At 38.5% G+C, this 288,358-nt stretch overlaps 7 protein-coding genes, 1 long non-coding RNA gene and 4 pseudogenes across 18 annotated transcripts; 5 read left to right on the forward strand and 7 right to left on the reverse strand.

Moving 5' to 3' along the window:
* The first annotated feature begins 111 nt into the window (after positions 1-111).
* On the forward strand, positions 112-6,998 carry LOC139935917 (endoplasmic reticulum membrane protein complex subunit 7-like). Its single transcript, XM_071930543.1, has 4 exons — positions 112-423; positions 1,554-1,812; positions 2,076-2,156; positions 4,051-6,998. The coding sequence occupies exons 1-4, from the start codon at positions 233-235 to the stop codon at positions 4,189-4,191; spliced, it is 672 nt and encodes a 223-aa protein (XP_071786644.1). The 5' UTR covers positions 112-232; the 3' UTR covers positions 4,192-6,998.
* Positions 6,999-8,444: 1,446 nt separating this feature from the next.
* Positions 8,445-52,067, reverse strand: LOC139935913 (uncharacterized). Of its 2 annotated transcripts, XM_071930538.1 has the most exons (27): positions 51,931-52,067; positions 45,925-46,051; positions 44,616-44,638; positions 43,804-44,027; positions 43,138-43,239; positions 42,569-42,678; positions 38,602-41,637; positions 37,701-37,850; positions 37,076-37,210; positions 36,329-36,442; positions 34,755-34,892; positions 33,465-33,642; positions 32,133-32,270; positions 30,593-30,768; positions 29,988-30,242; positions 29,515-29,726; positions 28,526-28,638; positions 26,881-27,037; positions 25,674-25,788; positions 25,162-25,277; positions 24,092-24,269; positions 22,926-22,958; positions 21,998-22,150; positions 21,253-21,480; positions 15,579-15,668; positions 14,547-14,627; positions 8,445-13,128 (listed from the first exon to the last, which is right to left on the reverse strand). In XM_071930538.1, the coding sequence occupies exons 2-27, from the start codon at positions 45,958-45,960 to the stop codon at positions 12,766-12,768; spliced, it is 6,654 nt and encodes a 2,217-aa protein (XP_071786639.1). In that variant the 5' UTR covers positions 45,961-46,051; positions 51,931-52,067; the 3' UTR covers positions 8,445-12,765. The 2 variants fall into 2 exon arrangements, with proteins under 2 accessions (XP_071786639.1, XP_071786640.1); XM_071930539.1 differs by lacking the exon at positions 45,925-46,051 and having other exon boundaries at positions 51,931-52,061.
* Positions 52,068-52,673: 606 nt separating this feature from the next.
* LOC139936505 (uncharacterized) lies at positions 52,674-140,545 on the forward strand. Of its 6 annotated transcripts, none has more exons than XM_071931335.1 (21): positions 52,674-52,769; positions 70,968-71,141; positions 71,825-72,016; positions 73,053-73,234; positions 75,306-75,475; positions 75,979-76,104; positions 76,935-77,063; positions 78,039-78,167; positions 78,824-78,949; positions 117,512-117,640; positions 118,157-118,282; positions 123,714-123,842; positions 124,734-124,862; positions 125,520-125,645; positions 127,655-127,759; positions 128,864-129,062; positions 129,635-129,862; positions 130,551-130,802; positions 131,518-131,668; positions 133,321-133,387; positions 135,158-140,545. In XM_071931335.1, exons 2-21 carry the CDS (start codon positions 71,070-71,072, stop codon positions 135,451-135,453), a joined length of 3,063 nt encoding a protein of 1,020 aa, XP_071787436.1. In that variant the 5' UTR covers positions 52,674-52,769; positions 70,968-71,069; the 3' UTR covers positions 135,454-140,545. The 6 variants fall into 6 exon arrangements, with proteins under 6 accessions (XP_071787436.1, XP_071787440.1, XP_071787435.1 ...); XM_071931334.1 differs by lacking the exon at positions 52,674-52,769 and adding an exon at positions 64,075-64,095; XM_071931337.1 differs by lacking the exons at positions 52,674-52,769; positions 130,551-130,802 and adding an exon at positions 64,075-64,095.
* A 116-nt stretch (positions 140,546-140,661) lies between these two features.
* LOC139936507 (apoptosis-inducing factor 1, mitochondrial-like) lies at positions 140,662-162,945 on the forward strand. The gene is made up of 17 exons (XM_071931340.1): positions 140,662-141,899; positions 144,395-144,534; positions 145,345-145,507; positions 146,786-146,907; positions 147,796-147,926; positions 150,958-151,048; positions 151,722-151,806; positions 152,276-152,352; positions 152,857-152,965; positions 153,401-153,445; positions 153,875-153,937; positions 155,406-155,500; positions 156,205-156,345; positions 157,498-157,640; positions 159,284-159,437; positions 159,906-160,061; positions 160,613-162,945. The coding sequence occupies exons 1-17, from the start codon at positions 141,812-141,814 to the stop codon at positions 160,688-160,690; spliced, it is 1,881 nt and encodes a 626-aa protein (XP_071787441.1). The 5' UTR covers positions 140,662-141,811; the 3' UTR covers positions 160,691-162,945.
* Positions 162,946-164,307: 1,362 nt separating this feature from the next.
* Positions 164,308-176,822, reverse strand: LOC139936550 (protein phosphatase methylesterase 1-like). 3 transcript variants are annotated; one of them, XM_071931378.1, is made up of 14 exons: positions 176,755-176,822; positions 175,765-175,888; positions 174,587-174,683; positions 174,405-174,497; positions 172,970-173,079; positions 172,176-172,333; positions 171,436-171,526; positions 170,853-170,918; positions 169,802-169,919; positions 168,916-168,988; positions 168,244-168,309; positions 167,098-167,207; positions 166,220-166,287; positions 164,308-165,673 (listed from the first exon to the last, which is right to left on the reverse strand). In XM_071931378.1, the coding sequence occupies exons 2-14, from the start codon at positions 175,854-175,856 to the stop codon at positions 165,655-165,657; spliced, it is 1,161 nt and encodes a 386-aa protein (XP_071787479.1). In that variant the 5' UTR covers positions 175,857-175,888; positions 176,755-176,822; the 3' UTR covers positions 164,308-165,654. The 3 variants fall into 3 exon arrangements, 2 of the variants coding, with proteins under 2 accessions (XP_071787479.1, XP_071787480.1); XM_071931379.1 differs by lacking the exon at positions 176,755-176,822 and adding an exon at positions 176,440-176,742; XR_011785972.1 differs by lacking the exons at positions 164,308-165,673; positions 166,220-166,287 and adding an exon at positions 168,435-168,492 and having other exon boundaries at positions 167,140-167,207.
* A 67-nt stretch (positions 176,823-176,889) lies between these two features.
* LOC139936011 (uncharacterized) lies at positions 176,890-195,237 on the forward strand. 3 transcript variants are annotated; one of them, XM_071930706.1, is made up of 13 exons: positions 176,890-176,963; positions 177,382-177,542; positions 179,035-179,225; positions 181,418-181,567; positions 183,135-183,233; positions 184,368-184,504; positions 185,942-186,047; positions 186,760-186,957; positions 187,835-187,950; positions 188,259-188,518; positions 189,402-189,740; positions 190,319-190,421; positions 192,590-195,237. In XM_071930706.1, exons 2-13 carry the CDS (start codon positions 177,425-177,427, stop codon positions 193,248-193,250), a joined length of 2,478 nt encoding a protein of 825 aa, XP_071786807.1. In that variant the 5' UTR covers positions 176,890-176,963; positions 177,382-177,424; the 3' UTR covers positions 193,251-195,237. The 3 variants fall into 3 exon arrangements, with proteins under 3 accessions (XP_071786807.1, XP_071786809.1, XP_071786808.1); XM_071930708.1 differs by having other exon boundaries at positions 190,322-190,421; XM_071930707.1 differs by having other exon boundaries at positions 188,262-188,518.
* Positions 195,238-224,893: 29,656 nt separating this feature from the next.
* LOC139935840 (uncharacterized) lies at positions 224,894-229,324 on the reverse strand (annotated as a pseudogene).
* A 6,403-nt stretch (positions 229,325-235,727) lies between these two features.
* On the reverse strand, positions 235,728-237,051 carry LOC139935841 (alpha-(1,3)-fucosyltransferase C-like). The gene is made up of 2 exons (XM_071930443.1): positions 237,013-237,051; positions 235,728-236,537 (listed from the first exon to the last, which is right to left on the reverse strand). Exons 1-2 carry the CDS (start codon positions 237,049-237,051, stop codon positions 235,728-235,730), a joined length of 849 nt encoding a protein of 282 aa, XP_071786544.1.
* A 15,631-nt stretch (positions 237,052-252,682) lies between these two features.
* Positions 252,683-254,113, reverse strand: LOC139935842 (uncharacterized; annotated as a pseudogene).
* Positions 254,114-255,130: 1,017 nt separating this feature from the next.
* LOC139935843 (uncharacterized) lies at positions 255,131-256,690 on the reverse strand (annotated as a pseudogene).
* A 2,910-nt stretch (positions 256,691-259,600) lies between these two features.
* Positions 259,601-263,090, forward strand: LOC139936315 (uncharacterized). The gene is made up of 4 exons (XR_011785937.1): positions 259,601-259,808; positions 260,698-260,810; positions 261,211-261,320; positions 262,368-263,090. It is a non-coding gene; the product is annotated as an uncharacterized lncRNA (long non-coding RNA).
* Positions 263,091-286,955: 23,865 nt separating this feature from the next.
* The window catches only part of LOC139936451 (V(D)J recombination-activating protein 1-like), a 12,817-nt pseudogene continuing 11,414 nt past the window's right edge, over positions 286,956-288,358 (reverse strand).

Genomic DNA, 288,358 nt, shown 5'->3' on the forward strand with positions numbered 1-288,358 from the left:
TTTTTTCTGGCCTTCGAAAAATAGTCAGGTAACCAAAAATGCGGAAAAAACAGTGTATACACTGCCTTATCGACGTCAGGATATAGGAAATGCATTGAAGGTTTTGTGAATTTGTGTGAAATCATCGTAGGCCTACTTTTTTGTTATCTACCGTAAAAATTATCGTTTCCAGCAAATTTCATCAAGAATTTGCCCCCAAACAACCTAGTCAATGAGTTCATGATCTGAGACAATGATTTGGACTATTTTAATTGCGCTCACTGTGTGGGCTTCGCCTTGTTTCACGGAGGAACTCGAAGAGGGCAAGTTGAACGACACATTCGTTGTGGAAGGTAAAGTGTTGGTGACTGGCGTTAAAGCAAGCGACTGGATCCCACATACGAGGATACTGGTTGATGGCGGCCAGTATGTAGGATTTCTTAGGTAAGTTTAATAACACTAATAAACAGTGGATAACTTTCCGTATGGCGCCACCACCTTTTTACTCATTTTTACAAAAATGGATATCTCATTGAGGTAAATTAGATACTATTTCATATCATCATGGAGGAATTTATTCCTCCATGTTCATATCGAGTGAAAAAGTGGTGGCGCCATACATGCCATACGGAAACTTTTCCTTAAACACTAAAACAGTTCTTATATAGCGCATAATATTACAAAATAAAGTATCTCAGCGCTTCTGTGATTTTGTGATTGAAAAGATGGGTTTTAAGTTTAGTAGATTTAATTTATTATAATGTTTTTAGTGTGTGGCACAGTCTTTGAATTGATATTTTGTTGGGAAGATCTTGTTCCATAGTCTACTCTAGGCTAGGAGAAGCATATTTGAAGGAGCGTCGACCGTAGAATTTTGTGTGAACTGGAATTGGCGTAAGAAAACCTCAAACTGGAACAAAGTTGTTGGGGAGGGTGATACTGATACTGATATAAAGTGATAGTGTTGAATTAATCCCTGGAGATATATTATAGTCTGGTGCTGATCCGTATATTAAAGTCTGGTGCTGATCCGTTTTTTGCAGTTAGTCGCAAATTACAGGATTAAGGGGCGGAGAATGAGAAAAGGGGAAGGAAAGGGCAAAACAAATTTTCATAAACAAACGTTTTGCTTTTGAATGAAGTTTTGTTTGGCTTGGTTGGGGTTGGGCATTAAATTTTGAATTGAAGTTTTGTTAGGCCTACATGAGATTAGTAACACTATATGGTGGCATGGTTGGCTTGCGCGTAAAGCGCTCGCCTCTCTCCAAGGTGACCCTGGTTCGATTCGCGGCCGGGGCCATGTGAGTTTCTTTGTGAAATCGACCCCAGGTGACTTAATGGACATAAAAACGTATTACAAGAAATAGGATTACCCTGACACTCTCGGACGACCCTCAGATCTTATTGGTAAAGTATGAAACGAAAGTATTGTCAAAACGATCCGAGTAGCCGACCTAGAGTAATAATATTATCACAGTCAAGAAACTGGTTACAAAACAAAACTGTTTTGACACTATCACAAATACCATGGCTGACACAATAACTTAAACTTTGAAAATTGTTTTTATTTTCAGAGCCGATGGCACATTCAAGGTGAGTGGTGTTCCATCTGGATCTTATGTCGTTGAGGTTGCCAACCCAACATACATCTTTGAGCCGGCTAGAGTGGACATCACAGCCAAGGGCAAGATGCGAGCTCGGAAGGTCAACCATGTGCAGAGTAATGCAGTAGTCACTGTCCCATACCCGATGAGGTTCAAATCTAAACAACATGCTTCGTACTTTCAGAAACGTGAAGAATTCAGGATAACTGACATGCTTAAAAACCCAATGGTAAGATAAAAACTGATTTTGCTTGAAGAGTAGGGTGGGGGGACATTATTGATGATGATGCTAAAATTGATGAGTCTTTTTTTTCTCTTGTTATTTTAGTGCCATTTCAAAACTGAACATCACTTTAGCAGTAATGAAGTTTGATGACTGAATGGACACCCTTTTTTTTGGCGTGTGTGAATCTTACCATGCCAGTGAAAGCCCATTTTTAATTGATATCATGATTTCCACCTGTTCCTTTTTATTGTCTGTCTCTACATTAGGTACTCATGATGGTTCTCCCACTTCTGTTTATTGCCGTTTTACCCAAACTCATAAATACACAGGATCCAGAGATTCAAAAGGTAAGTTGAACTAAAATCTTTGACATGTAGGCCTACGTGTTTTTACTGACATCAGGTCTGTGAAATGAAAAATGTTTCCAGCACTCGGGATGTCTTCATTAACTGTTGGTTTTCTCTGAATATTCTTTACAAAAGAGATATTTTAGTACCTGTGTGTAAGCTTCCCCAGGAATGAAATATGACCAAATACACAATGAATGGGAACACTTTCAATTTGTTGGCAGCTTTTCCAAATAATTTTTGGTTGCAACTAAAACCACATAGCGGTAAAAGTGTTTCATGATGTGAGTGAACATACCATGTAGTCTTTTTGGCCCATTTCACCTGACGTCATCATAAAAAAAAACTTGAATGCGCCATACTGGTGGGCAATTTCACTGTACGTTTTTATATATATAACTCTATGATGTGCGATATGCAGTGAAAGTGTGCGTTTTAGGCGACGCAGCATTAATATACGTAAACCTAACTTGCCCACCAACATGGCGAGCGCGGATCAGTCGTCGCGTGTGACGCGTGTGCAAGGGGTCAATAGTGGATTTTTTCAATTCATTCAAATTTGTATAAAAAATTGGCCAACCTACATCATAAAGCAAGGACCTCTATGCCTACATGCACCTATTTTTCTGTCCTTTATTTGATTCCACTTTGATTGATAGTGTATGACTTGTGTTTGTACAATATAATGACACATCTGAACTACTGTGTATAACAAATGGAATGACTATGGCCAGTCACAATGTACATGTAGGCACCTCCTTGATATTTGAAACATAATTGCTATTATCACTATAATTAGTTTTTATCCTTACTCTGGTTATCACATTCCTATTATTTCATTGCTACTAATGTTCCCTCTTACCATTCATCTATATGTACATGTACATGTGAACTGTTTGGATTATATTTTATACATTGTATTACATGTACAAAAATAATTTCAAAATCTTTTCTCTGTAAAGATTACATTGGATTTTTGAAGTGAGGTTATATCAATGTTTCCCGTTGGCTGGTTTATTTATAAAGAATCCAGGCTAGCCAATCAAGCCAGCAGCCAGTGCCCAAAGTTATTAACTAGTTATTCACCGGTCGCATCAATGTAAACTTTATGGAGTGTTGGCTGCACCTGTTCTTGCTAAGCACGATTTTCCAGTTTTTTGCTGGTTTTTTTTTTGTGCTTAAAGGCTTAATGAAATTGAGCTTTGGAAAGAAGAATACAGATGTTGACCTGTGTTAACAACCAAAATGGATATTATGAGTTGAGAATGTTGAGAATGTGGTCATGAATTAAAAGTGGAGTGGAAAGCAATTTAAATGGAACACTCCCAAGCTTCACATTTTAACAACTGAAAATATTCTCTCCATTACATGAGTGTAGTTTATATCACATTTAAGTGCATCCTTGTCATTGGATGACAAAACTATCATATGTAAATAAACTATAGCCACTAGAAATGGGTATTATATCTTGTAGGCCTAAATAAATAATGTATGGTGTGATCAAGTTTGTAAAAGTACTAGTACAGGCCTAGCACTCGGTCTTAAGCTTTTTGTAAAGTATTCTACCTGGCTAACATACTGCATTTTACTTGACATCTGAAAAAAATAGCAGTTTTGACTTGACAATGTATGCAGAGGCTAGTGTTAATAAGGTTGAGTTTTATACTGCAGTAAAAGTAGTATGGAACTAAAGTGACATGATGAAAGTACCCAAATACTTGGTTTACAACAGAAACTATATGAAAATCGCTTACAGACTATATAAATACTATTTATTTTACTTGGGTAATGACATTTAGCCTTCGAGAAAGACTCTGCTAGGGTCGAAACGTCAGGCCATCATTGAGAAGTAAATCCTGAATAATGACTGATATCAATCCTTTTCCCGCTGCAGGAGATGATGAATATGAACTTGATGAATCCCAAAACTGAAATGCCAGATTTATCCGAAATGGCCGCCAGAATGTTTGGCGGAGGAAACTCAGCCGCTACGAAGAAAAAAGAGAAGACGACCAAGACTAAAAAGTTAAAGTAGCCGAAATTATCGATGCAGTCTGGGGTAAAAAATAAAGGGTGGGGATGGGGGGGCTTGGGTAAATAATGTTTTAGAATTTGGCAAAACATTTGGGTATCTTTATGTGACAGTGAAATCAAAATTTAAGTTAACCCAGGTGAAAGCCACATCCAAAGAGTGACTTTGGCTGCGTCTTCTACAATGTTGAAGAGTAAGACCAATCAGCCATAGCCACTATCTGCACTGGCCCATATTACAAATATGTAAGGAATTTGAAAACAATTTGCCATCATGGATTACTTGGTTGGTTTTTGCTTTATACGAGCCTCATAATCCATAGTTATCAACAATCAAAATAAACTTATTTAATCATTTTGCTATCGATTTTTATCCAAACCAACGTTGTTACAGTAATATGTCAGTAAATTGAAAATAGTAAATATTTATATTGGGATCCATTTAAAACTGGCATCATCCTTCTGTCATTTGAATTGAGAACCTGATTAGATCATATTTTACACTGAACCTAAAGTTGTTCAGTGATATACAGCCAATCAGATGATATCATTGTTTCTCCACTTTTTTTTCGTGACCTAAGATAATGGGAAATTGTTGCCGCTGGGTGCTTATTTAGGAGTTTCATAAATAACTTTATGTTTTACTTGCACGTTTTTCCTTACAATGTATTTATGAAAGGCACTTTATGACCTCGAGTAGGGTATTAATTGTGTATCTTTAATTCTCTTAGTCTTAGTATGGCAGGTAGGTAATGGGATTGTGCCTTTAAAGGCAGTGGACACTATTGGTAATTACTCAAAATATTTATTAGCATAAAACCTTTCTTGGTAACGAGTAATGGGGAGAGGTTGATAGTATAAAACATTGTGAGAAACGGCTCCCTCTGAAGTAATGTAGTTTTCGAGAATTTGATTTCAAGACCTCAGATTTAGAATTTGAGGTCTCGAAATCAAGCATCTGAAAGCACACAACTTCGTGCGACAAGGGTGTTTTTTTCTCTCATAGTTATCTCGCAACTCCGACGACCAATTGAACTCAAATTTTCACAGGTTTGTTGTTTTATGCATATGTTGAGATACACCAGGTGAGAAGACTGGTCTTTGACAATTACCAAATAGTGTCCATGTCTTTAATGATACAACATTAGCGTTTAGTTCACAGTCAGAGAGTGTCATGAGAATGATATTTGGCTATAAGGCCATCATAGATTTGTCCAAGCATTTTTGCCATTTTGAAAAATGCTTGTGCCTCTACCTATTTGTTTTCCAAAGGGCAAATCTGCGATAGGCCTATAGTGAAATATCTTTTTCATGTTGAACTCTTGACTTTGAGGCAAATTCCATACTTGCAGCATCAAAAGCACAATTCTCCCAAATATCTGCCCCAACTGTGTGTAAAATTAGTCCTTTGTCTTCTATGAGGCCCGTGCTCTTTTAATTAAAATGGTAAAGTAAACATTTTTCAGGGAAGCTCACTAAAAGCGTTTCAGGTAAACTTATTAGTCTTTTGGAAACCTTTAACAGCGTACATATATAGAGAAATGGATGTCAATTAATTTAGCTAAAATAATTTTCATTTTTCCCATCATTTTATGGCTGTGTTTGATTTTAATGTTATTTACTGTACAAATTGATGAGTTGTTTATGAATTTTTGTTCTCGTGAAAAATATAAAGGAAATTTTGTAAGTGGTGAAAAAAGTGGTTACTGAGAATTTGTTTTTTATTGAACTGCCTTTGAGTAATGCACAAAATCCCAAATGCTAACTGTACATGTAGGATGCTACATATAACTGCAGTTTAGTTGAACACCTGCAGCCAATTTCAGGAACGCTAGGATTAATCCTATCTCGAGCTTAACTTAGGATGGGTTCAATGTTTCTAACGTCTATGGTTACGGAACTTCACTCGTCTGAGTTAGGAAGAGTGAAATCGACAGCTGGTCCCTATTCCTTTGAGTTGTGTACAAATTGTGCCTGCATGGAGTCCAGGCTTTGTGGCTCTTTGAGCTGTGTACAAATTATGCCTGCATGAAGTCCCGGCTCTGTGGCTCTTTGAGCTGTGTACAAATTGTGCCGTAGGAAGTCTAGGCTCTGTGGCTCTTTGAGCTGTGTCCAAATTGTGCCTGCATGAAGTCCAGGCTCTGTGGCTCTTTGAGCTGTGTACAAATTGAGCATACAGGAAGTCCAGGCTCTGTGGCTCTTTGAGCTGTGTACAAATTGTGCCGTAGGAAGTCTAGGCTCTGTGGCTCTTTGAGTTGTGTACAAATTGTGCCTGCATGGAGTCCAGGCTTTGTGGCTCTTTGAGCTGTGTACAAATTGTGCCGTAGGAAGTCTAGGCTCTGTGGCTCTTTGAGCTGTGTCCAAATTGTGCCTGCATGAAGTCCAGGCTCTGTGGCTCTTTGAGCTGTGTACAAATTGAGCATACAGGAAGTCCAGGCTCTGTGGCTCTTTGAGCTGTGTACAAATTGTGCCGTAGGAAGTCTAGGCTCTGTGGCTCTTTGAGTTGTGTACAAATTGTGCCTGCATGGAGTCCAGGCTTTGTGGCTCTTTGAGCTGTGTACAAATTGTGCCGTAGGAAGTCTAGGCTCTGTGGCTCTTTGAGCTGTGTCCAAATTGTGCCTGCATGAAGTCTAGGCTCTGTGGCTCTTTGAGCTGTGTACAAATTGTACCTGCATGAGGTCCAGGCTTTGTGGCTCTTTGAGCTGTGTACAAATTGTACCTGCATGAAGTCCAGGCTTTGTGGCTCTTTGAGCTGTGTACAAATTGAGCATACAGGAAGTCCAGGCTCTGTGGCTCTTTGAGCTGTGTACAAATTGTGCCGTAGGAAGTCTAGGCTCTGTGGCTCTTTGAGTTGTGTACAAATTGTGCCTGCATGGAGTCCAGGCTTTGTGGCTCTTTGAGCTGTGTACAAATTGTGCCTGCATGGAGTCCAGGCTTTGTGGCTCTTTGAGCTGTGTACAAATTATGCCTGCATGAAGTCCAGGCTTTGTGGCTCTTTGAGTTGTGTACAAATTGTGCCTGCATGGAGTCCAGGCTTTGTGGCTCTTTGAGCTGTGTACAAATTATGCCTGCATGAAGTCCAGGCTTTGTGGCTCTTTGAGCTGTGTACAAATTGAGCATACAGGAAGTCCAGGCTTTGTGGCTCTTTGAGCTGTGTACAAATTGTGCCTGTAGGAAGTCTGGGGTATTTTTTACTTTTGATGTGTTCGGTTTATTGTCTAAGTAAATCATGACTATTTTTTACATTATGTGTTTATGGTCTACATAAAACACGACTTCTTGTAAGCAACTGTACAAAGATCATAAAGCAACTCAGTTGCAAGATGGGGAACTCCGACTGAAATAATGTGAAGTACAGATCAATAACAGATCAGTGTAAAAAATGACCATTGCATGATGTCTATGGCATAACGCCAATTTGCTGAATGGTGCCCATGCTGTACTTCAAGTTTTAACATTTTGATTTTCACTTGCGAAGGAACAAATCAATGTGGCGTGTCATGGCCGAGCGGTTTCAGTTCACTGGACCCAAGCTCTTGTGTTGTCGACAGCAGAGTGAAGGGGTTTTAATTCCTGTTATATGTTGCTCGAGCAAGGCACTTGAATATAATTGCTTCATTTGGAAAGTCATGCATTCTGCTCTACCAGCCAGGCTCCTAATGTAATGGATGGCCCTAGGAGTAACTGATTCTGGTTGACAGCCCAATCCCGTTAAGTGTAGCCCTCACCTTGAAGTGGCCATCCAGCCTTGTAATGTTTGGCAATACCTCATTAAAGGCAGTGGACACTATTAGTAATTATTCAAAATAATTATTAGCATAAAACCTTTCTTGGTGACGAGTAATGGGGAGAGGTTGATGGTATAAAACATTGTGAGAAACGGCTCCCTCTAAATTGCCATAGAGAAAGAAGTAATTTTCCACGATTTGATTTCGAGACCTCAGATTTAGAACTTGAGGTTAAAACGCACACAACTCCGTGTGACAAGGGTGTTTTTTTTCTTTCATTATTATCTCGAAAGTTTGATGACCGATTGAGCTCAAATTTTCACAGGTTTGTTATTTTATGCATATGTTGAGATACACCAACTGTGAAGGCTAGTCTTTGACAATTACCAAGGTGTCCACTGCCTTTAATAGTGCTTTGATAAGGTTATTGTGAAATGCGCTATGTAAGAATTGTTGTTATTATTATTATTATTATTATTATTATTATTATTTAAATAAATATGAAATTTTAAGGAAGAAAGTAAAATATGACACCAGTAGTTTGTGTACCATATCGTTTCCATTTATTATAGTGTTACACATCTTACTGACGACAACCTAATACAAAATACAACTCTGGCCTAAATATCGTGGCACTGTTTTAATACTGTAATAATCCTACCATCTCTGTGCCACAAATAATCTTAAGATGTTACTTCTTAGTTACATGAAGAAGCCACATGAAGAAGCAGGTGCTGCAGGCTGACCCATAAAACACACTAAACAAGTTTAACACATTTTCTACTGAATAGAGTTACTCTCCTTTATGCTTAATTTATAACCACAAAAAATGCTTACGTAAAATGTACACCTCTTGTACGGACTATGCTTACAGAAATCTAAGCTTTTTGCTGTGGACTTATTCCTAACACTTAATATTACATGGCAAAGCACACATTTCTTTAAACTTTTTATTTCTTATTTATTTTTTATATATTTTTTTATCGTTAAAATGTGAATAAAGGGATAAATAAGTGCATCTTGATAACTTATATTGATTTGCTTTTTCCCTTAAGTATGTTAAGCACTGTACACTGTGCTTTTCTAGTTTTTTGCAAACAAACAAACAAATCACAGGTCTTTTAACAAAACAAAATTAGCAAACATTTAAGGACCTCTGCTAATTGTCCCAAATCAAATCAAGTCATGCCAAGTTAAAAATTTTCCTTGGGCTACGCCAAAGGCTATTTTATACATAATATCAACCACTGCCCTTGTAGGCAACCATTTCATACCTCTGGGTGAAGAGAAGCAATTATAGTAATGCATTTTCTGTGATTTTGTTTATCAGCCATTCATGGGCCACCATTCCCTCTTCTTCAGCCTTTCCTACTAGAAAACCCAAGATCTAATCTGGGACTTTTCCTTATAACTAGTGGTTGAAGAGACAATCATGTACCTCAAGATGTTGTACAGAGTCCTACAATACTCTGGTGTTGCAAGGCCTACCCCAACCCCCAACATACCTGCTTGGTCCATTCATAGCCAAGAGCTATCAACATTCATTAAAACATTAACTAGACCAAAATCCCAGTGACGTACCTACCAATACAAGTTATGGTTATCCAAATAACAATCCATTAAATAATTAAACTAATATGCAGGTAAATAACTTACTCTCAAATTTAATCACAATAAGGGACCACTCTGTAAGGCTTTGCCCGTAACAAAGTGATGTATCATACCCAATGTTGCCCCCTTCCAGGCATGTCACACAGAGTGTCCAATATGTAAGTTGTTAGTTACATAAGGTGTGCCTGGAATAATTGAGCCATGCACTTGACAACAAGATCAAATAAATCATTCGAATGAATGTTAATGCCGGTAGAGCTTGGACAGTGATGGGGCATCTCATTTAAATACATGAATATTCAAACATCAATAAGCAGTTGTCCAGAAAGAGGAGTGGCTTTGCATCATATCAAAGTGAAACTAGTCACATAAACATGAACTGATGTTGCTCATTAAAACGTATGTGATAACTTACAACACACAGATTCATTTAAATGATTAAACGTGATACATCTAATTACAAGTAGTCGGCCACATTGAAGTTTTCAAACACAACCTTTTAACCTTGCTTGGTAAGGACCCAAACTGCTATTTCACATCTGAAACCTGAACATAAACAGTGATGCAATGTACATGAAATATCTCTTTTAACCTGGTGCTGAATCTGAAAAGAACACTCTGGGGTAATGACTCAATGTTTTGATCAGTATGCTCTGATCACGTTCAGGAGAAGGTGGTTTACCCCAAGCAGTATAAGCAAAATAAGTAGCATTTTCTGCTTAGTGGCTTCATTAAAAACAGCTACTTATATCAGTATCAACCTAGCACAGTGAAACCAAAGATTATAGAGCGCCGCAAGGCGCAAGATGCGAAACTCAGGCTGAAATGTGAAATCCCACTGGAAGCCATTTCGGCAAGTAATTCTTTTGATACAAAAATAGATCAGTGCAGACAATGACCATTCCTATCAATGGGAAACAAAACATTCACTTGCTGGACTGGCGCCCATGCGTATTTCACACTCCAACAATAGATAAAGCTTCAGTTTCGCATCTTGCGCCTTGCGGCGCTCTATAATCTTGGTGAAACTCAAAAACAAAAGAAAATAAATAATGCCAATATTGAAAATTTTAGTAGAGCCCAGCCACAAAACCAGCAGGGCCCCAAAACTGCTTAGTAACAGAAAATATTGCTAAGCACTTTTTTGCTGAGCAATGTGCAGGATACCAGTCTGGGATGGTAAAAACTAGTGACGTGGTATTTTCACTGGTAACCTTTCTCTGGTATAAAGCATAACTTTGATGTGGTAAGCTACTTGCTGTGTTTATAAGGAGCTCTGTGTTAGCTAAAATGTGGAAAGTACAGCTTCATAAAATTATCAAGAAGTTTTGAAAATGATGTGTTCACAATGAACCTACGTTATACAAGGATTAACGTGCAAACAATAGCATGGCTTTTGCTAACCGTGAGTGTAGTGCCTTGGTTATGACACAGAAGTTTTGCTAATAGCTGAGAAACACCACCTGAAAATCTTTATGCGACTGCACTCCGAGTTTTCCCATGAAACTAGGCCTTGGTGGATTCACATACAGAGCAGGGGTTGGTTTCACAAAGAGGACAGACTCTTTTTATCTCGAGTTTGGACGAGTAAGTCGTCCTAACTTAGGATTAATCTTAAGGTCTGCATGCTACAGTGTAGGATTGGGACTCGTCCTAAGTCGTAAGATTAGTCTTAAGTTAGGAAGAGTTTTGTGAAATCGACGGCTGGAATTTTACAACGGAGCACAGTTGTGAAAGAACTGAACTTACTTATACCCCAAAAGACAGAACAGATCATACATGTCTTAGTGCCTACATGTAATTGTTCAAATAAAATGAGTTAAAAGTGCATCAGGGATCAGGAAGTTTTTCTCTCATGTTGATTTTGGTCTTGTCCAATAAATGTGGTAGATTTTAATCCCAAATCAAGCCTTGACATAAATTAGCTTCACTAGCAACTCAAACAATGCATGATCTAATCAATAATTCCACCATTATTGAACTCTTTTGGGATTTCTTCTTGCTCGGATATTCAACTTCAACTTTGTCAAATTATCTCTCCTTTAAATCAAACAATACCAACATGGTAAATGGCAGTTTAAAGTGGCAAATGTGTCAAAAATATGTGACTTGTGTTGTTTTTAAAACCTTTTCAATATATATACCACAAAACAATAAATAAAGGTGATTAAACAATAACCTCACTAAGTGATCTTACAATAATCTTAAGTATTGAAAATACATGAGAAGAATAATTTTGTTCTAGATCTTTCCCCCAATTTTCTCTAAAAAACACAATTTCGTTTATTTTCATTTTTTCAAAAGTCTACAATACCTGCTAGTCTTTATTGGCACTTGATTCCTGGGTCACACATATCATTCAAATCTTTAAAACTTGCGGAGAACATGTTAACCACTTATTCATTGGCATTAGTGTAGAGACTCATAATGAGAAAAAAATCAAAGTAAGTTCACCGACAGACCAAAGTTGATTTTGTAGAGCTGCTTGACGGCAGATTTTGTGCTTACTGAAAGATTTTTTTCTGTTGCTTACGGTAAGTAAACAAAAGATGAACTATATAAATCCATGGTGAAGGCACAAGCTAGCCGCCTTACTTTCTTGCTTACCTATGAAACTCGCTTAAGTGACATATCCTGCAGAAGTAATTGAAGCAGAAGAATGTGCTTACCATTAAGAAGATCTCAGAAACAAGCCACAAGTGCTACAACTATTTCTATGCCACCATTCCACCATTGTGGTCTTTTGAGGAAACGAAATAAAAATTGTTAACAGAGGGCCGTCTTTAGGCCCCTAGTGATCCTGGCACAGTGCAGAGGACCAAAATAGAGGCTTGGTGAAAAAAAAAAAAATAGTCTGGTTACTTTTAAGGACTGTGCATATCCGTATTGATCACTAATACCAATATGAAAGGAACAAGACGATGGAGATTATGAAGTATTAAAGTCCATAGAGTTATATATAAGAACTAGAGGGCGCACGAGTAACGCTTCGTGCACAAACGCCACGGGACCTCAAGACGACAAGCGCGTCATTCTGCACGCGCGTCAAATATAAAACACACGTTTGAGGTTTTTTTATTGAACGCTCACGCGATGCTGTTTGTTCAACTCACAAAATGGACGCTGTGAGATAGCTGTTTTGTCAAATTAGAAAATGGCCACCTGCTCGCATACCGGGGTGTGTACATAGGCCAGTGTGCCCTCTAGTTCTTATATTTGACTCTATGATTAAAGTCCCCCTAGCTGGATGGACCGGGTTTATCTGTTCCCTTCCCTACACCACCCCAAGCTCCGCTTGATCCTTTCTGATCACCCTTAGTGTTGTCTGATTTGACAATCTTAAGACCTTCAGGTCCCAAGGTAGTCTTAAAGATGTTCTTGACACTCAGTTCATTTGGTTTGCTGATGATGGCAGCGTGTTGCTGAGCTGCGGGTCTTGAGCCCCGAAGACTCTGTGCAATCATCTCTGATAAGCTCCTGCTTGTAATCTGCTGCTGCTGCTGTTGCTGCTGTTGCTGCCGTTGTAGCTGTTGCCGTTGCTGCTGCATCTGCTGCTGCATTTGTTGCATGCGACTGTGATACATGAGCTGCTGTTGAATTTGCTGATAAAGGAACATACATGACAATAGTGTCGGTTAGCAAAAAATGCTTATTTTAGGAATAAGAGTCATTGCCGGCAATACAGTCTGAAACTTGAGAGCGGATCTTGGGAGGTATGTTAAAATGGTAACCCCTGGATGTATAGAAGGATCATCTGAGAACAGGTTCCTCAGCACTCGACTAGAAAGTAGAATAAAAAGCAAGATTTATCTTAACTATAATTGCTTCTCTCCACCCAGGGGTAAATGGGTTCTTGTGATTGATTTAGCCGAGTAGCGCATATTAGTGTTGCACAGGCTGCATACTCCCCACCAGGGAGCTGAGATGGTTTAAAGAGTGATTTAAGGCCCAGTGACCAGGAGTAATAATGTGAAGCGCTTTGGGACTCCCTTTGCTATATAAAAACCTGTTATTATTATTATCTTATCTGTCGTTGTCCACAAGTGACAAACTAATAACTTTGTGTGGGCTTGGCGTGTGTGATCATAGCTAAAGGGCAACCTCGTAGTCTTGTTGGTAAGACACTGCTCTAGAATTGCAAGGGTCAAGGGTTCAAATCCCATCCGAGTAATATGCCTGTGATATTTTTTCACAGGACTCGGGGAAAGTACTGAGTATACAGTGCTAACACACATTCTTTATCCCCGATGCAAATTTAACATCCATTGTGTGTGATCATGTTTAAACTGTCATGACTTCGATGCCAAAAGTGTATTTATTTCTGGTAAGCTAATTTTTTTAATTAATGATACATTAAAGACTGGTTTGTTTGTTCATATAGCTGGATGAAAACTGTTTGCTTGTGTGGTGAGCATTGTTGTACACACTGGCCTTGAACTACAGATCTTGCGGCCATTGCATTGGTGACAACGCTGGCTGCCATTTTCAACATATCGTTGTATCAGAACCAAAAAAGTTATCTCCTAAACGTTTAAGCCATTATACACTTTCGGCATAGAAAAGAAAAAAAAGTTCACAGATTTACAAATAACTTACAGGGTTTACAGAAGGTAATGGTGAAAGACTTCTCTTGAAATACTATTCCATGAAATGGTTTACTTTTCGAGAAAACATTAAAACATCTATCAATTCTCAATTTTATTTTAAACACATGTCATGACACGGCGAAACGTGCGGACATAAGGGTGGGTTTTCCCCATTATTTTCTCTCGACGCCAATGACCAATTCAGCCTAAATTTTCACAGGTTTGCTATTTTTTATATCAGTTGTGATACACGAAGTGTGGGCCCATGGACAATACTGTTTACCGAAAGTGTCCAATGGCTTTAAGCGCAAGTTCAATATTGTCAAAACATTCGTCTCTCGCTTAAAATAGCACAACATTTTCGCACTGATGCAAGGATATTACTATGATGAAGAAAGAGAAACTAATTGTATCTGATGAGACATAAGACTTACTTGGTAGTTGCCTGATGAGGATGCAGCTTGTAGTGCTAGACGTTGCATCATCGTACCACTATCCGCTCCAGCACCACCCATCTGCAACAACAACATCAACAATTACTCAAAATGGATGACGGTTTCTTCTGTCTATAGAAGGCCCACATTAGCTTCCTGTGCATTGCATTTTCAGAACATTTACACTGTCCACATGACTACAAATGTACAAGTTAGGTTTGGATATCAAAATGGACTGTGTATTTCTTTCCTTGATGGCTACCAGCTTATGTCTTCCATTATATCGCGAAGGCAAAGTTCAAATTTTGAAATCTTTAAATCAAGAAACACTTGATGCCAAATCGAGGTACTCTAATAAAAATAATGGCTACTTTTGTAGCGCTCAAATTTGTGACTCAGTGACACTCATGGCGCTGCAACATTATAGCAGCACTTCACCATAAGGGCATTTTAAATTACTTGGTATTTGTCCTGCAAGGTAAATCAAGCTATGCTTTTGAAGTGTGCAATCTTTTTTCTTGACATTGTGGCACAGTCTCAGAAAGCAAAATATAAATAAATACATTTTGTCTTCCAACTTGCCCTCAGTATGACCGCCACTACAAAGAAAAAGTCTTGGCGATGGCAAAGGTATCTACATCACAAAATCATCTTCGCTGACCAGTCTTGGGATGACATGAGCATGGTTTTGTCAGTGAGACAGTTTTTCTGCGACATTCAAATGATTTCTCAAGAAAGTGACTTCAGCGTCAATTTTTACTGATGCCGACAGTTGTCTCAGGGCAAGCAGATCGCAGGTCGACCCGAGGGCAATTTTCAAATCCTGTCAGAGGTTGGGCCCCTAGTTTTATTTTTGCCCACAGCACTTGGAAAGCACCGAGTATGGGCTTGCTATACTTTGGTAAAACTTAACCATATCTTAATAAGTGTAAACTGTTTGACAACTATTTTTGAATCATCAAGCACTTGGGATTTAAACCCAATCATCGCCGTCACATTGCCTCGTGTTTGAGTGAAATTAAAATACTTTACCATGTTGATGACTGGTAGTGAATACTGCTGTTGCTGTTGGTTGCTTAGTAACCCTTGCATCGCATTCTGACCATCTGCCCCATAAAGTCCCTGAAATGACCAACAAATCCAAGTTAGAAATCCAAGCTCCATTTTGCAAATATTTCCACATTGCCGACTCGAGGCACCTCTACTGTTAACTTCCTCTTCAAATTCATCTTCTTGAACAATACTCAAAACATGAAAGCAAATCTCCTTTTGTTTCCTGCATGCGGTAAACCTTAGTTTAACTTCTAAGGAATCATGGATTGTGTGAGGATACATCCGTTTATTAAATCGTCGGGAGGTAACTGCAACTATCCTCAGCAAATATAGGAGGAACAAGTACATTCAGTGCAACAAAATTTAACTGAAAATGAGAATAACTGCTTCATTTCTCATGAAGAATGAAACTGACCCAACCCATCCCCAATCCCAATGTATTCTACTTACCACTAGCACTCATGAGAGGCAGGACGAATCTGACATACTCATATTGTTACCACAAGTAACGCAATTACCTTTTTTTTAACTTCAAAGTCTGCAATACTTTTGTGTTTGTGTTTCTTCAATGTATGCGTTTACCCCTTTATTTCTAGTTTGTTTAACTTTGTAAATTCGAATGGTGTAAGCCTTTTGGTTTTTTTTTTATTCAAATGAATATAAACCATGAATAACTATAGCACAAGTACCGCAGGTATTACTAGAAACGCAAGTGACTTTTTGTGTACATCAAAGTTTGCAACTATACTTTTGTGTTTACCTCTTTATTTCTAGTTTGTTTAACTTTGTGAATTTAAAAAAGGTGTAAGCCTTTCTTTTCCTTTTTTTTATTCAAATGAATATAAACCACAAATAACTATAGCACAGGTACCGAAGTATTTCTAGTGACATAGACAAGAATCAAACATAATATGAATTTGGTACCACAGAACATTTTGACAGTACTCTGTTCACATAAATGCTATTGTGGAAAATAAAACTTCTCAAGCACAGCGTACTTTCATTGACTCATTACTGTACTTTAAAATTAAACTAAAAGGTGATTGATGTCACAGACACAAAATGATAAAAAGAAAAGACTTAAAATATTGTCAGGCACAAGCTTGTTTCTCAGGGTAATCAAATGATTAAAGCAAGTGCACAACGATGTGGAACAGAAAGAGAACAAAATATATGCAGGAAAACTCAGAAGCTATCAAATTAGAAATCAATCATATCAGACAATGAGTTTAATTCTTTCCACAGCTATTTGTAGGGGTCACAGGCCAACAAACCAAGCAAAAACAAAGATGTACATGGATTTAACGTCACAGTTTGTCAACAAACGCGAAGTGGCTCAAAGCACAACCACTGACACATTACCATGAAATGTTTTTTTCTGAGCAACATTTGTGGATTGCAAAAAGCAACCAAATTATAAATGAAGCCCATGGTAGGGCTGGATTTTGAAAGTGACTTTTAATTTGTCATGCAATACACGTTCGTCATGGTGCCACCATCTTGTTCTTGGTCCCTTTTAAGGTAATGTCAATCCAATGGATTATATTGAATGGTCATACAGTAGGAGGGTTAAGTAAACCAAGGATGCAACATGTGGAATGGAAAAAGAGTCAGCCTCATTTTCTCTGTACACTAAGACTCTGTATTCATTATTGCTACTTAACATAGGGAACAAGACAAAGATGGAAGCATCATAATATAAAGGTCTAATGGGAGGGGAAGCAATCTGTGTAAGTTCCCTACCGGATTCATCCCAGAATACCACATTTGCTGCAAAAAAGTCAAAAATGGGCGTCAGAAGGAAATAAATATACAACCATTCTACCTTCTTGAAAAACGTCCCCTATAAATACCTTTATCACGGTGTGTTCATCTTGATTTTACTTCCTTCAAACTCAAGTAACCCCATTAAGGCTGGACAAAATAATAGTCTGGTGCCATGTGCAATGAATAAAAGCAATCATAACTGTACTTGGAAACGGGGAACATAACCAAGATGGCGACAGCGTAATAAAGGTCTATACTGTGTCTGGTCCATTTAAGGCTTTATCAGTATCAAACAATTCATTTAGTCAACCTCGTTCATTTCAGCAGTACCCAAAAAAATCAACCCCCGTATCCCCTACACAAACACATTCTTTCCCCAATCCCTAAACCAACAGGTCCAACAGAACCAGAGAATTACACCATAGCAGTGACCCTTGACTGTGTTAAACACTAGAGACAGGATCTTAAGTCATTTCAGTTTCTGCCAATCCTCCAGAATCCCATCTGGGACCCATTTCATGACTCTGCTAACCAAACAGTTTGCACTAATAATGGGGCCCTGCAAAGCATGTATTTTTATAAGTGCAGAATTCAGAGGTAGGCAACACCATGTTATTTGGTTCATATGAGAACAACAATTGTAATAACTTCACAATAGAGAAAATATTGCACTGCTTTTTTCCTGACTGTATTTTTCTGTACAAAAAAAAGACTCAATACAGAAAGTCATTATTTGATCATATCGTCTTTGTTAGCCAGGTGGAATGGCAGTTGAATTTAATAGTCTTAAAGTGGCTTGGTTTGAGAGACAATTCTACTCATTCTACATGACTTGAAAACCTTGAACGGTTTCATTTTCTTTTGGAATTTGTTTGCTTTCATCGTTACCCATTTGGAGTTGTTGCAGCAAGAAAATATGTCAGGTTTCACCATAAACTATTTGTTTCCATTTATAATAATTTGCAAATTTTAAATAAGACACATTTACATGTACACAAATAAGTTATTTTGCTATGTTTTATTTACAATAATATTGCCAAAAATAAATAATTTATATTGAAGTTTGTACTCCAAGCTTATTCCAATTTCATCATTCCCCCCAAGTTTCTAAGATTCTCCGTTTCTTCAACTCGTGGTTGGCCCACTTGGAACACTTATTCAAAGCTTTTATTGTTCTACATTCAGAGTCCGTATACCAGTCTATGAAATCTGGAAACTGCATTTTGGCCTGCTGGAAAATACAATGAATAAGGTTCTGATTCAGTTGCGGAATGGTGCAACGTTTATGATGCTCGTCTCTCGACATCCCAGTCACATTCTTTGAGGCCAGTTCTTCAAGGGGTACTTCTTGTTTCAGGAGGAACACGCAAAGAAGTTTTCCCTTCTCAATATCCGAGGCGAATTGACATCGTTGTGTAACTTTGCGCAGTATGGTTGTGTAATCAGCAATTCGCCGCACCATGTCCTCGCTTCCACCCAGAAGATACGTTCCACTCAGCGGCCCCGCCAAAAAAAATTAACACATACATAACAAAACTAAATAAGTAGTCAGGTATATTAACGCAATAAACTCAAAGCAAAAAAGAACACCACCTTTCCGTTGGCTTCCGAATTTTATAAACACTAAAGATGTGAACTAAAATGGGTCGCAGTTTAGCTAGAACCTAAAGCACAATCTTCGTCATACCAATTATTTATTAATTTTTCAAGCCAGAAACTGCCATCTCACCTCATTCCAACCATTCAGAAATAGTGATCGTTAGAAAGTCGTCTTCGAGTGCAACGTATTTATTTTTACTTCTTATTGGTTGTACAATGGTCTCATGGCTATTTCTGTATACAATTATATAAAAAATGGCCAATTGCAGATGGGGTAAGCGAAATCACGCAGCCCACACAGAAACAGCATCCAAGTTTAATAGTATAAAAGCCACGCTCTCAGCTATTAATTTTGGTGATTTTCAGATTGGAATCAGAAATTATTTTTATTCCTGTAATTTTTATATACTTGTATATTTGGACACATAAAACAAAGCAAAAATCCTCGCCAAAAATAACACATATTTGTAGGGTGTCGTGGCCGAGTGAACACCGAACTCAAGCTCTGGTGCTTCTGTTCAGCAGTGTGGGTTTAAAACCCGGTCGTGAAACTTGTGTCGCTGAGCATGACACTTAACTATAATTGCTTCTCTCCACTCAGGGGTAAATGGGTACCTGTGAGGGCAGAGATGGTTCTTGTGATTGATTTAGCTGAGTAGCGCATATTTATGTTGCACAGCCTGTATACTCCCCACCAGGGAGCTGAGATGGTTTAAGGAATGATTTAAGGCACAGTGACCAGGGGTAATAATGTCGGCAGCGCTTTGAGACACGTGTGAAAAGCGCTATATAAAAACAAGTTATTATTCATATTATTATTATTATTATCATTATTATTATTATTATTATTAACCACCCTGGTAATGACTGGCCAAGAACATTTCAAGAGTTCAGGCTTAGGAGAGTAATCCAGTTATATACCCATTGTACTGAAACCAGCAACCAGACCCCACATCAAGTTACGCAAAATAAACTCTCACTCGTTGGACTGAAGCTTCTAATTGTTTGGACAGTTGATTACTTACGAATCATTACCAAAGCAGCCATCATGGACCATACACATAAACCAATCTCCGTCATTAACTAGCTCTAAATGACTCCTACCCATCGCATACACCTCAACCAGCCTCAAGCAAACAGCTGTTTCAGAACAACTTTTTTGCACTGACCCAACAATACATAGCCGGTTCATGCTCTTACAATATGCAGGGATGACGGTCAATGCCGTCAATAGAGTCTAAAACTTAAATCCAGATCTGATCATGTAATTAAATTGATGACATTTTTACTTTCCCATAACCCCTGGAGTAAAAGACTCCGTGGAGCTTTCGGAAACAGTTAAAAGCTAAAGAAATAGATCACAGAGAGAATGACTCGTTTCTACCTTGAAAACGATGCAGAATTTAGTTTTGGTCTTGGTGGTTTCAACCGGTGTAAACAAACCATAAACAAGCAATGACATCCTTCAGTCACCAATTACTATAAACCATGTCTTGTTATTCTATTAGTCATCATACATTTCACCATCAACCCATCCTAATCCACAACAACCCAGCACAAACCCACTCGGTTTACCACAATGTACAGCCTGAGCCCAGCACAACCCGATCCTTGTCTCACCTATAACCTACAACCCAACACAAATCCACTTCCCCATTGGTTTACCACACCCTGAGCCCAGCTCAACCCAGTACAACCCTTTCCTTGTCTCATCTATAACCCACAACCCAACACAAATCCACTTCCCCATTGGTTTACCACACCCTGGGCCCAGCTCAACCCAGTACAACCCTTTCCTTGTCTCACCTATAACCCACAACCCAGCACGAACCCACTTCCCCATTGGTTTACCACACCCTGAGCCCAGCTCAACCCAGTACAACCCTTTCCTTGTCTCACCTATAACCCACAACCCAACACAAATCCACTTCCCCATTGGTTTACCACACCCTGGGCCCAGCTCAACCCAGTACAACCCTTTCCTTGTCTCACCTATAACCCACAACCCAACACAAACCCACTTCCCCATTGGTTTACCACACCCTGATCCCAGCTCAACCCAGTACAACCCATTCCTTGTCTCACCTATAACCCACAACCCAGCACAAACCCACTCCCCATTGGTTTACCACACCCTGATCCCAGCTCAACCCAGTACAACCCATTCCTTGTCTCACCTATAACCCACAACCCAGCACAAACCCATAACCCAGCACAAACCCAATTCCCATTGGTTTACCACACCCTGAGCCCAGTTCAACCCAGCACAACCCATTCCTTGACTCACCTGTAATTTAGCCAGTTCCTGTTGGTTAATGCCTTGATTAAGAAGAAGTCGTGGATCCAGAGCCATACGCATCCTGCCCTCCTTCTCATCTTCATATTCCTTCCATGCATTCTTACGTTCCTCTTCGTTGAGTTCTTCTGACTCAATATTCTCTAGGAGTGAGTCATGCTCATGGTATTTAACGATCCAGTTACCGCTATGTTTGAGCAACTCAGCGAGGACATAGTCCTGGGGAGACAGATCATAATAAAACGTACTTTAGAATGGGTTCGAGGCATTGGAAGGTGAGGTATCAATGTAGACGTGGTTTGTGGTAACACAATAAGTAAATTTACTTGCTGGTTAGATTATATGTATGTTCTCAAGAGAACTTGACTTGCTTTATATTCTACTGCCACGGAGTAGATTTTTTCAGAATTCGGGAGATTTGTCTACTGCCTCCAAGTAGATTCTTCAGATTGCCCCATATTTCCAAGGTATACACTCCAGGGGGCACCTCAGGGAGTCATAGTTTTAACCGTAGCACTCAAAGCAGTCAGTATTTGTTAACTGTTCAAAACGCTAAGTATTTGTTCTGTTTTTCAGAACCACAACTATTTAAAAGAGGTTTCATCACACACTATTCCTCAGTCACTTATATCTTAGCACATCACAACTCTTGAAGAAAACTACAATGTAAATAAAGATCATAATAGCAATTTTGTCTGTAAATAGTAACAAGAAAGGTGTAAACAAACAAACAAACCTTGGGTAGCACAGGCGTTTCTCGTTCTGGCTTGTTAGGGTCATCAAGCCGATCAGGGGTGAAAGTGTAAAGGTCAGAGAGGTCAGCGGCAGTGAAATGTCGCTCAATCTGATGCTCATCCACCACACGGCAAGACAGAGACTGTTTAGTTACCTAGATTCATCCAAAATAGCAACAAAACGTTATCGTCTGTTGAAGTCTAAATGATCATGCTTAATCATAGAAGGCCCATTGTTTTCAGGTTTTTTAAAAGATCTTAAAGGAATATTACCAAATTTGTATTGTAATTTTTTTTTCTAAGATCACAGATTTACATAAAATATACACGGTCTAAATGATGATTGGTAGTAGAAAACATCCCATCTGTCTAAAATGTCATATTTGATGAGAAACAAATAAAACTAACTTCCATCTAGAATTTATCGCTCAGCGAGCGTTTTATCAATTTTTTTCATTGTTAAAAATAGCAACAAATTTAACAGACCTCACTTCCAACTTAAAAGTAAATGTTAAACCTACCAGTGCCCTGTTTGAAGCTACTTTATACATCTAAAGCTGTATCCTTTTTTTTTTAATTGCAAATACAAATTCTAGAAACAATGACTGCAGTCAAAGCATACACACAGTCAAAGCTGAACTTGCACAACAGAGAATTTAAGGTCGCTTGGTGTATTGTAGCCAAGTTTTAAAAATTAGGCCAAAACATGATAATTGAGCCAGTTAAGATAGCCTAGGACACTGCTAGATTGATCATAAAATGATCATCACTAGCGTGTTTTCTAAAACTCAATGTTTGTTCTGCAAACAATCAACCATTTGGGGTATATTGGTGGAAGCCACTTGGGGCCAACATTTGGGTTAAAGGTATAAAGATTCAATCTTTAAAAAACTAGAGCATTTATTGTGAAAGGCTGGAATGATAATTTACCTGTCGCTCATAGATCTTCTCTTCCATTGACCCCTGAAACCAAAACAAGAACAAAATAGGATCTGAGGATCTGCTTAGTCATTATATAATCAATTATATGAACAGGTGGCACCATAAACACAAACTATGCAATGGTTCTGAAAAGAAAAAAAGATCTTTTCATACTTGTATTAATTTTGTATAATTTTGACTAGGTTGCATCCAACTTAAAGGCACTGGACACTATTGGAAAATGTCAAAGACTAGCCTTCACAGTTGGTGTATCTCAACATTTATGCATAAAATAAAAACATGTGAACATTTGAGCTCAATCAGTCATCGAAGTTGCGAGATAATAATGAAAGAAAAATAACCCTTGTCACACGCAGTGTGCTTTTAGATGGTTGATTTCGAGACCTCAAATTCTAAACTTGAGGTCTCAAAATTAAATTCGTGGAAAATTACTTCTTTCTCGAAAACTATGTCACTTCAAAGGGAACCGTTTCTCACAATGTTTTATACCATCACCCTCTCCCCATTACTCGTCACAAAGAATGGTTTTATGCCAATAATGACTTTGAGTAATTACCAATAGTGTCCACTGCCTTTAAAAGGTAGGGCCATATTTTGGTAATCGTGATAAAAACATGTTAACGGTAGTGCGCATCCTGTAAAATTATTTTGTCTGAAATGCCCCCGAGATTTTGAGGGTTAATTTCCATTTATGAATGCTGCGGCAAGAGATGTGTTAGGTACATGTACTGCTGCCAATTTTTGTTGTTTTCTCAATATGTAGACATTGTGTTTAGATGAAACTTTTACATGCAACTTTTATTGTATCATTCTTCAAAATGTTGCCTATAAATCAGATTATGTTGACAAAAAAAAACAATCTTTATCCCTAAAACTTCAACTAGAAAATCTAATGGAACATTTTCAAAGGGTATCCCTAACTGTTTCTACCTAAACCACTCCTTTCCCAAACTACCCCACACACCCCCAAAACGCCCCACACTCCCCCAAACGCCCCACACTCCACCAATCACCCCACACTCCCCCGATCGCCCCACACTCCCACAACCGCCCACACTCCCCAAAACAACAGAGTAAAAGAAAAGAAATGAGGGTACCTCTTTCAGGAACACAAATTGAGAGAATAAAGAGAAGTTATTTTTTCTACGCCTTACCTGTGCAACGAATCTGTAGATGTAAACCGCCCTCGTTTGGCCAAAACGATACACTCTGAAAATGGACTGAATATCGTGACTAGGATTCCAGGATGCATCGAAGATGATGACACGATTGGCTCCGATTAGATTGGTACCAAGAGATCCAGCCTTAGTAGAGATTAGAAACAGTCTGGCCCTGGCATTTAAAAAAGGGAAAATGTTTCAAAGATTGATGAAATGGTTCACTCCAATTAGATTGGTATCAAGATAACCAGCCTTAGTAGAGATTAGAAACAGTTATAGTGGAGAGTAGGAATAGTCTTGCCATTAGAATTTTTAAAAAAGGAACATTTTTAAATATTTTTATATATTGTGAACATTAATCATTTCATCAATTTCATAAATTTTGTAAACATTAATCATATACAAATTGAATTTAAGATGATATTTATACATGTCAGAGGTCAAGCGGAACTAAAGTCTGATGGTTCGGTTGTCTGAGTCGGAGTGTGCAGGGCTGGAATTTTTTTTTTTTTTTTGGGGGATTGGGGGAAGACTGCCGGGCTATATCTCAAAATGATCACTGAACCAGAACAATTGGAACAAGACAAGGATCAAAATGAGAACAAACTTCCTGAGCATTTAACTGGTTTTCATTTGATGAATTATTAATTTGTCTAAACATTTTGACTAGGTTGCTCTAATCAGCGTCAGGAGCTGGGGTAGCAGTTTCAATTCAATTCAATGTTACATTTATTCCATATTTTTTGAAAATAGTTTAATATGAGAATTTATCAGTACATAGAAAGGTAACACAATCAAAGCGCATGTAAGTATACAAAGATAAACAAAAGTTAATAAGCAGCACAGTTTTTTTCACAACTGGAAAGTCTCAAAAATTCCAAACCCACTCTTACGTAGTAGAATATACAGCCAGACAAGTTCTCAAAAGAACCGCTCTACCTAGCAAGTAGATACACACATGGTTTTACAGAAAACCGAATATACATTTGATACCTCACCATGCTATGCTTGAGTTATTTAACGAAAATTCATGTCCATAACACAATGGAAGGTTTAGTGTTCACCTGTAATTCTTGACTTTGTTAAACGTCTCAGCCCATGTCTTGCGGAATGCTGCCGAAGTAGAACCATCCATGCGGAAATAATCTTCACCTTTGACCCAGGATCCAATTCCTCCAATCTTTATAAACATTTCAAAACAAAAATAAGTACAATTATCACATCTTTGTCCCTCATCATGAAATCTGTTAGTTTATCTCTACTTTATAAAGTTCTATCCATGCTTTGATTTTGGTGGAATAGTGTCTTTGACAAGCATAATGACTATACTTTTTTATAAGATATCACGAGCAGTGCACCTGGAGCTCAGCTGACTAGGGTGCAGATTTTTGAGCAAGTGCAATGAGCGCCTGCATTGGCGGATACCGGCGCTATATAAGACCTTGATTATTATTATTATTAAAAACTTCAATAATGTTATGTTACATTCCTTCCCCTGTCACCTTTCCTTTTCCGAAACCCCAATGTTAGACTTTAAGAACACTTCTAATATAAGATAAAGAATAACTTGTCTTACTTGTTTGTCTAAATCTTGACTGCCTTCTTCTCGTTCTTGCTGAGCCTTGTCTTCTAAACTCTGCAGCATGTCTTCAATTAGATCCAGGGACAGTAGACTCTGACTAAACACAAGTCTGTTTCACAAAAACAAAATTCAGAAATATTTCTTTGATTACTATCTTTTTGTTTTTACATTTGCATCCGTCTTGCCTTCTAGACACAAGTTTAAGTTCGGTTGCTGGTCATGTAGTGTCAAGGACGAGCCATAAAGTGCATCAGACTAAAGTTCTGGGGGTTAAGACTTAAGTTCTGGGTTCCAATCCCATTCATGACACTTGTGTCCTTTAGCAAGACGGTTTACTATAATGCTTCTTTCTCTTCACCCAGGAGTATGACTGAGTGAATGATTTGATAAGATCATCAAATAATTGTTATTGTCAGAATAAACTTTTTATAAAGCAATTATGGTTAAAGGGGAGGTACACATTTGGTAATTACTCAAAACAAATATTAACTTAAAAACTGACTTGGTAACAAGCATTGGAGAGCTGTTGATAGTATAAAGCATTGTGGGAAACAACTCCCTCTGAAGTTACGTAGTTTTTGAGAAAGAGGTAATTTCTCACTAAAATAATAAAAGACTTCTAGCTAGAAGTCTTTTAAGCTAGAAGTCTTTTATTCTTATCTGAAAGCACACAAATTCGTCCATCAAGGGTGTTTTTTCTTTCATCATTTTGATGCGAGGGTAGAGGTTAATATTGTGTATGAAAAAGCCACAAGCGCCTTACAGGCAGCTCAGGGCTGTATACTCCCAAGGGAGCTGAGAAACATCACAGGGATGTTATTGGCCCCATGACCAGGGCACTAATGTAAAGAGCATTGATACGGTTATTGTGAAATGCGCTATATAAGAACTTGTTATTATTATTATTATTATTCTCACAACTTCGACGACCGATTGAGCCCAAATTTTCACAGGCTTGTTATTTTATGGTTATGATGGGATGCACCAAGTGAGAAGACTGGTCTTTGACGATTACCAAACATGTACCTCCCCTTTAAGTTCCTTGCTCAAGGGTACAAGTGTCATGACCGCGACTGGAACCCACACTCTACTGCTGACAACACCATAGCCTTTGAACTAGACTACCACAAAATGCCACTACAGTAGGAAAAACATCCCTGAGAAAAAAACACTTTAAGATCCTTCCTGAGAATGAACTTACACTTTTTCTCCAATACTCTCAGCATGTTTGAGGACTTCAAAGAGAAGCACTAGCTTGCCACTCAGCTCTATCTTGGTTTCATCACCCTCTTGAATAAACTCATCGTACCATTTGGGTTTAGCCGTCTGGACTGGGGACGGAGATCTCGTCACATTCTCTGAAAGTTCAAGGGAAAAAACATCAATATTTGTGTGGTTTTTTTTTTAGGACAAGAACATTAATTGTGATTTGGAAGATACCATTCAACCAGAACCAATGTGTTTTACTTGCAAAACCTTTGCCAAGGTGTATGCTTTGACCAAGGCCCATCACAAAACACGATGATTACGAAAGAAAATCCCTGAACGACCCTCTTCATATTCACCAAGCCAACTCTCTTCAAATTTTCAAGGGACTGTTAAAGACTCATTTATTTGAATCTTTTTTTTTTTATAACTATTGGCTTTATATATTTTATGTAAATGTTTTAAGTTTAGTGTAGTGCATAGAGGCTCTGCATTATGAGAATTATCAATGTCTCATAATATTATTAGGCAGTGTCATGGCCGAGCAGTTGAGAGCACCGGGTTCAAGCACTGGTGTTTGATCAGCAGGGTGTGGGTTCGGATCCCGGTCGTGACACTTGCTACATAAAATTGGGGAGGTAGTGCTTTCTGCTCTACCGGCTCGGCTTCGAATTGAAGATACCCAAGCCAGATTCGAGTGGACTGTTAAAGGGGTAACCCTTTTTCGCCCCAGGAGTAGGTGGCAATGGCCTCTGGAAAAAAATAATTGTAGCCCACACTAAGCTTGGGCGATATCACGATATTATCGAATATCGCGATATTAATTTGGAAACGATTTCGATATCGGATGGATTTGGTTTTAATCGAAATATCGATATATCGCGATATTGATTAAATATCGCGATGTATTTGCTGGCTGAGACATCTTGCACCCCATAGGTTTGGAGTAAAACCAGAAGAATAGGTCATTAGAACACCTCTCTTATGCTATGACTGTCTCTTCTACAACTTTCACTTGGAGCTTGAAGACTGATGATGGCAAATTTAATTAATCGCGATTATATCGAATATCGCGATATATTGTCAGCGATATATCGTGAATAAAATAAATCAATATTGCCCAAGCTTAGCCCACACCTTGAAGTGGCCTTCAGGCCTTGTGTGTCAGGCGACTTGCGTAAAAAAAAAATTAACAAATAAAAAATACTAGAAAGTACTAAGTATACTGGGCTAACACACATCTGTGTATGGGTAAAAAACCAACAATTAATATGAGTTAGATTAACATTTATTCGCACGCTTGTAAAACCTGTAGGGTGTCATGGCTTGGATAAGAACACCAAACTCAAGCTCTGGTGCTTCTGTTCAGCAGAGTGTGAGTTTGAATCCCAGTCGTGACACTCGTGTCCCTGAGCAAGATACTTAACCATAAGCTTCTCTCCACCCAGGGGTTAATGGGTACCTGTGAGAAGGTTCTTGTGATTGATTTAGCCAGGGTGCTGAGATGGTTTAAAGAGTGAATTAAGGCCAAGTGACCAGGGATAATAATGTGATGCTTTGGGATGCCCTCCAGGTGTGAAAAGCGCTATATAAAAACAGGTCATTATTATGATTATTGTTATTAATACCACTTCCCTTACCACCATTAGGATCCAGACATCTGCTTCGTGTCTTCCAAGTCTTAATGATTTCCATACTGCTGTCTGAATCTCCAGAATCTTTTCCTGCTTTCTTCTTTTTCTCCGAGGTTTCCCTGGAGAAAATTAATACATTCACAAGATTTATGTCTCAGGCCTGTACTGTATGCTTCTTTTTTTTTAATAATAATAGATAAAGCTTAGCAGGTGCCTTACATCCATGACTGGACCCCAAGGCGCTGTACAAATTAAAATAGCTCCAAACAAGAGGCAGAAATAACCAAAGAGCATAAAATATTTCTAAAAATGGACCAGCCAATAGTTAAAACCAAATGCCACGATATTTATAAAGCACTACTATAAAAACATTAGTTTATTACTTAAAAAAAGTGTACATCGGAAAAAAGACATTTTGAAAAGAGAATCCATTCACATATGAATGTTCATATTCTATTCTCAGGGATCGTAAGACAATGTTTGAAAAATGACTCATGTGCTACCAAAGTGGTCCTTTAGCATGCACTGCAGTCAATAGCTGCCTCCAAGTTGCCTTATAAAACTTGTCTCATGTTTCAAGGCACTGGCGGCCCTTAAAGATGGTGGACACTATTGGTAATTGTCAACGACCAGACGTCTCACTTGGTGTATCTCAACATATGCATAAAATAACAAAGTTGTGTAAATTTGAGCTCAATCTGTGGTCGAAGTTGCGAGATAATAATGAAAGGTAAACACTCTTGTCACACGAAGTTCCGGCTTTCAGATGCTTGATTTCGAGACCTCAAATTCTAAACCCGAGGTCTCGAAATCAAATTCGCGGAAAATTACTTCTTGAAAACTACTTCACTTCAGAGGGAGCCAATTCTCACAATGTTTTATACTATCAACCTCTCCCCATCCCCATTACTCAACAACGAGTAAGTTTATGATAATAATTATGTTGAGTAATTACCAATAGTGTCCACTGCCTTTAAAGTAAATCCAGCACTCACCCAGCAGCATCTTTCTCATCCTTGACGGCCTGTTGCACCATGCCTCTAGTTCTACGTGTTGTACCACATGATGTTGTTGGTTCATCTGAATCAATCACAATCTCTTCTACATCGCTTCCTTCTACCACAAACTGCTGGATGCTGTCATTACTGTCAGACATCTCATCCTCCGAGGCCGACGTCACAAAGTCAGACATGTAGTTGCGAGCTTGCTGTTCAGTCATGAGAAACGACAACATGTAGTTTAAAAATTAGTTTCATATGATAGAAACTTGCTCTCTACACATTGTCATCAGCACTACATCAGAATTAGACAGAACTCTACAGGACTCTTCAGGATTGTACTCAGTACTCTGCAGGATTGTACTAAACACTCTACAGAATTGTACTCGTACACATAAAACCAAAATGAATATTCTTTATCCCTAATGCAAATTTAACATTTATTAAAACAAGAATCATCGAGCACTCACAATTTTCTCCTGTTTGATCTCGTTGAGTTTCAATACATGAGGATGAGTCCATATCCTCATGAGTTGCTGATAATCGGCAAACAAACCACAGCCAGAACCTTTAGCTGATCCCTCCAGCAATTCACCACTATCATTACGAGACTGGGATTGCAAATATAACTCATACATCTTAATCTGAACGGGAGACAGACGTACTGAGACAACGTACTCATACTTCGGGGGCAGGAATTTGGTGAGGGCGCTGTAGTCCTTTCTCTGGCGAATGAAGATACAATTTTATTTGTTACTTGATGTACAGTAGGCTTCAAACCAAAAGTTTTTATTGCCACTAGTTTTTAAAAGTGATAACTTATACCTTCTCTCTAAAAATGTACAAATGAAAATTTGAAATGAACAATTCTAGTCTTCCCTTATAGAGGTGTCTGGGATTATAGATTCCAAGGAGCTTTTGGAAACAGTATCAAAATCACAAGAGAAGTAGACAAACAAGCAGGATTTCTTTATTTGTGGAAAAAAAATTGTCTGATTGTCTTTACCAGGCCGACTTAAAAAGTCTGAATTCAGCCATAAGTCTGAACAATCTCATCCCTGTATTAAACTCGTACCTGTACACAGCCATTCAGCAGGTCGTGCAGTACATGAGCTCTTCTTTTCATGATCTTGACATCTCTCTGCGTGGAGTCGGCACACTGACCATTGGTGATGGGGTTAACGAATCGATTCAAGAACTCCTTCCTCGTACCAAGAAGGTTTGGTTTAACAAAGTCAACCATGCAATGATCTACCAAGGGAGAATCGCATCACATCAAGAAATTACCTAAATGTGGCAACGCTGGTTTTATTATAGTAACTATTAAAAACATCCAAGTCCAAGTTTTCTCAACAAACTATATCTTCACAAGTCACCATGAATATTAATGTGCATGTGTCGTTACCAAGCATTTTTTCCTTATACAGCTAAAAAAGTAAACTGGCACTTCCTCTGTAAGCAGGGCCCAATTTCATAGAGCTGCTTAAAGCCATTGGACCCTTTCGGTACAGAATAAAAAAAAAAAGTTCACAGATTTACAAATAACTTACAGGGTTTACAGAAGGTAATGGTGAAAGACTTCTCTTGAAATATTAGTCCATGAAATGCTTTACTTTTTGAGAAAACGGTAAAACAATATAAATTCTCGTTAACCAGAATTACGGATTTGTTATAAACACATGTCATGACACGGCGAAACGAGCGAAAACAGGAGTGGGTTTTCCCGTTATTTTCTCCCGACTCCGATGTCCGATTGAGCCTAAATTTCCACAGGATTGTTATTTTATATATAAGTTGTGATACACGAAGTGTGGGACTTGGACAATACTGTTTACCGAAAGTGTATAATGGCTTTAAGCAAAATAATTCTGCTTAAGCAAAAAATTCATTGCTTAGTAAAATCAGATTATCGGCCAAGAATCCACTCAATTGTTATGCTAAGTAAACGACAGCTAAATACCAGTCTCAAGCAATGTACATGGCATGAATTTTTGGCCAGTAACATGTGTAAAATAAGCCAGCTATTATCGTGCTTAAGCAAATTCTTTGCTTAAGCAGCTCTATGAAATTGGCCCCAGATAATAAAAACTGTAAGCAAATAATTCCATGGCAAATAGAACCATGAGATTGGACCCAGATCTCTCTAAAAAACAATTACAATATGTTGCTAAACAGACCAGGAACACAGGGGTGAACCTCTTCTCTTTCCCTTAAGTACACTGTTTTCTTTTAAGTCCATTACACAACACACAGGACCAACGACTTTTTAATTAGGTTGCATCCAAAGGAAGTAGCAATAACGGTTCAGTGTCTTGCTTAAGGACACTAGTGTCATGACCAGGACTCGAACACAATCTGCTGATCAGAAACACCAGGGGGCGATTTCACAAAGAGTTAGGACTAGTCCTAACTTAGGACTGGTCCTAGAATATACACAAATTACATGGATAGTCCTAAGTTAGGACAAGTAACTGGTCCTAACTCGAGATAAGACTAGTCCTAACTCTTTGTGAAATCCACCCCTGAGCTTCTTATCTGCTCACCTACGACATGCAAACAAGGTTACACAAGAGGTGGCCAGTTATAAATAAAAAACAGAGAGATTTCTTCCTTACACTCAATCAGGTTATTCTGGAGAGGTGTTCCAGTCAGGCAGATACGTCTGAGCGTCTTGATGGCGTTCAGGGCTTTAGAGATTGCAGTGGTATCGTTCTTCAACATGTGACCCTCGTCACAAACCACAATGTCAGGACCTTAGGATTAGAGAATGGATTATCATTACTATTTAATATTATTTACTCAGGATAATTATTATTATTAAGCCGAGGGCCTTATTATTTCATAGCTGGAGGGTGTTGTGTTGAAAGAAATCATTGAACAATTATAACTTGTGCATTTATTTTACTTTTTGACCAAAACGTGTTGATGTTCAGGATCAGTGCGAGAAGGGGAATTAGATCACACCTTATTAAGAAGGTAGAATGCCTAACTAAAAAAAAAAAACTTTGAGATTACTGAGGTAGTTTTTTAAGTTGTTTATTGAAGGGGAAAGATTCTTTGCAGTTTTTTATTTCTCAATTTGCAACGCCTTCTTGACATTGTCCTAGACTACAGACTGAACTGAAGATCAACTTACTAACCCCCCATTGATAACCCTACATTTGGTGATCAGGCTTTTTCTGTGGCAGCCCCTAAGCTTTGGGATGCGCTACCATTTCACATACGTAGCGAACAGAAACTCGTCTCTTTTAAATGTAATATAAAAACCCCACCTTTTTAAAACCGCTTTTTAGTGTGTCTTCTTCTATGGTCACCTTGCCAGTTAGTTTAGAATTTTAGCATTAGATAGGGTTAGACGCTATGTCTCCAGAAAAGATCAAAACATTACCGATGCCAGCAGAGATAGGCCTATGTAATAAGTAATTAATTAGTTCTCTGTTGGCGGGAAAGAGGTATCCCCATACTTTTGGTTGGGCACTTGCCTGGTGACAAGTCTTTTTTATTGGCCTTTTTCTTCCACTCTGTGCTTTTCAACATGTGTTCCTCGCCTTTGAAAATTTTTTGTATATAAGGGGCGCAATACAAATTTTAAATATTATTATTATTACTTCTGATGATCTTGTCCTCTCACAGGCCACCAACCCCCACCTGCCTAACACCATACCACCAACCCATTATCCACCAACCTAGTATGAGCTGTTATAACATCATACACCAGAAATTCTTTCTACAGATTCACTCTAAGGAATATTTTGATCTGTAGTGTTGTTTCTGCATTTTTTAGTCTTAAGGATGATTTTTTTATTCTTGATTTAACACATAATTTTCCCCAAATACACTTGGTTTTTGCAGTGGCTTTTCACAATACATTTTTATTACAACTCTTTTCTTATACAATGTGGTCTTAAACCTCTTCAAGTTTTGTTATTTTTATTCATTAGTCTTACCCGGATCAGCAAGAGTCTTCGTAAAAATGTTTCGCTGTTTCTTGTTCTTGCAAAACTTATGAAGAGCAAGTTGTCTATACATTGTGTAACCCATGACCATCACACCACCGTTGTCATGCCAGTGTTTAAGCGCGTCCGCTCGCTGCCAGTTTGACTTGAAGACTGTGATTTCAAATACCTGGGTGGTTGGAACATCAACATGAAACAGCAGTTTAATACAGGGTGATAATTAACTACTGACAAAAGAGTCTGAAAATCAAACAAAGACCTTAAAGGCAGTGGACATTATTGGAAATTACTCAACATACTTGTTAGAATAAAAACTTTACTTGGTAACGAGTAATGGGGAAAGGTTGATAGAATAAAATGTTGTGAGAAAAGGCTCCCTCTGAAGTAACATAGTTTTCGAGAAAGAAGTACTTTTCCACGAATTTGATTTCAAGACCTCAAGTTTAGAATTTGAGGTCTCGAAATCAAGTTTCCAAAAGCACACAACTTTGTTTGACAAGGGCTTTTTTCTTTCATAGTTATCTCGCAACTTTGACGACCGATTGAGCTCAAATTTTTACAGGTTTGTTATTTTATGTTGAGATACACAAAGTGAGAAGACTGGTCTTTGACAATTACCAATAGTGTCCAGTGACCTTAAGGCAATGCAAGTTTTTTCAATTCAAATACCACATGAATTTTTACTCAATATTTGTTTTATTTATTTTTAAATGCCATCATGTCAGTTACCCAATTCCGTAGCTTTTCTTCAGATCAAAGAAATCACCAGGGGCCAATTTCATAGAGCTGCTTAAGCAAATATTTTGCTTAAGCACGAAAATAGCTCGCATATTTTACATGTTACTGGCCAAAATTTCCTGCCATATACATTGCTTGTGAATAGTATTTAGCTGTTGTTTACTTAGCATAACAATTGAGTGGAGTCCTGGCCGGTAGTCTGATTTTACTAAGCAATGAATTTTTTGCTTAAGCAAAACTTTGTGCTTAAGCAGCTCTATGAAATTGGGCCCTGGCTTCTGCTTTCTGGGTTGTGTCATAAACTTGGGTGTGATCCACGACCTCACGGCAGTACAGGTTGTATGGCTTCTGACTGCCACCCACGAACAAAGATTTTAACATAAAAGGGATACTGCCAACACAGGTAGCTCAGTTGGTGGAGCACAAGCACGATAAACCAGTTCAAAATCCCACTCCAGTAAAAATGTCTTTGTTCAACCCCAAATTAATAAAATAAAAGCACATAAGCAGTAAACAAGGCTATTCAAAGAAATCAATATATACCTCAATGTCACTATCTTCTCCAAGCCACTTCTCAAACTCAGAAACCCAGTTGAGGACGGTATTGAGTGGTGCCACTACCAGGCAACTCTTGGCGTTAATCTTGGGGTGATTCATAATGGTGTGTAAATACGTGATCACCTAGAGACAAAGAGAAGTTACAATATCAAAGCTTCATGAACAAGGCCATTCAAAAGATAATTTTAAACACAATTTATTTTGAAAGTGTTGTCATTGAACCTCCAATATTTCCTGTTTGAATAACTTTGATCATGCATTTTATTTCACTAACCATAATTTAGTTTTGTACATCAAAGGTCTGATTTGAACATTAAGCCTTAGGTCCCATGTACTACATGGATTGGAAAAAGAACCCAAAACACTTATCATGGAAGAGTAGGGGTTCACATGGCAATCACCTTTGTTAAAGGTTTCGTCAGGCTTACAAGCTACAGTGATTAAAGGCAGTGGACACTATTGGTAATTACTCAAAATAATTATTAGCAAAAAACCTTACTTGGTAAAGAGTAATGGGGAGAGGTTGATGGTATAAAACATTGTGAGAAACGGCTCCCTCTGAAGTAAAGTAGTTTTCGAGAAAGAAGTAATTTTCCACGAATTTGATTTTGAGACCTCAGATTTAGAATTTGAGGTCTCGAAATCAAGCATCTGAAAGCACACAACTTCATGTGGCAAGGGTGTTTTTTCTTTCATAGTTATCTCGCAACTTCGACGACCAATTGAGCTGAAATTTTCACAGGTATGTAATTTTATGCATTTGTTGAGATACACCAAGTGAGAAGACTGGTCTTCGACAATTACCAATAGTGTCCAGTGTCTTTAAGTTTACTTGCAAGTATGAGGTATCCTTGGTTTTATTGCCAGAAATACCTCCATATTAACCAGAAACATCTCCTGCATACCTCATGTAAGTTTAAAACATAGTGAAGAGGTCTTTGAAGCATTTTTGAGCACTTTCTGGTCACTCACTTCTTTTTGGGGTTTAATTTAATCGGGAAGGTAGGGCATTTTTACACTCGCTAAACATATCAAATTAAAAAAATACTTCCCCAACCTACCACAACTTCTTTAAAGGGTCTATGTACTTTTTGTAGGACAAAAAAAAAATAATGTCTACAGATTTACACTAAACTTACACTGTTTGAAGATAATGATCGTAGAAAGCTTCCCTGAAAATTAGTTGCCGAGGTGCTGTAGTTTTTGAGAAATGAGTAAAACATAATTTTCGTCTCAGTGATCATGAGACGAAAATTATTTTAGCATGTAAAATCTTGCTTTCATGAGATTGTTTTACTCCTTTCTCAAAAACTACAGCACCTCATCAGCAACTAATTTTTTAAGGTACGCTTTCTACTATCATTATCTTCAAACGGTGTAAGTTTAATGTAAATCTGTGGACATTGTGTTTTGTGTTACAAAAAGTACCCAAATCCTTTTTAACAACATGCAACTGGAAACTGAACTTTTCTTTCTCTAGCCTTGATGGACCAAAGTACCCAAATCCTTTTTAACAACATGTAACTGGAAACTGAACTTGATGGACCAGTAAGACATACCTGTAGAGTCTTCCCGAGACCCATGCAATGAGCAAGGATACACCCAGAGCCTTTCTCATCAGCCTTCTCCAAGGACTCGTACGTACAATCCCACATAAACTGTACCCCTTCAACCTAAAGATCAAAGAATATGAAGAATGTCACTGGAGGATTCAACAAATGCAACAGAAGGGAAGGAGGGTCTAAAGCTGAACAAATTAAGAGGGAGTTTAAACCAATGTCCAATTATAAACATAGCACAATATACTGTGCATATCCTGCACTTGAAAGGAATTAACACCTTGCCTTGGATCGGGCGAGTTGGTTTATAAAAAGCGTTTGTAACCCTTTTTTATAAAATGCACATGGTTGGAAAGATGTTTTAAAAGTAGAATACAATGATCCACACAAGTTTGCCTCGAATTTGAGAGGTTTTCCTTTTACTGTGCGAACTAACACGGTCGGCCATTTATGCGAGTCAAAAATTTGACTCCCATAAATGGCCGACCGTGTTAGTCAACGAGGTAAAAGGAAAACCGTGCAATTTCGAGGCATGTTTGTGTGGATGTGAGCAAGTCCACACAACTCTGTGTGCAAAAGCAACGTATATTGTGTCTGATGCCTGAAAACGTGTGGGCGTTCATCGTAGACCTTTAGTTTGGGCAGTGGACAAAAAAAAATGTGTTCCAAGGGAAAGGGGCAGAGGGGAGGGGGGCTAGCTCATAAGGAGTATCTCGAATGGGTAATAGTGAGAAAGCATTAATGAACCTGATGTGGTTTGAGTTGTTTAGCAAGAGACTTCTCTACTGCCAGTAAAGGTTTCTTTGTCTCTGGGTTGTGCTCCAAGATAACTTCATCTACTGTACCCATCTCCTCAGCGGCCTGCTCAGATATCTTGGTCACCTGCAATAAGTTGTCAAAAAGGGAAATAATTAGGTTTCAACGATATTTCTAGATTATATATTGTGATGTATGGATCTACCGCCTTGTTAAACTCATCAATACTGAAGAAATAATTGCATTTGGGGTAAAGATGTGTAGTGCTTACTAAACAGCAACGTAGGGCGAAACAAAACAAATTCCACATAGGATAAACTTCTCTAAATTTCCGTGTTCTAGTTGGTAAGACATCTGCTCAAAAAAATACAAAGGTCCTATGTTTGGATCCAACCCAAGCAGTATGCATGTGGTTTTTCCACAGGCTCTTTTATTAGGGGGTTGCCATGGTAACCAATAGGTTATCCGGAACTTTTGGATCACTAAGAATAAAGTCATTCATATCTGTGTTAATTTATATTCCATATCAGGCAAATCATTCTGTCTAACACAAGACATTCTCTAGAAGTTGTTTACAATTTTAGGAGTTTTCAATGACAACGATGGATCACTTTACCATTTTGCGTTTATCAGCGATGCGTTTACGTCGTTCTTTCTCCTCCTTTGCTGCCCTCACAGTCTCCTCCTGTAGCTTACCCTTAGAGATTACTTTACGAATCTTCTTTCGACCGTGTTTGCTTGGGGTATCCTTCTCAGCATCAGAGTCCTGAGGACACACAGTTTGGAATAATTCATATTTTTATTTGATTTTTTATGTTGTTTAAACGTCTATGTCTCTCTCTTTTAATAGTTTTCAAATGACATTTTAAAGTCAATTTTAATCGGAAGTTGAAGGTGGTACGTCGTTGCTAAGCGATTAAGAGCACCAAACTCAAGAGCTGGCTGGTGTTTCTGATGAAGTGTGGGTTCGAGTTCTGGTCATGACATCCTTGAGCAAGATACTTGACCATAATTGCTTTGTTACAGTGGTCCTTTGACCTGGGATTTGTAGTACATGTAAAAGATTCCAGAACAGGTTTCCTCAGGCTTGCTAGCTAAAATGATTAGTTCACTTAATATGAGGCATCCTTTGTTTCATTACCAGAAATTTATAATAACATATAAGTTGTTTGTTTTGTTGCTTGCTTTGTTTCCCTTTTTTTTCCTTTTTTTTTTTTTTTCTTTTTTTCTTTTTTTTTTTTTTTTTTTTTTTTTGGGGGGGGGGGGGGTATTTCTTGTGATATGTTAGGGGCCTACACTTTTAATAGGATCAGATGAGCTGCATGGGCTTACCATAGAAAGTTTCATTCTTACTGACAGCTTTCATTTATCAATCAACAGCCGGAAAGAGAGCATGTGGCTTTTTTATTACCAAATCAGGGGTTGTACTTAATGGAATAATTTAAATACTGCATAAATAATAGCATAGTGATCAATGAAATGAGAGAATTTAAAAAAGATAAAACTGAAAAACTTACATCGCCAGATCCCTTGACTTTTTGATCATCTGTTTCAGAATCAGTCGCCACCTTGATTCGTCGTCTCTTCTTCCCCTTTCCACGATTATAACTACGCTCCTTTTGGAAGTCATTTGAGTCTTCATCGCTGTTTGAAGAAGACCTCTTCCGTGCACGCCCTCTCTTTCCCCCTTTCTTTGGTCTGCCCTGATCGGAGTCGTTTTCAGAACTTGGATTGGCCCGCCCTCGTTTTCGTTTCTTCATTTTTTTCTTTCTGGAGTCTGAGCCACTAGCATCTTCGTCACTGCCTTCACTGCTGCTCTCTCCCAGTTTGACCCTCATGAGATGGTGACGTCTTCCATGCTTCTTCTTCTTTGATGGTTTCTCATCTGATGAGCTTTCTTCTTCACCACTGTCACTCTCGCTCTCATCTTCCTCCTCTGATGCTGCATCAAACTCATCACCACTGTCTTTATCTTTAGTCTTCTTCTTACGCTTTCCTTTTGGTTTCTCAGAATCCTCGGAGGTTCCTTCATCATCTTCATCTTCTTCACTATCTCCTTTATTGAGTTCTGCTTCTATTTCTTCCATCAGTTGCTTCTCAGCAAGCTTATTCTCCAAGTCACTGTCAATATCCTCTCCTCCCTCATGCCCTCCGTCTTCAAGATGGCCCAAGTCACTATCGGAGATATTCTCCAAAAGTTGGACGTCATCTCCTGATTGGTCGCCATCTTTCTCTGAATCCTCCTCCTCAGCGTCTGAATTAGAGTCAGAGTCAGAGACCTTCTTTGACTTGGCGGACTTGCTCTTTTTTGATGTTGCTTTTTCTTTTGGTTTCTTAGATTCCACATTGTCAGAATCTTTCAGCGAATCGGAATCTTCAGGAGTCGATTCTTGCTCCTCGTTGTCGTCATCCTTTGTTTTTTTCTTCCCGGCTGGAGCCTTTGAAAGTGTCTTTATCTGCCTCTCTAGATCAGAATCAAAATTTGAGGAATCTGAATCTCGAACCTTTGCCTTGGATTTCCCTGCAGACTTAGATGCCGACTTTCGCATAACCTTCAATTTTTTGGATCCTTTAGGTGTTTGCTTTGATTTTCTTGGAGTGATAAGACGCTCAACCTCATCAGAATCATCGTCCTCTGGGTTGCTGGAGTCTAGTCCAGGCCCCTTTCTCTCGCCCTTCTTTTTCAGATCTGGTGTCTTGGAAAAGTCCACTTCAGAACTTGATTCTTCATCTGGATTTTTTCTGTTTTTCTTTTTCTCTTTTTTGCTCTTTTTCTTCTTCTTCTTGTCCTTGACTTTGTCCTCTTCGCCTTCTTCCTTTTGCCTTCTTGCAGATCGTCTTGGTGGGGCCTTCCAATCAGAGCCCTTTGATGAAGAAGAATCATCATCTGAAGATTCTGTTAAATCTGAACTCCCTTCCTTATCCTCATCCTCTTTGTTTTCATCCTCATCCTCTTTGTTTTCATCCACATCCTCTTTGTTTTCAAACAATTCCTTAGAAACCTTTGTTTTTGAAGACTCCTCTTTCTTTTCATCCTGTTCAGGATCTGATGCAATCCCTTGATCAAAATCTGAGGAATCGGTTGAATGCTTCTGAGAAACGTTCCTGGGACTCTTAGGTGTGGTCTTTTGCCGCCGTGGGGACTTGGACTTGTCTTCCTTGCTTTTTGCTATCTTCTGAGTAGATATTTTTTCAATTTTGATCCGCAAAGGAGTAATTTTAAATGGGGAATTTATTGTAGTCTCTTTCTTTGGAGTGGACATCTCATCTTCTCCTGATTGATCTGAACCTAAACCATCAATTTCTTCCATGAGGGCTTTTTCGCATTCAATGTCTAGATCACTGCGATCTTCCTTATCTACCTCTGACTCAACTTCTCCTCCCTCTGCGATCTCTTTCTCAATAACTTTTCCAGCTTTCTCTTTGTCTTCTTTCTCATCAGCTTCTCCATCTCCAAGATCTTCTTCGTCTTCAGCTTTGTCACTGTCAGTTTCCTTTGTATCAGATTTTTTGCTCTTACTCTTACCGTCTTTTTCTTCAATGTTTTTGCAAGGCGTTTCTATTTCTGTACTTTTGTCTAGCTGTTGATTGTCATCTTTCTCATGAATTTCTGTTTCCACATTTTGGTTTGTTTCTTCAGTTTCCATTTCCTGTTCTGATGAAACGCTTTGAGGATTCTCTTCTTCATCCAATTTGTTTTTTACTTCTTCACACTCCGCTGATTCTTCCAAACTCTCAGTTACATCTTCACTTTGATCATCAGTTTCATTGTTACGATTGGAGCGTCTTTTATTAGGAGTGTCTTTCTGCTTTCTGACAGTTTCTTTACTGCTTGAAGGTTTAGACTGATTTGGTTTGGAATCATGTGATGTTTGGCCGTTGTGTTGGGTGTGCGTCTTCTTCGCCTTTTTGTCTAGTTTTATTTCCATCCACTTACTAGACATGTCTAATTGCACCGTGCCCCTTTTAGTGTCCTTATCTGATTGAGCAGCAAGTCTTAGGTTAATCTCTTTCTCAGCCTTTGCTGTAGTACGCTTCAAGCTGCGCATAATCCACAATGCCATCTTGAGTCCCCAGCGATCTCCTTCCTTAGGTCTTAAGATCCTCAAACCATCAGAGCTGATCTCCAAAGTTGGTTTGTTGGGTTTAAACTGGAGATTAACGCTAACTTTGCTAATGCTCGGGTGGAGTGTTTCAGAATAGTCATCAGCCTCGTCAGCCTCTATTCCGTCGCTCGTTTGACGTCTGCGTGATTTGGACGGTTTCTGTTCTGCCAACTTATTCAAGCCCTCAAGAGCACTTTTACACTTCATGCGTAGCTCCTGGAGGGGTTTGTGGTCGCAGGCAAAGCAGCGCCACTTGGTGTCTTCACTGCTCATCAAGGCTGAGAGGAAACTTCGTCCTAGGTTGTGCTTGATGCATTTCTTGCAGAAGGCGTTAGTGCAGAAATCACAGCATATGAGACTACCCCCCTCGGCACACCAACGACACTGTTCATCAATCCCTTCATCATCTTGACTGAATGTACCACTCTTGTAGTAGTCGAAGCATCTCTGCAAAGAAATTAAATCATAAAACTTGATAAAATTCAGATGAATCCCTTTCAAACGTTTCTCATTAAAGGCAGTGGACACTATTGGTAGTTCCTCAAAATAATTTCTAGCATAAAACCTTTCTTGGTGCAAGTAATGGAGACAGGTTGATGGTATAACACATCTTGAGAAACGGCTCCCTTTGAAGTGCCATAGTTTTCGAGAAAGAAGTAATTTTCCACGAACTTGATTTCGAGACCTCAGATTTAAAACTTGAGGTCTCAAAATCAACCATCTAAACGCACACAACTTCGAGTAACAAGGGTGTTTTTTCTTTCATTATTATCTCGCAAGTTAGATGACCGATTGAGCTCAAATTTTCACAGGTTTGTTATTTTATGCATATGTTGAGATGCATCAACTGTGACGACTAGTCTTTGACAATTACCAATAGTGTCCACTGCCTTTATTTCAAGGAGGTGCTAATAATTAGTTGAGGTCAACCCTAAATAGGTTGAAAACTCCTTTACCAATACACTATGCTCCATCATTACTATAGTAAGCGAAGAGTTCCCACGGTCGGCTCATTACCATAATGCCCGCGAAAGACGAGACATGTATACATCACACACCACCACCACGGACGCATGATAGGGTCCAAAGGTCGTGATAAGGGAAGTGCGTGATTGGACGTCAAAATGAATAACTCATTTGCTTCCTCACATCCTGTGTTATCTGATAGGTCTGACGAAAGATATACATATTCATGGTCTGCATACTTGCATATCTGAGAGCACCCCCATTTTTTTCCAATAGTGGAAATTTTTCAATACAACACATTATGATGCCCCTGGTCTAGGCCTTGGTTCCCCTACCAAACGTTTCCCATAGACTTTAAGATTTTTTAGTGAGAAATACAAATTATCTTGCCCTCTCAGGGATTCAGACTCACCCTGCACAGAATGACCTTGAGTATGGGATGTGGTTTGAAGGTCCGAGCGTCTAAATGGTTGACTTGCTTATGGCATGATGTACAATGAGCCTTCTCAATATCACTCTCTACTGAAAGAATAAATAAATCACCAACAAATTAGGAGTTATGTCCCCTGGTTGTAGTGATAAGGGTAAAAACAACATCCCTTAGAACAAAATAAATGTTCACTTAGATTACATGATATAAAGATGGTCATGGTGGAAACTTCAAAATCTCGTTTTGCTTCAAATGCTACAGTTTTTGAGAAAGTAGTAAATTTTTTCAGTCTTCACAAACATTTTTGACCTCGAAAGAGTAAGTCGCTAGCTCCTGACACAGTGAAAACAGGAAAACAATTATTTTCTGGCGACTTTGATGACCGATTAAGCGAAAAGGGCAAAGTATGACTTTGGTTTTTGAATCAATTGACTGGTTGTATTGTCGTATTTCAGATTACCACGGAGTAACCTGGTAAGTCTGCTGCCACCTAGAGTTCAAATTAGTCTCCAAATGGATTAAAAATAATTCTACAATGCAAATCAATTCACCTTTTTGCGCCATGCGTCTGGTCCTGAGTTTGGTTTTGAATTCCGGTCCTTCAAAGTCACTTTCATTATCTGGAACAGCCTCGGGCTGAACAATCACTGTTCCTGGTTCGGGAAATAAAGCCAATCAATTAGTACACTACCGCGTAAAACTTCTGTTTTCAAATTACACTGGAATACTTGAGAAAACAATTAAATGGGGTTAGATATGGAGGGTAGTTGTGAAAACTTGGGATTTTGTATGAAATTATTCAATCTCAGGTACAAGTTTCATGGAACTCAAAGCAACACTTTGCTGATCAGAAACCAGAGCTCGAGTCTGGTGCTCTTACCACTCGGCCATGGCACACTACTTGTGAGTGGGAAACCCTGGTGGTCCTTAACTGACTCAATTTGGGTCGCAATAGGCCAGTTAAGTTCAAACTTCCTGCGATTTCCTGCGATTGTCTTTTTAAATTGTATTCTATGCGAACTCCTTTGTATTTTAATGTTGTAATTTGGTAATTCTTTTGTATCTAATTAGGCGCTTGAGGTAATTATGGCAATTTGGTGCTTTATAAATATCTTGTTATTATTAAAGAGATATTATTATCTGCTCGGCCATGACAAGCTGCTTGAGAGTAGGGAAACCCTGGTCTATACTCCAAGGGTAGTTACACTTAGGCTTACCCTCTGGGAGAACAGGGTCCTCTTTTTCCTTGGCCTCCTCCTCTTCCCTGGTACTATCATCACCGGTACCCGCCCCATTGCACACTGCCTCACTGCTTGTACTTGGGGTACCAGGATCAAACGATGAAGGGTCTATGTCCATCGCATCTTCAATGTCAGAGACTATGACTTCATCTTCGACTACTAAGGGCTGCCTCGTTATGTGGTGAGGCACCCTGGCTTTTCTGGAGAGGAAAGAATATCAGAGGTCAGAGGGAGTAAGTGGGGGAATGCGTTTAACAAGACCAGAATTGGTTTTACAGAAAATGCCCCACAGAGAGCTTATCTTTTGAACTGTTTGAATGTGAACTTTAAAAGAAGATTTCTACGATTTAAATTTTGGGCAGGTATTTTTCAATATTCCAAAATATTGAAAGATATTCATCAGAGTGAAAGTCAACATTTGAACAAAACAAAAAAGACCGACAGACTGCCATAGAATAATCATTGGCCTTGGGCCTACACTCCAGTTTAAAATTTGAGCACTAGCATGGAAAGATGGGAACAGTGTTGAGATATTGTAACGGAACCTCCCATGGAATTCCGCCAGTCGTATGAGTTATTACAGAAAAATTTGCCAGATAGGTTACCAAAGAAAAATGAACAAGCCAATTATTTTTGGACTAACAACCAATTCAAATGTTCCTAGTTGTCCTCAATGTAATTTCTTAGCACAGGCGACCGATATTTCACTCTGCTGGTTATTCAATTTGTCCTTCATAAAAGCACTTCCATGAGAGAAACTCAAATTTCTGATCATTGAATAAACTTACCTTCTTGAGGATCCAGTTGGCATCTGCAGAATGGGCGGAAAAATAAACAGTGACAAAATTTATAAACAATTTCATCCATTCGCTTAAATGAGAGACAAGCACGAAATTGGTTTGGCCATTCTATCAAAATTAGGTAAATTTAAACCAACTTATTGTTGTACCCTGTACTTCATAATATGTAAATGGTTTGTAAAAACTAATGGCCCGGTCACACAGGCCCCGATAACGAGAACGAAAACGATAACGATAAAAATGCACGCCCTCGATTGGCTGAATGAGCGTGGGCGTATTCTGCGTGGAGCAATTCAACCAATCGCGAGCGTACATTTTTATTGTTATCGTTTTCGTTTTCATTATCGGGTCCTGTGTGACCGGGCCTTTAGTATGCAATAATTGTATTTGGAAAAAGAACTTTGTTTATTTTTTACCACTGCACCAATGGCTACAAACTAATAAATGCCAGGAAATTTAAGAAAAAAGTATTGCTTGATTATGTGAAGTTTAAATGTTTCAGCATTTGCTAGCAAACACTAGTTTCTTATCTTTACAATCTAATGTAAGTCGCTGGTTCTAGAATGTGTGGTCATGGGTTCGAACGAATCCTGTCAATTCTTTTCCAAAACCTCAAAAAAGCACTCCGTGGACTAGTATATTGTACATCACTCATCAGAGTAAAATTGAAATTCAACATACAGACATGTACGCCTATGTAGCAGGCCTTGAACTAAGTTAGTTGCTCTTGAGGGGGCACAGCAATTTCCCTCTGGTAAGGAACACTACTACGTTTTTAGGAAAACACACATGAGTACAGGAACCTTGCACAGGGCACCACAGCAAAAGCACAGGGCACCACAACAATTGCTGTGGGTGATGTTGGTTTAAAGGCAGTGGACACTATTGCTAATTGTCAAAGACTAGCCTTCACAGTGGGTGTAACTCAACATGCATAAAATAACAAACCTGTGAACATTTTAGCTCAATCGGTCATCGAACTTGCAAGATAATATTAATGAAAGACAAAAACACCCCTGTCACACGAAGTTGTGTGAGTTTAGATGGTTGATTTCGAGACCTCAAGTTCTAAATCTGAGGTCTCAAAATCAAATTCATAAAAAATTACATCTTTCTCGAAAACTATGGCTCTTCAGAGGGAGCCGTTTCTCACAATGTTTTATACCATCAACCTCTCCCCATTATTCGTCACCAAGAAAGGTTTTATGCTACAATAATTATTTTGAGTAGTTACAAACAGTGTCTACTGCCTTTAACTTAAGGCCTGGCTAGTTACAAAAGTACTATGTATCCTAACCTTTGTAGTGGATTCGTTGCTACCAACTGTACTCATGGCTTGCTTGCAGGACAGAATAGGAACAGTCTACTACAATGTAGTTGCCCCCCGATTGGTTGGCTTCTTGTGATGCACTTAACCAAAACACCTGTGCATAAAAAAAGTTGAGCATTAACTGTGTGAGAATTTGCAGTGCATACTTTCTCTCCAAGAAAGGAAAACAAGAGGGGGAGGGATTACTGAAACAGTCAGACATGCAACTTGGTAAATGAAAAGAAGGTAGTTCAATGGCCAAGCACACCAAACTTTCTCTAGTGTCTTCCAACTTCTTTGGCACTTTAAAGCCATTGGACCCTTTCGGTAAACAGTGTTGTCCAAGGCCCACACTTTGTGTACCACAACTTCTATATCAAATAACAAACCTGTGAAAATTTAGGCTCAATCGGTCATGGGAGTCGGGAGAAAACAACGGAAAAACCCACCCTTGTTTCCGCGCGTTTCGCCGCGTCATGACATGTGTTTAAAATAAATTTGTAATTCTCGTTAACGAGAATTTATATTGTTTTGCTGTTTTCTCAAAAAGTATAGCATTTCATGGAATAATATTTCAAGAGAAGTCTTTCACCATTGCCTTCTGTAAACCGTGTAAGTTATTTGTAAATCTGTGAACTTAAATTTTTGTCTGAACAGAAAGGGTCCAATGGCTTTAAACAAGAAAATCATAATTAAAGGATTGGTAAAGAAATCACTCTTTTTAATTAATGTCGAAAGGACACAACTTCCACTATTAGTATTGCAACTAAATAGTAAACTGCCCACAAATTGATGAGTTTTGCACAATATTAGGCCTAACTCTGTAAAAAAGACCACTAGACTGCATTGTAGGTTGTGCTGAGTTTGACTATAAATGTCATCCAGCAATCACAAGACCCGACACCCCCCCCCCCCTCCACCCTAACAAAAATTAAAAAATTAGTATAGCTCTACTTATGCTCTCATGTCAGGGATTTGCTGTTCACACTGTTTTGGGTTTTCTCTAATCCTTTTAAAACCCTTAACAATAACACCCAAAACTTTCTTAAAATTCAAATTCAATTACACTGGGATGGTACAAATTCACATCCGGCTCAAGAAAGTCAGTTGAGATTTTCATAAATGGTTATAAAACATACATGTGTACACTGCTCGTAGCATCCATGCTCAATAGTAACACACAGTGTGCAATGCACAACAGGAAGCTTGTAGGAATAGATACAGACATGACAGAGTGCATTCACCTCCAAGTATAGGGGTAAAACAGTCAAATCAATACATCTGGTGTACTTAGTACAAATATGATAAAACAGTTGATTGAATATGCACCATGTATACGTTTGCAGTACACATGGCACCTTATAAACCCTACAGTGTGATGGGTCTCATAATTCAAAAACTTCACAAATTAATTTGACTGGATAGTGGAAATAGACAAAGCGCTGTAAAAACTAGAGCTTATTGTTAGTATACAATACATTGATATGACATAAAAATGCTTTTAGTTGAAGCAAGGATGGTTTCAGAAAAGGAGACAAGCTGATAGAGAAATTACATCCACAAGATGAAGCTGGAGGTGCAAACCCATACAAATTAACTTTTGCAGAAAATAAGATTTATAAAAAATAGTACAAACTGTCATCCTGATTACATCATGTACGTGTACGTCTTCAGTGGGTATTATGTATTTCATGCATGATAAAATGTGCACAATGCACTGAGGCAGCTTGCAGAGAACTCAAGTGCAGCTGGGAAGCAATTAGTCTTTACAAAGATTTTGGGTTAAAAAGAGAAGAATTTGGACCTTATTTGTTAAATCAGGTGACACATTAATTATAATCAGCAAAAGGGAAACTTTGATGCATTAACATAATCATGAATATTAATTAAGAAATTAATTATTCATGAGTTTGAAACATGAATATGAATGAAATCATGATTATTCATGTCCTCATTTGCATAAAAAGCAGACACCCACAATGCACTGCTCAAAATGGCTTCTGTGTAAAATGATATGTGTAATAATGAATGGGCAGTATGTACACCATGATGGAACCCATGGCATCTTAAGTATCAAGATCAAGAAGTACACATACATTAATAAGAAGTCTGACCGTCTCTGGTTGACATGCTATTTTCATTTAATTTTTTTTCCTGAACATTTTGAACCAACATAATGAAAATGCTATTGCTGCATATGATGTTACTCCCTCTGTAAATTAGGGAATAGTTTATGCTATTTCTTCACCGAGGTGCTGAGTGGTAATCAGTTTAAAATAAAATGCAGAAATGATTCATTGTCCAACTAATAAACAAATAAATGCACTTAGCAGTTTTTAGTAAACCATGATTTATATTATAATATATATATAGCATTGCATTTACATGAAAACAAAGTTAGCCAAAATATGTCAATGATAATCGTACATAAAGACTACAATGTAACTGGCTAATTTTGGTAAAATAAACTTGCCATTGCTAAACAAAATACGCAAAACAGCTTAGAAGGCCGCCTGCACCTAAACTGCAACACGCCTGCACTACTTTCAGATTGACTTTTTGACTTTTTCAAAGTCACTTAACTGTATAACTCAAAAACACACGCCACCGCATAACACCTTGCTCTACTCACTGTTAAATGCTACTTTAATGGCCTGCAGTTGTTGCCATATTGGTCTGCCCTTTGAATACATTTTTGTTTTGAGCCCTACGCATTATACAGGCAATGGTTTGTTGTATATTGCATTTTAACTGATTGGAAAGAAAATGTGCACAAGAGTAGGAAGCTAAGCAACTAATCTCCTTTTTAATTACTTTATTTTGTCTCCAGCACAACCATTAAAAACATTCATTAATACCTAAGACAGTTTCACTATTCCTATAAATTGGTGGAGAGCGCATCACGTGGGTGTGTATAAACCTTTGTTAATGACCAGTAAAAAGTGTGAAACATGGGCATGACAAGCGAGCTTGCACCTGTGCTTATAAGACAGAAATCATTACTATTGGTCGAGAGCAACTGCTGGAACAGTTGTGCCACATCACGCGATACACGCGACGCACACAGCAATCTCCTGTTAAGGAGTTGTTTACCCGAGGGCCTTGACTGGGCCTTACCATTTCATAGCCGGAAGTGTGTTGTGTTGAAAGAAATCATTGAACAACTATAATTTTTGCATTTATTTTACTTTTTGACCAAAAAGTGTAAGTGTTGCTGTTTTTTTACTGAAAAAGGTATTTAGGAATGGGAATCAAAGTCTGTTGAATCAGATTTCAACTAGTGGTTTAAACCCAACGAGGCCTGGTTCTTAAAGGAACACGTTGCCTTGGATCGGTCGAGTTGGTCTTTGAAAAGCGTTTGTAACTGTTTTTTATAAAATGCATATGGGTAGAAAGATGTTGTAAAAGTAGAATACAATGATCCACACAAACATGCCTCGAAATTGCGTGGTTTTCCTTTTACCTCGTCGACTAACACGTCGGCCATTTATGGGGGTCAAAATTTTGACTCCCATAAATGGCCGACCATGTTAGTTCGCACAGTAGAAGGAAAACCACGCATTTTCGAGGCAAACTTGTGTGGATCATTGTATTCTACTTTTAAAACATCTTTCCAACCATATGCATTTTATAAAAAAACGGTTACAAACGCTTTTGTTTTGACCAACTCGTCCGATCCAAGGCAACGTGTTCCTTTAATTATTTACCTCAACTTTGTCTCGGTAAAATTATCAAGAACCAGGCCTCGGCGGGTTTAAACCACTTGTTGAAAACCTCTTCACCACACATTGATTCCCTTATTGAAAATTCTTGTGTGCAGTGCTCATGTGAACTTGGATCGCTTGTTTTTATTTTGCATTTTCCTAATATTTCTTTTGTTTTGACTTAAACAATGTTTTTTCTTTGGGAACTAGAGTTAGGTGAGCCAATTGCTTCCTAATAAAAACTCTTGCCCTTTCAAGTGTAGTACTAAGATTTTTACAAATGTAATTTCAAAAGAGAGTGCATGGAATGGGGACCCCCCCCCCCCCATGACATGTATTTTGTATGTGGTTTTATTTGCCAATTTAAAAAAAAACTAGACTTGACAATGATGATGACTCGTGGAAATAAACTGCCAGATTTTACCCTGTTTATGTGATACTTGCTTACAATGTTGCTCAGAAAAATGGCTATTATTTGAACTAACTGGGCCATTAAAAGGCAGTGGATGCTATTGGCAATTACTCAAAATAGTTATTATCATAAAACCTTTCTTGGTTTACCAGTAATGTGGTGTTTTTTTCTTTCATTAATATCTCGCAACTTTGATAAACGATTGAGCTCAAATTGTCACAGTTTTGTTATTTTATGCATATGTTGAGATATACCAACTGTGAATACCAGTCTTTGACAAATTACCAGAAGTGTCCAGTGTCTTAAAGGAACACGTTGCCTTGGATCGGACGAGTTGGTCTATAAAAAAGCGTTTGTAACCGTTTGTTGTAAAATGCATATGGTTGGAGAGATAATTTAAAAGTAGAATGCAATGATCCACACAAGTTTGCCTCGAAATTGCGTGGTTTTCCTTTTACTGTGCGAACTAACACGGTCGGCCATTTATGGGAGTCAAAAATTTGACTCCCATAAATGGCCGACCGTGTTAGTTGACGAGGTAAAAGGAAAACCGTGTAATTTCGAGGCATGTTTGTGTGGATCATTGTATTCTACTTTTACAGCATCTTTCTACCCATATGCATACTATAACAAACGCTTTTCAAAGACAAACTCGACCGATCTAAGGCAACGTGTTCCTTTAAAATGCGGCGTGGCCATCAATGAATATTGAGTGTACTGTGTCTGTAAAGCTGACTTCAAGTCTCTCTCCCAGCATGGGAAATGAACTGTCCCTCTTGGATGAAAATAACACACTAAAGTAAAGTCAGACCACAGGTTGTACAACGATTGAACCTGCTAGGATACAGAAACTTATGAGTTAACTACAAAAAGGTTTTGGAGCTCATGATATACAATCCGCGATATGGGGGGGGGCAGAGTGTACCCCCCCCACCCAATTGACCGATCCACTAAGCTCCGCCCCATTGCGTATTGACCAATCACAACGCAATGAAGGTCCGACACTAAGGTCCGACATGCGTGCGCGTATCTTGGCGCGCACGTCAGAGTTGTGCAGAAAGGCATTGGAGAGCCCCACGTGTTTTTGCTCACACGTGCGTCGTGGGCGGAGCCTACTGGATCGGTGTATACTAAGCATTTTCCTCATTGTATTGCAATATACCAACTCAATGCAAGGCGTTTCATCAAATTTCCTGTTTTTGCCATTTGCCGATTCTCTTTTCGTTTCGCTCTAAAAGTAGTTGGGTTTTATTTTCCAGTAGTTTGTGTAGCTTTGTACATTAAATTATAATGAAAAGTAACTTGAATAAAATCCTCCTCCACGATAAAATAAATAAAAAAATAAATAGATGATATGGCGGGGGAATGGGGGGTGTTGCCTGCACTAAAACTTGTGCTACGTGCCACTACCTTCTTTGTTTAATCTAGAATAGTTTGAGAAATACAGCTATTTTTAAAGTGTACAGACAGCCTGCAGAGGGGTTGAACGTCAATCACTGAACAGCCTTTTTTGCTGCCAAAATTCAAGAGCACTTCCTCCCTACACAATCCACGTAAAAAAAGTCTTTATCTTTTTTTTGTATACTTTACTCCTTTCAATGATCACAATAACATAATTGCCAAGCAATCCACCCTCGAGTAACCCTACAGTTTTGCAAGTGTGGTGAATCAACTATGACATATCTGTCGCCTTTTTACGTAATGAAAAAACACAACAGAAAAGCTCATGTCGTGCCCATAAAAACAACACGTGAACTGTGTACAAAAGTGAGCAACGCATTACGCCGTGTCAAACGCTATCAGAAAGTTCATTGTTTCCATTGTTACACACCGGTAAAAACTCACTTCACACGAAGTTTAAAGAAATAACAACCTCACCTTATCAAACCATGATTATGGTCTCTTGTCTCGACACTTCGTTAAAAGCAGGTGGTATATTTAAATGACAAATCGGCTTAAATCCATCCATTTATGCCGCAAAACTGGAATCCCCGCGAAATCCTTTTCCATTTTCGCCGCCTTGTCTGGCGGAGTTGTTTTGCGCTTAAGGTTGGCGCATACTATTGAATATGCATTATTTTGACTCCTCCCATGCGCGCTGGGCCGGGGAGGTACGATTAATTTCCCATTCATGAAACAGCTCAATTTGTATGATCTCTAACAAACTCGGTTGCTCCGATTGAGGTCATCAATGAAAGAATATTAATTTTGGCCGCCGGTTTTGATGATGGATTCGGCCCATTATATAAAACTTTTGGCAAAAAAAAAAAAAAAACTACCAACAACATAGTTTGTTTTATATTTGGTTCATCTGTAGATTTAGGAATAAAATTTGACTGTCATGCATATGCATGATGGGATACACCACTTTCTTTTTGGGAAGTTTTTTTCAATGGACCCTTACAAAAATTCCTTTAGGAGTCAAGCCTATATGAAATCGTCTATGGGATTTTTTCACTAACTTATATTATTTTTTCAGAGCTGTTAAAGATAATATTTTAGCGGTACTCATGTTATTTTTTTATATTATTTTTTATTGTTATCACCTATTTTTAGTACTATTACCTAGTACCAAAACGCACTAGCAAATGATTGCGCAATACCCCTTCCGCCGCCCACACATTATACATGCACATGCTGTACTCTCTGTCCTTACTCTATGCTGTACTGTACGATGAAATCAACACGTCTCAGAAGCCTCTAGAAAATCCACCACGGTTAGTCGTTTTGTTTTACTATTACTATTTAAATTGTGTTGTCATACCATTTGTCATTGCTTATTTTATGTAATCGGTGTTTGTGCTTCTGTTGAGATGTAAAAATCAACATAGAACGTTTTCTAAAAAAGGAATAAAGAGTGGGACTGGGACGAGTCTTGAATTCGGCGGGGGTCGAATCCGATCCTCGGCCGTGTCTTGAGGTATGGTACAGCACACACCATGCACACACACACGGTGTCCAGTCGCAGTTTTGCATATATAATGAGCTTGGAGGGCACATTTTCAAAAAATCATATACTGAAAACCCAGCCATGTAAAAATATAACAACGTGACAGTATGAACGAGGAATGCTTAATTGTAATGACAAAAACCATAGGTGAATTTTTAATTGTTCAGAAATAAGCAATTTCGGACTATAAAAATGACCATCGTTGTACAAAAATAACGGTCTCCGAAAAAGTCCCTTTTGTAGCATTTAACGAAATCGTGCAGACAAACCTTAATCATGTGTGTTCAGGTACATTATTCATCTACTCAACCGCTACTGTCGTTGTTTCTGAATCCACTCGAAACAGTCGGGGGCACCCTAAGTATCCGTCGCCGTCAGCGCGAACTTTCTCGGTAAAAACATCCACCATTACTCAATGGTATAATGTGAGCCCGAACGTGATTGGTCAGAATGTGCATCAAGCTTGCCAACTGACTAATCAGCTTCTACGTAACAAAATGCAAGGCACCTTTGGTTTGGCACGATTCCTTGCTCATGTCATGCAATCATGGGGGCTTGTTTTGACAACAAAGCGGTGCCCGACTATTATTCGTTATAGACCTTTCCTTTGTTTACAAACATTGGGACGAAACCAGCGCATGCGCAGTTTCTGGTTGGCAAGTTACTTTATAAAATGTCGCCTGACAGTAAATGGAGGCTTTGGGCTTAGTACAAACAAGTCGCTATAGAATCGTACAGTAATTTCGTGAAGAATTTCAGATTCAGCAGTCAGCGATGACAGTTGTGAGTGCTTGGGTTCGTGATTAAAACAACTGGATCTGTAGTTCTGCGCAATTGTGTGTATGCATGGCAGGGTAAGCCTCTCTAGTCTCTGTCACGTTGACCTTGTTGACGTTCTTTATTAAACTTTTAACTTAGGCAAGCGGGCATTTTAAATTTGTATTTTCATTTAAATTGTTTTTAATTTCAAACTAGGCCATGGAGGCAGGCCTCCATGACTAGGCATAGGGCCTATCTCTGTTATTTTGGGGAACAGCGTGAAAAAAACGTAGGGACCTACACATTATTTATACCGGACCACTGTTACTGTAGTGTTAGTGTTACTTTAAGTCTTTAGCCTGGTTGAGTAGTTACTTAGTACGTTGTTATTTTTGTTATATTCGAGAGCCATTGCGGTTTTTATTATGAAATATAATTGCAGTTGAATTGCAAATTGATAGCGGTCCAAATGTAGATCAGGGGAATGGTAATTTGTTCAGTTCACGATCACATATTTTGGTAATTCAATTCAGTAACATTTATTTCAATGCTGTCATTCATATAAAGAAAAAAAAAAAAGTTTCCTCAAGCAAACTCGCCCCACCGGCCAAACTATACATACTGTGGACAATCACTCCATATCCGGATGTACTCCTAGAACTATTTCGGTTTCGTCTGCTATCGTCTCCCATATTGCGGTTTCGTCTGCTAGGCCTATCGTCTCCCATATTGCAGTTTCGTCGGGAGACGATAGCAGATGTAACCGAAATAGTTCTAGGAGTAATCCGGATGATGGTAATCTAGCTTACTCGCCCACGAAAATGTCATCCTCGGGCAAGGTCACCCCAATAAATAATATATAAACAGATCATCTCCCAACGCCTGCCTATTTACAAGTATTTATTTTCAATTTCATCTATGAATGAAAATAATGTGTGTAAGCAAAATAACGCTTTTCATCCATGAACCCTTTAGGCACCCACTAGTATTAAGCCATTTGACTCACACCACTTCCCAGTCATGATCTTTCCAAGTTTTCATTGTAAAAAAACAAACGCTCTAAGTTTGCTTCAGTGACCATGGCGACTTGAGAAATAATGTACAGTTAATCCAAGCCAGGGGGCGACTTTGGCGGGGGTTGACAATGCTAGGGGCGAGCTTGCCAGGGGGCGCCTTTGTTGAAGGTACATTTTTCGGGGCAGTCTTGTTTCCTAGGCTGAGAGTTGTCAATAGATGTAGATTTTGGCACGTAACCTATAGGCTACCAAATTAATAACAAGTCCTGCTTTTTCTTTTTGCTTTTTAATCAGCATTGGAGAAGTGTGTAGTCTATATTACGGCAATACTGTTCAAGTTGGAGGCAGCAAAACAGCTGGAGTATACGACCAAGGCCTGCACTGAGAACGCATCCATATGGAACCAAGATTTTCTCAAAGGAACAGGGCTCGAACCATGTACTGTCAAAGATCTTCATTTTGTTAGGATTCGAGTACTTTTTCAAAATTATTTTTGTGACATTGTTCTACTCATTTCTCAAAAACTACAGCACCTCAGTAAGTAATATTTTAAGGGAGGCTTTCTACTATCATTATCTTCAAACTGTGGAAGTGTAATGTAAATTTGTGGATATTGTGTTTTGTGTTAGAAAAGAGTACATAGACCCTAAACCAAGTTATGACAGGTGTGGACAGATCAGGTCAGTAAAATCTAACTTGGATGTCACTTTAAAAGCCACTCTAGAAAGTCTTGATCTGTACACACTTCGACAAATTAACCCAGAAGCTTGTATATTTTCTCTCCTTCCAAAAGAAGATGATAAAGAAACAGTCACCTTCAGAAAACGAAAATAACATGAAAATTAGGCGGGAACAACAATAAAGAAGGTCCAACAATCAGATCAAGCTGTGTGCACAAAAATATTAATTTTATTTTTTGGAACAGTTCAAATAAATGCACAGTCTTTTTAGCAAAATATAGGACAATAATATGTTTTAAATACATTTGTTCCTCGGAGAGGTTAAAGGCACTGGACACTATTGGTAGTTACTCAAACTAATTGTTAGCATAAAACCTTACTTGGTAACAAGCAATTTGGTATTAAATTTTGATGGCGAAGAACCATTCAATGATCAATGTATCATATGAAAGTTGATAACTTTTCCTATCCCTACCAAATAGCAATGTACCACATTGAGAGGGGCTATCTCACCTGTCCTGCAGTTGTGCATGGATCTATAAACAATGATGAACCCACCACTCGGTGACCTACATCCTGGGCACCCTCCCATCTACATCCTGGAAGGGCATGTCCATGCCTGGGATGTAGGTTATCATGTGGTGGGTTTATCATTTAATATTTTCATGCACAGCCGCAGGACAGAATGATGAGATAGCCCCTTTAATTTGTGACCTTCAATTTTGACCAAACTATGGCAATGCATCATTAAAAACAAATATATTAGTGTATTACTTGTACATATTTTTTAACAAAGATAATTTGTTCTACCTTTAATCTTGAAGTCTAAATATGTATAATTTTAACAAATTATATTTTACATATAAATAAGTTATAATAAATAAATTTGGATAATATGAATAAACAATTTAACACGAATACAACCGTGTTTGTATCCTGATTTGATTTGGTTTGTGAATGTGCATGCAGGATCAATTACTGTAGGGCCATTTTAGACATCATAGAAACAAGTTGAAATCCACAAATACTTTATTTATTGTGTTGTAGCTGCAGCTGAATATCAAAATCAAACCTGCATCAACCCATAATAGTAATAACCAGTTTTTATGGAGTGCTTTTCAGTCTCAAAGCACTTCCAACATTATTCCCCTGGTCGTCACTGTGGATTAATTCAGTTCTCAAACCATCTTAGTTCATGAGAAGTATACAGCATGTGAAACAATAACAAATAGTTGTATGTGCTACTCGGCTAAATCAATCGCAAGAACCATCTCTGCCATCACAGGTATCAATTTACCTCTGGGTGGAGAGAAGCAATTAAAGTTAAGTGTCTTGCTCAGGGAAACAAGTGTCACGACAAGGATTCAAACCCACACTACTGAACAGAACCTTGTTTCCTCTTTACCCACATAATTCTATTTAACAAGTGTTTTGATGTAGAGTAGCTGTCTTTGCTCGAAGTTTGAGATCTGATGTGTGTTGTGTAAACAATTCAAAACAGTTGATTATTACTGTAGCTTTCCTCAATTTAATTTATTTCTTGAAAGCTTTTGGAAGATATCTTCTTGCTGTGTGTCTGTGAGGCCATGTGATCAATGGATTCAAGCAAGACGACATATTTTTTTTATCCACGAACTAAATATTTTAGAAGCACTCGATCTCAACGTAAGCCTCCTCCTCCCGACTAGGCCATCCGTCGACTTGTCTTGACCCCAAGTCGAGTTGTCCGACGGTTGAATAAATCATCCGTCGAGTTGTCCGAACCGTTGAGTTGTCTGTACCATCGAGTTGTCCGAACGGACAAGTTGTCCGAACGGACGAGTTGTCCGGCGGACGAGTTGTCTGGTCTCCGTTCTCCTGGTCACAAGGCGGACATGGATTCGGGTTATTACAATGTATCTTTAACAGGCTGACTAAATAATGGTGGTGATGAAGCTTTCCTGTCTAGTTTCTCCTTAGAGGGCTCTTGTGTTGTTGTTCCTGGTATTACTCCATTGCTGTATATAACAAAGAAGAAAACAAAATAAAAGGTTGTGATAACCTCTGTAGTAAAGCCTCAAAGTAGTATACAGAAAAAAAGTCTTATTCCATACATACCTATGAATTAATTATTATCATGGAAGTGTAGGAAATAATAACCTAAGGAATTTAAACCCTTTGTTCATCGTTTCCAGCAGGTGTAGAACCAACAGATAACTAAACTAGCCTAATTCCTTCCTTAATTAATTACCTGAACTAACTTTTGAACATGTAAAAACTAAACGTTAAATAAAGTAGGCCCCTTCCATTCTGACTTTTAAAACGATCAGTTCATTGGCAAGTGACGGTAACCCTTCTTTATACTTTGCGAGCAAAATGTGGATACATGAAAATGTGTGATACTCGTGTTGTGGGACTGTGTGAAAATGAAAGAAAATATGCACTATTCTCTATATACATGTAATTCTCTAAACAATTTTTGGGAGGTAGATGGAACAGGAAGAAAATGTGCGATGTCTCAAATGTATTAATATTATTATGAGAAAACTGACAGTTCTGTGTGACATTCTTTCCAATATGAATAAACCAACCATCGAGGAAAACGCTAACTAACAACATAGACTAGAGTCTGTCCTTGCTAACAATAACACAGAAATAATGAATGATTTACCAGACACAAAGTGGTCACACCATGCATGCATGCATGCATATCCGGTCATCATGATCATGTCGTGAAGGTTGCCAATCTATGCCTGTTGCGCTGGCGGACGTGTTTCGGCATCTATCCACGCTTTATTTTCATCCTGAAACTTGTCAACTTCAGGGAAGCGAAAGAACTTTAACCCTTCTTTTGATCCGAACCAATTTTTGCAGCAACAGCGGCTAAGAATCATGATTATTCGACTGTAAAGTTCGTATCTGTATACATTTACACACAAGTAAACAAACTTTTGCCAACCAAGATGGCGGAATTGTTTTGTCACGTGACTCGTGACGTGTCAAAAGAAAGGTCTATTATTAGCGAGTCTGTCAAAATGGCAGTTTTGTAAAACGTATCTGTTTGTGTGTGAAAAATACCTGTGAATAACTCGCCAATTGATAACGTTAACCTTGTCCAAATCAAACAAGGATTCAGTTTTCCAGAAGAATAAAGATAAATAAATCAATAGAAAACAAAATATCTTGGAAAAAGCTGCAGTAAACATTGTGAAAAATTAAGTATACTTTTGCGTTTTTAAGACCAGATATTGACGCGTCTAAATTTCTGAACGTCCATTTTGTCGACTGCCACAAGAAGTATATTTTCAAGAATACTGGAGGGTGCTCTTTCTTTCGAGATAATGTGTGAAACCAAAGTACATGATGTAGAATTTTGTCAACTTTCCAACGGTACTATTTTGAAATAATTCACTCAAATAAAAATGGAATTTTTGCCCAGTTTTTTCGAACACATGAAATACGGACATATTATGTCGATTTTTCTCCTGAAAATGCTTCAAAATGTCATATTTATAGGTCATTACAGTTCTTTGACAGAACTCTATTTGAAAGATTATACTCTGAACTGGGTGTCTATGCACTTTTTTATGTTTTATTAACTATCGCAAACAAGCGCAAAGCAAATTTATAGAGAAGGTTCTTCAAAAAAACCCATCAAAATCGGGTCGATGGTTGAACACAGCGCGGCAGTCTGCGCACTCAGACACATAGTCTTGGTTCCAAGACCATTGGTGTTGCGTGGTCACGCACAGCCAACGTTCGATCTATGCACGCACGGCAAAAACTGTACGCGCTCGTGATGAATGAACGTAGCAGGCGCACTGTTTCTCTGATTTCCGGATCCAACCAAGACTATCCGACACACCGTGTCTGCGCAAATTGCCATTTCAATGGTCGTGTCCCTGACTTAAAAATGCCTTATCAGCAAGCGTTGCCGCGTGAGTGTGGACACCAGTCTTTGAAAGATTGCGCAATTCGCTGATACACAACCAGACCGAATAAGAAACAACGGGCGGCGACGTCCGCCCCGAGATTTTTTGGTTTTAATAATTCAGAATCGGAGAGGGTTAAAATAAATTACGTTCTGATGGCCTTTTTTATCTTCATTCCATTGTTCGAGGTTACATACATGTTTTAAACTTGACTTTTGTTACTATTTGTTTAATAAGATAGAAAAAAAAAAATAATAATAATAATAATAATAATAATAAGTTTTTCGTGCGGAATTTGAAGACATATTATTTGGCAATGTTTATTTTAACTTTCCAAAATGAAAAAAAGGCTTAAAATTTGAGTCATAATAAACAGAGAAGTAAACAAAATTACTCTAATGAATTGATACTATTTTTAATAAAATACTTGGTAACTATTTTACAAAAACAATTACCACACAAATTCCCATATTTCTTTATTAGCATTTGTTTATTGGCATAAAGTGCAGTTTTCAAAGGCCAAGGTAGCGGTTAATTGTGCAGCTTATGTCTTAGAAACTGACTTGCTTGAATCTTCAAGACTTGAGGTACCTGAAATGGGAAAAAAAGAGATATATTCACGCTTCATGTATTTTAATTTGTTTACCTTTTTTTAAATATATAATTAGGCTTTAAAATATGTAAACGGGACACAATTATCACCTATTTTCCCATTGATGTGAATACCCAATTCCAAGTCATACTTGTGTTGATCATTCTATTCTACTTTTAAAACATCTTTTCTAACCATATGCATTTTACAACCAAATCACCCGATCTAAGGCATTGGTCTCTCTAAAGGGACTTTATACCTTAGATGTTGGTTATTACTAATTTGTGATCATAAAACTCACTTGATAAAGTCTACATGATGAGAGGCGTCAAACGACTTGTTTCTATACTGCAATGGTGTTTTTCTCAATCACTGTTTCTTGCAGCTTATATTGCCAAATTTAGCCCAAATTGTCACAGGTTTATTATTTTATGCATAAATATTGAGGAGATACACCAACTAAGGATACTGCATGGGACTATAGTGGTCTTTGACAAAAGACAAATTCAATTAATGTTTGCAAATACTTTGTGTACTGCTGTGAATTATAAAAACTTGTCTCAATAAATTGTTCATATTGTTTTATAAAGTTCCTATAAATTTGTGACAAAGATTCTCTTTATAGAAAGGTTTGCGGTAACACCATGTAATGACTATCTCTAATGAGTTGGGGTGGTTCTGAAAAGAAGCAGTGGTTTCAACTCAACGTTTCTCTTTGATTACATACAAACTCTAGAACTTGCCAATAATGCTAATAATGCACTGACCTTTATGTCTTATGCACACCTGTACAGACAATTTTGTAGCCAAAATGTTGAAAGTTACATGGAAATTAAATTTAAGAAATGGAAAATCTGGATTTGTGTTTGCTAAAAGTTCTTCTGTTGGTAGTAGTGGTGGTGGTAGTGGGGGGGGATGGTGACTGCGGGTAGAAGCCATCCTTGCACCATAAGCGGTAAGCCTGGGCGACTAGTGTCAGACTCCACCTATTGAATCATTAGTCGAGTCGCGACTATCATTTTCAACTCTTCGGTTAAACGTGCTACAAAAATAGTCACGACTACTTCAAAAGTAGTTGCGTCTACCTGTTTGGTGAACCAATTGTGTCGCTCGTGACTATTCATGACGACATAATTTACTTACAAAACACAGTCGCACATCTGTGACACAAATCTTCAATCTGTTCCGCTTGAATTAGACTATATTGTGCTTGCGGCACACATTGCCACAGTGCATCTTGATAATTAAAAATTTGTCACGACTAGTGTCGTAGTCGCAAGTATTGGAGGTGCAACTAGTCGATTAGTAATTTTCACTGGTCGCCCAGGCCTAATTAGCAGGTATTAGAGCTTTCCTGTCCTGCGAAGAAGCTAGTTGTCATCTAACCGTGCTCGGAAACTTCTTTGAATTTATGTACATGTACTCTTTCTTGTCCATACCGGCTTCAATAATCACATCACCACCCAACTTTCACTGTGACCTGGAAATCAAGTGATACAAAAATGTTACAAAATAATGAAATGTTTACTGACATTTGTTCCCTGTTTCTGATTTTGTTTTGTAATTTTTGAAAAGAGTTCTTCCAGATTATGGCCCTTTTCAAAACCACGACTTCGGCTTTGGATTTAGCTCGGGCTAGCTTGGCCCGCAGATACTGGACAATACTGAGCGTGCTTTGCGTAGGGATTCAGACAAGAGGACGGAGCCTGAAGCCGAAGCCGTGGTTTCGAAAAGGGCCCATGGAAGCTTCATTTTTGTGGACAAGAGTACAATGTATTACTTTATTTGCAGTCTTCATGTGCTCCCTGTCCCTGTTCAGATGCATCGTACAGTAAATTTTGCTTACATGTAGTATAGTAATAAACACCACTGTCCTGTAGTGACTCTACATGTACATGATGTACATGCAAATTGCATAGAGAAAGAACAGAGAAGTAAAGTCCCTGTAATTTTGTATCTAAAAACGAACTCTGGGGGTAATAATATGACTCGCAATTGCATACTTTACTTACGGTAAACACGGTAAACGCCTCTGAACAGATGTTTTATTAAAAGGACGTTCTCTAGCTGTAGTTTTGGTGTGGGAGGTCATGACACGTCCATTTTCAACTCCACTCGCTAGTTAGTATGAAATAATCTCGTCTTTTTGCTGCAAAGGCCCGAGGCAAAAAGACACACACGACTACGGAATCACATGCACTATTAGTAATACGGGTACCAGACATTCGTTCTTGTACAAAGTGTTTGCATTACTAGACTGGCCCCGCTAAAATTCTACATCGTACGAGCGAGAACGAGGAGTTCACTGCGTCTGGGGAGGTCTGGCCGCGGGGGATGATGGCCCGCTGGACGGCCACCGCTCGGCCCTGGGCATGGGCTGAACTTGCTGCTTAGATAGTTTAATAAAAAATTAATTCAATGTAGACCCTTTTATTTTTGTTCATGAACTGTTTTTTGTTGTTGGAGTAACCATGGAGGAAGTGATAGATACAAATGGGGTTCGTAAAATTGTTAATAATTGCTCAGTCGTATAGTTCAACGGCTGCGACTGGAAATAAGACTAGTGAATTTGGCGGCCATTTATGGGAGTCAAAATCTTGACTCCCATAAATGGCGGAGCGTTTTGTTTCGAGAAATTTAGCAAAAGGGAAGCATTTCTAAGGCATGTTTGTGTAGATCATTATATTCTACTTTTTTAACATCTTTCCAACCGTAACAATTTTACATCAAATTGTTGTCATAGCCCAAAAACGCCCAACAAAGCGCAACCCGAAGGCAACGTGTTCCTTTAAACTAAAATTAAAAAGTCTTTCAAAACTAATTTGTTGTTCTTTTAACCAACGAAATGTTCAATTCCTGACCCTGGCCTTCTCCCTATTTATTAACTGTGAAATCTCAACTAAAAGCTGGAAAGTTTGGTAAATATTTTCAATATACAACACACAATAATAAACCAGATGACAAATCTTCTTTTAACTTTGTTAATTTTACAAAACATTTATTTTAAAGTCCCTTTCAGCTGCTTACATAAAATAACAACGACATTATATTGCGTTTCTGCACACACGACAAGTTGAAAAAACTTGAGTGACCACTGCAAAATACAAATTATAAATTACTGGGGAAAGTACCTTGGTATATTAAAATAAAATAAACAGAAATATCAGTTTTGTTCATTTTACAAAAATATCTTGTGAGGGAGTCTCCTAGGCGACTAGTGAAATTTTTAACTCGACTAGTCGGGCCTCGGAGTCGCAACTTTTACACTAGTTTTCGATGCCCAAGCTCCGAGACTTGACTAGTCGGGCCTCGGAGACGCAACTTTTACTCTTGTTTATGATGCCCAAGATGCTTTACAGCATATTGTTTGGCACAGGCGCAATATATTAAAATATTGGATTGAAAAATTGTGTAACTGGTGAAAAACAATCAGATTGTGTTCCGTAAAGTAAATTGAGACCCTTTTCAAAATCCAGCTTCGGCATTGGATTCGGCTTCAGGCTCTGTCATGTCTGACACCCCACGGGGCATATGCAAAGCATGCGCAACCACGGGGCCAAGCTAGCCTTAGCCGAATCCAAAGTCGAAGCCGTGGTCTCGCAAAGGGCCTTTCGCTGTTGTGAATGGTCGCAAGCGATACAATAGCACTCAGCACTTATGACATCACTTTTGCTTAAAATACACCGCTGTCAGACAAACATTCCACTAATTTAGCGATCACGCCAAACGCGCCATATGGCACCTGTATGTAGTAGTACTGCGAGTAAACATAACGTGGACAAGTACGTGTGCATATGTGATAACCTGTAGTTGATTATTGTGTTAGCGCCCTCTATTGACTGGTTGTAGAAAAGGTGTTTTGTAGTTGTGTTGGCATCCATCTTGTTGTTTATTAAAGTCATGTACACATGGTTTCGTTAACCTAATCCAGTGAGTAAAGTCAGTAATTGAAGTTACTACATTTTGGCGACGAGGATGGGATCCTGCTAAACAGGGAGAACATCCAGAAGAAATCTCAGTATGAATACCTTTGGGAATATCGGTGAATTTCAAGATGAAAAGGACAGTGAAGCATGGCCTCTGTATGTGGAACGATTGAAGCAGTTTTTTGAAGCAAACGATGTAGAGGATGCTGGTAAGCAGAGAGCTATTTTGTTAAGTGTTTGTGGTGCTGACACATATAAGTTGATATCAAGCCTTGTAGCACCAGCAAAACCAGGAGAAAAGACTTTTGATGAACTAATATCGATTGCTAAGGATCATTTCAACCCACTACCCTCGGTAATCGTTCAGCGATATAAGTTTAACACACGCATTCAGCAACAAGGAGAGACAACTGCAGAATTTGTTGCTGAATTACGCCGTCTCGCACGACACTGTGAGTATGGGTCTACACTAGAGGATATGTTGCGTGATCGCTTAGTATGTGGCTTAAAGGATGAGCGAGTGCAACGAAGGCTGTTATCAGAGCCCTCCCTTAAATTCAAGAAAGCGTGGGAAATTTCACAAGCCATGGAGCTAGCCATGAAGAATGCCAAAGACCTTCAAAGAAACCTCGAGTCTTTGCCCGTACCAGTGGCCGCTGGACCCCTGCAGCAAGCCAATAAAGTTGCTAGTAGTACCAGCGCCAGGGGGCCTAACCAAACAAGGCCATATCCACAACAAGCACAGCCCCACAAACAAGGTACACACTTCACTAAATGTTATCGATGTGGACGCACGGATCACTCTGCAAATGATTGCAGAGTACGTTCGTATATTTGTCATAACTGTGGAAAACAGGGACATCTAGCCAAAGTTTGTCGGGGTGGTAAATCGTCTTCCACCCCAGTAGAGTCAAAAGTCCACAAGGATAAAGCGTACTGCATGGAACCTGACTTCGAAAACCCTGTGAATGCAGAAGCTAACTATACAATGTATAAAACCTCGGCACAAAACAAAGAGCCACCGCTTATCGCAAATGTACTGATAAACAAATGTAAGGTCTCAATGGAAATTGACACTGGTGCTTCTGTCTCCATCATGAGTGAGACCACTTATGATTCCATATTTAAGCACAAGAAACCTTCACTTCGTACCGGGGAACACGTCGAGTTACGAACTTATACAGGCCAGAAAATACCTGTGGTTGGTACGTGTTCAGTCACAGTAGAACACAACGATCAGAAGACTCAACTCTCACTTCTCATTGTGTCGGGTCAAGGACCAAATCTTCTCGGACGAGATTGGCTGCGCCATCTTAAGTTAGCGTGGCAAGAAATTCACCATGTCAGGCACACTGATTCGACTGCTGAGATTATGAATCATTATGAAGAGTTATTTCGGGATGACTTGGGTAAACTAAAAGGACAACCTGTAAAAATAAATATCAAAACAGATGCAAAGCCCAAGTTCTGTAAGGCGAGAACCGTGCCCTTCTCCATGAAAAAACAAGTGGAAGATGAACTCGATAGACTCCAAAAGAGTGGTGTCATTGAACCAGTAACATTCTCGCGTTGGGCAGCACCCATTGTTCCAGTGATTAAAGAAAATGGGCAAATCAGAATCTGTGGAGATTACAAGGCCACAGTAAATCAGGCTGCTAATGTTGACTCATACCCCCTTCCTCGAGTGGAGGAATTGTTCGCTGCAATGTCTGGTGGTCAGACATTTAGCAAGCTCGATCTCAGTCATGCTTACTTGCAACTTGTGCTCGATGAACCATCGCGTGAACTTGCGACAATTAACACTCACCGTGGACTGTTCCAGTATACGAGAATGCCTTTTGGAATTTCAGCTGCACCCGCCATTTTCCAACGGACCATTGAAAGTTTGTTAGCTGACATTCCCCAAGCAGTGGCATTTCTCGATGATATCCTTGTTACAGGTAAATCTGAATCAGAGCACATTGCTAATCTTGATCGAGTACTTACCAGACTACAAAGTGCAGGCCTCCGACTGAAACAGGAGAAATGTAAGTTCTTCGCACCAGAGGTAGTTTACCTCGGACATCGCATAAATGCAACAGGCTTGCATCCCACAACGGAGAAGGTGCAAGCGATAAAGGATGCGCCAGTCCCCCGTAATGTAACTGAGTTAAAATCCTACCTGGGTATTCTCAACTACTACGCAAAGTTTTTGCCCAACTTGTCGTCGCTCATAGCCCCTTTGCACTGTTTGTTGAGGAAGGACACCCGCTGGTCATGGGACACAGCCCAGGATAAAGCCTTCCGTGAATCTAAGGAATTGTTAGTTTCAGCTCAAGTTCTGGTGCATTACAACCCAGAGAAGGAGTTAGTGCTATCATGTGATGCTAGTCCATATGGTGTGGGCGCAGTGCTGGCCAACCGAATGTCCGATGGAACAGAACATCCAATTGCGTACGCATCACGTTCCCTGTCTCCACCAGAGCGTAATTATTCGCAACTAGACAAGGAAGGATTAGCAATGGTCTTTGGAGTAAAAAAGTTCCATCAGTATGTGTACGGTAGGAAGTTTGAGATATCTACTGATCATAAGCCGTTGCTCGGTTTATTAGGTGAAGGGCGAATGATACCCCCCATGGCATCATCCAGAATTCAGCGGTGGGCACTTACACTTTCCGCTTATGATTACCAGTTGGTCTACAAACCAGGGTCATTAAATGGTAATGCCGATGCACTGAGCAGATTACCATTACCCCATACACCTTCGCATGTACCAGTTCCAGCGGATTATGTCATGGTCATGGATCACATGGAGTCAACACCAGTCAGCCCAGAGAAAATTCGCCTTTGGACAGGCCGAGACCCGGTACTGTCACAGGTGCGATCATTTGTGATGAATGGTTGGCCAGCAGAATGTGCAAATTCAGCATTGCAGCCATACATCTGTCGTAAAACAGAATTAAGCATCCAAGACGGCTGCATAATGTGGGGGTCACGTGTTGTCATCCCCCCACAGGGTCGCCAGCGTCTTGTGGAGGAGTTACATGAATCACACCCTGGAGTGTCACGCATGAAATCGTTGGGTCGCAGTTATGTATGGTGGCCCTGCATGGACAAAGACATTGAGAGTAAAGTCAAACAGTGTTCGCCATGCCAAACCTCACGTCAATCGCCACCAGTTGCACCACTGCACCCATGGGAGTGGCCCCAGCGTCCATGGTCACGCCTTCACGTGGATTATGCAGGTCCGTTTATGGGACGAATGTTTCTCATAATTGTTGATGCACATAGCAAATGGCTAGATATACATGCTATGCATAGTGCAACGTCACTGGCTACAGTAGAGAAGCTGCGTCAGACCTTCGCGACACATGGATTGCCAGATATTATTGTTTCCGATAATGGCAGTAATTTCACTAGTGCAGAGTTTCAGGAATTCTTGAGAAGGAATGGCATTAAACATGTCCGGTCCGCGCCATTCCACCCATCATCCAACGGGTTGGCTGAGCGTGCAGTTCAGTCTTTTAAGGCCGCGATGAGACGTATGAATGAGGGTACTGTTGAGACAAAGTTGTCACGATTCTTGCTCACATATCGCACCACGCCACACGCCACGACAGGAATTTCCCCAGCTCAATTGTTGATGAATCGTCGACCGCAGACAAGACTTGATTTGGTCCGTCCGGATCTACGACGTCGAGTAACCAACAAGCAATGTGCACAGAAGGAACATCATGATAAACACGCAAAACCTCGCTCGTTTAATGTGAACGACACCGTTTATGTGCATAATTATGCGCCTGGCCCTAGATGGATGGCAGGGCGTGTAGTATCATTGTGTGGCCATCTTATGTACACAGTCCTACTTGAGGATGGTCGTGTGTGGAGACGCCATGTTGATCAAATGCGTTTCCGAGATGTGTCAACCACACCCAGTTTGGAGCCAAATTGGCCCATTCCTTCATCGGAGAGGGAGGAAATGGTTGGTGAACAACCACTTGTACAGATTGACAGTACACCATCAGTGGAAGAGCCAAGTCCAATGCCAGCAGAGCAGACAGGCTCACAGAACACAGAACCAGACATTGAACTTCGCAGATCCACACGCGTTCGCACCAAACCTGAACTCTATGGATTTCCAGATCTGTGACTCTAAAAAACACAGTTCTTCTTTTGTTACCATGGAAACAGTTGTTGATTAATAATAGTTCCTCATGTAACAATGGAACCAGCCAATAGGTTAATGTATGTTTTCCTACAGACCCGTGGGTGTTGGTTCTGAAACTAATTCTCTTGAATTTAATGTTCTAGTGTTCAAGTTGTTGTTTCCTTAAAGTTGTTGTGTTAAGTATTATCTAAAGGAGGAGGAGTTGTGATAACCTGTAGTTGATTATTGTGTTAGCGCCCTCTATTGACTGGTTGTAGAAAAGGTGTTTTGTAGTTGTGTTGGCATCCATCTTGTTGTTTATTAAAGTCATGTACACATGGTTTCGTTAACCTAATCCAGTGAGTAAAGTCAGTAATTGAAGTTACTACAGCATATGTTGTTAGTAAAATTTTGTACGTTTGTCTGAGATCCATGTACTAAACTTGATTTTAGCATTTAGTGCGGAGTGCTATTGGTTTACAAGCAGGTACATGTAGGGGTTACGACTATGCGGTGGCACGATAACCTATTAGTTGAAAAATGTTAGTTGCAACTCGACTAAGCAATCAACAGTCCCGACTTCAACAGTAGTCGCCCTATGTAGGAGTCCAGGCTCGAGTCTCCCCGTCACTTTAAACCGTGGAAGATTTTCAGAGAGCTGGGACTGTAAAAGGAATACAAAGAAAGCAAGTAGAGTTAAAAACATGCCCAAGAAGACCAAAATGTTTCAGAAACACTTTACACAGAGCAGAAAACTGACATGGACTACAGTTATTACCAATAAATTGCAATCCCCAAGTGAAATATTTTTGCTGTGTGAAATTAAAGTCAGACATGTTGACCATTCCCTTTTTGATTAAGAGTTAAACCAAGACTGTCTTAAATCAATATGATTTATCCCAGTATGAACTAGCAAAAGGTATTGACCACCTGATCAAATTAAAACTCAATCGATAATTATTGTATTATTTTTTTTCTCAACAAGTGTCAACAAATATTGAATATACTTTCAGGTAATTGAAAAAATATTATATTTTGAATTATTAGTAATACACAATTCCATATTCCAATCCTGCATCAAACTACCATGTTTTGTTATTATTGATGGAAATTTAAAAAAATATTATTATTCATTTTTTTTCATGAGAAAATTTTATTTCTTCATTATTTAATTTTGTTTTATTTTTTCACAACAATGGTCAACAAACATGATAAAAAAGATCGCCGTACGAACAGTACACAACACAAGGCCTTTTTCTTACATGATGACGTCACGCAGCGGCACAAACAGTGATTTTTGCACATTTTTGGCACTGAAAAAAAATATCAACAGCCAAACTTGCAGAAGTATATGTGGTACCAAAAGAAAGAACGATCGTTCGTCTATCAGAATATGGACTCCCTAAGTGGGGCACCCTAAGTGTAAAGCTTATCAACAAAAAGTGTAAAACTTTAACCACATTTCAGACGAAGATTCACATGTATTTGGTCTTGAAAATCCGGTAAAAATGAGTTTGTTTTACGAGGAAAATGTTCAAGAAACTTACCACTCCATGCTTGACCCAACACTGCCCTCTTGCTGGGACCTATAGCCAATTTTGCACATCGTCTCCGAGTTCTCGCGCTGTCACGCGAAATCTCGAAGGGTCAGAGTGCGCCGCGCGACTGCAAATTAATCCTGGAAAATATGCTAATTATCTCACACTCTGTGCACGGACTGTGTCTGTCGCTGAGTGAGTCGAGTAAGCAAAGAAAGAGAGTCATAAGTTATGACATAACACTTGCTTGGCCCACCACCAAGCAGGCAACAGGGCGAGCTATTTTATTTATAAAGAACCGAGTCGAAGGTTTTAAAGCCATTATGATTATACACTGTCGGTACAGAAACAAAAAACAAGTTCACAGATTTACACATAATTTACAGGGTTTACAGAAGATAATGGTGAAAGACTTCTCACTGCCCTTCTCACTTCTCTTGAAATATTGTTCCATGAAATGCTTTACTTTTTGAGAAAACATTAAAAGAATATAAATTCTCGCTTACCCCAAACGAGAATTACGGATTTATTTTAAACACATGTCAAGACACGGCGAAACGCGCAGAAACAAGAGTGGGTTTTCCCGACTCCGATGACCGATTGAGCCTAAATTTTCACAGGTTTGTTATTTTATAAATAAGTTGTGATACACGAAGTGTGGGACTTGGACAATACTATTTACCGAAAGTGTATAATGTAATGGCTTTAAATGGCAGTCTCTATTCTTTTAATTTGTATTCTTATAATTGTGAACCATGAATTAAAGTTTAACCAATTGAATGATGTTTTCGATGACTTTTCTGGGTTAAAAATTATGGTTAAAAAAATATAACGAAGGTCAATCCCCACAAAACCATTTTGATAATGACAATTTACTTAATTTAAAACTTCAAGACGTGGAAACCTTATTTGGTAATTGTCAAAGACCAGTTTGTCTCACTTAAGGTATCTCAACATATGCCCAAAATATTAACAAACCTTTAAAAATTTGAACTCAATTGGTTGTCGAAGTTGCGAGATAATAATGGATGAAAAAACACCCCTGTCTGTCACACCACAGAGTTGTGTGCTTTCGGATGTCAGACAACTCGTACAGCGGACAACTCGACCATTCGGACAACTCTGCTAAGAGACATACGACTCGACGGATGGCCAAGACAAGTCTACAGTTTGAAAGGTCGACCTTTGACCCTCTGACATGTTTACATGAATTTCCCTGTAATCCCAACCCTCCACTAAAATTGGTCTAGCTACATGTACATACATCCCTAGGGTAAACTTAAGTCAATGGACAGATTTGTTGATGTCAAACAACTTGGGTGTAGCCTAGCCTATTATTTTGAAGGTGGTTTTTGTTAATTAATTTGATCTGTTTTCTACTTTTTACTCATCAATCATGGTTTTTCATCCCAAACAGGTCATTTTCAGACGAAGTAGTAATACTGAGGAAACGATTTCCACATCTCAGTCTCTGTTCTGCATTTTATATTCGCTCTTTGTGAGGGACGTTCTTAGTCACATGTGGCATCAGTTAACATCAGCCATCATGAGTGATGTATTAATTCAACTGTGCCTGAAAAGTGCAATAGTGGTAAGAACCATTCATGTTAGATTGTTAAAGGCAGTGGACATTATTGGTAATTACTCAAAATAATTATTTATTAGCATTTAAAAATCTTATTTGGAAACGAGTGATGGGGAGAGGTTTGATGTAATAAAACATTGTGAGAAACGGCTCCCTTTGAAGTGACGTAGTTTTCGAGAAAGATGTAATTTTCTTAAAATTTGATTTTGAGACCTCAGATTTAGAATTTGAGGTCTCAAAATCAAGCATCTGAAAGCACACAACTTCAGGTGACAAGGCGTTTTTTCTTTCATTATTATCTCGCAACTTTGCCGACCAATAGAGCTCAAATTTTCACAGGTTTGTTATTTTATGCATATGTTGAGATACACCGAGTGAGAAGACTGGTCTTTGACAATTACCAATAGTGTCCAGGGTCTTCAAAGGGTTTTGTTGTTATTGCAGATCAAGTTTGGCCATGACCTGAATCCCTACTCACTGTGGATTTACCTGACGAAGTTTCAGCTTCATTAGTCATAAACTTGTTGAGAAAAAAGAGGAAAAAATACTGAGTGCATTGTTTTCAGGAGGGTCATGTTAATACATTGGGGAGTGTCTGTGTTGGCTTTTTTTTGTGGGGAGTGTTTGTGTTAGATTGGGGGTTTTGTTATAAAAATTAAAAAAATCAAGGTTCCATTTGTTTGTTACAGCTCATCGCAACTACTTGTATACCAGTGCTTCTAGGTGCCCCAATAACCAGCCTGACAACCAGCCTGCCCGAAGTCCAACAGCCATCTACCCCGTTGGACATTGCTACATGTGGAAAAAACTCATATTGGGACATTGAACTTGCACAATGTAAACCATGTGTGACTTGTCCAATGGGTATGGGATCTACTGTTGTAAGTATGCAAAGATCGACCATCTTGTACTGTGTGTATTGGTATTTTTACTCCTTACAAGTTCGAGTTAGTATTTTAGCTGCAGGGCTGCCTTGAAGATCTAACTGTGAATGAACTGAGAAAAAAAAACAGATTTATTTGATGCAGTCAAATATCGAGCTGAGAGGTCTCTTTTGCCACTGTTATGATCCTGAGGCCAATTTCACAAAGAGCCAAATTTATTGTAATTGCAAATCAAGCGTATACAGGATTTGAGGCATTGCATGGTGAGGTATCAATGTATATTTGGTTTACGGTAACACCATGTGTGTATCTACTTGCCAGGTAGAGTGTGTTCTTAGAGAACTGTCTTGCTTTATTCTACTGCCGGACTAGACGGACGCTAGAGCAAGCTAGTCGAAACGTTGAGACCAATTCAGAACTTCCTCCGCGGCAGTACAGTTAATTACGATCCTATAAGCTAAAGTTGTAGTCTATTTTCTTGTCTATTTTCTATACCATCCGCCCTGGTAATAGTTAAAAAGCAGGACAGTTCTTTTCAGAACTGAGAAGTCTCCTGACCCCGATTATCTACTCTGCGGCAGTAGAATAAAGCAAGACAGTTCTCTAAGAACAAACTCTACCTGGCAAGTAGATACACACATGGTGTTACCGCAAACCAAACATACAAATCAAGCGTAGTTGCTAAAGTGTAATATGTCAAAATACAAATCACACTATGGTGATACTGACAACTTGTCTTATGATAAATTTGTTTGCTTTGTGAAATCAACCCCTGATAAATAAAGTGTACTATAAACAAGACCCTGTCACGGACTGGCCCAAATTGAGATCTCAACAAAGACGTCTTCGTTCGTCCACCTCTTGCTCCCTTTTTGGTGTTCCAAGAACTCGCTATTCATTTTTTGCAGAGAGATCGTTCTCTGTATATGGCCCCAAAATGTGGAACAAGCTTCCTGTACTTTAAATTAGAAATCCACTATTGGATTACATTATAGGAATGCTACATGTGTTTTTGTACTTTGTTATCCAACAGAGTGAGTGTGGATATGGAAACGGAGAAATTGGGAGATGTGAGGAGTGCGATGATGGGTATTACCAAGACCAGACCGTAACCAAAGGTCCATGCAATCGCTGCAGTAGTTGTGATTCCAACAGAATTGTGTTGAGCGATTGCACGAAGACTACAAACACCGAGTGTGGCCCATGTAAAGAAGGGTAAGTTTTTGTGTGCTCAAGAAATACAGGTCTACATTTAAATAAAATCAAAAAAACATTGTTTTTGGTAATTTTGGAACAGTTACATAAATTATAATAATAATAATAATAATAATAATAATAATATCAGGCAATTTTACTGCGCTTTTCCAAAACATGATCCAAGCGCATAACAAAGAATAGGATGAATTAAAACAAATCATAAAATCTACTATTAAGGAAATAGATAAGTTTTAAGTTTGTTCTTAAAAGTAACAACACAAGAAGCATTATACGAACATAAATTGGGAGACTGTTTCGCAAGTTCAGGAAGTTCAGCAGCAGAGTGTAAGAAGGCATGTTTACCATAGGTTAATCTGGACTCAGGAGTGTTAAGCCGAGTTTTATAGGAAGAAGAACGGAGCAAAGATGAAACATATTAGAAAGATAAGGTGGATCAATGTCATTCAAACATTTAATACATGTAGAAGAGTATTGAACTGGATGCGTTTCTCCATGGGAAGCCATTATAGTTGTATTGAATACCGGTGAGGCGTTTAAAGGAACACGTTGCCTTGGATCGGTCGAGTTGGTCTTTGAAAAACGTTTGTAACCGTTTTTTATAAAATGCATATGGGTAGAAAGATGTTGTAAAAGTAGAATACAATGATCCACACAAACATGCCTCGAAATTGCGTGGTTTTCCTTTTACCTCGTCGACTAACACGTCGGCCATTTATGGGGGTCAAAATTTTGACTCCCATAAATGGCCGACGGTGATAGTTCGCACAGTAGAAGGAAAACCACGCAATTTCGAGGCAAACTTGTGTGGATCATTGTATGCTACTTTTAAAACATCTTTTCAACCATATGCATTATATAAAAAACGGTTAAAAACGCTTTTGTTTTGACCAACTCGTCCGATCCAAGGCAACGTGTTCCTTTAAGATTTGCTATGGTGATTCCAGATAACAGGGAGTTGCAATAGACATGATAGAGTCCAGACGAGAAGTGACAAGACAGCGAACCTGTGGTGACAAGTATCTTAATCAATGTATTCTTGAATATTAATAATAACAAATTCTTATATAGCGCATTTCACAATAACTGTATCAATGCACTTTACAATAGTGCCCTGGTCATATGGCGAATAACACCCCATGTTTCTCAGCTCCCATGGGAGTATATAGCTCCCTGAGCTGCCTGTAATGCGCTTGATGCTTTTCATACACAATATCAACCTCTACCCTCGCAGGTACCCATTTATACCCCTGGGTGAAGAGGGGCTAAGCAATTATAGTAAAGTACCATCTTGCTCAAGGACACAAGTGTCATGACCAATCCTTGCAATGTTGCGCAGATAGAAGTTAGTAGAGCTACATGTACATGTACATACTGAATTAACTTCAGATTAAATTGACATGACAGGGTCAAACATGACACCCAAGTTCCGAATACTACATAGTTGAGGGGGTTACAGTAGAATTTCCAATGCTTAGAGAAACATCTTGTTTTGTTTTTGGTTTTACTGTGCCTTGAACACCCAGCAGGGTGGATATGTGCGCATTACAAGTCTTATTATTATTATTTATTATTATTATTATCTTCAACATCTGACAAGTTGTTCTTAAAAGAGGCAGCAACAAAGAACTCTGTTTTCTCAGCATTCAGTTTCAATTTGTTTGTGTTCATCCAGACTATGATGTCATCTATGCATGACGTTAGTATATATCCAAGGCTTTCTCTTTTTCACCTGGCATGGTTGGATTGAAGTCAACATATAATTGTGTATTATCAGCATACATGTGGTAATTGACATGGTGCCGACGAATAACTTTGCCAAGAGGATGAGTGTAAAGAGAAAACCCCATAGGTCCAATGACAGAACCTTGGTAGTCCACTATCAGGATAAATCTTTTACTTTACACCCTATGTTGATGGGTGTTTTTTTTTAAGTATCAGTAGTTATTTAAATTATGCCACAGTGAATAGTTTAGCGTGTTTAGGTTCACTACACTGTTATTTTGTATGTTCTGTAAGTATGACTTAAATTACATTGCCATAACCTTGGATTCTTATTTTGTATCCGAAGGTACGGCCAACAACCCAACCATCCAGATCTGTGCAGTGCGTGCTATTTATTTAATGATGACGAGAAACCACCAGAGTGCCTAACCCTAACACCAACCCCGGGTCTAGCATCCGTAACAGATACTGATGAATGTTTACCAGGATATGTGTACCGTCTAAATAAGTGTGTAGGTGAGTGTCTAAATAGCAGAGCTTGGGCTAAACGCCTCTCGTAATGCATGACGTCATAATTCCTACCCAAATTGAGGCTATAGCCGCATTTCCGCCACCACTTGCAGTGGCTGCGCCTATGGCCTTATGTGGCTAAGAATTGTGACGTACTCATGCATAAATGAGTGGCGTATTATCACAGAACTGCTTTATATGTAAGCACAAAAAAAACAGCTAAACGCAAAACCAGCAGAAACAAGTTACCAGCCAATGTACATAGTTAGTGACATGGTTCCTAAGTTGTTATTAAATACAGTATTTTGTGCGCAAGTAATGAAACTGTACCCAGGCAATAGACCCATTGCATTGGCCGACATCGATGTATAGCCTACTTGCTGTGTGGACAACTCTCGGTCAATGATACTTTCATTTTTTATGGCATTTATGTATTTTGCACAAATTGTATAAATGATTAATTTAGTTTTAATCATCTTCCATGTTCCACTTGCCTTTTTTCCATCCAGATATAAATGAATGTGATGTGCCATACTCTTGTGACAGTTCCGTTTCAAGATGCAGTAACACCGATGGTAGCTTCACATGTCAATGTTTGCCTGGATTTGAGATGAATTCTTCAGGTGAATGTGTTGGTAAGTAATAAAACCACCATCCTAGATGGCCTGAAATATAACCCTCCATGTAGCTGTGTGCACTTAGTTCCAAAGGAAACATAAAGTTTATCATAATTATAGAGTAATATTTATATAAGAGCTAAAAGGCTTTATACAAAAAACATGTAAGAGTTGTTGTGCCCTATGTTTCTGTTTAATGGTTTGTCTTCGCTGCAGTACATGTATGTGTTGTTCATGAATCTGGAATAGCGACCTTGGCTGGGACACCATGTTGAGAAGTGTTAAAAGAATGTTAACAAATACAAAAGGCTGCTGAATAAAGAAGTGTTTTATTGAGTTCAAAAAATGTTCTCAAAATTACTTACTAGTGTTTACAACACATTGACAAGCATGTTATACAGACTCTAGCGCTGGCCCAAAATCCGGACAAGTTTTCCTTGTTTTTTTCTTTCATGACCTGCTTACATGCCTGACTATGCCGTATGTTGGGAATTTAAAACTAGTCACGACGAGTGTCGTAGTCAGGAGTAATTGAGGCGCAACTAGTCGAGTAGTAAATTTCACTAGTCGCTGTTGACTAGAGACCTTCCTGAGTCCTCAAAAATCATCCACTCTATTGTTACTCAAATCTTAGAAATGTTTTTGACAATATTTCAGGAATACTAAATATTTAACTTCATTGAGTTATTTCAAACAAATAGCAGTTCATGCTGACAAACTATCATTGCCCAGCCATACTTAAATATCATATTTTTGTTTACCGTCATCCATCAAGATCATCATACAGTGTGTGATGATACAATCCAAAGCAATACAAATTAAATGAAAATATATACAAACTCAAACAGATACTGATGAATGTGCGCTGAATCAGGACACATGCAACACTTCAGTGTCAACATGCCACAATACCAAAGGTAGCTACAGGTGTGAATGTTTACCAGGATATGTGATGGACCGTCTAAATGAGTGTGTTGGTGAGTGTCTAAATAGCAGAGCTGGAGCTAGACGCCTCTCTTAATATTCATGCATGACGTCATACTTGTTACCCAAAATGAGGCTACAGGCGCATGTCCGCCACCACTTGCAGTGGCTGCGCCTATGGCCTTGTTTTGGGTTAGAATTGTGACATACACACTTGTACTCATGCATAAATATTAAGAGTGGCGTATTATCACAGAACTGCTTTATATGTAAGCACAAAACTTTACAGCTACACGCAAAACCAGCAGAAACAAGTTACCAGCCAACTTATGTACATAGTTAGTGACATGGTTCCTAAGTTGTTATTAACATACAATATTTTGTGCGCAAGTAATGAAACTGTACCCAGGCAATAGACCCATTGCATTGGCCGACATTGATGTATAGCCTACTTGCTGTGTGGACAACTCTCGGTCAATGATACATTCATTTACCACAGTTAATTTGTTTGACTCATCAAATTCCATCTTTCAGGTTGGAAACATTAGAGAGATCAAAACAAATTTGAAATCATTTTTTCTGATAGAGTGAAGGTTTGTTTACGTGGAAGGTTGTGCACACAAGTTTTCTCAACTTACTGTCGTCCAACAGAAAGACAAAGCTACATAAAGTGGTTGAAAATAATCACATACCTTGAGAAATGAAAAAGATTGCCTCTATCACCCACAGATAACTTCTGTACCTAAAACCTTTTGTAAAATACTTTTAAATCACGGTATTCCATGTGTAAAAACACCAGAAAGTTTGTCGGGAAACAAGCAGGAGACAATACTTCAGGAATACGAAATATTTAACTTCATGGAGTTTTTTCAGACAAGTAACTGTTCATGCTGACAAACTATCATTGCCCAGCCATACTTACATATCATATTTTTGTCTACCATCATCCATCAAGATCATCATACAGTGTGTGATGATACAATCCAAAGCAATACAAATTAAATGAAAATATATACAAACTCAAACAGATACTGATGAATGTGCGCAGAATCAGGACACATGCAACACTTCAGTGTCAACATGCCACAATACCAAAGGTAGCTACAGGTGTGAATGTTTACCAGGATATGTGATGGACCGTCTAAATGAGTGTGTTGGTGAGTGTCTAAATAGCAGAGCTGGAGCTAGACGCCTCTCTTAATATTCATGCATGACGTCATACTTGTTACCCAAACTGAGGCTATAGGCGCATGTCTGCCACCACTTGCAGTGGCTGCGCCTATGGCCTTGTTTTGGGTTAGAATTGTGACATACTCATGCATAAATATTAAGAGTGGCGTATTATCACAGAACTGCTTTATATGTAAGCACAAAAAAAACAGCTAAACGCAAAACCAGCAGAAACAAGTTACCAGCCAACTTTGTACATAGTTAGTGACATGGTTCCTAAGTTGTTATTAACATACAATATTTTGTGCGCAAGTAATGAAACTGTACCCAGGCAATAGACCCATTGCATTGTCCAGATCGATGTATAGCCTACTTGCTGTGTGGACAACTCTCGGTCAATGATACATTCATTAACCAGAGTGAGGGCTTTGTTTGGGTCTTGTCACACCAAAAGCAGTCAACTGCACATGTCATCCTCAACGTATTGACTTGAGTCTGTTTGATATATTTGTAAAGAAAATTAAGCTGAAATATAAAAAGAAGGCACATTTTTTATGGCATTTATGTATTTTGCACAAATTGTATAAATGATTAATTTAGTTTTAATCATCTTCCATGTTCCACTTGCCTTTTTTCCATCCAGATATAAATGAATGTGATGTGCCATACTCTTGTGATAGTTCCGTTTCAAGATGCAGTAACACCGATGGTAGCTTCACATGTCAATGTTTGCCTGGATTTGAGATGAATTCTTCAGGTGAATGTGTTGGTAAGTAATAAAACCACCATCCTAGATGGCCTGAAATATAACCCTCCATGTAGCTGTGTGCACTTAGTTCCAAAGGAAACATAAAGTTTATCATAATTATAGAGTAATATTCATATAAGAGCTAAAAGGCTTTATACAAAAAACATGTCAGAGTTGTTGTGCCCTATGTTTCTGTTTAATGGTTTGTCTTCGCTGCAGTACATGTATGTGTTGATCATGAATCTGGAATAGCGCCCTCGGCTGGGACACCATGTTGAGAAGTGTTAAAAGAATGTTAACAAATACAAAAGGCTGCTGAATAAAGAAGTGTTTTATTGAGTTCAAAAAATGTACTTTCTCGAAGTGTTCGCTGCATAGCACTGAAAAAGACGTCGGACCGGACCGCTTTGCTCTAGTTAATCTGACTTTCGCAGCCCACAACCGCCTATACTTGGGATCTGCAGGAAACAGATGAAGACTGACCCCATCTTTAGTTGTTTTGCTGCATCCAGCAGCAATACACCTGGTCGGCATTGCCGGAAAAATGCCAGAAAAAAAACTTTTTCGCAGCGCACAAACTCACGTCTTAGAATTACATGTACTTTTGCACGTGTGTTTATCTATGCATCGAGGGGGGTCTATGTTTGATCGAGGCAAAGTCTTCCTTTTACTACGTCACAAAAGGGGTAGGCGGAGTCAACCCCCCAAGCACTTAATTAATTTTTTTAACATATAAATCGTGACAAACAATTACTCAAAAAATTGTTTTATTGTTATTAAACATATACTCTTATGTTTAAAAGAAAAAAAATCATATTTCCAGGTGCCTTTAACAAATACAAAAGGCTGATGAATAAAGAAGTGTTTTATTGAGTTCAAAAAATGTACTTTCTCCAAATTACTTACTAGTGTATACAACACAGTGACAAGCATGTTATACAGACTCTAGCGTAATGTCCGTCGATGTCGGTTTTTTCCCATAACCGATATATCGAAAATTTAATATCGAGTATACTCCATATATCGAGTATTTCCCGCTCGCAAGATGGAAGCCTAAAAACAGCACTTGGTATACTCATGGAGGTAGAAATATATATACCGTAGACTGACAGTTTAATAGGGTTACATTTCAACCTGTTTTTGTCCCCCGAACTTGTTTGTAGTCCAAACAATTTCAGATTACGTAGTCCAGCCCCGATTATTTCTGGTTTTACAACAAAGTATGATCGCCGCTACCGCTGGCTTGGCCAAGAACGCTCACCACAATTCTCGATTCGTGATTGGCCATGATTGGCCGTCTCAAAATGACACAGAGCCTTTGTGAGTTGCGTGACTCGCCGACATTAAGGTGTCAGTTGCCGTTGCATTGACGTAGAAGTGTCAATCAAGTTGTCTGACGGGCGCGCTGACTACCTTTACGGTTGAAAATGGTTGAGATAATCACCGAAAAAAAATCACTAGAAAGTCCCGCAAAACACAGACCTACCACTCCGCGATCACAATGTACAACACACGCAGCATGCAGTCACATAGTCTCCAATAAAGGCTTGTAGTCTTTTTACTTTGCATTCTATAACAAAGGCAAGAAACATTGAATGCTAAAACGCCCTCTATTGTCGAAATAACGCAGTGCATCACGCATCATGACGAAAATCAGGCCGTGGCAGACGGCAGGAAATCGGCAAAACACGCTCCCGGAGAAAGTCGGCCTCCTGTCCTCGGACTTTGGCCAAAAAGTGGCCCATAACACGGACAGATAGGCCAGTTCTACGAGTTCGCGAAAAATGGCTCGAGTTCGGAGGCAAAAAGTCCTCAAGAGATACGGTAGGCTGACAGCGGCGCCCGCTGCGTTCCGAGAACGGTCGAGTTCAGAGCTGAGGCGTCTCGTGGGTCTGGAGACCCACGAGGGGGTTGGTGACCAAACCGAGAGACCCTTTTTGGGCCCAGAGTCCGGCGGATGGGGAGGGGTAAGAGGGTGCCACCAGTCCTCAACCTGCTGGGGCTACTATAGGGGGGTGAGAACAAAAATCTGGGGTCGGCCAAATGAAAAGTTGCCAAAACAGTGTAAAGCAATGGGAAATCGGCTCACCGTGGCGGGACGAGCGATTTAGTGGGGCTCCTGGAGCCGGCAACCCACCCCCTGACGGGCGGCGGCGACGGAAGAAGGGAACGTGAGCTGAGATATCGAGCGGGCCGGGCAGTCGGGTCCACCGGTCCAGGGTCGCTCCGTACGGCAGGGCTCCCCGGCCCTGCACGCTGGCAAATCGTCCCGCCCGTGGCAGTAGGAAGCGGGCCCGGCTCTGTCGGGTTGCACGGGCGGGTAAACGCTTCCGACGGCAGGGCTCCCCGGCCCTGCACGCTGACAAATCGTCCCGCCCGTGGCAGTAGGAAGCGGGCCCGGCTCTGTCGGGTTGCACGGGCGGGTAAACGCTTCCGACGGCAGGGCTCCCCGGCTCTGCACGCTGACAAATCGTCCCGCCCGTGGCAGTAGGAAGCGGGCCCGGCTCTGTCGGGCTGCACGGGCGGGTAAACGCTTCCGACGGCAGGGCTCCCCGGCCCTGCACGCTGAAACATCGTCCCGCCCGTGGCAGTAGGAAGCGGGCCCGGCTCTGTCGGGCTGCACGGGCGGGTAAACGCTTCCGACGGCAGGGCTCCCCGGCCCTGCACGCTGACAAATCGTCCCGCCCGTGGCAGTAGGAAGCGGGCCCGGCTCTGTCGGGCTGCACGGGCGGGTAAACGCTTCCGACGGCAGGGCTCCCCGGTCCTGCACGCTGGCAAATCGTCCCGCCCGTGACCGCCTTGACCAAAGACTGCATGTGTCTGTGCATGCTTGGGCAAACGGGTTTTCCCCCCGAATTGCAATAACCATACCCGCTGGTGTGCACGCTTAAACCGTACAACAGCATAGTCTTCGCTGGTACGCAAGCAATAGCCGCCGACAGCGTGGTCTGCGAAGCATATAGTTCCTCGGAAATGTTAGCTTGTTTACCGAAAACAACACAACGTGTTAGGCTTTATTTGACCAAAATGACGCCATTACGATACCTTGGATTGATAGAAAGATTGTTTTACTGTATAACGTAAGATTGTTTTCTTGTTTTGTTTTGTCTTGTTGATTGGGGGAAGTTTTTGCGGGTATTTTTGCAAAGTCAATAATGCTGTGATGAAGACGCATTGATTTTGATCACATGCGCAATGGGAAGTTGCATCTTAAACAGCCAAGGTTTCTTTTCATAGATGTATAACCTACTTGCTGTGTGGACAACTCTTGGCCAATGATACATTCATTAACCAGAGTGAGGGCTTTGTTTGGGTCTTGTCACACCAAAAGCAGTCAACTCGCTGGTTCAAAATTGTTCTGCAAATGATGGCATCTCTGTATTTGCAGAACATATTGATTCCTCACAATGATTTCAATTATCAAAGCATGTTCCATTTTTCCATTATCTATCATTTCCGTTCTAGGAAACCAGACTGCAGGTAAAAAAGAATGCAAGTGTCACTTTTAATACTTTCAGTATTTCTGTTTACAAGCAAACATACAGTTCATACTTCAATTGGTATTTTAAATCATTCCAGATAGCCCAGATCAAGGCTGGGTGGTGGCTCTAGTGGTTATAGGCGTAGTTGCAGCAATACTCCTAACTACAGGTACATGCCTATACAGGTTGTATGTACGGTGGCAGAAAAGACAAAATCAACAAACAGGTAAGGCAATAATAATAATAATAATAATAATAATAATAATAATAATAATAATAATAATAATAATAATAATAACGATAACGATAACGATAACGATAACGATAACGGCAACGGCAACGGCAACGGCAACGGCAACAATAATAAGACTTGTAATGCGCACATATCCACCCTGCTGGGTGTTCAAGGCGCAGTAAAACCCAAAAACAAAACAAAAACAACACATAACACAAAGAAAAACAGACGCAACAAAATTAATCCTTGAAAACCTGTGACATAAGATAAGATTTGAGAAGAGACTTGAATTTTGCGGTACAAAGACAAGATCGAAGATTAAGTGGTAGAGAGTTCCAGATGCGTGGCGCGGCTGAAGAAAAAGACCTGTCACCCCATGAGTGTCGAGACTTGGGTTCAATGAGGAGAAGCATGGAACTTGATCGAAGATTCCTTGATGGAGTGTAAACTTGAAGCAATTCAGAAATATAGTGGGGAGCCTTGCCATTAAGAGCTTTGTGGACAATGAGCATCAGCTTGAAGATGATTCGTTGAGAGATAGGGAGCCAGTGTAGTTGTTTCAGAATGGGGGTGATAGAACAGGATTTTCTAGACAGTGTCACAATGCGGGCAGCAGTATTTTGGAGCCGTTAAGGTCGAGAAATCTGGTTGTTAGGAAGACTGTAGAGAAGAGCATTGCCGTTGTCAAGACGAGAAGTAACAAATGCGTGAATGACCTTTTCAGTGGCACTTTTGTCCAAGTACTTGAGAATCTTACCTATATTCCTGATGTGATATGATGATAAACGAACAATGTTGTTGATGTGTGGCTGAAGTAACGTCCGTCGATATCGGTTTTTTCCCATAACTGATATATCGAAAATTTAATATCGAGTATACTCGATATATCGAGTATTTCCCGCGCGCAAGATGAAGCCTAAAAACAGCACTTGGTATACTCATGGAGAGTAGAAATATATATACCGTAGACTGACAGTTTAATAGGGTTACATTTAAACCTGTTTTTGTCTGATCCCCCGAACTTGTTTGTAGTTCAAAAATTTCAAATTGCGTAGTCCCGCGCCCCGATTATTTCTGGTTTTACAACAAAGTATGATCGCTGCTACCGCTGGCTTGGCCAATTGGTGAACGCTCACCACAATTCTCGATTCGTGATTGGCCATGATTGGCCGGCTCTGAGTTGAGATCTTTGGTACGATGTGGAAAAAAAAAAAATTGGTGCGACAGGCCCGCTGTTCTATGTGGAGAGTGAAGTGTGTTACGGGAGCGTGGCGCTTCAAACTTTGTCAACACTAAATGAATTAGTTACTAAACTTTTTCAGAGTCTAATGCCCTCCAAAATAACGACAATTCACGCCAATATTGTTAGATACATAATAAATGTCCGCTGGTATGTTACACTACCTTTACGGTTGAAAATGGTTGAGATAATCATCGAAAAAAGTCACTAGAAAGTCCCGCAAAACACAGACCTACCACTCCGCGATCACAATATACAACGCACGCAGCATGCAGTCACATAGTCTCCAATAAAGGCTCGTAGCACTTAGCACATGAAACATTGAATGCTAGAACGCCCTCGATTGTTGAAATAACGCAGTGCATCACGCGATACCGCCTTGACAAAAGACTGCACGTATCTGTGCATGCTTGGGCAAACGGGTTTTCCCCCCGAATTGCAATAACCACACACGCTGGTGTGCACGCTTAAACCGTACAACAGCATAGTCTTCGCTGGTACGTACGCAATAGCCGCCGACAGCGTGGTCTGCGAGGCATATAGTTCCTCGGAAATGTTAGCTTGTTTACGAAAACAACACAACGTGTAGGCTTTATTTGACCAAAATGACGCCATTACGATACCAGTGATGTATAGCTGAGTGTCGTCTGCGTACACATGGTAATTCAGATTAAATTTCCAGATGATGTTACGAATCGGTAAAGTGTATAGCCTAAACCACTGCGGGCCAAGTACGGACCCCTGTGGCACAGAGTAGTTCAAAACAACAGGGTCGGATATCGCGGTGCCAATACATACATGCTGAGTTCTATTGTGGAGATACGATTTGCACCATGCTAGGGCTGTGTCCTCTATGCCAAGGTGATTCTGGAGCTGAGAGAGAAGGATGTTGTGATCAACAGTGTCAAAAGCAGCACTCAAGTCTAGCAGGACTAGTGCTGTAAGGTTACCATTGTCCATTGCAGAGAGAATATCGTTGCTCACACGGACTAGTGCAGCCTCAGTCCCATGGAGAGGCTTGTATGCTGACTGGAACACGTCGGACAGGTTGAAAGCATGAATGTGATCAGAAATACGTGAAGAAACTACTCGTTCGATGTCTTTTCCGAGATATTTTAAGTTTGCAACCGGTCTGTAGTTTTTGAATATCTCCTTGTCCTGGTTTGGTTTCTTGATGACAGCCTGATGTAGGAAACTTTGAGGCTATCGGGGAAACAACCGGAACTGAGAGATTCATTTACAAGCTTAGTGATGTAGGGTACAAACATATCAATGTTTTGCTTTATCATGGATGTTGGCAATGGATCCAGCTCACAGGATTTTGAAGGAGATTTCATAATAACCCTTTGAATCTCAGCAACAGTGGCAGGCTCAAACACAGATAGTCTACACTTTGGTTGAAGATGTGGCAATGTCTGTTGTAAGGGACTGATGAACATGATGAGCGGATGTCTGAAATCTTAGTGACAAAGAATTTCTGGAACTCATTTGCTAAGTCCTGGTCATTGTAAGTGGATGGAAGGACAGGGGTTTTTCAGGTTTGAGCAACAACTTACCAATTATCTTGAAGAGCTTCTTTTGATCTCCTGAGGATTCTTGTACTTGAGATGAATAATGGATGATCTTTGCCTGGTTGATCAAATTCCTAACTACTTTACATTGGTTGCGATATTCTTGTCGTTGTACTACCAATTTGCCATTTTTCCGCCACTTCCGCTCCAGTTGATGACAGATTTTTCTCGCTGTACCGATATCATCATTGAACCAGGAGACTTCAGTTCAGACCTTGACTGATCTCGTTTTCCAAGGTGCATATTTATCCAAGATGTTGCTGACTGTACTCTCATATTGGCTGACAAAGGAATCCAAGCAGTCGTGATCAACTTCTAGATTTGCTAAATGAGTGCCTATGTCGCGGAACACTTCGGGAGGATTCACATGTTTCCATTGTCGGCTCTTTATAGTAACGGTTGGGACTTTGGGCTTGCATAGACTCAAGTTACACATGACTGCATAATGGTCTGATAATCCAGGTAGAATAAGTTTGAGACAATTGGTGGGGAGATTTCATGAGGCAATTCATTGTTGTGTACTTTAGTTTCTAGCAAACAGCAATGGCAAGCACAATTTATTTAAAGCCATTGGACCCTTTCGGTTCAGAAAAAAAAAAAAAAGTTCACAGATTTACAAATAACTTACAGGGTTTACAGAAGGCAATGGTGAAAGACTTCTCTTGAAATATTGTTCCATGAAATGCTTTACTTTTTGAGAAAACAGCAAAACAATATAAATTCTCGTTAACGAGAATTACGGATTTATTTCAAACACATGTCATGACACGGCGAAACGCGCGGAAACAAGGGTGGGGTTTTCCGTTGTTTTCTCCCGACTCCGATGACCGATTGAGCCTAAATTTTCACAGGTTTGTTATTTGATATAGAAGTTGTGATACACAAAGTGTGGGCCTTGGACAACACTGTTTACCGAAAGGGTCCAATGGCTTTAAATAATAAACCTTTGTCATAAAATCACAAATTATCGGGGATTAATTATTCGAAGGATTTGTAGTGTTTCATGATTGAACCAGATTCAGGTTCTGGGGGTTAAGTCATTGGGGGTATGTCCAAATCCCACTGGTCATAAAATTTGTGTTTTTGAGCTTGCTTTAAAGTTATCACACAAGCGCAACTGGAATATGAGAAATACATGTTTACCACTCCTTCGCCTTCTGTCTACTTACTGAGGCCAACTTTGGATTATTGGGGTTAGAAACAGCTCTAGAAGTTTGAAGACAAAAACAAAATCAAAATACAACGTGCACTGTTAAAGCCATTGGACACTTTCGGTAAACAGTATTGTCCAAGGCCCACACTTCGTGTATCACAACTGATATAAAAAATGACAAACCTGTGAAAATTTAGGCTCAATCGGTCATCAGAGTCGGGAGAAAATAACGGGGAAAACCCACCCTTGTTTCCGCACGTTTCGCCATGTCCTGACATGTGTTTAAAATAAATTCGTAATTCTCGACAACGAGAATTGATAATTGTTTTATGTTTTATCGAAAAGTAAAGCATTTCATGGATTAATATTTCAAGAGAAGTCTTTCACCATTACCTTCTGTAAACCCTGCAAGTTATTTGTAAATCTGTGAACTTTTTTTTCGGTGCCAAAAGTGTATAATGGCTTTTAGGACATGTCTGTTGCTATCCTTTTTTTTAAGGGATTACACAGTTGTGTGGAAAAATACATCAGATCATCGTTACAAAGAAGTAAACAAATTCTCTCTTATTTTGTAGGCAGTCAACAGAACAGTTCAGAAATTCCAGAGATGGTGACTCTCGGCAGCGAGAATGTCGTTGATGGTAATGCTCCTACTAATGGTGATGTGAAGCAACAGAGTAATAGCCATGCCTCTAATCATGCCCCAGATACTGGAGACAATACGACTGAGGAGTCCGCGTTGTTGCTGGGTGATGGCACTAGTACTGTTGAGCAGACAGATAATTCCATTGAAGAAGCGAGTCCGGATGATAGTCTCTTTGGCAACCCAATCTCAGAGGAGCCAAGCAATGAAAATGAAAGGTACCCTAGGAGTGTTTCAGGGATTTTCTTTCGAAACAGAATAGCAAGAAACTGAAAAATGAGAAGGCAGTTGCACTATAATGTTTTCATAAAAAAAAGCAATAGTTGTATTGCAATTAAACTTCATCTTCATTATTCACAGTAGTTGTTTGGAACAATGCCTGCATAGACTAATAACATAATGACATTGTTATTTTAAGTCTGCAAAAATGTTAAAACCTCCATTTTATTTATTAATTTTTTTTTTCACATGGACAATATTTTAAAACTTTTATTCAATAGCTTATACACAAGATCTTGCTCTAACTTATCAATTAACTACAAGGGAAACTAATTGGTAATTTTTGTTTTAAATTGGGTTGAACAAAGACAAATTGGCAAGAGCAAAATTGGACCAGTGACCTCCAGATTAACGTGCCGGGCTCCCCCCACTGAGATCTTTAGCCCAAATGTTGGTACTCTCCCTATTTCATCAATATCATTGTTTGGGTGCCAGTCAGAAGCAAGTTTGATAAAGACTCCGCTTTGGTCAAAACGCCAGGCCACTGACTATTTCTTGCATTCATGTCACAGTTCCTTTTGGTTAGTAAGCAGTTTGCAATAGCTATTTTTGTTTACCAGTGTGTAAGTAGGGCACGTGTTCAATTAGATCTCTAGTATCGAAAGCTGTATGTAATGTCCATTGATTTTATTTGTTTATACTTAGGCCTTTGCCACTGGGAGAAATACCTACCCGGCCAATGGCAGACAGTCAGAAACCCAAAGTGATGAGGAAGCGTTTCCTATCAGAGGGCAACAATCCAGATGAAGCACACAGTACACCGTCATTAACACAGAAAGTGCGTAACAAATGTAAAGAGGTAAGAGAAGTTATAGAAGATGCGATTTTCAATCTGTTTAATTTGGAGATCCCTCCCCCACCCCAACCTGCAGAAATTAACTGAATATTTAAAATAAATTAATTTAAAATTATAGCCTGGTTTCTTTGCCCACAGGTTTAGCTTAGGCTTCATCTTCCCAATCAAAGCTCCATACCAAAGAGTGTATGTTTTCAAAGTTACTAAGGATATCAATGTGTGGTGAAGAGGTTTTCAACTAGTGGTTTAAACCCAATGAGGCCTGGTTCTAGATAATTTTACCGAGACAAAAATTATCAAGAATCAATCCTCGGCGGGTTTAAACCACTAGTTGAAATTCGATTCAACACACTTTGATTCCCATTCATAAATGTTCACTGATTTCTTTCAACACAACACCCCTCCAGCTATGAAATGGTAAGGCCCTCGGGTAAACAACTCCTTATAAGGAGATTGCTGTTTGCGGCGCGCGTACCGCGTGATGCGACACAATTGGAATGAAGAAACTGTCTTTTAAGCACAGGTGCAAGCTCGGGTGTCACGCCCATGTTTCATTACTTTTTACTGGTCATTATCAAAGGTTTAAACACCCCCACGTGACGGGCTCTGCACCAATAGGAATAGCGAAACTGTCTTAGGTATTTATGAATGATAGTTTAAAAAAGGGCGTAGTTTTGTGACAGCCACAAAAATTGTTTGACTGCAGACAATGCTTCTGTAGACTAATTTGAATGCTACTATTATACAAATATTGACTGCTTCGAGTGCTATGGTTAAAACTATGACTCCCGAGGTGATCCCCGGAGCGTTCTATTTTCCCGAGGCGAAGCCGAGGGAAAATAGAACGCTACGGGGATCACCGAGGGAGTCATAGTTTTTAACTATTGCACGAGTAAAAGCAGTCAATATTTGTTTTATGACACCCCAAACATTTCTAAATACTGTACTATTATTATTAAGTTACAGACCTGAATGCTACAATCCACGGACGACGCGAAAACAGATTGCAAACACTTTTACTGTGCTGCATGTAGTGTCGTGCAATCCGAAATGGTTACAGACTATTAATTTATCATCCTCGTACACGCAACGGACGTCTGGGTACTGCACGCCGTGTGCTAGTCTTCGGACTAGCGCACGGCAAACCGACGCACTATCACATGGCCGTCGTCTAGCAAAACTAAGACATGTCATGTGACGCGCTCTAAACCAATGGAGCAGGCAGAATACTTGCAAGGGGTGTTATAAAGCCAAATATTTAATGTCCTGGAAACTTTTGTGGCTAATTGCAAGTCTTTACAATATTTGTCCAGTTTTCCTTAGTAAAGGATAAGTATGAAGTGTTAAAAACAAGTATTGTTTCATTTGTCCTTTTCTTACTATGTGTGTAGGCTGAGCGAAAAAGTAAAGAGGAGAATTTTGAAGATTCTTTTCAAAAGGCATGCAGTTGTGGAGGAAGTAAGTATCATAATTTGTTTATAGATTGTTTGTCGGCCATTTTATGGAGTCAAAAACTTGACTCCATAAAATGGCGTGCCGTGTTAGTTCCGCCGTATAAGGAAAAACATGCAATTTCGAGGCATATATGTGGGGATCGTTATATTCAACTTTAAAAACATCTTTCCAACCATTTATCCATTTTATAACAAACGTTTCAAATGCTTTTCAACTCGCCGATTTAAGGCAACGTGTCGCTTTAATATTGACCCATTCACCTGGTTCATAACCCGTAACAAATTGTTGTTGTTTTTTGGATTTCTATTCCTCCCATGTCACTGTGGAGTTCAGATACCGAGACTCGGGAGATTGGTAAAAATTTTCACCAAATCTTTACAGGTAACTTTACTGGTCACTTAAAACCAAGAATGGCCGAGAGGAAAACTGAAAGCGCAGCCAAACTTAACTTTGTGTACATTGTATCTTTGTAAAATGCGCTTTATAATAAGTCTTATTTATTATTATTATTATTATTATTATTATTATTATTATTATTATTATTATTATTATTATTATTATTATTATTATTATTATTATTATTATTATTATTATTATTATTATTATTATTATTATTATTATTATTATTATTATTATTATTATTATTATTATTATTATTATTATTATTATTATTATTATTATTATTATTATTATTATTATTATTATTATTATTATTATTATTATTATTATTATTATTATTATTATTATTATTATTATTATTATTATTATTATTATTATTATTATTATTATTATTATTATTATTATTATTATTATTATTATTATTATTATTATTATTATTATTATTATTATTATTATTATTATTATTATTATTATTATTATTATTATTATTATTATTATTATTATTATTATTATTATTATTATTATTATTATTATTATTATTATTATTATTATTATTATTATTATTATTATTATTATTATTATTATTATTATTATTATTATTATTATTATTATTATTATTATTATTATTATTATTATTATTATTATTATTATTATTATTATTATTATTATTATTATTATTATTATTATTATTATTATTATTATTATTATTATTATTATTATTATTATTATTATTATTATTATTATTATTATTATTATTATTATTATTATTATTATTATTATTATTATTATTATTATTATTATTATTATTATTATTATTATTATTATTATTATTATTATTATTATTATTATTATTATTATTATTATTATTATTATTATTATTATTATTATTATTATTATTATTATTATTATTATTATTATTATTATTATTATTATTATTATTATTATTATTATTATTATTATTATTATTATTATTATTATTATTATTATTATTATTATTATTATTATTATTATTATTATTATTATTATTATTATTATTATTATTATTATTATTATTATTATTATTATTATTATTATTATTATTATTATTATTATTATTATTATTATTATTATTATTATTATTATTATTATTATTATTATTATTATTATTATTATTATTATTATTATTATTATTATTATTATTATTATTATTATTATTATTATTATTATTATTATTATTATTATTATTATTATTATTATTATTATTATTATTATTATTATTATTATTATTATTATTATTATTATTATTATTATTATTATTATTATTATTATTATTATTATTATTATTATTATTATTATTATTATTATTATTATTATTATTATTATTATTATTATTATTATTATTATTATTATTATTATTATTATTATTATTATTATTATTATTATTATTATTATTATTATTATTATTATTATTATTATTATTATTATTATTATTATTATTATTATTATTATTATTATTATTATTATTATTATTATTATTATTATTATTATTATTATTATTATTATTATTATTATTATTATTATTATTATTATTATTATTATTATTATTTATTATTATTATTATTATTATTATTATTATTATTATTATTATTATTATTATTATTATTATTATTATTATTATTATTATTATTATTATTATTATTATTATTATTATTATTATTATTATTATTATTATTATTATTATTATTATTATTATTATTATTATTATTATTATTATTATTATTATTATTATTATTATTATTATTATTATTATTATTATTATTATTATTATTATTATTATTATTATTATTATTATTATTATTATTATTATTATTATTATTATTATTATTATTATTATTATTATTATTATTATTATTATTATTATTATTATTATTATTATTATTATTATTATTATTATTATTATTATTATTATTATTATTATTATTATTATTATTATTATTATTATTATTATTATTATTATTATTATTATTATTATTATTATTATTATTATTATTATTATTATTATTATTATTATTATTATTATTATTATTATTATTATTATTATTATTATTATTATTATTATTATTATTATTATTATTATTATTATTATTATTATTATTATTATTATTATTATTATTATTATTATTATTATTATTATTATTATTATTATTATTATTATTATTATTATTATTATTATTATTATTATTATTATTATTATTATTATTATTATTATTATTATTATTATTATTATTATTATTATTATTATTATTATTATTATTATTATTATTATTATTATTATTATTATTATTATTATTATTATTATTATTATTATTATTATTATTATTATTATTATTATTATTATTATTATTATTATTATTATTATTATTATTATTATTATTATTATTATTATTATTATTATTATTATTATTATTATTATTATTATTATTATTATTATTATTATTATTATTATTATTATTATTATTATTATTATTATTATTATTATTATTATTATTATTATTATTATTATTATTATTATTATTATTATTATTATTATTATTATTATTATTATTATTATTATTATTATTATTATTATTATTATTATTATTATTATTATTATTATTATTATTATTATTATTATTATTATTATTATTATTATTATTATTATTATTATTATTATTATTATTATTATTATTATTATTATTATTATTATTATTATTATTATTATTATTATTATTATTATTATTATTATTATTATTATTATTATTATTATTATTATTATTATTATTATTATTATTATTATTATTATTATTATTATTATTATTATTATTATTATTATTATTATTATTATTATTATTATTATTATTATTATTATTATTATTATTATTATTATTATTATTATTATTATTATTATTATTATTATTATTATTATTATTATTATTATTATTATTATTATTATTATTATTATTATTATTATTATTATTATTATTATTATTATTATTATTATTATTATTATTATTATTATTATTATTATTATTATTATTATTATTATTATTATTATTATTATTATTATTATTATTATTATTATTATTATTATTATTATTATTATTATTATTATTATTATTATTATTATTATTATTATTATTATTATTATTATTATTATTATTATTATTATTATTATTATTATTATTATTATTATTATTATTATTATTATTATTATTATTATTATTATTATTATTATTATTATTATTATTATTATTATTATTATTATTATTATTATTATTATTATTATTATTATTATTATTATTATTATTATTATTATTATTATTATTATTATTATTATTATTATTATTATTATTATTATTATTATTATTATTATTATTATTATTATTATTATTATTATTATTATTATTATTATTATTATTATTATTATTATTATTATTATTATTATTATTATTATTATTATTATTATTATTATTATTATTATTATTATTATTATTATTATTATTATTATTATTATTATTATTATTATTATTATTATTATTATTATTATTATTATTATTATTATTATTATTATTATTATTATTATTATTATTATTATTATTATTATTATTATTATTATTATGATTATGATTATTATTATGATTATTATTATGATTATGATGATGATGATGATGATGATGATGATGATGATGATGATGATGATGATGATGATGATGATGATGATGATGATGATGATGATGATGATGATGATGATGATGATGATGATGATGATGATGATGATGATGATGATGATGATGATGATGATGATGATGATGATGATGATGATGATGATGATGATGATGATGATGATGATGATGATGATGATGATGATGATGATGATGATGATGATGATGATGATGATGATGATGATGATGATGATGATGATGATGATGATGATGATGATGATGATGATGATGATGATGATGATGATGATGATGATGATGATGATTATGATGATGATGATGATTATGATTATGATGATGATTATGATGATGATTATGATTATGATGATGATTATGATTATGATTATGATTATGATTATGATTATGATTATGATTATGATTATGATTATGATTATGATTATGATTATGATTATGATTATGATTATGATTATGATGATGATTATGATGATGATGATGATGATGATGATGATGATGATGATGATGATGATGATGATGATGATGATGATGATGATGATGATGATGATGATGATGATGATGATGATGATGATGATGATGATGATGATGATGATGATGATGATGATGATGATGATGATGATGATGATGATGATGATGATGATGATGATGATGATGATGATGATGATGATGATGATGATGATGATGATGATGATGATGATGATGATGATGATGATGATGATGATGATGATGATGATGATGATGATGATGATGATGATGATGATGATGATGATGATGATGATGATGATGATGATGATGATGATGATGATGATGATGATGATGATGATGATGATGATGATGATGATGATGATGATGATGATGATGATGATGATGATGATGATGATGATGATGATGATGATGATGATGATGATGATGATGATGATGATGATGATGATGATGATGATGATGATGATGATGATGATGATGATGATGATGATGATGATGATGATGATGATGATGATGATGATGATGATGATGATGATGATGATGATGATGATGATGATGATGATGATGATGATGATGATGATGATGATGATGATGATGATGATGATGATGATGATGATGATGATGATGATGATGATGATGATGATGATGATGATGATGATGATGATGATGATGATGATGATGATGATGATGATGATGATGATGATGATGATGATGATGATGATGATGATGATGATGATGATGATGATGATGATGATGATGATGATGATGATGATGATGATGATGATGATGATGATGATGATGATGATGATGATGATGATGATGATGATGATGATGATGATGATGATGATGATGATGATGATGATGATGATGATGATGATGATGATGATGATGATGATGATGATGATGATGATGATGATGATGATGATGATGATGATGATGATGATGATGATGATGATGATGATGATGATGATGATGATGATGATGATGATGATGATGATGATGATGATGATGATGATGATGATGATGATGATGATGATGATGATGATGATGATGATGATGATGATGATGATGATGATGATGATGATGATGATGATGATGATGATGATGATGATGATGATGATGATGATGATGATGATGATGATGATGATGATGATGATGATGATGATGATGATGATGATGATGATGATGATGATGATGATGATGATGATGATGATGATGATGATGATGATGATGATGATGATGATGATGATGATGATGATGATGATGATGATGATGATGATGATGATGATGATGATGATGATGATGATGATGATGATGATGATGATGATGATGATGATGATGATGATGATGATGATGATGATGATGATGATGATGATGATGATGATGATGATGATGATGATGATGATGATGATGATGATGATGATGATGATGATGATGATGATGATGATGATGATGATGATGATGATGATGATGATGATGATGATGATGATTATGATGATGATGATTATGATTATGATTATGATTATGATTATGATTATGATTATGATTATGATTATGATTATGATTATGATTATGATTATGATTATGATTATGATTATGATTATGATTATGATTATGATTATGATTATGATTATGATTATGATTATGATTATGATTATGATTATGATTATGATTATGATTATGATTATGATTATGATTATGATTATGATTATGATTATGATTATGATTATGATTATGATTATGATTATGATTATGATTATGATTATGATTATGATTATGATTATGATTATGATTATGATTATGATTATGATTATGATTATGATTATGATTATGATTATGATTATGATTATGATTATGATTATGATTATGATTATGATTATGATTATGATTATGATTATGATTATGATTATGATGATGATGATGATGATGATGATGATGATGATGATGATGATGATGATGATGATGATGATGATGATGATGATGATGATGATGATGATGATGATGATGATGATGATGATGATGATGATGATGATGATGATGATGATGATGATGATGATGATGATGATGATGATGATGATGATGATGATGATGATGATGATGATGATGATGATGATGATTATGATGATGATTATGATTATGATGATGATTATGATTATGATTATGATTATGATTATGATTATGATTATGATTATGATTATGATTATGATTATGATTATGATTATGATTATGATGATGATGATGATGATGATGATGATTATGATGATTATGATGATGATGATGATGATGATGATGATTATTATGATTATTATGATTATTATGATTATTATGATTATTATGATTATTATGATTATTATGATTATTATGATTATTATGATTATTATGATTATTATGATTATTATGATTATTATGATTATTATGATTATTATGATTATTATGATTATTATGATTATTATGATTATTATGATTATTATGATTATTATGATTATTATTATGATTATTATTATGATGTTGTTTGTTTTTTAGCAAACAGTTTTTAGGAACAGCTCTGTGTTTTCTGCTATGAAAAATAAATACTCCATTGTGTGAGGTATTCACAGGGAAGACTTGGAGCGTGTTTTCTGCTATGAAAAATAAATACTCCATTGTGTGAAAAACATTTTTATCATGAGAACATATGTCCGAAGTTACGATTATGGCTACGACTGTGGCTGAGGGTGTCAGAAAGGGTATTCAATGCATGATGACACAGGGATCTAGCTGTAGCCGTAGCTGTATTAAAAAAAGACAGTTTCCTATTGTGATTATATAAACCAATAGTACCTGTACATTTTACACAAATAACATTTTCAAGTCGATTATTTGGTATTTTTTTTTTTTTTTAAAGGTAAAAAAATTGTTGCCGTTGACCGTGTATTTATAGAATAAGCCATTTGCATTTTAGATTTGAATATTGTCTGATACAAAGACATGTTTGATTACAAGTTATCACTTAAATTTGAATTCCTCAGACTATAGAGACAGTTGGTATGTCACATGATTAGGGGCAAGATTTTGCATAGTTACGTAAGAATTCTGAATGGATGTGTATGGCACAATGGTACCAGGGTTTGCTCATCTGGAGGTTGCTATGCAAAGGCTTGCCCCGAACCATTTGACAAAGCAACTATCTCTATAGTCTGAGGAATTCAAATGTAAGCGGTACATTGTGACTATGCAAGTCATTGTACAAGATATTATTCAAATGTAACTTGCAAATGGTTTATTCTAATTGATGTTTTGTTCCATGTATTGTGTGCAAGGTATTCACTGGGAAGACTTGGAGTGTGGTATCAGGAAGAAGTGCAGTCAGATGATGACTCCTGTGGACAGGTCTGGTAATCAAGTCTCATCAAATGACTTCAGGATTCTAGGTGAGATGCTGAAACTCAAGCCCAAGACTGACTTGAAGGAATGCAAAGACCTTGAAGGGGTTTTCGCATTGCTTCACTCAAGCAGGAGCGTACCTGTGGACCTAGAGGAAGTACTTCAGAAGCTCAGAGAGATACCAAGAATGGACGTGGTGAGAGTTTTGGTTGAGGAGATTGTTAAGAAGAAACCCACATGTAGGTGTGTTTCTTGAGAGGCTGTACTGGTAATCTGTGTGACTGGTTTTTTATGATGCAAGTCGTCACCGTTTTCACGAAGGGTCAATTTGTCCCCTGCAGCCAAAAATGTATGTTTGGAGAAAAATCACGGTTGAAGTTTTGCTAATTTTGAAATCACTGGTTCATAGACTTTTCGATGTGTAATCTTTGACATTTTTACATATCAGGAAAGAAGAGATCCTAAATCATACAAATCTGTTTCCAATTTTGTCCATAACGGTTTAATTAATGAGTAATTGTTATCAACAAAACTGTCTCTTCGTGAAAATTGTACAAAACGTGGTCTGTGTGCAGCGCGTCGTGTTCATGAAAACGCAAAAGCCGGATCTCCTACTTTTTCGCTGTGCAAGGGGAAATTACAGGGGTTAAAGGGGTTAGCAAAAATCAATTCTGTAAGGTTCCTTTAACACAATAAGCCAGTATTAGGTATGCTTTCAACCCACTTAAAATGGTTTTAATGTACATGTGGCACAATGTTTTTGCAATAACCTGATTTTTACCTGATGTGTGGCCTCTTTTTCTGAGCTGTACACTGATACAGAGCTCTAGATATGAGGGTTTGTTTGCAGGGTGGACATTTTTCAGAGCTCCACAATTCAGAACTTACGTGTTAGGAGCTATTAGTTTCACAGGACTAACATTCATAATGGCTGCATACATGTTTTGGTGTTGGGTTTTGGGCGTCAGGTTATCCTCATTATTACCTTAGTTTTTTTCTGAACATTTGCTTAGCTTTGTCTTTCAAAAGGCATGATTTGCATATCACTCTCTGGTTCCCATCAACTAAAATGTTATGTCATTATCGTTTTTCATTTTTTGAGTACTTTTAACATTCAAGTAATTCAGGAAGCATCAACTTGTTGAGTTAGATTTACTGAGTTCAAATTACAGACACTTTGTAATCATTATAAAGTATGATGATGAAGAAACCTTAAGAATCAAACTCTTTTTTTACAACCTGGTTTGTGGACAAAATAAGCACAACTTATATAAAAAAGTATGATATAACAACCTGTGAAAATTTAGGCTCAATCGGTCATCGGAGTCTGGAGAATATAATGGGAAAACTCACCCTTGTTTTCGCACGTTTCACCATGTCCTGACATGTGTTTTAAATAACTCCGTAATTCTCGACGGATATGAGGGCTAAGTAAGAAGCCATTAATATTTTTATTAATTATGTTTTTATTGTTGATATGGGTCTGGATGTATGCACTTTTACAGCTTTTGTATTTAAGTCCCAATTCAACTTTTATTTAAAAAAAAAAAAATGCTACTGTAAATCTGCAAAACTTGGTTATACACAGAAAATTATAAATGAAATATATTTTGGCATATATTTCAATGCAAAGTTTCTATATTTTGATTCAAATGTCCAATCAACTGGGAGGTGATGATGAAGTTGTTTCTTGTTGACAAACTCTGCCATGGAAACACTTGAATCGCAGAATGAAGAGAAAAGGTAATAAATGCCTATAATGTGAGGAATGACACTGGGGAATGACACTGCACTGAGCCAGTTTGCTGGTTTTTAAATTGGTACAGGACTTGAATGCTTACCGTTAATACCGGAATGTTTGTTACCCAATTTACACATTCATGTATAAATCTATAATTGATGAATGGGCTTGAATGGTTCCAAAAAAAACCAAGTATCTCAAGCTCTGGTGTTTTTGATTAGTAGCGTCTGGGTTTGAGTCCTAGTCGTGACACTTGGGTTTAATTCATTAAGTTCACTTATGAGACATTCTTTATCAGAATCACAACTCTAAGTTTACTTTTAAAGTATTTAGTACTCTAGAAATGTTGTTATTGTTGTTATTATTATTTAGTGTTTTTAAAACACATCAATACATTCCATCTTTTACTTGTTAATTAATTGGGGGGTTTTCTGAAATAGCTTTACATATTTACTGAAATTTAATTGAAGGTTTTTAAGACTGTGTTCATGTCCAAATTACTTGCTGAATGTTTTATGTTGCAAATTTATAGGAACAAAAACCTAGTTAAAAATTGTAAAATGTTAAAGTGCTTCAAAGCATTTAATGTTATGTTGACATGTCATGTCCACAACTATCTTATTGTATGACAGTAATAACTTTGTGGTGTTAAAGCCATTGTACACTTTCGGTAAACAGTTATGTCCAAGGCCCACACTTTGTGTATCACAACTTCTATATAAAAAAGTATGATATAACAACCTGTGAAAATTTAGGCTCAATCGGTCATCGGAGTCTGGAGAATATAATGGGAAAACTCACCCTTGTTTCCGCACGTTTCACCATGTCCTGACATGTGTTTTAAATAACTCCGTAATTCTCGATATCGAGAATTGATATTGTTTTAATGTTTTCCCAAAAAAGAAAGCATTTCATGGAATAATATTTCAAGAGAAGTCTTTCACCATTACCTTCTGTAGACCCTGTAAGTTATTTGTAAATCTGTGAACTTTTTTGTTTTGTTTCTGTACCGAAAGTGTCCAATGGCTTTAAGTTGGAATGTTTCGTACCTATTTAGTTTTGACAAGTTTCAGGCTTTGTACTTCAAAGGGAAAAGGAAATGTTGGTCTTTTTTATTCAACTGGTGCTGACAGATGTGTCGTCAGAGAATAATTTGTACTTATGTCAGTTTGATTGGCTATATATTGCGACTTAGCACCTTGTAAACCATTACATGGTGCTATGTTAAAGGAGTAGGCCCAAGGTCTCATACTTCAAACGTAGCCCCACAATGCCTTGCAGATAAAATCTAAAAAACTGAGTGACGGATATGAGGGCTAAGTAAGAAGCCATTAATATTTTTATTAATTATGTTTTTATTGTTGATATGGGTCTGGATGTATGCACTTTTACAGCTTTTGTATTTAAGTCCCAATTCAACTTTTATTTAAAAAAAAAAAAAAAAAAAAAAAAAAAAAAAGGATCTCCTGACATTGGTCTGAGTGATGCTACTGTAAATCTGCAAAACTTGGTTATACACAGAAAATTATAAATGAAATATATTTTGGCATATATTTCAATGCAAAGTTTCTATATTTTGATTCAAATGTCCAATCAACTGGGAGGTGATGATGAAGTTGTTTCTTGTTGACAAACTCTGCCATGGAAACACTTGAATCGCAGAATGAAGAGAAAAGGTAATAAATGCCTATAATGTGAGGAGAAAAAAAAGTATTTTAACAATTTTTACGGAGTACTGGTATGCTACTCTGAAATTTTGTTTTCAATGCATCATTGATTAAATGAAATGAAAGATTAAGACTTTGCAAATGATACATGTAATAATCTTTATTATAGTGCTTCTGATTCACAACATTGAAATGTAAAGAATCCAACAGTCACTGCTTCTATTAGATCATTGATGCAACCTTGGAAATAATTTATTGTAATAACAACTGACTGATGAATTGTGTAAAGAAAGGGAATAAAGCATCATGTCATATTTTTAACTATTTGTGTCCCTTTTCTTAGTTTTATCTCTTGTCCAAGTGTAATTCTTGTGAGGTATTTTGAGGGAATCGGTTTTACTGTCTAGCAAGTGGTATATAACCAGACTTTTTCAAAGGCATACTTTGAGGTGGGTGATATTTTTTGCATCATGTTTTTTTCTAGGGGGGGACACAGGGACGTCAATCCGTCTTGAAGTGTGGGGGGACATAACATTTACGGCGTGGGGTTCGGGGCCCGCTTTAGGGCCCCTGGATTTTGTTTGCCCGTAGATGCTCTCTGGTGCAATCTAGTGAATCTGAGGGGTGATGTTCCCCCCTCTCAGATATTGGAATTTGATGCCTGTTTCAAGCTATGATGCACCTATTCTTGCTATCATGGTTATTGTACCTAAAAAGCAACTAAATTATAGCTTCGTTATATCAGTATTGTTTCTGCATTCTAATGCTCAGACGGCGTTTCATCCCTATCATCACCAGACCCAAGACACAAGCTTTATGGGGGCAAATCTGTCAGAATGGAACAGAACATCTGTAAAATGTGAGCAGCAGTATAGAACCTTTTGGGTTGACAGCATCTTCAAGTGCGGACATATGAACCAAGTTTATGGGGAAAATCTGTCGAAGAGTGAGCTCACGAGTGCGAAACCTTTATGGCATGGGTCCGGGCCCGCTTAAGGGCCCGGAAGATTTTTGCATTCTAGATGCTCTGTGGTGCAATCTAATAGGCCAATAAGAGGCATACAGAACGGAACAGAACATCCGTAAAAATGTGAGCAGCAGTAGAACCTTTTGGGTTGACAGCATCTTCAAGTGCGGCTCTATGAACCAAGTTTTAGGGGAAAATACTGTCAAAGAGTAAACACGCGAGTGTAGAACCTTTACGGCATGGGTCCGGGCCCGCTGAAGGGCCCGGGAAAATTTTGAATTCTAGATGCTCTGTGGTGCAATCTTAGGCCAATAAGAGGCATACAGAACGGAACAGAACATCTGTGAAATGTGAGCAGCAGTATAAACTTTTGGGTTGACAGCATCTTCAAGTGCGGATTTATGATTCAAGTTTTAGGGGAAAATACTGTCAAAGAGTGAGCACACGAGTGTCGAACCTTTACGGCATGGGTCCGGGCCCGCTCAAGGGCCCGGGAAAATTTGCATTCTAGATGCTCTGTGGTGCAATCTTAGGCCAATAAGAGGCATACAGAACGGAACAGTACATCTGTAAAATGTGAGCAGCAGTATAAACTTTTGGGTTGACAGCATCTTCAAGTGCGGATTTATGATTCAAGTTTTAGGGGAAAATACTGTCAAAGAGTGAGCACGCGAGTGTAGAACCTTTACGGCATGGGTCCGGGCCCGCTCAAGGGCCTGGGAAAATTTTGCATTCTAGATGCTCTGTGGTGCAACCTTAGGCCAATAAGAGGCATACAGAACGGAACAGAACATCTGTAAAAATGTGAGCAGCAGTAGAACCTTTTGGGTTGACAGCATCTTCAAGTGCGGCTCTATGAACCAAGTTTTGGGGGTAAATACTGTCGAATAGTGAGCACGTGAGTGTAGAACCTTTACGGCATGGGTCCGGGCCCGCTCAAGGGCCCGGACAAAATTAGATGCTCTGTGGTGCAATCTTTAGAGCATGCGTGTGAGAAGCCTTTACGGCTCGGGGTGCGGGCCCGATTAAGGGCCCGGGAAAATTTTGCATTTTAGATGCTCTGTGATGCAATTTAGGGCCAATTTAGAGAGGGGATATTGTGTCATCCTTTGCCCACAGAATTAATGCCCATATAGGGACACAGGGTTTCGTCTTACACAGTGCAAAACTTGGGCTTCATGATAAAGGTGGTCAAAAAGGTGGGGGACATTTGATATTGTGTCCCCCACCCTCCAAAAGGTGGGGGGACATGTCCCCCTGTCCCCCCCCCCCCGATTGACGCCCATGGGGGGACACCTCCCTCTTGTTACCCCACTGTATCCAACCTGTCAAAATATCTCCCACTCCAAAAATTAACAGGCGTTATTTCACTGTTAAGTTGAATGTATTCTAACGATTCCGGGGTGGGGTATGGTTCTTATGAATTTAACCAAGCCGCCACTCTGGAATCTGAAGAAGCCACAGGGGAAGGATGAAACATAATATTGGGGGATTGTCCTTAAACTCTACTGATGGGGCACATTGAAATAAATCAACTGTTTCAAACAGAGGGTTGACATTAACCCCAAGGAACTACACAGTGTGTATTTTATTCAATCATGTTCAATCACAAAATGTACATAGCGCCCTCTCTTGATTCAACTTATTAACTCTGATCGGTACCAATTCTTGTTGGACATCAACCAAGGTTTTGGCAACCATGACCTCGTGATTTCTGACGAATTTTGGCTCAGGTTCAACAATGCCAAACTTTGAATTTCTATTTCTGTGTTTCAGCTTGCCGGGTAGCAATATCTCTTCTCCTGCTTTGATTGTAATAGTTCGGTCGGCTATCACTCGGGTGCACTTTTCAGCAGACGCCCGGTAAACGTGACATTTCACTTGCTGTCCTCCCATCTGCATTTCACCTTTCCGCAAATTCAGTGTACAGTCGTACGTTTCAAGGGAGTCGTAGCCCAGAATTCCCTCAGGCTCGATGTCAGCTAGGTATACGTCTTGACTTATTACTTTACTTTGTTCTTTACCTTGAAATTCTAGCTTGAGTCGTCCTTGTCCCAAACAAGGAGCGAGTTTTCAATTGGCCATGGCTACTTTTACGTTAGTCGAATCTAGTCTTGGTCTTGAACTTTCGGAAATCTTGTAATACATATCTGGGCGGATGATAATCAAGCTTGCCCCAGTATCCACTAGAAAGTTTACTTGAACGCCTTCAACTCGAACAGTTACTTCTATGCCTTGATTAATTACTGCACGCTTTACTGATGGGGGTTTGCTTTCTTTTGGTCTGTCTGTCCTTAGTTTCCCAGCCGACCGTTGGACCTCAAAATCGGCTGCTGTCCGTTTCCCTGCTGCATTGCTTGTTGGCCCATATTATTGTTGTATCTGTAAGAATTCTGTCTTGGGTGCGGACACTCACGTGCAAAATGCCCAAATTCATTGCAATTCCAACATACAGGGGGTCTTCCATTGTTTCTTTCATGGTGCCTCCAGTTCGGTCCATCTTGCCTGTACTGGTTCTTTGCTTGGTTGCGTTGACCATATGCCGGTGATGACGTCACTTTATCGGTCTGGGTAACCCCAGCACCCTCTTTATGCCCACTGGTCATGTTCTTTAAAGCCTTGGTTAGAGCGCCAAGTTCATCAGACAGTGAGAGAATCTTGCCTTGTATGTCTTTCATTTCTTTACTTTGCTCCGATTCTTTGTCTTGTTCTTGTACGATAACTCTTGCCATTTTCCGAGTTACCCCACGCTGGCGATCAGCCGCCTGGAAAGCCTCTAGTTCCACTGCTATGCGGACTGCATCAGCCAGAGTTTCTGGTTTAGATTGGAAAACACGCCATCTTATCTCACCATCGGTCAGAGCGTCAACAAAATGTTCTTGAGATAAAGCTTCTTGTAAAACGTAAGTAGCTGGATGGGTACGCAAGCCGTGTGAGTCGTCTAATTGCTTGAACCAACTCGGGCAATGTTTCTTCCCTCTTTCGTTGTCTTTTCTTCAACTGTACTCGAAATAATTATTTCTGGTTATTTGAGCCGAACCTGTTGTTCAAGGCGGTTACCAACGCTGTGTAGTCATGACGACTGTCATCGTCCAAGTCACCCAAAACGCACTGTGCTGATCCTCTTAAATTGGCTGCGAGATACATAGCCTTTACTTTGTCATCACTCCAGCCATTCATTTCAGAAAGCATTTCAAATTGAACAGCATAGTCGTTCCAACAACTGGATCCGTCGTAGCTTGTAGGTTTAATCTTGATCTTTGCACCACAACCTCCGTTTTTTTGATTTCTTGTTTTCATGTTTTCTTGGTTGGGCCTTGTTTCTTGATCGGGTCTTGTTTTCTTGATTGGGCCTTGCAACTGTGCTCTGTATTCTTTTACTTGTTCTCTTTCTTCATTGCGCATTCCAACTCTCTCTGAAGACTATCACATTCTGCCCTCATTTTGTCTAGAACTGCTTGTCCCTGTTTGATTACTTTCGTTTCTGGAGAATTATCACTTGAAGTTGACTCTGATAATCTTGAATCACCGCTCTCCTGTAATCTTTATTTCATCACTCGAACTTGCCGTGGAAATATTACTTTCATCTTCCCCTGAAACTTCACCTAAAAAGGATTCGTTCTGGATCTCTTGTTGTACTGGACTTTCCATCTTTATAAATTTCTCTTATCGTCACTTTTAAACTCTTTAATTCTCCTTTCTTGATTCGAAGTTCTTTAATTCACCAGTCTTGAGATCCCACACCGCTGCCACCAAAATGTAACGATTCCGGGGTGGGGTATGGTTCTTATGAATTTAACCAAGCCGCCACTCTGGAATCTGAAGAAGCCACAGGGGAAGGATGAAACATAATATTGGGGGATTGTCCTAAAACTCTACTGATGAGGCACATTGAAATAAATCAACTGTTTCAAACAGAGGGTTGACATTAACCGCAAGGAACCACACAGTGTGTATTTTATTCAATCATGTTCAATCACAAAATGTACATAGCGCCCTCTCTTGATTTAAACGGTATTAACTTAAGGTATTCTGCAATCAATCAGTCCGCTGGTTCATTCGCACGCAGAGCAGTATATGGTGGCCCTGAAGGGACACAGCCAGTCGTGAATATTTTCGCGACGTCGTATATTTATTCACGACAAGTCGCGAATATTTTCGCGACGTCGTGAATATTTTCACGACTAGTCGCGAATATTTTCACGACTAGTTGCGAATATTTTTTACGACGTCGTGAATAATTCTGCGACTAGTCGTGAATAAATTCGCGACTAGTCGTAAATAATTTTTTTATTTTGGGTTGTTTGTAAAATTTACCTATTGTTGATCCGACTACGCCGGGGTTAAAAATAGATGTTTTCATTTCTTAAAAAAGATAGTTGTTTTCATGAGTGGGTGAGACGTCGCACTTTTAAAAGTAAGTTTTTCTAGCGTTTGTGTTTTTCAAAACGGGTCGTAAAATTTATGGTGTCAAGGTCATCGAAAATTACATATTATTTTGGACAGGAAGGTCGTATGGTCATGACTTTTATTTTATTTAAAATGTTGAGATTTGCTTGTTGGGATTATTATGATATAAACTCAAAAATAAAATGTACTCGATATTCATCATTAAGAAGGAGCGGGTGACATATAACGTTATGTTTTATCTGAAGAGTGAAAGTGCCAACGTTTATTGCCTAGCATAGGATAGCCTACTCCTACTAAAGTACTAGTAAAACTATAACGTTAGGCCTAGGCCTACCGTAAGGGCCATACGTCAACGTTAGTTTTGTTTAAATAACCCACCATCGATTTGCAAGAGTCGGAATTCTCCTCCGGATCCATCATCGTACGGGACAGCTTTCAGCTTAGTCTTACTAAGCCGTCAACGTGAATACAGTAATTACACACTCAAGCTACTGAAAAAATATTAGCGACTAGTCGCAGAAATATTCACGACGTCATGAAAATGTTCGCGACTAGTCGTGAAAAAATTCGCGACTTGTCGTGAAAAAATTCGCGACTAGTCGTGAAAAAATTCGCGACTTGTCGTGAATAAATTCACGACGTTGCAAAAATATTCGCGACTTGTCGTGAATAAATTCACGACGTCGCAAAAATATTCACGACGTCGCAAAAATATTCACGACTGGCTGTGTCCCGTCAGGGCCACCATAATAATCGGTGTGGTCTCTGGTAATAAACCATTCCCTGACAGTTTGATGTTGAGTAGTGGTTTGCCAAATAGTCAAAGCAATTGTTAGAACAGATCTTATGTTTGTTGTTTAAATGCGTTTACACGGAAGAAAGAGTGGGGGGGGGGGGGGGGTTGAAGGAGAAAAGGGAGGCTGGAAGGGGTTGGTTAAAGAGAACTTTTATTCGGTGATGTTTGTTAAGGTAAAACTGAAATCATACATGTAGCCCTGTGTAAACATGCGGCCTCGTAATCCGCCCGGGCGAATTAGTAATCCGCCCGGGCGAAATAGTAATCCGCCCGGGCGAAATAGTAAACCGCCCGGGCGAATTAGTAATCCGCCGGGGCGAAATAGTAAACCGCCCGGGCGAAATAGTGGAGCCCGATTTTTTTTTTCGGTATGTCCTATATACGCTTCCGTACTTCCGTATATTACGCTTCCGTAGTAAACCGTGGAGAAACCTGCTCCAAAAGGGCGCCCTCTATTGTTAGCAAAGGGGATTCCCCACTAAACAATGCGTGTATTGCGACATCGAGCCTCGAAGAATGACGTACTATTAATATTTCTGCCTGTACGATAAATTTAACTCGTCGTTATTGACGCTTTTAGAAAATCCTCCATGGTAAGTCGATTTTATTTTACTTTTTTACGCTACAAATTGTGTTGTCATACCATTTGTCATTGCTTATTTTATGTCATCGGTGTTTGTGCTTCTGTTGAGATGTCGAAATCAACATAGAACGTTTTTTTATTGGGATAAAAAGGGATTATTTATAAAGAGTGTGGGACGGGTTTTGAAAATGAAAGAAAGTGTGTTGTGGTAATAAATGACGGCCGTGTCAGTAGCACACACACAGTGTATTGTCGGCTTGTCGCTGAGTGAGGTGAGAGTCACTCAAACACTCGGCCCATCAACAAGCAGTCATTAGACATTGAGGATCAAGTTCGTGTTTCTAGAATTTGTGTCATGATTTTCAAAAGTGGTAAAAATGGAGCGAATCTGCTGACTAGCTGTCGAAATTGTACGTTTTTAACCATTTCGCCCTGCTCACATTGCGTCTGCTTCGTAACCCTCCGGCTACGCCGTCGGCAGGAGGGTTACGTTGTCGCAACTAGCAACAGGGGGGCGAGCTATTTTATATATAATTATGGATGTTGGACACTTCATGCCACTTCGTACCCAGGGGTCGATTTCACGAAGCGCTACGAGGCGCCGTACCTCAAGTTACGATGTATACGCGTCGTTAACCTTACGACGTGCTCCCCCATCGATTTCACGAAACTTACGATGCAATCTAGACGTCGCAAATTCCTTGACAACGAGCTAAGGTACATCGTAACTTACGATCACCCAAAGGGTCGTCTAAACTCACATTGCTCTAGTCTCAAATGGCGTTAATGCTGCTTCTAGACAGAGAAGCCGGGCGGGCATTACGCCGAGAAAGGTTATTTCGTGACCGAAGATGCCCACTTGATACATTATTAACGGACGATGAAATTTACAGGCGCTATCGCTTTACACGAAATGGAATTGTTGGTTTATTGGAAAGGGTTGAATTAGAACACGACACAAAAGGTAAATTTAAATTAATAAGCACCGATGAAATGTTTAATTTGTTACTTATTACATGAACAATTTTAATTTATTTCTGTAAACTTACACAAGTACATGTACTCGACAAAACGCCAGTGATTAAAATCCCTTCAGCAGTAAAAGCAAACTGTCTAGCGCCACCATTCGTTTGCTCAAAAAACATGAAAAAACATAAACGAACATGGCGGCGTTCACGCAGTGTCTTGTACATTTTGCGCGTCTGCGCCATTTCTTTCTCCTCTCTTCGTCTCTTGTTAAACGGCTGTTTCGTTATTACACCGCGTATTTGACATAAAACAGTCTTGGCAGGTAATCTGATATAACTAGGCAAGGATTTTTTTGCTTAAGCAAAACTTTGTATCTCAACATGCCCAAAAATAACAAACCTGTGAAAATTTAAACTAAATTGGCCGTCGAAGTTGTGGGATAATAATGGATGAAAAAACACCCTTGTCACACCATAAAGACTCCAAAGTTGTGTGCTTTCAGAGGTCAGACAACCCGTCCGTCACACAACTCGACCATTCGGACTTTGAGACAACTGGACGGATGGCCAAGACAAGTCTCTGGGTTGAACGGTCGACCTCCGACCATCTGGCATGTTTACATGAAATTCCCTGTAAATTACAACCCTTACCCTCATAACCCTAATCCGAACCCCCCCTACTGAGGCCCCCCCCCCCCCCCCCCGCCACTGCTACGTCGAGTTGTCTGACAGTTGAAAAAACGTCTGTTGAGTTGTCCGAACGGTCAAGCTGTGTCAACCGTCGAGATGTCCGAGCGGTCGAGTTATCCGACAGTCGAGTTGTTTGAACTTGATTTCGGGACTTCAAAATCTAATTCTGAGGTCTCAAAATCAAATTCAAATATTTTAGTAGAAAAAATTACTTCTTTCTCGGAAACTATGTTACTTTAGAGGGAGCCGTTTCTCACAATGTTTTATTAATCGACAGCTCCCCATTGCTTGTTACCAAGTAAGTTTTATGCTTATAACAATTTGAGTAATTACCAATAGTGTCCAGTGCCTTTAAAATTCATAATGGGTTTATAAAATAAATTATGATTTATAAATGTTGATTGGCGTATTTTTGATGTTCATGGTTCACAATATTTTTAAAGCACAAAACATCACTTTACAGTAGATTCAATACTGTGGTTCTATGTAATCCTTTTTTACATAGTTGTGATAGTCCAAAAATGCAATGTGTCAAAAACAATTTGCCTGTGATATTTTTTTTCACAGGACTCTGGAAAGTACCGAGTATACAGTGCTAACATACATCAGTGTATGGTTAATAAAAAATTGTTTAATATTTTTTATCCCCAATGCAAATTTAACTTCCCTTATAATTTAGGATTACACCGGGCACCAAGTAACTTACATGTAGGTCCACTTAACTGGTAAAAGGCCTACTGGTATGTATTGTACACCAGGGCTGTATGCTTTGTTTTTGAAAGGGCAAGGGCACCAAGGCATTTTCTTCGATGGTAAAGGGCACCCTATGATGGAATAGCAAATTTGTACTGCAGAGCATTTCAAGGGCGCCAAGGCAATGACCAGGGGACACGGTATCACTATCAGGCCTGGTACACCATTAAACAAAATGTTGACAACATTTTCTATGTCATACTCTTAGTCTAAGTTCTTACAAGTTACATCTATTCTAATTCAATTCTTCCTAAATATTATGGTATTAAAACATTGGCATTAATTTTCTTTTTGATGGTGAGGCACAGGCAAATCACAGACTAATGATTTAGTTTTAAGAAGGATGAATACAAAGTTTAATTATAAAGCGACATCTATGTTCCTACATGTATACGCTATGAACAAAATTTGATTTAAGAATTTAAGTAAACATTGCAAACATCAAGTGTAAAGCTGGGGATGTAAAGAAAAAAAAGTAGATGAACACATTACAATCTAGCAAGCCATTTGAGCAATGCCAAACCAGTAAAGTTTCATCAGATTGACCAGAGGTTGGTTTTACCGTAGACATCCAGTCTACAAGCGGCAGTCTCCAATGCACTGCCATCCTCCTATCCTAAGAGTAGCCACATTAACGGTCGTCATATACTTCATCATCTTCTTTGGCACTCACCCACACTGTATCAGAGACTGACATGACTATTCGAATGAGCAAACATGGCTGATATTCTTCATAGAACTGAACATCATAACATTGATGTTTGCAACAACTGAATCAACTCTTATATTCCCTGATAAATCATTGGCAAAGGACCAAAAAACCTTTAGCCTAAGACAAGAAATTGTTACTTTTGTGGCTAGTACTTAGGCTACCTAGGAGATAAGAAAGGTGGGTAAACCAGCCGGCGGTGCGTGGAGAACCTGCCCATTGGACTCACAATTTTCGCCCAGCACTATGAGTAAAACACACTGTGCCGTCCAGCACAGATTCCTAAATATTGTCCAGCGTGCATTGATCTGAGACACATACTTCATTCAAGTAAAAGAGTATCAAATTATAAAAGAGAAAGAAAAAAGTCAAAATGCCATTCAACTTATATTGCATTCATGACCCCGTTACATGAACAGTTTGGAAACCTGGCCCCGCTTTTCAGCAATAATAGCTCCATAATTAGAGTGATAATTTTTTTAATCCCTTCAATCCTGGTGGACTTCACCCCCAAAAAATTGGTTAAATGCCCTTCACTAAAATTGTTCCAGCTACATGTATGTACATACATCCCTGGGGTAAACCAAAGTCAATGGACAGATTTGTTGATGTCAAACAACTTGGGTGTAGTCTAGCCTACTATTTTGAAGGTGGTTTTTGTTAATTATTTTTATCTGTTTTCTACTTTTTACTCATCATTCATGGTTTTTCATCCCAAACAGGTCATTTTCAGATGAAGTAGTAATACTGAGGAAACGATTTCCACATCTCAGCCTCTGCTCTGCTTTGTATTCGCTCTTTGTGAGGGATGGGCATCAGCCATCATGAGTGATGTATTAATTCAACTGTGCCTGAAAAGTGCAATGGTGGTAAGAACCATTCATGTTACATTGTTAAAGGCAGTGGACATTATTGGTAATTACTCAAAATAATTATTAGCATAAAATGTTCTTTGGAAACGAGTGAAGGGGAGAGGTTGATGTAATAAAACATTGTGAGAAACGGCTCCCTTTGAAGTGACATAGTTTTCGAGAAAGATGTAATTTTCTTAAAATTTGATTGTGAGACCTCAGGTTTAGAATTTGAGGTCTCAAAATCAAGCATCTGAAAGCACACAACTTCGGGTGACAAGGCGTTTTTTCTTTCATTATTATCTCGCAACTTTGCCGACCAATAGAGCTCAAATTTTCACAGGTTTGTTATTTTATGCATATGTTGAGATACACCGAGTGAGAAGACTGGTCTTTGACAACTACCAATAGTGTCCATGGTCTTCAAAGGGTTTTGTTGTTATTGCAGATCAAGTTTTGGCCATGACCTCAATCCCTACTCACTGTGGATTTACCTGTATAAGTTTCAGCTTCATTAGTCATAAACTTGTTGAGAAAAAAAGAGGAAAAAATACTGAGTGCAATGTTTTCAGGAGGGTCATGTTAATACATTGGGGAGTGTCTGTGTTGGCTTTTTTTTGTGGGGAGTGTTTGTGTTAGATTGGGGGTTTTGTTATAAAAATTAAAAAAATCAAGGTTCCATTTGTTTGTTACAGCTCATCGCAACTACTTGTATACCAGTGCTTCTAGGTGCCCCAATAACCAGCCTGACAACCAGCCTGCCCGAAGTCCAACAGCCATCTAACCCGTTGGACATTGCTACATGTGGAAAAAACTCATATTGGGACATTGAAAATACACAATGTAAACCATGTGTGACTTGTCCAATGGGTATGGGATCTACTGCCGTAAGTATGCAAAGACTATCATAGACCGTCTTGTACTGTGTGTATTGGTATTTTTACTCCCTACAAGTTAGAGTTAGTATTTTAGCTGTAGGGCTGCCGTGAAAGTCTAACTATGAGTGAACTGAGAAAAAAGCCACATTTATTGGATGCATGCAGGACACAGCTAAGGGATATAGTGGTCTCTTTTGCCACAGATATGATCATGAGGCCTATTTCACAAAGAGCCAAGATTTATTTTGCAAACTGCAAAACAAGCGTAGTTGCTAAAGTGTGACGTCAAAATACAAATCACTATGGTGATACTGACAACTTGTCTTATGATAAATTGTATTGCTTTGAGAAATCAACCCCTGGGGCCGATTTCACTAACGCTTTGCGATCATCGCATACGCCGAAATTGATCGCTAAATCCAAAATCGATCGCAACTTAGCGATGGATTTTGGATAACGATTTCACTAAAAATTTGCGATGAGAACACTCATCGCAAAGTTTTAGTTAGCGATGACACACTTGCTATGACTCGTTAGTGGTCGCAAAGTAAAAGTTCATCGCAAACTTATGATACATTGCGCCATTCTGTGCTTAGTTATAGCGGTGTACGTCTTGACGTATAATTTGTCCGTGATTTCAAGAGTAAAATGGCGCTACATTTAGTCTTGCGGTCTTTTCTGGTAGACTCAGATTGCCGATGACAACTATCAGCGACGCAACTGCAGCAAAGAGAGCTTAAAATCGGTAAAAAGGAGATACTTTCTGTGTTCGATTATTTTAACCATCATTTTGACTAAAATAAGTAATGGGTGGGCCTAGGCAAATTGACATTGCAGCCAATAATTGTCTTTTCCGATTTAATATCACTGCATGTAGGGGCTTATAGCCTACCAGATTTCGTTGGCAACACTTTTGACAATATGCCTATTTCAGGCGTTCAAAAATGAGTTATGTTGTTTCCCTTTTGACGTTCGTACAATGGCGGAAGGCAGTGAAGCTTAGTATTATGAGACAGATATTTACAGAATATGTCAGAATTTTCATCAATCACAGCGTTACAACAGATTTACGAAAATTGTTTCTTCAAATCTAGAATTAAAATAGAGGCCATAGGCCTACAAACGAAACACGTTAAATTGTATTTAATGTAGCCTAAACTCTTTGTAAATGAATGCCTATGGAATTAACACATCGTCCACAATAGTTTTTAGTTCGTATGCACAAACACAACAACGATTTACATAAACTGCACTTAAAGGAACACGTTTGACGAGTTGGTCAAAACAAAAGTGTTTGTAACCGTTTTTTATAAAATGCATATGGTTGGAAAGATGTTTGAAAAGTAGAATACAATGATCCACACAAGTTTGCCTCGAAATTGCGTGGTTTTCCTTCTACTGGTTCGGCCATTTATGGGAGTCAAAATTTTGACCCCCATAAATGGCCGACGTGTTAGTCATTGAGGTAAAAGGAAAACCACGCAATTTCGAGGCATGTTTGTGTGGATCATTGTATTCTACTTTTACAACATCTTTCTACCCATATGTATTTTATAAAAAACGGTTACAAACGCTTTTCAAAGACCAACTCGACCGATCCAAGGCAACGTGTTCCTTTAATTATATGCCATTTCATTTCGAGCGACGACCGACGATTTTGTTGCGGGTTATGTCAAAGGTCACTACTTTTAGCCACGTACAAAAACTTTATTTTCCTTTTTACGTCATCGCAATTGCGATGGCTTTAGTGAAATGCAAAATTAGCGACATCGAAATTGCGATGGATTTGAGGTTTGCGATCCCATCGCAAGTGTGTTAGCGATGATCGCAAACATAGACGTTAGTGAAATCGGCCCCAGATGTATAAAGTGTACTATAAACAAGACCCTGTCATGGACATGCTCAAATTGAGATCTCAACAAAGAGGTCTTTGTTTGTCCACCAGTCCTCTTGCTCCCTTTTTGTTGTTCCAAGAACTCGCTATTCAACTTTCCGAGAGAGATCGTTCTACATTATAAAAGCTTCCTGTACAAAATTAGAAATCCTAAATAAGGCATCCAAATTTATAGGAATGCTACATGTTTTTTTTGTTTTTTTTTACCCAACAGTGGAAGTGTAGAGATGGAGTAGATGGAGAACAGGGGATAATGCTACATGTTTTTTTATTGTTTTTATCCAACAGAGGGAGTGTGGAGATGGACGTGGAGAAAAGGGGATATGTGAGTACTGCATTGATGGAGAAACTTACCAAGACGAGATCAGTACCAACGGTCAATGCAAAACATGCAAAAATATGTGTGATACCAACGCAAGTGTGTTGACCAATTGCACGATATATGCAAACACCGAGTGTGCATGTAATGAGGGGTAAGTTTTTGTGTACTCAAGAAATCTTTAAAAATATGTTTTTGGCCGTTTTGGAAAAGTTACACAAAAAATAATAGAAAATAGAATTAGCTGTTGCAAACAACTTTCCAACCAAATGGACCAAGGGTATGAATTCAAAAAAATAGTTATAGGCCTGACGTTTCGACCCTAGCAGAGTCTTTCTCGAAGGCTAAAATGATTTTAGCCTTCGAGAAAGACTCTGCTAGGGTCGAAACAAATAATAATAATAATAATATCAGGCATTTATACTGCCCTTTTCCAAAACATGATCAAAGTACATAACAAAGAAAAGGATGAATTAAAACAAGCTAAAACAAATCATAAAATCTACTATTTGGGAAAGAGATAAGTTTTAAGTTTTTTCTTAAATGTAGTAGCAACACAAGCATTACGAACGTAAATTGGGTGGAGCAATGCCATTCAAACATTAAAAAAACATATAGAAGAGTTTTGATTTGGATGCGCTTCTCCATGGGAAGCCAGTGTAGTTTAGTGAGTAAGGGAGATCCATGAACTCTCCAACAGTTAACAGTGAGAACAAGTTTGGCAGCATTGAATACCGGTGAGGCGTTTAAGATTTGATTTGGTGATTCCAGACAACAGGGAGTTACAATAGTCCAGACGAGAAGTGACAAGACAGCGAACCACATGGTGTCAAGTATCTTAATCAATGTATTTTTTAATCCTTGCAATGTTGCGCAGATGGAATTAACTTGAGATGACATTGACATGGCAGGGTCAAACATGACACCCAAGTTCTGAATACTAGTTGATGAGAGAGAAACATCTTCAACATGTGACAAGTTGTTCTTAGAGGCCGCGACAAAGAACTCTGTTTTCTTAGCATTTAGTTTTAATTTGTTTGTGTTCATCCAGACTATGATGTCATCTATGCATGACGTTAGTATATCCAAGGCTTTCTCTTTTTCACCTGGCAGGGTTGGATTGATGTCGACTTATAATTGTGTATCATCGGCATACATGTGGTAATTGACATGGTGCCGAAGAATAACTTTGCCAAGAGGATGAGTGTAAAGAGAAAACCCCCATAGGTCCAATGACAGAACCTTGGGGGTAGTCCACTAGGGATAAATGTTTTACTTTTAACCCTATGTTGATGGGTGTTTTTTTAAGTATCTGTAGTTATTTAAGCTATGCCACATCTGAATAGTTTATTGTGTTAGGTTCACTACTGTTGTGTAAGTATGACTTTAATTACATTGCTATAAACTTGGATTCTTATTTTGTATTCGAAGGTATGGCCAACACCCCGGCATTCCAAACCATTGCAGTCGGTGTGACTATCTTAATGATGACGAGAAGCCACTAGAGTGCCAGACCCTAACACCAACCCCTCTAGCATCCGTAGCAGATACTGATGAATGTTTACCAGGATATGTGAAGAACCGTCTAAATGAGTGTGTTGGTGAGTGTCTCAGTAGCAGAGCAGGAGCTAGACGCCTCTCTTAATATTCATGCATGACGTCATAATTGATAATTGAGGCTATAGGCGCATGTCCGCAACCACTTGCAGTTGCTGCACCTATGGCCTCGTTTTGGGTTAGAATTGTGACATACTCATGCATAAACATTAAGAGTGGCATATTATCACAGAACTGCTTTATATGTAAGCACAAGAGAACAGCTAAACGCAAAACCAGCAGAAACAAGTTACCAGCCAACTTCTGTACATAGTTAGTGACATGGTTCCTAAGTTGTTATTAACATACAGTATTTTGTACGCAAGTAATGAAACTGTACCCAGGCAATATCCCCATTGCATTGGCGACATCGATGTATAGCCTACTTGCTGTGTGGACAACTCTCGGCCAATGATACATTCATTAACCAGAGTTAATTTGTTTGACTCGTCAAATTCCAGCTTTCAGGTTGGAAACACTAGAGGTCAAAACAAATTTGAAATCATTTTTTCTGATAGAGTGAAGGTTTGTTTACAGGGAAGGTTGTGCACACAAGTTTTCTCAACTTTACTGTCGTCCGACAGAAAGACAAAGCTACAAAAAGTGGTTGAAAATAATCACAACATACCTTGAGAAAAGATTGCCTCTATCACCCACAGATAACTTCTGTACCAAGAACCTTTTGTAAAATACTTTTAAATCACGGTATTCCGTGTGTAAAAACACCAGAAAGTTTGTCGGGAAACAAGCAGGAGACAATAATTCAGGAATACTAAATATTTAACTTCATGGAGTTATTTCAGACAAGTAACTGTTCATGCTGACAAACTATCATTGCCCAGCCATACTTATTTTTGTCTACCGTCATCCATCAAGATCATCATACAGTGTGTGATGATACAATCCAAAGCAATACAAATTAAATGAAAATATATACAAACTCAAACAGATACTGATGAATGTGCGCAGAATCAGGACACATGCAACACTTCAGTGTCAACATGCCACAATACCAAAGGTAGCTACAGGTGTGAATGTTTACCAGGATATGTGATGAACCGTCTACATGAGTGTGTTGGTGAGTGTCTAAATAGCAGAGCTGGAGCTAGACACCTCTCTTAATATTCATACATGACGCCATACTTGTTACCCAAAATGAGGCTATAGGCGCATGTCCGCAACCACTTGCAGTTGATGCGCCTATGGCCTTGTTTTGGGTTAGAATTGTGACATACTCATGCATAAATATTAAGAGTGGCGTATTATCACAGAACTGCTTTATATGTAAGCACAAAAAACAGCTAAACGCAAAACCAGCAGAAACAAGTTACCAGCCAACTTTGTACATAGTTAGTGACATGGTTCCTAAGTTGTTATTAAATACAGTATTTTGTGAGCAAGTAATGAAACTGTACCCAGGCAATAGACCCATTGCATTGGCCGACATCGATGTATAACCTACTTGCTGTGTGGACAACTCTCGGCCAATGATACATTCATTTTTTATGGCATTTATGTATTTTGCACAAATTGTATGAATGATTAATTTAGTTTTAATCATCTTCCATGTTCCACTTGCCTTTTTTTCATCCAGATATAAATGAATGTGATGTGCCATACTCTTGTGACAGTTCCGTTTCAAGATGCAGTAACACCGATGGTAGCTTCACATGTCATTGTTTGCCTGGATTTGAGATGAGTTCTTCAGGTGAATGTGTTGGTAAGTAATAAAACCACCATCCTAGATGGCCTGAAATATAACCCTCCATGTAGCTGTGTGCACTTAGTTCCAAAGGAAACATAAAGTTTATCATAATTATGGAGTTTTATTCATATAAGAGCTAACAGGCTTTATACTATAATAGATGTTAAATTTGCATCGGGATAAAGAATATTAATTTTGGCTTTTTTACCCATACACCGATGTGTGTTAGCACTGTATACTCAGTACTTTCCCGAGTCCTGTGAAAAAATATCACAGGCATGTTACTCGGGTGGGATTCGAACCCACGACCCTTGCAATTCTAGAGCAGTGTCTTACCAACTAGACTACCGAGGTTGCCCGGCAGCTAGAGGCAGTTCGAATCCTATGTTTTGGCAGCGGGTACCGCAACGATATAATAGATGTTAAATTTGCATCGGGGATAAAGAATATTAATTTTGGTTTTTTACCCATACACCGATGTGTGTTAGCACTGTATACTCAGTACTTTCCCGAGTCCTGTGAAAAAATATCACAGGCATGTTACTCGGGTGGGATTCGAACCCACGACCCTTGCAATTCTAGAGCAGTGTCTTGCCAACTAGACTACCGAGGTTGCCCGGCAGCTAGAGGCAGTTCGAATCCTATGTTTTGGCAGCGGGTACCGCAACGATATAATAGATGTTAAATTTGCATCGGGGATAAAGAATATTAATTTTGGTTTTTTACCCATACACCGATGTGTGTTAGCACTGTATACTCAGTACTTTCCCGAGTCCTGTGAAAAAATATCACAGGCATGTTACTCGGGTGGGATTCGAACCCACGACCCTTGCAATTCTAGAGCAGTGTCTTACCAACTAGACTACCGAGGTTGCCCGGCAGCTAGAGGCAGTTCGAATCCTATGTTTTGGCAGCGGGTACCGCAACGATATAATAGATGTTAAATTTGCATCGGGGATAAAGAATATTAATTTTGGTTTTTTACCCATACACCGATGTGTGTTAGCACTGTATACTCAGTACTTTCCCGAGTCCTGTGAAAAATATCACAGGCATGTTACTCGGGTGGGATTCGAACCCACAACCCTTGCAATTCTAGAGCAGTGTCTTACCAACTAGACTACCGAGGTTGCCCGGCAGCTAGAGGCAGTTCGAATCCTATGTTTTGGCAGCGGGTACCGCAACGATATAATAGATGTTAAATTTGCATCGGGGATAAAGAATATTAATTTTGGTTTTTTACCCATACACCGATGTGTGTTAGCACTGTATACTCAGTACTTTCCCGAGTCCTGTGAAAAAATATCACAGGCATGTTACTCGGGTGGGATTCGAACCCACGACCCTTGCAATTCTAGAGCAGTGTCTTACCAACTAGACTACCGAGGTTGCCCGGCAGCTAGCGGCAGTTCAAATCCTATGTTTTGGCAGCGGGTACCGCAACGATATAATAGATGTTAAATTTGCATCGGGGATAAAGAATATTAATTTTGGTTTTTTACCCATACACCGATGTGTGTTGGCACTGTATACTCAGTACTTTCCCGAGTCCTGTGAAAAAATATCACAGGCATGTTACTCGGGTGGGATTTGAACCCACGACCCTTGCAATTCTAGAGCAGTGTCTTACCAACTAGACTACCGAGGTTGCCCGGCAGCTAGAGGCAGTTCGAATCCTATGTTTTGGCAGCGGGTACCGCAACGATATAATAGATGTTAAATTTGCATCGGGGATAAAGAATATTAATTTTGGTTTTTTACCCATACACCGATGTGTGTTAGCACTGTATACTCAGTACTTTCCCGAGTCCTGTGAAAAAATATCACAGGCATGTTACTCGGGTGGGATTCGAACCCACGACCCTTGCAATTCTAGAGCAGTGTCTTACCAACTAGACTACCGAGGTTGCCCAGCAGCTAGAGGCAGTTCGAATCCTATGTTTTGGCAGCGGGTACCGCAACGATATAACATAGGATTCGAACTGCCTCTAGCTGCCGGGCAACCTCGGTAGTCTAGATGGTAAGACACTGCTCTAGAATTGCAAGGGTCGTGGGTTCGAATCCCACCCGAGTAACATGCCTGTGATATTTTTTCACAGGACTCGGGAAAGTACTGAGTATACAGTGCTAACACACATCGGTGTATGGGTAAAAAACCAAAATTAATATTCTTTATCCCCGATGCAAATTTAACATCTATTATATCGTTGCGGTACCCGCTGCCAAAACATAGGATTCGAACTGCCTCTAGCTGCCGGGCAACCTCGGTAGTCTAGTTGGTAAGACACTGCTCTAGAATTGCAAGGGTCGTGGGTTCGAATCCCACCCGAGTAACATGCCTGTGATATTTTTTCACAGGACTCGTGAAAGTACTGAGTATACAGTGCTAACACACATCGGTGTATGGGTAAAAAACCAAAATTAATATTCTTTATCCCCGATGCAAATTTAACATCTATTATATCGTTGCGGTACCCGCTGCCAAAACATAGGATTCGAACTGCCTCTAGCTGCCGGGCAACCTCGGTAGTCTAGTTGGTAAGACACTGCTCTAGAATTGCAAGGGTCGTGGGTTCGAATCCCACCCGAGTAACATGCCTGTGATATTTTTTCACAGGACTCGGGAAAGTACTGAGTATACAGTGCTAACACACATCGGTGTATGGGTAAAAAAACCAAAATTAATATTCTTTATCCCCGATGCAAATTTAACATCTATTATATCGTTGCGGTACCCGCTGCCAAACCATAGGATTCGAACTGCCTCTAGCTGCCGGGCAACCTCGGTAGTCTAGTTGGTAAGACACTGCTCTAGAATTGCAAGGGTCGTGGGTTCGAATCCCACCCGAGTAACATGCCTGTGATATTTTTTCACAGGACTCGGGAAAGTACTGAGTATACAGTGCTAACACACATCGGTGTATGGGTAAAAAACCAAAATTAATAGGCTTTATACTAAAAACATGTAAGAGTTGTTGTACCCTATGTTTCTAGTTAATGGTTTGTCTTCGCTGCAGTACATGTATGTGTTGATCATGAATCTGGAATAGGGCCCTCGGCTGGGACACCATGTTGAGAAGTGTTAAAAGAATGTTAACAAATACAAAAGGCTGATGAATAAAGAAGTGTTTTATTGAGTTCAAAAAATGTTCTCCAAATTACTTACTAGTGTTTACAACACAGTGACAAGCATGTTATACAGACTCTAGCGCTGGCCCAAAATCCGGACAAGTTTTCCTTATTTTTTTCTTTCATGACCTGCTCACATGCCTGACTATGCCGCATGTTGGGAATTTAAAACTAGTCACGACTAGTGTCGTAGTCAGGAGTAATTGAGGCGCAACTAGTCGAGTAGTAAATTTCACTAGTCGCTGTTGACTAGAGACCTTCCTGAGTCCTCAAAAATCATTCACTCTATTGTTACTCAAATCTTAGAAATGTTTTTGACAATATTTCAGGAATACTAAATATTTAACTTCATTGAGTTATTTCAGACAAATAGCAGTTCGTGCTGACAAACTATCATTGCTCAGCCATACTTACCGTATTTTCCTGCGGATAAGACGCTCGGCGGACAAGGCGCAGGTGCTAAAATGACCAAAAAAAATCAAACGTCAGCAGAAAAGGCGCACCGCCGCACAAGGCGCACGTTTAACCCCAAACAAAAGAACACCTGGCGCCACCTGTTGTCGGTACATTGACACAAAGACGTAATTTGTTGCCTTTGAGAACCTACGTATACCGACCTTTATCCAATCAGCCAACGCTGTATATTGTAAATAACATAAAGTTCGGCCCAATCAGCGGGCAGAAACCATGGTCCACGCACTGTCTGAAGTTAATTTTATTTGCAACATGAACACAATGCCTCTCTGGACACATCCATCCGACGTCCCCACAAACTACGAGGATCCTTGCTGATACAGATACATTGCAACGACAGACGGACATAGCGTGTGGGTGTAGTAATGTATCCTCCGGCCGGGATGTCGCTGCATGCACATTAATATGCACATGTACACAGTGGATTGCGCTGCTCAATCTCGAGATTGCACAACAGATGTTGGAGACCATGTGGGCACCGTATTGAACGATGTTCGCCGACGGGTTGCGCTAAGCCGTCGCATTTGCGCTGCCTGGAAATGCGCCAAAATTCCCACGTGACTGTGCGGATCCCAAGCATGCCCAGACATAGCCTGAACGTATGCAGTCAAATTCCATTGCGGACTTGAGAGCAGTGACTATTGGGCATCTATATCACTGCACGTTCATTGTATCCAAAGGGAATCACTGGATCTAGCGGCAGGGACCTTCCGGATAAAGACAGGGGCGCAGTCTAGCCCAGACACGTCGAGTTTTGTCTCAATGCGTTTATTGCTGGTTCAGGTATTTTTTACCAATAGAGGGCGTTTAACCTCACGCTATAGACCTTATCGCAAATACAAATGCGCAAGCGCAGACTGTTGAATGAGGTGCATTGTGGGATATATATGAATCAAATTTGTAATCAGCTAGACCACAATGCACCTAATTCCAAGCTTTACGCGCGCGCCCCAGTATTTGCGAAAAGGTCTATTACAATGTTCCAAAACGCCCTCTAGCGTTCAATGTTTCTTGTATTTATTGTCACACTCACAGTAACAACGACTATAGGCGTGATATCTGCTTTTGTGTTGCGTGATTAAATTTACAGACCTCGGAACGGTTGCGTTTTGGGCCTAATTTTCTGTGTCGTTTTGAGAGATTTTCAAGTCTGAACTTGGACATCGTTGATTTTACAGGCAAGTTTCATGCATGGGCAACCATGATTTTAACAACCGTTCCTACCCGAAGTTTTGAAGCAATAAAATAAAATAAACCCTCAAAGTTTACCACACAATAGCGGTTGGGTGAATGACGTTTGTAGGAAGTTATTGACTGTCCATCGTTTTCGGAACGAATACCCGGCCACACAGAAAACGTTTGTACACTGCCGACGTCTGTTGGACCGAAAGCTAGACGCATTGCGGCATTAATGGAATGAAAGCACGGTCATGGGGAATAAACACGTTGCAGCATTGTTGGAATAATTGGACCGTCTGGGGGATTGCGGCATTGTTCGAACGAAAATACGGTCACAGTGTCTGAATAGCCTTGTTCGACCGCATGATTGAGTAAGGATTCTTCACACAAAGATCGTTGATTTGAACTGGACATGAAGGTATTTTTTATTTCACGCAGTGATCATAAAAAAAAAATCAATCGTCAGCAGACAAGGCGCACCGAAAGATAAGACGCATCGATGTTTTGGGGTCTAAAAAGTCAGATAAGACGCGTCTTATCCGCAGGAAAATACGGTACATATCATATTTTTGTCTACCGTCATCCATCAAGATCATCATACAATGTGTGATGATACAATCCAAAGCAATACAAATTAAATGAAAATATATACAAACTCAAACAGATACTGATGAATGTGCGCAGAATCAGGACACATGCAACACTTCAGTGTCAACATGCCACAATACCAAAGGTAGCTACAGGTGTGAATGTTTACAAGGATATGTGATGGACCGTCTAAATGAGTGTGTTGGTGAGTGTCTAAATAGCAGAGCTGGGGCTAAACGCCTCTCTTAATATTCATGCATGACGTAACACTTGTTACCCAAAATAAGGCTATAGGCGCATGTCTGCCACCACTTGCAGTGGCTGCGCCTATGGCCTTGTTTTGGGTTAGAATTGTGACATACACACATGTACTCATGCATAAATATTAAGAGTGGCGTATTATCACAGAACTGCTTCATATGTAAGCACAAAACTTTACAGCTAAACGCAAAACCAGCAGAAACAAGTTACCAGCCAACTTTGTACATAGTTAGTGACATGGTTCCTAAGTTGTTATTAACATACAATATTTTGTGCGCAAGTAATGAAACTGTACCCAGGCAATAGACCCATTGCATTGGCGACATCGATGTATAGCCTACTTGCTGTGTGGACAACTCTCGGTCAATGATACATTCATTTACCACAGTTAATTTGTTTGACTCATCAAATTCCATCTTTCAGGTTGGAAACATTAGAGAGATCAAAACAAATTTGAAATTTTTTTTTCTGATAGAGTGAAGGTTTGTTTACGTGGAAGGTTGTGCACACAAGTTTTCTCAACTTACTGTCGTCCAACAGAAAGACAAAGCTACAAAAAGTGGTTGAAAATAATCACATACCTTGAGAAAAGATAAAGATTGCCAGAAAGTTTGTCGGGAAACAAGCAGGAGACAATACTTCAGGAATACGAAATATTTAACTTCATGGAGTTATTTCAGACAAGTAACTGTTCATGCTGACAAACTATCATTGCCCAGCCATACTTACATATCATATTTTTGTCTACCATCATCCATCAAGATCATCATACAGTGTGTGATGATACAATCCAAAGCAATACAAATTAAATGAAAATATATACAAACTCAAACAGATACTGATGAATGTGCGCAGAATCAGGACACATGCAACACTTCAGTGTCAACATGCCACAATACCAAAGGTAGCTACAGGTGTGAATGTTTACCAGGATATGTGATGGACCGTCTAAATGAGTGTGTTGGTGAGTGTCTAAATAGCAGAGCTGGAGCTAGACGCCTCTCTTAATATTCATGCATGACGTCATACTTGTTACCCAAACTGAGGCTATAGGCGCATGTCTGCCACCACTTGCAGTGGCTGCGCCTATGGCCTTGTTTTGGGTTAGAATTGTGACATACTCATGCATAAATATTAAGAGTGGCGTATTATCACAGAACTGCTTTATATGTAAGCACAAAAAAAACAGCTAAACGCAAAACCAGCAGAAACAAGTTACCAGCCAACTTTGTACATAGTTAGTGACATGGTTCCTAAGTTGTTATTAACATACAATATTTTGTGCGCAAGTAATGAAACTGTACCCAGGCAATAGACCCATTGCATTGGCTGACATTGATGTATAGCCTACTTGCTGTGTGGACAACTCTCGGTCAATGATACATTCATTAACCAGAGTGAGGGCTTTGTTTGGGTCTTGTCACACCAAAAGCAGTCAACTGCACATGTCATCCTCAACGTATTGACTTGAGTCTGTTTGATATATTTGTAAAGAAAATTAAGCTGAAATATAAAAAGAAGGCACATTTTTTACGACATTTATGTATTTTGCACAAATTGTATAAATGATTTATTTAGTTTTAATCATCTTCCATATTCCACTTGCCTTTTTTTCATCCAGATATAAATGAATGTGATTTGCCATACTCTTGTGACAGTTCCATTTCAAGATGCAGTAACACCGATGGTAGCTTCACATGTCAATGTTTGCCTGGAGTTGAGATAAATTCTTCAGGTGAATGTGTTGGTAAGTAATAAAACCACCATCCTAGATGGCCTGAAATATAACCCTCCATGTAGCTGTGTGCACTTAGTTCCAAAGGAAACATAAAGGTTATCTTAATTATAGAGTTATATTCATGGAATACCCACACAAAAAAAGACCGACATAAACAGTCTTCTTCTTTTTTCTTTTCTTTTTTAAAATGGTGTTAAAAAGAAAATGAAGTATTTGATACTTTGAATGCCCAATTAACGACAATAAACCCTTTATTCGAAGCTGGAACATTATTATTGAGTGCTGTCATTGACAGCCTGTCAGACATCATGATGAACGATGAAGTGTCTGATATTGTTCTTCACACACACGTATTGGGAGGGCAGGCTGCCCTCCTAAAATTTGGGCCGCTCTGCCTAAACAATATAGACAAACAGACTGTTTTTAGACTGCATTTAATACGATAATAAACGAGTACCCGCTGACAAGCCAAAACTGACTTCAAACGTACAGCATCGGAAATGCGATTGTAAACAAAATGTTAAAACACAACGAGGCACTCGGCTCGGCCACATCCGAGGTTCGATCTGTCTCCTCCCCCCCCCCACACCATGGAAATACCCAACTAGATGTACATGCATAGTGCATAAACAGTCTGCACGCTGTGATTGGCCGTTGATAGACTCCAACACAATACGCACGATCATGAACTGAGAAAGAATTGCCACACAGTGTATGCCGCACGCCTGTAGAGTGGTACAATGTACAATGAAGCATATTCAAAACATGTATAAATTTCGCCGACTGAGAGCGCGCACGATGTGGGGCAAAGTTCATTGATAAATAATTGTTCTGTGCGTTGTTACCGATTGTTACATCTCGATGATTTTATTGCAAACAAAGATCTTGAACGCCGGAACCGCTAATCACTAATTCATGAAAATGGTTTTATTGGAAAAAGTATTATTTAGGGCCAACATTTGGGGATAAGATCGTACAAAGATGTGTGGATTTTGTTTTTCTCCTCTGACGTAGGCCCTATTGGAAATTAAAAAAATAAATAAAAAAAACGGCCAACCGAACCTCCCGATTTTTTTTAATACCTAAGAGCTAGAAGGCTTTAATACAAAAAACATGTAAGAGTTGTGCCCTATGTTTCTGTTGAGCCGTGTTCGCACTGGACTAATACTTTGAGTAAATTAACCATGACGCTAATTAGTTTGATAATCACGAAAATCTTATTCTTCCAAGTACCAAGACAAAACATGTCAGCTTCTTCGGGTCATGGGCGGATGGGAGATTTAACTGAGTCGTCGCGTTCGCATTGGACTCTCTGGCTCGGTTAAACTGACCTGGTCAATCTTCCAGGGCATGATTGCCTCCATTGCCCACAGATAACTTCTGTACCTAAAACCTTTTGTAAAATCCTTTTTAATCACGGTATTCCGTGTGTAAAAACACCAGAAAGTTTGTCGGGAAACAAGCAGGAGACTGCCATTACTGTATACATGTGTAGTGGTGTTTGGTACACACAGAGAAAAGACACCTACTCGTACATGCGCTGTTTGATTGAGAAATGACTTTCGACCTTTGAACTTAGCTTCATTTTTTCTTATGTGGACCATGTGTTATTTTACACTACTGTCATCTTGAGATCGCACTCTATCTATAGCTGTTTGCTGCATTTCAATCGCATGTTCATAATCAAATTACACAATGTCAAACTGCGTGGGCGCTCGCGGGCGGTATGAGTGGTATACGCAGGGCGCCTCCGGGCAGTCTGCGTGCTAAAAGGTTACACAACTCAAAGTTATGAGATTTACCAAGTCAATTTCCCCTTGTGATTTATTAATGGTTTATTAATAACGTTGGAGCGCCATGAGTGTAACTGCGTGCAGACCTGCGCGATATAAGGAGCCATTACAATTGGAAAACCAAGGCGAACCCGTTATTGCATTACCAAAATTCCCTATGTATTCACAGGCTTATGAACCAGGCTTAACTCTTTAATGTACTTAAATTTTCTTCTTTTAACACAGGAAAAAACGTTGTAGTCATTGGTGTGCCTTTGGGCATTATTGTAGGACTTGTTGTGCTCCTGGTAGTGCTGGTAGCAATATGGCTATGGAGAAAAAAATGTAAAGGTAATTAGTGCTATAAAGTTAGAGAAATGTTTTTTGTATGAAGTAGTTGTCTCTTCAGTGCCCTGACCATGCAACAAGTATTAAAATAAAAATTTTGTTGTTTAAAGTTAGAAGCACATTTTTAAATGTTGAAATAGTTGTTTGCATATGTCAGATGGATGAGTGTAAGGCCATAATCCAAATTGATCGCTAAGACTCTTGCTAAGAGTTTTGCTAAGGACGTACTCTACTTCAACAAATGATGGCACAGGAGTTTAGCTGTTAGCCTTCAATTCGGACACAGCCTTAGTTACTTGACATTCAGTTGGCTGATGAGTGGACCCTGGTTTGAATCCCAGACCAGAACCTTGCACATGGATTGGGTTTTCTGTCCCTACTAATTTGATGGGTTTTCCTCTGAAGCCTGATCCCAATCTTTGACATGGTCTAGATTGAATCATAGCACCTGAGAGACATTGGTATACAAGGCGTATAAGGGAAGCTATCAAAATACACAGACACGATACTGTGCTGCAAGATATCGGTTAATTCATTAGCAGTATTTGGCATACTATCCTACCACCCTCCTTCTCTGACAACCCACAGTCTAGACCCATACACACGGCTTTCTCACAACCAACCCACATGCTGCAGCATGCCTTAAGCTTTATCCCAGATGTGCCTCCATGTGTATACTCTAATTTGTTTGTTGTCCGTGTCTGTATTTTGACACTATATGCATCTATGATTATTAAATTTGGTTTTTACCCATACACCGATGTGTGTTAGCACTGTATACTCAGTACTTTCCCGAGTCCTGTGAAAAAATATCACAGGCATGTTACTCGGGTGGGATTCGAACCCACGACCCTTGCAATTCTAGAGCAGTGTCTTACCAACTAGACTACCGTCGTAATAATGTTTGAAGATCATAGATGATAACAGAACTTTGAGAAGAGGAATAATCATGTCAAGGTATGACAAATCAATTGTTGCACGCTGTGACCTGGGTCCATGGGTTTTGTAGTGGCAAATTCCTTGGGTGTATAAAACGCCATGGAACCCACACAGCGAATGTATAATGGAAAAAGAAAAAAAATGTTGACTTGTTTTGAACTGTTTAAGGTAAAAAGGTGTTTAAAACATCAGCTCTCACAGCTTCAGGCAGTGGAGACAACGCTACATCAGGTGCCTCTGTTAGTTTACAAGCCGTTACTAACAGCAACAGACCAAGTCTCACAACTGCCGAGGCTCAGCGCTCGGGCGCATCTGAAGCTGTTAAGGATGAAGGTGAACCTCTTCTGCTTGAGGAAACCAGTCCGAGGTAGAGTGTTATGTTTATGATAATGGGTGGTGGTTGCGTTTGGAATTTTGCTTTTACAAAATATAATAATGAATATTCATAAATACCTCAGACAGTTTCGCTATTCCTATCAATGAAGAGCTTTTCCCTACATTCAGAAGTCCTTTTTTATAAAGATGGAATAGATGGGATTTTTTTTTGTTCAGATCAGATTCAGATTTTCTATTGCTTTGATTAAAAACAGTAGTCAACAGTTGATATTTTATCAATTGTTTTTTTACCCACACACCGATGTGTGTTAGCACTGTATACTCAGTACTTTCCCGATTCCTGTGAAAAAATTTCACAGGCATATATACTCAGGTGGGACTTGCACCTACGACTCTTGCAATTCTAGAGCAGTGTCTTACATTTAGACTACCGAGATTGCCCGGTAGCTAGAGGCAGTTTGAGTTTTTTCACAGGACTCAGGGGGGAAAGTACACACATCGGTGTATGGGTAAAAAAAAACAATAAATATTCTTTATCCCTGATGCAAGTTTATATTTTGATACAACCCATACCAACTCAAGTTCTTAACTATTAATGTTTAGAGGCAACATCTCAAACCACCCGCCTGACACCCTGGGAGATGCTGATCTTATTGATGCTGATGAAAGTGCACCTGCCATTAGCCACACGCAAACTCAGGGAGATGAAGAAAGTGATGAAGTGGTGGAACCTAACACAGATGCTGATGATAATTCATGCCCTCTATCCACTGAAGTATCGACCCAACGTGACGAGGATGGAGATATGCCTGGACCGATGGACCAAATAGGGTATGTTTATATGTGTTTAGTTTTAAATGCGAAAAAATAGTTAATGGCCTGAGTCTTTCTGGGAGAGAATAGTTTTATTTCACATTTGACCATGCATGCGCGATAACAGGATGAATATTGTACAGTAGAAGAGAACTGTTTTATACGTAGGTGGAAAAATCACAAAATGGGAAACACTTGAGCATTGCAAGGCTTTGGTCTGAGACTGGGTTTGAACTTGGGTCCATACAGTTGAAAGACAGGCAAGAAACCACTGGTCAGTGTGAATTGCTTCCATTAGGTTCTTTTTGAGCAAATTATCATCAAAATTTGTGCAGTTGTTTGTGAAGAAACTGCGTATTATACTAATAACGTTTGCATAAATTGAAGAAAAGCAGCCACTAATGTTACACATGCTTGAAACTCTACATAATGCCAGCAATTGAAATGTCTGTGAATGTTTTCTGCGTGGAGCCTCTCTTGCATTCAAATTGGATTCTGGCGTTTTTTTGTAACGACTTGATTTTAAAGAGATGTATCCGAGATTGCCCGGTAGCTAGAGGCAGTTTGAATTTTTTCACAGGACTCGGGGGAAAGTACACACATCGGTGTATGGGTAAAAAAAACAATTAATATTCTTTATCCCTGATGCAAGTTTCTATCTTGATACAACCCATACCAACTCAAGTTCTTAACTATTAATGTTTAGAGGCAACATCTTAAACCACCCGCCTGACACCCTGGGAGATGATGATGGTGATGAAGTGGAGAATGCTGATCTTATTGATGCTGATGAAAGTGCATCTGCCATTGGCCACACGCAAACTCAGGGAGATGAAGAAAGTGATGAAGTGGTGGAACCTAACATAGATGCTGATGATTATTCATTCCCTCTATCCACTGAAGTATCGACCCAACGTGACGAGGCTAGAGATATACCTGGACCGATGGACCAAATAGGGTATGTTTATATGTGTTTAGTTTTAAATGCGAAAAAATAGTTAATGGCCTGAGTCTTTCTGGGAGAGAATAGTTTTATTTCACATTTGACCATGCATGCGCGATAACAGGATGAATATTGTACAGTAGAAGAGAACTGTTTTATACGTAGGTGGAAAAATCACAAAATGGGAAACACTTGAGCATTGCAAGGCTTTGGTCTGAGACTGGGTTTGAACTTGGGTCCATACAGTTAAAAGGCAGGCAAGAAACCACTGGTCAGTGTGATTTGCTTACATTTGGTTCTTTTTGAGCAAATTATCATCAAAATTTGTGCAGTTGTTTGTGAAGAAACTGCGTATTATACTAATAACGTTTGCATAAATTGAAGAAAAGCAGCCACTGATGTTACACATGCTTGAAACTCTACATAATGCCAGCAATTGAAATGTCTGTGAATGTTTTCTGCGTGGAGCCTCTCTTGCATTCAAATTGGATTCTGGCGTTTTTTTGTAACAACTTGATTTTAAAGAGATGTATCCCTCCACGGAAATACAAATTTCTTCCCCCCCCCACCCCAAAGCTTCAATTCATTAAATCCTCATTTAAAAATTCATTAACATATTGAAGTCAATTCATGCAAGCATTAGGTTAAGTAAGTGCCAATCATTGTAGCCAATGACATTTCCCAGACCATATGTACTATTTCTAACGTGTTCTACAAAACTTGCTTACAGTGGAGAAGGTAGGAGAAGTACGCCAGTGCGTCCGAGCTTTAATCGCAGTCAATCGGTGCCTGGAACAAGCTCAACGATAAATGAAAACTCCAGGAAAGAGGGCAAGGCACCACATATATTGCCTGAAAATACTCAGAAGAGGTTGGTCGAGGTGAGTTAAAAAACAAATTAGACTTTTGTTTCATTAGGAAAGTTTCAAGCGAATGTCTGTGCCTATGTTTCTTATCAGAAACACTTCTACACTTCTGCCAGTAGTTATAGCGCCCTCTTGCGTGGGTTTGTCTTTGTTTACGTCGCCATGTTTGTAGTTGCGTTTTACTAAAAGTCCTTTAGTATAAGCATTCTAATTGGTATTCTGCTGTGGCTACCTTGTGTTGTTGCAGCCATCTCCTTATCTTGGCCGTCTCTAAAAAAAATAATGTCCAAATTGAACAGCTTCAGCTGGGGCTGTGTTCAATTTGTTTTCTCATGATTATAATAAATAGTCTTAGTAAAAAAAGAAACATGTTTAGTGTCCGGGTTTCTCAAAAATAGGAAGGAGGAGGGGCTTTTTATTTTTTATTTCAAGATGGCCGCCATTCTTTTTAAAATGTAAATGTTCCGTTGTTTTTTTCTACTGCTCAAACACACAATACATAAATGAAACATTTTGGACAAGACATTCAGATTGTTTTAGCTGAGATTGTTTTTAAAAAACTTTTTTCATAAAAAAAATCATGATTATTTTTTATTTTTTTATGTGCATAAAAATTTTTAAAAAATAAATAAAAAAGGAGGCGGCCTCTAAAAGGAAGCGGGCGGGGACGCTAAACAAGTTTCTTTTTTACTCAGCCTTATATGGCGCACATGTCTATTATGAGACCAATTTATGCAACACCTTTTAAGGGTTACAAAGTGCCACTGCGGCACGCGCATTCAGCATCCACTGCCGGAAACATTGCCAAACACAAACCCTTTCTCTCAGCGATACTGGGCTCTTTTTACCCCACACACGGGTCTTGGGGCTTTACAACTCATCCAAAGCAATAGTAGTTAATTAGTGTCTTCTGGTTGTCATGACTGGGACTGGAACCCACACTCTACTGATCAGAAACACCAGAGAATGAATCTGGTGCCCTTGACCGCTAGGCCATGACACTGCCAGAATTAAGAACTTTTAAAATACACTTGATGAAATAAATGTTTTCCTGTGTGGTACCTACGATTTCTTAATTGATTTTCAAGCATAAATGAACATTGTCTGTAAGTCACTTTTTCAATCCCAGCGGTGCCTCGTAATAAAAGTGTTATTCCAAGCTCTTTCTAGTATTGATTACAACTTTTTTGTTAAACTGCAAAACATGACCACTCTAAGAGCAGCCACTGCACTCAAGGTATTAGTCTACATGTACCGGTAGGTTCCTTTGCCCTCCTGTTGTTACCCAAATACCCAAAAATGGCTCAATTCTATACAGAGGGTGTACCGAATTCAATTTCGATTTCTGGCTCTGTTTCCAGTGAAATTGGTTTTGGGGTAATTGTTCCTGGGGTAATTGTTCCCTCTATTGGTTTTGTGGACAATCAGCATAAGAGAAGAACTTAAATTTCCTTCAATACCAAGGCTCTGAAATGGACAAACATGTAGGTGATAAACACGTGTGTCAAAACAGGGCTGACAAAAAACACCAGATACCTCTCTATAGTAACATAGTTCCATTTGGTAAAGCTGGCCTTGCACAAAAATTTGTTCGACAGAATCTTACTTTTGCCTGCCTTGCAGTAAACATTACTCAAACTTGATCCGATTTCCATTTTATTTTGCAGATGGGAGATCAAGACAGGAAAGAGAAGTTCATGAAAGATTTTCAAAAGGCTTCAAGGTTAGGAAAGGGTAAGATTTACAACAATATATTGTGAGGCTTGTGTTTAATGTACTATATTTTTTCTAATATTGATAATTGACACTTCACTGCTTTTGTTACACTTAGTTACCTGTTCATGTTTGTTGTGTTGTCATTTAGCCTTCGAGAAAGACTCTGCTAGGGTTGAAACGTCAGGCCATTTACTATAGTTTTTGGACACTATTGGTAATTACTCAAAATTATTATTCTCATAAAACTGTACTTGGTAACAATTAATGGGGAGCTGAAACGGCTCCCTCTGAAGTGACATAGTTTTCCAGAAAGGAGTAATTTTCCACAAGATTGATTTTGAGACCTCAGATTTAGAGTTTGAGGATTTGAAATCAAGCATCTGAAAGCGCACAACTTCGTGTGACAAGGGTATTTTTTCTTTCATTATTATCTCGCAACTTCGATGACCAGTTGAGCTCCAATTTTCACAGGTTTGTTATTTTATGCATATTTTTTATGTTGAGATACACCAAGTGGAAGACTGTTTTTGAGAGTGTAGGATCAGCATGGGATAAGCTTCAGTTACCCCACAAGATTGGGATCAGGAACTATTATTTTTGGAAGAATTGATTCACTTTGGTTGACTAGACAAGTAGAAGTTATGAACACATTTGCCTCCCTTGGTTCAAAGCTCAATAAGTGGTTGGGTAAAGAGTGGACATTTTCCTGTGTAGGGACTACACCAATATATGGAGGTAATTTTGGGTATTTTCAGTGATAATAATGATCTAATTATATTTGACATGATGTTCTTATTCTTATTTTGTCAAAGACCAGCCTTTTCACTTGGTGTATCTCAACACATGCATGAAATAACAAACCTGTGGAAATTTGAACTCAATAGGTCGCACAAAGTTACGTGCTCTCGAGGTCTTAAACTCGATTTCAAATATTTTAGTGAGAAATTACTTTTGTGTCAAAAAGTCTGTTACTTCAAAGGGAGCCTTTTCTCACAATGTTTTATACCATCAACAGCTCTCCATTGCTTGTTACCAAGAAAGGTTTTCTGCTAACAATTATTTTAAGTAGTTCCCAATAGTGTCCAATGCCTTTAAACAAATATGCCACAATGATGCTCGGGAAATAAAATACAGTTTAATAAATAAATTAAATTGCCGAGATGGATGTCTTGTTGTAGTTAAGATTTAACTATGCAAGGTTTTACATGTTGTTAAAGCATTGCTTCAAAATCAGCACACCATGATAGTTGCCGATATTATTTGGACTTAGATTTCACCAAGAATCTTTTTGCCCACTGATATTTTCTTGTCATGCATAGGGGCGACCAAAGAATGTTTAGAACATAATATAAAATAATATAATTATAAAATTAATCTTTCATTTGTTTATTTTTTTTTTGGGGGGGGGTGGTGTGATGGGGCCTTGCATTCTTATTAGAAAAAAATTACGTTAAGCATTTTGTGAAATTCCAATCATAGACTTCTGGGGATGCAAGTTGGCAGCAGGATTACAATGCATGGTTATAGCTGCCAACCCTCCCTGATTTTGCAGACAGTTCCCAACCTTTCAATGTTTTGATGAAAAACATTGAAAATTTCCCTGATTATTGTACAAAATCTCCCTGAATGTATAAAGCCACAAATTTTACCAGCTCTGTATGCCATGTTAATCCATCAGTAAATCCAAAGAACTGCACAAACAATTGAAATTCACCAGAGTTTTGTTTTGAAGACAGATCAATGATATTTTATATCTTGTACCCATTTCCCCTGTTTTTCAATGATTAGATCTACAGTGGCATAAGTTTAACCTGAAGTTCAGGAATAAAGTCAACCAGTTGATGAAAACTGACAACAAGGAGAAAAACTTCAAGGTATTTGGGGAGTTAATGGGTCTAAACCGCAACACTGAACTGAAAGATTGCAGTGACCTGAACAGCGTCTTCACTCAGCTTGAAATGTCACTTGATGCAGAAGTGTTCATGGACAAGGTACTGCAGACTTTGAAGGATATGAAAAGAAATGATGTTGTGAGGGAAATCATGAAAGAGATAAACGATAGGAAGCCAACTTGTGATGGGTAGTAAAGCAAATATGTCATTTTATTTTATGGATTAAAGGGTTGAAAGACTAGTGGATGAAAGACTAGTCTTCCAAGCCCCCCCCCCCCTTTAAAACTTATAACAGATCGTCTTTCAAAGTCCCCCAAAACAAGGACAAGCAACAAAGGCACAGTGAATTGCCTGTAGATTGGTAAAGAGCTTGAACCTTTTTTTGTATTCAACACATAGAGTTATATATAAGAACTAGAGAGCGGCCATTTTCTAAGTTGACAAAACTGGCATCTCACAGCGTGTGTTTGTGCGGCCATTTTGTAAGTTGAACAAACAGCATCGCGTTAGCGTTCAATAAAAGAAACCTCAAACGTATATTTCATATTCAACGTGCGTGCAGAATGACGCGCTTGTCATCTTGCGGTCCCGTGGTGTTTGTGCACGAAGCATCACTCGTGCGCCCTCTAGTTCTTATATATAACTCTATGATTCAACATGATCATGAATTCTTTGTTATGCTGCAGTTGAAATAACCAACACATTGTGTAGTGGTTCGTGAAGCCCTTGTGCTGGGCCATGATGTCTTGAGTCTTTCCACTGGTCCAGGACAAGTCAATTGTCTATTATGTCTATAACACAGCAGTTCACAATTTCAGAGATGCATGCCAACTCTTTCTGATTCTGTGGAAATTTCTCTGCAAATAAACCAAACATTCCATGTTCTGATGAACAGACTTGATTTCTCCCTGATTATGAGAACTTTGTCCCAGTTATATTCAATGTAATTATAAATATCTTCCATTGTTGAAAATGTTGGCAGCATTGAAATAGTTATTTTCAGTTTCTGATTCAACTGGTGCCAGTAGATCTGCCGTCAGAGAAAAATTTGTACTTATGTCAGTTTGATTGGCTATATATTGCGACTTAGCACCTTGTAAACCATTACATGGTGCTATGTTAAAGGAGTAGGCCCAAGGTCTTAATACTTCAATTGCAGTCCCACAATGCTTTGCAGATAAAATCTAAAACAATGTTAAAGCACGTTGAGTGTCACTGAGTGACGGATGAGGGCTAAGTAAGAAGCCATTAATTAGGTGTTCGGGCCAACAGCCCGGAACACCTCTTATTTTTGTTCGTTTTTTTTTTCTTTTTCTTCATACTTCTTCTTCTTCTTCTTCTTCTTCTGACCGTCCCTTGTCCGCTAACAAAACGCCTTTCCCAAACTCGTATGAACTTGAAACTTGAAACCGTGTGAGTTACGTCATGATGGCGTCATTAATTCTTGAGTTATGAATATTCAAAGTTTATTAATTCAAAAAATCATAACTTTTGATCTACATGAGGGATTCTTACAATCGAAACATCATCGGAATCGTCATTGAAAACTCCGTAAACGCCCCACAGACATGACCCCATTTTGATGTTGTATTCCGGCTCAAAAGAGAGGTTGAAAATTTCAAAATTCACGTCTAAAGAACAACGTAAATCCCCATTGGTATGTGCTTAAACATTGCACGTAGGCATACACACAACGTGTAGTGTATTAGCGGTGCAGCAGAGTCACGCTCCAGTGATCATCCATAGAGCGCGAAAAAGCTTCATGAAGAATAGTCTTCGTTCAAGGCGGTTAAAACATACATGCCCCTTACAGTCTTTTCTACAGTCGTCAATATTTCCTAAGTTCATATAACCTAAACTACATAAGCTATTTTGACAATAAGGACACGTAGAACTACGTCATCACGTAACGCCCAACCGAACACCGTATTTTTGTAATTAACAAAAATCTTATGTCTAGTATTTTTATTAATTATGTTTTTATTGTTGACATGGGTCTGGACTCTGGATGTATGCATTTTTACAGCTTTTGTATTTCAACTCAACTTTTATTTATAAAAAAAAAAAAAAAAAAAAAAAAGGATCTGACAGTGTGATGTTACTATATGTATGTACTTGGTTACACACAAACAAAAAAAATGAAATATATTTTGTTCTTTTTTTTTTTCTTTTTCTTCATACTTCTTCTTCTTCTTCTTCTTCTTCTTCTGACCGTCCCTTGTCCGCTAACAAAAGCGCCTTTCCCAAACTCGTATGAACTTGAAACTTCACACATAGTTAGCGATTTATTAGGAGAAAAAACCGTGTGAGTTACGTCATGATGACGTCATCAATTCTTGAGTTATGAATATTCAAAGTTTATTAATTCAAAAAATCATAACTTTTGATCTACATGAGGGATTCTTCGGAATCGTCATTGAAAACTCCGTAAACGCCCCACAGACATGACCCCATTTTGATGTTGTATTCCGGCTCAAAAGAGAGGTTGAAAATTTCAAAATTCACGTCTAAAGAACAACGTAAATCCCCATTGGTATGTGCTTAAACATTGCACGTAGGCATACACACAACGTGTAGTGTATTAGCGGTGCAGCAGAGTCACGCTCCAGTGATCATCCATAGAGCGCGAAAAAGCTTCATGAAGAATAGTCTTCGTTCAAGGCGGTTAAAACATACATGCCCCTTACAGTCTTTTCTACAGTCGTCAATATTTCCTAAGTTCATATAACCTAAACTACATAAGCTATTTTGACAATAAGGACACGTAGAACTACGTCATCACGTAACGCCCAACCGAACACCGTATTTTTGTAATTAACAAAAATCTTATGTCTAGTATTTTTATTAATTATGTTTTTATTGTTGACATGGGTCTGGACTCTGGATGTATGCATTTTTACAGCTTTTGTATTTCAACTCAACTTTTATTTATAAAAAAAAAAAAAAAAAAAAAAAAAAAAGGATCTGACAGTGTGATGTTACTATATGTATGTACTTGGTTACACACAAAAAAAAAAAATGAAATATATTTTGTTCTTTTTTTTTTTCTTTTTCTTCATACTTCTTCTTCTTCTTCTTCTTCTTCTGACCGTCCCTTGTCCGCTAACAAAAGCGCCTTTCCCAAACTCGTATGAACTTGAAACTTCACACATAGTTAGCGATTTATTAGGAGAAGAAACCGTGTGAGTTACGTCATGATGACGTCATCAATTCTTGAGTTATGAATATTCAAAGTTTATTAATTCAAAAAGTCATAACTTTTGATCTACATGAGGGATTCTTACAATCGAAACATCATCGGAATCGTCATTGAAAACTCCGTAAACGCCCCACAGACATGACCCCATTTTGATGTTGTATTCCGGCTCAAAAGAGAGGTTGAAAATTTCAAAATTCACGTCTAAAGAACAACGTTAATCCCCATTGGTATGTGCTTAAACATTGCACGTAGGCATACACACAACGTGTAGTGTATTAGCGGTGCAGCAGAGTCACGCTCCAGTGATCATCCATAGAGCGCGAAAAAGCTTCATGAAGAATAGTCTTCGTTCAAGGCGGTTAAAACATACATGCCCCTTACAGTCTTTTCTACAGTCGTCAATATTTCCTAAGTTCATATAACCTAAACTACATAAGCTATTTTGACAATAAGGACACGTAGAACTACGTCATCACGTAACGCCCAACCGAACACCGTATTTTTGTAATTAACAAAAATCTTATGTCTAGTATTTTTATTAATTATGTTTTTATTGTTGACATGGGTCTGGACTCTGGATGTATGCATTTTTACAGCTTTTGTATTTCAACTCAACTTTTATTTATAAAAAAAAAAAAAAAAAAAAAGGATCTGACAGTGTGATGTTACTATATGTATGTACTTGGTTACACACAAAAAAATATAAATGAAATATATTTTGTTCGTTTTTTTTTTCTTTTTCTTCATACTTCTTCTTCTTCTTCTTCTTCTTCTGACCGTCCCTTGTCCGCTAACAAAAGCTCCTTTCCCAAACTCGTATGAACTTGAAACTTCACACATAGTTAGCGATTTATTAGGAGAAGAAACCGTGTTTTTGTAATTAAAACATACATGCCCCTCACAGTCTTTTCTACAGTCGTCAATATTTCCTAAGTTCATATAACCTAAACTACATAAGCTATTTTGACAATAAGGACACGTAGAACTACGTCATCACGTAACGCCCAACCGAACACCGTATTTTTGTAATTAACAAAAATCTTATGTCTAGTATTTTTATTAATTATGTTTTTATTGTTGACATGAGTCTGGACTCTGGATGTATGCGTTTTTACAGCTTTTGTATTTCAACTCAACTTTTATTTATAAAAAAAAAAGAAAAAAAAAGGATCTGACAGTGTGATGTTACTATATGTATGTACTTGGTTACACACAAAAAAATATAAATGAAATATATTTTGTTTGTTTTTTTTTTCTTTTTCTTCATACTTCTTCTTCTTCTTCTTCTTCTTCTGACCGTCCCTTGTCCGCTAACAAAAGCGCCTTTCCCAAACTCGTATGAACTTGAAACTTCACACATAGTTAGCGATTTATTAGGAGAAGAAACCGTGTTTTTGTAATTAAAACATACATGCCCCTTACAGTCTTTTCTACAGTCGTCAATATTTCCTAAGTTCATATAACCTAAACTACATAAGCTATTTTGACAATAAGGACACGTAGAACTACGTCATCACGTAACACCCAACCGAACACCGTATTTTTGTAATTTTTGTAATAAGGATCTGACAGTGTGATGTTACTATATGTATGTACTTGGTTACACACAAAAAATATAAATGAAATATATTTTGGCATAATATATTTCAAAGTTTCTATATTTTGATTGAAATGTTCAATCAACTGGGAGCTGATGATGATGTTGGTTCTTGTTGACAAACTTTGCCATGGAAACACTTGAATCACAGAATGAAGAGAAAAGATAATAATAGCCTATAATGTGAGAAGAAAATACAAGAAAAAAGTACTTGAACAATTTTTATGAAGTACTGGTATGCAGCGATGACATTTTGTTTTCGATGCATCATTGATTAATTGAAATGAAAGATTAAGACTTTGCAAATGATACATGTATTAATCTTTATTATAGTGCTTCTGATTCACAACATCATTGAAATGTAAAGAATCCAACAGTCACTGCTTCTATTAGATCATTGGTGCAACCTTGGAAATAATTTATTGTAATAACAACTGACTGATGAACTGTGTAAAGAAAGTGAATAAAGCATCATGTCGTATTTTTAACTATTTGTGTCCCTTTTCTTAGTTTTATCTCTTGTCCATGTGTAATTCTTGTGAGGTATTTTTAGGGAATCGGTTTTACTGTACAGCAAGTGGTATATAACCAGACTTTTCTCAAAGGCATACTTTGAGGTGGTTGATATTTTGTGCATCATAATGTTTTTCTGGGGGGGGGGGGGCTCCTCCCTCTTGTTACCCCACTGTATCCAACCTGGCAAAATATCTCCCACTCCAAAAATAAACGGGCGTTATTTGACAGTTTAGATAAAATATGTACTCCAAGCTACACTTTTAAAGGAAGATAGAAAAATGAATAACATTCACAGAACAGGCAAGCTGGGTCTATTTTATTAACACTTGCAATTCCTAAGACAACCAAAGACATCAGTGTTTTTGGCGTTTTAGTGTGGATCAATATTGTGCTTTTAAGTTGGGAGTTATGGTCTTGGTGATTGGGAAATGGCTATCATCAAAGAAAAAAACAAATTTGCCAATGTCACGTGGTAGTTGACTAAAAACCTAAAAATAAGTTGTACATCAATTCATGTTCATCAGGTACAAACATTAGTTTGTAACATAGTGCAAAGTTTTGTAGCCCGTGTTTTTTCTGAACAGAAAAGCTCCCTCTGTAAAATTTCTTTCATCAAAAAGAAATACCATGCAACTTTGTCAGAACTTTGAGAAGTCATAATATTGTGAATTTTATAACTCATATTCATAATTGGAAAGGCCTACATGTAGTTCTTTGACAAGCCGCCTGCAAAAAATAATCATGCACTTGTCTAATTAATTGGCATATCTAAAGCTAACTGGGTCTAGGTCTAAAGTCATTACGACTTGAACAAGTTTATAATCATGAGAAAGTCGTCATTATGGCTGGCTTTATTTTCATAAAACAATAATTGTGCGTAAATACAACAAAATTTGCTCTGTTTTAGCACGGGGGGGTTGCCCTGTGCGCCCTTATCGATCGTCGGAGCGCGCGAGGCGCAAGCGAAAAAAAGTTAGATTTAATTGGCTGTTAATTTAACCAACAGAGGGCGCTAGACACACGTGTTGTTTGAACTAGTCTGGTTTGCAGAATTACAAATACAGTGCTTTAATACTGTAGATAGAGCGCCGGTAACCGGACCAGATGAGACCGGTGTTTTCCGTAAAGGTTTGACTCGACACCGGCCGGTTCGCTATCTTCGCTGAAGCAAACCAAACCAAGTCGTCAGTCAAGACCAACATTACCGAACTAAACAGACTCTTTTAAACCGGATAACAATGTATAAATGCAGATCAGTTTGGCAGGGATGTACGCCTTTGAAGAGGACATTCTCGTCGGCTTTGAAGAAGAAGCAGCTAAACGATGGTGAATATAAATAAATATTTTGTTAACAACTCAACTGTAAGTGTAAGTGTAATGTGGAAGAGACACATCACAGAGGGCCCAGTTCCCGGACGCTAATTTGAACACAGACTGAAGTTTAAATTTAATGCTAACTCTAACAGAACAGTCTCCCAGAGGAAATTAAATCATGATTTTAATCAGAAAAGTTTCCAGTTTCCGTATGGTGCCACCACTTTTCATTCGATATGAAGTAACATTAATAATTAATTAATATCTAAATTTACCTCAATCAAAATCAAATGAGAATTAAGATAAGATGTACTTCTACTAGAAATCCGAAACTATATATATAAGGCGTCTCATATTTAGGGCCTTTTTAACGCTATACGTTTTTCAAATCAGCGTTGATGGGTGTAAGTTTAACGAACCTTAGCCAGCCAGAACTGAAGTTTCCTGTGTACTGAGGTGGATTTCACATAGTTGCGATAACGTAACCCTCCTGCCGACGGCGGAGCCGGAGGGTTACGAGTCGCTTCAATCGAAAAACGGCGAAATGGTCAAACACGTACAATTTCAACAGCTAGTCAACAGATTTGCTCAATTTTTTCCCCTTTCGAAAATCATGACTTAAATTCTAAGAACACGACCTTAATCCTCAATATCTAATAAATAACATTCAACACACTATTGAGAAACTATTTTGAACTAAAGTACAAAAACTTACCAGATCCCGGAGGGAAACAGTCCCAGGTTCTATTTTGAACCTGTCGCTTCGCCATTTTGTGACTTCCCGATGTTCATTGCTGTTAGACTAGACCATTCTGTAAAAGGGGTGTTATAAGGCAGCGCGGCAGTGCGTGTGCGTTGTCCGTTTACTATGCCCGCTGTTCACTCACTTAAAGCCCTGCCGCACTGCAGCACCCCTTTTAACACCCCTTTTACAGACTAGTTCAGTCAAACTCGGCTGCGGCTCGGTCGGCTGGTACCTGCGGTTGGGTTCAGCGCTTGGGGCTGCGCATGGTAACCAGCGACAGGTTCAAAAATAGAACCTGGGAAATTTGTGACTGTTTCGCTCCCGGAATCTGGTAAGTTTTTGTCCTTTTTTTTCAAAATATTTTCTCAATTGTGTTTTTGAATCTTATTCATTAGACATTGAGGATTACGTTCGTGTTCATAGAATTTGTGTCATTATTTTTTAAAGTGGTAAAAAAAGGAGCAAATCTGTTGACTAAAATATTTCGCCGTTTTTCGATTGAAGCGACTCGTAACCCTCCGGCTACGCTGTCGGCAGGAGGGTTACGTTATCGCAACTAGATTTCACAAAGAGTTATGACTAGTCTTATTTCGAGTTAGGACCATTTACTCGTCCTAAACTAACTTAGGACTATCCATGCAATTTGTATATCTCCTAGGACTAGTAGTCTTATTTCGAGTTAGGACCATTTACTTGTCCTAAACTAACTTAGGACTATCCATGCAATTTGTATATCTCCTAGGACTAGTCCTAAGACTAAGTTAGGACTAGTCCTAACTCTTTGTGAAATCAACCCCAGGACACCTAAAGCTTACCCCAACCTACTCAATATACATCATAATGCTTGCATTTTCTTTTCGTTGAGTGAAATTAAAAAACATCGTCTAAAAATACAATTTTCTGCTCGGTACTCACTGTTGTTTTTCTGCCGCATCACACGTCTTTTGCCTTCTCATTATGCAGCCTACTACATTCTGGACTAAACCATTCTGTGAGAGGAGTGTTACAAACCCGTGCGGCAGTGCGTGGGCGCTTTATGCGTGAACGGCGGGTATTATTATTGTAAACAAACAGCGCATGCACTGCCACACAGGTTTGTAACACCTCTTTCACAGAATGGTTTAGTCCAACTAGATGGTGGCTTGGCAGTTCGGCGAGTAGGCTGGTGTACAGCGCTTGGTGGTCGAGTGACTAAAAGATAAAGCGTTGAGCATTATTGAGAAGTCAAAAAACGTGCGATGCGGCAGGAAAACAACAGTAAGTACCCAGCAGAAAATTGTATTTTTTGACGATGTTTTTTAATTTCACTACCTACATGTACATCATACATGTATATGTTGTAATGAAAGTACTTTTGTTCTGTAGTACTGTTGGCAAATGGTTTGGGGCACGTGTGTTGACAGTCGTGATACTGTTGATTCGCGGGTGAGCCTGATAGATTTATATTGAACCCCTTTATACATAAACATTACCAAAAGTGCATACATGTAACACATTTTTATTTAAAGTATCATGGTTAATAGTCCGTGCTTAATAAAAAAAACAAAATAAAATGCTCAAGTTATTGAGGCACTATTAAAAGTGAGGTATCAAGGTTAGTCCATGCTTTGTAAAAAAAAAAATATATATATATCACCATTGTATTGTAGCGTACTTAGCATAAAGTGGGAATATTTGTTGTCCAGCAAGGAGAATTGGAAAGACTGAATTGACTGTGCATCATCTTTGACCCACTTTCCATATTATTTTGTTGTTTTTGTAGCTTTATTCCCAAGAGGTAAGAGGTTGTCACAGCCTGGACCCCTGAGGTTTATGGCAACAGAGTCCGTTGAAGGAGTTGGCAAGTATGGAAACCTCTGGATGATTGGTGGAGTTGTTGGATTCATTGGCATCACAGCATTTGTAAGTTTTGTTTCCAGTTCATTTAAAGTTTGTTACAATTCCAAGCCTGACACTCGTTTACTTGTTTATTCATTTATTCAGGCTTTAAAGACACTGGACACTATTGGTAATTGTCAAAGACCAGTCTTCTCACTTGCTGTATCTCAACATGTGCATAAAATACATGTAACAAACCTGTGAAAATTTGAACTCAATTGGTCGTCGAAGTTGCGAGGTAATAAAATGAAAGAAAAAACACCATTGTCACACGAAGTTGTGTGCTTTCAGATGCTTGATTTCGAGACTTCAAATTCTAAACCTGAGGTCTCGAAATAAAATTCGTGGAAAATTACTTCTTTCTCGAAAACTAATTCACTTCAGAGGGAGCCGTTTCTCACAGTGTTTTATATCATCAACCTCTCCCCATTACTCGTTACCAAGTGAGGTTTTATGCTAATAACTATTTTGAGTAATTACCAATAATGTCCACTGCCTTTAAAAAACAAAACAATATGATAAATAGAAGACTGACAATAAACACACAATCTGACCGAGATAAACGAAAAACAGAGGAATATGTATAAAAACAAACAGCAGCCTAGGGATTGCCACTTCATGGGAGCACAACTTTGACCACCAATTAAGCTCAAATTTTTAAAGGTTTGTTATTTTATGGACATGTTGAGATACACCAAGTGAGACAACTGGTCTTTGATAAATACCAATAGTGTCTGGTGTCTTTAAACACCTTCTTATCATTTCTCCAGAAAAGACCCTGATGTTTCTTCACAGAAACCAATTATCAATTGTCCTCATTCGATCATCTTGCAGGTGTACAAGATGGATCTGATCACACTTGGTCTTCAGCCAGAGCGAAAGTTGGCTGCTGACGTAGCACCAACTACCCCTGCTGAAGTTGAGAGCAGCCCTGCTGCTACAGAAAGCAAAGAACCTGGAGTGGCTGCCACAGAAACAGCTGATGAAGCTGACTCAGGTACCTGCACAACTTTATTTATGACATTTTATTTATCCAGGCTGTTATGTCCACACAGTTCAAAGTATTTTCCATGGGTGCGTTCAGACACGTTATTAAAGTTGGTTTAACTCATGATTCAACTCGATCGAGTTCAACTCGGTGTGTCTGAACAGATGTAAAGTTAGTCCGAATTGAGTTCAACCCACAAAAGATAAACCGTCCAGGGAGGGGTTTATCTTTAGACCGCTTCAGGTTTATCTTTTAACACTGTGTGTGGACAGAATAAAAAAGACCACATCCGGTTTAACTCACAACAGGCGACCCATTGACCTTCGTAATCGTTACGTAAATACACTGTGACCAATGAACAGGACAATAAACAGGTTGTTAGAGTAACGGGGTCGCGTTTTCTTTTACCACTTAAAACCAAAGATAAACCGGATCGGGTTTAACTCGGTGCTGTCTGAACGCAAAGGGGTTTTATTTTTACGATCACCCCCTGCTGCTCGTAAAAGTTATAAACCGGTTCGGGTCTAACTTAGTACGCTGTCTAAACATACCCTAAGTGAAACATTACAATGTGGGATTTGAGGCATTGCATGGTGAGGTATCAATTTTGGTTTGTGGTAGCACCAAGATTCAATACTACTTACTAGACTAACCAATTTATCACTTATTGAAATACACCGAGGCTTGAATTTTACACTTGCTTAGATGTTAAAGAAAGTCTTTCTAACAGAGCCCCTGTACTGCATCTCTATGGAACTCCTTGCTTGGTGCCTGTTTACCTCCATCATACAATCTAGACTGTTTTAAAGGATTTGGGTACTTTTTGTTACACAAGACACAATGTCCACAGATTTACAATAAACTTACACCGTTTGCAGATAATGGTAGTAGAAAGCTTCCCTGAAAATATTAGATGCTGAGGTGCTGTAGTTTTTGAGAAATGAGTAGCCTTGTTTGGGGCAAACTTGCATTAACAAGTAAATGAAGCAAGCTGCATTTATGTTAAATTTGCATCAGGGATAAAAATATTATTTTGGTTTTATCTGTGCACCGATGTGTTTAAGCATTGTATACTCAATACTTTCTCAAGTTTTGTGAAAATAATCATGTGGGTATATTACTTGGATTCAAACCAAAGACCTTCTAGAAAATACCATCGAGAGTGACCGGCGGCTAGAGGCAGTTCAAATCCTGTGTTTTAGCAGCCACAATTTATGTTAAGTTTGCATCAAGGCTCCACTGCATAATGTCGCACTTTGACTGAAACCTTGTGTTTTCTTTCTTCAGGCTCTCCGGCAGTACCTGCCCCAGCAGTCTTCCCAGAGCATGTCCCGTATGTCATTGTCGGAGCTGGTACGGCAGCATTTGCAGCATTTAGAGCTATAAGATCAAGCGACCCTAAGGCAAAGGTAAAGAAAAATAACATGGGTCATGGAAAGAAATTGAGATCATACATTTGCAAATTAAGAGGTGGTAACAAACATGACAATATCTTTCTTGCTCACAAGCATACTGATCAAAACCCTTAAATACACAACATCGATTTGATTATCTGGTCTCCTTTTCTGTTGGTGTATTTGGGGTGTTGATGAACCACCCAAGATGTGTTTGATAAACTCTTCTCCTTTTCTTATTGGTGTATTTGAGGTGTTGATGATATACCCAAGATGTGTTTGATAAACTCTTCTCCTTTTCTTATTGGTGTTTTTAAGTTGTTGGTGAAATACCCAAGATGTGTTTGATAAACTCTTCTCCTTTTCTTATTGGTGGATTTAAGGTGTTGGTGAAATACCCAAGATGTGTTTGATAAACTCTTCTACTTTTCTTATTGGTGTATTTAAGGTGTTGGTGAAATACCCAAGATGTGTTTGATAAACTCTTCTCCTTTTCTTATTGGTGGATTTAAGGTGTTGGTGAAATACCCAAGATGTGTTTGATAAGCTCTTCTCCTTTTCTTATTGGTGTATTTAAGGTGTTGGTGAAATACCCAAGATGTGTTTGATAAACTCTTCTCCTTTTCTTATTGGTGTATTTAAGGTGTTGGTGAAATACCCAAGATGTGTTTGATAAACTCTTCTACTTTTCTTATTGGTGTATTTAAGGTGTTGGTGAAATACCCAAGATGTGTTTGATAAACTCTTCTCCTTTTCTTATTGGTGTTTTTAAGTTGTTGGTGAAATACCCAAGATGTGTTTGATAAGCTCTTCTCCTTTTCTTATTGGTGTATTTGAGGTATTGATGAAATACCCAAGATGTGTTTGGTAAACTGGTGTTTTATTCTTATTGGTGTATTTCAGGTGTTGGTGATAGGTCAGGAGGATTACACACCATACATGAGGCCACCACTCTCTAAAGAATTGTGGTTTAGTGAAGACAAGGAAGCCATCGCTAATCTCAGATTCACACAGTGGAATGGCAAAGAGAGAAGGTCAGTCATTTAAAGACATTATGAAAAAAGAATAACCCTTGTCACACGAAGTTGTGTGCTTTCAGGTGCTTGATTTCGAGACCTCGAATTCTAAATCTGAGGTCTTGAAATCAAGTTCATGGAAAATTACTTCTCTCTCGAAAACTACGTCACTTTAGAGGGAGACGTTTCTCAAAATGTTTAAAACTATCAACCTCTCCCCATTACTTGTTACCAAGTAAGGTTTATGCTTACTTGTTTTGAGTAATTACCAACAACTCTTTTCCTGGGAAATTGGCATATCCTTGGGGGAATAGCCACTATTGCTCTGGAGTAGGGGTAAGCTGAAAAACTTGGGGTATTCTTGAAATGTGCAACCGGAACACCATGTAATTGGGATAGGGTACGAAAGTGTGCCGGGGTAACTGTGTGGTGAAAAATTCACAAGGCTGATTTCCACAGATACATTATAAGAGATACAGTGTGAAAATCACGTGAAGTTTTTATCTTCTTTTGTGTCAACGAAACACTATTAGGCAAGCTGTGCTATTCAAAGTTGAATGTCAAACAGTTTACTAGTGCAGTCCTCGATCCAACACCATACAGTAACTCAACACCCAAACTGTTGGACTCTGATTATGTTGGTATGCCTGATCCCATGTAAAGCATGATCAGTTTACTAGTGCAGTCCTCGATCCAACACCATACAGTAACTCAACACCCAAACTGTCGGACTCTAATTATGTTGGTATGCCTGATCCCATGTAAAGCATGATCAGTTTACTAGTGCAGTCCTCGATCCAACACCATACAGTAACTCAACACCCAAACTGTCGGACTCTAATTATGTTGGTATGCCTGATCCCATGTAAAGCATGATCAGTTTACTAGTGCAGTCCTCGATCCAACACCATACAGTAACTCAACACCCAAACTGTTGGACTCTGATTATGGTGGTATGCCTGATCCCATGTAAAGCATGATCAGTTTACTAGTGCAGTCCTCGATCCAACACCATACAGTAACTCAACACCCAAACTGTCGGACTCTAATTATGTTGGTATGCCTTTTCCCATGTAAAGCATGATCAGTTTACTAGTGCAGTCCTCGATCCAACACCATACAGTAACTCAACACCCAAACTGTTGGACTCTGATTATGGTGGTATGCCTGATCCCATGTAAAGCATGATCAGTTTACTAGTGCAGTCCTCGATCCAACACCATACAGTAACTCAACACCCAAACTGTCGGACTCTAATTATGTTGGTATGCCTGATCCCATGTAAAGCATGATCAGTTTACTAGTGCAGTTCTCGATCCAACACCATACAGTAACTCAACACCCAAACTGTCGGACTCTGATTATGTTGGTATGCCTGATCCCATGTAAAGCATGATCAGTTTACTAGTGCAGTCCTCGATCCAACACCATACAGTAACTCAACACCCAAACTGTCGGACTCTAATTATGTTGGTATGCCTGATCCCATGTAAAGCATGATCAGTTTACTAGTGCAGTCCTCGATCCAACACCATACAGTAACTCAACACCCAAACTGTTGGACTCTGATTATGGTGGTATGCCTGATCCCATGTAAAGCATGATCAGTTTACTAGTGCAGTCCTCGATCCAACACCATACAGTAACTCAACACCCAAACTGTCGGACTCTAATTATGTTGGTATGCCTGATCCCATGTAAAGCATGATCAGTTTACTAGTGCAGTCCTCGATCCAACACCATACAGTAACTCAACACCCAAACTGTTGGACTCTGATTATGGTGGTATGCCTGATCCCATGTAAAGCATGATCAGTTTACTAGTGCAGTCCTCGATCCAACACCATACAGTAACTCAACACCCAAACTGTCGGACTCTAATTATGTTGGTATGCCTGATCCCATGTAAAGCATGATCAGTTTACTAGTGCAGTTCTCGATCCAACACCATACAGTAACTCAACACCCAAACTGTCGGACTCTGATTATGTTGGTATGCCTGATCCCATGTAAAGCATGATCAGTTTACTAGTGCAGTCCTCGATCCAACACCATACAGTAACTCAACACCCAAACTGTCGGACTCTGATTATGGTGGTATGCGTGATCCCATGTAAAGCATGATCAGTTTACTAGTGCAGTCCTCGATCCAACACCATACAGTAACTCAACACCCAAACTGTTGGACTCTGATTATGGTGGTATGCCTGATCCCATGTAAAGCATAATCAGTTTACTAGTGCAGTCCTCGATCCAACACCATACAGTAACTCAACACCCAAACTGTTGGACTCTGATTATGGTGGTATGCCTGATCCCATGTAAAGCATGATCAGTTTACTAGTGCAGTCCTTGATCCAACACCATACAGTAACTCAACACCCAAACTGTTGGACTCTGTTTATGTGGTATGCCTGATCCCATGTTAAGCGTAATCAGTTTACTAGTGCAGTCCTCGATCCAACACCATACAGTAACTCAACACCCAAACTGTTGGACTCTGTTTATGTGGTATGCCTGATCCCATGTAAAGCATGATCAGTTTACTAGTGCAGTCCTCGATCCAACACCATACAGTAACTCAACACCCAAACTGTTGGACTCTAATTATGTTGGTATGCCTGATCCCATGTAAAGCATGAGCAGTTTACTAGTGCAGTCCTCGATCCAACACCATACAGTAACTCAACACCCAAACTGTCGGACTCTGTTTATGTGGTATGCCTGATCCCATGTTAAGCGTAATCAGTTTACTAGTGCAGTTCTCAATCCAACACCATTCAGTAACTCAACACCCAAACTGTTGGACTCTGTTTATGGTGGTATGCCTGATCCCATGTAAAGCATAATCAGTTACTAGTGCAGTCCTCAGTCCAAACCAAGCTCAACACCCAAACTGTTGGACTCAGGATTATGGTGGTAGGCCTGATCCCATGTAAAGCAGTCCTCAGTCCAATAGAGTCCAACAAAATATGCAATAAGATTTTGCATGGCTGTTAATAGTAAGTGTTAAAGATTTATCTCTTATCATCTGTTCATTTTGATGCAGTATTCTTTTTGAGCCGGAGTCTTTCTACTGCGATCCAACAGACCTCATGGGACGAGAAAATGGAGGTGTGGCCATCTTAAAGGGAGCAAAGGTAACTTGAAGCTTTTTCAAGCGTGATCTTTCCTTGTCTGATTTCCAATACTTCAGTGTCCTTGAAAGGAAAAATCAGCAAAACTTAGACTGAATAACCTGAAAAGTGTAGTAAACCCTACATGTACACCATATGACCAAGTAGGTCAACCATGCCCAGTAAAATGTTCCTACTTTTTTCCAGGGACCAAATATCCTGCCGTTTTTGTCTCCACTATTTCAGTGATTTCTGTAGGCAAATGAAGGTTCTTCAACTGACTCCGCGGCAGTACAGTTAATTACGATCCTAAAGCTTAAGTAGTAGTCCACTCTAATTTCTATACCATCCGCCCTGGTAATAGTTAAAAAATCTACCTGACAAGTAGATACACACACATGGTGTTACCGCAAACTAAATATACATTGATACCACACCATGCAATGCCTCAAATCATATATAAGTGAAGTGATGTTATTCATTTTAACTAGTAGATAAATAACTTTTTAAACCCCCCTATTAATTAACTTGCATTTTATCTTTTTCATTACCAGGCTTTTGAGATGATATATCGTATTGGTCCTGGTGCTATGCAGAGGCAATATAGGCCCTAGGAAATGTTCCCTTTGTCAACTTACTCAAGTTTGGTTTATGATATTAATCTGGATTGATTGATTTCATTTGATCTGTTTTTCAGGTTGTTTCTCTGGATGTTCATGAAAAGGCACTAACCCTGGCCGATGGTAAAACCATCAAATACGACAAGTGCCTCCTGGCTACAGGTAAATATTAATATTTTGCTCTGAATATGAAGCAGTTTCATGAATCCTGTAAGCAGAAGTTTTTTGCTTATTGAACAGTATCCAGTACATCACATCTGCTTTACTTTAAACAATGAAAGGGCTCACTAACTTGCTGGCCCTTTATATAGTGTCTACTTTATACCAACTGCAAATAAAGTGACACAACATTGTAAATTCATTTTGTCTGTCAAATCTGCTTAATAAAATAAGAGCTAGTTTCCGTGGTTTTCCAATAAATCATTCTAAAAAATACAGCATTTAATTATCACTTTTTTTCTATTTCAGACATAAAGAGTTAGGGAAAGGTTACCTTAGCCTTTTACTTTTAATTACACTGGTACATTTTTAATGATAAAACTGACAGTTATTTTATTTTATTTTTTTGTCGCAATAATATATATTACGTAATAAACCCCACATAAACCCATGAGTTATTTTTGATATTTAGGCGGTACACCAAGAAATCTTCCAGCAATCCGGAAAGCAGGAGAGGAGGTTGAAAAAAGAACGACATTATTTAGAACTGTGAGTAGCCCTTAAATAAGTAACGATTAAGTTTTACAGTTTTCTTTCATCCATTATTTTAAACTGTATTAACATGGAGTCATTCATGAATAACATGGAGTCATCCGTGTTGTTAAATCCTTTCAATACCATTGTCTGTCGAGTTTACTCGACCGCGCAATGCAAGCTTCCTTACCATTGTCGAGTTTTCTCAAGATTAAGTTTTACAGTTTTCTTTCATCCATTATTTTAAATTGTGTTAACATGGAGTCATTCATGAATAACATGGAGTCATCCATGTTGATTAATCATTTCAATGCCATTGTCTGTCGAGTTTACGGGAAAAAATATTCAAATATCTGGTTAATTTTAGATAGTTGGCCAGCGGTTAACCGAATACCAAATTTCACTATTCACCTATCCAGCACTTAAACAATTCCAACTCCATGATTATTCTTGACTTGGTGAGCTCATGGCCAAACTGCATAATTTGATAAGTTCCGTCATGCCTTTTCCATGTCACAGATAAAAGACTTTAAGAGTCTAGATGAGATTACACAGACGGCCAAGAACATTGTTATTATCGGGGGTGGATTCCTAGGCAGTGAGCTGGCCTGTGCACTTGGAAGGCGAGGTAAGTTGAACTGATTTAGAACATTGTTACTGGGGGGGGGGGGGGGGGTTCCTTGGCAGTGAGCTGGCCTGTGCACTTGGAAGGCGAGGTAAGTTGAACTGATTTAGATTCCACCAATGATGACATTGGATGGGAAGGTAGTTTAAAGGGAAGGTACACGTTTGGTAATTACTCAAAACAAATATTAACTTAAAAACTGACTTGGTAACGAGCATTGGAGAACTGTTGATTGTATAAAACATTGTGAGAAACGGCTCCCTCTGAAATAACATAGATTTTGAAGTAGAGGTTATTTCTTACAATGTATGTTAACATAGCTCTGCAAACCTGTAGAAACAAGCACTATGATCATATTCTATAACAGGGTGCGGAAGAATGAGTTTTTCTTGAAACTGTCCATTTATTTCTTTTCATTTTCCTATTCCTTCCATCTAGGCAAAGAAACGGGTATGAAAGTCACACAAGTCTTCCCTGAAAAAGGTACACATTGAATTCCTATCTGTAAATCTGTAGAATGTCAAATCTTAGTATTGAAGTGTCTGTTCTGTTTCGATTGCCCTTCAATTCAAAGTTAAATACTTAATGTCCTATATTTATTAAGTAATCAGCCACAAGGGAAACTTACTGGGCAAGTTATTTCATAATTTAAGGTTTTAACAAATTGACTAGAGCACGACTTTATCCTACGACCTCCAGATTAATGGCAGGCTCTCTAAAATCTGAGCTATTTAGCGGTATTTTGGTAATCTCCCTAGTTTGTCAATACATTTGTTTGGGTTGCAGTAACCCTTAGCAGAAATATTCGATGAGCACCATTTTTAGGTTGATGAAATTTAGTCCAGGACAAAATGACAAGATTCAAGACAGATTCTTAACTCTGAAAAAAATTGTGTGGTTTTCATCTTATAGGAAACATGGGAAGAGTTCTACCAGAATATCTCAGTAAATGGACAAAGAAGAAGGTTAAAAATGGTAAGTGAATTGTGCAGACATATCGTTTTAATTGTTGTCTGATTTTTTTTTCAGCCAAGCATAAGTTTGTCAGGCTAGGTCAAAACTCTTTAACATAACTTTATGATCAAAACCCCACATTGTATTTTAAAAAACAAACATTCAAGTAACAAAATAAAAGGAAGTTCTATTTAAAAAGTTATAAAAGCTAGTTAACTTGTGGCTTAAACATGTCAAAACCTCTTTTGGGAGGAGCGGGGGTTCTGAAAAGAGCTGATGTGGTCTTGACGTGTCAATTAACAGACTCTGCTTGTTTCTCCTGAAGATGAGTAGAGTTTACTGTTCCAAACATCAAGACCACATTGGTGCTTCTCAGAGCTAAACCTCTTATGAAAGAAATTTTAACATGGTTGTACATGTACAAATATATTTATATTTTTCAACTTATTTACTTTCATTTGAGAAGTTACTATAACTACATGTATAGTCTTTTGTCAAAATGTAAAGTCTCAAATATTAGTTAACAAATGGAAGGAAGTATTGAAAATTGGGAATAAAACTTAAATTTTGGAAAAAACTTAGTAGTAAGGTTTGAGGAGACCCCATGTATAATTTCTTTTGTGAGTAGTGGTGGCTCTGTGTGGCTCGACGTTACGGTCGGTGTGCTCTGACCGCTTTCTGTAGAGATCATCTTCCAGTTACAGATGGGTCAGAGCACACTGACTAAAACATTGAGCAGAACAAACCAGGGCCCAATTTCATAGAGCTGCTAAGCACAACAATTTGCTTAGCATGAAATTTCTGCCTCGATAGAAACAAGATTATCAACTAAATTTCCACCTGATTTTCAGGATGAGCAAACAACAGCTGAAATTTGGTTGGTAATCCTGTTTTAATCAAGGAAGAAATTTCATGCTAAGCATTTTTTTTTGTGCCTAGCAGCTCTATGAAATTGGGTCCTGTTCTTCTCAGAGCCATCTGGCACCACTGCTTACAAAAGATGTTTCGACCCCCAAAAAACCTTACTTTCTTATAATTGAGAATGCTTGGATAAAGCGCCTTGTAGAGGAGAGATGTAGCGAGAGGGGAGAAAAGGTAGAATAGAGAAAAATTGAAGGAGCGAACAGGACGTGAAAAACAAGACAACCTCTCTGAATACTTGCTACTAATTAAGCTTACTTGCTTGCTTAAGTCGAGTGGTCTCGAGTCACGACTGTTCCCCAAGCCTTCCTGTCCCCCATTGCTGACTTGAAATCTGTTGATTCAAGTCCTGTGTCCATTTTAAGAATGTCAGTGTAAGTTAGTGTTGGTCTACCACGTTTCCTCCTCCCATGCTTAGGAGTCCACAGAACAATATTTTACACTGGTTCGTCTTTGCTCCTGAAGCAGTCACCAGCAAAACGCATCCTTCTCTGTCTGATTTTTGAACTCAAATGTGTACCTGTCCTGTTCTAATGTTTACATTGATTTCTTTTCATTTCTACTACAGAGGGAGTAGAGGTAGTTCCTGGGGCCTTCTTGAAGTCTGCTGGTTTTGATAAAGCCAATGAGCAGGTCACCATCAAGCTTAGCAATGGTAGAAAGGTAAGCAAATCGGGTACCGGAGGGTAATCAGATAATATTTAGTAGTCCTTCAGATGATTTTGGCTAGGTTCAATGCTAGGTCCAATAGACCGATCCATTAAGCTCCAACCCATTGCGTATTGACCAATTACAACGCAATGAAGGTCCGCCATGCGTATGCGTATCTCGGTGCGCGCAGCAGAGTTGTGCAGAAAGGCATTGGAGAGCCCCACGTGTCCTTGCTCACCCGTGCGTCATGATCGATTTATCGCACGCTTCAAGAGGGGCTCTTAAGGTCAGATCCATTTTCCAATAGATAGTGTCCTCATGAAAATGGGGAGGAAGTTACAAGTCTCTAAACTCACATGAAAATTGTGTAAAATTATACTTTATTTGTACTTTTTTAGACTGAAAATTGAAACGTGACATCATTGGATGTCAAAATATAGAATATCTACATTTCCAAACCAGAATTATTTTGTCTCGAAACGTTTTTCAAAATTTAATATGCCGGAACTTCAATAAGGAGTTCTTCAAGAAGGATGTTTTTTAATTACAAGAAAAACTGAGTTGGGATCCCAACCAACTATGGTCAACGGAGGTGGAAGGCGAAAAAGAAACCACTGAACCAACCCGATCCCTATTCTGCCAAAACAGCTCTCTCATTTATTGTTCAGGATTTGATGAGTTAAGATCTATGCAATTTTGCCCTTTCTTCACTGCAGTTGAACGCAGATCACATAGTGGTAGCCGTTGGTCTTCAGCCTAATGTTGACCTTGCAAAATCTTCAGGTCTTGAGATAGATGATGACTTGGGCGGGTACCGAGTCAATGCTGAGCTGGAGGCCAGGAGTGGGGTCTTTGTGGTAAGTTGTTATTACTCTTCAAACATTAGAGAGGTTTCGCAGGTGTACGGGGACAGATACGGATACTGATACTTCGACACTTTGTGAGTTCACGTGATGCGTATCCGTGACTATCATATTCTGCATACACGTTAGCAACGGATACGGGAGCTCATACACGTCGTAGAAAAATGGACACTGTTTTGCAGACTTTTAGTTGTGTTTTTGTCCCAGATCAAAACAATTTTCCCATGGATTTGCTTTCACTGGTATCATGCTTGATATAGGTAGAAAATTGCTAGTCATGTGAGTAGAAGCAAAACGATGAGAAAATGCAGTGTATAAAACACGGGGGTCTCTATGGGTCATGTTTGTCAGAAGAACGCTCTTAACACTCATAATGAATGCGAGCGCACTCAAATGAATACCTGGAAACAAAATCCAACAAGCGGCCGACGTCAACGGATATGGTTATCATATCCGTATCTATATCTGTATCCGTACGCATGCGAAACCTCTCTATTACTGTTCAAACACTCCTGATGATGTTTTACTCTAACTTGTCTACGCCTATGGGGTTTGAGGCACTGCATGGTGAGGTTCCAATGTATTTTGAGGGTTTGCAATGACACCATGAATATCTACTTGCTGGGTAGATGATGTTTTAACAGCGAAAATAGTAGTCCTGGTCCTACCTTCTACTTAGGTAGTGGTTTATGAGTGGGACAGTTCTTTTCAGAAGTCTCCCAAAATCAAAAGATCTGTTCCGTGGTGCTAGAAAATTATAGCAAGACAAATTCTCAAAAGAACATTACTGTTGATCAACGATCCTGGTGTAAAATCCTCTTCTACACAGATTTGTTGGTATGTGTGCAGAAGGTCTCCAACATGTCACTTCTGTACGTACCTTCACTCACAACACCCTATTTGCTGCATCTTCTCACCCCTGTATTGCGTCTGTTTTAAAGCCAGGAATTATTCTGCTAACGTTTACCCTGGTATTCAAAACACTGCTGACTCGGTCTTAAATGATCTGTGAAAACCTTGCAAGGTCATTGCCAATTAAGACCTCATCACCACTCTATTCTTCCCCCATTCAAAGCCACAGTGTATGATATTAAATGATCACACAGTGAGAGGGTTAACTTAACTTCCTGCTGTTGATACTTGTAGGCTGGTGATGCTGCTTGTTTCTATGATATCAAGCTGGGTAGGAGGCGAGTAGAGCACCATGATCATGCTGTAGTCAGTGGTAGACTCGCTGGAGAAAACATGACAGGAGCCAAGAAACCATACTGGCATCAATCCATGTTCTGGTTAGTATGACTTCATAAGTGTTCAGTTTGGTTTTTACCCATATATACACAAATTTTATGTTTTAAAACATTCCGTTGATAAGCTTCGGCTTCTTGTGTAATGCCTCCACTTAGTAGTTTTCTTGTAATAATTGTTTTGTTTTCTTTCAAGTGGAAATACATGTTTGTTAAATTAAATGTAACTGTATACTCGGTACTTTCCTAATTTTTTTAAATACTCTGTGAATATTCTTAAACCCGATGCAAATTATTATTAGAAAACTATTAGATTTAACAAATGTTGTTCTGCACTTTGGTATTAAATATTTCTGAGTTTTCAAGCGTTAAGCCCGGTTCATACTTCCTGTGTATGCGATACGAATGTTGACGTCACAAATTTGCAACAAATAATTCGCAGGGGTTGTGTTGTGCTCTACTCTGTAGCGAATATCGCAATGAGGGCAGAGTTGTGACGTCAAATTCACGTCATATTTCGCATCGCATTCACAGGAAGTATTAAGCGGGCTTTGCTTGACAGGGAAATAGATTTGGAAATTTGAATGGAATTTAAACTCAATATGATTGGTTGCAGGGCTGCTACTTTACTGAAGCAATGAGGTTGCTAGACATTATTCCCCCTGGAATTGCCTTGATGCCCCTTTAAACACTCCAGTACAAAGTATTAATTTCTTTACAGTAGAGGTACCTTTAATCGGGGAAATGTGTCTTGCTGTTAGATTCTCAGACATCTTATCTTGTAGTTTGATCGTCTTTTTCTATGCCCTGCCGGCGAAGCAAGCGGAAGTCTGGCTTAAAGTTGATTGCCTTGTCCTTTTGTGTTTGTGTGTGTCCATGTGTTTTTGTGTAATCATTGTTCATGTGATTACTCAAATAAGACTCGCCATATCAACTCCAAACTTACTGTGTGGATTGGTCTTGGGATCCTCCAGATTCATATTGTTTTTTTCTTTTCATTGTAATCATTGTTCATGTGATTACTCAAGTAAGACTCGCCATATCAACTCCAAACTTAGTGCGTGGATTGGTCTTGGGATCCTCCAGATTCTTATTGTTTTTTCTTTTCAATTTTATTGCCTTTGTTCCCCTCCTGCATACTTCGCCCTCATTAACTTAATTCGTTTCTGCTCCTAGTTTTCTTTTACTCTTGTTTAAGTTTGTTTTTTACTATTTGTTAAAGTTTTCGATTTTCATTACTCGTATGTAATTATCTACTTATTTAAGTGTTTACATTTTTTTCTTGTGAAGAATGCCTTTTCTTTGATGTATTTGTTTCTTTGTAATTTGATTAGGAAATATCTTGGTCAAGTAAATAATAATAGTAGTAATAGATTTACCTAGATCTTAAAGTCATCTCAGACTGTCCTATGTATACATACTACAATTATTGCGTAAATCTCAGCTTAGGAATAATGATGGGGAATTTTGAAACACTAGGTGGCAGCAGACTCTCAGGGGAGCTAGATCGCAGCAGACTTACCGAGTAAAATTACATTTAAACGTAGTTCTGAGCATGCACAGACTGCCAAGAACAATGAATTGATCTGGTAAGTCTACCCCCACAGTGCTTCTTGAAAGTCTTTAATTGCTAAATCAATATTTACTCTATAGAAACTTAACTTCCTAATTAATTGCTGATTTCCCAGGAGTGATTTAGGTCCGGAGGTTGGGTATGAAGCAATAGGGATTGTTGATTCCAGTCTACCTACGGTTGGTGTATTCGCTAAAGCCACGCCCAAAGACACGCCCAAAGCTGTCGTTGAACAAACCGGAGAGGGCATTAGGTCAGAGACAGAGAGTGTAAGTATTTGGTGACATTCCTTCATTTCCAATAAATGGATTCAAATAGCTTTAGGAGCCAGACAGTTACTTTTTATCTTTTAATAATCCACTTTTTACTAGTTATTGACTTTGTTCATTGTTTGATATTAAATTGTATAAGTTCCTTGAATAAAGGAAATTAACTATCCAATATTTTATATAAATCTTACATCACCAATGTGGCAAACAAATGGGTCATGCATCTTTAACTGGTTACACCCCACCCGACCCCCCCCCCCCAAAAAAAAATGGTACATAAAACATTTGTTTTTGTTCATTTCTATCCATTCCAAAGCTTACTTTACACAAAGATAGTTATGGTAAGCATTACATTCAGCATTACGTTGACAACCACCAAACGATGACCCTACCTTTCACTTGCATTGAAATTACAATATTTTGGGTAAGCCTGTAGTCTTAATTGTATGAAAACATTTCAACTTACAGGTAGCTGATGTGACAGTCCCAGATGTGACCCCTGCAGTAACCGCACCTGTTGCAGCGGAGGATTATGGGAAAGGTGTGGTATTCTACCTTAAAAATGACTTGGTGGTCGGTATTGTCTTATGGAATGTCTTCAATAAAATGCCCATTGCAAGAAAGGTAAGAAGATGTCATTAGATCGGCATTTTGAAATCTATAACGATAAATAAAGATATTCTATAGTGAGGTTATTTTTTGTCTCAGTTTTGCTCTAGATCCTCAGTAAAATTTATGGTCTAAACATTTTTGATGCAAACTAGAATGATAGATGACCAGAATCAAATATTTGCGGCTTTGGTCCAAGTTTTTATTTTGTATTTTCTTGGGGGGTTTTATGGAAGTCGCCCATCTATCACAAGGTTCAAAAAGCCACTTGAGGTGCTGGCTACACAAGGCTCTATAAAAATAAAGCGCAGAGAATTAAGTTAAACATGTTAAAGGAAACCCATACACACTATGTTAGAACTGGGACAGATTATGTTATGCTTATGTTGTGATACACCTAGATAGAGTACTTGTCTTTCACAATTACCAAAGGTGTACAGTGCCTTTAAGGATTTTACTCTAGATGCCAACAATTCTTGATTTTATCAATCTAGATAATGTGAGCAACAGTTTCATTGAGCCAGCGGTACTCAACTTTTCTTTCTGAATCCATTTTCTTCTTGCAGGTTATCAAGGAAGGAAAAGAATACAGTGACCTCAGTGACCTCGCTAAATTATTCAACATTCACGGGACGCAAGAATGAAACGGCCTTTTCTAGTCTAGCTATTAAATTGTATTAATACAAATATAGATAAAGATTTTTATTATAAATGCATCTTCTGCGAAAAGAACGTCAGTTGCTTATTATCTTTTGGCTTACTTTAGAGGGAGGGTATTACCTGTTGTAACTACACCAAAAATGAATAACCTTCAAGCCTTATAGTGTATAACATTTTGAGAAACAATTCCCTTCTGAGGAATGTGGTTTGAAAAAAATGGATTCAAAAACATTTCAATTTCTCAGATTGTGTATTCCAATTACGGATTATTCTTACTGTGTGGAAATAACCGCTCCATATTTTCGGCATTATCTCAAACTCTACCAACTTTTGAAATTAAAATTTCCAAAGGTTAGTTGTAGTGTACATAATGTCCCATTTGGATAGGATTAAAGAATGGAAGGGTTCTAAAAACCACAGGTATACTTTGCACACAAGAATACAGTCTTATGTTGATAAAAATGTTTCACTAGGAAATTTCTAAAGAGAGTTGATGTCCTTATTCACTCAAGGTGTTTTTCCACAACATTTTCTTAATTGGCTTACGGAGCACTTATGGAGCGCCCTCAAGTTTAACTTTATGCAATTTTTAAGATGGCTGACTTGTTTATCCACAAAAGAAAATCCCCAATCCTGCTGTGATTTGTTTTTCTTTTACAAAGGGGGTTAGAAGAGACTGAATATGACCTTCATTTTGCCGAAGGCTATTGTGTATACCTGGATTCCAGACCTTTGTACAAATGTGGCATACCTGAAAGGACAGGCTGCCACTTTTGTTTATCATTGTATTTGGCTCAATTGGAGAAAAGTCTGAGCGTGTTGACAGCCAGCATACCATGGCAGATTATTGGCCATGGGTTCAGACGAGGTTTTGCGATTCACTGTGAACACATACTCGCATTTACTCACACTTACCACGCGAGGGTTTTTTACAGAAGGTAATGGTGAAAGACTTCTCTTTTTGAGAAAACAATATCAATTCTTGATGTCGAGAATTACGGATTTATTTCAAATGTCATCGGACATGGCGAAACGTGCGGAAACAAGGGTGGGTTTTCACGTTTTTTTCTCCCGATTCCGATGACCAATTGAGCCTAAATTTTCACAGGTTTGTTATTTTATATATAAGTTGTGATACACGAAGTGTGGGACAATACAATTTACTGATTGTGCACAATGGCTTTAAAAATCACACAAAAGAATACATATACAGTCTTATGTTGATAATTTGTTTCACTAGGAAATTTCTGAAGAGAGTTGCCGTTGATGCCCTTAACCAAGTAAGGTGTTTTTCCACAATATGTTCTTAATTGGCTTACCATTGAACTTTTTAATTTTATTTTTAGGAGCAGACAATCTTTATCGGTGAGTTAATTAAAGGCAAATACGAATGCTTAGTAATTTATTTGTGGTGTGTATTTTTCGAACAGTGGGGAAAGGCATTGTGCCAACCATGCCTTAATTCTTTCCTTTAATTTGTCTACACAGAAAAAAAAGAGAGTTATAAGTTTGTTTCTAAAACGGACAAATATTTATTATGTTTGAAAAATTTGTGGAAAAGCACTGATTGGGCAGTTGAGAAACTTCCTATTTAATATTTTTTTTTAAATCCACCAATCAGATTGGGATATAGCTTTTTTCTTTTCAGGCAGGTTGCCTTGGTGATCTAAGTTGCCATGGTCGGCCATCTTGATTCAATCAAAGTAACCATACCAAAGCTAAAGAGCTAGAATAGTCGGGTACCTTTTTTTGAATATTTAATGTGGTGTTCATAACGCATATTAGCTCGGCCTTCCTGTAGGCATGATTTGTACAATAGAAGAGAACACAACCTTTCATTTAAATGAAGATTGCAGTGTTCAGCTTTTGATAGAAGGGTGCATTTTGAAGAAAGACGGTATGCTAAAGCTCATTTATCAGCGGATATTTTGGGGCAATACTTGGACTTGGGTGGAAAGTAATCAACAAAATATAAAGACTCCAATAATACTGTTATGTGTCAGATCTTGAGTGGCAAAGCTCTTGTGTTTTACTGTTGATTGATCCCAACTAAGCATCGCCCAATCTTAATTTATTGTACTCGGAATTTGTGTTATTCACTGAAATCTTGAATGTTTGCGAGGTATATGTAACTTTAAAAAAAGAATTATGGTTTTATGAAAGAAAACGATGCTAGTGAAAAAGATTTGATGAATGAGTGAATATTTCTTGTGAGAAAGATTAAAATAAATCTTCTAAATTAAGACTCGGTTTGTCTTTTATTTCAGGTGTAGTTGGCGTATAGGTTCATGGCCCTCCTGGCCTCTTTAATAATTACTAACTCTTATATAGAACAATTCAAAACAATTATCATTGCGCTTCAAACATTATTACCCCGGTCACTAGGCCATTTATTTCATTTGTTACACCATCTCAGCTCCATGGGGAGTATACAGCCTATGTATGTAGTGTGTAGTGCACCGTACCATGCTAAATCAATCACAAGAACCATCTGCCCTCAAGGGTACTCATTCACCAGTTGTGATGAGAGGCAATTATAGTCGAGTGTCTTGCTCAAGGACACAAGAGTCTTGATTGGGATTCGAATCCTCACCCTGAGGACTCGACAACCATAACTCAAGTTAACTTAAGGTTCTCCTTATGATCTTCCACTCACTGGATGGCACGTCACCCGACTACATCAATGACTTAATCCATGTGTACAAACCTCCAAGACGGCTCCGCTCCTCAAACAACCTGCTCCTGAACGTTCACGTTGCCTGCACTCCTGGGGTGATTGCTGTTTTTCACATGCCGGACCATCTCTTTGGAATAGCCTCCCACTTCAACTCAGAAAAGCAGATACTTGTTCCAAATTCAAAACTCACCTCAAAACAAATCTATTTCGGAAACAATAGCCTCCAAACTTTTAGTTGTCTTGTGTCATTGTGTATAAGCAGAGTTCTTGTTTTTTGCGCCAGGAGTGTCATCATTGACAGAAATGGCCACTGGAAATGTTCATTATTATTATTAAGTCTCTGATGCACTAACACCTATTTCAGACACATGCGCCAGAGTTTCATTGAACCAAATAGATTATTAGGATTGACATTTTGGTTTGGCGTGACTAAAGACCTCTGGAGGGATGTACTTATTGGAAGATAGATAGATAGACTCCAGAGCGCCTGTTTGAAACTGGTGTTAAAGGCAGTGGACACTATTGGTAATTACTCAAAATAATTATTGCCATAAAACCTCACTTGGTAACGAGTAATGGGGAGAGGTTGATTGTATAAAACTTTGTGAGAAACGGTTCCCTCTGTAGTGACATAGTTTTCGAGAAAAAAGTAATTTTCCACGAATTTGATTTCAAGACCTAAAGTTTAGAACTTAGAATTGAGGTCTCGAAATGAAAGCACACAACTTAGTGTGGCAAGCGTGTTTTTTTCTTACATAGTTATCTCGCAACTTTGATGACCAATGAAGCTCAAACTTTCATAGGTTTGTTATTTTATGCATATGTTGAGATACAGCAAGTGAAGAGACTGGTCTTTGACAAATACCAGTAGTGTCCACTGTCTTTAATCACTCAGCCACAACACACCTGTGTGTAATTCCAGGCCTTATTTGGCTTGATGTAAATTGAAAACTAGAAAACAGAAACAAACTTGCTCTTCTAAAATACAACTATGTACTATGCATTTTATTGGTTCAAAACTTGTTGATCTCAACCTACAATTGATGCATGCAACCAAACAGAGCCTACGTCTACGTGTTCCATGGTGCTGCAAAGCCATGAACTTGGGGCCCAAACCTCACTCCAGATTCTCAATGTTAATTTCTCTCTTGCCTACACACACTATTATATAGTACTGTTAAGCTCATAACATCTTAATTAATATTCTCAGTCCTCAAAATGATCTCATTGTGAAAATTCCAGATAGTTTTCTTCAAATTTCCTCAACCATTTATTATGAAGATTAAATACTTTCTTTTTAAGTAAACGTACTTCTTTTTAGTCCGACACATAGAGTTACATGTATATAACTGAACTAACAAAGGGAGCACTTGTTCTTAGCAACAAGAAAAATCATATTCTTCAATACTGTAAACAAAATACTGTGTGGTGTGTGTACATGTAGGTCAACAAACATGTAGTGTTTCAAAATCTCTATTTTGTTCTCGGGTTCACAATTCAACACAGATCCCTTTGGGTAAATAACATACAAGTTTCCACTTACAAAATGTTGTTATGAGAACTGGTGCAAGAGCTGTATTATACAAACGGATCAGCGCCATTTTCTTAAGGGGAAAAAATGCTTCTTGTCCGACCATGTCACTCTATTTGTACGCCTTTTATTTCTATTATTTAACTCCAGGGTCCAGCATCGTATTTCACCAAACAAACACAGTTTTAAAATCTAAAATCTGCATAATGCAAAATCTCTATCTATCAATGGAGCAGAATGGCTTAGATTTTGTCCCTGCCTTTTGCCCCTGAGGTTACAGTTTGAATCCCACCTCAGACCAGAGCCTTGCCTGGATTGGGTTTTCCCTATTGATCCTGTAGAGATCCTTCATTTCTGTATATTCTTCTCCTCACCATGTGCCCAGACATGGCAAATGTTGCTGACTTTTTACTCAATGTAGGGAAGAATGTTTGTGAAAACAAAAAAGAAACATAAATTATTGGTATTGTTTTTGAATTGTAGATTCTATATTGGCATGGGAATCATCTGAACATGTCATTTCAGAACATGACCTTTACTTTGACCTTTTGTATGAGTGGAAGGTGATCAATTCCTACAGCCATTAAACACTGTAACTATTGCCATTTTGTACAAGCCACTCTCAATTTCTTCAGTCATTTTCCATCATGATTGAAAAACGAATCCTTTCAAACTCAACAATTTGCATTTGATGGTAGATTCAACTGACTGTAACATTTGTGAGAATTACAAATTTTCTGTCAGCAAGACGGAGAAGTTCTGTGAAGAAATAGAAAGGAAAAAAAAGTTATGATGTGGTAATATTTCTCTGACACAGAATGAACCAAATGATGACCTCATGGCGACCTTTTCATAAGCGAAAGTTAAGCCTGTGTCATACTTCATGAAAATGTTAACACAATTAGGTGTCACAACTCTATTTTTGCAGGAAGAGTTGAGCACAGAAATTGAGCGAATTGGTTTTTGAGAATTCACGTTGTCAAATTGGCTACCCATAAGATATTATACTTTTTGTTAACATTAGCAAAGCTTATTGATTTTGGTTTTTACCCATACACCGATGTGTATTAGCACTGTATACTCAGTACTTTCCCGAGTCCTGTGAAAAAATATCACAGGCATGTTACTCGGGTGGGATTCGAACCCACGACCCTTGCAATTCTAGAGCAGTGTCTTACCAACTAGACTACCGAGGTTGCCCGGCAGCTAGAGGCAGTTTGAATCCTATGTTTTGGCAGCGGGTACATTAGCAAAGCTTATTAATTTTAATTTTATTTTAGCAAAGCTGTTATAAAGAAAACTCACCTCTCATAATCATTTATTGTTTCTGTTAATTTGTTCCTAGTCAGGAAACCTGCAAGAATGTCAGCTACCTGTAGTAACAAAAGGGTACAAAGGAAAATAATTTGAGCCACTCGCTGTTTTTTAACCACAATCTTTTAATCTATTTAGTTATTGTACAATATGGGGCGTGGCACACAATTTCTTTTTTTACAGGCAACCAGTTCCAGGCAATCTCCAAGAACAGAATCCATTCACATTTAAATGTTCACATTTTTTTTTTTTGTGATCGTAAGACATAGTTTGTAAAAATGACTCATGTGCTACTAAAGTGATCATGCAGTTTGCACCGCAGTTGGTTGCCTCCAAGTGGCCTGTAAAAGTTGCCTCGTGTGAGTGACATGACCCTAAAATTTGACTTGTGTTGTCACAATTTTACCTGCAATGAGAAGAAGGGACATTGCAAACTTCAAAAATTCATTCCAAATTAAAGGCAGTGGACACTATTGGTAACTAGTCATCATAAATTATTATCATAAAAACTGTCTTGATTACGAGTAATGGGGAGAGGTTGAGAGTATAAAACATTTTGAGAAACGGCTCCCTCTGAAGTGACATAGTTTTTTCAAGAAAGAAGTAATTTTCCACGAATTTGATTTTGAGACCTCAGATTTAGAACTTGAGGTCTCGAATCAAGCATCTGAAAGCACACAACTTTGTGTGACTATGGTGCGACAATGGTGTTTTTTTTTCTCATTAATATCTTGCAACTTCGACGACCGATTGAGCTCAAATTTTCACAGGTTTGTTATTTAATGCATATGTTGAGATACACCAAGCGGGAAGACAGGTCTTTGACTAACTACCAATAGTGTCCAGTGTCTTTAACTTTCCATTTTCACCTTTTGTGGTTGATCTTCATGTACACAGTGCCCACACTGAGGTAAAACTTGCATCCAGAATTTACCTTGCATCTGACCCACCGTCAAATCTCTATCTAGTCTATCAACACCTGCAATAAATACACAGTCAGTTTGGGAGATTAAAGCCATTGGACACTTTCGGTACAGAAAAAAATGTAAAAGTTCACAGATTTACAAATAACTTCCAGGGTTTACAGAAGGTGATGGTGAAATATTACTCCAGGAAATGCTTATACTTTTTGAGAAAACATTAAAACAATATCAATTCTCGATAGCGAGAATTACAGATTTATTTTAAACACATGTCATGACACTGCAAAACGTGCAGAAACAAGGGTGGGTTTTCCTGTTATTTTCTCCCGACTCTGGTGACTGATTGAGCTTAAATTTTCACAGGTTTGTCATTTTATATAGTAGTTGTGATACAAGAAGTGTGGGCCTTAGACAAAAGTGTCCAATGGCTTTAAGACGAAGATTTTATAGAGTGCTTCATCACAGCAATCCTTGGCTTTGTGTGAATTATGTGACCCATTTATTAACATACATGTAGCACCTTCTAATGGTAATACAAGGTGTTGTTGTGCAACCTGCAGTTGACCAGAAAACACCAGGGCAAACCCCTTTCCTTAATGGCAAGTGTACTGGGTGTGTTTACGTGTATCATGCGGTGATTTACGCTACATAGTTAACCCTCCTACTGATTCAATATCATCCACGGCGGTTTAGAATAATAAACTATTCCAGCATGCAATATGATATCATGTAGTGAATATATCAACACATCAATCACTGTGGATTTAAATGATAGATGTACTATGCCATGCCTGCAATGTGATATCATGAAGTGAATGTATCTACACAGCACACAATCAACCCTCCTACTGTATGACCATTCAACATCATCCACTGAGGTTAGGTTGTGAATGATACATGAACTGTGTCAGCCTGGAGAATGATATCAGGTGGTGGATGCTAACTACACAGTTCTCACGTGTGTACACAGTTGTTTCCATGCATACATTTAGTTGTACCTTCATTCATGCATAACCCATGAAGTTTAATGGTTTCAAATGATTGGTAAACGCACTAAGGGTAGGGGGTTAAATAATAGTGTACTAAACTTGCCTGCAATTAGAAGCATCTTTGGTGCAGAAACGGATAAGAACAAATTTGACATTCCTTCAAACCATCCTGTAAAAAAAAAGATTTTAAGAACATTTTTAAAAAGTATGTCATTAGCTAAAAGCTACCAACTTGACCAAATCCAAAGTGATGATATGATTTGATGTATTGTTAAGAGTGATCACATGACTTACCATAACATAACTATTTGTTCATGGTGTTACAGTGAAGGTAAACGTTTAGCAATCACTCCTAAAATGAATGGCAACAAAAAACCTAGCGTTTGAAAGTATTAAGCATTTGTGTTAATCATTTCACTTTAAAGTATAGTGGTAATGGAAAAATTATCACTTTTTGTCCCCCCAAATTTTGAATCCAAGAAACATTTCTGTCAGATATGATTCTCAAATTTTGTGTTCCAACTGCAGATTATTCTTCCTGCGTGTGTATATATAACTGCTTCGGGTTTTCGGCAATATCTCAAGAATGCTTCCACCTTTTAGGATGAAATTTTCATGTACATATCTACATTTATATACAATGACTGCAATTGTACGGTCCCAGAAACCAAAGGTATACTTTGCCTTCAAAGTCATAAGGATACACTGTATAACAATCTCTTTTGTGGAGTCTTGGTTAATTCAACATGTGTAAACGTCAATCCTCTTGGCTTACCTTTCCAATAGCTTTCTGATCTTGTCAAATCCACTCTCCACGTGTAAGGCGTGGAGTCAGGTGATGAGGTACTCTAAAAAAAAGATTGTAACAGTGGAAAGAACACAAAGTTTAAACACAAAGAGCACCATTTCATAAACTTTGTTTTTGAATGGAATGTGTAGTATAGTAGAAGAAACCTGTTTTGTGGCAACTTCTGTACATTGGCTAAATGAACCAGGGTTTTATTCTAAAACAAAAACTGAAGATTGTCTACTTTTTTTAACAGCAGTGTGGCCATGCTTCTTCAAGTAAGTGTCTTAAGGGGAGGGCCTGGGATTTCAGTGGTGCAAGTTGTGGCTCATTAGGAACCTTACTTTTACAAAATTGTTCTAGTTAATTTTTTTTAAAGGAATTAGTACAGTCTAACACTTCCTCTTTGTGGAATGTTTTAAGATGCTTGAACATTAATTTAAGATGCATTTCATACTCATACTCGATATGGGGTCATGGTGGGGGATCCCCTCCCTCACTATGTCTTCATTGTGTGATTGAAATCTCAGGGGGTTCTTCAGAGGAATTTTGTTTTTCAGCGGGAAGTATGGAATTATTAGGAGTACCCTCTGCCCAAATATTGGCCATGTTTTACAGTGGCACTTGGTGCTGAATAAGGGGGCATTGTGTGATAGTAATTACTCTAACTAATTGAGATGGGACCAGACTATTTTTGCATCCAAATCTCACTATGGAAATAATGCTTTGAAAATAATACAGTTGCACCATTCTGAAGTAATATTTGAAGGGAAGCTTTCCATTATCATTATCTTCAAACCCTGTAAGTTTAATGTAAATCTATGGACATTTTTAAATGGTACCCAAATCCTTTAAAGAACGCACTCCATTGTACCTGTTGGGGTGTGTTTTCTTCTTTTAAATCATCTTGTTCCTCGTCTTCTTCTACTATTGCTTCACTGGAGGAACAGCTGGGTACCTCATCAGTTCTAGGCTTATACCCATCGGTGCATCTTAGGGTGTAAAACAAGGAAAGTGAAAATTCTGAAAAGCGATGACACAACACATTCCTTCTCATGCTTTGGTCTTTCAATTAATGTATCTTTTTGCAACCTTGAGAGAGACTCAATGTAATGGAAAACATCTTAGGTCTACTGCTGATTAAGCACAAAAAATATAGCTCAACACACAGCAAATTTGCTTACCATAAACAGATTATCACCCAAATACAATATCAGACATACCACTTCAACTGATATTTTTTTCCAGTTTTGCTAGGCAGAAAAAAGGTCTTAAGTAATGTTTGCACTTCTACCACAGGGCCAAACTTCATTGAGTTGCTTAAAGGTTCAAGACACTGGACACTATTGGTAATTGTCAAAGACCAGTCTTCTCACTTGGTGTATCTCAACATATGCCTAAAATAACAGACCTGTGAAAATTTGAGCTCAATCGATCGTCGAAGTTGCGAGATATTACTGAAAGAAAATAACACCCTTGTGGTTCATGGTCACACAAAGTTGTGTGCTTTCAGCATGTTCAGATGCTTAATTTCGAGACCTCAAATTCTAAATCTGAGGTCTCGAAATCAATTTCGCGGAAAACTACTTCTTTCTCGAAAACTACGTCACTTCAGAGGGAGCTGTTTCTCACAATGTTTTATACTATCATTATACTATCAACCTCTCCCCATTACTCGTAATCAAGAAAGGTTTTGCGATAATAATTATTTTGAGTAATTACCAATAGTGTCCACTGCATTTAAGCACCAAATAATGCGTAACAATTTTCCTGCAAGCAAAATTGATACAAGTCAAACTGGGTTTGATTCCCAGTCATGGCACTCTCTGGAATCATTTCCATTACACCAAGTTTCCTTGACTAACATTATACATTGCAATGTTCTTAGCATTATTGGGACCACCATGACTTGTTGCTCCACATACCTTTTCAGTTGTCCAACCATGGAGACTCTTGCAGACTCAAGGTTCTTAATCTGTCCGCTCTTCACCCTGAAATAAGTTATTTAAATTCAGTCAAGTCAGTCTTGAGAGCCAATATGTCTCATCAGACTGGTTTTATATCATGTTTGATTGGCATTAAAGGACTGAGAATATTTCTTTTCTGGACAGGATGCCAGTCCATCACAGAATACTCCCAGCTGTTGCTGATTCCCATTTGTACTCCTGGGTGGAGAGAAGCAGATATGATAAAGTGCCTTGCTCATTGTACAGGAAAATCTGTCCCGAGCCACTGGTCATCAGGCCAGTGTTAGATTCAGTTTTCTTGGCATTTCAGGACTGAGAAAATTTCTACTCTGGATGCTTTCCAGCTGCTGATACACATTTGTACTCCTAGTTGGAGAGAGGCAATTATGACAAAGACTTTAAGTAGTACTGTTAATAACTCTGGTAGAACATCATTCTCAGTTATGCTGTGAGTTTTCAGATTGAAAACTACCTCTCATTTTTCCAGACAATAACAATTGTGTACTTGTTGTGGTAATTGTGGTAATTGTTGTGTACTTACGCCCATTCGATAGCATACTCCAATGATTTGAACTGCTTTGGTCTGCCTCGTAGAAAGCTCTGCATACTTTGAAGTGATTCTAGTGCTGTACCTAAAGTCAGCAATGACCAATAATAACAATTGTATCAACAGAAAAAAGGACAATATTTACAAAACAGAACTAGACACAGTCAACAGGTTCAGGCTGTCATACTCCCTTTTTATATTTCTTGTTAATATTTTCATCTTTTATACATTTAAATGGTTTGACGAGTTTAATGTTTCTATAAACGTATGTGAAGCTTTTCTCAATTTGTGGGTAAAAAATTACCTCTATCTCTAAAACTACATTACAAGGTCTTAGAATATCAAAAGCTCTCCAATGCCCTACACCACGTAAGTTTTAAGAGTAGTCACCAAAGTTACACCCTTCCTTTAACCCTACGGGGACTATGAAATTGAATATTTGCTTAGCTGCCTTGTTAACTCTTTCATGCGCCGACCAGTCGCTAGCGACAAGCTCAAATCACTTCAGAAAAATAGTTGTAAAATGAAAAGTAAAAGTTGCACGACTACACAGTTTTCAGGATAGGAAAGAGACTTCTTGAGGGTGGTACTGTGATCTGTTTTGGGGTTGTTGTATTTTGTTGGATGGAGTTGCCATTTGGAAAATATGAGTAAACAAATAATGCGTTCATTCGATCAATTTATGGCTTAAATAATTCATGAATGAAAGGGTTAAAGTGGATGAGAATACCTACCCTCCACTACGTCAATGACTACAAGACCAGCCAATGATGGAATCAGGAACTGTACAGCAGCATGTATCGCAATAGCCCCGCCCATACTGTGACCAACCACTACAATCGGTGGCACTCGCTCCTCACCAAACAGCGCTGTGATGACGTTACCTACATCACTACGGGGCAACCAAGGAGAGTTACAAAATCCCAATTACAAATTAATGGATCGTAGATGTTAGCTCTTCTACTATGTATACAGTGTCAGACCATTCAATCATCCACTCTAGCTTGAATCATAGCTCGCAAACTGATATTGTGTGGTGAATGCATTTATCAGGCATGCAACTGCCCGTTGAAAAAAAAAAAGGAAAATTTTTGAAGGCATAATGCAAGTGCAGAGTGAGGCAGCCAAAACGCCACAGGACATGAGACCCACAATGTTGAGGTTTATTATGCTCTAAGGTGCATTTTTACAAGGCTAAAAACAAATAATAATAATTTAATTTTTATTTTATTTTATTATTATTTTTAGCGCCAATATATTTTTTTTTAATGCGGAATTCCACGGAAGAGTTGCATGCCTGATTTATACAGTACACGTTTAACCCTCCTAGCTACTGTCTGGTCAACTTGTTGGAAGATAAACCTCTGGCAAAATGGTAATTAATGCTTTCAAACTTTACTGCAATCATACTATTTTGGAGTAAAATAACACATTCAATATTGTTTTAAAGATGAATCTTAGTGCTGTGTTAAATTGAGCCCCAGTTTCCGGGATATTTTCTTGAAGCTTTTCTCCTGGTTATCCTCACCTTGCTAGGGTTGGTGCAGATAAATCCTCCTCATTGGTCGTTACTGTATCACCGTGACCTCTGAAATCTAATGCTATACACTGACACTTGACTCGACTTGTGACAACAGACTGACAAAAAGAGAAAAAAAACAGAGCAAAGTTAAACCAAACTTAGTCATTAAGAGGAGAAGGACATTGACATAAGAATCAATCGTCTATTATCTAAAATTCCATTGTATTTAACACAAGGGTGGGAGTTGCCACAGGCAAAAACAGTCTGAAACTTGGATCCAGATCTTAGGAGATACTTGAGTATCCTAGAGGTAGGACGCACTCTTCAGTGATCGCCCCTTTGTGTCGACTGCTCCAAAGTTTTGGAAAGCACCCCCGCCTTTTTTACAGGGAGGTAATTCGCTGGGGTTCTTCAAGGCCAAATTAAAGACCCACTTGTTTAGGGAGGCTTACGATCTGTAATTACACTTTTGTGGGTGACAGATTTTATGTTCTTTGTGTTACTTGCTTTGATGTTATTTTTCCTGATTGCTATTTGCTGTAACTTATTATGGATTTTGGCTGTAATTTACGCAATTGTAAGTTTTTGGATGGATTAACTTTCACAATTTTATTTTTACTGGACTTATGTTTTTGTTATGCGCTCTCAAACATGCTGGTCCTGTAGAGAGCTCAATATAAGTTCAATATATTATTATTGTAACTACAGCATTTCCACCTGTTGGTAACCCCTAGAGTCAAACATGTAGATTACAGTATTTTTTTTTTACCAGGCTGACTTCAACAAGGCTAAATGCAGACACGTCAGGAATACTTGTCAAATCGTCTTTATGTTAGTCCATTCAATGGATAATCTTTCTTTGTAGTATTTCTGTTAAGACTGTATTCGATTGTGCAAAACAAACTTTTTATGCTTTCTGTTTCCTTCTTTGATGCCAAGTACCTGTGTTTAGTAAAATGAAGCAATGTAATTACAACAGACTTTTATTTGCCAGCCAACAATTTCCTTTGACAAACAAATTTATTAAGTTTATTACTTTTTTTGTGACTTAAGGGCAGTGGACACTATTGGTTATTATAAGCATAGAACCTTACTTGGTGACTAATAATGAGGAGAGGTTAATAGTGTAAAACATTGTGAGAAACAGCTTCCTCTGAAGTGACATAGTTTTTGAGAAAGAAGAAATTTCCCACGAATTTGATTTCGAGACCTCAGATTTAGAATTTGAGGTCTCGAAATCAACCATATAAAAGCACACAACTTCGTGTATTTTTTCTTTCATTATTATCTCACAACTTTGACGACCAATTGAGCACAAATTTTCACAGGTTTGTTATTTTATGCAAATGTTGAGATACACCAAGTGAGAAGACTGGTTTTTGACTTATTACCAATAGTGTCCACTGTCTTTAACAAGAAGATTCAAATGAAAAGAACTCACTGAAAGCACAGACCAAGACAGCGCTGATAAGCCTCCTCCATGAAGGTAGAGGACCACTGGACCCTCGGTACCTCGTCTGTAAACACGGAAGACGTGCAGGAGGTATATTAAGGAATAAAACAAGAGACGGTGCAACAAAATTCTTGATACAAAAAAACAGCCTCTCATAAGAAAAAGGATATGTCCTTGTCCACCACAACGTCTTGACTTGAGTCAAAGTAGTTACTCCAAGGAAGCTGTGAGAAATCCCTTTTTCTTGGATGTCCAAGAGACAAACCCCTGAAACAAGAGCAATACAATTGTTAAGGGACAGCACTGTACACTGCTCGTTTTTTAAAAGCACTGGACACTATTGGTAATCACTTTTAGCATTTAAAAACTTAATTGTTAACTATTAATGGCGAGCTGTTGATTGTATAAATCATTGTGAGAGACTGCTAACTCTGAAGTACTGTATTTTTTGAGAATGAAGTAATTTTCCACTAAAATATTTTAATTTGATTTTCAGACCTCAGATTCGATTTTGAGGTCTCAAAATCAAGCATCTGAAAGCACACAATTTGAAGACTATGGTTTCATATATCAATGACACTGACTGTCAAGAAGATTTGCCATGGAGGACACTATATTTCTACTGCATGTCCTTGCTTTATGGAAATAGGAACTGTAGGTTGTATGAAACAGTAAGTCCTAAACTTTCGTGACAAGTGTGTTTTTTCTTCCATTATTATCTTGTAACTTCGACGCCCAATTAAGCTCAAATTTTCACAGGTTTGTTACTTTGTGCAAGTGAGAAGACTTGTCTTTGACAATTACCAAAGGTGTACAGTGTCTTTAAGCAGTCTCACAATTGTTTAACCTCTTGTCTGTGGAGAAAAAAGATGTGGTAACTAACAGGGCTAAAGCGACTTTATGGTTTTTCTTTCTCTGAACACTTACCAGATTGACTTCTAAAACTTACAGTATGACCTAAAGTTTCAATCAGGGATGTCCACCATAAAATCATTCTCTTACAGTGTGGTTGGTCAAGGTGAGAAAGTGACCTGACTTGTCTTCCAATTGGGCGTTTTTGTGGAAACCTAGTGGGGTGCCTAGTGGGCTACTCAGTAGGCTATAGATCTCAACCCTACACTGGAATCCTGGGGCGGGTATTATTAGGCTACCAATTGTTATCCTGAAAAGAATTTGGGCAACCTTAATCCTCAAAAGAGGGTTATTTACCCTCCTTGTCTTAAGAAGGTTAGGGCTTTCCACTTGACCCTTAAATTTGAAAGGTTTGAGGTTATCCATCTTCAAACTGGAAAGGTTTTGGGCTACAAGCTCGACCCTTGGAAACTTTGGTAAAAGTTAGGCAACCCACCTTGACCCAGAAGGCACTCCCTTGGGTGCCATAGGAGGCAGCTTGCCAGAGATTCCTTTCATCTGGAGATTTTTCCGTAAATCAGACATCATGAACAGGATCTAATGTTATTGAAAGTCAGCATCTATAGGGAGAGAAAAGTTAAGAAATAGTTTAAGTATCTAAAACTGAACTAGCCCAAAGTGGGCTCAGGGATAAAGTTAACAGATAATTTTCCGCACCTCGCCACCGATTTATCCACCCTAAATTAGCTCTAATTAACACATACACTGAATTGTGTCTTACCTTAGAAGAAGGGTTAGCGCATATATATACATCCAGAGAAAAGAGAGAGGAAAAATAGCTAAACAGTTGAACAAAAATTGTCAAATTTTGCTTTACAAGTTTTAGATCTACAAAAAATCTTCTCAAAACCATATTAAACTTTATTTATCAAACGAAACATCAACTTCTTTCATGAAACCTCAATGTTGTCAATAACAGTGACAAGTGATCTTACTCTAATGACACTGACATCAGTGCCAGTAGCCCAGGTTGGACTCCTCCGTTGGCACTGACTGACGTCCCACCAGCATGACCAGGGCTACAGTCACAGTGCCAGTAAAAAAAAAACTTTTGGACAGCAATAATAAGGGTAAAACAAAGGTCCTGAAAGTTTCAGTGAAACACACTTACACAGTGACCAGTGACACAGGCACAGTTCAATGACAGTGAAACACACACCACTCAATCATCACTGACTCAGTGAGTAGTAGCCCTAAATCCACTAGAAGGACTCATCCGTTGCTGGCTGACGTCGTCTACCAAGGCAGGGCTACACTACACTGCAGCAGTACAATTCCACAGTTCTTTTTTCATTCTCTTCTTCAGTCTAGTTTATATGCAATCTCGATCTGCCTGAGTGACTGATTGTGGTGAAAAACATCTAGAAGTTCACGTTCTTGACAAATTGTGATAATTTATTTAAAAATATAATACAATCTTACGTACCTGGGAAATAAAAGGACGAAAAAAAACAAAAATCAGTCAATGACATGACATTGTTTGGCAAGTACCGTTTGTTGACAAAATTTCACAAGATGTCTAGCGCCCTCTATAGCCATAATACAGAAATTACTATGGAGGGCGCTATTTTGTTATCAATAATTCCATCTATATCTGAAGCCAGACATGACATCAGACAGAGAGAAAGTTGGAAGGTTGTTTGTTTTTCTATTCAATATCACTTTTATCAGTGAAATAGTTCTTAAGAAATTTGGGTTAACAAGTTGTGGCATTATATACTATTACTAAGTTTCACTTGTATTCAGTAATATAAACCTAATTTAGTAAATTAGTGCAACAGATAAAGTAGTTTTTTCTACTACCTACACAGAGGGCTAGTTTTCGTTTTCCTGATTCTTTGTTTTGTTTTCTTTTTCTGTTTCATTCTTATTTTAAATCATCTTGGTTTGGATTTTTTTTTAGTGTAACATCTACATCTATGATCTAGTCTACATCTGGATTCCCTATGGAAAAATTGTACGACCTCGCCACCAATTTCTGGCCCTTTTTTGTTTTGTTTTTTACACATAAGTTTTGATCATGATTAATTTAAATAAATACTTTTCTACACAGATTGTTCATGAAGTACGTTTAGGAAGGCTGTCTGAAGGCAGACATGACATCACTGTTTGATGAACAGAGGGGTCGTCTATGCACCGTGTGCTACCATCAATATTCATGCCACGGTGGTGCTGTACCACGCATCTTGACTTGTGGCCATAGTTTTTGCACTGGTAAGTAGACTTGATGACAAGTCGTACCGTCCCCGTAACTGCACCGCGCTCCGACTGCACCGCGCTTAACAATTACCGTCTTGACTTCAAGACTAACTGGTAAGCCACACATGCAAAATATTGTTTTTGCATTTTCAGATTAGTTACAGATTTAGGACATGACTTACATACAGAGCTGTTTGTTCAAATCCCCCAAGCTAACCACTGATTTCACTGTTACTAGAGTAAGTATTGTCATCTAGTTTCTGAATCACAGTTTCTTGATTTGTGTACTAATAATAGATGTTAAAGGCACTGGACACTAATGGTAATTTCTCAAAATAATTGTTAGCATAAAACCGTACTTGGTAATGAGCAATGGATAGCTGTTGATAGTATAAAACATTATGAGAAATGGCTGCCTCTGAACCAACGTAGTTTTTGATAAAGAAGTAATTTCTCACTAAAATATTTAAAATGCAAGCCATCTGAAAGCACAAAACTTGTGCGACAAGGGTGTTTTTTCTTCCATTATGATTAGACGACCAATTGAGTCCAAAATTTCACAGGTTTTTTATTTTATGCATGTTGAGATACACCAAAAAGATTACTGGTCTTAGACAATTACCAAAGGTGCTGTGAAACCAATGTTTGTGTGAGAGAGATTAGCTAATAGGTTAGACATTTATTCCAATATTGGTAACAACAAACAAGTGTATCAAATGTAATTTGAGCATTATTACACAAACTTTAGCATCAATTTAAACATAGGCCTAGTTATTACAGGTATGGTTTAAAATAGCTGTTGCCAGCTTGGTGTTTATATTACCTTGTTGGAGTTTGCCGAGTTCCCTTGACTGAAAGATTATCAAAACAACAAACAAGAAATGGTTTAGCAAAGAGAAATAATGCAGTAGTCTCTGAGGATTATTAACAAGAATGGGCCTTGATCTCTCTTTGTATAATTAATAGGAATGAGATTCATCCTACTTAAAGGAACATTACAGAATTGTTTTTTGCTAACAAAACAGTTGCTGGTAGTGCAAGCACTTTATGTAATCCACCATATACACAAACTGACAAACCTGTAGAAGTTCGAGATCGACCGGCCATCAGGGTCATGAGAAAATGGTGAAAAACCGATTACACATTTTGCATTGCATCGATGTCAAAACAAAAATGAACAGAACGCTCACTGAGCGATAATCTCCAAACGCGAAATTAGATTTTTTATTTCTCATCAAATATGACATTTCAGACAGAAATATTTCAAGGGATGTGTTCTACTATCATCATCATTAGACCGTGTAAGTTTTATGTAAATCTGTGATCTTCAAGATTTTTGTTTCTTACCAAGTCTGTAACGTTCCTTTAAGTTTTTTTGTTCTTCCCTCAATTTTTTGTACCCCAAGAAAAATCTGCAAGAAAAAAATATAAACCCCTTCATTGTAGAGTAAAGGTCAGCCCTTGAACTCAATTTGGTTATTTTCCTTTTTTTAAATTCAATTTGAAGGTTGTCTGAGTAGGATCCTTGGTCAGCTAGCTCATGGCCATATTCGCTGTCCGACCTGCAAAGGAGACACCCTTATTCCAGGCCTCTCCAATGACATCACCAAGCTGGCCAAGAATTTTGGAGTCCTGGAGATTTTGGAAGGAATCGAGGATGGTGGAAGGGTTGTGGATGGAGCCACAACCTTGGATCCAGTAAGTCTTTCATTCAATAGGCCTACTCATTCACTGTTGATTCACTCTCCACCCAGGGCCCATTTTCATAAATCTGTTAAAGCCATTGGACACTTTCTGAACAGAACAAAAAATTAAAAACTCATAGATTTACAAATAGCTTACAGGGTTTACAGAAGGTAATGGTGAAAGACTTCTCTTGAAATATTATTCCATGAAATGCTTTACTTTTTCAGAAAACATTAAAACAATTATCAATTCTCAATATCGAGAATAACAGATTTATTTTAAGCACATGTCATGACATGGCGAAACGTGCGGAAACAAGGGTGGGTTTTCCCGTTATTTTCTCCCGACTCCAATGACCGACTGAGCCTAAATTTTCATAGGTTTGTTATTTTATATATAAGTTGTGATACACAAAGTGTGGGCCTTTGGACAATCCTGTTTATCGATGTTGTGTGATTGCTTTAAGCTGAAGAAATATACTGGGCATATTTCTTGGCTAAGCATGAAGTGACCAGTGTACTAGTCCCAGCAATGGTAAATGTATGAAATTCTGGTAACCCTTTTTCGCACAGTACAGTTTTGTTGCGCTAAGCAAGTTTTTGTGCTTACAGGATGTATGAAGTTGGGTCCAGTTGACCTACGCATTTAAAAAAATTCAATTTCATGGCTCATGGGACATCTGGTGCCTCAACTGTGCACACAGTGCATGGTAGGAGTATAATCAGAAAAGTTTAGAACACTCAACCTCCTGAAGACAATCAGAGCATATTGATTGAAATGTTGAGTTTTACACACACATCCACGAAGGTATTGGTGGACCTCAGTGATTTTTCATTTGATTAAATTTGTTAATTCTGGCTGTGAAGCCAACAACCAAGGACTCTCTGAAAAGTGAACTGTACTACTAGTCAAGAACCCAAGTTACTGTTTTAGATGTGGAAGGAAAACCCCAGTGAACTATACCATAGAAAACCCACTCAATCAAGTAGACCCAATCCACATGGTGCCCCAGTGGGATTTGAACCGGGCTCCTAGAGGTGGAAGGAAAGGAAAAAATAACTATGCTAACCCGACCACTTGGGGGGATCTATGTAAGGGGTCTCAGGCTTTCACTTTTATTGTGAAGAGGCACATCAATTTAGAAGGAACACTTCTATCAGGCATGCAACTCTTCCGCGTTTCCGCGGAAGTCCGCGTGTTTTTCTTTTAGCCTAGTATATGCCTGGCAACAACAATGTACAACTACAATAATGTAAAATAAGCCTAGTACATGTTAACAATGCACCTTAGAGCATAATAAACCTCAACCAGGGCTGTATGCTTCGTTTTTGAAAGGGCAAGGGCACCAAGGCATTTTTTCCTTGGTAAAGGGCACCCTATGATGAAATTGCAAATTTGTACTGGAGCATTTGAAGGGCACCAAAGCAGTGACCAGGGGACACGGAGGCAATCGCCTTCGTTGCCTCCGTGAAGTATCAGGCCTGCTCAACATTTTCTAGGGTACCATTGTGGGTCTCATGTCCCGTGGCGTTTCAGCTGCTCCGCACTTGCGTTGTGCCGTCAAAAATGTTCCTCTTTTTTTTTTTGCATGCCTGTTCTATGAGGACATTTTAATTTTGTACTGGAACTTTACAAAGGGCACAAAAGCAAAAGCACAGGGCACCACTGTGATTGCTTTGGGTGCTGTGTGATATTTCGAGGCCTTGTTGGGTCTATTTATGGGAGTGTCGTGGCCGAGCGGTTAAGAGCGCCGAATTCAAACTCTGGTGTTTCTGATCAGCAGAGTGTGGGTTCGAATCCCCAGCCGTGACACTTGTGTCCTTAAGCAAGACACTTAACCATTGCTTCGTCCTTCGGATGGGACGTAAAGCCGTTGGTCCCATGTGTTGTGTAAACGCATGTAAAAGAACCCAGTGCACTTATCGACAAGAGAAGGGGTTCGCCCCGGTGTTCCTCGCTGGATTGGCAGCATATTGCGCCACATCACCTTGTAAAGCATTACATGGTGCTTAAGGATTAGGTCTTATATCTCAAAAATTCACCCCACTCCTTGCAGTAATAATACCTGGCGCTTTGTATCCTTTGGCAAAAGGCGCGTTATAAATACGGTTATTATTTATTATTATTTATTTATAAATACTAAGGCTTCACTCAAGACAAGATTTAACCTTGTATTCTCTTTGCCTCTTTTCCTGATTGTACAGGTGTTACTGTGTAACGAGCATGAGAATGAACCTAAGAAGGTATTCTGTTTGCAAGATGAGCTATTGATCTGTATTTACTGCCAAGTGTATGGATCTCATCAGGGTCATCAATGCCAGCTGGTGACTGTCTTAGCTGATGAAAGCCGCAAGGTTAGCTCATCTGCAAAGATTCTTGGATTCTGTAGTTTCAACAGTAGTAGAAAATCTGTATTGCATATTTAGAATTCAATTCATTGTTGAGGTGTCCCGTTCCACCTAACATCACTGTCCCCTACCATCACTGGATTGCTGATACACCCAGTATTAAAGGCAGTGGACACTATTGGTAGTTACTCAAAACAATTATTAGCATAAAACCTTTCTTGGTGACGAGTAATGGGGAGAGGTTTATGGTACATTGTGAGAAACAGCTCCCTCTGAAGTGCCATAGTGTTTGAGAAAGAAGTATCTTTCCACAAAATTTGATTTTGAGACCTCAGATTTAGAACTAGGTCTCAAAATAAATTAACCATCTAAACGCATGCAACTTTGTGTGACAAGGGTGTTTTTTTCTTACATTAATATCTCGCAACTTCGATGACCGATTGAGCTCAAATTTTCACAGGTTTGTTATTTTATGCATATGTTGAGATACACCAACTGTGAAGGATAGTCTATGACAATTACCAATAGTGTCCATTGCCTTTAATTTGAATGATGCAACTAAGCACCAGTATGAAGCAAATAAGCCTTCTGGCTATGCGACTGTTGCAATATATCAATCAATCAATCTTGCACCGTATCCCGAAGGAAGCATGCTCTAGAACTGTTCACTCTTCATGCCTGCTTTTCTTGTGTTCTTTGGTTTTCCAGGTAGATGTATCTATGATAACCCCAGTACAGAGAAGTGAAAATGGTTTTATAGTTGTCCGTACTGTCCATAAGATATGGAAATATCTCATGAGCATCTTGAGTTGGCGTTTGAGATGATCTTTATTATTCTAGATTCCTTAATAATTAAACAAATGAAAGTACTGAGGTGATGAAAGGCAAGTTATAAAGTCCTTCACCGAATCATCGGTGTTATATTTTAGATAGATAATAACAATATAATAGTGGCTTCTTATATAAAATGTGCATATTCCTGGTTCAGTGTCTTGTTTAAGGACACATGTCTCACGACTGGGACTCGAACCCACACTCTTCTGATCAGAAACACCCTCGGCCATGAGACTTCCACAATCTATGATGAGACATAATTGTTGATTTTGATCCAACCTACATGTGGTCACTAGTGATCCAACCTAGTCACTAGTGATCCAACCTAGTCACTAGTGATCCAACCTAGTCACTAGTGATCCAACCTAGTCACTAGTGATCCAGCCTAGTCACTAGTGACCCAACCTACATGTAGTAACTAGTGAATGTTTGACAAGCAACAGGTGAAAGTGCTTAAAACCACCTAATGATAGTCTTAACAAAGTTGTAGTATTATTTTTTTGGAGCTGCCTGAATAATCAATTGTGATTGTATTGTGAACTGTTGATTCCCCTAATACACTTGAATATCCTAGTAAATTCATGTTTTTAGATGGTTGAATATTTACAACACCTTGGAAGAGTGTTGTCAGAGAATTTTACACTCAGAGAATTTTACACTCTTTTTGCCATTTTGTTGTTGTTGATCATGGTCCGTTGAAAATCTGTCGAAAATCACAAAATTTGTTGAATGTTTACAGATGATTGGGTCGTTTGTGGAGCGTTTGAATGAACAGAAAGACAGCACTGTGTCTGTGAGTCGAGCGGTCAATGAGACAGTCGCTGCTGTGCAGGTTAAGGTAGGACAAAATGGGATGTTTTTTCTTGAGTGATCAGGGCCCAATTTCATGGCTCTGCTTACCACCGAATTCTGCGCTTACGATCACGATTCCCCGCTTACCTGCAAGCGCCGAATTTCTGCGCTAGCCTCGTAAGCGTAGAATGCCTAGTAACGTGGAGTACGCACGCGCAGAAGCCCAAATTCGCCCCTAACCCGTGAAATAGGCTTGCCGTGAGCACAGAATTCCCTGCTTCCGTAAGCGCCGATTCTGTTGAAATTGGGCCCTTGTCTTTGTAAAGGGCGAGTCAAAAAAAAGTTCACCGAGATTTATGATTTGAAAACAAAACAAGAACTGACTCAAAACCCCATTGAAGCATGTATAAACAAGCATTCCTGCTGATCTGAAGAAAAAAAAATGTAAACATTTTGAAAATTTTTAATAGAAGTAATAAATGGCTGTTTTACCGAAAGCAGTCATGTTTGTAGCTGTTAATGGAATGTTAATCCTAGACTGAATCTAAAATGAGTTCCTTTATTAAAATAGACATGACTCCTCTTAGGCAAGAGAGATTGCTTGTTTAATATTATGTTATACTGAATTTTCGAGTTTCATTTGATTGTTTTGAAACAAATCACTAATTCCGGTCAGCTTATTCTTTGATTCAGCCTGTAATTAGGTAACACCAATCCTATCAGGTTTTACTCTCCCTTGTTTAATGCACAAGGCTTGTATTTTACCATTTTGAGCAAAGTCGAACACTGATGTCTGCCCTGGTATTTTATCTTTGAGATGGCATGGCAACTTTTCTAAAAAAGGCTCTTTCTTGGGGAAACTTTGAAGAGGTACCAAGAGCATCTTAACCCAAAAAGTAATGAAGTCAGATGCTGATTTCAGATGATGCATGTGGCCGGTCGGTCCGCTCTGCTTTTTCAAATTTCCTCCATGCTTCTGTGCGCTTTTTTTCCCCCCACACTGCACAGTCTCTCGTCATCTAATGTTGCATGCTGCCATGCTGCACACGACTGCGAAAAGCACAGCTAGCATGCTGGCCCATATTATGTGTAGCCCTTAACTTTTGACTGGCCATCGGGCCTTGTGATGACGGTCAGGAAATATATCATCTCATACTTTGTGATCTATTTATCTATCAAGGAGGATCGACTAATGTATGATGCAACACGCCATTTTGAGATGCTTAGACGCAAGCTGAGCCAGAGAGAAAACCAAGTTAAGATCCTACTAAGCAACAGGACATCAGCAAAAGTCATGTTACTAGACAAACAGAAAAGGTATGCTTCATTACCCAAAAATGCCATCGCCAGGGTAACAAATATTCTATGGGACTTGGTAATATTAATTCTCTGGGAAGTGAAATGTGTGGAGTGTGGAGGGTCATGGTCGAGCGAAATAAACATCTGGTGTTTCTGATGAGCAGAGTGTAGGTTCCAGTCCTTCATTGGATACTTGTATCTTTAAAGGCAGTGTACACGTTTGGTAATTTATATTCAAAATTCAAAACTTGGTAACGAGTAACGGAGAGCTGTTAAGATTCTTTTTGTTAAAGTAAAAAAGTATCAGAAATCAGACCATTAAAAAGTACGAGATCGTAACCGTGGATCATTCTATTCTACTTTATTCTGCAATTTCCATCCAGCACACGTTGTTAACATGGTTAAGCGGAGGGCAACATTCACGGCACATTTTTAAAAAATTTTTTTCACCCAAATTGCATTTTCTCCCTCCCTTTTATCAGCAATCATACACAAACTAGCTTACCTATGATCTATAAGAACACATACAATATTTTTTCATCTCGGAAAGGTCTAAAACAAAACCGTAAACGAAATGGCTGACATTTTGTCTGAGGAGGGAAAACGGTCACGTCGTGTGCATTGATACTGCAGTCACAGTGCAACGACTGTTATTTGTTTCTGTTGCATTGATCAGCAGTAATTAACAAATTAAAGATGCTATGTCAGATTTTTTGCCTGATTTAAAGGTATTTTGATGGGGGTCGAGAAAGTTACAACATTTCATTTGAGCCATTGCTCGAAAAAGTCCGCCAATTATTAGTAGCAGTGAAACAAAGTGCTCCAAATTAGTTTTTGTCGGGATCCCGACAATATATCACGTGACCAATTCTTATGTGTTTTATAAGAAAAGTTTTACATTTTTGTCATGGTTCCTGACCATTAAAAGTAAAAGTTTAACTTTTTTTCGTTAGAGCGGGTGATACTCTTTGAAATACCATTCAGTCAAAAAAAATCTATTTTTTAATGTTTGGGGCCAAAAATCTGACAAAGCATCTTAAAGTAACAAATTAATCCCAAAACAACTTTTTTTTGGGGGGGGGGAATTTTCAGTTCAAATGAACATTTAGGAAGTCAGCAGTAGTTAAACTTATCCAACCTTTATGTTTATATAAGAGTTTCCCTGGGTACAGTATCAACCTTTTATCTAATTAAAAAACATGCAACAGAATTTGTTGTGCCTGAACCGGAATTAATGTTTTTGTCAAACAGAGTTTGCACGTTTCTGAATCGGAAAATCATTGGCCCTAGATTTTACTTCTGCTATCTGGGTTGAACTCCCAGACTGGTGTCAAATAAAATATTATTTATCCCTGAAGCAGTTACAAATAAGTGTTTGATTCTCATCTGCACTTATGAATCAAGTTAGTCTTTACCACTCTACCTGAACCTCATATTGAAATTGTTTGTCTTCAGAAAGTTGAATGATTTGATTGTGAAGATGGATCAACTGAGTGCTTCCTGCCAAGCTGTCCTGACTCGTCCTGATTATGAACTCGTTCAGCAAAAGACAAAGTTAGAGGTAATATCATGGATTTGTTTCTCTCATTACCTTTTCAAATATTCTACTCTAAATGTTAAAGGCAGTGGACACTATTGGTTATTACTCAAAATAATTATTAGCATAAAACCTTACTTGGTAACGAGTAATGGGGAGAGGTTGATAGTATAAAGCATTGTGAGAAACGGCTCCCTCTGAAGTGAAGTAGTTTTCGAGAAAGAAGTAATTTTCATTGAATTTGATTTCGAGATCTCAGATTTAGAATTTGAGGTCTCGAAATCAACCATCTAAGCGCACACAACTTTGTGTGACAAGCGTGTTTTTTTCTCTCAATATTATCTCGTAAGTTTGATGACCGATTGAGCTCAAATTTTCACAGGTTTGTTATTTTATGCATTATGTTGAGATACACCAGCTGTGAAGGCTAGTCTTTGATAATTACCAATAGTGTCCACTGCCTTTAAATTTCCATCTGGGATAATGAATATTCATTTTGGTTTGACCCATATACACTGATGCATGTTAGCACTGATACTCGTTACTTTCCCGAGTTATTTGAACTGCGTCTAGCTGCCGGGAAATCTTGGTGGTCTAGTTGGTAAGACACTGCTCTAGAGTTGCAAAGGTCGTGGGTTCGAATCCCACCCGAGTAATATGCCTGTGATTTGTTTTAATTTTTTTTAAATAATATTATTAATATTGTTATTATTGCTATCTTGTGTGTTACTTTCAGACTGAGTTCCGGAGCCTATCTACCTTCATTGAGGAGCGAGACTTACGTCCATGCATCAAAGATGATCTCCATTGCTTCTTAGATCCTGCCATGTTGGTGCGTGTTGGTAGTCATGGTATACTTATCAAGGAACCAGTCTACAGAGGGACCACGGCTACCACTGCATCATCCTCTGCTACTGCAAGCTCATCACAAAGAGTGAGTCAGAATTCCCGTCAAAAATAAGTTTTAATTTGGAGTTGAACATAGAAAAATGGAATAGAAAATTTAATAAGCTGTTGCAAACTACTTATCAACCAAAAAGACATTTAGTATTTCTGCAAACAATAACTAATGGCCTGAGGGTTAAAGGTTGAAATAGTCTTCAAGAAAGACTTAGGTAGGGTCGAAATGACAGGCCATTTATTATTTTTTTGCAAAAATGGATTAGAGTGGGACTCTAACCTGTGACAGTCGGATTAACGTGCTGGTGCTCTGCCAACTGTGCTAATAAGCTCTAATATTGGCGATCTCCCTTTTTTGTAAATATTCTTGTTCTGAGTGCCATTCGGAAGCCATACAATTTACCTTGGGTGTCTGTATTCCATGGGGATAATATTTACGTTGTGAAAAGGGCTAAAATAGAAATGAGATTCAGGATTTCTGAATGTACTCTTCATAAACAGAACCTCTTAACTAACAGTGCTCTTTATAGCAGGTGTCCATGGACTGAAGTGCATGACTATTCTTGTTTAGGTTGATTACCCCACTACTACTACTAATAATAATAATCAGTTTTTATATTGCGCTTTATACACCATGTCTCAAAGCGCTTCCAACATTATTACCCTGATCACAGGGGCATTTCATTCCATAAACCATCTCAGCTCCCTTAGGAGTACCGGTATACAGCCTGTGCCGCCAAATATGTAGCGCACTAAGCTAAATCAATCACAAGAACCATCTCTGTCCTCACAGGTACCCATTTACCCCTGGGTGGAGAGAAGCAATTATAGTTAGTTGGTTCTGGAGGGGAATAGGGTCAGTGCTTTTTATAACAAGTGTTGACTGAAGTGTATGACTATTCTTGTTGTAGGTTGATTCCCCTTCCCATGAATCAGTGGGTTCTGGAGGGGATGCAGACAGACAAGAAGGGGATTGTGAACATATCGAATGGCCGGCAGAGATTGATGTCAGTGGTCGTAACGCAAGGTAAGATCGCTCGGGGGAGTTGATGGAAGTGTGTCTCAATGGGTCACTCAACCTTAAGAAACTTAATTTGATATAAGAAATTCTTAAATTTCCATGTCAGTTGTTGAAAGCTTGAAACGTTAGTAGTATTTTGACTGGTTACCGATTTCTACTAAGCAAGATTTTCCCCCTGGTAAGCCATTTGTTTGTGCTTAACAGGTTTATGACAGTGGGCCCTAAGGTTAACCTGGATGTACATCACTGCTCAGTCCTGTGAAGATTCATTAAAGCAAACAACTATTTAGTTGAATTGTAATTTGTTTCTTTAGCAGACAGCAACTGAATGCTTCTGATGTTATCGTCATTTACGACGACATGGAGCTTGAACCTACTGCAGCAGCAGGCAACAGCAGCAGCAGCAGCACACTAATACCCATTGAATGCCAGCAACAGCAATCACAACATCATCGAATGTGCCGCTGTCGTATTTGCAGTAATGACTCAACTAGACAACCTGGTCAGGCTGGTCTCATGACATCTGCTACTAATCGACCAAGGGCAGCACGAGGGAGCACCCATCAAGTTCTAAGTAAATCTTGAACAATCATTGTCTTCTATCTTTTGTGATCTCCTAGTTTTTTTCTAACAACAATATAATGATACCCCCGAACAAAGATATTGACAAAATAGGGACACCGCCAATATAGGGCTAGATAGCTCAGTTGGTAGAGCGCCGGCACGTTAATCCGGAGGTCGTTGGTTCGAATCCCACTTTAGTCAATTCTTTGTTCAACCCCAAAAATCATTTCAACAATATAATGATATGAGACATTGTAAAGCGCATAATGCAGGAGCCTCTATGCGCAACACATAACATCAAACAATGACATGAAATAGAGCAATAGTTTCACAAAATAAAGTTTCAAACGAAGGAGTCTTTAAAAGTCCCTTGAAAATCTATAGAGCGTTATGATATGATTTTTTATTCTCAAATGATGTGTTTTGTTTCAAACAAAAGGTGCACAGACCCTTTAAAGACACTGGACACTACTGGTAATTGTCAAAATCCAATTCTGAGGTCTCGAAATCAAATTCTTGGAAAGTTACTTCTTTCTCGACAACTTTGTCACTTCAGAGGGAGGCGGTTCTCACAATGTTTTATACGTTCAACAGCTCTCCATTACTCGTTACTAAGTAAGGTTTTGTGCTAATAATTAGTTTGAGTAATTACCATTTTTTATTTTGAGCAGTGTCCACTGCCTTTAACAACGTGTTCTTTACTGAAAACTAAAACATACCCTATAATCAGTATTTTTGTATTATTTGTCTTTCTTTTAAAAACATCTCATTTGCGTGCACCCAGCCTCATTTAAAGATAACCTTTCAACTAGAACAAACCCCTTTTAATCCCCAACTATTCAAACAATTTGGATATTGCATCTTCAATTGATTTTACTCATTGTTTTCAACAGGACGACTGCAAGTCCCATTGTCAACCACACCACCATCTAACAACTCAAGTTCCTCAGGAGATGAGGATAGTCCTGACCTGAGTGAACTCAGCGACATGGAACTAGACCGCCCTCTACGATCAGCGTGGGCCAATCGGGGAGGATGGTCAGCAACGATCACCACCAGCAATACTGGGTCTGATAACGGTGCTGTGGCGAGTATCTCAATGGGAGGTACATCATCAGAGGCTGTAGTGACTGATGTCTCACAGGGTATTGGATTGGTGGATGCTGATGCAGATGTAGCTATTGGAGAATCACCTCAGGAAGGAGCTGTTGGAGGAGAACAACCACATACAGGTAACCCCCCCCCCCCCAAGGGTTGGAGGCAAGAATTATTCTTAAAGTTGCCAAGATGTTGGTGTTGTGTGGCCTTGATCCCTTTTCAACCACACAGGTAAACCTTTTACTCACTAAGGGTTGGAGACAAAACTTATTTTTATAGTTGCCAAATTATCGATCGTGTATGGCCTTGATCCATTTTCAACCACACAGATAAACCTTTTACTTATTAAGGGTTGGAGGCAAGAATTATTTTTATAGTTCCTGTATGGCCTTGATCCATTTTGGCCTATTTCCTTTCTTGTCTTTCTCTTTCTATTCCTCAAGTGCTTTGGGATCTCAGTGTGAAGTGCTACATAAGAGTCATCTTCTATTTTATCTTATCACAACCTGCAAAAGACACTCCCATAGCCTTACATCTTGAGGGGCTTTCACAGCATCCCTGCTGTTTCCACAAAAATGCCCCTTCTGTAAACCATTACTATGATTTCCATTTATCGCAGCATACACACGAAAGATGACAACTTTCTTTATTATTAATATTATTATTATTATTGTTTTTATTATTATTTTTTATTTTGTTTATTCCCATCCAGCAGTAGATGAGACAAGAAGGGAAGAGGTAGAGCCATGGGAAGTTGTGACCTCATCTCCACGGCGACTACGCAGGCATGCACACCAATCATTGCAACATCAGAGGTAATTCAAGAGATTAAGAGATTCAATTCTTGTCCAAAGCTTGTACTAAGCCTAAGCCAATATTTTTATATCAACTCTCGATCAGTTTTTTTGTTTATGTTGGGACCATATCACATAGGGCAATTGACAGGCAAACAGTTTCCAGGCAAGCACTACGGTGAAAGATTATTTCCAGTCAAATTCCACATAATTTTCTTAAAGACAATGGACACTATTGGTAATTGTCAAAGACAAGTCTTCTCACTTAGTGTATCTCAACATATGCATAAAATAACAAACCTGTGGAAATTTAAGATCAATTGGTCATCAAAGTTGCGAGATAATAATGAAACAAAAACACCCTTGTCACACGAAGTTGTGTGCTTTCAGATGCTTGATTTCGAGATATCAAATTCTAAACTTGAGGTCTTGAAATCGAATTCGTGGAAAGTTAACTTCTTTCTTGAAAACAGCTGCGTAAAGGCCTTAAAGCCATTGGACTCTTTCGTGTATCACAACTTGTATATAAAATAACAAACCTGTGGAAATTTAGACTCAATCGGTCATCGGAGTCGGAAGAAAATAACGGGTAACAGGTTTGTTATTTTATATGGAAGTTGTGATACACAAAGTGTGGGCCTTGGACAATACTGTTTACCGAAAGTGTCCAATGGCTTTAAGGAAGTATAGAACAGAGGAATGTTATAGGTAACAACAATCTGAAATAAATTTCCTTCAGGAAAGTGTTGGTTTTGAGAAGAGTTTTAAGTTTTGAAGTTTTGTTGTGAGAAAAACCAGGGTTTTAGAGCTAGTACAGTCATTTGACCAGTTCGGGATCATTGACCAGTTCGGGATCACTTCAACTTTGCAATAACCAAATAATAATATCACTTCTCATTATTACCAATTTCTGTAGATAAATGTGAAGATTAACACCCATTAAACCAACAAACCCAAAATAAGGTGCCAAATATCATCAGCAAATAAATTATGGCCTTTTTCCTGAAGGTTGTCCGCGAAATTTATCATTTTTTTTGTTTAAAAATGTTGGTTGAAAAACACTGTTAAAACTTCTTACCTTTAGAATTGGAGTGCCGGGGCAAAAAATGTTTATGTAAAATGATAAGAATGTGTAAAAAAACATTCCTGTAAATACTGTGCAGTCATTTTTTTTTTTTTTTTGAGGAGACGAAGATCCCAAAATCTTCTTTGGGGGGGGGCAACTTACCCTTGACCAGTGTGGGATCACTCAACATCTCATTGCGTCAAATGGTGCCGCACTAACTTACTAAGTATGGTAAAATCATACTTCTGCAGTAGAAAGTTTATTTAGTTGATTTTGAGAAACATTACTTCAACAAATTCTTGGAGATTTTTTATTTTGTGAGAAAATTAAACTTGGAGGGGTCAATAATGCTTTTTAGGTTCGCTTCACTTTTTCATTTGCTTTTGCTGTTGTTTTGTGGTTTTGTCACTGGGTTTTTGCGCTGCTATTGGAGACACTTGCACGACATTCACTAAAGAAAGGAAGTCCAAGTCCATGCCAACAAACCTCTGAAGTTTCGTGTCCTTGAGGGACAGTTTTATGAATGGGAGTATGGGTTTGCAATAAAGGGCACTCTACTGATTCAGAATAGATTCAACTGATCCTGAACTGGTCAAACAGTTGACGATACTTTTCTCAAAGCCTCTTCAAAAGAACTAATCTTTTTTTGTCTGTGAATACTTGGTGAGTTTTATGTCATGTTTAGATAAACTGATATAAAAATTTTGTTTAAGTTATCAAAGAGATTGTAACAAAAAACAATGTGAATTCAAAAAGTGATCCAGAACTGGTCAAACGACTGTACAGCTTGCTCTACTCATCTCTTGAAGACAAGTGACTCACTAGTACATTCAAAATGTAAAGACTCTGCTATATCTCAGCCTTGGTTCTTCTATGAAAAATACATCTTTTGCTTAATGTTTAAATCCAAAGTCTGTGATTGAGCAGACTGCACAATTTCAAACTTATTAAGGTGTTTTGGTATTATTTTACAGCAACAAAAGTTTAATCAATGAAATTAACGTATTTTAGAAATAAGCCTAATTTTTGCAAGTTCCCTAAATCATGTTTTTTTTTCTTTTTAATTTCTTTTTTCATGTGCCATAATGTTTTTTTTTTTTTTTTTTTTTTTTGTTTGAATCAGACTAAAAGGTGCCCTGATGTGCTCAGTGTTCAACTGTACGTCAACCAACTGCCACTTTTATGTCCGCTGCAAAAACTGCTCTCGCCTGTTTTGCCAGAAGTGCATCAACACGTCCATCAGCGCCCGCCGTTGCTATAAACGCCCTCGTGGACATAGCTTTATGTATATACCATGCAATGCTGCGAATGCCTCGGGCAACAACAGCCAGACACATCAGCACCTCAGCCACCGCTACCACCATGCCCACCTACGCAGCCTGAGACAACACGAACGCCAGGGGATTCAAGCCGACAGTGAGGCTCGCAATACAGAATCAACCGGCTCTTGGCACTGTATACACTGTCTGAGCGTTAATCCAGTACAGACTGGAGTTCAGTGCTGTACAAGCTGTGGACAGGTGAATGAGAATCAGCAAGAGTCAGATGAAGTAACAGAGTTAATGACATTCCCACCTTCTCCAGGTGACATCCAGAACTCACCATCACCTATTGATGGTGTTGTGTCGCAGAGCTCTGACATGCATCATGGAAATCCCACTCCTGACACCGACAATCAGGGAGCTGACACCGTACATGAAGAGGTATACAATGTAGATGATAGCCCTAATGCAGATGAACGTCATGGTCTGGAAGTTCTGAATTGGCCTGCACCAAATGAGTAAAAATGGTGTTCGAAATGAAATATAATAGAATTAAAGGAGATTTAACATTAGAATATACATGAATTTAATTCATGATTTGGGGTTGAACAAAGAAAACATTTCTAGAATTTGAACAAATGATCTTGTTCAACCCAAAATCATTTGAAATTTACCCAGTCCGTGTCCCTTGTTGTTCATAGCTTTTTTAAATCTAGAAAACCCTAAATGGAAGAAGTATTCCAGTTGATATAACATTCCACCAGTTCCTTAGTCAATTTCTATCAGATATATTAATGAAAGCATGATACCACCTGTGGTGAGCATGTGTAGTAGTGAACTTTGGAGCAAATTGCAGGAATGATTTGTGAAATTATTTTTCAGTTATTGATTGGATGGGGAATCTATTAAAAAAGATGTATTTATTCCTGTAGTGATAAAATCATTTCAACCCAAAAGAAGAGTCTATTTTTCATGCTGTCCTTTTTTCTGTCAAAAGAAGGATAATCTGTTGTTGTAGATGTAGCTAATGTTGGAATGCAATAAGAGTAAGCAATATTGTAAGTATTATTGGTTTTGCTCTTACACAATGTATGAGAATTAATGTCACAGAGTGCTTTACGAGTCCTGTAGGGAGCATTCTATCTACAGTCTGTTTAGTCTGGGTTCGAACCCATGACCCATGATTACTAGAGCAATGTATGAGAAGTAATGTGACGGAGTGCTTTATAAGAGTCCTGTCTGGAGAATACAATCAATAGGCTGTTAGTTTTGGGTTCGAACCCATGACCCTTAAATACTAGAGCAGGTACGTGTCTCAAGTCCTTAAGTCAGCAGAGGGTGTTCCTGTAAATGCGATAGGCTTAGGGTGCGGTTCATTAGGCCAAATAAAACAAAATACCAGTTGATCGTCCATTTTTTTTCAAAAAAAAAGAGGAGGATGAGGGCCTTTTTATTTATTATTTCAAATCAAATAGGCCACAAGTTCTTCAGTTTGAACCCACCGCAAACTTATTTTATATCTATTTGTTGCATGAGGACCTGTGTTAACGCTACTAACACTAACAGGGTCGGATTATTACCCACAAAATTATGCTGGTAGACATTCACTAAAATTGTTTTATGAAACAGATGGTTACACGTGTTCGAGAGCATCACGTTATGCAGGCCTGTATGCTTCGTTTTTGAAAGGGCAAGGGCACCAAGGCATTTTCTTCTTGGTAAAGGGCACCCTATGAGGAAATTGCAAATTTGTACTGGAGCATTTCAAGGGCACCAAGGCAATGACCAGGGGACACGGAGGCAATCGCCTTCGTTGCCTCCGTGAAGTATCAGGCCTGTTATGGATACGGGAAAAGCTCTTGGACTAGTCCTTTTGTAAGGATGCATTTAAAAAACTAAAAAATAGGATGTGAGCGGGGAAGATCAAGTAGTATTTTTTTTATTTAGCCTTATAGTCTTCATACTATCATCTACACCCCGCCCCCAGTCTTCTGAAGACACTTGAGCGGGAGGATATAATGTTTATGGGGTTGTTTTGTAATGAATTTTGAAAAAAGGAGATTGTCCAAAAGTAAGTTACATGGACCAGTGGTTTGATTTTCGATTTTGTTTTTCTTTTCAGGCATCAGTTTTTCTGGAAAATTGATTTTGTTGTGGTAAATAATGTTGGCAAACAGCATTAGCATTATAATATATGATTGATTTCTTGAAGTAAAATTGTGTTTTTGAGTTATTGTTAACTACTCCACATAATTATTATTATATAGTAATTATCTTTTAACTTTAAATGAGGGGTTATGAATATCTGCTCCTAGTTGCATAATCAATAAAATAATTTTCTACTAGTTATGGGATATTTTATTAATTTGTAATAACTCCTACTATTATATTAAAATGGTTATCAATGAGCTATATACGGTGGACAAATGTGTTACTATTGTAAGAACTGTTTTTAGTTTTAAGGTTTCACTGATATCCAAATAAACAAAAGTAGTTAATGTTCACAAAATGTTTTCCTAGAACTGTTCATAATTTCATCTTTATATTCTAAAATTACTACTTTTTTTTAAAGCAAGAAAATGTACGATACCTAAAGTCAAGGAAATATCTTTTAACTTTAAATGAGGGGTTATGAATATCTGCTCCTAGTTGCATAATCAATAAAATAATTTTCTACTAGTTATGGGATATGTTATTAACTTGTTAATGTAATAACTCCTACTAATTATATAAAAATGGTTATCAATATGAGCTAACCTGTAACTGTGTACAGTATGCATGCAATACATGCATTGTACATCGTCAAATGACCTCTAGACATTGAAGTCGGACCACTCAGCAAAATTGGATCATTGAACAATCAGAACAATATTAGCACTCTTTTCACTTTTTTGCACTACCCTCCACTCTTTATTTACTCGACGACGCCAAAGTTTGTACACTTTGATAAAGTACGGCTAGCCTTAACCCTGGTAGGATCGCCCGTCTCTGTTGTACTGCACATCACGTTGTTTATCCCAGGCTATGCTGGCTTAGGGCTAGGCATGTCATTGATCACACACAAAGTTTGCAACATCTTAAAAGAACCTGCCATGTGTTATCGGCCCATGGATCTGGAGGAATAAACCAATTTATTCCTCCATGATCGGCCAAAGCATTTCTTATAACAACAACTGAAGAAAAAAAAATGTAGTCTCTGCCGGTAAACTGGCCGGTAACAATTGGTGCCAGTCTGAGTGACGGTGACTTAAAGACACTGGACACTATTGGTAATTGTCAAAGACCATTCCTCTCACTTGGTGTATCTCAACATATGCATAAACAAACAAACCTGTGCAAATTTGAGCTCAATTGGTCGTCGAAGTTGCGAGATAATAATGACAGAAAAAACACCTTGTCGCACGAAGCTGCTTTCTGATGCTTGATTTCGAAACCTCAAATTCTAAATCTGAGGTCTCGAAATCGAATTCGCTGAAAATTACTTCTTTCTCGACAACTACGTCACTTTAGAGGGAGACGTTTCTCACAATGTTTTATACTATCAACCTCTCATCTCTCCCCATTACTTGTTACCAAGTAAGGTTTATGCTAATGATTATTTTGAGAACATTACCAATAGTGTCCACTGCCTTTAAGCATGTATTGCTTTAAGTCGAATTACATCACAGTTCACATCACACAAAACATGTAATTTTTAGGTCATACTTCAATTGTATAAATATGGAGGAATAATAAATAACTTTGATATAAACCAGTTTGTAAATTAAAAACAAAGTTTTGTAACTTGGCTTTGCAATATACCAGTTTTTAAGAACTTTAAATCAAATCGCACAACTAACGAGTGATTCTAAAACTATTTTTGTCAAGCTGCCTTTACCCACGTCTCTATCAATGGTGACCGAAAGGTTTGTCTTGCGTCTTAAACTAAAATTATGGTTTTAAACTGGCGTTAAGGGACCCCCGGCTGAAGTAAACCTCATTTCCAGCTTTTTACTCGCACCTGTACATAATTCTATCTGCACCTGACACAAATTCCTGTTGCCTAAGTCAACACATGCGCTCACACGCAGTGCGTACATCTTCAACCATTTGAAGGCTGCACTTTACAAGGAAGAAGAAGAAACGCCGTTTATTCCCTTACATATGTAAAGCGAAAAATAATTAGCTTTTGCGAAGTGCTTACCAACCAACATGACATGTGATAAAACGAAACACAATATTGTTGATGACCTGACGTTTTGTCCATCAAGCAGAGCAACATTCCCCAATGTAGTTTCCCTTTGTTAGGGCTCTTCTGAAAGACTTTGGTAAAAAGCCCTTCACATTGTTTTGTAATTTGTCACACTTTGTCCGAACACGTAAATCCGTCCATTTTTGGCCGTAGTTTAATCCGCCCATATTATGAAGATGACTTGACCGTTTATAGCTTATAAAATTCCATGGACACTACATTGCTGGAAATAATAATCCTTGGTAGGGAGCTGTTGATAGTATAAAACGTTGTTAGAAACGGCTCCCTCTGAACAGAGAGTATAAGGACAGAGACTGAAGCAACGTAGTTTTCGAAAACAGAAGTAAGTTTCCACGAATTTGATTTTGATACCCCAGAATTTAATTTTGAGGTCTAACGAAATAAGGCTGTTTCCTTATTCGAAATCACCATCTTTATGCAACAAGGGTGTTTTTTTCTTTCACAGTTATCTCGCAACTACGACCAAATTGAGCTCAATTTTTCTCTGTTTTTTTGTTGTTGCGTATGTTGAGATGGGCCTGCCCCAACTGAGAAGACTGTTCCTTGACAATTATTGAGGAATTGTGTCCACAGTGTCTTTGAAGGCTCGGTTGGATCATGGAGTTAGAATTTTAACCTCCATAATCATGGTCAAATGCTACAATTAGATTCGATGAATAGGATAATCTTATTAAACCTCCACCCTGCCGACAATCGCAAGTGAAAGATTACGAATATCGACTTATTAAACATCTGATGTTTTTTTTCTTTCTCCCCCCATTCTCCTGGGCCTATAATTCTTTTAACCTAATAAGGTTTTTTTTCACAATGAAACGTTATTTTAGCCTTTCAAACCGTGAGCTGGAGAATTAAAGGGACAATTTCAATTGGTGATAGTGCAATCATTAAGCTTTTATATAATATGCATGGTGCCGGGGGGGGGGGGGGACTTTGTATTTGTCAAGAACCAGTTTGTGTGTATAATCGGCTTAGTTGGATCGTGGAATCATCGGATGAGAACAACGCGGCTGTTGAATAAGAACGAAGCCAAAAAGCAATAGAAGGAAAAGGTTGTAAAGACGCACCAGCCAGACTACGAGTTGGGGTGGTTCTGAAAAGTCCAGCATTCTCCAGAAGACGATCAGAGCATACTGATCGATCAAAACGTCGATAGTTAATCCAACGGTTCTTTTCAGAACCATCCCAACTCATTTAGAGATTGTTATTCATGGTGTTGTCTTTGTCAGCCCACAGTGCACCTACCCACACTTTGTAGTTAACTATGATAATGCAAGCCTTTGCTTAAGGACTGCGCACGAAAATCAAGATGGCGGGCTAGAGCAAAGATTCATTTGTCCACGCAGCGCCTTTGCTTTGCCAATGATTCATGTAGAGTACCTTTGAACAGGAAATACGGTGTACAATCGGGATCAGCCCCATATGATTCACACACAAATATTATGTACTATTTGAACCAATAAAACCCCAAAATTTCGATCATTTGAAAGTTGAAGCTTGCATCCTCATTTCTCGCAAAGATCAACGAGGTATATGTAATCCTATTGCTGCGAACGCAACACTGTTGTGAATTACAATGATTATGACTTTATTGTTAATTACAAAACTACAAAAGGTATATCAGTTGGTAATTAGTAAGGTTAAAATTTGGAAGGTTACTCTATGGTACAAGCATGGTTCAAGCATAGCTCCATGGCAAAAGGTACACCATGTAATGGGGGGGGGGGGGTCTACCTCTATGGTAACATATGGAGGTATTTTGCCTCCATTAATCAATCTACAATGTCCATCATAATCATTTAGCGTAAGACAAAGTTAATGCTTTCTTATCCCCCTTTGAAAAAGCAGTATCCACCAAATTTTGATCTTGGAAAAACAATCTTGCCAAAATAAAGTCCAACTTCTTTTGGCGCAAAATAAATTGAACTTCCCATCACCCCTTCTAAAACGTATCTAAAATTGTTGACAGGCTGGTTTCCAGACGACTTTATAGCATAACCGTCCTTAACTGTTTTGAGTAACCCGACGAAAACGTGTTCGTATAAAACTGTGTTGAGTACGCGCATATGCGGCAATTACAAGCGAAGTGTTCACAGTTGCCTGTTCGTGGGACACGGGACGTCTGTGAGGGTTTAAAACAAATTTCTTTCAAACAAGCTCCAACAATGAACTTTAGCACCCTGTAAAAATCCTCAAAATGTGAGTGGTGTCACGATAAAGTGAGGGTACAAACGAAATGAACTGACCAGCAACTGCCTGCACTGAACTCATGAACTGCGGGAAGATGCACACGGAAAACTGGACCGCACTTCGTGCCCTCCCGAGTTTCTGCTTCTATCCACGGCACAGGGTCACATCACACAGCGAATGGAAGAGGACATTCCGTGACCACCAGGTAGGGTGGGTGCGTTTCTTAGTGACTGGTGAATTCTACATTCATGAATACAAGATGGGTAAGAAATGAATGTGTTTGTGAATTAAACGTGTTTGCGAATGAGGTGTGAGGTTTTTTTCTTGGCTACACTACCCACAGTTCTAAGAGAACTTGTCTTAAACTTGTGCATAGCTTGAGAACTTATCTTAAACTTGTGCATAACCCAAGGAGCAATGATAACTTCCCTGCCCATAAAATGCCCGCTGTCGACTGAATGTCAATGTATTGCAACTTAACAATGTGGTGTAAATGGTTAATTAGAGAAGGCAGCTTTGATGGTTTCCAGTTTGCAGTCAACTACATAATGTGGTTCATGGCTTCACATGAATTGTTTTTCCAGTCAATTGGAATTGAAATTTGGCTAATCGGGGAGCTACGTAATTTCGTAGCAATGGTATCAGCTTATCTCTAAAGTAATCTACAAACGTGGGCAGCTCCATTGCATACTTTTCACTTAATAATAATATTAATAATATTTAAAATTTATATTGCGCCTCTTAAATACAAAAGGATCAGAGGTGCAGAACACATGTTAAGCATGGCATGCACTTTAAGCATGTTATCTCAGCTTCAAAACTTAGAATGTCTTCCTCCATAAGTGGACTGCTTGCTCCAAAAATTTCACTTAACACCTTGACTACAGTTTTATCTGTTACACCAACTTTCTTTCTTAAATATCTTCCTACATTCTCTTTAAATGTCTAGTGCACAAAACAAAAGTTGATTCAGGTAAGCACTTTTTGGCTACCTGTTAACGCCTTTTCTTCATCCGAGCCTATAACAACATTGCTAAGAAACTATGAGCTTCACTCAAATTTAACTCTAGAACACCTTGAATGTGGAAAAAAATCTGTGATATGTTGTGTAACTACCATCCCAATGTAAAAATACCGGCCCACACATTCGGACAAGCTTGGTCAAACTCCTTAGTAAATTAGAATTTCGATAGACAAAAGAGGTAAACGAAACATGAACCCAAATTAAACGTACGGTCAATTCCAAGTATGCTCTTAGATGAACTACTACATATATTTGTGAGGTCTTTAAGCTGCTTGTCAGTGTACAAAATTATGCATGGTGGTTTTCCTTTGACTTGTGATTTCTTGGACAAACAAACTTTCAAGAATCATGTTAACAACTGCCTGCTCATCTGCCGGATTGCTTTTATGTTTGACAGTTTTTTTTCCTACTATTAACAGCTTGCTTGGCATTTTGTAGTATTTATTTTTAGTAAATTGGCATTTTTTTAGTAATTTATTTCAGAAGTTTTATCGGAAGATCAGCTATAGTAATGAACTTTAACGGTTTTTTTAAATCTGTGAAATTGATAAAATAAATTTCACAAAATTGCTTTTCTATGGGTTTGTGACTTTCTCATATTATGTTTTCGATTAACCATGGTTTATTCATTGTGTAATGGAAATGTAGATTTATAGAAAAATATTAAATATATCCGCTAAAATGTTAGCAAAATAATTTAAATAAAGACACAGTTTAACAATGCTATGAATTTCTGTTTGAAAGATGTGGTGGTCATGAAAAAGGCCGGTTGTTTTTTGTGAGAAAGTCGAAGGCTTTCTTCTCGTTTTCCCTTGGTGCCTCTGCCTTGAGCCGGTTTCGGTCTTGAAAAAAAAGAGCTTCTTAGCCGTTGTACGGCTGTCTTCAGTCTTGAAGTGTTCGTATTCAGTAGATGGAATTTTCTCTTGTCTCTGCCAAATTAACAACTCCAAATTAACAAGTTTAGAGAATTTGAGATATGGTGCACGAAATTTGACAATAAATCACCTATAAAAGAAATGCAGAATATAAATTTTACAATTAAAGGATCCTGAAATATTTAAATAGTACAAAAATGATGAGCACAGATGGATTAATGAGCGCCAAGTCTAAAAGAGACCCTAAGTTCCTTATGTGTTGGTCGAGAGCTCTTATTGTGGAAGGACACTTCATGTGCCGGTAAACATCTTCTTCCCTTAAGTTTGCAAGAATGTTAATAAACTTGTATACTTTCAAAATGGTCATAGATGAGATGGCAGAAGTCTGCCTTTCGTATTGTCTAGATGGCCAGTCAATGTTCCTCACCACATTCCGTCATCAGTACCTATAATAGAAAGCCAACATTTATATGAAAGTAGAAGTTGTCTTCAAAGCTCCAGAATAGAGAGATGCTTGAAGAAATGATTTTTAAAACAAGCACTTGAAGTCTGCCTTTCGTATTGTCTAGATGGCCAGTCAATGTTCCTCACCACATTCCGTCATCAGTACCTATAATAGAAAGCCAACATTAATATGAAAGTAGAAGTTGTCTTCAAAGCTCCAGAATAGAGAGATGCTTGAAGAAATGATTTTTAAAACAAGCACTTGAAGAAAAGATTTGTAGAGGCATGCGCGGACACACGTCCAGCTTGAGCGATGGCAAATTGTGGAGTGCTTGACCAGAATTTTTGGCAAAGCCAGCCCTCCGACCATGCGTCAGCTTAGGTCAGCTGTTCACTCTCATTTGATAGTTTGAAAAATATCACCTATGGCTCTAAAGTTGATTGGTTGATTTGAAACAGAGGGAGTGAAGAAAAGATAAATCTTTACGACTTCACAGCTTGGGTTTGTGGTCATGGATTTAGGAAAAAGGTACGCCTCTCCCAGTAAACAAAAGGTGTATCTCAACTTCCTCCAAGAAGGTAGTGGTTTCAAGCATGGTTGAATAGATATGTAAAGATCAAAGAGTTAAAACACTAGTTGTTTTATTTCAAAAAAGGAGTTGTTACTTTATTTTTGGTTCCCGCCAAATACTTTTGATGGCGAACCCAGGGTTACATATAACTTTTCCAGATGCTCCTTTCATCCCTACATTAATGGTGTTCTAGAGTTAAATTTGAGTGAAGCTTATAGTTTCTTAGCAATGTTGTTATAGGCTCGGATGAAGAAACGGCGATAACAAAGGTAGCCAAAAAGTGCTTTCCTGAATCAACATTATTTTGTTTTGTTCACTAGACATTTAAAGAAAACGTAGGAAGATATTTAAGAAAGAAAGTTAGTGTGACAGATAAAACTGTAGTCAAGGTGTTAAGTGAAATTTTTGGAGCAGTCCACTTTATGGAGGAAGACATTCTAAGTTTTGAAGATGAGATAACATGCTTAAAATGCATGCCATGCTTTACATGTGTTCTGCACCTCTGATCCCTTTGCATGTAAGGGGCGCAATATAAATTTTAAATATTATTATTAATATTATTATTAAAGGAACACGTTGCCTTGGATCGGGTCGAATTGGTCTTTGACAAGCGTTTGTAACTGTTTTTTATAAAATGCATATGAGTAGAAAGATGTTGTAAAAGTAGAATACAATGATCCACACAAACATGCCTCGAAATTGCACGGTTTTCCTTTTACCTCGTCGACTAACACGGTCGGCCATTTATGGGAGTCAAATTTTTGACTCCCATAAATGGCCGACTGTGTTAGTTCGCGCAGTAAAAGGAAAACCACGCAATTTCGAGGCAAACTTGTGTGGATAATTGTATTCTACTTTTAAAACATCTTTCCAACCATATGCATTTTATAAAAAACTGTTACAAACGCTCAGTTATAGACCAACTCGTCCGATCCAAGGCAACGTGTTCCTTTAAGTGAAAAGTATGCAATGGAGCTGCCCACATTTGTAGATTACTTTAGAAATAAGCTGATACCATTGTTACGAAATTACGTAGTAGCTCCCAATTAGCCAAAAATTCAATTCCACTTAGACTGGGAAAAACAATTTATGTGAAGCCATGAACCACATTATGAAGTTGACTGCAAACTGGAAGATTAAAACTGACTGACAAAAGGCAAGTTGTAATTGAGAAATTTAGAGATGTGATTACACCCAAGCAAAAAAGAAAGGCTTTCCATTGGTTCCTGTTGAAGAAGTTTCCGACGCTTGTATTGGTTAACTAAGAACTAAGAAATGGTCACTTACATACCCGAAAGCGTGTGTTGTAATGTAAAAAACAAATGGATAAAAAAAAAAGCCCACGACAAATCGTTTGGAGCCACGGATCTTCACAGCAAACAAGCAAATCAGCAACATCAATCGTGTCAGTAGCAGCAAATTAAAAACAACATAATCATGGCTGAAAACAAATTCTTCACAGATTCCTTCAATGCGGTGGAAGAATGGCGGAGGCTGGAAGGAGAAGACGTGATGTTGGGACAGATTATCCCCATTCCCTACCTCCACAACCTACAAGTGTCTTCCAAGACCAGGCAGAGTGTAAGTTTTATTTTATTTGTTTGCCTTCACTACTTAAATGTTCTTTTAATTTTTAGAACAACCCCCTCCCTCCTTCCAATACACCTCTTCCCCGTATTTGTTTGTTTTAATGTTAAAGACGTCACGCCTAAAAAATTAAATAAAATAAATTTGTTTCTTTTTTGTTTTATTTTTAGTTACTCACGTCATAGAATTTGAGATGGAGGAGGAGGACACGGCTGGAGAAGGAGATGACGATGATTTGGAGGGGTATTCATGGCAATGTGGTACGTTACATTATTTTTTTATAGCCTGGCTGGTAAACACAAGTAACAAATGGACAGCATGGCTAGAGAAAATGCACAAACATGACATATTGAAAATGCACATGTGGAATAAATATTTGAGCAATGAAAAAGGCAATCAAAATTACACAATGAAAGGGAAATAATATTTTGTAAAACAAAAAAAACTGTAACCTAAGACCACATTTGGGTCAGGGTTACATATAGTTGCTTTAAAGTTGACAATGTCAAGATGATTATAATAACCAAATAAAATGATAGAAAATGACAGAACTTTCTCCAGAAAGATGTTTTTTGAGCTTCACAGTACGTCACATACGTCATTGCTGCATCGATTGAAGCGGAAGTGATGAAGGGTGTTGGGGCGATGATGGCAACATCTTGAAAGATGCTATTATTTCTTCTTCAATGTCCTGTATTTTGTTGTCAGCTGCTTCAGTAAAGGAGAATGCTTCAGTTGTCAGTATGAGTTTATATATGGCCGTCACAATATCATTGAAAGTGAAGGGTCTCTCTTGGACTTGCAGTTTTGTTCCCGAGTGTCAGAAGGTGATGGGCGGAGACATGGTGGAACTGATGTAAGAAACCTATTGATGAGGTCTTGGCCTTTATTAAAAAGTGACATTAGGGTTGCAAAAGGGTTGCGTTTGAAAACAACCTGCTATGTGAAATGGAAGGGAGGCATCAATGTTTGTAGCTTCTTTGTTTGCATATGTAGAGGTGACCTTCTCTCCAAAGAATAGTTGGCATAAGAGCGCCGAGTCGGAATCTTCACATGAGACTTGAAAAGAAGTCAGAAACCTTTGTGTAATTTTGTTCGGTAGTTTCTCTTCAAAACAAGCATGCCCTCTTTAAGATGAAAGACTTGGTATTCTTCCCTTTTCTCTTTGCGTACGACTTCTTGTCCTTCTCTTGAGCTACACCTATGTTTTCCTGTACCTTTAATTATTTAAAAAGTATCAAGCTGTTTTTGTTTTATTTATCCTATAATGAAAATCACATCCAACAACAACAATCCACAATTCACGAGTTAAACCAACACAACCCTAATAATAAATTACACCCTCGATGATGACCTTAATGAGGAACCATACTCGATGCCAATGCTGATACTTGAACCATCCTCTCTTTAGTGTTTTACTCCAACTGCTGTCTCTCCAAAACTTAAAGAAATGCGTATTATAAATGTCTGCTCTTTGAGCTACGGAACGTAGCCAGTCGTCATCATTGAGTTTATCCTTAAAATGCCATATATTGTTCTTTAATGATGAGTCGTGCCTCGCCGTAAAATGGTTAAAATATTTCGATTTAGGAAATATTACAGCAATCATAACCCAATTGATTTGCCTGAAAAGTGTCTTCCTGAAAAAGTTTACAAAAGTAAGTGTTTCAATCAAACATGTATGTACAGTTGTTAGTTTTAAAAAGTTTAAAATCAAATTTAACAAAGTAAATGTTTTAAGAAAAGAAAAGGTTTACAAAAGTAAATGTTTCAATCAAACATGTATGTACAGTTAGTTTTAAAAAGTTTACACAGATATGCAATCAAGTAAAACACAATTATTAAATACAAAAGAGGGCTTGGGACAAGGACATCGCTATTCTGCGAAGGTTTTATAAAATTTCTTTGATATGCATGTAAAATTGAACCTGTGGATGCAGCTATGCTGCCTTTGTGATGGATGATTCACCTCACATCCATAGCAATGTGTTTGGATTATAAAACATAACACTGTGCGCCCGTAGAACCCTACGTGCGCGTACATATGTTGACTGATTGTGGCCGGTAACACGGTGCCCTCTTCCGGAATTAATGTAAAAAGTAAAAATTCAATTAGTTCTGCGACCACAGAATCTTCGCAAGGATAGCTTTGTTCTAGTGCGTCAATGGTACTGACTTTTTCAAGCCAATGGCGCACAAGGACATCACTATTCTGCGAAGGTTTTTTAAAATTTCTTTGACAGCATAGTGCTGATATAAGAACATCTTCCAAACAATCAGTTAATCACGGTTTAACAGCGAAAAAAAAATAATAAAAAAAATAACTTAACATACCACATTGCCAAGAATACCCCTCCAAATCATCGTCATCTCCTTCTCCAGCCTTGTGCTCCTCCTCCATCTCAAATTCTATGACATGAGTAACTAAAAATAAAACAAAAGAGAAACAAATTTTTTTTTTTTTAATTTTTTAGGCGTGACGTCTTTAACATTAAAACAAACAAATACGGGGAAGTGGTGTATTGGAAGGGGGAGGGGGCTAATAGAACATTTAAGTAGTCGAAGCAAACAAATAAAATAAAACTTAACACTCTGCCTGGTATTGGAAGACACTTGTAGGTTGTGGAGGTAGGGAATGGGGGATAATCTGTCCCCTCATCACGTCTTCTCCTTCCAGCCTCCGCCATTGTTCCGCCGCGTTGAAGGAATCTGGGAAGAATTTGCTGATTTGCTGGTTTGCTGTGAAGATCCGTGGCTCCAAACGATTTGTCGTGGGCTTTTTTTTTTATCCATTTGTTTTTTACATTACAATACACGCTTTCGGGTATGTAAGTGACCAGTTCTTAGTGTTTAGTTAACCAATACAAGCGTTGGAAACTTCTTCAACCGGAACCAATGGAAAGCCTTTCTTTTTTGCTTGGGTGTAATCCCTAATTTTTACGTAAGTCACATCTCTAAATTTCTCAATGACAACGTGCCTTTTGTCAGTCAGTTTTAATCTTCTATGAAATGTTAATGTAAAGGGTTTTATCGGTTGCGGCGACGGCTATTTGGAAGGGGTGGTCATTCTCTGCTCCGACAGGTCGTGTTTTCTTGTCTCTTTTTCCATGTTAATTAACTTTGGTTTTTTCAAAGGCAGTTGGGCCAAAACATGTTTTTCTGTGTTTTATGTTTTGTCGAAGTTCACTAAATTTGTTTCGACTACCGGCCGAATCCCAACTACAACTAGGTAGCGCTCCACTATAGGGTGACCAAGCAGCTTGATTTGTTCAACAAATAATTGAATAGATATAGTACATTCGTAGCAATAGTTTTTCTGATTACGATGGGTGTCACAATCCTCCTGACCCCAGTGACAAGAAACCAGTGCCTGCCCAGATCTTGTGCCACCTGAACAGGTTTGATCGAGCTGGCGACAATGAAAGGGCAGGATGGTTTGATGGAGTCAGGAGTGCATGGACGCACTTTATCTGCATACATTTGGAGGTGGTCCAGCATGGTTGTGTTGATCGCAACTGTTGCTGAGCCAGCAACGTCCGCCATCTTGTGTTTTTTTACTTATTGCAATGTAGCAGTCGTGAGGTATTCTAGGGGAAATTTTGACGAGATAGCCTTTTGGAAAACCGACAGCTTTTCGGCAATATGTCTCTGTGCAGAAGTCAGTTTAGTAACCGGTTCTACTAGAGATTTTACCAGTTTAAAGTCAGTTTCCTTTAGTCTGATTTTCTCGGTTGGTTTATTCTCCTCCCAGTTCTCGATGGGTATTAGAAGCAAATTCACTGGACAGTCGACGAGGGGTACTTGACCGCAGGGGATGTCTGAACAATCTGAAGATGTCGGTGACAGAGACTCGGGCTGCATGCATGTTGCTTAGTCGGAGGCGGGCTTGACTTGCAGGAGCGCTTGGGATCTTGTAGCTCTTGCTCAGTTTGGTAGACATGATGTCGATGGTGACCTTAATAAGGTACCATACTCAATACAGATGCTGCTACTCTTAACCTCTCTTTAGTAATCTTGTGTCTTGTGTTTTTTTTACCTATTGTAATGTGTAAAGTAAAAAACAACTATTGTAATGTATAAAGTAAAAAACAACAATAACTAAAAGATTCCGCAAACATAAAGTGCAATCAAATTGTCTATGCTTACACATAGAAAGACATTTTAATAGAAAGACACTTTTATTTTATTGTGCTGAGTGGGTTTAATGAAAATTTTTCAAAATCTACAGTGGTAGAGTGGATTTAATTATTGAAGATTGATTATTTCAACAAATAACTTTTTAGATATATTATAGTTGTCGCAATAGTTTTTCTGATTAGGGTGGGTGTCATAATCCTCCTGACCCCAGTGACAAGAAACCAGTGCCTGCCCAGATCTTGTGCCACCCGAACAGGTTTGACCTTACTGGTGACAAAGAACGGGCAGGCTGACTTACAAAATACATCACAAAAACTTTAAAATCATTAAACTATGTATTTACAGGATAAAGGTACAAAAAGAAAATATCAACGAATGACAAGTAAAAATATTACAATATATAGTAAGAGAGATAAACAGCAATAAATTTAAAATACTAGAAAGAAAAAAAAACTTTCATAAAACATGTACTTAATTTGTATATGATAGAAAAACAAGACGAACACTATATGTTTGTGGCAGAGTAAGAAAAAGGAATCGTAAAGTCTGGTTGCTTTGCCTTTGTTTCAGCTTTTGTTGATATCTTGGGTTGGGTTGGGTGGTTGTGCTGAATGCTGAAGGAATTGTGCAGGCAGTGGAGGTGTCTGACTACGACTCTCTGTTTGGCTATGTTCTCCTCTTCATGTTTCCTGACTTGTGAGAGGAGTGATAGAAAGGAAGGAGGACATTCCAGTTGATCCCTGAGATGAAGATTGACGAGGAGGATCTCATCTCGTCGAAGAGGACTCCGTTTATAAATGGAGATAAATGAACTTTGTTTGCTCTCTCATGGGGAATCCTCAAGCATCTTGTAGGGCAGTTAGGAATTTTGATGGAGAGTCTCCTTCGTGCTGTTTCATACTGTGAAATTTGATGAACAACTCGTCGTCAGATGATGTGTCTCCAATCAGTTTTCCCCATCCATTTTCGATTGTAAAGGCCATCAGCTGCACACGACTCTTGATGCCTCTTGAGACTGCAACTTGGAAAACATTGAATGCCGTCAATCTCTGTTTCTTCTTCCTCTTCGCGTGCATGCGCCCATGTTCCTGCATGCTCATCGGCTTTAGCTTGGGAAGCCAAGGCGGTTCTGGGTTCCAAAGTGTTTATCAAGTCGGGGTGGTCTTCGGATTGGCAATATGCTACGTCTTCTTTCGTCACAAACCTCCAAGCACTGTAATAATTGCAGTGATTGGAGGAAAAGTCATCTCTTATGCGTTCTCCTGCTCCAACACATTTTGGATCTGCAGCCATCCCTGAACCCGCTGTAGTTTCACCTCCATGTGGTATTGGAGTCCCCCATCCAAATGGGTCTCCTGTGAACATACCCACTGTACCTGCACTTTATGTTAATGGGTGGAAGGCAAGATGAAATTAGGACCTCATGTGCATGACTGAATGTGATTAAGGACACTTGTCGCATTTGACGGGGTCCAAGGGAAGGGTCTTCCATCTTGACCAAATCAGTAGTTATGAAAAACACAATCAAAAAGTAACTAGATGAAGGCATGTCTCAGGTCATACCTTATTGGTCGTACAGAGAGTGAATTGTGTTATTTGTAACTTTATTCATGTTATTACCCTCTGTTTGGCGCTAAGCAAATAGTACACAGTGTGCATTGTGTTAGATGGAACTTTATTTCCCCTCTTTGGTGCTAAGCAAAAGATTTTACGACTGCTTTCCTCACACTGCATAGTCATGCTTTCTGTAAATCAACCCCATGACAGAGGGATATAACCGCCACAGCGCTTAAATGTGTATGTGACTCCTGTCATGCTGTACTATATTATTTAACACAAGTCATGTAAATCTCTCTTTAGGAAGGTGTGTGGGTCCTGAAAAGGACCAGTTGGTTTAGTTTTTGAGCTGGAGCTCAGTTACGTTGATCGTGCTTTCTCTTCGTCCTCTTTGGGGGTTGTTGTGGACGGGTGAAAAAGCCGAATAGGTTGTTCGCTGTCTGTAACTCTGGCTCTTCAAAGTGTTCTTTGATTCGCTGTCTTGCCTCCTTCTTTGCTGTTTCGAGTCTTGCCACCGTGTCTTGTTGCAAAGTCTTTAAATCCTTGAGTGCTAGTTGAGCGAAAGCTAGTGAAGCCGTCTTACCTAATCTGTCCCAGGAATCCTTGAGGATTGCTGGTAAGATAGGCCCGGTGTGGGTTTGGTGGTTTCACCCGTAGTCCTGAGGGATGGCAGGGGGGAGTTTGATGAGATGGCATTTTTATTAAGTAAATAAAACACGGGGGAAATTCCCAAGTAAATATCCACTATAACCTCATAATGTTGAGAATTAACGAGATAAACATATGCAAGTTAGTTACGACCGATGAGTGTCCCAGAAAAGACGTCCATAATGTTTTCAACTACCATTGCACAAAAATTTGCATAAACATGGAGGGTAAAAAAAAAAAATTAAAAATCCGGTTTGAAGTTTACATAATCATACAGTTAAATTATATTCAACTAAAAACAAACCATCAGTTACACGGAAATAACAATTATTTTAAAGTTTGAAGTTGGAAAAAGTAGTATTTTCAATTATAAAAAATAACTTATACCCACAATGACTTATAATAAATTTGGTTTGTCTCTTGGAGAAAACATTCCGCTTTTGATGAAATGTTAAGCCGCAGTGGATGCAGGCGGGATCCTAATCTGTGCACAATGCATGGGCAATAGCAATGGCAAACAGGCCACAGTCATTTCCACCAGCCTGCTTCTGGACCTTAACATTAATGCAGCAATAGTCCTCTTCAGTACAGCAGGCAAGGAAACTCCTTAACTATCATAAACTCTTACCTTGTTGGCTGCGTCTACTCATAATGTACAGAGTAACCCAGTGTGAATCATTGATGTTAACAATATGAATGAAGGGAGTGGGACACTAACCTCCGGCACTACCTGCAGGAAGGGTCACATCACTCTGAAAGCCCAGAATATCTGGAAATTTAATAGAAAAATAAGATTGAGCAAACTCAATATGTTTGTCTCTTAGCCATAATCCTTTGGTTACGTCATCCGAGTCGTTTGGGGCTCTTCTCTTCTCATAAATTAAATTAGCTAATCTTAATTTTTGTTAACAACTAAGGTTTTAGTTAAAACCCACATCTTATTATAATAAATGTATTCTGATTATTTGATTGAGCACAATGACCTAATCTTGTATAGATGTTGACTTAAGTCAACTTTTAAAGTTATGTTTCCTCAAAAAAATTTCTCTTATCAGAAATTGTAATCTGAGTATGCCATTTTAGGAATCTATAAACAACAAGTTTCTTTAAGGATTCTTATTATTGTTGCATATCTCTCAGTCTAACTGCTCTTCTTGAGTTCTTCTTAAGGAGTGAGATACTTAGTAGTTTATGTACAACCCCTGACTACTACATTAAAAGAGCTGGGTTCTAAATAGTTGTTACATTTTGTTTAGTCTAGTCAATTGAGCAGACAGCAAATAATAATTGTTGATGAATTGAAGACAACTACATGTACACTGTAGAAAGTGTGTGGAAGTTATGGTATGAGTAACATAGTTGCCAACAGAAATTTCCATGAAAAAAACAAAATATGCCAATGTTCTGCGTGAACAATTTCCAAATTATCCGTGGTGATTAATTTGTCCATTATATGTTGATTGTAATCAAACGATCTCCCTTATTGTTGTAGAAAATCTCCTTGATTTCAAGATATTGGTAGCTCTGGAATACTATAGGGCAGAAGGTATGTTATGTTGACCTGATGTAGTCAACAACTGAATTTGCCTGAATTTATTTAAACATTTGTAAATCTTGGTTTAGCTTTCATTGTTCTTGTGAAAATATTTCAGGTCTTTATGTAAGTTAAGTTAATGTGTCCTAAAATATCTACATACATTTCTATGCAAGCATGGTATTCATTCTACTTGAATATGATATCAGATTTGTTTTGCCCTTGGGAAAATATGATTTTTTTTCCTTCAAAATAAATAACCTGAAAAGTCTTTGTAACCCAACACCATTTTGTACATCCCTTGTACTCCCTTGTAGGGCCAAATACAATGCCTGCAGTCTGTCTATGTACATTGTCTGTGAGTGGTGTGCTATGCAGGCTAGATGTAGCCAACTGAGTGTGCCATTACTATTAATTTTGATTGACACCAAACCCCACTTTAGTGTAGGCACCTGTACCTGTCATTGAGAATTAAGTGGGAATTCTAATTTGGCTCATACCCAACTGAGAATGTCATTCTCGATTTTAGCTACATGTAGACAAATTTGTGTGTTTGTGTAAGACACACATTTTTCTTCAAATGTATCTGTAATTACAGAATGCTTGTAACTTGGCTTCATAGATTTATCCGATCCAGCAAGCAATCCACATCAGAGATAAAATTGAAAGTTCAAAATAAAATTGGTGACAATGCAAAAGGGACACATCCCTGGTAATCTATTTTGGCTAGATGTAATCAATTGAGTTTACCAGAAGTGAGATACCGAATTCCAATTAAGACCCATTATACCTGTACCAATAATGATGTACTGTAGTGGTAGTTCTAATTCAGCTAGATGTAGCTGATTGAGACTGCCATGCTTATTTCAGCCACTCTAGTCATAAGGATGTGTATAGTTTATAGACACATCATTCAGACATGCCCAGATTGTGGGCACCACCGTGTTCCCTTCTGCATTGTAGTGGTATACTAGTTTGGCCAGGTGTGGCTGAATGAGAATGCCAGAATACGTAAAGAAATAGCTTGCTGGATCATCTGGATGCTAGACTAGTGAAGTATCTATAAATGACATGCTAGTTTGGCTAAATGTAGCTGCATGAGCGTGTCATTAAAGATAAGGACATCAATGTCCATTAATTTGCATCATTTAAGATTTCAGAAGGTACAGGTGCAAAAACCAATTATTACTCAAAAAATTAAATCATTTTTGGGACCAGATAAATTGGGTTTGAATTCCTTACTCATAAAACATTGGCTTTCAAGATACTTGATTTGAATAACTTTTTCATTAGGTTTCACACAAACTCAAATTACAAGTGCAAACCCTTAGAATTTTGCGAGCCTTTCAACCTGATTTTATCTAAACATGATCAGAAGTATTTCAAAAAGTCCAATGAGAGCCAAATCAAGATTTCAAGAGGGCTAAGACGCTCCCATGCATCATACAATTGAAGAAGACTTGGTTATTCTTGACTGAGGCAATTATATGCCTTCCAAGACGATATGATTGTGGATCCAGCGGCAATTTATTCTTAGTTGAAGGAATAAGTGTCGTTGAATCTTGCTTGGGCACATTAATCAGTAAAATGTCTGTTGTCTTACGGCAAATGTCAAGCTTAACACCCACTTATAGACCTTGGTTATACTTCCATTTGCCATATTTTGACTTGTCTATCTCAATGGTCAACCCTGATCCCTCAAAAGCACTTTTCCTTGATGGCACCAAAACAAACTTTGCGGCAAAATGCAGATCATTCTATGACATTTTTAATACTTGAGTTGTCGCGGGAGGGTCCATGTCAAAAACGTTTGGGTGGTTTGTACATGAAGAAAATTGGATGGTTTGTACAACAGCAGGATGTCTATGGGGATTTGGTCGAAGTGGTTGATTTAGGCATTTTGGCGGTGCCACATGTATCTGGCCAGACTGAAACCGAAGGCGTCGGTAGAGCTGCTGGTAGCGTGGGTGCTCGGCAGACTCCTTTTGATCTGCCATCAATTGCACTCAATATTTTGAGTAGGAGCACCAGTGGTGGGATCAACGAAATTTAAGGAGTGGTTTACTGTGAGACATTTTCCTGACTAAGGCAATGATGGGCTTTCCAACAGTCCGATATGATTGTGGATCCAGTGGCAAAATATTTCATAGATTACTGGAAATAATTAACAAAGATGCAAGTTCAACTGATGAGTAATGAATTAGTCGAAAGGGCAATTATTAGCAGCATTCAAGGTTAACAAACAAAAACAGCCAATTTATGGCATTCTTGTCATATTTTTCCATATTTTTCAAACTGACAAAAACTACCACTTAATAAATGTGTATAATTTGAAGAAACTGCAGCAGCCCAAAATTTAAAAAGCTTTATATGCTGCATGTACAGTCCAAAACGTTTTGGGTGGTTTAATAATAATAATAAGACATTTGTAAAGCGCCTAATGCAAAAGCCTCTAAGTGCATTAAAGAAACAATAAAATAAACAATTAGAGAAAGATACAAGATAGAAATAGGCAAATTACAAAAAAGAAGCTTTTAACAAATGAGTTTTCAACAAGGACTTAAAGCATTGTAAAGTATTAGCTTGGCGAATATGCACAGGAAGACTATTCCAAAGAAACGGTGCGGTGTAAGAAAAAGATCTGTGGCCATAAAAAATGGAAGAAGCTCTAGTAGCAGAAAGCAATGACTGTTGAGATGATTGTTAAATCCGAGTAGGGGAATAATGATGAACAAGTTCAGATAAATAAGCAGGAGATTGACATGTTTGAGCCTGGAAAGTTAACAGAAAATTTTTGTAAACTCTCCGAAACTTAATTTTGAGCCAATGCAATTGCATTAGTACAGATGTTATGTGGTGAGAACGAGGCAGACAAGAAACGAGGCGAGCAGCAGTGTTCTGTACACGTTTGTACGTGGATGAAGAAAATTAGATGGTTTGTACAACAGCAGGATGTCTATGGGGATTTGGTCGAAGTGGTTGATTGAGGCATTTTGGCAGTGCCACATGTATCTGGCCAGACTGAAACCGAAGGCGTCGGTAGAGCTGCTGGTAGCGTGGGTGCTCGGCAGACTCCTTTTGATCTGCCATCAATTGCACTCAATATTTTGAGTAGGAGCACCAGTGGTGGGATCAACGAAATTTAAGGAGTGGTTTACTGTGAGACATTTTCCTGACTAAGGCAATGATAGGCTTTCCAACAGTCCGATATGATTGTGGATCCATTGGCAAAATATTTCATAGATAACTGGGAATAATTAACAAAGATGCAAGTTCAACTGATGAGTCATGAATTTGACGAAAGAGCAATTAGCAGCATTCAAGGTTAACAAAACAAAAAAACAGACAATTTAAGGCATTCTTGTCATATTTTTCTGTATTTTTTCTAACTGAAATAACTATCACTTAATAAGTTTGTATAATTTGAAGAAACTGTAGCAGCCCAAAATTTAAAGGGCTTTATATGCTGCATGTCCAAAGCGTTTTGGGTGGTTTGTACATGGATGAAGAAAATTAGATGGTTTGTACAACAGCAGGATGTCTATGGGGATTTGGTCGAAGTGGTTGATTGAGGCATTTTGGCGGTGCCACATGTATCTGGCCAGCCTGAAACCGAAGGCGTCGGTAGAGCTGGTAGCATGGGTGCTCGGCAGACTACTTTTGATCTGCCATCAATTGCACTTTATATGCTGCATGTCCAAAGCGTTTTGGGTGGTTTGTAAATGGATGAAGAAAATTAGATTGTTTGTACAACAGCAGGATGTCTATGGGGATTTGGTCGAAGTGGTTGATTGAGGCATTTTGGCGGTGCCACATGTATCTGGCCAGCCTGAAACCGAAGGCGTCGGTAGAGCTGGTAGCATGGGTGCTCGGCAGACTACTTTTGATCTGCCATCAATTGCACTCAAATATTTTGAGTAGGTACGCCAGTGGTGGGATCAACGAAATTTAAGGAGTGGTTTACTGTGAGATATTTAAAATTTCCTGACTAAGGCAATGATAGGCTTTCCAACAGTCCGATATGATTGTGGATCCAGTGGCAACACAATCCATAGTTTACTGGAAATAATTAACAAATATGCAAGTTCAACTGACGAGTCATGAATTTGATGAAAGGGCAATTAGCAGCATTCAAGGTTAACAAAACAAAAAACAGACAATTTATGGCATTCTTGTCATATTTTTCCATATTTTTCCAACTGAAAATAACAATTCAAACTAAAAATTCAAACTAAAAATTTTGAAGAAATTGTAGCAGCCCAAACTTTAAAGGGCTTTATATGCTGCTGATTGGCCTGTTGAACAGTGTATACTGAAGTTCAATTAATTTGTTAAAAAGTTGATAACTAAACCTTATTTCTAAGGAAAGTGCAAAATATGGAGACTGCAAGCTTAGGTTGATGAGGAAACCTCTTGCCCACTACAGTGGATGTAATACCTGCTGAAACCAATTGGTAGCAAAGTGACTGTTTAAACTCTGTAATAATTTATACCAGTGTAGGGCCAATTATTGTATCAATGCAATTTACATAACCCCCCCCCCCCCCCCCATTCTGCAAAAATGAATTATATATTGTTGACCAGTATTTTTTGTAGAAATGTTTTCTCCACTTGTTGTACATAAAGGAAACAAAATGTAAGACATCATAATAAAATTTGTAAAATTTGTAAAAGTGTACAAAGTACATTTTACCAATGATGTTTATCATCCTTTTTTATGATGTGTATCTTCCGTTTTCATTATGTTTAGGGACCCAAGACAGGGTCAAAGGTGAAGAAGAGGTTTCATCATTCCAAAGGTGCTGTTACTCATCAATGGTTTGAAAGACTTAAAATCAGATTGGAGCATTTAGACCAAGGGACTTACACTGAGAGGTGCAATCGATCCAGACTCGAAGGTATTCAGGGATTACAATTCATATGAAAACTTTTATTTTTAGCAAGTAGAGACACACTGTTACCGCAAACTTATTGATACCCGACCATGCAATGCCTCAAATCCTATATTTTATTTTCTACTTTATTATATGATTAAAAAATATATCAATGGGTGCGTTCGTTTAGCTTCCCTAGGTCGCCCCCGGTGTGCGGTGGTTTTTTTTCCCAGGCACATGTGGGTAGTTATCTGCACACGTTCGTCCTGGAAGAAAAAAAACGCCACACAACGGGGTCGACCCAGGGAAGCTAAACGAACGCACCCATTATAAACCAAAAGGGGAAACTGACTGGGTAAATTTTGATGTGATATTTTGGACTTGTACAAAGAATTGACTAGAGTGGGATTTGAACCAACGACCTCCAGAATAATGTGCCGGTGTGCTACCAGTTGAGCTTTCCCCGAATGATACCTCACAATGCAATGCCTCAAATCCTATATTTAATTTTTTACTTTATTATAATTTTTTTTTTTTTAATATCAATATAAACCACAAGGGAAACTGACTGGGTAAATTGTGATATGGTTTTTGGGCTTTGATAAAGAATTGACGAGAGTGGAATACGAACCAACCTCATCCCTTAATCAAATAATATACATGAAGCCAGTTGATCTTACATACATACTTCTTTTAGGCATCTTAAGTTCCATTGTTTTTTCTAACATTGTCACCAATCTGAACTTGGAAGTAGAGGGTTTGCTTTAACAAATTGTGGCATAGTAGAATTATTCAAATTTGCTTCCAAGACAAATATTTTGTATTTTTTAAAAGTAATTAAGAATTATTTCACAAAATGATTGCATCAGATAAAATTTTGACACTTTAAAAAAATTATCCAAGTTTTCATTTACATCTTTATAATTGATTTATTAGCGAAATTGTTCTTTATGTGTTAAAGCCATTGGACCCTTTCGGTAAACAGTGTTGTCCAAAGCCCACACTTTGTGTACCACAACTTCTATATCAAATAACAAACCTGTGAAAATTTAGGCTCAATCGGTGATCGGAATCGGGAGAAAACAACGGAAACCCCCACCCTTGTTTCCGTGCGTTTCGCCGTGTCATGACATGTGTTAAAAATAAATCCGTAATTCTCGTCAACGAGAACTTATATTGTTTTGCTGTTTTCTCAAAAAGTAAAGCATTTCATGGACTAATATTTCAAGAGAAGTCTTTCACCATTGCCTTCTGTAAACCCTGTAAGTTGTTTGTAAATCTGTTAATCTTTTTATGAACCGAAAGGGTCCAATGGCTTTAAAAATGTTGCTAAATATTTTGTATCTTCTTCAGTCTCAAGCTGTTCAGTTCTGTATAAAAATTGCTTTGTTTCTGTTTCTTTTTAAGTTTGGCCTATCATTACTCAATCTTTACAAACATTTACCTAGAAGGAGTGCAGATTGCTGTCCTGGTCAGTCAGTTTAAAGTATCACTACATAAAGTGATAGAGCTTGTTTTGTTTTGTTTTGGAAGATACTTTTGGAATTAATGCAGGACTGGCACAAAAGAACATTCATTGGAATCTGACTTGTTAATTACTGAATATCGATAGTTTTAAGTGGTTGTTTGTTGCTAAAGATGTTGTATCTTTTACCGACTCAAGCTGTTTAGTACTGTATACTTTGCTTTGTTTCTGTTGCTTTTAAAACCCTTGTATTGACTTAACATAAAAGCTTTACAAACATTTACCTGAAAGGAGTACAGATTGCTGTCCTGGTCAGTCAGTTTAGAATATCAATACATAAAGTAATGGAGATTGTTTTTGTTTTGTTTAAGAAACATTTGAATAAATGCAAACAGAACTGGCTCAAAGAACATTCAACGGAATCTGACTTGTTCATAACAATTGAACCTCAAAATCATGGTTTAAGTACAAATGTATATTGTTATGCAAATGGTGATCACATTGTTATGCAAATGGGATGGTCGAATACACCTTTGTTTGACACTGATGGTAGCTGTATCCCAAAACAAGTGAGTTTTTATTTTGCGCATCATAAAATGATGATGTAAACACCCAAAAACTTCAGAAAGTGTGTATTTTTTACAAGTTCAAAGTTTTCTTACTTACACCCAAAAGGCAGGGATCACACCATCCTCGATAGGGATGGGCTCCCAGGTCAAAATTCCAGTTGAACCTAGTTAAAGCCATTATACACTTTCGGTAAACAGTATTCTCCAAGTCCCACACTTCGTGTATCACAACTTATATATAAAACAACAAACCTGTGAAAATTTAGGCTCAATCGGTCATCGGAGTCAGGAGAAAATAACGGGAAAACCCACTCTTGTTTCGCCGTGTCGTGACATGTGTTTAAAATAAATCCGTAATTCTCGCTAACGAGAATTTATATTGTTTCACTGTTTTCTCAAAAAGTAAAGCATTTTATGGACTAATATTTCAAGAGAAGTCTTTAACCATTACCTTCTGTAAACCCTGTAAATTATTTGTAAATCTGTGAACTTTTCTTTTGTTTCTGTACCGGAAGGGTCCAATGGCTTTAACTGGGTTCAACTGGTTCAACTGGTTCAACTGGTTCAACTGGAGACCATTTTCCATATTAACCAACTGTTTTGGACTAGGTTTAACTGTGTTCAACTAGGTTGAAATTATAAACCAGTTTCTGTCCATTTTCTATATTAAACCAACTGGTTTTAAATGTGTTTAACTAGTTTTTCAACTGGTTTTCTACTAGTTTCAGTTAAACCCAGTTTAACTAGGTTCAACTGGAATTTTGACCTGGGCTCTAAGCAAGGGATTTAAGCTCTACCCACTCCCGGTTACGTGTCTCATTTCTACCTCCAAGCTAATAATGTTTCCGTGTGTTTGGTTTTGTTTGGGGAGGAATCAGCTCATCCCAACATGAACTTAAAATGTATCTGTTCACATTATTATCGTCAGGTGCATACCTTGCATTACTATGTTATTGTTATTTACTGGTAGGCTACTACATATTTATTTTGATTGGTTAAAATTGTCCATCCCCTGCCATTTTGCTCGTTGCTGTTCACAGTAACTTACTAGCTGACCCTGTACAATTTCATACATGGCACATAATTATTTGCCCTCTAACTGGATGTTTCATGTAAGCCCAATAATCATTTTGATGTCTAGACTTGCTTTTTTAAGTGTCTCCTTTAAGCCTATCTGTGTTCCTTTTTATGCTTTCGAGTCAAACGTCGAGCCATTAACTATTTTTTGCATTTTTACGGTACTGTAAGAGTGTTTGCCCGACCAAAAACATGTTGTGACTTTTATTATTGGTTTGTTTTGTTTCTTGTCCCTATTCCGGTTATGTCTGTTTTAAGTCCAGTCTCTTGTCGGCAAAACAAGGTTCATAGAGCTGCTAAGCACCAAAATTTGCTTAGCTTGAATTCTTCCTTCATAAACGGGATTATCGACTAAATTTCCATTTGTTGCATATTGGTGATCAGCTGTTGTTTGCTTATCCTGAAAATCACGTGGAAATTTGGCTGGTTATCATGTTTTTATCAAGGAAGAAATTTCATGCTTAGCAAATTTTTGTACTTAGCAGCTTTTTGAAATTGGGCCCTCGATCTGGATCTGGTTCGATACTGCAATCAGTAACCTTAGCAATCAGTTCTGCGATACTGTAGTCTGTAATACCTAACACAAAAATATAAAGCAACTGCTAATCGGGATTTGCCTCCAGTTTCCCTTATTAGTTTTGTATGGTTACTTGGAATGACTACATTTATTTTACTTGTGAAATGGATATGGATTGTGATGGAAGTGAATTTTTTGAGAAGATCAATCGTGATGATCAGATAGCGCCCTCATACGGTAGCGTCATCTTACTCTTAGGTTGGTATCCAGACGACTTGAGACTAACTTTAATGCAAATAGCCATAATAGTAAGAGGCACCCGACTAAATACAATGTTGAGCACGCGCGCGCAAAAGTAGCATTCTTCAGTTAGCGTTCGTTACGAACTGACGTGAGTTTGATTATCTGTGCAGGGTTGGTTTGTACATGGAGGAATAAAATTTATTCCTCCATGGTTTGTACGACCATGTAAGACGAATTTCAGCCTAAAAATGCGAAAAACCAAAAGCCATAACGTCTAAAATGACTGCCTCTCTTCACGATAAAGATAGTTGAGTGAGGGGTGACGAACCGGTAACTGGAGTCTGGAACTGGAACTTGGAAGAAGATTCACACAGAACAGAAGCGGCGACCGCCCTTCGTCGTGCCCGCCCTGGAACGGGATGTCTCAGAGTCAGACGAGTCGGTTGCTTCATTATTTTTTGAGATGTCCGCGAAAGGGAATTTCCGAATTGGTGATCCAGTGACCACCAAGCAATATATGTAGTTTTTGACTGAGTTTTCGTCTGACCAGTGTCGGCAGTGACTAGTTCGGGTAAGTCATGTTTACCAGTTTACAAATTTATGACAAAATTGACATTGCTTGACTTGATGATATGTGTTTTATTTGAACAGTTTGAAAGTGATTTACATGCATATGATTCTTGTGTACATATTCAACGATTGAATTATGTTTAAAAGTTCTGTTAAAATGCATTTAAAAATTGTTGTCATGAGGGGTCGTGAGTTGTCGGTATATAGTGTGACTGAGGTGCTGTATCTAGCATCATTATCAACAGGTGAATGCACACTGCTTGGTTTCGTCATCTGCATATTCATGATCTCCTTGCCCCTGCTACCCAGCTTTTGGTACACAATAAAATAGATGGGCGACTGTTAATCCCTGATGACTTGGACAAAAGCCCCTTGTTCCCGCATTAGCGAACAGTCCTGACCAAACTTCTGTTGTAAGTTTTATGCAAAAAAAAGTTAATGGCCCGACATTTCGACCATAGCAGAGTCTTTGACAACACAACAAACATGAACAGGTAACTAAGTGAAACATAAGCAGTGAAGCGGAAATACATGAATGGGGTTAGAAAGCATATGGGGGGGGGGGGTAAACAATGAATAGGGAGACAAAAAAGGGGGGTTAAGGGAAGTGACTGACTTGACCACAAGCAAGAAGATGGAAACACAAAGGACAACATCAAGGGTGGGGAGGTGGGGTAAAAAGTAATTAATTAGTGGGTGAGGCTCAGGCTAGAAGGCTGTGGGGAAAAAGGAGACGGCAAAAGAAAAGGTTTGTTAGTCGTTTCCTTCTTGGATATCCAGATAATGGGGTTGAATGGTCTGGAGGCATCTAATCCAGAGTTTCTCCCTACTCAAGCGAACAATCTCTCTGTGGTTGCCTAGTGCCTCTATGCCCTGTAAGATCATGTCAGAAATGGAGTGATTAGGAAGATTGAAGTGATGACCTACAGGTGTATCTTGGGTCTTGACTGTAAGTTGTATTGCGGGTTTCCAAATAAGATGGACCATATCTAGTTGGTGTCTACATTAGGGGTATTAATTTTTTTATTTTAGGGGTGTTACTAAATAAGTAAGCTGTTTAGAATATGGAAAGTCATCGATAAGAATAATTGCAATTTGTTGTAGCTGCAGGTCATTCTATCCACATTGAACCAAATTTGCTTAAATTAACATCCCTTTCCCCTAGTAAAGTCTTATCACACTTCTCTGTCTTCAAGACGGCAACTTCCACTGCGTGAAGCTTTAACACAGTCCTGTGCTTGGTCCACCATTTCCTCAACTTGACATCACATAATTTGCAGATAAACGGCGGATGAATTTCTGCAAGATCTTCCCTTACATTGATGTCAAAAGATGACTTCAAAAGATCAGCAAGCCTTTCCTTCAAGATGGGTTGTCGATCTTCTGGAATTGCCCTTTGCATGCCACAAATTTGACAAATTATCTGAAGGCATCCTCTAAGGATTACTAATGATGGCCCTCAAAACACACGAAATCATGAACTCTGAAAAACCCTCTCCTCTGTACAGGCTACAGGATACCAAACCACCAGCCTTGATGACTTAAGTGTAATTCCTTCTTCCATGCCGATACCATGATAGCACTATTACCATTCCATCATAAAAGAAAACAGATATGAAAGACCACCAAACAAAAAATATGAAACACTTTTCCAAAAACTGTGAGATTCTCTTGCATTCAACACAAACGAATGAAAAGAAACTCATAAAAGGAAAAAAAACACAAAAAAAGAAAGAAAAAAAAGACCAAGTTGATCAAAGTTGCAACGGAAGATTAAAACAAACACAAATAACCAAAAATATTTCCTGGATTGTACATAAGGTAATTTTAATGTTTTCATAACTTATCGACGTAATGGCCGAAATGAATTTCCCATTAATAAAGTCAATTGAAATGATAAATAGGCCTAATATACGATAGTTTTTTTAATTTTTAGAATGTGGCTTTAGTGTAGGTAGCCTATGGATGAAGAAAGTGGTAGCCTGTACTAAAAAAAAATAAACATTTCCTTTTTTAGTTTTATTTAGAGCTGTGATAACGAGATTTCATAAAATTAATGATACCAATAAAATAACATTATTAGTAAAACAAAATCTATTTTAAGAAATTTCAAAATTAAAAAATTATAAAAATATTGAATAAATTTACATACTAAACAATACTGTAGTAAAACAAGTAGTAAAGTATGCCCTAGGCCAAGTCAGAAACAAGAAATAACAACTGTTCCATTAAATTATGACATCAAAACACATTACCAAATGCATAAGGCATTAACAGAAGACGGCATCAAGGGATGAAAAGTAACAAAACTATAGTTTTTTAGATTTTTTTGTTTCGTTTTTAAAATTTCAGCACCCCATCGCAACAAACATAGCGAAGCATGAATTGATAAAAGAATCCACACGCTTTGCAAAACCCCAACTTTGGACCGGCAAAAACCGGCACAAATTTCAACAAAACATACAAATATACCGTAATTTTCGGATTATAAACCGCGCGGCGTATAAACCGCACTTCCTCAAAATATACAAAAAAATATTTAGGTGTCGGCGTATATGCCGCGCGGCGTATAAACCGCGACCAAAATAAAAATAAAAAACATGAAAAAACTAACCTCAAAACACGGAAGTGAAGTACGCAAACCTGCCGCGCGTTACGGGTGATTTTTTTATCTCACACTATCAGTCCTGAGTTATACTTTGTTTCCATCAACAACCCTTTTCAAGAATTTGCGATTTGATGATCGGTTGTGTTTACCATGTTTTGTGAACTTCTTTAGGAACAAACTGTCCGTGAATCAAAGATCGGTCGACAACGCACACCGAGAAATAGTTGAACTTTGCCCTGCATCGCATCGCCCTCTGTAGACAAAAGTTGTCCACGTTTGATAAGACTGGGCCCCGAGCCTCGAAGCGTGGGTCAGACGTTCAAGCTATTTGTTGTACAATGGGCAGCCGCTCTACTCGATCCGTCCGAAGTTGAGCCAAGATTTTATGAATTGAACTATCACCGGCCAATCAACAACGGCCAATCATCAAACGGCCAATCACCGCATGCGTACACACAAAGGGGCCGTGCTTGTTTGCGGTCCTCTTTGTGGCGATGTGCAGTGACAGGCGTTCGGCACATCAGTCAGTCTTAGTTGCCGCAATGTGGGAGTTGCGTCGTAATTGCGTAGAAATGTATTGAAGTTTACACTATTGATCATAATTGAAATGATCTATTATAGGATAGTATTCTTTTTGTAAGCTGGCAGCACCCCCTTTGCGGGACCACATTATTGTTTGTGTTGGATAATTATTGATGAAAGTTACAACTGAAAATACGTTTATTATTGTGATACTGAAAAAACCCAATAACAGTTTTAAAAATTGACAAAGTTAAATCCTACTTTATTTGTAGGTAAGTGAGATCGTGTTGCAATAAAAATTAACTTCAGACAGTGCGTTGACTATCGTTTCAACATAGGATTCGTCTGCAGAAACAGTGATAAAGAAACAGTGCGAAGATTTATATCCAAGGAATCCTTTGCCTTCCGTTTTGTTTAAATAGAAAATAGACAAACCAAAACCAAACAGTCCTTTTCAGAGCTACATGTACCACAACACAAACGAGAGTTGTCTATGACTGTTGTTTCTGTTTACAATGTTTAAAGGAACATTTTTTAAACATGTAAACAGCTCCTAAAAAAATTCCTTTATAAAATATAAACGAAATAATAATGGGGACGGCTAAAGTTGTTCCCTCACTTTTATTGTATAGCGGTTGAAACAAAATACGCTACCTTATTGTTTGCGTAATCATAAGGACAGGGGATTCACTTTTATTAAACATCGGAGTAGACGGGAAATAAGGTTGAAATGGGTCTTTCAATAAGAAAAGTGGTTGTTTCTCCCTCCCTTTTATTGTAGTCCCACAACGAGGATCCACAACAGATATTGCAACGACGGACGGGCGGACGGATGTAGCGTGTGTGTAGTAATGTTTCCTGCAGCGTGCACATTATGCACGTGTACACATGCGAGATCGTAAAGCTAGCAATCTGTTAATTGCGCTGCTCAATCTCGAAATTGCACAACCGATGTTGGGGGGCACCGTATTGAGCGATGTTCGCCGACGGGTTGCGCTACGCCATCATATTTGCGCCGCCTGGAAATAAAATTCCCAATGTTACTGGACTCAACAATCAGGCGGTTTGAAAACGTTTTGTTTGACCCCCGGCGCGGCATAGTTCTTTGCGTACGTCCATTCACCATTCTGATGTTGAGGTGTGCGTGGTTGACCTGAAGAAACCGCTGGCCGGCTGACACGACGAGTGTAGCCTGGATGTCTGACGTCAGTATATAAAGATCGTGGGATAAATAGACAGGGGACGAGTCTATTTCGCTGAGACACGAGTATAGCTTGAATGTCTGACGTCAGCATGTAGAGATCGCTAGGATAAATAGACGGGCACCAGTCTAGTCTAACCCGAGTTGCGCTGAGAGGGGGAGCTGAGGGCAGTTGATAAACGTTTTACAAAGGAAACACGGATCGGAATACAATTGTGGTGGGATTTTCAACAGGATTTTGTCATCACACAGGCAGGTTTTTGTTCTCGTTGAAGAAAAAAAACATTATTATTAAAATAGTTTACGAACGATCTTTCTTTTAAAAAATGCCGTTTTTTCTCTTAAATATTTATACGTCGGCTTACAAGCCGCCCGGAGAATAAACCGCAGGATTTCAAAAAAATGTCAAAATCAACATATAAACCACGGTTTATAATCCGAAAATTACGGTAGATGCATATTTGTCCTTATTAGTTTGACTGAAGTTCTTCAAAACGGCCCCCACCCAGATGTGTGTTTTGTCACCAATTATCTTGACTGAAGTTTAATGGTTTAATACTCCCAGACATGAGTATTAATCGACCCACTTGACTTATGGTCAACCCTTTGTTGACAAGTTTCTACTTGTTAACAATTCCCATTTTAAACTCGTCCAGATATTGTGCACAGGATTACAAAGTGGATGAAGTCCATTCTTGTCAAAGGTACCTTTTAACTTTCCCATTGTCAAAGCATTGTTAAGGGATATATTCTGTGAGATTGTAAGGTATTAAAACCCAAGGTTGGTTCCAACCCCTGCCCTCTGAGATTCCAATACATCCAAATATCTCTGTTTGGTTATTTCATTTGTACATTTGTTGAGTCCTTTGCAGTTAGATTTGTCTTTCTCACCAAAACAGAAGTAAGTTTTATTACATAGTGCTACAATTCCATCACCTTCCCATTCTACCTTAAAAAGTCCTGGGGTTCTCTTGTCAAATGCATGATGTTGAGGGTTGTCTTCTCTCGAACACCATTTGTGTTTGTTAAGGATATATATTCCGTTTTTCTTTCTGGTTTGATCACATCATCTAAGTGTTCTTTCCATCTCGCACCTGAAAGTCAGACGGATGGATGTATTTGGTCAAAAAGTCAAAATAAAATTCTAACATTCTCATATTGGCGTGCTGATGAACAAAGAAACCTATTTTGAATGGGGAGGTTTAGATTCAGTGTTCGTTTAGTGATCCGAAGCTCATTCATAAATTCCTCAATGACATGTAAAGCTCGAAAGTAGTGGTCATTGATACACCGCAAGGCGTCTGAATCGCTGCATACTTTAACTTGCCTGCATTTCTTGATTGGTCACGGATTTACCATAAGCGGAGTTTCCGTGGAGTTTCATAGTATCTGCCAAAATGGGCCTTGATGCGTCTCTATCACCTACACATGTGGCTTGACTAACTGCCTCCCCAAAGCTTTTAAAACAATCCTTTCATCTGTATTGGACCACTTGAGTATCGAGTAAAGAAACATTATCAGATGTTTGTCATGGGCCTGAACACTGACGTAATATTTACGAACATACATTCAACAAGCACAGTGACAACATAAATTTACCTATGATAATACCAGCGACAAAATATACTTTGTTGTCGACAAACATTGCCTGTTGGTCAGTTGAAAGTTCCCTGTCTGTCGAGGAGCCAGTGAACACTCGTGAGTAAACCTCAAAAACTTCCTCCTGGGCCTCGAAGATTGTTGGCTTCGATTCCAATGGATAAGTACCACTGGAAAAGTGGAGTCGCCAACAAAATTTTCTCCCCAAACATACTCCCTAGTAAACTCTTAAGAGGAGTCTTCAGGAGACCTTCCCGCTTAGCATAATCTCGCATTATGATCACTGATATCATTTTTACTGATATAAGCATTTTTGAAGATCGGTGTCATATCTTCAAACAATTCTTTTAATGTTGGATGAACACGCAAATCACATTCTACCAGGCCAAACATCGATCTCTTACATTGAAATGCAGAATCTCACGCCGGGTCATTCTTTTTTGGACATATTGGTCGTAGTTTTTTGTCTGTGTTGGATCACTTGGTATATATGTTGTACTTCGATTCCAATGGATAAGTACCACTGGAGAAGAAGAGTCGCCAACAAAAAAATTCTCCCCAAACATACTTTCTATTAAACTCTTATAAGGAGTCTTCAGGAACCTTCCCGCTCTGCATAATCTTGCATTATGATCACCGATATTATTTTTACTGATAAAAGCATTTTTGAAGCTTGGTGTCATTTTTTCAAACACTTCTTTTAATGCTGGAGGAACATGCAAATCACATTCTACCAGCCCAAAAATCATTCCGTTAGCGATGAAATTCAGGATCTCACGCCAGGTCATTCTTTTTTAGTCGTAGTGTAGGGGACGGATTGTCTGAAAGAATTTTCTCAAATCTAAGTTTCCCTTGATTTCTGTTTCCCATTGACATTGGTATATCTCAATAAGGTTATATCCCTGTAACTACCCGTTTTCTTTTTTTCCTTGAATTTGTGTAGAATATGTATATTCTGTGGCCTTTATTCCATACTTTTGACTCTGTGTCGGCCCACAGTTTTCCTTGGCTTTTCGTCTAACAAAGGCACCAGTTGGCATATTTTGCATTAGTGCCCACAAATATTAGGCATTGGCAACAAAGCCAATTAATATTTTGTCATAATTTGTCGCCCCCTCCTATATGTTTTTTTCTTCATGATACCTATGATAAACTATAGACAAGCCACCGACGATATTCTTTTTCATCAAAAGCGTGGTACTTGTGATATCAATACCTGTATGCAAACACACAAATATTGGCCAGTCAAACAGAACTTGCACAAGTTTAGAATATACATTTTTCAGAACACTGACTGACACAGTAATGTGATAAATGTCTCTTAAAAACATATATACTCATATAATTTTAGCCCTCGTATAAATCACTTCGGGAATAACTGCATGATTGTACAAATATGTGAGTATAAAGTTAATATTGTAGGCTTTCATATTATGGGCAATACTGATACTATTTTTAGTATACGGAGATTGAAACAACCAATCACAGAATTCTACAGCACACCCCTCTTCGGTTCCCTGGTCCTAGTAAAGACCGTCTTGACTGAATTCCTCTTGACTGAGTATTGCGTTCTGTCCCGTGTGATTTTCTTGATAGTTAGGTTCTGGTAGATCATTTTGTCCGGGTAAAGTTGTTTCCTCCACACAAATAAGTTGATACAGTCTTTCATTTAAGTTTTCGATCTCCTCCGAAGAGAGACACCAGTATTCAAGAAATTACCTTTTAACTTTCCCGTTGTCAAAGCATTGTCAAGGGATATATTCTGTGAGATTGTAAGGTCATGAAGGTATTTAAACCCAAGGTTGGTTCCAACCCCTGCCCTCTGAGATTCCAATACATCCAAATATCTCTGTTTGGTTATTTCATTTGTACATTGGTTGAGTCCTTTGCAGCTAGATTTGTCTTTCTCACCAAAACTGAAGTAGGTTTTACTACACAGTGCTACAATTCCGTCACCCTCCCATTGTACCTTAAAAAGTTCTGGGGTTCTCTTGTCAAATGCATGATGCTGAGGGTTGTCTTCTCTCCAACACCATTTGGGTTTGTTAAGGATATATTCCGTTTTTCTTTCTGGTTTGATCATATCATCTAAGTGTCCTTTACATCTTGCACCTGAAAGTCAGACGGATGGATGTATTCGGTCAAAAAGTCAAAATAAAATACTAACATTCTCATATTGGCATGCAAAGAAACCTATTTTGAATGGTGAGGTTTAGATTCAGTTTAGTTTAGTGATCCGAAGCTCATTCATAAATTCCTCAATGACATGTAAAGCTGGAAAGTGGGAGTCATTGATACACTGCAAGGCGTCTGAATCGCTGCATACTTTAACTTGCCTGCATTTCTTGATTGGTTACGGATTTACCATAAGCGGAGTTTCCGTGGAGTTTCATAGTATCTGCCAAAATGGGGCTTGATGTGTCTCTATCTTTTGGTACAACCTTTATAAAACACTCATGATCAAAGGACACCATCTCTTTACATAGATTACAATAATCCTTGGTACAATCGTGTTTTCCAAACTTGAACGTCATATTAGCGCTTAGGCCAAACAAAATAAATGTTGTGTTTAGGTTAACGGCCCTAAAAAATTCCAGGTAGGTAGGTAGGAAAATAATTTTATTTTGTAATTTTATTTTTATTTTTAAGTTCTTGAATTTTGAGTTATTTGTTAATATTTTAAACCCGTTACCATGAATTATACTAACCTTGTTCGACTCATCAAGTTATAAACCCTCATGTTGGAAAGTGGTAAAATATAAAAGTTTATAAGTTGTTTTAGAAAAAACATAACATAGGTCAAGTTGCAAGCGCTTTAGAAGTTACAAGGAAACTTTTTATCTTACCATTAAATCAGGGCCATGTTTTAAATGCTGACATCAGTTTTACCAACTTTCAATTTGAGGTGTGGTTATTTTGTTCACATTTTTCATTCCATTGTTGTTTGTTGTACACTTACTTGCACTTTACCCAGACTGACGAACCTCCGGGTTGCTGGGTGAAAATGATGTCACTCAGTAGGCTCAGTGGTGCAAGGTGTACCATAACATTAACAACAGAGCCGAAACTCACAACTCACATTTTCCCCAAAATAATATAGCAAAATGAATAAACACTTTTGAGGGTCAAACTTACTATTTTGAATGTCAGCCTGATCTGATCTGAATGTGTGTTGTGAGCACAAACGTGATAAAAGTTTGGCCCATGGTGATCTTCGAAAATATTGAGAAATGTCTTGCTGACATCGATGTTTACTAGCTTCAACTTGGCTGGCTGATGGAGGCACTTTTCTGTTTTCGGTCCTACCGATTGGGCGAGACGGTGGTATGTTTCAAGCAGGGCCAGTTGTCTTAGGATCTTTCTTCGCCAGAAAGATCAAGAGCGAGCATCTTTTTCTTCCGAAGTTTTGGGGCGAGATGAAACAAAAATTTCCCAAGTCCTTTCACTGAACATTAAAGGCAGTGGACACTATTGGTAATTGTGGTACTTTTACTTCTCTTTTTTTTTCATCTCAAAGCGCATATAGGGACTTCTCTGTGATTGTGATATGCGCTCTACAAAAATGGTTCATTATTATTATTATTATTGTCAAAGACTAGCCTTCACAGTTGGTGTATCTCAACATAAGCATAAAATAACAAACCTGTGAAAATTTGAGCTCAACAGTCATCGAACTTGCGTGAACATAATGAAAGAAAAAAACACCCTTGTCACACGAAGTTGTGTGCATTTAGATGGTTGATTTCGAGACCTCAAGTTCTAAATCTGAGGTCTCGAAATCAAATTCGTGGAAAATTACGTCTTTCTCTAAAACTATGGCACTTCAGAGGGAGCCGTTTCTCACAATGTTTTATACAATCAACCTCTCCCCATTACTCGTCACCAAGTAAGGTTTTATGCCAATAAGTATTTTGAGTAATTACCAATAGTGTCCACTGCCTTTAAGTGTGAGCCTGTATGTTTTTAATTGAAGGGTTAGCTGGAAGAGAGTGCTGGAAATAAAACAAAAAATCGTTTTTTATTGCTAATGTCAGGCATTCTCATGCTGTAAAAAGTAAATAGATTCATGTTGTGAAACGAATATTTTTGTTATCACATTAAAATGGGAGACTTTGGAACGCTAGATGGCAATTTCCATTGTTTACGTAGTTCTGAGCATGCGTACATTGCCGAGAACAATGGATTTTACCTGGTAAGTCTGCTGCCACCAAGCGTCCCAAAAGCGCCACCAAGCGTCCCATTGGTGCACGGTGTAAATAAATTGAGTCCTATCGACCCTCCTAATTTTAAACTACAGCTGTCTGACCACTCAATAATGTGGTTTTAAACTATAGATTAATTATAATGCCAGCCTGCAATGTGGTATCATGTGGCGAATGTAAAGTACTAACTCCATAGAGAAAGGACCACGTTGGTCTTTTCTCTATGGTATAGTCTACGTATTATTTAAGCCAAGTTAAAAAAAACAAAAAACATGTTTAGCGTCCCCGCCCGCTTCCTTTCTACAGGCCGCCTCTTTTTTTTTTTTTTTTTTTTTTTTAAGGGTTATTTTAAGCGATTTCAGCTAAAACAATCTGAATGTCTTGTCTGAATGTCTTGCCCAAAGTGTTTCATTTAAACAGAATGGCGGCCATCTTGAAATAAAAAAAGCAAAAAGCCCCTCCTCCTTCCTTTTTTTGAGAAAACCGGACGCTAAACATGTTTCTTTTTTTACTCGGCCTTTATTGCATCTTTACTTGTTTGGTCAATCATCAAGTATAGGATAATGCCCGAGGTGCGCGCCATTCGGGGGTAAGAATGGCCCGAGCGCGACTTAACCCACACCTGGGACGTCATGCTATTGTTAAAATCGCTCCACTATTTTGCACGAATGGCGCGTTATTGCTGGAGAGCGCGTCACGTGGGGATGTTTAAACCGTTGATAATGGCCAGTGTTTATAACCGGTTGTCCGCGCTAGTCTTGATGCAAGACGATGCATAGGGGCGCTGTCAGTGAGTTGGCCATTGTCTGTCCCAGGCATCCCTACATAAGCCTCTGCTTCCAGATGATGCCTCCATACTCTATTTATTTATTTTTCTCTGCCTCGTTAAAAATATTTGTTCATTGGTTAATCCTTCAAAAAAATGGTTTGTACTCTGTTTTCATAAAGTATGCAAATAAAATATGTAAGTTTGAATGAATGAATGAGTAGTCGCCTAAAGAAATTTAGATGAAGGAGTGTGCAAACAAAAGCTGATAAGAAGAAGGGGGGAAACTGTCAACATATCAGGAGTGAATTAATTTTGTTTCTTTTCCAGTTGACTTGGACATGTCCGTTCACTAAAAGAAACTTCACTATTAGAGATTGCACAAATTAATATTACGTAAAAAAAATAATAATATTATGTGGCTTTTAACTTTTGGTAGATCAGTGTCATGTGCACTCAATGCAGTCCTATGATATTCAACTCTATTATTAAATAGTATTTGGTGTATTTTACATACTGCTATTACCATTTCGCATGGATAAATAAAGCACATTAGAAAGATCCAAACTTACTATTATATATTTATTTATTTACTCATTAATTATTAATTTATTTCCACAAAGCCTCCAGAAATTGAGAGTATAAAAAAATAAGAGTCCATCAGATTACAATAAAAGGTACATGAACGCGTAATTAAATAAACACGAAAACCCTGATACTCATGGACCATCTTGAAAAACGGTAAAACTGATTGTCAGAACGACCTCGAGCAGTAATTCGTGAATTAACTCAAATCAAGAAGAAGAAGAATTTTAACTGATGGTTACACTTAATCTTTATCAGTTATGAAAATTAATCCCTAATAAAAATGACAAATCTAGCATTTGGACTCAATCAGTATAACTATTGTGGCGGGCAATTGCAAACTATTACAGGCAAATTACAATTTGATCCTTGGCCTAACTATTCTCTAGGCTTAAAGACCATCGAGGGGTCTAAAGGCTGTGAGACGAGGTCCGTTTTGGAGGAAATATACCGCCGATTGCGTAATGATCAGTCTAATTATGTTAGGTACACAAACACAAGTTACACGTAAGCAAAGAAACCTTGACAAATTGGCTGTCGGTAAAACTGATCACTAGATCCTTTATTGCACAATCAATATTCAATCAAATCATATACATAATTGGGCAGGGATTCGTTTATTAAGCACTTTTCTCTCAGGGTCAATGAATATACATCTCAACAACACATTAAATCAGTACTACTGCATACCCCATGAATACACATACCCTTGCTCTAATGTAACCACAAGTAACCCTTTGCTTTATCAAAAGTAACTCAAAGTAACCCTTTGCTAGACCCAAAGCCACTCTAAGTAACCCTTTGCTTTATCAAAAGTAATTCAAAGTAACCCTTTGCTTTATCAAAGTAGCTCTAAGTAACCCTTTGCTAGACCCAAAGCCACTCTAAGTAACCCTTTGCTTTATCAAAAGTAGCTCTAAGTAACCCTTTGATAGACCCAAAGTAACCATGTAACCTGATGACGCCTACTTTGTAACCTGATGACACTTACTTTGTAATCATGTAACCCTCTCTTTACTTTTACTTTATATATCTGAAACCCTTATATTTGCACAACGGCTCACAGAGCACTAAATATTGGGTACAACCACCAATACAAGAAAACAACAAATACCCGAAAGTAACCACACCAAACCACACTTCCCGAACTGTGCTCACACTTACTGCAAGCCAAAAGCTTTAACAGTGTGCCTTTACACGTTCCCAATGCAGCACAAAAACCACGAAAACCCAGCTTAATTCCTACACTACCAGGAGGTGTTCTTTACCTGGTCACAAGCCAAAGCATTTGCGACCGGAAACTATACACTCAACTAGCGTGTCCAAAACCACAATCACAGCCTAACTTAATTCTTACACTACCAGAAGGTGTTCTTTACCTTGTCACAAGCCAAAGCATTTGTGACTGGAAACGTTACACTCGACTAGTGTGTCACAATAACACAATTACATGAAATACACCTAGAAATACTCAACAACTTATGCAATAACAATTCCGTAGACCCCCGGCCTATCATATAAGAATACAAAATAAACACGTATAAGACCCCTGGCCTATCACATAAAATGCAAGGATAAACTCAATATGCAAGAATGAACAAACTAATATATACACTTTGTACAGAAAAATTAACTTATGATCACTCCCGCTCCATCCACGAACTATTTACACAGCACCTCCTCTTGGAGGTCTTCCGCTACACACACCTGACTCGTAACTGCCCTCTACACGCTAGCCCCCGGTGCCATGCCTCTACACATGCGGTCCCAGATCGCTAACCGCGCACGCTAACCTGATCACTGCGCATGCGCACCATGCCAGCCTGAGTCACTGCGCACGCGCACCCTGCCAGCCTGAGTCACTGCAAGCGCTTAGGCTCCGCCCACTTGCCCCGATCGCCCAGCCACACAGCAAACACATGCAAACACATGGACTTCACTAAACAGTCACATGTTCGTCACATGCATTTCCGCTACACTATTATAAATCAACAATGAATAACCACTAAATATTACAATGTCCCTAAATAGATGGAAAATGTCAACCCACATAGTTGCAATAAAAGAGTTCTTTTGTCTCGGCAGTTCAACAGTGAAAATTCTAACTGTACGTCTTAGCAGATTGACAGCTCAAGTCAGATTGCAGCTATTTGCCACAAGACCAAATTTAAAGGCAGTGGACACTATTGGTAATTACTCAAAATAATTATTAGCATATAACCTCACTTGGTAACGAGTAATGGGGAGAGGTTGGTAGTATAAAACATCGTGAGTCGAAACGGCTCCCTCTGAAGTGGAGTAGTTTTCGAGAAAGAACTATTTTTCCACGAATTTGATTTCGAGACCTCAAGTTTAGAATTTGAGGTCTCGAAATCAAGCATCTGAAAGCACACAACTTCGTGTGACACGGGTGTTTTTTTTTTCTTTCACTGTTATTTCGCAACTCTGACGACCAATCGAGCTCAAATTTTCACAGTTTTGTTGTTTTATGCATGCTGAGATACAGCAAGTGAGAAGACTGGTCTTTGACATTTACCAATAGTGTCCACTGGCTTTAAACGGAAAGTCTTCGGATTGTTTTCAGAAACACAAACAACCCATATCCGACAAGAAGCTTCAAGCACAGGTTCAAACAAGGACATACGAGATAACTTTGTTTATCCCGTCTTAAAGACACTGGACACCTTTGGCAACTGTCAAAGACCAGTCTTCTCCCTTGGCGTATCTCAACATTTATTATGCACAAAATAACAAACCTGTGAAAATTTGAACTCAATTGGTTGTAGATGTTGCGAGATAATAATGGGGAACACCATTGTCACACAAAATTGGTGTGTTTCATAAAGATGCTTGATTTTGATACCTCAAAACCGAATTCAAATTTAAGTGGAAAACTACTTCTTTCTCGAAAACACGTTATTTCAGAGCAAGCCGTTTCTCACAATGTTTTATACTATCAACAGCTCTCCATTGATTGTTAACAAAAAATATATAATGGTAACTAATACAGTGGCTACCAATAGTGTCAAGTACCTTTAATGAGAAAGGAGTTTAGTCACCCAACACTTTCTTGATGACCCAAAGCTAAATTGTTGTTATTGTAATACAAAAAGTAATAACATAACTTTATTGTTATATTAATCTCACTTCGTTTTGATGTTGTCCAGAATTTACTCGACTATTCTAGAAATCCATGACAATTTAAAAATAAATACTTTGTAATTTTGTATTTTGACAGCTACATTCAAGATTTCAACGTCATGCAGAATACCGACCAAATTATGCAACTTTTTTTCGTTGTCTTTGTTTGTGATAACTTCGCCTTTAAATCATCATTCCGTTGATAGTGTAACGCAGAGATTTATATGATTATTATATGCAAGACTAAAATGCAAGTGGGCATTTTAGGTTTCCGCATCCTCCGTACATATCGACGTTGATAACCTTATTCAGTGCTTGTACAAAGGCAGTCCTTGGCCAGGAAGTGCCGTGACAGTTACTGGCCATCCATGCAACCAATTTGTTCTTTCCTGCAACCCATTCTTCGGGTGATTTTGTCCGATTAGTCATGGGCATCCCTGTTCGGTAAATTCCTAACGGGACGCTTATGTCGGAGCCCCTGTGGTATGGCCAGGTTGCGTGAACGGATAGGCGGTTGATTGGGAAACCTCTTTCCCGTGCGTTTGAAATCGGGGATTCCATCGAGAAATATAGCCACGTCTGTTTGGGGTTTGCTGGTGCAGGAAGGGGTTTTGGAATTTGGCTTTTCGCTATATGGAAGACAACTGCGTCCATTCCTTTAAACTTGTTGTTTTCATTGGCGACTATAAGCTCAATGTTGCAGTGATTATCACAGAGTATGTTGGTTTGAGATATTATGTTCAATTTCTTAATTCTTTCATTTGTGTCGTGCACTTGAACCCTGTAATTACATTGGCCCCCTGTAGACGAGTGCATGTGATGATATCTTCTCGCAGTTATAGCTTGATCGCTAGTAAGTAATTTAGTCATATTTGTATTTGTGGGCAACCCTTTGCTGCGGAATCTTCTCACGATAGGTGGTCTATCGTTCACACAAGTGAGATTGTTTGTAATGTGTACAATGTTCTCAACATGTTTGTAGACGCTTGGTAACATCGTCAATAAGTAATATCCAATCAGACCAAAGCTTATAACGCCCAAGAAGATGTCTCTCTAAAGAGGAAAACAAAAAGAGCAATACATTCTTGTAAACCCCAATTTTGCAATTATTGTTGAGAGGGAAGTTAAGGACTTCACACATCAAGTCATATTATTAGGCTCATCATTTTCGTTATAATCTTAAAGGCACTGTACTCGTTTGGTAATTGTCAAAGACCAGTGTTCTCACTTGGTGTGTACCATCATAAACATAAAGTAACAAGCCTGTACAAAATTTGGGCTCAATCGGTCGTCGAAGTTGCGAGATATTAATGATGCTTGATTTCGAGACCTCAACATTGTAAATCAGAGGTCTCGAAATCAAATTCGTGGAAAATTACTTCTTGCTCGAAAACTACATTAATTCAGAGGGTGCCGTTTCTCACAATGTTTTATACTATCAACCTCTCCCCGTTACTCGTTACCTAGAAAGGTTTTTGCTAATAATTATTTTGAGTAAGTACAGTGTCCACTGCCCTTAGTTTCAAACTGTGAGCGTACATTTCTTGCTTGGAGTTTGCTCATCCATTGGGTTGTTCAAAAGGACAGGTTATTGCTATACAATTTTTGTTAAATTTAAAGTCATAAGAAATGAATGAGGCTCTACCTAAAGAATTCCTTTGAATGCCAGAAATATCATGCACGATGTATATTTGCATGTAAATCACTGTTTCAGTGGCCATGTGCGTTGCAATGTTATTATCAGTCCACTAAGAACTCCGAATTCAAGCTCTGCTGATTCTGTGCAGCAGAGTGTGAGTTCGAATCCCGGTCGTGACACTTGTGTCCCTGAACAAGACACTTAACTAGTAGTGCTTCTCTCCACCCAGGGGTAAATGGGTACCTGTGAGGGCAGAGATGGTTCTTGTGATTGATTTAGCCGAGTAGCGTATTTGTTGCACGAGGCTGTATACTCCCCAGGGAGCTGAGATGGTTTAAGGAGTGAAGACCAGTATACCTTGAAGCGCTTTGAGACACCCGTAGGGAGTGAAAAAGCGCTATATAAAAACTCAATATTATTATTTTCACTAACCAGGCTAGAGTGAGAACCCTCTCGGTTCCAGTCACTCGTTCGAACAATAAATCTCTCCTTTTGTCATTAAGAATTATATACCAAACTAATTCTTTCCATCAGGAATCGACAGACCCTTGGTAAAATGAACACAAAAGCTGAAATGTAGATTTTAAGAAAAGTTAAAACGATTACCAAACTGTTAAGAAAACCCCTCTTATAATGGTATAAATTACTTCACTTAAGGCTGTTGAGTTTGTGTTCCTTGGCGAACCCAATATCGATGTCATGCAAATTAATCTGATTTAATCGTGTGTTTTTCTCTCTATTTTCTCGTGACCCATGGATGGCCGATCGATCTAATAACCTTTTACATGATTGTCAGTTTATGTTATGGTGAATTGCATGAAGTGCTTACACTGCAAGCAACTATTTTGTAAGCAAAAAAAAACACACAATAATTGTGTCATGTTCCTTTAAAGCTATTTTACATTTTCGGTACAGAAAAAAAGTTCACAGATTTACAAATATATTACAGGGTTTACAGAAGGTAATGGTGAAAGACTTCTCTTTAAATATTGTTCCATGAAATGCTTTACTTTTTGAGAAAACATTAAAACGATATAAATAGAACTAGAGATTGAGAGTTTGTGAACAAACTCAAGGTGTTCGGTTTCCGGGAGTAAAAGCCTGGATTAAAAAAAACAAATAATATTACACCTTGCTTTGTTCTCAAGATTTGTAATAAATGATTCAAATTACAAAAACTGTCAAAACCACGTGATTACGTCATCTAGTAAAAGTGTATGTTTGGTGACGTCATCGGTAATATTTAAACCAGACCTTTGCCAGACTTGTATGGTGTGATGGTAAAGCATCAAAGGATGTTTATTTCGACATAAAAGACAATAAACCACGTCCTTTCAAATCATTTCACAGTCACTTCCCGTTTAAACAGGTCAAAAGGTCAACGAAAGTTCACCAACATATTCATTTCTGTCAAGTACGTAAAGCCCTTTCATATGTTGACAGATTGTCAAAATAGCTTATGTAGTTTAGGAAATATGAACTTAGGAAATATTGACTGACGACTGAAGAAAAGACTGTAAGGGGCATGTATGTTTTAACTGCCTTGAACGAAGACTATTCTTCATGAAGCTTTTTCGCGCTCTATTGATAATATTTCTAAAAAGAATTAAAAAAAAACACGTGGATTAAAAATAATGATTTTTTGAAATAATAATTTGAATTTTTATTACTCAAGAATGGATGACGTCATCATGACCTAACTAACACATTATTCCACTCCTAATGCATATCTAACTATGTGCGAAGTTTCAAGTTCATACGAGTTTGGGAAGTGTGCTTTTGTTCGAGGACTAGGGACGAAGAGAAGAAGAAGATGAAAATCTGGATTGTTTTATTGATTTGTTTGTACTAAAGTTTTGTTTAATCCGGCAGTTTATTTTAGCAAGACCACTCCTAATTGCTTGGGCCTTATGCTTTAACCATTCTGTTTTCTTTGAATGTTTTGTATTGTAACATCCATGTCTGTGCATGGAGGTAGAAATAGATTAGTTTACGTAACGTCCTTTCCTACTAGAGAAAGTTTGAAAGGGCTTATGTTATTTCAGAGATTTTTTTTCTTCAAAATATTTAACTCAAAATAACTTGGATAGTTGTTTTAACAAATAATCAAAACAATTGATGATTATGCTAAGTTCAAGAAGTAATAGATATCGTAATACTGACGTGAATTCCGTGGGCCCAAAACGCCCTTCACCCAATTTGACGCTGAAGATTGAAATGAAATCGTTTTCGCAGCGTTCTGCATAGCTATATAGCTCTATGCATATCACGCTATGGCACAGAGTACAACAAACTTGGCAGCATGCCACCAAATAAATTATGCCTAATACACTACACGTGTACGCCACAAGTGTTACGCACAACCAATGGGGAAATTTCGTAGTTCTTTATACAAGAAATTGTGAATTTTCAAACTCGATTTTGAACCAGAAGACGAGCTCAAAATGGGATCACGTGTGCGAGGCATTTACGGAGTTTTTAACGAACTTTCCGATGATGTGTCGATTGTAACAACCCATCATGTAGATCAAAAGTTATTATTTTTTGAATTAATAAACTTTGAAAATTCATAACTCAAGAATTGATGACGTCATCGTGACATAACCCAAACGTATGGTGGCCCTGAAGGGACACAGCCAGTCGTGAATATTTTCGCGACGTCGTATATTTATTCACGACAAGTCGCGAATATTTTCGCGACGTCGCGAATATTTTCGCGACGTCGCGAATATTTTCACGACTAGTCGCAAATATTTTCGCGACGTCGTATATTTATTCACGACGAGTCGCGAATATTTTCGCGACGTCGCGAATATTTTCACGACTAGTCGCGAATATTTTCACGACTAGTTGCAAATATTTTTTACGACGTCGTGAATAATTCTGCGACTAGTCGTGAATAAATTCGCGACTAGTCGTAAATATTTTTTCAGTAGCTTGAGTGTGTAATTCTTACACGGCACGCGTAGAGAGCCAAGCTATGAAGATTGTAGCCACTCAGCTATGTGTATGGGGCCATGTTTTATCCAGTAGAATTGTTATCGAAGTTCGAAAAAACAGTGTCTGACTTTCATCAATATTTCGGGGGTTTTCAAGGTTGAATTACTCCAAACCCAAATAATTCGGAATGCCAAAGGATTAATCTTTCAGTTAAACTTGGTGGGGGATTACGTGATGTGTTGCACCCTGCCGTTTCAAGTTGGAAATAACAACGCAAATTGCTCTAACATTTCAGGTAAAAATTGTCAAATTTATTTGCTGAAATTGTCAACACATTATAATTAAACTTATTATTGGGTTGTTTGTAAAATTTACCTCGGGTGACATATAACGTTATGTTTTATCTGAAGAGTGAAAGTGCCAACGTTTATTGCCTAGCATAGGATAGCCTACTCCTACTAAAGTACTAGTAAAACTATAACGTCAGGCCTCGTAGGCCTACCGTAAGGGCCATACGTCAACGTTAGTTTTGTTTAAATAACCCACCATCGATTTGCAAGAGTCGGAATTCTCCTCCGGATCCATCATCGTACGGGACAGCTTTTACTTAGTCTTACTAAGCCGTCAACGTGAATACAGTAATTACACACTCAAGCTACTGGAAAAATATTCGCGACTAGTCGCAGAAATATTCACGACGTCATGAAAATGTTCGCGACTAGTCGTGAAAAAATTCGCGACTAGTCGTGAAAAAATTCGCGACTTGTCGTGAAAAAATTCGCGACTAGTCGTGAAAAAATTCGCGACTTGTCGTGAATAAATTCACGATGTCGCAAAAATATTCACGACTGGCTGTGTCCCGTCAAAAACGAACAATAACAAAGAGTTGTTCAGGCTGTTACCCGAACACCTAAAAACTAAAACTCAATGCAAAACACATGTAGGGGATGGAGGGGCTCATAAAAAGCAAACCTTAACGAGTACGGACTCCCCCCCCCCCCTTTTCTAAGGAATAAAGCAATGTAAGCAATTCTATTTAGTGGGTGTAATCTTATGTAGCGGCAAAACAATTCAAAATTACAGGAAGAACAAACACAAAAACAGTTAGCGTAAAATAAAACTTAACCATATATAACAGATAAACAAAATAGGCAAAATAAATACTAGAGAAGAAATTGGGCCCCACAACTCTTGCTGAAAAAAAAAAAAACATGTCGAAATATACCATTGTTATCCATTAGAGACGTTTTGTAGTCACTTTGGTTGGGGAGCGAGGAATCTAGCACAAAACACACGAAAATCCCATGGCTGGGACATCAGCTAGTTTAAATACACCAGATAAATCTATTATATGGATATTCTTTTGAATATTTTATTTTGTGCATAATGGTCCGTGATTCATGGTCCGGTGAATATAAGTGGGCGGTTGTGTATCGACAACAGACTTTTATCCTTTTGATCACCATCAGCTCCATGTATAATAAACTTCAAGGGCTGACGATTGCACTTATGGTATTGTCATTGTTAAACTCCCGTTCCATTGTGCGCTGTCTGTTACCCTCCACGCATAGATTTTCTTGTGAATAGTAGCTGGGTATGATTCATGGTTCGCTGAATAATCTGGCAATAACAAACTTTTATCATTCTGAACTGAACGCTTGATTTATTATCTAGAGGTAAATGCTCGAGGCAAGTAAGAGTATTGTGCACGTACACCATGTAGTTTTTTTGGAAACCGTTTGCTAACAGCCATTTATGTTACCCTTTGAAATAAAATCAGAAAATTTATAAGTTTGCCTGTTGCATAAAATTAAATTGAAGATGATGCCTCAATTGGTTTTTACAATCAGAGCTGGACTCTAGACTGACGTGTTGGACTCATTGAACACTCCAAGTGGTTCAATAGGTACAATTCCAATAGGTGCAATTCCAATACTTATGCTGATGTTCTCATGATGTCAGCATCAACAGGAAGTTCCAACAACTTTGTCCCCTTGTACAATTAAATATGCAAATATGGGTCACGTGGTTGATTAATTACGATTTTTTTATTTGGGGGGGGGGGGGGGTCGGTGGTTTGACGTTTGATCTAGTACGACTTGATTTCACATCATCGTGTCATGCATGCACTCAGGTTATGTTTGGCTAACAATTGAGAAAAAGAAAAGGCAACACTGTCGATATAAAGATAAGAATCTAACTTAAATACATGTATTACAAAAATAAATATTTTTTAGTTTTGGGGGATAAAAAAATTTTTTGATTTCACACGGAGACTAGAACTCGCAGGTATCAGAGATGTGTGCGCGACTGATGACCACTAGATCATCAGGCCTGATGCATCATACGAGGGTTTACATGTATTTGTATCAACAGAGGAGATTATGATACGGTGAAATAATTCTTGTGTCATGATTTTGCGAACATTGTCACTAAATATGAACTGCTAACGCCTTTAACTATTAAGTAGGGTTGAAATGTAGTATTAGATGCCTTTAGGGGTTTTTGACGACGACATTTTTTTGGAAGCTTTTTCGCACTCTATTGATGATCACTGGAGCGTGACTCTCCCGCACAGCTAATACATTGCACGTTGTGTGTATGCCTAAGTGTAATGTTTATGCACATACCAACGGGGGATGTACGTTGTTCTTTAGACGTGATTTTTGAAATTTTCAACCTCTCTTTTGAGCCAGAAGACAAGATCAAAATGGGGTCATGTCTGTGAGGCGTTTACAGAGTTTTTAATGCCCTTTCCGCTGATGTATTGATTGTAAAAATCCCTCATGTATTTTAGAATTTTCAACCTCGATTTTGAACCAGAAGACAAGATCAAAAAGGGGTCATGTCTGCGAGGCGTTTACGGAGTTTTTGTTGACCTTTCCGATGTTGTATTGATTGTAAGAATCACTCATGTAGATCAAAAGTTATGATTTTTTGAAATAATAAACTTTGAATGAGTGTATCTCGTCAACTGATGACGTCATCGTGACGTAACAACTTTTGCATCATCTACTGGTTATTGTCTACAGGTGTGCAAAGTTTCAACTTAATAATGCAAGCTTTGCATCTATGCTTTTTCTTGCGGACAATCGACAGCGAGAGGAAGAAGAAAAAACCCCAAAAAGAAAAAACCGAACAATAACAAAGAGTTGTTCAGGCTGTTACCCGAACACATGAAAACTAAAACTCAATGCAAAACACATGTAGGGGATGGAGGGGCCCATAAAAAGCAAACCTTAACGAGTGCGGACCCCCCCTTTTTTTCTAACGAATAAAGCAATGTAAACAATTCTATTTAGTGGGTGTAATCTTATGTAGCGGCAAAACAATTCAAAATTACAGGAAGAACAAACACAAAAACAGTTAGCGTAAAATAAAACTTAACCATATATAACAGATAAACAAAATAGGCAAAATAAATACTAGAGAAATTGGGCCCCACAACTCTTGCTGGAAAAAACCCATGTCGAAATATACCATTGTTATCCATTAGAGACGTTTTGTAGTCACTTTGGTTGGGGAGCGAGGAATCTAGCACTAAACACACGAAAATCCCATGGCTGAGACATCAGCTAGTTTAAATACACCAGAAGATTTTAAAGTATAAAGGCTTATAGTTTGATGAATAATATGACGAAAACAAAGTTTTATTCTTTTGAACTGAATTCATGATTTATTGTCTCATTTTTCTCACGTAGCCGTTTAGTAGGGTGTAGTTGGAAGCAGTTTGCTAGCAGCCATTAACCCTTTTTTAATAAAATCAGTAAATTAATAGTTTTGCTTGTTACATAAAATAAAATTGAAGAGGATGCCTGAATTGACTAATACAATCGGAGTTGGATGAGGTGTAGACTTGATTCAAGTCTTAGATTATGGTTATTCTTCTTCATCCCAGGCACGAAAAACGCCCCCACATTATTAGCGATCACGCGGGCCCTAACGCGCAATCTCAATACGCACACGTTGCAACGTGTGCAGGCTGTGTATAAGTAAACTTCTTAATTAGTTACTGTAAGTCGACTTGGTGAGATAAATTATGTCAGTAAGTCGACTTACCATTTTATCTAAGTCGACTTGGTGAGATAAATTATGTTGTTAAGTCAACTGATTGTTTTGAATAAGTCGACTTAGCAAAATAATATGTCGGCAAGAAACTGATTCCACGAAATAAGTCGTCTTGATGAGATAGCGTATGTCGGTAACTCGATATGTCGGATGGCACTCCTGGAGCTCCGTACCTTTTGCCAGTCAATGGAAAATCACGCCATGTGCACGCACATATGGCACTGGCGTATAATGTGTAAACAAGTTTGAACAAGCTATAGACACGAGGGGTATGCTGCGTTAGGCATAAACTCTTAGGCCAAGAAAATATACAAATGCTTACTTTTGAACCGTAAGACAAGGTCAAAATGGGATTATGTCTGCGAGGCGTTTACGGAGTTTCGAATGATGATTCCGATGATGTATTGATTATAAGAATCCCCTGTGTAGATCAGAAGTAATGATTTTATATTAATAAACAACTTTGAATGACCGTCATTCAAGAACGGTTGACGTCATCATGACGTAACTTAAACGGTTTCCTCTCCTTATGAATATCTAACTTTGTGTGAAGTTTCAAGTTCATACGAGTTTGGAAAAGGTGTTTTTGTTAGCGGACAAGGTATTTTTGAGTTGGCCGAACAAACGTAAAAATACACTAGACTCAAGTTTTTGTCATAACAAAAACAAGGTGTTCAGCTTCCGGGAGTACAAAAATACACCCTGGTGGACAATTATCAAAGGAAAAACCCATGAAAATAGGCCTTTTCAAAGCATTTTACATGCACTTCCGGTTTAGAAAGGTCAAAAGGTCAAGAGAAGGTCACCAACATATCCATTTTTGTGAAGTACGTAAACCCCTTTCATATGATGTATAGATTGTCAAAATAGCTTTTGTGGTTGAGGACATAGGAACTTATGAATGATGACGACTGGAGAAGAGACTAACTAAACGAAAGGGAAATGTTTATTGAAAACGCCTTGAAAACAGACTATAAACGAAGCTGATATAATATTTTAAAAAAGAAGTAAAAAAACAAACAAAAAAAACAAAAACAAACAAACAACAACATCAACAACTGGTTTAGCAGGTTTCCCATCAACGTACTGACCGGGCCCGATGTTGCTTAACTTCACTGATCGGACGAGAACCGGTGTGATCAACGCAGTACGGTAGTAGTCAAAACAAAAAATGTATTTTTGACGAAAATACACAAAAAATCTGATTTGAACCAGAAGACAAGGTAAAAATGGGGTCATGTCTGCGAGGCCTTTACGGAGTTTTTAACGACCTTTCCGATTATGTATCGATTGTAAGAATCCATCACGTGGATCAAAAATAATGATTTTTTGAAATAATAAACTTTGAATTTTTAAAACTCAAGAATGGATGCCGTCATCATGACCTAACTAACACATTATTCCACTCCTAATGCATATCTAACTATGTGCGAAGTTTCAAGTTCATACGAGTTTGGGAAGTGTGCTTTTGTTCGAGGACAAGGGACGAAGAGAAGAAGAAGATGAAAATCTGGATTGTTTTATTTATTTGTTTGTACTAAAGTTTTCTTTAATCCGGCAGTTTATTTTAGCAAGACCACTCCTAATTGCTTGGGCCCCATACTTTAACCATTCTGGTCTACTTCACTCTACTTACCGGTAGAGTCGAATTACTAATTTGCATATTCCCCTATGCCGCGAGGCAGAATGCTAAGACTTTTACACACAATAGCGCCCTCCACCGTCCTACCCATAACGCCCCGCGACATGCCCGTCACGGAGTCGTCCTCTTTTCTCTTAGCCGCGAGTGGGTGAGGTTGTGTTTTAAATCTGTTCCACAGTTCAACCGTTATAACTAAACCTTTCCTCGCTAAGAGTGCTTATAAAGACTTGATAATTGTAGAGTTGTAGTTGTTGTTGTTGTAGTGAGTTGTGAAATAAACTATAGTTTGATTTCGTTGATAAATAATGAGTAGTGTTAAGAAACTGGGGAGGGCTTCGGCTGTCGCTACTGGGGTTACGTCCGTTTCCCCGGGACAGTCCGAGCTCTCGGGGGGCTGCACCGGCGACACTCCGTCGCCCGGCTTGCAGCCCTCCAGCCGGCCCACGCAGCCTCTGTCGGCTACGTCGGCCGGATTACCCACCGATCAAAGAGGGGTTGCTTCCCGCTCCCCCTCTTCGGTCAGTGTGCGTGGGTCGACCCAGTCGAAGGTCAAACGCCCCGGCAAGGCCAAGAAGAACGGTGCCGGGGCAGCGACCAAGAGAGGCAGGGCAAAAGGTGGCTCCGTTCCGAAGCGCACCGCCCACTCTCCCAGCACCGCCTCGGGGTCTCTGCAGCCGGAGGGCATCCCCCCTCCGCACGGCTCAGAATACCCGGCCCGCACCGACACCGTGGATTCCCCCACGACGGTTGGTGACGGCCTTTTGCGAGGTTTTAAGACCCACAAGGCACCTGCCCACGCCATAGGCTGTGGGGCGCTGGCCATGGGGAGAAGGATTATGGGTGCGGAGTCGGGTACCTGGGACTCCCCCGGGATACCCCACTCACAGGGCCCGCCCTCGTCTTCGGGTTTCACCCGTTGTTCGGGCATCCCTGTCACTCAAGTTTCCTCAGAGAGAGCCTCGGATTCGTCCCGTGAGCGGGTACCGAATAAGCGGCAGAGGTCCAGAAAAGACCGTCATCTTCGGTCGTCTGACGACTCCTCTCCTGACGGCCATAGGAAACATCATCGGGGTAGCGAGCCGCTCTCCCGAGACGAATTCCTCACGGCTTTCCAAACCTTAGCGGCCTCAATATCCGGCCGGCGCGAGGTTCAGGAATTTTCCCAATTTTCGGGACCGTACACCCAGCCCGACCAATCCGGTCATGGCTGGGTGCGCCAGGATCGAGGCGGCGTGCCGTGCACGGTCAGCCGGCCACCGGCCTCCCCTCCCAGTCACCGTCCCACGGTCACCACACAGGAGGTTGCATGGGGTGTGATGGAACAGGGTGATGTGCGGTCACGCACGGGTGCACGTCCACAGTCCCAGACGGGGATTAGCATACACCCCTCTGGATCCTTTGTATCCGATCGGGATGCAGAACACCATGATTTGTTAGACACAGCCCTGCCTTTGGGTCAACAATCAGTGAGTGTATCCGACCCCCCCGGGTCCGGCGGCTCGTCCCCGGAAGAGGACGAGTTGACCACGGCAGTTCAACGGCTTTTGATTGCCGAAACTGAATTGCGCCTTGTCCAAAGGGACATGGCCCGGGTGTTAGGTCTCCCCGCCGAGGAAGCGGGGGACGCCCCCGAGGAACGACGGTCTTTTAAGAGAAGGACTGGCCCCGCTCCGAGGAGTGGGAATGTTTTCCCGGCGATGCCGCTAGACCGGGTATGCGCTGACCGCATCGAAGGCATCATGTCGGCATCCTCTTGGACGGCCTACCCCAAGCGGGCGGATTTATATTACCGATTTCCCCCCGGGGATTTCGATAAATATTTCTCGACCCCAGTCCTGCCGGACTCGGCGGCAGACAAGCTGACCGCAGACAGGGGGGCAACCTCTTCTAAACTTCCCTTCGCCGACAAGGCGCGGGGGAAGTTGGAAGAAGCAGCCAGGAAGATAGACTCAGCATCACGCTTTGGCATGCGAACGTCGTCTTTTTTGCTCCTTCTGTCCGAGTACCTCACGCTTGCCGGCGACGAGGACTCGGCAATCCCAGCGGACATGATGGTGGCGGCCCTCCACTGCCTGGATAATGGCCTGCGCACGGTCCTAGACCAGTTTACGAGGGTTTCAACCCTAGCAACATCTGCACGTAGGGCAAACGTCCTAGACGCTCTGTTCCTCCCGTCCGTCGGGGCTCGCAAACGACTTGATGCGCTCCCCCTAACGGGACGAGACCTGTTTGCAGGGAAATTCCAGGAGTCCATGGAGGCCGAAGCCAGACGCCTCAAGGCCACGGATAAAATCAACTTAAGGAAGCCGCGGACCTCTGTACCGGCGGCAAGGAAGGGCAAACAAGCCTCCTTTGTGATTCCATGTAGGCGCCCACAGAGACCCGCCCGTGGCGGTTTTCGTGGGAACCAAGGACCACCGAACGCACGCACGCCGGCCCAAGGTCAACAGCGGGCCCAGCCGGGCCGTGGTTTTCGTGCGTCCGCCCCCCGGTATCCCGGGGCGTGGCGGAAGTGACCTCCCGGTCTCCAGGCGACCTCCCGCCGACGGACCCGTGGGAGGCCGCCTTCAGGAATTTTTGGGGTCCTGGGCTCAGATCACGTCCGACAGATGGGTCCTCGAGACGATCGAGTACGGCTACGCACTCGAGTTCACGAGGACCCCCCCGTTGGACATGCTGGTTCGGCCAACGCCCACCCCGTCCAACCCTCTCAAGCGCCGTGCCCTCGAAGGGGAGATCAGTTCCCTTCTCCTCAAGCGGGCAATACGCGTTGTCCCCGACCAGGGGACACGGACGGGGTTCATGTCCACTTTCTTCTTAGTTCCCAAGAAGGAGGCGGACGCTTGGCGGCCGATCCTGAATTTAAAGCCCCTAAACCGATTTATCCGCCCAAAGCGCTTCCGCATGGAAACGCTGCGGGCAATCCTCGAATCAATCGAAACGCCCGCATGGGGGGCGAGCTTGGACCTTCGGGACGCTTACCTCCATGTCCCCGTCAGGGCCGAACACCGCAAATTCCTGCGCTTCCTCTACAACGGAACGCTATACGAATTTGGGGTGCTCCCCTTTGGGCTGTCGACCTCCCCTCGGGTTTTCACCCGAGTGGTACGGGCGATCGGGGCAGCACTTCGGAGACGAGGACTGCTGATTTTTCAATACCTCGACGATTGGCTGATTGTGGGCCGATCGCGGGAGGCAACGGACGCGGCGCTTACACTTACTTGGCGCCTCACGTCCAGCCTGGGGTTTCTCATCAACTCCGAGAAATCGCACCCGATCCCCTCTCAGGTGCCCACCTTTCTCGGTGCGGCTCTCGACTTTCAGAGGGGGCTAGCCCGCCCTTCGGCGGAACGGGTACAGAACTTACAGCAGTGCGTGGCCCTTTTCCTGGGGGCTACGGTGGCGCCAGCGGTAGCCTGGCTCAAGTTACTTGGTCTTATGGCCAGCATGGTAGACCTAGTAGATTTCTGCAGGCTGAGGATGAGACCTATCCAGCTCCATCTCCCTCCTACTTTCGGCCCAGCCGTCATTCGGTCAACCTCCCGGTGCCTACCACGCCGTGGCTGACCCCCCACCTTCAATGGTGGGTGGAGGACGCCAACCTTACACGTGGTCGGGTGTTCCGCCCGCCCCGACCATCAGCGACCGTCGTCACCGACGCGTCTCTGTACGGCTGGGGGGCGACCCTCGACCCCTGCCAGATAGCGGGGGTGTGGGGCCCGGAACACCACTCGACCCACATCAATGTCCTGGAAATGCTGGCGGTCCGGAATGCCCTCCAGCATTTCCGGGCAAAGCTAGTGGGGCAGGCCGTCCTGGTGCGCTCCGACAACGCTACAGTGGTAGCGTATATCAATCACCAGGGGGGCACCCGGTCGGCCCGGCTGTGTGCACTGGCGTGGGACCTGATCCACTGGTGCATACAGCAGGGGATCGCCCTGTCGGCGGTGTACATCTCGGGGAAGGAGAATGTCACGGCCGACGCTCTTTCCCGGGGCTGGATCGTCCCGACAGAATGGTCCCTCCGCCCCTGTGTGGCCCAGTCGCTCTTCCTGCTTATCGACCAACCTCATGTGGATCTGTTCGCCTCTCGGATGAACAATCAACTGCCGATCTACTGCGCCAGGGGCCCCGACCCGGGGCATGGCGGATCGACGCTCTGACTATACGATGGGAGGGGCTGTTGGCATACGCCTACCCGCCCATCTCCCTCATTTCACGGGTGCTGACAAGGATCGAGCAGGATCACTGCAAAGTTCTCCTGATCGCCCCTTTTTGGCCCCGACAGCCCTGGTTCCCACGGCTGGTCAGGCTCCTGGTACACAGGCCGGTAGTTCTCCCACAGCGCCCGGACCTCATATACCAGCCCGGGTCCAGAGTAGTGCATCCGACTCCGAGGGACCTGCACCTGACGTGCTGGGTGCTGTCACAAGACCCCTCAGAGCAGCGGGCCTTTCGAGACGGGCTGCGGAAGTTGCCGCCCAGTCCCGAAGGGCCTCAACCCGAAGAGTTTATGACTGCCGACTACGCCATTTCTTTAAATGGTGTAGGCGGCGAGCTATTCATCCCGCCGATACTTCTGTAGAGGAAGTCGGGGATTTCCTCCTATATCTTTTTGATAGCGGGCTGGCAACGGCCACGGTGAAAAATTACCGTTCGGCCATTGCTGCAGTCCACGGAGGATTCACCGACGGCTCGACAGTCTCAGATAACCAGGCGATTGGACAGCTGACTAAGGGGATGTTTGTCACCCGTCCCCCGGTGCGCAAACTGGTCCCATCGTGGGACCTCTTTAGCGTGCTGTCAGCACTAAGAAAACCCCCTTTCGAGCCACTGAGTGGGGCCACGCTACTACATCTAACGATCAAAGTGGCCTTTTTGTTAGCGGTCGCTACGTCTCGCCGACGTAGCGAGCTGCACTCCCTTACGGTGGCGGCGGGGCACATCCGGTGGGAACCCGGAGGTGTCCGCCTGGTCCCTGCGGCGGGGTTTTTAGCCAAAAATCAATCCAGTGCTTTCGAACCCCCGGATATTTTTGTTCCCGACCTTAAAACCTTTTCGGCGGTCGCGGGAGACAAGCTTTGGTGCCCGGTACGGGCCCTAAAGTGGTACATCGATCGCACAAAGTCAATCCGAACCGGCCACGAACAGCTGTTCGTGTCCACGGTTCCACCATTCCGACCAGCGTCCCGCGATACAATCGCGCGTTGGATAGTCACAGCCATCCGCTCGGTGCCGGGCGGATGGCCAGCGTCCGATGGTCCAGTTCATGCCCACGAAGTATGGGGGGTGTCGGCCTCATGGGCTTTCTTTAAAGGGGTCTCCATGAGTGATATTACAGGGGCGGCCTCCTGGAAGAGCCCGTCCACGTTCTCTGACTGCTACCTGAAGGACGTTCTACAGGTGGATGGGAGAGCGGGTAGAGCGGTTTTACAGGCGGCCAGCCGAGCTGCAAAGCCAGGACAAGCTCCACCTCGGCAGTCACGTGTTTAGGTGAGTTCTTCCACGGTAATACAGTGCTAACAATACTTATAATGTTTTGTTCACCCGTGGGACGATACCCCCTGTACGTTTTGGGCATGGACCACTATCGGGCCTAGCGGCCGCGAAGCGTTCTCTGAATTTTGAGCGCGCCGGGGTCCTACGCCCCCCCCACTTAAGACATGCAGTAGCACCGCGTATACCCACCGCCTTTCCTCGGTGCGAGTCTATGCAAATTAGTAATTCGACTCTACCGGTAAGTAGAGTGAAGTAGACTCCCCCCCCCACAGTAGTGTGGATGGGGTCTACGAACGAATACTTACCGGTAGAGTATCCCTCCCTCCTTCCCCACATACTCGGTCCTTGGGTGCTTACATTTAGTAGGGCTCATCGAAAAGAGGACGACTCCGTGACGGGCATGTCGCGGGGCGTTATGGGTAGGACGGTGGAGGGCGCTATTGTGTGTAAAAGTCTTAGCATTCTGCCTCGCGGCATAGGGGAATATGCAAATTAGTAATTCGACTCTACCGGTAAGTATTCGTTCGTAGACCCCATCCACACTACTGTGGGGGGGGGATTTTCTTTGAATGTTTTGTATTGTAACATCCATGTCTGTGCATGGAGGTAGAAATAGATTAGTTTACGTAACGTCCTTTCCTACTAGAGAAAGTTTAAAAGGGCTTATGTTATTCCAGAGATTTTTTTTCTTCAAACTATTTAACTCAGAATAACTTGGATAGTTGTTTTAACAAATAATCAAAACAATTGATGATTATGCTGGGGGGTTTCTTTCCAACAGTGAGATAAGCGGTAGTCATTGCAGCAGTAGTCTTTGTTGTGAGGCAAGCGAGGCGTGTGGTCGTCCTTGGCCTGGTGCCAAGTTCCTGGGTATACACATGCTTTACAGAGGGAGCCTGCTGTAGCGCCACAGTACTCCCTAGATCGGTAACAAATTATCCACAACTATGACATCTTCCTAATGGTATGCAACATGGTATGCAATAAAATTCACGACATTGCGAAACAAATCGCACTCGTGTGCGCACATATTCATGATTTGGTTCACGAAATTGCATACGTGTGCGCACATATTCACGATTTGGTTCACGAGATTGCATACGTGTGCGCACATATTCGCGATGTGTTTCACGACATTGCATACGTGTGCGCACATATTCGCGAATTGTTTCACGACATTGCATACGTGTGCGCACATATTCGCGAATTGTTTTACGATATTGTATACGTGTGCGCATATATTCGCGATTTGTTTCACGACATTGGCTACGTGTGCGCACACGTTTGCGTTATGCGTTGTCCCTTCGGGGCCACCATACATAAGCAACAGAACCATTCAGGGTCTCACACAGGAATACTGTATAGATCTCTCACGTCAACAACACAGTATGTACCTGATATATCTTGCCATTATAAAACAGAACCTGTGTTGTCATATAAATTTGTCACATTGATTACATCTGAAACACAGCTGACATATGGTTTTACCCCTTATCATTCTAGATTTATGATTCTCATAACACTTTTGACTTTTAAAATCTCTGTTACAATCATTACAATGAAAATCTGTGTTTGATTTCCCTCCCCCACAACCCTGACAACAACACAGTTTGCATTCGATATTACATATGTTCCGTTTTGCACATATCATAACCCCTTTGACATAATGACAAAAATTGCTTCTATTCAGAAATCCTGATATAGAGGTTATAAGATCGTAGTGATTTTCGGCAAAGTGTAAATATATCACACGTTCTTTTGGTGGTCCTTTGAAAATAGACGCATAAAAATGCTCTCTCGAAAGTACAACGATTTGAAAATCACCGATCACGTTTTGAAATTTTTGAATCTCTTCGATTCCACACGGACCCTGTCTCACTCCCGTCTTGATATGTAACTGATTAGCCAATACTTCTTGTTGAATTCAACTTTTTCGAATATACTTTTCATCAGGATGTTTTTCATGAATGGCTATACCCGTAACAATAGCCCTAGCGCAACATGTTTGTGTTCCATGATCATTGATCTGATTGATAGACTGTTTACTCAATAAAAATTCCTTCAGTTTCAGTAACTTCTTGTTTTCCCTAGTATATTTCCCTCCTTTAGTCATTTTCTAATGAACAAAATGTATCATGGCTGATTGATCAAAACGTATTGTTTGGTACGATTGTAAAACCGCTTCAAGACGGGATAGAAATCGATCTACTGTTAAGTCATTCATTTTCAGAAATGGGAGTGAGATGGGAAAGTCGAGATCGGGAGAGTGAAAAACCATTCTAACCATATCATTGGGTCTACACCTTCACACAACCTATCAATTAAACTCTGTAACATAGAACCTAATCTAGGTAGTATTTCTCGTAAAGTTAAGTCATTTAAGTTAGCAAATTCAACTTCATCATCATAAGTGGAAGCTTGTAATTTTTTTGTCTGTTTCTGTTTAACACTTACTATTTTATAGAAGTCTTCAGGTGTCTCTGATCCCGTTGTCTCTTTTGTGGTGTTTCATAGTCATCGTCATCGAACCATTCACTGCGTAGCTCGTCAACTTCCTGATTTCTTCATTTTATTAATCTCAAGAGGTAGAAAATGTAGAAGCTCAGGTGACACTTCTGGTATCTGTATCAGAGCTTCATAGAGGTCCATCACGTTGGAAATCATTTTGATAAATTTTGTTTGCAAGTCTTCAGGTGTCTCCTCCCGTTGTCTCTTTTGTGGTGTTTCATAGTCATCGTCATCGAACCATTCACTGCGTAGCTCGTCAACTTCCTGATTGGTGTCTTGACAGTCCGGTGTTTCAATCCCTCCGCCAATCATCTCTCCGGTTCCCTGGTCCATGTCATAGTAAAGACCGTCTTGACTGAATTCCTCTTGACTGAGTATTGCGTTCTGTCTTTCGTATGCATAAAAACACAGCCTGGCAAGGGGTAATCACCTCTTCGTTGGGTTGGACCCCGTTCCAACCCCTCATTTCTTCATCTTTATTAATCTCAAGACGTAGAAAATCTAGAAGCTCTGGTGACACTTCTAGTATCTGTATCAGAGCTTCATAGAGATCCATCACGTTGGAAATCATTTTGATAAATTTTGTTTGCAAGTCTTCAGGTGTCTCATCCCGTTGTCTCTTTTGTGGTGTTTCATAGTCATCGTCATCAAACCATTCATTGTTGACAAGTTTCTACTTGTTAACAATTCCCATCTTTAACTCATCCAGATATTGTCCCCAGGATTACAAAATGGATAAAGTCCATTCTTGTCAAAGGTACCTTTTAACTTTCCCGTTGTCAAAGCATTGTCAAGGGATATATTCTGTGAGATAGTAAGGTCATGAAGGTATTTAAACCCAAGGTTGGTTCCAACCCCTGCCCTCTGAGATTCCAATACATCCAAATATCTCTGTTTGGTTATTTCATTTGTACATTGGTTGAGTCCTTTGCAGCTAGATTTGTCTTTCTCACCAAAACTGAAGTAGGTTTTACTACACAGTGCTACAATTCCATCACCTTCCCATTCTACCTTAAAAGTCCTGGGGTTCTCTTGTCAAATGCATGATGTTGAGGGTTGTCTTCTCTCCAACACCATTTGGGTTTGTTAAGGATATATTCCGTTTTTCTTTCTGGTTTGATCATATCATCTAAGTGTCCTTTCCATCTGGCACCTGAAAGTCAGACGGATGGATGTATTTGGTCAAAAAGTCAAAATAAAATTCTAACATTCTATATTGGCGTGCTGATGAACAAAGAAACCTATTTTGAATGGGAGGTTTAGATTCAGTGTACGTTTAGTGATCTAAAGCTCATTCATGAATTCTCAATGGCATGTAAAGGGATTAGGGAACTTCGTCTGAAAACCAAGTTACATGCCGAAGCTATAGTATTTATTTTTAAAAGGATCCACTCCTAAATCCCTTGGCTCTGTCGATGTTACCCTTTGGAACAATTGTTTGAACTGAATACAACATTGTCGTAATACAACGACATCACTCACGCATTAAGCAAGTAATTCATCTTGAAGATTAAATGGTAGATCAAGCATCTTTTCTATTTCGTACCATTCATAAAACTCTGTCCTTCTTTCTGGACTCATGCTATCTGAACCGTAGAATTTTGCTTCAGGAAGAGCCCCTTGATACTTTTGATTTGCTTTTGTATTGAAGAAGTGTTGGAAAAATCCCTTCTTCAGTTCGGTCAAACCGGATGTCTTGGGTAATTTCGCCAGAGCCATAGGAAGGAAATTAAGGGAGTCTATTACCTTTCAGTCTAATTGAGGTATTCTAATACTCATAATTTTAGCCCCCGTATAAATCACTTTATGAATAACTGCATGATCGTACAAATATTTGAGTATAAAGTAACCATTGTAGGCTTTCATATTATGGGCAATACTGATACTATTTTTAGTATACGGAGATTGAAACAACCAATCACAGAATTCTACAGCACACCCCTCTTCGGTTCCCTGGTCCTAGTAAAGACCGTCTTGACTGAATTCCTCTTGACTGAGTATTGCGTTCTGTCCTGTGTGATTTTCTTGATAGTTAGGTTCTGGTAGATCATTTTGTCCGGGTAAAGTTGTTTCCTCCACACAAACAAGTTGATACAGTCTTTCATTTAAGTTTTCGGTCTCCTCCGAAGAGAGACACCAGTATTCAAGAAATTACCATTTAACTTTCCCGTTGTCAAAGCATTGTCAAGGGATATATTCTGTGAGATTGTAAGGTCATGAAGGTATTTAAACCCAAGGTTGGTTCCAACCCCTGCCCTCTGAGATTCCAATACATCCAAATATCTCTGTTTGGTTATTTCATTTGTACATTGGTTGAGTCCTTTGCAGCTAGATTTGTCTTTCTCACCAAAACTGAAGTAGGTTTTACTACACAGTGCTACAATTCCGTCACCCTCCCATTCTACCTTAAAAAGTCCTGGGGTTCTCTTGTCAAATGCATGATGTTGAGGGTTGTCTTCTCTCCAACACCATTTGGGTTTGTTAAGGATATATTCCGTTTTTCTTTCTGGTTTGATCATATCATCTAAGTGTCCTTTACATCTCGCACCTGAAAGTCAGACGGATGGATGTATTTGGTCAAAAAGTCAAAATAAAATTCTAACATTCTCATATTGGCGTGCAAAGAAACCTATTTTGAATGGTGAGGTTTAGATTCAGTTTAGTTTAGTGATCTGAAGCTCATTCATAAATTCCTCAATGACATGTAAAGCTCGAAAGTGGGAGTCATTGATACACTGCAAGGCGTCTGAATCGCTGCATACTTTAACTTGCCTGCATTTCTTGATTGGTTACGGATTTACCATAAGCGGAGTTTCCGTGGAGTTTCATAGTATCTGCCAAAATGGGGCTTGATGTGTCTCTATCTTTTGGTACAACCTTTATAAAACACTCATGATCAAAGGACACCATCTCTTTACATAGATTACAATAATCCTTGGTACAATCGTGTTTTCCAAACTATTAATTTGACACTAAGCATTCTGTGGCCCTTATCCCATACTTTTGATTCTGTTTCAGCCCACAGTTTTCCTTGGCTTTTCGTCTAACGAAGGCACCAGTTGGCATATTTTGCATTAGTGCCCACAAATATAAGGCATTGTCAACAAAGCCAATTACCTTTTTGCATAATTTGTCGCCCCTCTAAAAGTGTTTTTTTTTTCCTTCATGATACCTATGAAAAACTATTAACAGGCCACTAAGGATACTATTTTTTATCATGTAGTACAAATCTTTGTTTTTGCTGTCAATGAGGGGAAAATATGTGTCGGACAAAGTCAGAAATAAGTGGCTCAGTGAAAGACCAGGTACAGATATGGCACACTTACACTGTTAACAATATCATTTCATTTTATTTGCCAGCAAACATGAAAAAACACAAACATGTATTAAAAAGTTGCACATCAAAGATTTACAAGAAAAAACAATATTACAATGGTTATAAAAAGAGAACAGCAAAAAATATGCAAAAACAAAAGCAAATTACTGAGAAACCTGGCCTAGCCGCGGGCAGATATGTGTAGGAAACATGCTGTGTTGTTCCTAGAACTCGAAACGTTTTGGCAACAGCACTCAAAAATGGAACCATGTCCAAATTGTTGTACCAAACCACATAGTCCCGCATAGTTTGCACTCTACCACCTACACACTTTTTAAACAATCCTTTTGTCTGTGTTGGGTCACGTGGTATATGTGTGTTGTACTTTGATTCCAATGGATAAGTACCTCTGGAGAAGAGGAGTCGCCAACAAAAAATTTCTCCCCAAATATACTCCCTATTAAACTCTTTAGAGAAGTCTTCAGGAGACCTTCCCGCTTTGCATAATCTGACATAATGATCACCGATATCATTTGTATTGAAATAAGAAGAAGCTATTTTTAAGATTGGTGTCATTTCTTCAAATTCTTCTTTTAATGCTTGAGGAACATGCAAATCACATTCTACCAGCCCAAACATCAATCCCTTAGCGATTAAATGCAGGATCTCACGCCGGGTCATCCTTTATTGGTCGAAGTGTGTGGGACGGATTGTCTTAAAGAGTTTTCTGAAATCTAAGTTTCCCTTGATTTCTGTTTCCCATTGGCATTCGGTTATCTCAATAAGGTTATATCCCTGATCCTTTATGTAAGATGACATTTTTTTGCGTCTCATCTTGTAGCTGTGCACAGCTCTTTTGTCTCATTTCATTATAATTTGTTTCGTTGAAGAAGCAGTTGTGTTCATGCCAGAAGCACCATGAAATTAGTAGACGGTTTGAGTCTGTTGACAAAATCCGTCCACGGGAATGTTTCTTGCCACTACCCATTTTTCTTTTCCATTGAATTTGTTTTGGATATGTACAACTTGCGCTTCTGACTCTTAGCATTCTGTGGCCCTTATCCCATACTTTTGATTCTGTTTTGGCCCACAGTTTTCCTTGGCTTTTCGTCTAACGAAGGCACCAGTTGGCATATTTTGCATTAGTGCCCACAAATATAAGGCATTGGCAACAAAGCCAATTACCTTTTTGCATAATTTGTGGCCCCCTCTTACATGTTTTTTTGTTCATGATACCTATGAAACACTATAGACGGGCCACCAACAATATTCTTTTTCATCACATAGTACAAAGCTTTGTTTTTGCTGTCAATGAGGGGAAAATATGTGTCGTCAGAAATAAGTTTTCCTTGGCTTTTCTTCTAACAAAGGCACCAGTTGGCATTATTTGCATTAGTGCCCACAAATATATGGCATTGGCAACGAAGCCAATTACCTTTTTGCATAATTTGCCGCCCCCTCTTATATGTTTTCTTTCTTCATGATACCTATGGAAAACTAAAGACGGGCCACCAACGATATTCTTTTTCATTAAATAGTACAAATCTTTGTTTTTGCTGTCAATGAGGGGAAAATATGTGTCGTCGGACAAAGTTAGAAATAAGTGGCACAGTGAAAGACCAGGTACAGATATGGCACACTTACACTGTAAATATATCCATGCTGTGTTGTTCCTAGAACTTGAACTGTTTTGGCAACAGCACTCAAAAATGGAACCATGTCCAAATTATTGTACCAAACCACATATTCCCGCATGGTTTGCACTCTATCACCTACACGCTTTTAAAACAATCCGTTTGTCTGTGTTGGATCACTTGGTATGTTGTACTTCGATTCCAATGGATAAGTACCACTGGAGAAGAGGAGTCGCCAACAAAATGTTTCTCCCCAAACATACTCCCTATTAAACTCTTCTAAGGAGTCTTCAGGAGACCTTCCCGCTCTGCATAATCTGGCATTATGATCACCGATATCATTTTTTCTGATATAAGCATTTTTGAAGATTGGTGTCATTTCTTCAAACACTTCTTTTAATGCTGGAGGAACATGCAAATCACATTCTACCAGCCCAAACATTGATCCCTTAGCGGTGAAATGCAGGATCTCACGCAAGGTCATTCTTTTTTGGTCGTAGTGTATGGGACGGACTGTCTTTAAGAAGTTTCTCAAATCTAAGTTTCCCTTGATTTCTGTTTTCCATTGCCATTGGGTTATCTCAACAAGGTTATATCCCTGTAACTACCCACTTTTCTTTTCCATTGAATTTGTGTACACTCTAAATTACAGAGATTTAAATTTAAATCTTTTATAGGATTAAAATAAAAATAAGTCCTAAAGATTTATTTTTAGTCCAAATCGATTTAATAAATCAACAATTATCCGCAGAGTCTATTTTGTTTTTCAATCCTCCGAACGATTAAAAAAGGACGCCAACTTTATGGACAGTGGACCAATCAGCGTGGCGCGATTTCCTGACGTATTGCACAAACGTATATACAACTCAAAACTTTGTCGGCAGCCATTAAAATAAACCGACTGTGTGTGCGCTGTTGTTGGCTACACAACTACTGCTGTCTGCTGCATGCTAAACGCGCACGTTCAATTACAAATGTAAACGTACATGAACGATGATCAGTCATTCATAGTCACACAAGTTTCTTCGGTCAGAACAGTCGGCAGTAAGGAGGCAAAACTTCAATATTATTTCATGAGGTAGGTAAATCCAATCTTATGTAGGACGTAGTATATCGGATAGGATATGGATAGGTTTTTGCAATGATTGTTTACACGACGATCATCCTGTGGTAAAAATTATATCTCGACGAAATTATGTTAATGTTATACATTTTATACAACGTCCACGTATATTTTGGTGTTGTATTAAAGTCAGTGTGAACATCGTTGTTTTAACTAAATAAACCAAACATTAACCATTCCATGGAGAAACGTTATGTCAATGGCCATGACCATACTCCGCATAGACAGAGACAACGAACTTGAATTGAAGAGGAAAAGAGTGAATTCAAGACCGATTTTCACTCAGTTTCCCCCACCAAGTTCATTTTTTTCCCAGCGACGGCGGCGGACCAGACTTCAGCTCCCCGTTGCAAAGGCCCTATAGTCATATTCTCTCTACAGTTCACGAACGGAAGTGTTTTACTGTTTGGTGTTGCTTTTGAGTTTTGTTGGTCACCCAACATGATAATTAATATATGTAGATAGGGCAATATTTTACAATAGAAACGTGTCTAATTTATAGACTATGTGCTCTAAAAATGAAGAAAGAACGATTTCGATAGGCTAGCAAATTTAAATTAGTTAGAGAATCATGTTTCTTTTTAATAACATATCTTGAGTGAACCCACATAGTGGTATTGTTTTGCAGAATAAATAATTTAAGAAAATGTAGTTTTAAATCCTAGAAAATATAATGCACAGATTTTTTGCGAGTCGAAAAAAAACAAAACATGACACTATTTTGTTAGACCAAATTGTCTCTAGTTAAAGCTTTGTTTGAAGTTCCATAGGCTACTGCTAAAACTCTTCATAATAATGTGAGGTTTTTCTTAATTGTTATCGTCTGAATGTTTCCATTTTTCAGGTGACCTGTCTTCCTTCTGGTCGCTGTTTACAGTTTTCTTCGTTCAGGCAAAGTCAAGAGATTTCAATTGTATCTGATGCAAATTCCAACGTTATTCCAGTCAGATCAAGCTGGTAAGCATGTCTTGTGTTTTTTTCGTTGATATATTGTTCCCATGTAATACAATTAAGATACAATTAAAATTTTGCATTTGTTGGCATGGTTGCTATAAAGGAAAGCAATACTTTTTACGATATGGTGGGAGATATAATTTAATACAAAGCTGTTTTTAAAAACGAGTGGTTTGTTTGTATATTGCCACCTGAGCCCTATTGCAAGAGCCTCAATAACATAAACTAAAAAATAGAGACTGACATGTTTTTTATATTCAACGATTGTGTGCTGGTCAACAGAAAAACAACCGTAAATTACAGTGACATATACTGTACATTTAGTTAATGCTACCGTTTTCCATGGTAATGATGTGGAGGGTTTGTTAACACTAACAGTCGTCTGGATGTTTTCATGTTCCAGGTGACCTGTTCCAATAGTGTTTGCTGTTTACAGTTTCCTTCATCCAGTGTAGAGGTCAAGAGATTTCAATTGTAGCTGTTGAGGTTCAGAACATTATTCAGAACAAGCTGGTAAGTACTATTTCCCCTAGATGGAGGTTGTTTAAAATTATGTTTCCTTTACTGAAATGTAACAGTGGTCCATTTCACTAAGCAATAACATTCATTGCAAGACAAATTGTCAGTATTACCTTGCTAATTTGTATAGTGACATCACACTTTACTTAGCAACTGCGATTGATTTGCAGCTAAAATCAAACTTAGCTCTTTGTGAAACCTGGGCCTACTAATTCCACTTTAAGCCACAATGTTGTTTAAATCAACTCTATCAGAAAGAACTCACGTTTATTTAGAACTTGATTTCTTTGATGCGATTCCTTTTGCTTTAAAGCCATTATACACTTTCGGTAAACAGTATTGTCCAAGTCCCACACTTCGTGTATCACAACTTATATATAAAATAACAATCCTGTGGAAATTTAGGCACAATCGGACATCGGAGTCGGGAGAAAATAACGGGAAAACCCACTCCTGTTTTCGCGCGTTTCGCCGTGTCATGACATGTGTTTGTAACAAATCCGTAATTCTCGTTAACGAGAATTTATATTGTTTTACCGTTTTCTCAAAAAGTAAAGCATTTCATGGACTAATATTTCAAGAGAAGTCTTTCACCATTACCTTCTGTAAACCCTGTAAATTATTTGTAAATCTGTGAACTTTTTTTTTTCCTGTACCGAAATGGTCCAATGGCTTTAAACAAGGAGTGAGTTTATAATAATATCATTTGAAAAACAATCACATATCCACGTTTGAGGGGCCCCTATAATAGCTGATAGCTGATAATTTGAAAGTATTTTATCTTGTCACATAAACATGCGGATTCACCTATATCAAGGTCACATTCACATACAGGTCCAGGGTCACGTTTGTGTTTGTTGTATTATACATACATGTTTTTTATCATGGTTATGTCGACCAGGGACAGAATTCTTCAAAGACGTTTCTTTGGGACTTAAACAGCCCCCCCCCCCCTTTTTCCAAACCGGTCAAGAAAAAACTGTGCATTTCAAATGAAAACATTTCATTATCACGAGCATGTTTTTGTTTTTTCAAATACAGGAGGGGAGTAGCACACACATCGATGAAGCAGTTACAAACTTGACATCTATAGAGATACAGCAACCTGAACAACTTCCCTGAGAGAAAGCTGAAGCAGTTTGTCTTTTGTATGGATTGCATTCCCGTTAGTGCGGGGGGGTCGTCAGTAGTTGAAACTTTTGATAAGTTCTTAAAATCCGTTATTTTGAGTGTGGGTCAGACTATTCTGAAAAACCAACAACTTTGGAGATCCTTGCTGCAATGAAATCCGGTTATCCAACTGATATCAAACATAATTCACAAATCTAATTTGAAGTGGCATTCCCTTGGATACAGCATACAGTTTTGTTTAAAATAAATAATTTGTAGGAGAAAGGTAGTTCATCAGTTAATTCAAAAGCATTTAACAAATTGTGGCAATATCTTTTTTTTTTAAACAAGTTATTTGAAACAAAGTTAGTGTCGTTACTAGACTGTCCATGTTCACCCTATCTAGGAAACAAACAAATTGTTTTGTTTTAAAATAAATCTCTCAAATGTGCCCAGAGGCTGTAAACAACTGGTTAACAACCACTCGAATCTTCTTAGAATTGTTGAATGAAATTGCAGATTTAAACCTTGAGTGATAAACATGTAGCTACAAAAAAGAACTCCTCATGTTTATGGACAACATAGGTCAAATGTATGTCGAGGTTTATTGTCGAAACTATGTGTATTATTTAACTTGTATACTTGAAAATAAAATTTTGAAGGCAAATATTTTAAAACTGTTGTTTTTACTTTGTTTTGTTTTTCCTGCTGGTTCAGAAATCGTGTTTACTGTTTTAATCCCAAGGAAGATTAGAACTGAATCCTAAAAGATTGCTAGCATCAAGGTTTAAATCATTCAATGGGTGAAGGTTAAATCTGTAAAGATTTGGAAAAATAAATCCACTGGGATTGATTTAATTAATCCTCCACAGACTTAATTGTTTTAATCTTTTGAAAGATTAATTTTAAATCCACGCTGATTGGTCCCTAACGACAATCCTTGAAAGATTTAAAATTTAATCCTGTGGATTTAAATTTAAATCCTTGTAATTTAGAGTGTAGGATATGTATACCTTGTGCTTCTGACTCTAAGCATTCTGTGGCCCTAGGTTGCCACTGTGAACAGTCATATTATTTATTGATTGGGCGACGACTGCGCTTTCTCATCGGCTGTGAAGCATCATATCCAGAATCTGATAATTGCTGCTGGATGATTCTTTGTGGGCGTCTCGGTATTCTTGTACTCTGTCGTGGAGGGATGGACGATGAAGTGCTTGGAAGGGTTTCTGCAGGGACAGATAGGGGTGGAAACACAGCAGAACTAGTGCTTGGCTGATTGGGGTCGAATGCCTTGGGTCTTGGAGTGCGTGAAGTTTCCGCCGTAACGCTGTAGGAAGGGTAACTAAAATGTCTTAAAAGAATAATGCTGTGTTCCTGTCACTCTTTGAGTAACACAAACATGAAATAAAATTTTAATATTTTACTTAAAGTAAAATTGTTTCAAAATATTTTTCCGTTTTTGGGGGGGCTATTAAAGAACAAAATTAAATATAATTTTAAACAAAAATTAGCAGCTGATTTTGTTTGTCCTCATGATGAAATGAGAGTCAATTTACTTATATTCGTACCTTCCTGAGGAGATTGATTACTCACTGGTTTGGGGAGTTTTGCCCCTTGTGCCATCTTCAACAGATTAACTGCAGGAATGTTAGGGTGTTTCTAATACCTTTGGGGTACGAAATATCAAAGATGAAATATGTGGCCAGCAAAGCTAACGGGGCATCAATAATCCCTGTTACCTTTAAGAGCTCCTGTTGCTCTGCATACACAGCATAGCTGTCCTTCATGGACATGAGGTCATTCTGTTGTCCTATGTATTGTAGGTGTGGCTGATTAGTAGACTCATCCCAACAAAAATTGGAAGGGAAAAAATGATTTGTTTTTTCATCTTATCAATATCATAATAATATTAATGCAATTTCTAAGGCATGTGCCGACCAGAAGTGCTGCTTAAAGTACTACATTTGTATTATCCCCTGTTCATTGGGCCAAAGAGAGATTCAAAAATCTCAGCTCGCTGGGGAGTATACAGCTTAATGCTGCCTGTTAGGCCAAAGGAAGCTAGATTCCTGGTAAGGTATTTTGGCTAGATGTAGCTAATCGAGTTTACCAGAATTAAGATCCCTGTACCAATAATGCTGTACTGTAGCGGTAGTTCTAATTCAGCTAGATGTAGATGATTGAGACTGCCATGCTTATTCAGCAACTCTAGTCATAAGGATGTGTATAGATGAAGCCAATTGAGTTTACCGGAAATAAGATACCAAATTCAACTAAAGACCCATTATACCTGCACCAATAATGCTGTACTGTAGTTGTAGTTCTAATTCAGCTAGATGTAGCTGATTGAGACTGCCATGCTTATTTCAGCAACTCTAGTCATAAGGATGTGTAGTTTATAGATGAAGCCAATTGAGTTTACCAGAAGTAAGATAACCGAATTCCAATTAAGACGCATTATACCTGTACCAATAATGCAGTACTGTAGTGGTAGTTCTAATTCAGCTAGATGTAGCTGATTGAGACTGCCATGCTTATTTCAGCAACTCTAGTCATAAGGATGTGTAGTTTATAGATGAAGCCAATTGAGTTTACTGGAAGTAAGATACCAAATTCAACTAAAGACCCATTATACCTGCACCAATATTGCTGTACTGTAGTGGTAGTTCTAATTCAGCTAGATGTAGCTGATTGAGACTGCCTTCATTATTTCAGCAACTCTAGTGATAAAGATATGTACACAACAATATCCTGAAATGGAAGGCCTGGCTATCAGTGGCTGTGGCTTAATCATCCTTTGAACAGTGGCTGAAGTATAAGTTGCCCAGCAACACTCTAAGCCATAACATAGCCACAGCCATCAACTCAAACACCACTATGTTCCCATTTGCAATGTAGTGGTATACTAGTTTGGCCAGGTATGGCTGAATGAGAATGCCAAAAATACATGCAAAGACATTGCTTAATGGATCATTTTTATGTTAGACTCGTGAATTTTAATGACATGCTAGTTTGGCTAGATGTAGCTGCATGAGTGTGTCAGTAAAGGAAGCCGATGTACGTTAATTTGCATTCTTTAAGATTTAAGAAGTTACAGGTGCAAAAAACAGTCATTACTTACAATACATTTTACAAGTAGGCTTTAATGGTTTCGGAGATGTAATTGTGAACACACATTACCCAAATTATGCATACTATGTTGAAATGTGAATTGTTAGGGTTAAAGAGGTTGATTTGTAGGATAGGTTGGTTGAAGCTTAAACTTGTACAGAATGGATGCTAGTACTTACATGTTCTATTATTCCCTCAATGGTAACTTGTCTGTCTGATGTAGGGAATATATTGTCGCAACTGGTGGCATTGGTCAATCTTTCAGGGATTAGAGCCTTAGCCTATTTCGTCGCTGATTGGTTGTTTTAGTGATGGACATGGAATGATCCGGGCTTGCTTGTTGGCCATCAGTATGCCTGTAAATCCTCTCTGAAAGTGCACATTGTTATGACATCTCCAGAGTTGTAATGTTGGCAGATGTTGTCATATGTGACACACTTTATAGCTCCTGTATGGTCTGCTAGACTAAGTTGATGTGCCTTGTCGATTTTGAGCATTTTCACACTTTGAGCTTTTAGTGCTTTTGGATACGGCTCTTTTTTTGAGGATGACTTGTTTATGTTAGCAATTGTGTCCATTTCTGTCTGTTGAGATGAGAGTGAAATAATTGATTGTTTAGCGAATTTGTAAAAAATGCATGTAATTAGCTTTCCCTCAATCTCAATACATCCAGTACAATGTTTCACCCCCTTCTTCTTGCACATATGTCACTCCTAAATCAATAATATTTCTTCCTTGCACAACAAATTCAACAATATTTTTTTGGTCAAGATTTTCAACATTATCACTCACAACAACAATGCCCAAAACTTTGTCTTCTGGCATTTCATCTAGCTTGTGCTTTCCTCGCACACCCCTGCCATTTGCATTGACCCTTTCTTCGTCCTTGGAAGATAAGCCCCGCAAGCTTACATGCCAAGGCCATGCTGTCTGATAACAGATAGGCCAAGCTTTGCTAAACTTTAGTCATTGACTTTTTGCCATTATATGCATTATTGATTAATCTTGTTAACTTTGGCAATAGCATTGGTCAGAACTTTTTTCTGTTAACTTTGGCAATAGTATTATTTACAATCTCTTGGAAATGAATTTTGAAAGGAGAGTTAGGAGCTTCTGAAATGTACTCATCGTGGGTTATATTCATGTTGTCACTTTCATCCCCTAGTCATGATTCATAATCAAAATCCTCGCCAAATGCGTCTTCATCTTGAAAGCAAACTACTTTATAGCAAATTTTGATTGTTTTGCTCTCTTTATTGTTTGAGTTTTTGATGCATTTTGACAAGGTTTATTGTATATTTCTCGCATGTTAAGATTGATATAGATTCAACAATTTCATTAAGGGCACTGATATAGCTTGAAGGAGCAATCCCATCCAAAACATTGCATCACGAAAGTTGTTTCTGTAGTACTTCCTACATGCCTTAGCGGCATTCTTCATTAAAGTGACTTGCGCAGCAATGGACAATTGTCTTTGTTAAATCAGTATCCTTCGCTGACCCATTTACGATTCTGTTCCCATCCAAAACATTGCATCACGAAAGTTGTTTCTGTAGTACTTCCTACATGCCTTAGCGGCATTCTTCATAAAGTGACTTGCGCAGCAATGGACTATTGTCTTTGTTAAATCAGTATCCTTCGCTGACCTATTTACGTTTCTGTTCCCATCCAAAACATTGCATCACGAAAGTTGTTTCTGTAGTACTTCCTACATGCCTTAGCGGCATTCTTCATAAAGTGACTTATGCAGCAATGGACAATTGTCTTTGTTAAATCAGTATCCTTCGCTGACTCATTTACGATTCTGTTCCCATCCAAAACATTGCATCACGAAAGTTGTTTCTGTAGTACTTCCTACATGCCTTAGCGGCATTCTTCATAAAGTGACTTGCGCAGCAATGGACAATTGTCTTTGTTAAATCAGTATCCTTCGCTGACCCATTTACGATTCTGTTCCCATCCAAAACATTGCATCACGAAAGTTGTTTCTGTAGTGCTTCCTACATGCCTTAGCGGCATTCTTCATAAAGTGACTTGCGCAGCAATGGACAATTGTCTTTGTTAAATCAGTATCCTTCGCTGACCCATTTACGATTCTGTTCCCATCCAAAACATTGCATCACGAAAGTTGTTTCTGTAGTACTTCCTACATGCCTTAGCGGCATTCTTCATAAAGTGACTTGCGCAGCAATGGACAATTGTCTTTGTTAAATCAGTATCCTTCGCTGACCCATTTACGATTCTGTTCCCATCCAAAACATTGCATCACGAAAGTTGTTTCTGTAGTACTTCCTACATGCCTTAGCGGCATTCTTCATAAAGTGACTTGCGCAGCAATGGACAATTGTCTTTGTTAAGTCAGTATCCTTCGCTGACCCATTTACGATTCTGTTCCAATCCAAAACATTGCATCACGAAAGTTGTTTCTGTAGTACTTCCTACATGCCTTAGCGGCATTCTTCATAAAGTGACTTGCGCAGCAATGGACAATTGTCTTTGTTAAATCAGTATCCTTCGCTGACCCATTTACGATTCTGTTCCCATCCAAAACATTGCATCACGAAAGTTGTTTCTGTAGTGCTTCCTACATGCCTTAGCGGCATTCTTCATAAAGTGACTTGCGCAGCAATGGACAATTGTCTTTGTTAAATCAGTATCCTTCGCTGACCCATTTTCGATTTTGTTCCCATCCAAAACATTGCATCACGAAAGTTGTTTCTGTAGTACTTCCTACATGCCTTAGCGGCATTCTTCATAAAGTGACTGGCGCAGCAATGGACAATTGTCTTTGTTAAATCAGTATCCTTCGCTGACCCATTTACGATTCTGTTCCCATCCAAAACATTGCATCACGAAAGTTGTTTCTGTAGTACTTCCTACATGCCTTAGCGGCATTCTTCATAAAGTGACTGGCGCAGCAATGGACAATTGTCTTTGTTAAATCAGTATCCTTCGCTGACCCATTTACGATTCTGTTCCATCCAAAACATTGCATCACGAAAGTTGTTTCTGTAGTACTTCCTACATGCCTTAGCGGCATTCTTCATAAAGTGACTTGCGCAGCAATGGACAATTGTCTTTGTTAAATCAGTATCCTTCGCTGACCCATTTACGATTCTGTAACAGCGATGGTAATATTCAAAAACAGTTTTGATGTAAAACACTTCAGACTGGAAAGTAGGAGAGTTGAACTTCCATCTATCATAATCATGAGTGGTTGTTTGGTGCCATTATGACAATGACCATACATATGTATGATGCTCTAAATTAAAAAAAAAACAGGATTCTTTTAATTTTTCTAATTACAAGGTCGTACAATTGGTATTTTTTAGCAACGAGAAAGTGTTGAGTTGTTATGTATAACCAACATGTTGCATATAAATATATTTTATCCCTTGATGCAATATGATGGTTAACTCTATTACAGCTGTGTTCTGAGGATAATATAACAGAGGGAGGAAGGTGCTTGCGTCTTAGGTTTTTATGCTGGGACTGCTTGAGGCAACATACAATGTCTGTAAATTATGACCAAATTGATCAACCGTTGGATTATCCCAACTACCTCCAGCAGCTCTCTGTTTACTGAAAAGCTCCTCTTGTGGATTCTGGTTCAGTTTCTCACTGAATAGGTACTTAACTCTTGGGTAGGTCAGCAAAGATTTGGTTAGTTCCATAAATGAGGTCGGTCCAAACCGAAGTAAAGTGTTCGTAAGAAATCGTTTTCACGATTCCCCGTTCTACAAATTCAGCCACCATCCTTTCATACATAGATTTCTTAGTATATGTTGGCAGTAGGGGCACTTGAGGTTTGTGCGGCATCCAATCGCCGATCCGCCTAAATTTCCATGATGGACAGTTCGTTATGCTACATGGAAACAACTTTTGGCACCTAAAAAACCTCTTGTGTGTTGGATCATGCACAATGCACCAAGCTTTGGGATCACAAACTGACTTTCCTCTCAGCACAAAACTCTTTTCGATCAAACTTTTTCCAGACTGGCTGAGCTGAACTTGACTTTTTACTCTGATATTATCTAATTTGTACTGTCGTTGCTGAGTGGTGCCTTTTCCTTTAAATTGAAGTTCGTAAATCTCCACATGAAGAGGGGACAGAGCTTTTTATTACAGTACTGATTTTTCAGGATGTCCGCAAAGTTTCTAATCTGTTCTTTTTTCTATGGTAGTATTTAATTAGTTTCTCACTGAGTACATACTTAACTCCTGGGTAGGTCAGCAAAGATTTTGTTAGTTCCATAAATGAGGTCAGTCCAAACAGAAGTAAGATGTTCGTAAGAAATTGTTTTCACGATTCCCCGTTCTGCAAATTCAGCCACCATCCTTTCATACATCGATTTCTTAGTATATGCTGGCGGTAGGTGCACTTGAGGTTTGTGCGGCATCCAATCGCCGATCCGCTCAAACAGATATCGCATCCATGCGATGGCTTCGGTTGTTTTTGCTTGCATAACATTCCAGCCTAAATTTCCACGATGGACAGTTTGTAATGCTACATTGAAACACCCTTGGCACCTAAAAACCTCCTGAATGTTGTATCATGCACAATGCACCAAGCTTTGGGATCACAAACTGACTTTCCTCTCATGACACAAAACTCTTTTCGATCAAACTTTTTCCAGACTGGCTGAGCTGAACTTGACTTTTTACTCTGATATTGAGTGGTGCCTTTTCCTTTAAATTGAAGTTTGTAAATCTCCACATGAAGTGGGGACAGCTTTTTAAGCTCCGTTTACTGATTTTTCAGGATGTTCGCAAAGTTTCTTATCTGTTCTTTTTTTCTTTGGTAGTGTCCCATTGCTGCAATGAGCAATCAGTGATACTTGCTGGAATTTAATTAGTTTCTCACTGAATACGTACTTAACTCCTGGGTAGGTCAGCAAAGATTTGGTAAGTTCCATCAATGAGGTCGGTCCAAACAGAAGTAAAGTGTTCGTAAGAAATCATTTTCACGATTCCCCGTTCTGCAAATTCAGCCACCAACCTTTCATACATAGATTTCTTAGTACATGTTGGCGGTAGGTGCACTTGAGGTTTGTGCGGCATCCAATCGCCGATCCGCTCAAACAGATATCGCATCCATGCGATGGCTTCGGTTGTTTTTGCCTGCATAACATTCCGGCCTAAATTTCCATGATGGACAGTTTGTAATGCTACATTGAAACAACTTTTGGCAGCGAAGGAACCTCTTGTATGTTGTATCATACACAACGCCATGATGGACAGTTTGTAATGCTACAATGAAACAACTTTTGGCAGCGAAGGAACCTCTTGTATGTTGTATCATACACAACGCACCAAGCTTTGTCGTAAACTTCTTTCCTCTCAACACAAACACTCCCTACACATGTACACCATCATGCATAGTGACCTTGCATCCTCCTCAATCATGCATAGTGACCTGGTGCTCCTTGAAATATCTCCTTGAAGAGCGTTACTTCACTGCATGTCCCTCCCTTGGTCTCCATTTTTAACAGGGTGTCACCAAACTTCATGATCCCATGATCCCAGGAAATTTAAGGGGGACAAACTAAAACAGGATTTTGCGGGTTGTGTTAAATCATTGTTCCATGACTCTAAATTGGTCAAATTTACAATGATTTTTTGGATTGCAGCCAGTTGATTGAGCTCTTCCCCTTCTTTCTTGAACTCTGACAGAGTTATGTCACCATTTGACACCTTTAGTAACATAGGAGTGAATGCTGCTTCTGGCAAGCTTCTGTAAGGTCGAAATAAGTACTGTTTTCTTTGTGGAACTTTGGTTTTGAGAGCTTTTTTGTTTAGGTTTTGGCCTTTTAGGTCCCCATTTTCATGCTTTGTCATTACCGACTCTAGTAAGTCAAAAGAGGGTTCTTGTGATCCGGCTAGGAACAGTAGCGTCCTGAAATAGTGACTCTTGACATCATCCTGTAACCAAAGGATGATCAGATTCCTTGGTCAGAAAACATTTGTGCTTTGGCTGACGACAACCCCGTCCAGTCAAGCTATCATCTTCATCAGTTTCACAAAACGGGCATCTCAAGGCATACAGAAGGTTGTCCAACATTTTGTCAAAGACAATGTACTTCTTTTCTGTACACAACTTTTCGTCTTCATCCATGTCATCAGTGCATTCTGAGTCGAGTCTGATGAATGGATGAACTCAGAAGAAGATTCCCATCAATTGAACAAACAAAGTCACTGTCAGAATCATCATTATCAAAGCTACCATTATAATCTGTTGTACTTGATTATGCATGAAATTAATTTGGTGATTATCAAACCAAGCTGTTCATACAAAAAATACTTGCGCTACTACATGTAGATCAGTTTCAAAGTCTGGCTCTAGTCAGAGTATTCTGAGACCTTTTCTTCGCTTGTGTCCTGTTGTTCTAGTACACTCAAAGTCACTGGTTGAAGCTTTTTGGGTATTCTTTAAGTATACTCCGCCTGTTGCTCATTATCGGTGCATCTGGAAATATCGACATCTCTCTTTGTCTAACTGTTCTTCTTGAGTACTTCTTGAGATGTGAGATAGTAGTAGTTTATGTAAAACCCAAGAACTGGTTCCAAAAAGTTGTTTGATTTTGTTTCTGGTCAATTGAAGGCAACTAATGTAGAAAGTGTGCGGAAGTTATGATATGAGGACCAGAGCTGGCAAGAGAAATTTCCATGAAAAAAAAAAAAACAACAACAACAACAACAATCTGTCAATGTTTTGATGAATAATCCCTGATGATTAATTTGTCCTTACTATGTTGAATGTAATCAAACCAATTCCCCGATTGTGGTACCAAATCTATGGTACACTAAACTGCAGGCATAATATGTTATTCTTCCTACTTTAATATATAATATCCAATTCAATTACCACTTTAATCCCCCGTACATGAGTTACATATGTACAAGTAGTTTCAGGTGGCAGTTACACATCGGGGAAGAACTCGACCGATGTGGTGGTGGTGGCCGTCACTCGCCCTCCCCTGAAGCGATCGACTATCGTCGTCACTCTAACCCCTTCAAGTGGTTGAGGTTGATCCCCTTCAACCGTTGGCTCTAGGTGGGTACTTGAGGCGTTGGAGCTCTCCGTGGAGGATGACCATGGAGATGGAGGTCGGTCCTGCATGGCCTGGCGGAGAGTGGCCAGGTTTTTTTTAAACCCCGTTCCTCATCATTCCACTTGTTGATGATCGTTGTTGTTGGCCGGGTTCTTGGATGCTGACCTGTTCCGGGTTCAACTCTGGAGATAGTGGCTCTGATTCCGTTGGCAGCGACTCTTCGCTGACTTCCGATAATTCATCCAGCCAGTCCATCCTCCCATCTGCTTGAATGTCGTCCAACAGCTCCCTGTAGGTGGGGGAATCCATCGGCAAATAGATGGCATCTACATCATTGCCGTCCAGGCTGTCTTGTTTCTCCATGTTTGACTTATATTTACAGTAACTTGAACAAAGCTTGCCTTCCGTCGTAAACAAAAGTTGTAGAAAACTGAAGTCAATATTGCTGGTAAATAGATCCAAGAAATCGCTCAAAGAAAACAGCTCCAAGTAGTTCCAAAAAATAGCTCAAAGGAAATAGCTCCAAGTAGCTTGTACAGGCAAAAGAAGAACAAATAAGTAAATGTGGAAATAACCTTCTATCTCTATTTCTGCTCAATAAACCTTGAACTCAAATTAGTCCAATCACATCCTTATGAATTAAGAACTAATAAAGAACTTGAACCATAACCCTTAAGTTATTACGGATCAAAGACTATAATCAAGAATGTACAAGGCAAGTGATTGCTTTGACTTGAGACTCTTAATTAATTAATTCACAAAACTTAGTCAAAGTGCATAGACTTGTTCTACAATAAACCATAGAATTAATAAACCCAATAGCAGCATAATAACACAGCAGCTAGGCATTCCAAAGACTTGTATAATGAAACATAAGCTCTGGCAGTACTTGTTTTAGACCGAATACATAATGAGTTTACAGTAGAGAATAGTAGCCTACTTCTCCATAGTGTACTCTTATCAAGATTAACAATAAACAAAGAACCCAGTGTAAGTCTAGAACATGTAGGCAACACACCAGTGATCACATATCAATTGCTTGACTGAACCTTATGTGGCAGTGTACACTTAAGGATGCTATATCGATAAGCTATGCTGTGCAGCAATACTGACTATCGATATGCTCACTTCCTAACCACAAACATCATCCGCATCTTGTCACATTTTCTCTGTGTCACAGGTAGGTTTGCTTACATGATTACATAATCCTGAACCAATCATACTACGAATTCTGGACTCCAAGTTTCAGTGTCGAGGTCACTGTTTTTATCCGTGATTGTTTATTTCAAAGTTATTCTTGGATGTAGTCCTCTAGATGCATTGATTTCCTCCTACGGCGTCCAGGGTACCTTTGATTTCATTCATTTACAGTTATCGTTATCTTGGTTATCACGATCTCGTCCCCTCCTGCGGACTTGAATTGACTCCGGTTCAATTCGGGTATACGGGTCGTTAGAGTTATGATCCGTATCATCCAGGGGCTTCTTACGTTTCCACCTGCATGTTGGCTCAGCGACTGTGTCATATCGTTTATCCGCTAGCATCCTTCGTTGCACATCATTAGTGCTCTCCCTATCCATAGAAATTCCTCTGTGTGTTGATTCAGCGGCTGTTTCATGTCGCCTATCCGCTAGCATCCTTCGTTGCACATCACTAGTGCTGATTGAGACTGCCATGCTCATTTCAACCACTCTTGTCATAAGGATGTGTGGTTTATAGACACAACAACATCCTGAAATGGCAGGCCATGGTCTGAATCAGTGGCTCATGACTTAATTATCATGTAAGCAAGGGATGTATAGATTACATGTTGAACATGTATGTTGAATTGAAGTCCGTTGGTAAATCTCATTATCTAGCTCACTGTCCATTTCCTCGAAGTACATGAACGTCTGTCTTCCACAGCCGGAACTATTATTATTGCGAAGTACTTCTCTGTAACAGCATTTGAGATAAGTCCACTTATCGTGACACTTCTCAGCTGGATACATGTTGTCTAGCTGAGCAGCAACGTCTTTCCAAACTTTATGGTTATGCACCATCCTGTCCAACTTTTGTTGGACGCCGGTGGATTGGAAGAATTCGATAAGCCTGATAGTGTTGTCATACGACCAAGTTGTTTTAGTTGTCTTCTTTTTTCTGCTAGAGTAACATCCGTCACAATGCTTTCAGTTACGTCCAATTTTTGGTTGGAGTGCTTCTCAAATTCTTGTTCTAAAATCTAATGAGACGTGACGGTGACTGAAAGCTGAAATGGCGGGTACCCAGAAAGCGTTCAATGGTAACCTAACACAGTTACGTTCCATTGCACGGTACACAAACAAAATGCTTTATATCACCTTATATAAAGCATGGGCTAACCCATCGTTGAGAGACAAATCTAGTAGGTTAATAAAAAAATCCAAATTGGTGTAAATTTATATTAACAGAAGTTGTTCCTTCAATTAAGATTGCCTCATGTGATGCTTGATGCGCTCATAACTATTAATGTCTAAGGGTCTTGTCTGTTGATGCAATGTGAAGTTTGCATTTAGACGTCGAGACAGAAATGCCGATAAGGTAATAATAAAGTATTAATATTAGTAATTGGAAACAAAAAATAACCCCCCCCCCCCCCCCCAAAAAAAAAATGGTTGTTCCAGCTATGCTGCGCTTGCTGGGACACTGACAAATAAAGAAAGAAAAAGTGACATGGAAATTACATTCAGTGTTGTTGTCATCCTCTTCCATTAGGCCGAGTTCATCTGGTGACAGTGAATGGTCTTCATGAGAAGTGTCATTTGAGGCAGGAACATTTATAATAAAAAAAAACGGATTAATAAATTATACAGTTGATACTGTTTTTGGCAAAATAAAAATACCAAAAATACACACGTTGTTTCCATGATGGTTGTGTATAATTTTAAATCGACTTCATTGCCAGACTCATTATAGTTAAGGTATAACTTTGTACGAAATTGTTGTACATCATCTGTTTAATAAAATGGCTATTCTAATTATATTGCTGCATTATAACGAATACAACCTGATACACCTTAAATGGGTTTGCCGAGAATGGCGGTAAACGATTGCACCTTTTACGTGAAAAAAACAACAACAAAAACATTTCACTTATCACTGTTATACTCGGGGTTGGGGGTCTCGGAAAAGGGCTACAAGATGTATTGAGAATAATGTAATGAGTTGTCGTCTTCACCTTCTGAGACGTTCCCCGAACTTTTGAGAACCATTCCTCTAGGAGGTTTGACGGAATGCCTTGTTGATAATACTTGATCCATGTCGTCGAAAAACTGGCATGTCTTCCGACCTCTACCGCTCCGTCGGTTGTTGTCCATGACGTCTTTAAACTTATGCTTAAAGGAACACGTTGCCTTGGATCGGTCGAGTTGGTCTTTGAAAAGCATTTGTAACCGTTTTTTATAAAATACATATGGGTAGAAAGATGTTGTAAAAGTAGAATACAATGATCCACACAAACATGCCTTGAAATTGCGTGGTTTTCCTTTTACCTCGTCGACTAACACGTCGGCCATTTATGGGGGTCAAAATTTTGACTCCCATAAATGGCCGACCCTGTTAGTTCGCACAGTAGAAGGAAAACCACGCAATTTCGAGGCAAACTTGTGTGGAGCATTGTATTCTACTTTTAAAACATCTTTCCAACCATATGCATTTTATAAAAAAACGGTTACAAACGCTTTTGTTTTGACCAACTCGTCCGATCCAAGGCAACGTGTTCCTTTAAGAGCCTTGATTTTTTGTTGATTGCAGCGGGTTCGTGGTAATATCCCAGTTCCATTAATCGCTTTGACAGTTTCGTGTTCCTGGTCAGAGGGTCCTCCAAGGCCGACTGTATTTTCAATTCTCCCCAAAGGGCGATTAAGGCCTTGACCTCCCCCTCTGACCAGTTGGTTGAACGCAGATTTCGAACTCCCCTTCGATGCAGACATGATTCTGAATCTGAACGGCAAAAACGGACGGACTCAAGTGTCTAGGGGCTTCTGTGACTATAGACCTATAATCATCTTAATTTCAATGTAAAATTTGCGATAAAATTATTGCCCCCCCCCCCCCAAAAAAAAAATCTCACGAGCGATAGGAAAAAGACTGTTGACAAATCAATTTTGGCGTCCTTACAAAACACAAAAAGGACGCGCGCTTTCTTCAGATGCTGGCCGTGTTCATTGGTCAATGAGTATTACATAACGATCACGGAGGTCAATGGGTCAGCGACCGCGAGTTAGTCCGGATGTGGTCTATTTTATTCTGTCCACACGCAGTGTTAAAAGACAAATCCGAAGCGGTCTTAAGATAAACCCCCTCGCTCAACGGTTTAACTTTTGTGGGTTTAACTCGATTCGGTCTAACTTTAGATCCGTTCAGACACACTGAGTTGAACTTGACCGAGTTGAACCATGACTTAAACTGACTTTAGTACTGTGTCTGTAACGACCTCTATGTTCCCATAGCACATCACCGATTTGTGGCACCATGGTGTGTTCCCTTCTGCTACATGTATGTAGTGGTATACTAGTTTGGCCTGGTGTGGCAGAATGAGAATGCCAAAATACATGCAAAGAAATTGCTTTCTGGATCTTTGGATGTTAGACTAGTCAAGTATCCATAAATGACAGGGTACTATAACAGTTTTACAACTTGAGTTACTGTTGGAGGGTCCAAGTCAAAAACGTTTGGGTGGTTTGTACAACAGCAAGATATCACTGAGGATTTGCTGGAAGTGGTCGAAGGAGGCATTTTGCCGAAAACCAAAGCTGTCGGTAGAGCTTGTAGCATGGGTGCATTGACAGACTCCTCTTGATCTGCCACCACTGGGACTCAACATTTTGAGTGTGAACACCAGTAGTGAGATCAACGAAATTTGAAAAATTTCTTGGCTAAGGCAGTGATAGGCTTTCTAACAGTCCGATATGATTGTGGATCCAGTAGTAACTCATTTCTTAACTGAATCCGATTTAGCATTTTGCCGGAAACCGAAGGCATCAGTGTAAGATGATACAACTTTGTATGTTATGATTATAAGTCAAGCTTTATTCCAGATAATGAGAGTTGACTGTTACATGCGGGCGGCCATGTTATAAGGTGGTACAATGCATTATGGAAAGTTAACACTAGACTTGAGTCAGTCTGCTTATGGCATACTGCTACAGTCAGTAGAGCTGGTAGCGTGGGTGCTCGGCAGACTCCTTTTGATCTGCCATCAATTGCACTCAATATTTTGAGTAGGGAGCACCAGTGGTGGGATCAACGAAATTTAAGGAGTGGTTTACTGTGAGACATTTTCCTGACTAAGGCAATGATAGGCTTTCCAACAGTCCGATATGATTGTGGATCCAGTGGCAACTCATTCTTTAATTAAAGGAATAATAGTGTCGCTGAATCAGGTTTAGTCAATAGATATCACTGAGGATTTGCTGGAAGTGGTCGGCATTTTGCTGGAAACCGAAGGCGTCAGTAGAGCTGGTAGCGTGGGTGCTCGGCAGACTCCTTTTGATCTGCCATCAATTGCAATCAATATTTTGAGTAGGAGCGGCAGTGGTGGGATCAACGAAATTTAAGGAGTGGTTTACTGTGAGACATTTAAAATTCCCTGACTGAGGCAATCATAGGCTTTCCAACAGTCCGATATGATTGTGGATCCAGCGGCAACTCATTCCTTAATTAAAGGAATAGTAGTGTCACTGAATCCGGTTTATAGTCAACTCAATCATTGTACCAACAAACATCCCACACTCTTTGCAGAACTGTATTATAGTGTGCATCTTGGCAACACTCTCCAACAATAAATGGCAAACTGATTCAAACTAAAAGTGAATGTACAGAAAATAATAAACAGATATGCAAGTTCAACTGATGAGTCATAAATTTGACGAAAGGTCAATTAGCAGCATCCAAAGTAAACTTAAACAGACAATTGGTAGCATTCTTGCTGGGCTTTTTATAAGCTAAAAAATAACTACCACTTAATAAGTGTGTTAAGTTTTGAAGAAATTGTAGCAGCCCAAAATTTAAAGGGCTTTACAAGCTGCTGATTGGCCTATTGAACAGTGTATGCTGATGTTCAATTAATTTGTTTATCAAAGTGAATGAAAAACCTTAATATAATATAAGGGAACATGTATAATATGGAGACTGCAAGCTTAGGTTGATTAGGGAAACCTCTTGCCCCGTACAGTGGATGTAATACCTGCTGAAACCAATTGGTAGCAAAGTGACTGTTTAAACTCTGTAATAATTGATACTGTAGCTTAAGCCCTGTTCGCATTGGATAAAGTTTGGGTAAACCATGGAGGAAGGAAGAGAAGGAGCTCGAACGAACCGCAAAACTACAGAGTAACAAAAGAATACTCTGACAATGCCCCTGTCTGGCCAGTAGAAAAAGATAGGAGACCTCCAGCTGGACGGCCGATTAACGAGCGGGATTAAATCTCTTTGTACAGAACATGTGGTACCGCCAGTCTGCGCTCTTGCCTGCGTGTAAAGTTGAATCATTGGAGACAAGAATTGTGAATATACACATTTTCATTTACCGTTTGTGGTGTTTCACGGAAACATCATGGCATATTTTTACATTTTTTGTGACTTTCCGGTCACTAGCGGTGGTTCAAAATTTGGGTATTAGCACACGAGGGTGGTTGGTATTCAATTGTGTTTTTTCGATTTGGTGAGCACAAGTGTACACAATTTTTATCAGGTCTCAAAAAAGTTGTTTTTTTCTGTATTATGTCCATACGACATACGACACCATAGTCGAGTGAAGAACCAAGTGCGCACGCGTAAACTCTTATACGCCAGGTCGCTCATTGTCTGTGTAAGGTTTGTGGGTGATTACGAGGTGTCGTTAAACGACCGCGGCACCACGGGTTCGACTTTTGAAGTCCCTTCTTTCGAGCTCCTTCTCTTACTTCCTCCGTGGGTAAACTAACCATTTTAAGTCCAATGCGAACAGCCCAGGAAGTTTTCCTCCAAGGTAACTTACCCAGCACGAATGGGTAGTTTAACCATGGTTTAACCGAGCCAAAGGTGCCCAGGAAGATTGACCAGGTCAGTTTAACCGAGCCGGAAAGTCCAATGCGGACGCGACGACTTGGTTAAATCTCCCATACGTCAGTGACCAGAAGAAGCTGACTTGTTTTGTCATGGAAGAATAAGACTTTTGTGATTATCTATTCAATGTGACGCAGGGGGTCAGCTCGGTTTGTTTACCCACGGTCTCTGTAAGTTTAGCCGAGTCAAATAAATCCAAGTGCAGACGGTGGAAAAGTTAACCTGTCGGAACGTTACCCAGCGTCATGGTATAAGTTACCCAAAATATTTGTTCAGTGCGAACACAGTTTTTGTGAACTGTAGGTCCAAATATTTTTATATGTGTAATTCACACATATAACAATATTTTACATAAGAGTAATCAAGTTTTCATAAATAATATTACATCTGTTATGAGCGTTAAACCTGCAAACGTGGTTACTGTATTGTTGACCAGTGATTTTGGTCAGTCAAATTTTCCCCAACTAATTGAAAGAGAACTAGGAAAAGTGAAATGGAAAAAAAATACTACTTGAAAACAAATTTGTGGTGAAAGTTTAGTCTTTACCTTTTGTCCATCTTGTTTTGTATGAATTTTCTTAATGAAAAACATCCCAAATACACCATGATGTATATTTGGGATGTTTTTTTGTGACCTCTCTAAAGAATGTTAATGATTTTAAGTAACATTGTTTTTATTTACAGACACTTGATTGAGATCAACCCCAAGACAGGGTCAAAGATGAAGAAGACCTGGAGAGGTTCCATCACTGGTTTTAAGGACTTGAAATAAGATTGATCTCTCTCTCTCTCTCTCTCTCTCTCTCTCTCTCTCTCTCTCTCTCTCTCTCTCTCTTTTTTTTTTCTTTCTTTCTTTCTAGGCAAATAGTAGATGCAAAGAATAGGCAATAAAACTATGACTACACAGAGAACAAGCCTGCGGATAACCAAAAAGCAAGAATAATCACTATCTTAAGGCGATCCAGTCAATAAAAATAACAAAGGCACAATAGGGTACTAAGACAAAAACGTCATAAAAATTTGGAAAATAGCACATCAAATACCATATCAAGTGTAAATATATATATAAAATCTATAGAAAATTCATTGAAATTCCCCATAAGGGCCTGGCAACAAATTTTGTATTAAAAAAAAATGTATCGACCAGAAAGGACACAACATCCTCGCTCCTTTTAAAAAGGTAATAGGCCAATCATTTTCCCTTTAATGCTACCTTACACCTTAATACTTTACTTACAATGCCAAGAGGAATAATGCACAAAATTAGTGAAACCAGGAACCTCAAGGGAACCATAAAAAATCAAGATTGGAGCAATTAAACCATTAGACAAAGGGTTTACACTTATAGGGTTTGTGATGATTTGTGTACTATGTGTAACACAAAACCCAATGTCACTGTGGAAGAGGTGGCAAACCCATTGTATATTATTCAAGGTGGTTCAAGCATGGAGGAAGAAAATAGTTGGTTCAAGCATGGAGGAATAAATAAGGAGTTGCCAGCTTTCTTATCTTAATCCCAATTAGCACCTTCCCAAGCCTGCACAAACTCCCATTGGGTCTCCCCAGCGCTTACCAGTTTTAACTCGCTAATCCCCTTGTGCAGGATCTCCTCCTTTTGCGCTTGCAAATTTTGCACAGGTCACTTATGGTTCAAGTTAACTGCCTTTCCTGTTTACATTGCCTCCTTAAGCTGGATAGCACCCCTGTACCTGTTAATTGTTCTTTTCTGAGAAGTCTATTGTCAAAAGTTTAATGTTTCTTAATCTTTGGTAGTGGAGTCACCCATCCAGTACATGTATATTGAATAATAATCAGAGCCTGGCAGCGCCAGGGGCACTCCATATTTGTGTTCTATCTTCACAAGATTCCTTGTCTACATTGATAGTTTTGCCTGCTCAGGTGTATTTTCTGCTATATGGACGCAATTGTGATATCCTTTGTTTCTTTAGATTTTTCGTTTCTGAAATTATATTTTAAAAGATTCTGTCTTGGAAGGTAATTTTCTTAAACCTTGCATTTGTTTCTAGGACCATGTGTTTCTTCCTAAAACTTTTAGAGCTGTGTTTTAATCATACACTATTGGTAATTACTCAAATTATTAGCATAAAACCTTTCTTGGTGACGAGTAATGGGGAGAGGTTGATGGTATAAAACATTGTAAGAAACGGCTCCATCTGAAGTGCCGAAGTTTTTGAGAAAGAAGTAATTTTCCACAAATTTTATTTCCTCAGATTTAGAACTTAAGGTCTCGAAATCAACCATCTAAGCGCACACAGCTTCGTGTTATCATGGAGCTATATAGCTACCGTCATGGTGTAACAAGGGTGTTTTTTCCTTTCATTTCGCAACTTTGATGACTGATTGAGCTCAAATTTTCACAGGTTAGTTATTTTATGCATATGTTGAGATACACCAACTGTGAAGGCTAGTCTTTGACAATTACATGTAAAACCAATAGTGTCCACTGCCTTTAAGACATACAGGCTAGGAACCAGAGTACAACATTCCTGCAGGGCTGGGCTATGACTAAGCTAATGAATTAACATGAAACAAACAACAAAGGAATATGCAAATGAGACTACTGGTGCTACTTGTGGTTCCAAGTTCCAACAAACAATGACCATAGGTGCAAGGTTATTCCCACAGATCATGGAGGTACCTCCACGCACACAGATGCAATAAACTGTAAAATAAAATCTACATGTAATGGAAGATCATGGAGGAATAAATCCTCTATGGATGGATCTCTATCGCTTTGTAAAAATCAGATGGAATTTTTATAAATTGTTAAAAAAAAAATAACAGAAAAGAAAATCGTTCGTTTCCACCTATATTAAATGTTTATTGTATGCCTATCTGTTATGTATACCAGTGAATTGGGAAGGGGAAATAAAGTCGCCGAATTGAGCTTTTGAGAAGGTCGTGACGTCATAACCAAAACGGTCGTTCAGTCTGAACAACAGAACCACCAACAACCAACAACCGAAACAGGACCGCCGCCAAAACGCACCACAACTAAACCTATCTAGCGCCCTCGTACTGTGGCCAACAACAAACTGACAGATTGGTATCCAGACGACTTGAAAGTAACTCTCGTCTATACTAACCATTAACTTTAGAGGTACCTGACTAAGCGATGCCATGCATGTGCACACTGTAAAGTCGTGTTCATTCTGCAGCGGTGCTACGCGGGGATGTGTCGTGTGGACGGAAGGGTTTGCTTTCTTCGTGAATTTCAATGTTTGCAGGGTTGGTTCTGTAAGTAGACGAATTCCAACCCTCTGTTAAAAGCCTCAAAATTCCAAAAAAAAAAACCTTTAAGCCTAGTCCGAACTGCTCAAAATGGCTACTACGTGTAGCGTTTTTCCAGGACCGGAGCTTGGACGGAGATTCGTACACAGAGAAGAAAGTGGCGACCGCCCGTGTCTCAGTTGCTGCATTTTTGTGATGTCCACGAAGCCCAAAGGGGAAACTCTAACGCAGTGACCCTTCAGCCATCAAGCAATGCGAAGGTGGGTTTCTGACCGAATTTCCGTCTGACCAGTGACTGATGGATGGGTGGGTAAGTCATGTGTTGTTACAGCCGGACTCAGTCAGAATAAAAAAGTGGTAATTTTCTATTTATTATTTATTGCGCTATAATATAATTAATTAATGCAATTATTGTCCTTAAAAATGGTGTGTGTTTCCTCGAATTGGGCACTAAATAATAGGTCAGAAGATGATTGATTTAACAAGAACTCACTTAGCGATATTGGACTAATTGATAATGGCAATGATCGAAAATAAGGAGAAATTGTGTAAAAACTGTAAGAAAACCTCACTTGACTAAAAAATAACAATCACAATAAATTGTAAGTGTTATCAACTCTGATTATAAGGATCAAGAAAGTAAAGCTTACCTGAGAAAGGATGTCTTTCTGCATATCTGAATGTCTAGTCAAGTTGAAGGCTCTGTGTAGGGTGACTTGGCTGATTTTGTCTTGTTGGGGTGTGGGTACATGTACTTGTGATGCTAGTAGCTGCCACAAAATATGATCAGCCGCGTGAATCCCTAATGCAATGCGTTGGACAATGTCAATTGTCTTTGATTTAGGGGGGACAGTTCCACCTTTGATTGCTTCGTTAAAGGAACACGTTGCCTTGGATCGGACGAGTTGGTCTATTAAAAGCGTTTGAAACCGTTTGTTATGAAATGCATATGGTTAGAAAGATGTTTTAAAAGTAGAATATACTGATCCACACAAGTATCACTCAAAATTGCACGGTTTTCCTTTTACGTCGCGAACTATCACGGTCGGCCATTTATGGGAGTCAAAATTTTGACTCCCATAAATGGCCGACCGTGTTAGTCGACGAGGTAAAAAGAAATCCACGCAATTTCGAGGCATATTTGTGTAGATCATTGTATTCTACTTTTACAATATCTTTCTAACCATATGCATTTTATAACAAACGGTTACAGAACGCTTTTCAAAGACCAACTCGACCGATCCAAGGCAATGTGTTCCTTTAAGAATGTTAACAAAATCGGTTTCGTACTTTTTAAGTTCTTAAGTGTTATCAACTCTGATTATCAGGATCAAGAAAGTATAACTTACCTGAGAAAGGATGTCTTTCTGCATAGCTGAATGTCTAGTCAAGTTGGAATGTCGATCACTTCGTACCCAGGTCACTTCCTACCCAAGTCACTTCGTACCCAGTATTTGAACAATGAAACCAACTTTCGTTTAAAGTGTCCTGTTGTTACTGGGTCCTCCTTGTTCGGTTTTTATGATTAGCAAAGATCATAGTGCGCTACCTCCATTATTATAATTATACGCTCTTTGTTTTTTTAGGTGATTTGAAGGTTTTTTTTATTGGTTACTGTCCAACAAATGGAGTGCGCCCTTTGCATGTTAAATATATTGTTTCTGTGTTTTGCAATTTTTAATTAATGGTTATTTTTGGACGGGTTTTCCCAAACAACTTGATTGATTCGCGTGTTTGGTTTTAAAAATAAGGATGAATTGTTGAGTAGAAAAATTGAAAGGATTTCAGAATAACTATTCCCCTTTTGTATGTTGTAATTAACTTTTTTAAAATTGTAATTTTTTAACAAAATTTGTTTACCCTGTGTTTTTTTTTTTGGGGGGGGGGGGGAACAGGATTGTTGTCTTTAAAGATTTTTTTTTTTTTTTAATCAGAACTGTTGTTGAGTTTCTGCTTGTTGATTTTAAAAATGAGCAAAAGTTTTCCCATTTATGGGGTAAATTTGCAGTGGAATAAACGACAAGCATGAAAATCTCTTTAGTTGGGGATGGCCCTGAAAAGGACTTTTGTTTTGGTGCAAGCACTTATGCTTACAGGGATGGCCTAGTTAGATGCTTGCAGGCTGCCAGAAGTGCTGTTGTCGGGATGGTACCTGCTCTGTAGTCGTCCCAAAGCTTGAACACCCGCCCTTGAATCTGGTGGTACATGCGCCTCTGGTTGCGGCAAAGTCTTGCTTCTTTTACCAGCTTCACTTGAATCTGCACAAATCTGGATTCTGCATGCAAAAGTTTGACGACGTTGTATTAAACTGGACGGTGTGCCGTCCTGCACGTCCATTGATCCTTCGATACCAACCCTCTACATCGTTGTTAGTGCGGACACTCCGCTGACACTTTGCCGACGCTGGTGGTAATTTTCTCTTCAGGGCCTTAAATACTTTCCGGTAGTCTCTTTTCGTACGGCGTGACAACATGACGAATGCCAGAGGCACCTGCTTCTGGCCACCACTGGCACTCTTCACAAAGGCGTGGACAGAAAATAGCTGGACAAACAGCTGCTTCACATATTTGAATGTTCCGTCCAGGTACCAAGTCAGGTCCATTGTCAAAAAGGGGAGAGGGTGGGGGGTCCATCATTCACTTTCTTGCAAATTGTAAAAGTAAAGACAACTTCAGCAATAATAAGAATAATAACTGGACACTTTGCCAATGAAAACTAAAAACCAGAGTTTAATGTCAAAGTAAATACAACTTCGGCAATAATAACAATTATATCTGGACACTTTACCAATGAACACTTAAAGGCAGTGGACACTATTGGTAATTACTCTAATATTTATTAGCATAAAACCTTACTTGGTAACGAGTAATGGGAAGCTGTTGGTAGTATAAAACCTTGTGAGAGTCGGCTCCCTCTGAAGTGGAGTAGTTTTCGAGAAAGAAGTAATTTTCCACGAACTTGATTTTGAGACATTTGATTTATAATTTGAGGTCGCGAAATCAAATTTTGAGGGTGTTTTTTCTTTCATTATTATTATCTTGAAACTTCAAAGACCGATGGAGCTCCAATTTTCACAGGTTTGTTATTTTATGCATATATGTTGAGATACACCAAGTTAGAAGACTTGTCTTTGACAATTACCAATAGTGTCCATGTCATTAAAACCAGAGTTTAATGTCAAAGAAAAATACAACTTCGGCAACAATAATAATAACTGGACACTTCACAAATGAAAATGAAATACCAAACTTTTATCGTTCAAAAAATGATGAAGCGTGAATCCCTAATGCAATGTGTTGGACAATGTCAATTGTTTTTGATTTAGGCGGGACAGTTCCACCTTTGATTGCTTCGTTAAGAATGTTAACAAAATCGGTTTCGTACTTTTTTCGTTCTTCTTTGGCTGCGGCACTGAACTGATACATCTTGGGCGCAAGGTGAACGTCATGAAGGGCTGACACAAATTCAATAAAAGAATGAATTTGTTGGTTTTGGATGAATTCTTGGGCGAGAGATGTTTGGTCTGGCGTAGGGCGTAGGGCGAAAGCATTCGGGGATAAGTATTAGCATCTGTCAAGAAGCCCTTGACCTTCATCCATAGTGATAATTAGTTTGGCTAAAGGTTGGAGTTGTGTACTGCCTAAGATTGAGAATGGGGTGTTGGGTTGAACTTTTTAATTGCACCTTTCTTTAAAACAAACGCTGAAGGAAGTCACCACATATAATTCAAGAAAAAGTAAAATCTTTACACATTTGAATTCAAAGTTTCCTATCCAAATTTCATCACAGAAATGCTCATTCTCCAAGATGTTGTCTGGTTAAGGAGTAGGGAAAAAAATTAGGAGGCGGTTTATGTTAACATTAAAACAATAACAAACAAACAGTACACACAATTCTGTTAAACCCTGTATATCTTGTAGTATTACCTTGCAACAGGCAGTAATTAAATCTCTTTTTTTTTAAATGTGGTGGCTCTTAAATGAGAGAATGCCACTGCTGCTGCCTGCACACCTCTCACCATCTTTTTTAAAAACCACTTTCACAAGTACTTCCTTTGGATATGGTTTGGACTGGTTGTCAGATCTCCGAACAGGTGACAGCTATTCCATCTTTCTGAAAAACAACATAAAATAACAATTTTTAGAAATAAACAATATATCTTGAAAGATAGCAATCAAAAGTATTTATTCAATGTTGCAAAAATCACAGTATCGCTCACTCAGTTCATACTTCAAATGATAGCCAATGCAAACTGAATATTGACAACACAAATTTCCAACCAACACTTCACAACAGTTAAACTTTCCTCAACTCATTTTACATCAAATTCACATACAATTCACTTTTATTCTCATTCTCGAAAAGTATGCACCAACTTAGCTCAAAGTTAAAACAAAGCAATTTCCAACTTATTTCACACAAAAACAATCAACAAACTATCCAAATTCCATTCGCCACTTCGTGACAAGTTCGATTAACTTTTCTAGGCCTTCAGGTGATATGTTTCCATGTGCTCTCATTACTTCAGTAACATGGTACCCTAGCACATGCTTCTAAGGTGTGATGTCTTTTACCAAGTACACAGTTTGATGAAATTTTAACCTTTCCTTTGCTTCAAAACCTCCAGGAACTCTTGCTCGTGCAGGGGTTGCCCTTAACTTTTTTCAACTGGCCAGCAGGACCAGTTGGCTTGATTTTTCACTGGTCCGCCAGGTTTTTGACTGGTCCGTCAATTTTTTATGTTATTTTTTTAAAACTAATAGTATACTGTTGTATACCAACTGCTCGATTTCTGGTCGTCACTATTTCAAAATTCAACGTGAATTGCAACGACAACTTAACTGCACTTGAAGCCATACTTTACTTGACCGTCCCTGTCCAGCTGATGTTTGGGGGTTAGAACCCAGGTTCTGTCCGTCTGTCGACCAACAGAAGATGCGCACAAACTTGGCCGGTGGTCTGCTCCTCTGTACATGGGCTATAATAGGTTATACTTAAACATAAACTATGAATATTTAGTGTGAATTGAATGATCATCCATGATCATTCAATGGTGAAGTAGTTATATACACTCATCTGAACATAACATTTGCTTTGTAATATTTCATTTTGTGATTCGTGGGTCACAGAAAATTAACATAATTATATGAACGTATGCCTAATTGAATTTATCAAATTCAACATCGCTGTCAGCGTGATTTAATCATTCTATAGCTGCGCCTTGTGTCACAATCAGTTTATTTCCATTTGGAGTTTGCAGATTGCAACATAAACGGCGAACACATGCACGTCGATTCACAAAGCTTTTTTATAATCTGAGGAGATTTGTTCAATTGTCAAACCACATGATACACGATTTTACAAAGTAGCAATATTCAAAAAAATTGGCCGTATTTGCTAATCGGTTTTTACATAACCAGAATTTTTAAACCAGAAAGGGTC

Source organism: Asterias amurensis, chromosome 4, assembly GCF_032118995.1.
Source record: "Asterias amurensis chromosome 4, ASM3211899v1".
In the NCBI taxonomy this organism is placed as follows: Eukaryota; Metazoa; Echinodermata; class Asteroidea; order Forcipulatida; family Asteriidae; genus Asterias; species Asterias amurensis.

Coding starts and splice junctions, on each gene's coding strand:
- LOC139935917 (XM_071930543.1), top strand. CDS start 233: ATGATTTGGACTATTTTAATTGCGCTCACTGTGTGGGCTTCGCCTTGT. Junction 424..1,553: donor CAGTATGTAGGATTTCTTAG/GTAAGTTTAATA, acceptor TTTTATTTTCAG/AGCCGATGGCACATTCAAGG. Junction 2,157..4,050: donor AGGATCCAGAGATTCAAAAG/GTAAGTTGAACT, acceptor TTCCCGCTGCAG/GAGATGATGAATATGAACTT.
- LOC139935913 (XM_071930538.1), bottom strand. CDS start 45,960: ATGAGTACAGTTGGTAGCAACGAATCCACTACAAAG. Junction 41,638..42,568: donor TCAAGGTCATTCTGTGCAGG/GTGAGTCTGAAT, acceptor ATTTCTTTGCAG/AGATGCTTCGACTACTACAA. Junction 33,643..34,754: donor GAGAAGATAGTGACATTGAG/GTATATATTGAT, acceptor CCAACCACCCAG/GTATTTGAAATCACAGTCTT.
- LOC139936505 (XM_071931334.1), top strand. Junction 124,863..125,519: donor CCGTCTAAATGAGTGTGTTG/GTGAGTGTCTAA, acceptor TTTTTCATCCAG/ATATAAATGAATGTGATTTG. Junction 133,388..135,157: donor GGCTTCAAGGTTAGGAAAGG/GTAAGATTTACA, acceptor TTCAATGATTAG/ATCTACAGTGGCATAAGTTT.
- LOC139936507 (XM_071931340.1), top strand. CDS start 141,812: ATGTATAAATGCAGATCAGTTTGGCAGGGATGTACGCCTTTGAAGAGG. Junction 145,508..146,785: donor AGCTGATGAAGCTGACTCAG/GTACCTGCACAA, acceptor TTCTTTCTTCAG/GCTCTCCGGCAGTACCTGCC. Junction 160,062..160,612: donor AAATGCCCATTGCAAGAAAG/GTAAGAAGATGT, acceptor TTCTTCTTGCAG/GTTATCAAGGAAGGAAAAGA.
- LOC139936550 (XM_071931378.1), bottom strand. CDS start 175,856: ATGATGTCTGATTTACGGAAAAATCTCCAGATGAAAGGAATCTCTGGC. Junction 172,334..172,969: donor TCTGCACCAACCCTAGCAAG/GTGAGGATAACC, acceptor GTTGCCCCGTAG/TGATGTAGGTAACGTCATCA. Junction 171,527..172,175: donor AGTCATTGACGTAGTGGAGG/GTAGGTATTCTC, acceptor TGCTGACTTTAG/GTACAGCACTAGAATCACTT.
- LOC139936011 (XM_071930706.1), top strand. CDS start 177,425: ATGACATCACTGTTTGATGAACAGAGGGGTCGTCTATGCACCGTGTGC. Junction 181,568..183,134: donor TAGCTGATGAAAGCCGCAAG/GTTAGCTCATCT, acceptor GAATGTTTACAG/ATGATTGGGTCGTTTGTGGA. Junction 186,048..186,759: donor AGCAAAAGACAAAGTTAGAG/GTAATATCATGG, acceptor TGTTACTTTCAG/ACTGAGTTCCGGAGCCTATC.
- LOC139935841 (XM_071930443.1), bottom strand. CDS start 237,051: ATGGATGAGCAAACTCCAAGCAAGAAATGTACGCTCACA. Junction 236,538..237,012: donor GCAAGAAATGTACGCTCACA/GTTTGAAACTAA, acceptor TTTCCTCTTTAG/AGAGACATCTTCTTGGGCGT.